The sequence below is a fragment of the Coregonus clupeaformis genome, chromosome 10 (assembly GCF_020615455.1).
Source record: "Coregonus clupeaformis isolate EN_2021a chromosome 10, ASM2061545v1, whole genome shotgun sequence".
Lineage (NCBI taxonomy): Eukaryota > Metazoa > Chordata > Actinopteri > Salmoniformes > Salmonidae > Coregonus > Coregonus clupeaformis.
In genome coordinates this window covers 59,830,320-60,074,873 of record NC_059201.1, presented here as the reverse complement: position 1 = coordinate 60,074,873, position 244,554 = coordinate 59,830,320, and the positions used below count along the sequence as shown (strand labels likewise).

Genomic DNA, 244,554 nt, shown 5'->3' with positions numbered 1-244,554 from the left:
GACTGTCGTTTCTCTTTGCTTATTTGAGCTGTTCTTGCCATAATATGGACTTGGTCTTTTACCAAATAGGGCTATCTTCTGTATACCACCCCTACCTTTTCACAACACAACTGATTGGCTCAAACACATTAAGAAGGAAAGAAATTCCACAAATTAACTTTTAAGAAGGCACACCTGTTAATTGAAATGCCTTCCAGGTGACTACCTCATGAATCTGGTTGAGAGAATGCCAAGAGTGTGCAAAGCTGTCATCAAGGCAAAGGGTGGCTACTATGAAGAATCTCATTTGTTTAAAACTTTTTTGGTTACTACATGATTCCAGATGTGTTATTTCATAGTTGTGATGTAAAGAAAAATAAAGAAAAACCCTGGAATGAGTAGGTGTATCACATTTCAGAAGAAGACCCATGTGTAGACTGTGTCGAAGTAACAAAAGTTTATCACAAAAAACGGAGCAGGCAAACGACAGGTCAAGGGTAGGCAGAGGTCAGTAATCCAGGGTGGTGTGTCAAGGTACAGAACGGCATGCAAGCTCAGGGTCAGGACAGGCAGAATGGTCAAAACCGGGAAAACTAGAAAACAGGAACTTGACGAAACAAAACGAACTGGCAACAGGAGACAGAAGACAAAGGACTGTGAGACACGGGTTTGATCCTAGACACATGAAAAGTGGGATGTATATGGAGGGTACGGGGCAACAGAAGACGAATAGCAGAGGGGCTAATGATCTTGGAGATGGGGAAAGGGCCGATATACCGGGGGGAAAGTTTGTGGGACTCCACCCGGAGGGGCAGATCTCAGGTGGACAGCCATACCTTCTGCCCGAGACGATGCCGGGGTCTGGTGGCGGTCCGCTTGTTGTCGATACCTGGAGGTGGTCTTGAGAAGAGCCGACTGGGCTCTCCTCCAGGTACGATGACAGCGGCGGACAAACATCTGGGCCGAGGGTATGCCGACCTCTTCCTCTTGCTCCGGGAAGAGCGGGGGCTGATAATCCAGGGAACACTCAAAGGGCAGAGCAGGGAAGGGTGTTGCAGGCATATTCGACCCACACTAGTTGCTGGCTCCAGGTGGTGGGGTTGGCAGAGACCAGGCAGCGCAGAGTCATCTCCAGGTCTTGGTTGGCTCGCTCCGACTGGCCGTTGTACTGAAGGTGGAAACCTGAGGACAGGCTGGCCGACGACCCAATGAGTGTGCAGAACACCTTCCAGAACCGGGACGAGAACCCCGGTTGGAGACCATGTCCACTGAGAGTCCATGGATCCTGAAGACGTGCTGCACCATGTGCTGGGTCGTCTCTTTGGCGGAGGGTAGCTTGGAGAGTGGAATGAAGTGGTTGGCTTTGGAAAACCGTTCCACAACTGTCAGGATGGCGGTGTTACCATCAGACGGGGGAAGACCCGTGACAAAGAACATTTTGAAACTGTGTTTTTTACATTGGATAAAAGTAGAGACTTAGATATATAAAATGGTATATCATACTCTACAGTTGAGGAACAATGGGAAAGTAATTCTGCTTTGAAAGCTGATAAACTTGTAACCTCACTTTTGAGAAAATGGACCTGAAATTTTTTGGTAAATCTACTGGAGAGCTCTTCTTTGTCTACACCCATTCAGCATCGTTCACACCCTCTTATGCCTATGCCCCACCCATCTCTTAAGGATTCACATGTGAGGCTACAGTGAGGGAAAAAAAGTATTTGATCCCCTGCTGATTTTGTATGTTTGCCCACTGACAAAGACATGATCAGTCTATAATTTTAATGGTAGGTTTATTTGAACAGGGAGAGACAGAATAACAACAAAAAAATCCAGAAAAATTTGTAGTATATGAACAGTTTATAATTTTGGCTGACGTTTGCAAATGGTGTGTTAGATGAATTTTACTCTGCCTTGCTGAAACATCTGGAAAGCATTACTATAGGGGCCCCCTGAAACAGAGGATACTTGGATATGTGGAAGCCAGGGATTGGTCTATTCAAAACACCCATCTTATGTTATATATCAGGTTTCCAACAAAGGACGGGAAGAATAATCATATTTGAGATTGGGTTAGTTGTTCTCCAGATTCTGCAGAAATCTGTAAATTGATGCTGAAATCTTTTGATATAATAAACCTTTATAATCAAAGTACAGTGTCAGCGGATTTCTTGTCAACACAGCATATCAGCATCGTTGTTCGGCCACCACAGAAAATTGGCGATGAGGATTTTGGGACGTGTTGCGTCTGTTTCAACGTTCCATCGTGGGCTGCGACCTGACTCCCGCTACAGAGGCCGGCAGATAAGGGCGCTGGTCCTTATCAACTTTGGGCGCTGGTCAGTTCGTGTGCCTGTGTGTGCGTTGGGGGATGCACCGTTTAGAACTTGTGTGTGCGCCTTGCTGTTTTTGCTGTGGGATGAGAATCCGTTCAAAATTTCTAAAGTTGTTTGCGTTGAAAACAACGCAAACAGGGGGGAGTGAGAATATAATACAGGATAAAAGTGTCTTTAGGAATTGATAAAACTGGGCCCAGGGAAATTTGGCTTGAATAGAATTAAAGGGAAAAAGGAATAGAATGAAGAAATAAGGAACAAGGAACTAAGGAAAAATGTATACTGTTTGGACGTCGCTGATCTACGGAAGCCCTCAAACGAGGTGATCATTAAGATGGGCCATAAAATCCTGGAGAGTCACTAGGTGAATTTTCAGGTCAGTTCAAGGAACTGTGAGATTGTAGAATACACATTCAATTGTATGTTACCTCTCGGTATATAGTTGACGAAGTATATGTCCGAAGTAGCCTCTCATTGAATATCTGCAACTCAAGGTAGCATAAATTTAGGAAGGAATATAAAGGAAATAGGAGCCACGTAAGCATGCTTTTAAGGACCGTATGAATGGATCCATTCTTTTCATGTGTGTGTGAGGGAAAGAGAGTGTGTGTGTTTGCGCAAAATTAAAGAGGTCTCTGTTGTGTTTCAGCTGTGTGTCGACTCATGCTATGATAAGATTTATGTTAGAGATAAATACATATATATGTTTTGATTGAGAACAGGGGTTTTAGTTTTTGTAAGGAAATATGTTAATTACGGTTAAAACCTTATGAGTCTCCATTTGAGAGAACGTTTTCAAAACATTGTTAAAAAACTATGAGCCCCCAGGAGGACGTTATGATTCTATAGAGAGGATTTGTAATGGATAAGAAAATAACTATAAATCTGCAGATTAGAATAAGTGAAGATAGTAAAGTTAAGAAACTTCGAAGTAGGATTTGTGTTCTATGTTTTGTGTTGGTTTGTGCGTTCTGTTCAGTGTTACTGTTTGTCTGTGTTAGAAAGAACGGAGGGACAGCTGGTCTGTCTGCTGTCTGACTTAGAGAAAAGTTACTGTGGGAGAGCTCCTCTCACCTTGAAATCACACTGGTGAATGAGCTGCGCATGCGTGGGATTTTATGAGTTTAGAGTTACACAGAGCAAATATGCCACTCCCCTGCCTGCACTGAGCTGCTGGGAGACGCAGACTTAGAGCTGAAAAAAAAGGAGGGGGACATTGAATACACACAAATAAAGTATTCTGTTTGTTAAGTGGCTGTTGCATAATTATGAAACTATTTTATTGAGATCTATTGAATTCATAAATAAGAGTTATGTTGACGGATTAAAAATAAAAATACATAAATAAAATAAAATAAAATATTATTGCGCTATTTATAATATTCCTGAGTTAAGCTGTTTGCTTATTTCTTAGCGCAAATGTGAACATACAGTGGGGAGAACAAGTATTTGATTCACTGCCAATTTTGCAGGTTTTCCTACTTACAAAGCATGTAGAGGTCTGTAATTTTTATCATAGGTACACTTCAACTGTGAGAGACTGAATCTAAAACAAAAGTCCAGAAAATCACATTGTATGATTTTTAAGTAATTAATTTGCATTTTATTGCATGACATAAGTATTTGATCACCTACCAACCAGTAAGAATTCCGGCTCTCACAGACCTGTTAGTTTTTATTTAAGAAGCCCTCCTGTTCTCCACTCATTACCTGTATTAACTGCACCTGTTTGAACTCGTTACCTGTATAAAAGACACCTGTCCACACACTCAATCAAACAGACTCCAACCTCTCCACAATGGCCAAGACCAGAGAGCTGGGTAAGGACATCAGGGATGAAATTGTAGACCTGCACAAGGCTGGGATGGGCTACAGGACAATAGGCAAGCAGCTTGGTGAGAAAGCAACAACTGTTGGCGCAATTATTCGAAAATGGAAGAAGTTCAAGATGACGGTCAATCACCCTCGGTCTGGGGCTCCATGCAAGATCTCACCTCGTGGGGCATCAATGGTCATGAGGAAGGTGAGGGATCAGCCCAGAACTACACAGCAGGACCTGGTCAATGACCTGAAGAGAACTGGGACCACAGTCTCAAGAAAACCATTAGTAACACACTACGCCGTCATGGATTAAAATCCTGCAGCGCACGCAAGGTCCCCCTGCTCAAGCCAGCGCATGTCCAGGCCCGTCTGAAGTTTGCCAGTGACCATCTGGATGATCCAGAGGAGGAATGGGAGAAGGTCATGTGGTCTGATGGGACAAAAATAGAGCTTTTTGGTCTAAACTCCACTCGCCGTGTTTGGAGGAAGAAGAAGGATGAGTACAACCCCAAGAACACCATCCCAACCGTGAAGCATGGAGGTGGAAACATCATTCTTTGGGGATGCTTTTCTGCAAAGGGGACAGGATGACTGCACCGTATTGAGGGGAGGATGGATGGGGCCATGTATCGCGAGATCTTGGCCAACAACCTCCTTCCCTCAGTAAGAGCATTGAAGATGGGTCGTGGCTGGGTCTTCCAGCATGACAACGTTCCGAAACACACAGCCAGGGCAACTAAGGAATGGCTCCGTAAGAAGCATCTCAAGGTCCTGGAGTGGCCTAGCCAGTCTCCAGACCTGAACCCAATAGAAAATCTTTGGAGGGAGCTGAAAGTCCGTATTGCCCAGCGACAGCCCCGAAACCTGAAGGATCTGGAGAAGGTCTGTATGGAGGAGTGGGCCAAAATCCCTGCTGCAGTGTGTGCAAACCTGGTCAAGACCTACAGGAAACATATGATCTCTGTAATTGCAAACAAAGGTTTCTGTACCAAATATTAAGTTCTGCTTTTCTGATGTATCAAATACTTATGTCATGCAATAAAATCCAAATTAATTACTTAAAAATCATACAATGTGATTTTCTGGACTTTTGTTTTAGATTCCGTCTCTCACAGTTGATGTGTACCTATGATAAAAATTACAGACCTCTACATGCTTTGTAAGTAGGAAAACCTGCAAAATCGGCAGTGTATCAAATACTTGTTCTCCCCACTGTAGGTATGTCTAAAAGGGTATTGTATGGTTGAAATAACCCAGTGAGTGCATAAAAAACTAAATTCTTGTCTGTTTCTTTTGTTCTCCTGTGATGTGAGAAACGAGAAGGAGGAGACAGAGAGAGAGGAGGTGCTGACCAGTGCGTCACGCGATAGCGTGTGCTGCTCCGGATCCAGTCCAATTAAGGCCAGTACTGTTCTATCCACAAACTTACTTTCCCTTACAGGATAGTTGTTTTGATTAGAGTTGTGTTGGAAATCCAGCACTGAGAATATTCTGTAAAATTAAAGTGAGTGGGTGCTTATTAAGCAATTGGTTTGTGGGTGCTGTAGTGTTGATGGATTGCAGGTCTTTCTTTTTTGATTGCTCTGAAGTTGACTAGTTTCCTTTACTTTTCTTTATCGGATGTGGTAAGATTGCCACTAATCAATAATTTGGTTTTTAAAAAATAAAAAGAATAAAAAAAGTTTTACATAAATACATTAATAAATAAATAACAAACAAATATAAAATAAAAATAGGAGGGAAAGATGAGCTACATAGCTTAAAGTATTTTTGGTTTACAAATTAATTAGTTTAAAATAAATAATAATAAAAGAAATAAATAATTCACAATAAAGGAATATAAAAGAGTTGTTACAATGGGGAAAAAGGACTTCAAAACTACGAAAGTAATTACTCCTGTTGATGTAGTACAAAATAGTAATCCTCTACTAAATGGTATTGCAAGGTTATCTGGAAAATGGAATAAACATTGGCCTGACATTGAACAACCATGGCCAGTGGAAGGGACTCTTAACCCAGACGTAATTAAAATAATGCAAGTGCTTGTGGCCACATATAAGGCAGATCAAAAGAAGGGGAAAAAAGGGGAACAACGTAAAGAAAAGAGACAAACAGAGCTGGGTGTTCTTAAGTTGTTTGAAAATGAGGGACAAAAACTGATAAAAGATACAAAAGATAAAAGAGACAGAGGTATAGAGAAAATGGCAAAAGAGGCGAAGGTAACAGAAAAACTAATGGCAGAAGTCAATACGCCTTTCTCACATATGGATTCAGCAAAGAGGCCCCCACCTTACGAGCAAAAAGTAGAGTTTAAGGACGTCTATCCTCAGCTTCCAATGATCATTCAGGAGGGTGATTATTGCATCAGAGATGAAGATGAACGAATAATAGAGAGAGGACAAGCAGAAACAACCATAAAGATGAATCCAAACTCCAAAAGTAAGAAGAAAACGACATGTCTGGAAACTAAGGGTAGAGTGAGGTTCAGGAGGATGGAATTTGAAGATGATGATGATGATCAGAGTGATTCAGAAGAGATCATGGGTGGATATGATCCTGTGATCAGACAGAGGTTGGCCAGAGCGGAAAGAAGGGGTGATGGAAGTTGGAAGAAGAAGGATACAAGAGATCCGAGCTCTGATGAAAGTCAAGATGAAGACAGCGATGAAGATTTGGAGATTAAAGGTGCTTCATGTTCAAGAGGATTTTATTCTACAATGACTAGCACAGAAGAAATAGAAAGAGATATGGATCGATGCATATCATGCTTGGATAAGGCGAATAATTTAGAAGAAGTAAGAGAATTGGAAGAACAACTCAAGAAGCTGAAGATACAGAAGGAAAAACTGCTGAAAAAAGGATCCCAAGAATTGGGGAGGAGGTATACATTGCGGCCAAGAAAAGGGAGCACGAGTAAGAAGATGATGCCAGTGATAATTCGAGGACAGAATCTGGAGTATAAGCCTTTGCAGAATACCGATATGTCAGATATACTTGAGAAGCTGCCTACTCTTCAAGATGGAGCATATCCTTGGATTTCTAAGTTGGAAGAAATTACGGTGGGAACACAGTCTGCCATAGGAGACATTAAGAGATTTTTGGCTAATCTCCTTGGGATTCCAGGTATGGAGGAAATATTTCAGAGAGCTGGACTTAATCGATATGTGGGGACTGCAGTGAATGATCCTGAGTTGTTAGCTGCAAGTAGAAATCGGCTGTGGAGACCACTAAAAGATACTTTTCCTACAAATGTGCATCCTGACAACATTCTGATTGACCCACTAGGACAACAAGAAAATCCGAGAGCCTATGTGTCAAGAGTTCATCAAGTGTGGAGAAATATTACCGGAAATGATCCAGATGTGAGTCAAATAGAGCAGTCAATTTTGCGAGCTAAACTGCAGATGGGGCTGCCCTCACCAGTAAGGAGCAAACTGGCAGAGGTGGTTGGACTTGGAAGCATGACAAAATGTGTCTATACAGATCATATAGCCCATCAAGTGGATCTGTACCGGAAAAAGGAACACAACCAGAAAGAACAGGACCAAGAAACTCTCAGAAAACTCAGTCAAATACAACTGGTGGAGAATAAGAAGAAGGAGAAGAAACAGGCTTTGGTTATGCAGAATCAGTGTTCACCAAATCAACAATCACTGCCACAGCTTCAACCGAACCAGGTCCAACCGCAATTGTACCAGCCACCATTAGTGGGATCAGTTGTTTCATATCCACAGCCAGTTTCTGGACAGACACAGAATTGAAGAGGAAGAGGACGAGAAGACTTAGGAAGAGGAAGAGGAGGAAGATTTAAGCCATACTTCCAGCAATCTTCAGAAGTGTGTTATAATTGTGAACAGGTTGGTCACTTTGCCCGTGAGTGTAATGGGCCAGGAGGAAACACCAGAGGGAATTTCAGAGGAAGATACAGGGGCCAGTCAAGATCATTTGGAGGACTGGTGAACCCTTATAGGGGCCCGGAGCAAGGATTCTAGAGGTGCCCAGAAGATCCGAAAGGGGGGTGTCAGCTGGTAGCATCAGGACCAGAAAAAGATCCAACAATTGAGGTGAAAGTAAACAATCAACCATTGGAAGTGATGGCGGATAGCGGAGCTGCTTTCACCTGTGTTCGGCCTGAAGATGCTACACATCTTCCCATGTCCAATCAACTAATTAGGACAATCGGATTTGAGGGAGTGAAACAGCTGATTCCTCTTACGGAACCAATTGAGCTCTGCTATAAAAATCTGAAAATTACAATACCCATACTGGTATCGGAACATACACCTATTGCATTGTTGGGAAGAGATGCATTGTGTAGATTGAATTGTACAATAAAATGTACGCCAGACGGCTGTCTGGTAGAAGTGCCAAAAGAAAAGGTTTACCAATTGTTGATGACGACAGAGATGGATTCTTCTTCAGTATTTTGGATTGGAAATCTCAGTGCAGATTTTTTGAAGCAGGCTAAGATATGGGAGAAATTCATTGTGGCAAACATGCCAGATGCGAGGCTTCCGGAATTTCCATTTCATTGTACGCTCCAGTATTTCAAGAATGCTGCCCAATCGAACTCAGAGGAATGGTTGAGTCATCAACCAAAGAAAGTTCAACTCAGCTCATGTTGCATAATTTTAGGACCACAAGGAGCAGCTATGAAGATAAACACAGACGATTATCTGGATAAAGAATTTGAGATTGAGAAGAGTGTGCCACATGTGACCTTGTTGGTTTCTGAAGACTATGAGCAGAAGCATATAGGAGAAATGATGACAGAAGCAGAGAAAGCTGTTTTCGTACCAATGAAAGAGAATTTGGCGATTTGGAGGAGTGAAGATCAGCGATTTCTCAAAATCATGATTTCGGCTCAAGGACAAGGACAGCCACAAGCTGTACGGATGACACATGAATCTATTTGCAGTGCGAAGATGGATTCAGACCCTATGAAAGAGGATATGTTGCAACAAGTTCCAGAAGGTTTGTGGTCTCAACACAGTGCCGATATTGGACCCAACCGGTGAAAGTTGAACTTCGACCAGGAGCCAGACCTCCTTGGAAGAATCAGTATCCATTGAAAGATGAAGCAATCCAAGGGATCGAACCACAAATTGAAGGACTTTCGAAAGCAGGTGTTTTGAGGACAACAAAAAATCCTCAGAGTAACACGCCTTTGTTGCCTGTGAAGAAACCCAATGAAACTTATCGTGTGGTTCATGATTTGAGAGCGGTGAATGAGGTAGTGACTGATTTTCCAGCAGAAGTACCAGACCTGCATACCTTGTTAGCCCAAATTCCTCCTGATGCGACACATTTTACAGTGTTAGACTAAAGTCAGGGTTTATTTGGGTTCACATATAAGGGACAGTTCTATGAGTACAGTAGATTGCCACAGGGGTACAAGCATAGCCCTCACATTTTCAATAAAGTACTGAAGGAAGATTTGGTAGGGATAGACCAGCAATTGCAAAGCACTGTCATTCAGTATGTGGATGATATAATTATCTGCTCACAGAATGAGGAAACATGTCATAAAGACTCAATTAAATTGCTACAGGTATTGGCAGAAAAGGGGCATAAGGTTTCACAGAAAAAGTTGCAATATTGCCAGGAGAAGGTTGTTTATTTGGGTCAGAAAATAACGCATGGACACAGAAGCATTTTGGACAGTCAATTGGAAGCTATTCGTAAGGCTCCGAAGCCTAGAACTGTCAGAGAGATGATGACATTTCTTGGTATTGCTGGTTATTCTTCAGCTTGGGTTGAGAGCTATGGTTAAAAATACTGGGAGTGGTCAACTCCATAGCAATCTTTCCTGGACACAAGAAGGCCTTGTGGCATTTGAAACGATCAAACAGAGGTTACAGGAGGCACCTGTACTCACACTACCAGACTACTCTAAGAATTTCTTGCTATATGTGTCTACTTCTACTGGAGGTAAATATGCATGTGCAGTTCTTTGTCAGCCGACAGGTACAGGGACGAATCCTCAACCTATTTCCTACTACTCTACTGCCTATTCAGAAGTAGAACTAGGGCTACCACTGTGCTACGGAGCAATGGTGGGAGTATATTCAATGTATGACAAAGCATCATCTGTTACGATGGGTTACCCAGTAACAATTCTTACCCATCATAGTCTCAGAAATCTTCTGAACTATGGAAAATATACATTGACTATGCCTAGGCTCAGAGACTATCATAGGCTCTTAGAGCAGGAAGATGTCACCCTAGTGAGGTGTGATACGGTGAATCCAGCCGAGAATTTGCCAACTTCAGAGGATGGTGAGCCACATGATTGTGTTCAAGAAGCAAAGAAATACTCGAGGCTTAGATCAGATTTGCAAGCCTTTCCATTACGTGAGGCAGACCTGGATTATTGGACTGATGGGTCTTGTTATCGTGTGGGAGATAAATTGTGTGCTGGCTATGCAGTAGTTAAAGCCCAGGGAACTGGATTTGTTGTTGAAAAGGCTGAAGTAATACCACAGCCTGCGTCCGCACAACTTGCTGAACTTGTGGGGCTAACAGAAGCGTGTTTGTTAGCAGAAGGAAAGCGAGTGACAATATATACTGATTCTGCATATGCACATAGTGTATGTCATTTGTTTGGAGCAGTGTGGAAAGGTCATGCGCAAATAATGAAATTGTTGCATGCTATGATGAAGCCTAAAGAGATAGCGATAGCTAAGTGTGCAGCTCATAAAACCGATGTGTCAAAAGTCACACAAGGGAACAAAGCTGCTGATGAAGCTGCAAAAGCCGTCACAGGAGCGGACAAATTGGGCAAGGTTTTTCTGGTCACTCATGGAGTGGACTTGGAAGACAAAATTACGCGTAAGGATGTGATTTTGATGCAGGAAGCTGCTTCTACGATTGACAAACAGTTATGGCTAGACGAGGTGCCGTCAAAGATGCTACTGGTCTTTGGAGAAACCATGAGGGGTTGATAGTAGCGCCTCTAGACCTATTAGGCCTGATGATTCAGGAAGCACATGGGTTAGCTCATGTTGCAAGGGGGGAGGTTAGGAGAAAGATCACAAAGGAGTATGGTTTTTGGGCACCATATTTGCTTGAACAGGTTGACTATGTCATAGACAGGTGCACAATCTGTCTGAAAAATAATGTTTGCAGGGGTGTGACTGTTCTACCTGGTCACATTCCTACACCGAGAGGTCCTATGCGTGAGTTGGTTATCGACTTTGTTGATATGATAAAACCAGTTGAAGGGAAAATATATATGCTGGTGGTTGTGGATAGATTTTCACGATGGCCAGAGGCCTGTCCAACCAAGCGAAAAGACGCTCAATCGGTTGCCAAGTTCTTGTGTAAAGAAGTCATAAGCAGGTGGGGACTTCCTGATCGAATATCCTCAGATAATGGGAAAGAATTTGTGGATAAATCAGCGAAATTGATGTTGCAAAAATTGGGAATTAAGCAACGTCTTGGAGCAGTTTATCACCCACAAAGTCAAGGGATTTGTGAAAAAATTAACGGTGTTTTGAAAAATTGCATTGTCAACATTTGCCAGCATACGGGTCTAAACTGGATAGCGGCGCTTCCTTTAGCATTAATGGTGTGTCGCTCAAGTGAGTTGCGTGATCTACGTATGACACCCCATGAACTGGTCACAGGAAGAAGGATGCCTACGCCTTGTTTGCGAACAAGCGGAAAGGGTCCAAGTTTGGCTCTTTTGGAAGATGAAATGAGAGCGTACGTTACATATATGGCCAATTTTCATAATAAGTTGTCCACATATGTTTCTGACAGGCAAAGAAAAGAAGAGGTGCAGGAGAAGCTCGATGAGCAAAAAAGGAGTACAGTGCAACCTGGGGACAAGGTGTTCATGAAGGTATTTAGAAGGAAGTAGTATAACGAACGTCGTGAAGAACCATTTGAAGTTGTTCGTAGTACTGGAACGGCTGTCCAGGTTAAAGGGTCTCCAATGTGGTATCATTTGTCACATTGTGTTAAAGCGCCTAGAGAAGAGGTGTCACACGCAGAGAGACAGGATGTTGAAGGCTCAAGAGAGCAGGATGAAGATAGGGAAGAACAGGCTGAAGGAGAGATGCATGACAATATCCAGAGTCGAAACCCAGAAGGAGAGATTGTCCATGCTGTGGAGAACGTTGATGATCATGTGTACACTTCTGATGATGCCAGAGATGACTCTGCAATGGATGGACAGGAAAGGAGATTTGGGGACATTGATTTTCAATGCGTCCCAGAAACAACAGGGCATATTTCAGTGGAATGTGAAACCGCAGAGATCACCAAGGGCAACTCTGTTACAGGAGAAGCTGGTGATTCGGTTAGACAAAGTAGCCCCAGACCAGTTAGGAAAAAAGTCAGACCAAAACGTTACGAAAACTAGGGTTGAAGTAACTCTAGGAAAGTCAGCTCAGCTTCCATGTCAGTGTACGAGAGAGAACAGTGGTGAAGGGAAATGTAGAGTTGTGTGGGAAGATAGCTATGGCAGGAGTTTAGATCTGTTAGGAGCAGTTGCATTGAGAAAGTATGCGTTGCTGAATGATAAAAGAAGACTGAAGATTGAGGGTGATTGCAGTCTCTATGTGTACAATTCCCAGCAGGAGGATCAAGGTGATTATAAATGTATTTTTTATAATCCACAGTTTGAAAGTGAGGGATTAGAGTCGGGACTGAGAGTTAATGTAGTGACACTAGTGGTGATAGATGGAAATACAAGTAAAGAGCTCCAAGCTGTAGGGATAATAGATGAATCAACAACAATGACATCAACACTTCAGCCTAATACAACAACAATGAGAAGCAATTCAACTCTTTTAACGTTGACAGTTATTAAAGCTATAAATGTATCACATTTGATTACAATGGCGCCTCAGAAAATCGCTCCAACACCAATTTTAGAAAAGACTGTGATTAGGGTTAGGATGGGTGGTACAGCTCATCTTCCTTGTAGATGTGAGAGACGGAGTGGGGGTGGTGACATTCATCCCACGTGGAGAGATAATTATTGAGTGTTGTTATCAGGACCAGAAGTAGAAGCTGTGCCCCCTAGTCAAAGGAAATATATTTTGTACAACGATATGAAGTGGAAGAGGGTTATGAGTGATTGCTCACTTCTTTTGCGTAATGTTACATGGGAAGATCAGGGAGAATATACTTGTACTTATTTAGAGCCAGCGTTCAAATTTGTTCCGGTTAAGAATTACTGGTTAGAAGGCTATGTAACTCGTAATGTGACGCTTATGATGAAAGATTTAAAGTCTGTTGAAGTTTCCACAGTCACCAAAGAAGTTCAGGAGCAGTATATTACAGTAGTCATGACTGTAAGGTTAGTGATGAGATATATATAGTCACTTTTTCTGTTCCATTTAGTAAGAAGAGCAGGACTTTGATGGTAAAAGATCAGCTTTTGCCTGGCAATGTGACTATAGGGAACGTTCGAGATATTTGGTGGGTTTGTGGTGATAAAGCCTATATATTCTTACCCTATGGATGGACAGGATGTTGTTACATGTCAACGTTGAAGCTTCCATATGAGGTTTATACCATTCAAAAGGGGGAAGCACCGGACACAGCTCAATCTGATTCTAGGTCTGGAAATAGGGTGAAAAGGGAAATGGCGCAATTTCATAATCTGGAATCCTACCATTGGAGGATAAGTCTAGGAGAGAAGTGGGGACTTGGACTTTTTCCATGGTATGGTGTAACATTTTTGGCAGATCACATTGATAATATTACTTTGCAGGGTTTTGCAAACGAAACGATACGAGGGTTTAACCTTCTGTCAAATACTCAAAGAAGTCACAGACTGACGCTGTTGAAACATAACATGGCTCTTGACTATATTTTAGCCAAACAGGGTGGCTTATGTGTGGTTATGAACTTGACGGGGGACGATTGTTATACTTTGATCCCCGATAGTTCCGATAATATCAATAGTGTTATAGATGCATTGAAGAGTATAAGGGATGCGTTTGGTCAATCTGAAGGAGCTGGATGGTCAGAGAAGGCTTGGTTGCAAGATCAGTTAGGCCCAGTGGGAGCAGTGATAGTTCAGATTTTAGTGGCGGCCCTTGTAGTGCTGTGTGAGATGTTTTGCTTTCGTACTTTGTTATTGACTTTTGCAAAGGCTATGATATTGAGATGGGTTGGAGTTGTGATGCCTGGAGAAAACACTCAGATGCCGTTGTTAACTGTTACTGATCTAGATGGAGATGAACAAGTGGGACTGGATGGAGTATTGATGGATAGATATCCATTTTGAATATCTGATTGTGTGATCATTTTTCACATTTCTTCACATATTATTGTGATATTTAGTATTTTCTTATGAATCAAAGGGGGGAAATGGAATGTGATTCATTTTATATATCATTTTATATATCATTTTTATATTATTATTGATATTGATGTTTTAATTTGCATGTGTTGCTTTGCAAAAGATACTGGTTGGTGTTTTCTTTTCTTCCAGAAGCATATGGGGGAATGTGTAGAGTGGGATTCAAATACTCAAACATGGACAATATGAATGGACTGGAGGAAGTTGAACAAGGACGGTGTGGAAATGTTCAGATTCCATCATCGACGTTGCATTGAAAGTCGACACTGCTGAGGAGATGCAGTGCAGGGGACTACATTTCAGTGTCTGCAATGATTTCTATACAGTGGGGGAAAAGAGTATTTAGTCAGCCACCAATTGTGCAGGTTCTCCCACTTAAAAAGATGAGAGAGGCCTGTAATTTTCATCATAGGTACACGTCAACTATGACAGACAAATTGAGATTTTTTTTTCTCCAGAAAATCACATTTTTTATGAATTTATTTGCAAATTATGGTGGAAAATAAATATTTGGTCACCTACAAACAAGCAAGATTTCTGGCTCTCACAGACCTGTAACTTCTTCTTTAAGAGGCTCCTATGTCCTCCACTCGTTACCTATATTAATTGCACCTGTTTGAACTTGTTATCAGTATAAAAGACACCTGTCCACAACCTCAAACAGTCACACTCCAAACTCCACTATGGCCAAGACCAAAGAGCTGTCAAAGGACACCAGAAACAAAATTGTAGACCTGCACCAGGCTGGGAAGACTGAATCTGCAATAGGTAAGCAGCTTGGTTTGAAGAAATCAACTGTGGGAGCAATTATTAGGAAATGGAAGACATACAAGACCACTGATAATCTCCCTCGATCTGGGGCTCCACGCAAGATCTCACCCCGTGGGGTCAAAATGATCACAAGAACGGTGAGCAAAAATCCCAGAACCACACGGGGGGACCTAGTGAATGACCTGCAGAGAGCTGGGACCAAAGTAACAAAGCCTACCATCAGTAACACACTACGCCGCCAGGGACTCAAATCCTGCAGTGCCAGACGTGTCCCCCCTGCTTAAGCCAGTACATGTCCAGGCCCGTCTGAAGTTTGCTAGAGTGCATTTGGATGATCCAGAAGAGGTTTGGGAGAATGTCATATGGTCAGATGAAACCAAAATAGAACTTTTTGGTAAAAACTCAACTCGTCGTGTTTGGAGGACAAAGAATGCTGAGTTGCATCCAAAGAACACCATACCTACTGTGAAGCATGGGGGTGGAAACATCATTCTTTGGGGCTGTTTTTCTGCAAAGGGACCAGGACGACTGGTCCGTGTAAAGGAAAGAATGAATGGGGCAATGTATCGTGAGATTTTGAGTGAAAACCTCCTTCCATCAGCAAGGGCATTGAAGATTAAACGTGGCTGGGTCTTTCAGCATGACAATGATCCCAAACACACCGCCCGGGCAACGAAGGAGTGGCTTCGTAAGAAGCATTTCAAGGTCCTGGAGTGGCCTAGCCAGTCTCCAGATCTAAATCCCATAGAAAATCTTTGGAGGGAGTTGAAAGTCCGTGTTGCCCAGCGACAGCCCCAAAACATCACTGCTCTAGGGGAGATCTGAATGGAGGAATGGGCCAAAATACCAGCAACAGTGTGTGAAAACCTTGTGAAGACTTACAGAAAACGTTTGACCTGTGTCATTGCCAACAAAGGGTGTATAACAAAGTATTGAGAAACTTTTGTTATTGACCAAATACTTATTTTCCACCATAATTTGCAAATAAATTCATTAAAAATCCTACAATGTGATTTTCTGGATTTTTTTTCCTCATTTTGTCTGTCATAGTTGACGTGTACTTATGATGAAAATTACAGGCCTCTCTCATCTTTTTAAGTGGGAGAACTTGCACAATTGGTGGCTGACTAAATACTTTTTTTCCCCACTGTACATATTTGCATGTGTAATACATAATTTGTGTCATATTCTTTCTGTATTAATTTTTTGAAGAATGATGTTTTCTGTTGTTGGGTACATGTGGGGACCTCAGATGTTTTTTTTTTTTCGTGGATGCTTAGGGATATTGGGTCTAGGCAGGGACAGAGAGAATCCACAGGAGGGTCCGATGGGTCGACCAGCCTGAATGTGGACATTTTTTATTGTATTTTGTTTTCTGAGGTTTTCATGTGTATTAAATTGCATCATAGCTTAAAATGCATTGATAAAGATTTATAAATTGATCTGGAGTACTTAGGTGGTCGCCTGGGGCAGAGGGGCCGTGAGAGAATTTTCCTGTCTTGATTGATTGATGGATATTTGGAATGAAAGCTGCCAGACAGGTTTTTGGCTCTCACACTCCATAAAAATTAGTTTACACTCACAATGTGTTTATTCTCCATACATTTTGTTTTATTGCTAAAGTTACTCAAGAAGCCTGATGTAATAAAAATTGTTATTTGTCATAATCCTATTCTTTTTGTTTTCAAGACTTAATTAGTCTCGAAGGGGGGAAATATGTAGTATCTGAACAGTTTATAATTTTGGCTGACGTTTGCAAATGGTGTGTTAGATTAATTTTACTCTGCCTTGCTGAAACATCGGGAAAGCATTACTATAGGGGCCCCCTGAAACAGAGGAGACTTGTATATGTGGAAGCCAGGGATTGGTCTATTCAAAACACCCATCTTATGTTACATAGGATATATATCAGGTTTTCAACAAAGGACGGGAAGAATAATCATATTTGAGATTGGGTTAGTTGTTCTCCAGATTCTGCAGAAATCTGTAAATTGACGCTGAAATCTTTTGATATAATAAACTTTTATAATCAAAGTACAGTGTCAGCGGATTTCTTGTCAACACAGCATATCAGCATCGTTGTTCGGCCACCACAAATGCATGTCAAAAATGTTATAAATTGATTTGCATTTTAATGAGGGAAATAAGTATTTGACCCCTCTGCAAAACATGACTTAGTACTTGGTGGCAAAACCCTTGTTGGCAATCACAGAGGTCAGACGTTTCTTGTAGTTGGCAACCAGGTTTGCACACATCTCAGGAGGGATTTTGTTCCACTCCTCTTTGCAGATCTTCTCCAAGTCATTAAGGTTTCGAGGCTGACGTTTGGCAACTCGAACCTTCAGCTCCCTCCACAGATTTTATATGGATTAAGGTCTGGAGACTGTTTAGGCCACTCCAGGACCTTAATGTGCTTCTTCTTGAGCCACTCCTTTGTTGCCTTGGCCGTGTGTTTTGGGTCATTGTCATGCTGGAATACCCATCCACGACCCATTTTCAATGCCCTGGCTGAGGGAAGATTTGACGGTACATGGCCCCGTCCATCGTCCCTTTGATGCGGTGAAGTTGTCCTGTCCCCTTAGCAGAAAAACACCCCCAAAGCATAATGTTTCCACCTCCATGTTTTACGGTGGTGATGGTGTTCTTGGGGTCATAGGCAGCATTCCTCCTCTAAAAGCCCGGTGAGTTGAGTTGATGCCAAAGAGCTCAATTTTGGTCTCATCTGACCACAACACTTTCACCCAGTTCTCCTCTGAATCATTCAGATGTTCATTGGCAAACTTCAGACGGGCATGTATATGTGCTTTCTTGAGAAGGGGGACCTTGCGGGCGCTGCAGGATTTCAGTCCTTCACGGCGTAGTGTGTTACCAATTGTTTTCTTGGTGACTATAGTCCCAGCTGCCTTGAGATCATTGACAAGATCCTCCCGTGTAGTTCTGGGCTGATTCCTCACAGTTCTCATGATCATTGCAACTCCACAAGGTGAGATCTTGCATGGAGCCCTAGGCCGAGGGAGATTGACAGTTATTTTATGTTTCTTCCATTTGCGAATAATCGCACCAACTTTGTTGTCACCTTCTCACCAAGCTGCTTGGCGATGGTCTTGTAGCCCATTCCAGCCTTGTGTAGGTCTACAATCTTGTCCCTGACATCCTTGGAGAGCTCTTTGGTCTTGGCCATGGTGGAGAGTTTGGAATCTGATTGATTGATTGCTTCTGTGGACAGGTGTCTTTTATACAGGTAACAAGCTGAGATTAGGAGCACTCCCTTTAAGAGTGTGCTCCTAATCTCAGCTCGTTACCTGTTTAAAAGACACCTGGGAGCCAGAAATCTTTCTGATTGAGAGGGGTTAAATACTTATTTCCTTCATTAAAATGCTAATCAATTCATAACATTTTTTACATGCGTTTTTCTGGATTTTTTTGTTGTTTTTCTGTCTTTCACTGTTCAAATAAACCTACCATTAAAATTATAGACTGATAATTTCTTTGTCAGTGGGCAAATGTACAAAATCAGCAGGGGATCAAATACTTTTTTCCCTCACTGTATGTACTAAACAACCAAAGATTTCAAGACTAAAAGCTGGTTTATTCAATGTCTATGGACAGCTGTCGCAGTGACATCATGAACATTCTATTGTCATCCGACATCAAACTTGTCATTGTCATTATGAAAAAATATAAACACAAAAACTACAGGCTGCATGATATCAGCAGCCTGGTGGTCCAAATGAGCATAACTAGTGTATTGTAATACCAATATACCCACCCGTTTAATGAATTTAGTATATCTCAATCTAGCAAACCAGGCAACTAAAATCAACTTTCTAAACAATGTTTTTGTTCATTTCTAGCTTGTTAGCTAGCTAGCAAAATTTAAGTTAGCTGGCTAGCCAGTTCAAATAATGACCATATGATATAGCTGACAACGTCTTCACTTTAGCTCATTTGTCTTTATTATTACGGGAAAATAAACTCACAACAAGATCATTATTTACAAGTTAATGGCGAGCTAATTACAGAAAATAGCTTACGGTTGTGAGTGTGACGAAATAAAAGCAGGGCATTCTACCAGAACATTTTAGAACTTGGACACTGTCTTGTTGGCCTAACGTTATATTCTAATTTGACTTTTGTGCAGGTCATGTTCTTCACATTACCGTCTCTGGTAAACACATACTGTATCAAATAAAATCAAAGTTTATTTGTCACATGCACAGGATATAGAAGGTGTAGTGAAATGGTTACTTGCATAGTGAAGTCTTTTGTTTAGACATGTAGCTAAACAATTAACCATAATCTCAACTCATAATGTTACTACCCTGCATGAATCTACAGGTAGCTAACCAACCAGGTTCAATGTTAGCTAGCTAGCTAACATTAGGCTATAACTAGCAATACAAATGGCTCTGAGATACAAATAATATCACTACACAGAACATACACGTAACGTTAGCTAGCGAGCCAGCCAGCTAACATTAGCTAGCTAGCTAACAGTACGCTTTAACTTAAAATGAAAACAACTTTCTGACAACAAAATTAGAAATGTATAATATCTGAAAATGTAGCTAGATAGACTCTCTTACCCATATACATGGATGGACGCTTCTCCCTCTCTTTCACGGATGCCATGGTTGTCCTTAGTTTGAAGATGTAACCCCGAGACAGGTGTTTTATACAACAGCCTTCTGTGTGTTCTCTTTTCGTCTCCCTCTGCATATTTGAAATCAAAATGCCAGAATTTCTCCATCTCCTTAGCTATCGTACTCTAATTCCACCAGGCATTCCACTGATTTCAAAATTCGGTCCTCCAGAAAGTGGAGAGCAACACTTTTGCAGTTCTGCTACGTGATATCTTTCAAAAAAGCAACGTTAGAAAGGATTACCTACACATACTGACCAGCTCATGTTATAGTCAGAAGTGTGCTACATGGCAGACCAAACCTCATCTCATCAAACTCATCTTCGGCATGTCCAGCCCATCCATTATCTCAGCCAATCATGGCTAGCGGGAAGGTTCCTGTCTTTTTCCATGGTTAAAGCAACTGGGTTCGTAATTTAACAATTGTATTCGTATTTACAGATGGCATACACATTTGTTAATTAAGGCACATGAAAGGTCACATGTTCCAGAAGGCATTTCTGTCAAGAAACGCATTTTGATTTTAAAAAAAAGTTTTCGTTCAAATGCCTCTCCTGTGAAGTAGTGACACTCGACATACGCCTAGTTGTCACGACTTCCTCCGAAGCTGCCTCCCCTGCTTGTTCGGGCAGGCTTCGGCGTTCGTCATCGCCGGCCTTCTAGCCACTGCCGCTTCACTTCTCATCATTCCATTTGTTTTGTCTTGTCTATTACACACACCTGGTTCATATCCCCTCATTAGTATGTTTATAAGTGTTCCCTCTGTCCCCTTGTCCTTGTAGGTGATTGTTTAATGTGAGGAGAGAGTAGCTCGGTTGAGCTACGTGTATTTTGTATTTGCCAGGGTATATTTTCCCTGTGTGCCTGTTTTGTTCCAGTGCACCTGTTTTAAACTCTATATTCTGTGATTTACCCACCTGCGCCTGACTCCTTCAAATCACTGATCACACTAGTTTTCTGAAACAAGTCACATATTTGTATTCTGTACAGGCTTCCTTCTTTTCACTCTGTCATTTAGGTTAGCATTGTGGAGTACAAACATTTTGTTGATCCTTCCTCAGTTTTCCCCTATCACAGCCAGTAAACTCTGTAACTGTTTTATAGTCACCATTGTGAAATCCCTGAGCGGTTTCCTTCCTCTCCGGCAACTGAGTTAGGAGGGATGCCTGTATCTTTGTAGTGAATGGGTGTATTGATACACCATCCAAAGTGCAATTAATAACTTCACCATGCTCAAAGAGATACTCAATGTCTGCTTCTTTTTTATTTATTTACCCGTATACCAACCGGTGCCCTTCTTTGTGAGACATTGGAAAACCTACCTGGTCTTTGTGGTTGAATATGTGTTTGAAATTCACTGCTCGACTAAGGGACCTTACAGATAATTGTATGTGTAGGGTACAGAGATGAGGTAGTCATTCAAAGATCATGTTATACACTATTACTATCACTGCACCTGTACACAGCCCATCTGTAATTAGCCCACCCAACTACCTCATCCCCATATTGTTATTTACATTGTTATTTACATTGTTATTTATTTTGCTAATTTTCACCCCAGTATCTCTATTTGCACATCTTCTGCACATCTATCACTCCAGTGTTAATACAAACCTCCATAACTTACTACATTTGCACACACTGTATATAGATTTTCTATTGTGTTATTGACTGTACGTTTTGTTTATTCCATATGTAACTCTGTGTTTGTTGTTTTTATCACACTGCTTTGCTTTATCTTGGCCAGGTCGCAGTTGTAAATGAGAACTTGTCCTCAACTGGCCTACCTGGTTAAATAAAGGTGAAATAAAAAATAAAAAATAAAATATTTGTGAGTCCATGCAACTGATTATGTGGCTTGTGAAGCACATTTTTACTCCTGAACTTATTTAGGCTTGCTATAACAAAGGGGTTGAATACCTATTGACTCAAGACATTTTAGCTTTTCAGTTTAAATTAATTTGTAAACATTTCTAAAATCATAATTCCACTTTGACATTATGGGGTATCGTGTATAGGCCTGTGACAAAAACATCTCAATTTAATCAATTTTTCAGGCTGTAACACAACACAATGTGGAATAAGTCAAGGGGTGTGAATACTTTCTGAAGGCACTGTATGTGTGTGATTTCTATCCCGGTTCGCTCCTCTCCCTGTAGGCTTTATAGACTCTCCCCACCCCTTGGGTGCAACCCTTCTAATTTAGTGTACCGTGCGTGCACAACCCATGTGGAATTGCTGGTCTCCGGCAGCATTTGGAACTGCCGATCTGCGGTCAAGAACGCTGAGTTAATCTCAGCCTATGCTGCCCTTCAGTCCCTAGACCTTTTGGCCCTGACAGTGACATTGATCACCCCAGAGAACACTGTTAATCCCTCTGCTTTCTCTTCATCTGATTACGTTTTCTCTCATAGTCTGAGATTATCCGGTGGCTGCTCATTTCTCCTAAGTGGAGATTTTCTCTTTTCTCCCTCACTCATCTGTCACTGTCATTTGTCCACTCAAGCTTAACATTGTTGTCATTTATTGCCTACCAGGTTCGCTTAGAGAGTTCTTCAATGAGCTTGACACCTTGACAAGCTTATTTCCTTACGATGGCTCACCGCTCTTCGTACTGGGTGACTTCAACCTCCCAACGTCTGCCTTCAATTAATTTATTTCCAACTCTTTCTTTCCCCTCCTTTCCCCTTTTGACCTCAACCTTTCCAAGTCCCCTCCCACTCACAAGGCAGGCAATACACTTGACCTCATCTTTATAGAGGCTGTTCGCCTACTAATCTCAAAGCAACCCCCCTTCAGGTCTCTGATCAATACTTTGTTTCCTTTTCTGTCTCGCTCTCCTCCAACCCTAGCCACTTAACTCCTACCCAGATGGTCATGCTCCATTGCAATCTTCTCTCTCTCTCTCTCCCACTAATCTCTCCTCTTCTATCCTTTCACCTCTCCCTTCTGCTAAATCCTTCTCCCTCCTGTCTCCTGATTCCGCCTATTTGACCCTACTATCCTCCCTTTCAGCATCCTATGACTCAAGCTGTCCCCTTTCCTCCTGGCCGGCTCGGCCCTCCAATCCTGCTCCGTGGTTGAGTGACTCATTGCGAGCTTACAGAACAGGGCAGGGGGCAGCTTAGCAAAAATTGAGGAAAATGAAACTTCCAGAGGACATATCATAATTTATTTCCCTCCTCTCGACCTCCTCTTCCTCTGTATCCGCTGCTAAAGCCACTTTCTATCACTCTAAATTTTAAGCTTCTGCCTCTAACCCTAGGAAACTATTTCCCACCTTCTCCTCCCTCCTTAATCCTCCACCCACTCCCTCCCCCTCCCTTCTCGCTCTCTGCGGAAAACTTTGAAAAGAAGGGTGACGACATCTGCGCCTCATTCACTCAGCATATTGAGTCCACTGGTCCCACTCACACAGAACTACCCTACGCCTTGGGCTCTTTCTCCCCTCTCTCTCCAGATGAAATCCTGCGACTAGTGAGGTCTGGCCACCCGACAACCTGCCCACTCGACCCCATCCCCTCCTCGTTTCTCCAGACCATGTCTGGAGAACTTCTCCCATTACTCACTTCCCTCATCAACTCATCCCTGACCAGTGGCTTCAAAATGACTTCAAAATGGTCTGAGTCGCTCTCCTCCTCAAGAAACCAACACTCGACCCCTCTGACGTAAAAACCTACAAACCGGTATCACTTCTTTCTTTTATTTCCAGAACACTTGAGTGTGCTGTCTTTGACTAACTCTTTTGCTACCTCTATCAGAACGATCTTCTTGACCCTAACCAGTCAGGCTTCAAGACGGATCACTCAATCGAGACTGCTCTTCTCTGTGTCACGGAGGCTCTCCGCACTGCCAAAGCTGACTCTCCTCTGTTCTCATCCTCCTAGATCTATCCGCTGCCTTTGACACCATCAAATCCTCCTCTCCACCCTCCCCGGGATTGGCGTCTCAGGCGCTGCACACTCTTGGATTGCATCCTACCTGGCAGGTCGCTCCTACCACGTGACACTCGTGTCCCCCAGGGCTCGGTTTTAGGCCCTCTCCTCTTCTCTCTATACACCAAGTCACTCAGCACCGTCATATCCTCACATGGTCTCGCCTATCAGTACTATGCAGATGACACTCAACTACTTTTCTCCTTCCCCCCTTCTGACACCCAGGTAGTGACACGTATCTCTGCATGCCTGGCAGATATCTCAGCTTGGATGTCGGCAAGATGGAGCTGCTCTTCCTCCCGGGGAAGGCCTGCCCGCTCCAAAACATTTTATAAGGAGGATGGGATCCACCCAAATCATTTGGGTTCCTGAATCCTTTCACAGCATTATAAGGCTGCGTTGAGACAATTACTTATCAATGACCCAAGCCCAGCTCAGTTGATCCCTACCATTGTGTCACTGAGTTGTCATAATGCTTTAACAAATGTACATTATACCAGGGGCGTTGGTAGACACAATGTAAGTAACCTAATTTATCCACTGTGTGCAGCTCACCCTGCACTAACATAAATAACATGAGAATATCTACTTCTGCTAAGCTTCCCAGTACAGCAATGAAAACAAGCAAGCATCCCAGAAAACTGCTCAAAATAGCCCAAGTTAACATATGTAGTTTAAGAAACAAGGTTCATGAAATTAACAACTTGCTAGTAACAGATGATATTCATATTCTGACTATCTCTGAAACTCACTTAGATAATACCTTTGATGATACAGTGGTAGCAATACAAGGTTACAACATTTACAGAAAATACAGAAATGCCAATGGTGGAGGTGTTGCTGTTTATATTCAGAACCACAGTCCTGTAAAGCTTATAGAGGATCTCATGTTAAATAATGTTTAAGTAAAATGGCTACAGGTTCATCTGCCTCACCTAAAGCCCATTCTTGTGGGAAGCTGCTATAGACCAACCAAGTGCTAACAGTCAGTATCTGGATAACATGTGTGCAATGCTTGATAATGTATGTGATATCAACAGAGAGGTATATTTTCTGGGTGATTTAAATATTGACTGGATTTCATCAAGCTGCCCAATCAAGAAAAAGCTGCTAACTATAACCAGTGCCTGCAACCTGGTTCAGGTTATCAGTCAACCTACCAGGGTAGTTACAAACAGCACAGGAATTAAATCATCAACCTGTATTGATCACATCTTTACTAATGCTTCAGAAATTAGCTTGAAAGCAGTATCCAGATCCATCGGATGAAGTGATCGCAATATAGTATCGATATCTAGGAAAACCAAAGTTCCAAAGGCTGGGCCTAATGTAGTGTATTAGAGGTCATACAATACGTTTTGCAGTGATTCCTATGTTTTTGATGTAAATAATATTTGTTGGTCCGTGTTGTATAATGAGGAGCAAACAGACGCTGCACTTGACACATTTATGAAATTGCTTATTCAAGTTACTAATAAGCGTGCACCAGTCATGGGTGAACAGGGAGTACAGGAGGGGGCTGAGCACGCACTCTTGTGGTGCCCCTGTGTTGAGGATCAGCGTAGTGGAGGTGTTGTTGCCTACCTTCACCACCTGGGGACAGCCTGTCAAGAAGTCCAGGACACAGTTGCACAGGGCGGGGTTCAGACCCAGGGAGTTGAATGATGAACTTGGAGGGTACTTTGGTGTTGAAGGCTGAGCTGTAGTCAATGAACAGCATTCTTACATAGGTATTCCTCTTGTCCAGATGGGATAGGGCAGTGTGCAGTGCGATGGCGATTGCATCATCCATGGATCTATTGGGGCGGTATGCTAATTGTAGTAGGTCTTGGGTAAGTTGGAGGTGATATGATCCTTAACTTGCCTCTCAAAGCACTTCAAGATGAGAGAAGTGAGTGTTACAGGGTGATAGTCATTTAGTTCAGTTACCTTCACTTTCTTGGGTACAGGAACAATGGTGGACATCTTGAAGTAAGTGGGGACAGCAGACAGGGATAGGGAGAGATTGAATATGTCCGTAAACACACCAGCCAGCTGGTCTGTGCATGCTCTGAGGACGTGGCTAGGGATGTCGTCTGGGCCGGCAGCCTTGCAAGGGTTAACACGCTTAAATATCTTACTTCCGTGGACCCTGTTGTAGAAACATTTGACTAGATAATTAACTCAAAAATATCTCTCAAGACATCAGAGCCTGTGAATTTAAGAATTTAGACTTTATTAAAAAAACAAAGCCGAGCCTTTTTCCAAAGAGACAAAGACTGTCCCTTTTTCGCCAAGAGCTCAATTTTATAGCCACATGTACAAACATTCCTAACTTTTTTTTAGTTCGTACCACCCTCTCATTCGATCATTCTATTGGCTGCGTGCCTAGGCCCCCTTCTCAAAAGCCCCTTCTTAAAAAACTAATGTAAATGCAAACCAGATGTCTAGAACCCCATGGCCTCAGTTTAAAAAACCCCTGTAAAATAACACATCATATACTTAATGTATATATTCATTATTTAAACATATATCTGGATTATAAAATATCAAACATGTTCATTCTGTTTCACCATTATCATTTCATAATACATTATAAAACATTTATCATTCATCACCCTTTCCAGCACTGAGATTATGTGCATGTGGCCATGTGTCAGGTCATAAGGTCATAAGCATAAAGAAATGCAAACACTAGCTCCATTGTTACTTCTATCTCCACAGCCATCACGTCATTGACATTCCTAAACCAGCTGCAGGAGTTTTCATGAAAAACACATAATTATCTCTGCTCTGAATTCAACTGGCTCTCAATCCATAAACACTCCAAGGCATATAGATTTTCAATTTTACAACATATCCATGCTTATTACTAATATTATTATTTTACCTTTGACCTTTCCCTATATTTACCTTCATGATACATAAAATAACACCACATATCCCCCCTTTGGGACATTATAATATTGTCCCATCAATACAAAGATTAATCACTCATATCACAAGTATTATAACAATCAAAATAATCAATATCCATATCTAATCAAGTAATTGCCATGTCAACATCACTAAGCATTAATATTATAAGTTATTCAGATCAGTCAGTCCACTTATAATTTATAATCATAATCAAATGAATTACCCAAACACTTTAAAATGACAATTCTTAATTAGTCACCTTTGTTCCATCATTCAAAGTTAAAACTCTCACCTTGGCACATATCGATACTGGCTGAATGTATATTTATATTATAATAATTCTAGCATTAACTTCCTCATAACAAGAATTACATCAGATCAGTACCCTAATGCATTGTCCAAATTACTATAAATTTAGTAGTGTATAATACCTCCTTAATCAACATACTACCTCAACTAACACTCCTTTCTCTACCGGCACTCAATCTTCTGGCGTCTTCATTATTCTTCATTATTCATCATAGTTCATCTTGAATTACCCATAACAATGTCCCAATTCCAATGTCACACCTGAACCACCACACCTCCACCATCATCCTGTTTTGTCCATGTGCAAACCAGTATACCCAAACTAGGCCTTTGCATATACCTCTTTCCTCACATTCTTGAAAGAAAAAACAGAAAAGAGAAAGCATTTGATTGCTTTGATTTGATGCTGGATTCAGGGCAGAGGTGGGTCAGACAGGAACATCTTCAACGCCTTTGTTGTTCCTCTTCAGCCAAGTAGAGGATTTTTGGTTTTTATTGAGGTTTACACCGTTCTGAGCCAATTGATCTCTGCAATGCATTATGACACCATCCGTTGTAACCTCAGGAAAGGACAGATCATAACAGTTCAGTTGAGTTAATTTCCAATTCAAAACATCCCTAGTAACATCGTCTACATGACAAATCATTATGTTTCACATTCTCCCTTGAATTCTTCCAAACTATATAACCCAATTGTTTTATTGTAACATTCCTATATTTTTCTCATACTCTATTTGACATTAATCTAGTGTTTCCCTTTCCTTGTTCCTATTCTAACACTTGCTTATACTTCTCTCTTCTAATAACACTTTCCCCTGGAAATCTAACACCAATACTACATCAAATTGTTTATCTAAATCTTGGACTGTTCTCCTTATGTCTATGATTCACCTGTCTCTTTCTTTCATTATCTTAAGGTCACACTACCCCATGTGACTTCCCCATACTCTTTGTGCTGGTTTCTCACACACCAATACTATTTAACCCTAGTATTTTAATAGAGATCCCTTCCTGTATTTTTAGTTATGGTTCCTGCCTGTGCAAGAATCTACATTCTACTCCTGTCTATATCCCTTCTATGTCTTGTTCTTCTGCTCTTTATTATTATTATCAGTACTCCATTCCCCTTATTCTCAGGTAACTAGTCAAGTACATAGAAATCAATGATAAGGATATCTGGTGCATCTTGGAGATCTGGAATCTCTCAATCATCAATTCCCTCACTCTGGTACAATGGTTAAGATGATACCCAATACTCCCCTCTATCAGTACCATCGTTGGTATAACCTGGACAACAATATGTAGGTCACTTCTGTTGTTAACCTTCCCCCATCACTAGGATCTCCGGATCAGCCAAAGTCCCTCTCAATCTATCGACATCGGTCTGTGAAAAGTGTCCTTCTATCAGCCTTCTCATAGAGAAGCTCAGAGTTACTGCTGCAAAGACACAAGCACAGACACACACAAAAAACAACAATACTACCCAATGGCTGAGGTTGGAACACTCCTATAGTGGAAAACATTAATCTTAGTATCTGTCTCCACCAGTTTTACCATCATTAAGGCAGCCAACAACACCTTTCCAGCTCTTTCTTCTGTAGTCTTTTGCCATCACATAGTCTCCAGGGCACAGAAAATACTCAGATTATCCTACTCAGTTGGACATAGCTATCTTCACCCATGAAAATAAAATCTTAAGAACATTGTTAGGTTAGGTGAGACACAGTATGCTACTCATGTCCTCTCATCCGTCAAGAGAAGCCTTGAGATTATGAAGCACACCTGCTTCCAGCTTGTTGTAGTCCACCTCTACACCATGCCTCCTATCACAAAAACAAAAATGATTTAACCTATCACAAAAACAAAAATGATTTAACCTATCACAAAAACAAAAATGATTTAACCTATCACAAAAACAAAAATGATTTAACCTAACCCATAACACATTATTACTACTGCTCACATCCTTAATACACCCTGCATATTTCCCCCTTGGACACATACATCACATCGTGATTCATGTGTACAAAAACAAAACAAAACAATATTGCTTATCAAACCTAAAATAATAACTAACCTTAAAATGACAACCCTTGAGCATATCTTTACTTAACTGTATTCCATAACACTATTCAATGAATACTTCTCATTCAGGACTAACTCTCTCACTACATCCTTGTCCTGTTTAGACTCATTTATATATAGGATTTTTCCAATTTGTAAACTTCTTCACAATTATCCTTATTTTATCTAACCCCTTAATTCAGCATGCCTCTAGAATTCATAGTGGTTGATCAGGTCACACTATAAAGCCAGGACAGATTTCAGAGGTCATTGAAATCATTCAATGAATTGTTTCATCATATAGTATACTACTTCTAACAACCATCAAAACCTTTCATAAATGTTGTAATTCCTTAGTACAGCTCTTTTCAAAATAAATCACACATATTTACTTATCCCTCAGCAAATAAAACCCAAATTACATGTGTATGCCCCTTTAAGATATTTCACTTCCATCCTGTCAAAAAACAAAACAAATAGAAATAAAAATCCTATACAACTAACCATTTCATACTAAGTAGTTTGTTTGTGGTTATTTGAACACCATATAGTAAAACAATAACCAAACAAAAATGGCCAGGCCTTATTTATTTTTGTAGCTCCCTATGACAACCTAAGAATAAAACTACTTAATTTTACTAACTACTTCCACCCTAGCCTAAATACTTTTTTTCACCTCCCAATAAAGAAATCCCCATGTTCCTGGAAGAGAAAGTATACATGTCGTTAACATATAATCATCAATCCAAAGATAGTAATTACACACCAAACATCATACATATATCCCCAGTCCTATCTCATCAACAATCATTAACCCCAGCATCGATTTTAAAATTGTTTGATACGTCGTGTCCTACTTTACCCCTAACCTAATATTATAGGAGACTCTCATCAATTCTTAAAAGAAAACTCCCATTTAGAAGATACTAGATAATAACCCATTTTATTAAGTTAACTCCACCTTCCACTATAAACCTATAACCCCTTTTTAATAATTTAAACGTCACAAACTGTTGCATCGATGTTTGTTTTTTCCCCAAATATAAACTTATTGTTTCATAATCCAAAACCCATATAAAATGTCTACTTACTCCATCAAGTCAACAGCAACAACTACCTCCCAAGGTTCAACGTACTATAAACAATTCATCGTTATCTGAAGTAATAAAACATCATCATAACTCACTGCTGTTTAAACAACTATATAATGTCATAATAAAATGATCAATTATCAAATATCGTTCCTTATTCAACTATCGAGACATGTTCTTCATTAGTTAATCGTCTCCACAAAGCAATACTACCTAATAACATATTCTCATTCTCCTAAATATAAATCAATAAAACATCAAATTCACCAATATGCTATTTCAATTACTATGTTATCCTATTCGACATAGATTGGTAGGACAACATCTTTCCTATAATGTTATCAATGAAACCAGTAATTCACATCAATAACATCAATGTAAAAGATTTGCTTTCTGTCCCCTACTGGATTCGAACCAGGGACCCTCTGCACACATTGACAACTTTCACCATAAAAGTACCATTACCCGGCGCTCCACCAGTGCCACACAAAGCATCTACTTCCAGTTCATAGAGCAAATGACATCACCCAACAAAAACCCACACTAGCTTTCACCGCTAACCAGCTAGCAATCTCCTGCCAATAACATTCAACGACCTCCCACACCACGCGATCCCCGTACACCTAACGTACCCATAACGTCCATTATAGCGCTCTCACATTTCAGCAAGTTTAACATCCACAGAGAAAAATTGGAAATTCTTCAATTTTTCCTAGCAGACGAAATAAAACCACTTTCAAACAGCGTTCTGCATTTACCTCTATCATAGGGTTTAAAAACCCCACTTGACAACATTAACCATCCTAAATTGCCGTAGTAACGTCATGTTTGGTTCAATTGATCTATTACCATATAAAACATTCACTTCTCCATGCGTAGCAAACTATATCCTATTTCTCCTGTAATCAACTAAAATCATAGCCACACAATTAAACCATCACTCCGCCATTACAGAATGAATTAACTATCCTTGCTATGTAAGCTACAAGTAACACCATACACTTGCTATAGTTTACCATCATATATTTAAATAATCAATTTATCACAATCCAATTTATTTATAGACATATTCCACTATTGCCATTTGTTTAATCTAGCAAAACCTCATTCAATGACTAAAAATTACTACCACGTATTCTCCTCTCCATACCCGTTAACATTTTAGCAGATGCTCTTTTTCCAAACAACACTCAATTCGTGAGCTCATACATTCCTTTACTTATACTCGCCCCCCTTGGGAATCGAACACCCAACCCTGGCGTTTTAAGCACCGTGCTCTACCAACTGAGCTACCCAGGCCACAGATGAGCGTATAGCGCCCTTTTCTGATAATGTTATAATTGTAGCCTATTGCATTACTTTTGTTTAAAATATACGTTTGTTTAGTCAACAAATCTAGAACCCACTATAAATGGGTGCTTATTCACTCAGCATAATAGCCAAAGCTCTTTGCATCCCCTAGTTCACGTAATGAAAATACATTATGATTCTACAATTCACCAAATATTCGCATACACCACTGGTGACGCAAACCATAGAATAAAATAATAACAATTAGAATTTTGTCAAATAGATGTTTTCCATCCAACTATTCAAAATGTCTTTAAATAACTATTTCAGCTCGATACAGTCAAACAAGTATGACTCTTTTTTTACCGGAAACTAATTCATGCTTTTAGTAAAATCTATTCACATCCCAACAATAGCCAATAATATATGTATATTAATATTATTAAAATACCTTACTTTCATTCCAGCCTACCTAAACAATTCAAATTATGGCCAAATCTCTTATCCAAATTGCCAGTCCGCTATTCAAATGTAACTGTCCTTTCTGATTTAGACTATAGACACTCCTCCTTTCCCGTTGAATAAGTGAGTCCTTCAGTCTGAAAAGACGCAGGCTACTAGATCTTCCAATCTTATCCTGACTGTTCCTTCAATCTAAACAACCCCCAACTATAGTTAAACTATACGTAGAAAACCTAGACTCTGTTCAGCGATGCAGAACCCATGCTTTATCGAAATGACAAGTTAATCCTCCTTTATTCCAATGATAATAGTCAGTAGTATTAGTATCTGGAACATACCACACTTTATCAGAAAATAGTTCTGAAGGACACAGTTCTCACACGCTCAACGTAATCAACTTAGCAGTCACCAAGTCAAACCCCACATTCATTGATTTGAAAACAGATCTAACAACCTAACCAAATGAATTATATATCTGCTTCTGAAATAATAGATAGTTTATTATTATGCTTAATTCTACCACATGTCCTATGTACTCTCTCCCATTTCCACATCCACCTACGTGTTTGAACAAGTCAACACCTATAATTTTATTATTTTACGTAGTCAATTTATCATAATACTGCATTACCTCTAACGTTTCTAAATATATCGTCCGAAACATACTCTAACAGATGTATCAAAATACAATGCATAGACGTCATATGACCATACCAATAAACGTGACCTGTTCCTCCAACAGGATTTATTCTACCCTTCCTGGTAACGTGAATTTTCTACACTCAGTTGGTCAATGAATACCCACACACCATTTATTCTTCTCTTTCCTAAGAGAGATTTTGCACACCCTTTCTCCATCAGACAGAAGCTTCAACCAACCTCAAATAGATTTCCCTTCCTTACAGAAAGGATATCTACTTACAGGATTTAATATTATATTCTCACTCACACAGATGAGCAGACCTACTCTATATATAACACTTTATCAAAATTTGGAAGCCCTTGTAGCTATTTAACCCGTTCACCTACTCAGGATGACCTAACTTTTTTTTCCTGATAGACCCTACATAATATTGACATCATCACAACACAGGATGATTCACTACTTACCCGTACAGACCTCTAACAAAGAATTTATCATCAGAGCGGTATCCGTAAGTAATCTTGTCTGTTCAGGCCAATGGAATGCTAATTATAGCCCTCCAAAGCGGTATCCACAAGATTTCTATTTATACTACGCTTTGCTAAGCGACCTGTCAATTCTGCCCTAATTTTTCTGTTACACTTCCTCAACACAGAAAAAGAAGCGGTATTACCCCAGGATTTCTGCCTACCTATGCAGTCCTCAAGACGATTAACGTCTAAAGCGGTATCTGCAGGACTTAACCTGTTATTGTCTGATCGCTCAACCAGCCGTACAACCATCCATGTCCAAATGACCCAGACAGAGCAATCAGCAAGATGAATCAACTGAATCAAATGAATCAAATGAATCAAATCAATTGAACAGACGGTTCAGACAAACAACAGCGACATGTATTCTTAAATTCAAAAGCTCCTAGTGTCTAACTTTCTGGTTCTTAAATTTGGAGAGACCTACTTGGTATTTCTTTAGATGTTGCCGAGTCCCGGATCGGACCACACAAACTTTATACTATTTTAGTAAGAACTTCTTACCTTTTTAAAAGCGGCCGCTTTTGTTTGTATGGTCCGTCCAAGCCGTTTCACAACTGCAAATACATACCGTCACTGATCCCTATCAAGTCCCTTCGTGGTCGCCAATTATGTTGTAGAAACATTTGACTAGATAATTAACTCAAAATATCTCTCAAGACATCAGAGCCTGTGAATTTAAGAATTTAGACTTTATTAAAAAAACAAAGCCGAGCCTTTTTCCAAAGAGACAAAGACTGTCCCTTTTTCGCCAAGAGCTCAATTTTATAGCCACATGTACAAACATTCCTAACTTTTTTTAGTTCGTACCACCCTCTCATTCGATCATTCTATTGGCTGCGTGCCTAGGCCCCTTCTCAAAAGCCCCTTCTTAAAAAAACTAATGTAAATGCAAACCAGATGTCTAGAACCCCATGGCCTCAGTTTAAAAACCCCTGTAAAATAACACATCATATACTTAATGTATATATTCATTATTTAAACATATATCTGGATTATAAAATATCAAACATGTTCATTCTGTTTCACCATTATCATTTCATAATACATTATAAAACATTTATCATTCATCACCCTTTCCAGCACTGAGATTATGTGCATGTGGCCATGTGTCAGGTCATAAGGTCATAAGCATAAAGAAATGCAAACACTAGCTCCATTGTTACTTCTATCTCCACAGCCATCACGTCATTGACATTCCTAAACCAGCTGCAGGAGTTTTCATGAAAAACACATAATTATCTCTGCTCTGAATTCAACTGGCTCTCAATCCATAAACACTCCAAGGCATATAGATTTTCAATTTTACAACATATCCATGCTTATTACTAATATTATTATTTTACCTTTGACCTTTCCCTATATTTACCTTCATGATACATAAAATAACACCACAACCCCGGAAAATGAGACCTCACAGTCCTCGGGAGTGGCCCACGTCGGTGGCACTGTGTTATCCTCAAAGCAAGCAAAGAAGGTGTTTAGCTTGTCCGGGAGCAAGACTTCGTTGTCCGCGACGTGCCTGGTTTTCCCTTTGTAATCCGTGATTGTCTGGAGTCCCTGCCGCATACGTCTCGTGTCTGAGCCGTTGAATTGTGACTCCACATTGTCCCTGTACTGACGTTTTGCCTGTTTGATTGCTTTACGGAGGGTATAACTGGACTGCTTGTTTTTGACCATTTTCCCAGTCACCTTGCCATGGTTAAATGCAATGGTTCGCACTTTCAGTTTTGAGCAAATGCTGCCATCTCTCCACGGTTTTGGTTTGGATAGGTTTAAATTGTCACAGTGGGAACAACATCCCCTATACACTTCTTGATGAACTCAGTCACCGTGTCAGTGTCAATGTTAATGTTATTCTCAGAGGCAACCAGGAACATATCCCAGTCTGCGTGATATATTTTATAAGAGGTCATACAATAAGTTTTGTAGTGATTCCTATGTTGGTGATGTAAATCATATTTTCTGGTCTGTGTTGTGTAATGAGGAGCAACCAGACGCTGCATTTGACACAAAGATAAGTGATATAGGGTCCCCTAGTAGCTCAATTGGTAGAGCATGGTGCTTGTAACGCCAGGGTAGTGGGTTGGATCCCCGGGACCACCCATACGTAAAAATGTATGCACACATGACTGTAAGTCTCTTTTTTGATAAAAGCGTCTGCTAAATGGCATATTAACATTATTAACATATAAAGAATAATAGTAAAAAAGCTCTGGAGCGCCTTAGATGACATTTTGGGCAAAAAGGCAAACTCAGCTCCATCATTCATTGAATCAGATGGCTCATTCATCACAAAACCCACTTATATTGCCAATTACTTTAATACATTTTTCATTGGCAAGATTAGCAAAGTTAGGCATGACAGCAACAAACGCTGACACTATACATCGAAGTATAACTGATCAAATTATTAAAGACAAGCATTGTAATTTTGAATTCCGTAAAGTGAGTGTGGAAGAGGGCAAAATATTACTGTTGTCTATCAACAATGACAAGCCACCGGGGTCTGACAACTTGGATGAAAAATTACTGAGAATAATAGTGGACGATATTGCCACTCCTATTTGCCATATCTTCAATTTAAGCCTACTAGAAAGTGCGTGCCCTCAGGCCTGGAGGGAAGCAAAAGTAATTCCGCTACCCACGAATAGTAAATCCCCCTTTACTGGCTCAAATAGCCGAGCAATCAGCCTGTTACCAACCTTTAGGTAAACTTTTGGAAAAAATGGTGTTTGAGCAGATACATTTGTTTATTTAACCTTTATTAACATTTACATTTACATCATTTAGCAGATGCTCTTATCCAGAGCGACTTACAAATTGGTGCATTCAACTTATGATAGCCAGTGGGACAACCACTTTTTTTAATTTATTTTTTATGGTGGGTGGGGGTAGAAGGATTACTTTATACTATTCCAGGTATTCCTTAAAGAGGTAGGGTTTCAAGTGTCTCCGGAAGGTGGTCAGTGACTCCGCTGTCCTGGCGTTGTGGGGGAGCTTGTTCCACCATTGGGGTGCCAGAGCAGCGAATAGCTTTGACTGGGCTGAGCGGGAACTGTGCTTCCGTAGAGGTAGGGGAGCTAGCAGGCCAGAGGTGGATGAATGTAGTGCCCTCGTTTGGGTGTAGGGTCTGATCAGAGCCTGAAGGTACGCAGGTGCCGTTCCCCTCACAGCTCCGTAGGCAAGCACCATGGTCTTGTAGTAGATGCGAGACTCAACTGGAAGCCAGTGGAGTGTGCAGACATGAGAGAACTTGGGAAGGTTGAACACCAGACGGGCTGCAGCGTTCTGCAGGGAGCCCAGCCAACAACGAGTTGCAGTAATCCAGATTGGAGATGACAAGTGCCTGGATTAGGACCTGTGTGTAGGGTCGTACTCTGCGAATGTTGTAGAGCATGAACCTGCAGGATCGGATCACTGCTTTGATGTTAGCGGAGAATGACAGGGTGTTGTCCAGGGTCATGCCAAGGTTCTTTGCACTCTGGGAGGAGGACACAATGGAGTTGTCAACTGTGATGGCGAGATCATGGAGCGGACAGTCCTTCCCCGGGAGGAAGAGCAGCTCTGTCTTGCCGAGGTTCAGCTTGAGGTGGTGATCCGACATCCACACTGATATGTCTGCCAGACATGCAGAGATGCGATTCGCCACCTGGTTATCAGAAGGGGGAAAGGAGAAAATTAATTGTGTGTCGTCTGCGTAGCAATGATAGGAGAGACCATGTGAGGATATGACAGAGCCAAGTGACTTGGTGTATAGAGAGAATAGGAGAGGGCCTAGAACTGAGCCCTGGGGGACACCAGTGGTGAGAGCACGTGGTGCGGAGACAGATTCTCGCCACGCCACCTGGTAGGAGCGACTTGTCAGGTAGGACGCAATCCAAGAGTGAGCAGCGCCGGAGATGCCCAAGTCGGAGAGGGTGGAGAGGAGGATATGATGGTTTACAGTATCAAAGGCAGCGGATAGGTCTAGAAGGATAAGAGCAGAGGAGAGAAAGTTAATGTTAGCAGTGCGGAGAGCCTCCGTGACACAGAGAAGAGCAGTCTCAGTTGAATGACCAGTCTTGAAACCTGACTGGTTTGGATCAAGAAGGTCATTCTGAGAGAGATAGCAGGAGAGTTGGCTAGAGACGGCACGCTCAAGAGTTTTGGAGAGAAAAGAAAGAAGGGATACTGGTCTGTAGTTGTTGACATCGGAGGGATCGAGTGTAGGTTTTTTGAGGAGGGGTGCAACTCTCGCTCTCTTGAAGACAGAAGGGACATGGCCAGCGGTCAAGTATGAGTTGATGAGCGAGGTGAGGTAAGGGAGAAGGTCTCCGGAAATGGTCTGGAGAAGAGAGGAGGGGATAGGGTCAAGCGGGCAGGTTATTGGGCGGCCGGCCGTCACAGGTCGCAAGATTTCATCTGAAGAGAGAGGGGAGAAAGAAGTCAAAGCATAGGGTAGGGCAGTGTGAGCAGGACCAGCGGTGTCATTTGACTTAATAAATGAGGATCGGATGTTGTTAACCTTCTTTTCAAAATGGTTGACGAAGTCATCCACAGAGAGCGAGGAGGGAGGGGGAGGAGGAGGAGGATTCAGCAGGGAGGAGAAGGTAGCAAAGATCTTCCTAGGGTTAGCGGCAGAGGCTTGAAATTTAGAGTGGTAGAAAGTGGCTTTAGCAGCGGAAACAGAGGAAGAGAATGTAGAGAGGAGGGAGTGAAAAGATGACAGGTCCGCAGGGAGTCTTGTTTTCCTACATTTCCTCTCGGCTGCCCGGAGCCCTCTTCTGTGAGTTCGCAATGAGTCGTCAAGCCACGGAGCAGGAGGGGAGGACCGAGCAGGCCGGGAGGATAGGGGACATAGAGAGTCAAAAGATGCAGAAAGGGAGGAGAGGAGGGTTGAGGAGGCAGAATCAGGAGATCGGAGGGAGAAGGATTTAGCAGAGGGAAGAGATGATAGGATGGAAGAGGAGAGAGTAGCGGGAGAGAGAGATCGAAGGTTGCGACAGTACATTACCATCTGAGTAGGGGCAGAGTGAGTAGTGTTGGAGGAGAGCGAGAGAGAAAAGGATACAAAGTAGTGGTCGGAGACTTGGAGGGGAGTTGCAGTGAGATTAGTAGAAGAACAGCATCTAGTAAAGATGAGGTCAAGCATATTGCCTGCCTTGTGAGGAGGGGGGGATGGTGAGAGGGTGAGGTCAAAAGAGGAAAGGAGTGGAAAGAAGGAGGCAGAGAGAAATGAGTCAAAGGCAGATGTAGGGAGGTTAAAGTCACCCAGAACTGTGAGGGGTGAGCCATCCTAAGGAAAGGAACTTATCAAGGCGTCAAGCTCATTGATGAACTCTCCAAGGGAACCTGGAGAGTGATAAATGACAAGGATGTTAAGCTTGAATGGGCTAGTGACTGTGACAGCATGGAATTCAAATGAGGAGATAGACAGATGGGTCAGGGGAAAAAGAGAGAATGTCCACTTGGGAGAGATGAGGATTCCTGTGCCACCGCCGCGCTTACCAGATGCTCTCGGGGTATGCGAAAACACATGGTCAGACGAGGAAAGAGCAGTAGGAGTAGCATTGTTTTCTGTGGTAATCCATGTTTCCGTCAGCGCCAAGAAGTCGAGGGACTGGAAGGTAGCATAGGCTGAGATGAACTCTGCCTTGTTGGCCGCAGAACGGCAGTTCCAGAGGCTGCCGGAGACCTGGAACTCCATGTGGGTCGTGCGTGCAGGAACCACCAGATTAGAGTGGTAGCAGACACGCGGTGTGAAGCGTTTGTATGGCCTGTGCAGAGAGGAGAGAACAGGGATAGACAGACACATATAATAATAATAATAATAATATGCCATTTAGCAGACGCTTTTATCCAAAGCGACTTACAGTCATGCGTGCATACATTTTTGCATATGGGTGGTCCCGGGGATCGAACCCACTACCCTGGCGTTACAAGCGCCGTGCTCTACCAGCTGAGCTACAGAGGACCACATAGTTGACAGGCTACAGAAAAAGGCTACAATAATGCAAAGGAGATCGGAATGAAATGAACTAAACATCTGGGAAAGCGAGAGAGCGGGGCCTCCCTCACTTACGTTTCACTGAAACACTCAAATATAACTCTCCCAACTTCCACTTTAGAAATTAAAATTGTTGTAAACTACAGCGGTTCAATGTTTTCTAGGAATAGACTCTAACTTAGTTTATTCAGCTAGCTAACTTGGTACAGTATTCTTCCGTGAAAACCGTCCAGGGCACCGAATCCTATGACGCCATAGCCTACTATCATGCCAGCGTCCAATAACACGGTTTAGCACCAATACTCGGTTACAATAAACCACCAGTGTGTTAACACGCCAATCAGATCATTCGTGTCCGTGTCTAACGTTGTGTAAAGTTTTGGGTTAGTTTTGACAGTTTGAGTGAGTACGTTGTCAATTTATTCAGCCAGTTAGTTAGCTAGAATAGTTAGCATACTAGCTAGCCATTGCTCTCTGCCAACGAACCAACCCCTCCTCCCACGGCACGAAACACACAGCGAGAGCCAAGCTAACGTTAACTAGTCACCCATGTCCCGAATTCCCTTGAACGACTCTGGTTACCAGTATGTAAAAACAAAACAAAAATAAATGTAGGTTATAACTTACCCTTAGTAGCTACTGTTAGCCAGTTAAGTGCAAAGCTAGCCACTAAATCGATTCAGCCAGTCCGCGTCTGTCCCAATGGAGAGAAAGCGTCTCCAAATATTACAGCTAGGTCGTTCCAGCTATTGTTTAGTTAGCTATCCAGGTAGCAACAAGCTAGCTACATTTTGAGTACAGTAGCTACTAACTACCTAACGTTAACGCTTCAGATAATGAGGTTAGAAAAACAGCTGAATGGTAGGTAGCTAGCTGGCATAATTACAGGTACTCTTAAGCGTGAAATAACATTGGAAACAACTATCCACAGTTGCTAATAGTTACCAGTAGCTACCCGCTAGCTAGCTAGCTTTATTGGTCCAGGTAGTGGGTTAGCTAGCCTCGTGCTTCACCGAGCTCAGCCGAATACAATACTTACCTACAATAATTACCTACAACAACCTACAATAACTACCTAGATAAACTACCTACAATACCTAACTACAACCAGGAATAGACCATTGAGAGTCAGATTCTCTTTTTCAAGGGGACCTGGCCAAGAAGGCAGCAACAATCAATACATTACAGAATTAAAACATACAACAATACAATACAACAACGTGATCCTCTGTAACAGAGTCTCCCATAAAATGTGTACATTCATTCAGTGGCACTAATATATCTAGATGAAGCAAGCATTGTAGAATATGCTATTTTACAGTAAACAAATTGACAACAGACTGTCAGCACATTTATATGTAAGGGAAAGTATAGGCCTAATGGACAAAAATGAATGGCAACTTATTGCCATTGGGCGAAACATGTACACAATTGCAAATACCACTCAAATGGACGCCAAATGGTGCAAAACATATATGACATTTCTCATCCATCATATGGCAAATGCCGCTGGTGTCCCTTATGTAGGGAAGGACATTCAACAAGGACACTTACACAAATGACTGATGATTGGCTGAGAGAAATGTATGATAAAAAGATTGTGGGGGCTGTTTTGTTAGACTTCAGTGCGGCTTTTGACATTATCGATCATAATATGTGTTATGGCTTTACACCCCCTGCTATATTGTGGATAAAGAGTTACCTGTCTAACATAACACAGAGGGTGTTCTTTAATGGAAGACTCTCTAACATAATCCAGGTAGAATCAGGAATTCCCCAGGGCAGCTGTCTAGGCCCCTTACTTTTTTCAAGCCTTACTAACGACATGCCACTGACTCAACACTATACACGTCAGCTACTACAGCGACTGAAATGACTGCAATGCTACAGTTAGTTTCAGAATGGATGGCAAGGAAAAAGCTAGTCCTAAATATTTCAAAAATTAAAAGCATTGTATTTGGGACAAATCATTCACTAAACCCTAAACCTCAACTAAATCTTGTAATGAATAATGAAGGATTGTAAACTGTCATGGTCAAAATATGTTGATACAACAGTAGCTAAGATGTGGAGGTCTTTCCATAATAAAGCGCTACTCTGCCTTCTTAACAGCACTATCAAAAAGGCAGGTCCTACAGGCCCTAGTTTTGTAGCACCTGGACTACTGTTCAGTCGTGTGGTCAGGTACCACAAAGAGGGACTTAGGACAATTACAATTGGCTCAGAACAGGCCAGCACGGCTGGTCCTTGAATGTACACGGAGAGCTAACATTAGATAGTTATGCACGCTCAAGCTTTCTGTTTTTTTGTCTTATTTCTTGTTTGTTTCACAAAACATTATTGTTTGCATCTTCCAAGTGGTAGGCATGTTGTGTAAATCAAATGATTCAAACCCCTCAAAAATCCATTTTAATTCCAGGTTCTAAGGCAACAAAATAGGAAAAATGCCAAGAGGGTGAATACTTTTGCTCCAGCTCCTTCAAGTTGGATGGGTTCCGCTGGAGTTCAGCAATCTTTAAGTCATACCACAGATTCTCAATTGGATTGAGGTCTGGGCTTTGACTAGGCCATTCCAAGACATTTAAATGTTTCCAATTAAACCACTCAAGTGTTGCTTTAGCAGTATGCTTAAGGTTATTGTTCTGCTGGAAGGTGAACCTCCGTCCCAGTCTCAAATGTCTGGAAGACTGAAACAGCTTTCCCTCAAGAATTTCCCTGTATTTAGCGGCATCCATAATTTCTTCAATTATGACCAGTTTCCCAGTTCCTGCCGATGAAAAACATCCCCACAGCATGATGCTGCCACAACCATGCTTCACTGTGGGTATGGTGTTCTCGGGGTGATGAGAAGTGTTGGGTTTGCGCCGTCGCAACCTTCGATCTCTCTCTCCCGCTACTCTCTCCTCTTCCATCCTATCATCTCTTCCCTCTGCTCAATCCTTCTCCCTCCAATCTCCTGATTCTGCCTCCTCAACCCTCCTCTCCTCCCTTTCTGCATCCTTTGACTCTCTATGTCCCCTATCCTCCCGGCCGGCTCAGTCCTCCCCTCCTGCTCTGTGGCTTGACGACTCATTGCGAGCTCACAGAACAGGGCTCCGGGCAGCCGAGCGGAAATGTAGGAAAACTAGACTCCCTGCGGACCTGGCATCTTTTCACTCCCTCCTCTCTACATTTTCTTCCTCTGTTTCTGCAACTAAAGCCACTTTCTACCACTCTAAATTCCAAGCATCTGCCTCTAACCCTAGGAAGCTCTTTGCCACCTTCTCCTCCCTGCTGAATCCTCCTCCCCCTCCCCCCCGCCCCCCCTCCTCCCTCTCTGTGGATGACTTTGTCAACCATTTTGAAAAGAAGGTTGACGACATCCGATCCTCGTTTGTTAAGTCAAATGATACTGCTGGTCCTGCTCACACTGCCCTACCCTATGCTTTGACTTCTTTCTCCCCTCTCTCGCCAGATGAAATCTTGCGACTTGTGACGGCCGGCCGCCCAACAACCTGCCCGCTTGACCCTATCCCCTCCTCTCTTCTCCAGACCATTTACGGAGACCTTCTCCCTTACCTCACCTCGCTCATCAACTCATCCTTGAACGCTGGCTATGTCCCTTCCGTCTTCAAGAGAGCGAGAGTTGCACCCCTTCTCAAAAAACCTACACTCGATCCCTCCGATGTCAACAACTACAGACCAGTATCCCTTCTTTCTTTTCTCTCCAAAACTCTTGAGCGTGCCGTCTATAGCCAACTATCTTGCTATCTCTCTCAGAATGACCTTCTTGATCCAAACCAGTCAGGTTTCAAGACTGGTCATTCAAATGAGACTGCTCTTCTCTGTGTCACGGAGGCTCTCCGCACTGCTATAGCTAACTCTCTCTCCTCTGCTCTTGTCCTTCTAGACCTGTCTGCTGCCTTTGATACTGTAAACCATCATATCCTCCTCTCCACCCTCTCCGAGTTGGGCATCTCTGGCACGGCTCACTCCTGGATTGCGTCCTACCTGACAGGTCGCTCCTACCAAGTGGTGTGACGAGAATCTGTCTCCGCACCAGATGCTCTCACCACTGGTGTCCCCCAGGGCTCAGTTCTAGGCCCTCTCCTATTCTCGCTATACACCAAGTCACTTGGCTCTGTCATATCCTCACATGGCCTCTCCTATCATTGCTATGCAGACGACACACAACTAATCTTCTCCTTTCCCCCTTCTGATAACCAGGTGGAGAATCGCATCTCTGCATGTCTGGCAGACATATCAGTGTGAATGACGGATCACCACCTCAAGCTGAACCTCGGCAAGACGGAGCTGCTCTTCCTCCCGGGGAAGGACTGCCCGTTCCATGATCTTGCCATCACGGTTGACAACTCCGTTGTGTCCTCCTCACAGAGTGCAAAGAGCCTTGGCGTGACCCTGGACAACACCCTGTCGTTTTCCGCTAACCTCAAGGCGGTGACCCGATCCTGTAGGTTCATGCTCTGCAACATTCGGAGAGTACGACCCTGCCTTACACAGGAAGCGGCACAGGTCCTAATCCAGGCACTTGTCATCTCCCGTCTGGATTACTGCAACTCGCTGTTGGCTGGGCTCCCTGCCTGTGCCATTAAACCCCTACAACTCATCCAGAATGCCGCAGCCTGTCTGGTGTTCAACCTTCCGAAGTTCTCTCACGTCACCCCGCTCCTCCGCACACTCCACTGGCTTCCAGTTGAAGCTCGCATCTGCTACAAGACCATGGTGCTTGCCTACGGAGCTGTGAGGGGAACGGCACCTCCGTACCTTCAGGCTTTGATCAGTCCCTACACCCAAACGAGGGCATTGCGTTCATCCACCTCTGGCCTGCTGGCCCCCCTACCTCTGCGGAAGCACAGTTCCCGCTCAGCCCAGTCAAAACTGTTCGCTGCTCTGGCACCCCAATGGTGGAACAAGCTCCCTCACAACGCCAGGACAGCGGAGTCACTGACCACCTTCCGGAGACACTTGAAACCCCACCTCTTTAAGGAATACCTGGGATAGGGTAAAGTAATCATTCTACCCCCCTTACCCCCAAAAAAAAAAAAATATATATACATATTGTAAAGTGGTTATCCCACTGGCTATAAGGTGAATGCACCAATTTGTAAGTCGCTCTGGATAAGAGCGTCTGCTAAATGACGTAAATGTAAATGTAATGAATGTTATTCCTATTGACATGATTGTTTTGTATTATTAAAGAAGAGGTTGTGCTCTTTAAAACTAAGTTAACTTGTAATTGTAATGTGTTCTTTATTTTGAGCTATGTCTGTTTTGAAATGTGTGAGAATTTGAGCTTTTTCTTGAAAGTTCTCAGTAATCTACAGCAGCATTCTATAATTATATTGGGATCTAAAAGGTCAAGCTAGACACACCAACCTAACTTTCAAATGTTCAAGCTATCCTAACTTCCAACTCTTCAAAACTTTTATCAACTATAACTATACACATTTGCATAAATGTGCATAAAATAACTCAACACAGTAACTCTTGAACAATTCAAGCTAGACACCAAACCAACTTTCACATGTTCAGGCTATCCTCTCAATCAATCGATCCTTCACAAGCTAGAAAGCACACTGCATTTTCTTCAGGAATTGTACTTTTCAACATTAAAAGTTAGTCTTTGTAGCTTAATTGGCTAAGGAGCAAGACCATTTTGAATAGCTACCTCTGTATTCCTATGGTTCTATGTTAATTTTTACAAATTTTAAATGGTCATAGATTAAAAAGTATACACAGTATAAAAAATCCTTTGATAAGCAATCTAAGTTGGGCCAGTCTGAACATCCCAACGTTGGTTTGGAGTTGATAGCTTAAATGGTGAAAGGAGATAGGTGGAGAATTATTAAATGTTTTACCATTCAAATCTATGGCCCTTATTTTACCATTGAAATGCAATGGGAGCTCATTTAAATATTGTTATAGTTCAAACACTATAAATGCTATCAAAACAGTTTTGTCAAGCAATCTAAGTTGGGGCAGTCTGGCCAGTTGGAAGTTGGTTTCATTTTAATAGCTTAAATCATTTAAGCTCTAGAGCGGGCAGAATAATAATAATAATAATAATAATAATAATAATAGTATGTAAGAAATCTAAAGTTCTGCTTTGCCTTCAGAAAGCACACCTAATACGTAATTGAAGTATGACGAATAACAGTAGTGTGTTGCTTCGCAACCACACTAATGACCGAGAAGAAATACAATAGGGTTTCACCAGCTTCGCTGCTTGAACCCCTAATGAACGGCAAGAAATACAATAGGGTTTCACCAGCTTCACTGCTTATTATAATGTTTGAAATTCTGCAGGCCATTCAAGGTAGGCCGCAATGAGTTCAATGTGTCTGACTTTGCCACAAGAGGGTAGCACAACATACCATAATGTTAACTCCTTACTTGGTTGTAGCTGAAGCCTTGTTCATGAGCTGTTTTTAGATGTAATACCATATGCAATACATTATGTATGCACATACGGTCTTTCTATCATGTCATAATGATCTAGACTATATAACAACCATTTTGAGTCAGTTGAAAATGTCCTAAATAGAGACAACCAAATCAAATCAAATCAAATTTGATTGGTCATATACACATATTTAGCTATTTAGCAGATGTTAACCATACAGTGATGTCCTATAGGGAACAGACCGTTTTCTATGGGTAGAGATGATCTCTAAAGCACTACATATCCAGCGTTGCTTTGTAACAGGTCGATAGTGGATTGAAAATATAGCTGCAGGCATTTGGACCTGTTTTATTTTTTACAGGATTTAAATATTGAAAATGTTAAAAGAAAGGCTTACAGAAAGAATAAAATTGATAGGAAAAGTGTAAATGAAGACATTTTCATGTTTTTCAGTTTGCAAACATTGCACCTGTTGCAAGCATTTAGTAAAGCTAGCCCAAAATATTTATAACCTTTCACACAGTAGAATAAAATTAAAATGCAAGTTGATATCTTTTAAAATATGTTTTTGGTGACAGTGCACTCTGGTAGTTTACAATCTGTTAAATGGAGCAGGCCAAAGAAAATCAGGCTAAGGACTGAAAGGTACATGTGCATAGTGGAGTGGGTGTAAGGAGACATTTATCTTAGTATTTTAATCCATTAACTAGAGCAAAGTCAGTCTTGATAGCCAAGACTGAATAAAAAACGAGACGGACGATTCAATCTAATGCTAGTAAAATGACTTGTTCTTTGACAATAGTCCTTTGTTAAATGATCTAACATATTATGAAAAAAGTGAATACATTGGGACAACCACGGCACTGGATAGATACAATCAATGGAGTGTAAGTACTTCCACATGGATGTTATCCCCTCCATCGACACATTGGAGAGCTACATAATAAAGAGACCTGGCATTGTCCAAGTTCTGCACGAGAAGATGACGGGATCCGTGAAATCAAGGCTCTGCCAACATGGAATTGCAATTATCGATAAGATGCATTTTCCTTGTTTCAATGATAACAAAGCCCTTTAGAGTCAATCAAAATGTTAATCAGTAATGACATTTGCGTCATTTAGTAGACGCTCTTATCCAGAGCGACTTACAGTTAGTAAGTGCATACATTATTTTTCAATTTTTCATACTATTTTTCATACCCCCGTGGGAAACGAACCCACAACCCTGGCGTTGCAAACGCCATGCTCTACCAACTGAGCTACATCCCTGCCGGACATTCCCTCCCCTACCCTAGACGACGCTGGGCCAATTGTGCGTCGCCCCATGGGTCTCCCGGTCACGGCCGGCTACGACAGAGCCTTAATTCAAACCATGATTTCTAGTGGCACAGCTAGCACTGCGATGCAGTGCCTTAGACCACTGTGCCACTCGGGAGAATATGACCATATGACCATTGCAATCGATCTACTTACAAGATATACTTGAAAATAAACAATTTATGAATTTGGTAGAGCCTTCATGGAACACTAGTAAAATGAAGCATTGATTGTGTTTTTATAGTTATAACACATAAGTAAAAAAGCAAACATTCAATGTCATAATACTGTTTTTATTAGCAAAGGCAGTCATCTTCACCTCAACAAAGAGCATAGAAACAATTATTTTCTAATTTAAAAGCGATATCAATATTTGACTGAGATGTTACAAGTAAACCTTTTATAGCTGTAGAGAGAGCTATAATTTGTTTGTTAGTGAGCTTTGGTTCTTAACTGTGTTTTCAACAGGGAATGTTTCATATGCTTCTGTTTGTTTTGGCCTGTACAAAATAATTTAGTACAAACCTTTGAAAAAACAAGTGGAACAACATTCAATTTTCTTACAACCCTGCTGAGCTCTTTGCAATCAACCATGACATAATTCTCATAAATATGACATATTGTTGGCAGGTTCAAATGTTACAGTTCAAATAAACTGATCAGCACAATGGTGTAAAAGGCCTAATCATTACGTTCCATACACAACCACAGCTGGCATTAACATGAGTTCACATGTATGTTTTTGCTTTTCATTGGAATCAATGACAATATTAACAATACAACAGTGATACTAACATTTTAGATCATGTGCAAAGTAGATTTATTTTCAACATAGCTGTCAAATGTTACAATAAAATCATGTTAGTCCTGCTTCACTGTCACACTGCAATGAAGTGTTGAAGAGTTATGGGACTAATTCATGTTGCACAAGGCTATAGAAAAGACAATTACACACACTTGCCTGTTTTTCTATTTAAAATTTGCCAAAATATGGAACAACTGGCACAACATAGACACTCCCAGCAAGAAAGTAACGTGTTTCAACTGTAATTCAATGCGAATATTCACCTCACCCTAGTTGTAAAACAAAGCATATGCCATTTACTGTATCTGATACTAAGTACTGTAGCGGTTTCAGGGGTTGTGTTGTGGATGGACATTATGTGCCTGCAAGGTTTCTTTGTTTTTTGGCTGCCAGGACCACGGACAGCAATGCGAAGTATTTCCCCAGAGGCAGGACCTCGGACAGCTCCGGGGACACTTCTAGACTGCAGCAGAGCAGCCACACCTGTCTCCAGTTATAATCAGAGCCAAACTGCAGACAGGTGAAACCAATCAGTCTCTCTACTTAAACCGCGCCCTGGGTTTCTTTCTTTGTCTTTGTTTTGACCCAGGCAGGTGAAGGAGTAGGAGGTTATGGGAGAAGCAGAGCGTACGGAAGGAAAAGGAGGCTTTAAAAGACAAAAAGGAAAATAGGCTTACAACAAGGATAGAACTCCCCCAAAGACAAAGCTTGGAGGACATTCCACGGGTAGCAAAGTATTTACTTTGTTTGTTTTGGGTATGATTTGTCAAGAACGCTGCCAAAGCCTGATCATAATAAACAGGTTTAACCCTTTACTTGGACTTGTGTTGTGTGGTTGTGTGTGTAAACCCTGCCTTGCAAAGAACCCAGCCACGAAACCGCTACATTGGTGGAGAATGCAGGCAAGGCAGTGAGGATACACACACACACGCACGAAGAAATATATATATTTTTTTGTGGTTTAAGGGCTGACAACCATTGAAGATCTGTTGAAGCAATTGGTCACTTCCAATAACATGCAACAAGAAGCAAATCGGCAGCAAGTGGAAACCAATCGCTTGTTATTGGAGGAACAAAGGAAGTGTCAACTACAGATGAATATGGACATGCAAAAGTTAACTGCTGAAATCACTGTGGTGAAAATTGCTCAACAGACCGCGGGTCTCCCCACTTGGTATCTGCAGAAAATGACGCCGAATGATGATGTTGAGGCTTTCCTAAAGACATTTGAGTGCACGGCAGAACGAGAGGCATGGCCACAGATAGAGTGGGCAGGAATACTGGCTCCATTTCTTTGTGGGGAAGCACAACATGCGTGGTCGGATTTGGAAGCGACAGAAGCCAGTGACTATGACACACTGAAGACATAAATATTAGCCCGGTTGGGAGTCACTGTTTCTTTGAGGGCGAAGTGGTTCCATACGTGGACGTATCAACCCGAGAAGACACCCAGGGCACAGATGTTTGACCTGGTCCACCTAGCGATAAAATGGCTGGAGCCTGCGACCCTCAGTACATGGTGGAAAGAATAGTGATTGACCACTACATCCGGGCCTTACCTTACAAGCTAAAGAAGGTTGTCAGCCAGAGCAGTCCCACCACGGCGGACGGAGTGGTGGACCTCGTTGAGAGATGTCGAGCAATGGAAAAACTGCTCAAACCCAGCCATCTGGACGGAACCATCCATGAACAGGGAGGCCTCAAAGAAGGAGGAAGAAAAATATCCCAATTGCAGCCACCCCGGGTTTGGAAATAAATAATCCAAAGGACGGATGGGGAACATGGACGCCAGGACCAGGTTTTACAGCCTGAAGCAAAGGCGAGGTATAGAGGGGTTGATACCGACACCCAGGAGTGCTATCGCTGTGGCGAAATAGGACACAAGAAGGAGGAACCCATGCAGGTCGACATTTCCAATCTACACCACTGCCATGTCATTTTGGCCCATGTCCAAGCCCACCGCCACCCACTGCACCTCAGTCGGGTACAGGTACAAGGGAAAGAAGTAGATGCTCTTCTAGACTCTGGGAGCATGGTCTCCCTCATCATGCCTTCACTACTAACCCAGCCGCAGAGGACTGCAGCTCCACCCATGGACATCACCTGTGTACACGGGGACACCCAAACTTATCCAACTGCTGTGGTAGAGATTAACACCACCAAATGGCGATTCAGAGGGTTGATTTGAAGATCTACCATATCCCATGATACTGAGTCGTGACTGTCCGTACTTTCAAGAATTGTGGAAAGGACTACAGGACAAAGGAGATGGCTGTGCCAGTAATATGGCATGCCATATACATTTACATTTTCCAGTGAAATGAAAATGAAACCGCTACCAAAGAACTCCCTGTCCTATGAAAGAAAAATTAACAAATTGGTACTTACCTGCCCGCCTCCCATGGCCAACATTCACATTCTCCTGGGAGAGGAAGGGAAAGAAACCGACGAAGGGGATAAATGGTCCAGAAAAGGGGGAAGAGGAGGAGCCAGAAGGGCAGGGCGAGGGACCTGGGAATTTGGATACCAATGAGATTTTTCCTCCTGAGTTAACACAGTATAGGGGAAAGTTTGGTACGGCTCAGCTGGAAGACCCCACACTACAGAACACAAGACAGAATGTCAAGGTAATAGATGGCATACCTATACATCCGGCTAATGTACTCACTTTTCCTCATTTTTCCATGAGAAATCATCTATTATACCAGGTCACGAAGTCCAATGACGTTACGGTGGAGCAGCTGTTGGTTCCAAACCCGTTTAGGCTAACAGTGCTGAACCTGGTCCATAGCCACCTGTTGGGAGGACATTTACGGAGAGAAAAAACACGAGCGGGTGTTACAACATTTCTTCTGGGCGGGGGTGTATGCAGATATGGTAAGGTAATGGCAGGGGTGTCCTGACTGTCAGAGAACCTCACCCCTTCCTGATTTACGAAATCCCTTAATCCCGTTGCCGGTGATAGACACACCCTTCGATAGAATTGCTATGGATTTAATTGGACCATTGCCACGGTCTGCAAAAGGTTTTCAACATATACTGGTTGTGGTAGATTATGCCACCAGGTATCCCGAGGCCATACCCCTGTGTAGTCCCAACACCAGGAGCATCGCCAGAGAGCTGTTACAGATGTTCTCCAGGGTGGGTTTACCCAGCGAAATCCTGACGGACCAAAGCATGGTCATAATAAACAGGTTTAACCCTTTACTTGGACTTGTGTTGTGTGGTTGTGTGTGTAAACCTTGCCTTGCAAAGAACTCGGCTCCGAAACCGCTACAGTACTCAAAGTGCATCATCTCAAAAGTTAAGTTAGAATAATTCACTTAGGGGCCAATTCAGACATAGGAATTTACACCTTTCCTACGCACGCCTTTCATACGCACTTCTCAGTATTTGGTATTCAGACTTACCTTATTCAGTCGCGTAATGCGCTCTGCAGGTGGGGCTACCTTGCGTGTTCTGAATACATTTAATTCAACCACTGAAAACCCTCCCACTTGCTGGCCGACAGATTTTCTCGTGGACTTTTCAGTCAATAGGTTTTTCAATACATTTATCTTAAGCCATCCCTTTAAAGCTGCTATATGCAACTTTTTGGGCGACCCGACCAAATTCACATAGAAATGGGAGTTATAGATCTATCATTGTCTTGATTAAAAGTCTAAGATGCGGTAGATCTGGTCTATGTGCTCTATTTCTATGCTTCCCATTCTTAAGTTTTGTTTTTGCGTCTTTTACTTTCGGTTTTGTACACCAGTCGCAAACACAGCAGTTTCGATGGTACAATGATTCTCTACACTATACTTGCCCCTCCAAGCTCATCACCAAGCTTAGGACTCTAGGTCTGAACACGTCCCTCTGCACTGGATCCTGGACTTCCTGATGGGCCGACCCCAGGTGATGAAGGTAGGCAACATCACCTCTGCCACACTGACCCTTAATACAGGGACCCCACAGGGGTGTGTGCTTAGTCCCCTCCTGTCCTCCCTGTTCATCCACGACTGTGTGGCCACGCAAGACTCCAACGCCATTATCAAGTTCGCTGACGACAAGCAATCACACACGCACCGTCGTGAAGGCGCAACAGTGCCTCTTCCCCCTCAGGAGGTTGAAAGGTTTTGCATGGGCCCTCAAATCCTGAAAAGGTTCTACAACTGTACCATTGAGAGCATATTGACTGGCCGCATCACTGCTTGGTATGGCAATAGCACCGCCCTCGATCGCATGGCGCTACAGAGGCTTGTGTGGACAGCCCAGTATATCATGGGGCCGAGCTCCCTGCCATCCAGGACCTCTATATATACAGTGCATTTGGAAAGTATTCAGACCCCTTGACAATTTCCACATTTTGTTATGTTACAGCCTTATTCTAAAATTTATAAAATTATTTTTTTCCCTCATCAATCTACGCACAATACCCCATAATAACAAAGCGAAAACAGGTTTTTAGAAAAGATTGCAAATGTATACAATTTTTAAAACAGAAATACCTTATGTAAATAAGTATTTAGACCGTTTGCTATGAGATACGAAATTGAGCTCAGGTGCATCCTGTTTCCATTGATCATCCTTGAGATGTTTCTACAACTTGATTGGAGTCCCCCTGTGGTAAATTCAATGAATTGACCTCATGATTTGGAAAGACTATATAAGGTCCCATAGTTGACAGTGCATGTCAGAGCAAAAACCAAGCCATGAGGTCGAAGGAATTGTCCGTACAGCTCAGAGACAGGATCGTGTCGAGGCACAGATCTGGGGAGGGGTACCAAAATATTACTGCAGCTTTGAAGGTCCCCAAAAACACAGTGGCTTCCATCATTCTTAAAAGGAAGGAGTTTGTTACCACCAAGACTTTTCCTAGAGCTGGCCGCCCGGCCAAACTGAGCAATGAGGGGAGAAGGGCCTTGGTCAGGGAGGTGACCAAGAACCTGATGGTCACTCTGACAGAGCTCCAGAGTTCCTCTGTGGAGATGTGAGAACCTTCCAGAAGGACAACCATCTCTGCAGCACTCCACCAATCAGGCCTTTATGGGTAGAGTGGCCAGACGGAAGCCACTCCTCAGTAAAAGGCACATGACAGCCTGCTTGGAGTTTGCCGAAAGGCAACTAAAGACTCTCAGACCATGAGAAACAAGATTCTCTGGTCTGATGAAACCAAGATTGAACTCTTTGGCCTGAATGCCAAGCGTCACGTCTGGAGGAAACCTGGCACCATCCCTACGGTGAAGCATGGTGGTGGCAGCATCATGCTGTGGGGATGTTTTTCAGCGACTGGGAGACTAGTCAGGATTTAGGGAAAGATTAACCGAGCAAAGTACAGAGAGATCCTTGATGAAAACCTGCTCCAGAGCGCTCAGGAACTCAGACTGGGGTGAAGGTTCGTCTTCCAACAGGACAACGACCCTAAGCACACAGCCAAGACAAAAAGTCTCTCAGCCAGAGCCCGGACTTGAACCCGATCGAACATCTCTGGAGAGACCTGAAAATAGTCATGGTAACTCATGGTAACCTCATAAACACTTAATTTAAACCCAGCTTCCATTTGAAACAGCCGTTTATTTGATGAAATATGTGCCATTTAGGCGGCTATTTGAGACTCAGCGTTTTAATGGAAGTTTTACAGCATTCATCTCAGTTTCAGCACCAATTTGGTATATTTAAAAATACTATGATCTTGTAGATTATTTAGGTTTAGGAAAGTATTTATGAATCATAAAAGAAAACTGGTTTGGTGAGCCTTTAGGCACAAAATAAAAAAAACGGTGGTTTGAATCATTCTGAAAATTGCCACATTCAGTTCTTCAACCCATGGTAATGTTGGAAGATTAGTGTACATATAATTATAATAGGGAGAATAGTGTACAATAGTAGGTTTTACCCTTGTCTATTGCCTGCATTAACCATGGAACTGTGTGATGACACGGCCATGCCTCAGGTACAAACTGTTATGGCTTGGTCTGCGCGCCGCTCCATAACGATTTAATTAGCCTACATATCTTTTAGCTCTTATCAATAGCTCAAGTTGTAATTTACAATGCATGGAGAATGGTGTCATTTCCATCTGAAAAAATATAGTAGATGTTTTTTCCACTTGGAACTGGTAGGTTCGCTAGACTTTATTCATGGTTTCCTCGCGCATAAAGATGGTTGAATTATTACAGCATATCTGTAGACACACCTCCGCCACACCTTCATTTATATGATCTCCACCCCAAACGAATAGTGGGTGAATAGCATTATATTCTCATGCTTAAATTCAAGGTCAGAATGCACATAGAGAGAAAAGTAGATATAAAGGGAACTACGTTCCATTTACTCGCGCTTAACTCAGGTGTTACTGTAGAGATATCCTTAATAGAAAAAACAAGCTTAGAGAAATATTAACAGATTCACACAAAATGGCAGAGCAATGAACCCAAACTTTAAACATACAATCCAGTTATGCAAAACAATTAAGTCAAAGCTCAGCTCACATTTACAGTTTGCAAATAGAATTTTGCTAAAAAAAAAAGTAGGAATGTTGAAATATTACAGAAGCAGGCCTCACAGTATGATCTGTCCATATCACATCTTGTCAATCATAAAGTATTCTGGCACATTCTGACTAAAATGTCCTCCATTTCTTTTGAAGTTATTTGCTTGTTGTTATTCACTTGTCTTGGTGTCTTTATCTGTGGTTTATGTTAAATAGTATGAGACATTCCTATATATTCATTTGATGTTGTCTTGATGAGGACAGCTTCAGAATGTTCTGGAATAAAGACTGAGGGTGTGAGGGAGCTGTGTAGAGGTGTATTGTTGACATCACTAGTACAATGGGGCAAAGCAAGACATCAGAGGACTGCGAATCTGGCACATTATAGTATATATTAAAAAGAGCTGAGGCCAGAGCTACACTGCATAAAGCTGCCAGGTGATGTAGACTATCAGTCTGGTCTCTTCTGCTGACTCCCAACATTTTCGCTTGTACTAAATAACTTCCAGTCATCCATTGACTGATTGATAGTTTGTTATTAAAAACGTAAATGTACACTTGTTTGTCTGTGTCCTGGAGACAAGGAGGCAAGGGACTCTGAGAAATTGCTGTCCCTTTGCCCATTCGCAGCCCTTCTCCTCTCCAAATGACTATGTCCGGTCTTAGAAGTCGGATGGTCGGATCATCATGACTGTCGAACGAAGCGAATAGCTCGGTCCCCGAAAGTGATGCCACTTGATGCCGTTCAGCTTGCGGATGTTGTGGCCCACGGTGTAGTAAATGCCGTTGAGGTTGGACAAGCCACAAGCGTCAAACCACCAACCTAAAGAACAGAGAGAGTGGGTGGGTTATAGCAGGATGGACTCAGGGAATTATGTCTTCGCGTTAGCAAAATGGTAACAGAAATTAAAGTGAAACCGACACTTGTGAACAGCTTTTCACACAGTCCATTAGCCTCAATTCATCCTTTTTTCCCCCTTTTCCAACCAAATTCTTTCTCTCTCAGCAAATGTGGTGTTTTGACTCGTGGTAGTGGTGTGCTAACCTGCTGTGCATAAGGTGCTTATTCCATTTCAAAGCAAACAGGGACCTTGCTATGAGAACCACACTCGCGCCTCAGATAGATACTGCAAATTCATCTCGTATTAATCTAATATCACTTCACCTCTGTTTGCTTTGGATGGCATGTGTCAAGAGGTTCTATTCATAAGTGGTTTGATTATGCATGACTATACAAACAGTTTGAAAAATTTTGAAAGGGGTTCCAGCTGTGCTGGAGCGATTAACTGAAGCAACTTTCATAATCAATCAAAGTTTTAGTATTAAAAAGCTATTTATCTGGGAGTTTCCCTCTCTCCTCAGCTGTAGAATAAATAGACTTGATTGGGGACTATGTATGACTGAGGGAATGGTTTGAGGCGTGATGTGTTTTACATAGCACTTAGGAGATAGGAGCTGGAATGCTTGTATCTGGTGAAGATCACAGAAATTGCGTTAATGCCTTGTCTTGTTGTCTTTAGCTCTGTGCCTAGAGTCAAGACCCAATAGGCAAAAACTGATTGAATCAACATTGTTTCCATGTCCTTTTTTATATATTTTTTATATGGGATGATGTTGAATCAACGTGGAAAACTGATTGGATTTGCAATAATTCATCAACGTATTAGAACTTCAGAATTTTTTCACCCAACTTTGAACCTAAATCCAATGACAGGGTGAACCTTTTGGTTGATTTCACATTGAATTGACTTTAGTTGACAACTCAACCCAAATTAAATCAAAACTAGACATTGAAATGACATATGTGCCCAGTTGGGAGAGTCAAGAAGAGAGTAAGCCATTCAGATTGAAACTGATGTAGGGAGTACAATAGGTTTATCAGGGTGTTACACAAAAAGCTCAGGAATCTCAGAGTAAAATACAATGATCTGTAACCCTTTCAATCAGTATTTGACCAATACTATAGTACCACAAACAAAATAATAATATACAAACACGTTTTTTCTTTTTTGTATGTAGGTATTTACAGTGGGTCCGAAATTATTGACACCCTTGATAAAGATGAGCAGAAATGTACTCTCAATAAAATTGGGAAATATATTATTTTATGCTAACTAAGTAAAAAATATATATACAAAAGATGTAGGGGTTAAAATTAACACACCTGTTTTCTATAATAACTTTCAATAACTAACCTGGCGAGGATAACGGCACTGAACCTTTTTTATGAGATTGGAGAATACATTGGGCCAAAAGAGCTCTATTTTCATGCCATCTTACCATAGCACCGGTTCCAATCCAAGTGCCAATGCCGTTTAGCAAACTCCAGGCGTTTACATTTGTTGGATGACATGAAAATAGAGCTCTTTGGCCATGCACACAAGTGGTGGGATTGGCGTTGAAAAGAGGAATCATATGCAGAAAAGAACCCCATACCTACTGTAAAATATGGTGGTGGATCTTTGATGTTATGGGGCTATTTTGCTTCCACTGATCCTTGGGCCCTTGTTAAGGTCAACGGAATCATGAACTTTAAAAAGCCTGGTTGCCTCTGCCAGGAGGCTGAAACTTGGCCGCAAGTGGATCTTCCAGCAAGACAATAACCCCAAGCACACATCAAAATCCACAAAGAAATGGTTAATTGACAACAAAATCAACATTTTGCAATGGCCATCTATGTGTCCGGACTTGAATGCCATTGAAAACCTGTGGTTTGAATTGAAGAGGGCAGTCCATAAGCGCAGACAAAGAATATCAAGGATCTGGAACAATTATGTATGGATGAATAGTCTAATATCACTCCCAATGTGTTCTCCAATATCATAAAACATTTTAGAAAAAGGCTCACTGCCATTATCCTCACCAGGTGAGGTATTGAAAGGTATTGAAAATAGGGGTGTCAATATTCTTGTCCCCTACCTTTTTGAGAAAAAAATATATTGCTTGGTAAACAAAATCAATTTTTCTGAGGAATTGTATTAGTATAAAATAATATAATTTCCCATTTTTTTCATACAATATAGCTCAGTATTTGAATTATTTATTATACACAGTAATTTTTGCTAATCTTTATCAAGGGTGTCAATAATTTCAGAGCCCATTGTATATGTGACACCAAGGTACTTAACAATGAAAATGATTAACTTTACTTGAGCTTATACTGTGTGTTTCTTGTCATAACACTGCTGCAAGGTCAACATAATACGTGTCACAACACGTCATAAAAAAACGATGGCATGTTATGACATCTTGACACCCACGTACTTTGCTGAAAACAAAAACATGTGTATATATTTATGCCACGATAGCTATGTTATTAATTTGCCAGAGTGAGAAGTCATACTGGCAGCATGCCTCAAGTCAGCTAGCTGTATGAAAAGGGGTTACTGCTTGCATGTCACATCACATAAAGCCCTAAATTCCCTCATGGAGGAGAAGTTCTAACCCTTACCCCCCGTCAGCATGAGGGCACACTTGCACAGGCAGTTGTCGTTGTCAGCGTCGCGGGTGCTGAAGCTGGAGCCATGCGCTGCCAGGCTGCTCTGCTCTCCTGCTGTTCCACTGTAGCCCCACAGGAACAGCCTGCAGATGGGAAAATCAGCTTGTCTGGGACTGATGGATTTCTGATGCCAAAATCACATTTTGAATTCATTCCATACAAGAAAATAGCTATGAGATAATATTGTGAGGAAAGTTGAAGCAAAAAGAGAACACTGTAGACTTTTTTTCAAAGTACTTTTTTGGGGAAAAAAAATATAAAAAATGTATGCACTCACTAACTGTAAGTCGCTCTGGATAAGAGCGTCTGCTAAATGACTAAAATGTAAATGTAAATGTAATTTTACATGGCTTTCAGATATGCAATAAGCACTGTAATATGTTCCTTGTAAAGGAAAGGTGATATATGATTAATAACAACATTGATATTTATTCCTATATTATTAGATCCAGGATTATTCATGTGCAATGAGTTTTGTAGTGGTGAAAAGACATAATAGACTTGAACTGAGTACATATTTGCATAGTTCTTGCCAGAAATCCTGTGACTGTTCCCTATTTCTATACTGGCAGCCTAGCTCTGGCTTACATGCTTTATTTGTTGTGGTCCATTGAGTCGGATAAAAGAAATGACCACATCGACATTGTGACTCAGTGTTACTCGGGGTTCAGGCATTTGTCACCACACACCTCATCACAAACCCCTGACCTCAAACAAAGTGAAGCAGACAAACTTCAAGGCTTTGCATGCCACTTCACCAGTCAGCCAGTTGGATCAAGTCCTTACCATGCGTCTCGTAGGACCACAGCCGCAGGAAGTAGTTTGGGAGTGGGGGGTCCTGCGATTTTTTTCCAGGGGGGATGCAGGAAGAAAAAGGTCTATATTGGTCCGCTAATACACGACCACTAAAGGCATAAGGCACTACTTTTGTGAAAACATTTCAACCAAATATATTTGAGTGTTTACCAGCATTTGTAGCTTGAGAATGATCCGTATTGACTGACCTTCATGTCTTAAAGTAATGATGGACTGTCGTTTCTCTTTGCTTATTTGAGCTGTTCTTGCCATAATATGGACTTGGTCTTTTACCAAATAGGGCTATCTTCTGTATACCCCCCTACCTTGTCTCAACACAACTGATTGGCTCAAATGCATTAAGAAGGAAAGATATTCTACAAATTAACTTTTAAGAAGGCACACCTGTTAATTGAAATGCATTCCAGGTGACTACCTCATGAAGCTGGTTGAGAGAATGCCAAGAGTGTGCAAAGCTGTCATCAAGGCAAAGGGTGGCTATTTGAAGAATCTCAAATATAAAATATATTTTGATTTGTTTAACACTTTTTTGGTTACTACATGATTCCATATGTGTTATTTCATAGTTTTGATGTCTTCACTATTATTCTATAAGGTAGAAAATAGTAAAAATAAAGAAAAACCCTTAAATGAGTAGGTGTTCTAAAACTTTTGACCAGTAGTGTATGTTTTCCAGTTTCTTGAAATACAGTACTTTGAAAATGCAACTTATTTCTCTGTGAAAACTGAAATGGTCTATTCATTCCCTTTCCATTTTAGTAGACGCTCTTATTCAGAGCAACTTACAGTAGTGAGTGCATACATTTTCGTACTGGTCCCCCATGGGAAAAAACCCCACAACCCTAGCATTGCAAGCGTCATGCTCTACCAACTGAGCCACATCATCTCATCATCAAAACCACTTGATGTCTCAATGTACTCAATTACTGTAGTGTGCATTGTTTTTCTTCATGGTGATGGAAAGTCTACAGATACAAACCTAGATGACCAGCCTATGTACAATACAGTAACGTACATTTACGTTAAGTGGTTTGTAAGGATGGTAAATTAATACTGCACAAAAAGTGTTTTTTTCCCATGTTGTTTGATCAATACATGTTTTTAATTTGATGTGGATGTTTTGTGTCAATGCCCATAACTTTGTACCTTTTGATGTGTTTGAGGACAGGGTTTTGTTCTTTCTGGATTCCATTAGAATGACAATCGCAGAGAAAGGGACAGGGCAACAACATTTACAATTCCAACTATTGAATCCTGCAAGATACTGTTCTATCGGTCCACTAATACTAGTAAAAGCCCAGTGCACTACTTTTGTGAAAACTATATAGCACCCTCAGAACCCCTACTTCCCACGGCTATGCACAGGACAATTAAAAATAGTGTTCAGCCATGAAAAATACTTTTAGAAAGAGCTAAGTTTTCAGTATGGATATGGTGAAGTCATAAGGTAGAGTACCTATATTGTTGTTTCTCACTGGCCAGTTGGAACTTGTCGTAGTGGGAGTAGGGTGTGTTCCCCTCCCAGTCTCTCAGCTCCACTCTCAGGGCGTACTGGGTCTGACTCGTCATCTGAAACACCAGCTCGTTCCCAAGCCAGTGCTCTCCCGCAGGGTCCCCGAAACCCTACAGACAAACATCTGATGATCACACCATTACACAAGGGCAAGAGTCATCTTACATCTGTATTTTAAGTTCAAGTAGTCCATGTTTGATGTTTTCTCAGCTCTTGGCATCTGAACTGGTCTGCCAATGGATGAATAGGTGTCCAAGCTATCCAATGGATGAATGGGAAAACATTTTACACAGGGCTTTATTGGGACAAGAACATTATTCTCAGCACCTGCACAACAAATCTAACAACACAGGCAGATCCAGTACAGTAACATCCCATACATCAGCTGTACATTCCAAAGATGGATGATGCCAGGAGTACCCACCATTTTGTATTCCTTCCATGTTCTCTGGAAGTCCACACTGCCGTTGACCCTGCGCTGGAACAATGTCCAGCCTCCTCCACTAGTCTCCATGTCACAAAACACCTGGTGAAACAATAACTAAAATCTAGTTGTTGCACTCAGCAACGATAGAGGCACCACTCAGAAAACGTTGATTTATCAGCTGTGCTTGGAAAAACTTGACAAGAGAAAGTTGACAACTTAAGAGTTGGATTGAAACATGCAGTATACTCAGTATGGATCGTGAGGATGATGACAGTGCTATTTATTCACCTGGGTGGGTTCTGTCATGTTACCAATGAATATGTAGTAGACTCCACTGATGTTGTGTCCTGCTTTATAGGCTTCTGCACAATCCCAAAACCTCTGGTCCCTCAGCAATGTCCCTGCACACACACACACACACACATTTTGAAACAAAGCCTCAAATAACTGTTCTGTTTCAAATCTACAAAGGGTAGACAAACATTTTGATGTACAACACCTTATCAGTGTTTATGTACTAAAACTAGGCCTATCCAATAAATCGCATTAATGGTATCACTTACAGTTCATGAACATAAATGTACACTTTGACATAGCATTGTTTTCTCAGGTTTATGCCTTTGAGGTATGGTTCGTTGGATTCCTCTCTTTGAGTGATCCTGTGTTTCCACTGTCTCTGAGTGGTTTATCTCCATCCTATGACGATAATCGAAAGCAGTCTCATTTGAGTTGGGAATGTCTCCATAAACAGATGCTGACGTCCTACTCAGGCAAGATGTCGATTTGGAAGTTCAAATGGGAGTTATCGAAGTGTGTGGTTCTGAAGAATGTGAAGTGAATCCAAGACTTGACTCAACACAGCCAAAAACATAATGAAGACAGCTCCCAACCATCTCCTCTCTCTCTCTCTGTATCATTAATGACTGGATGTCATTAAGACCGCACAACACCTATGATCTCCGCACCCATTTTTCCAGAATGTTTATCTGAATTTATCAATTTGCAATGGTTCCCAAACTTGTACGCATTGTGGCCCACCCAAAGTCTTTACATTTTCTTGTTGACCTATCAAACAAACAAGCCACGTCTTTAGCTCCAACCCAGCCTTAAGATGTGACTCTAGAGAGGAACTGGCTCTGATCCATCAGTGGATTATATTTCTCCAGAAGGGACCTAGGTGTTGATGTTTGATCATGTTTGATCTTTGCATTGTCTTCAATGTGTGCACTAATGGTTGGTTCACAGCATGTCTATCGACTGTCTGTCTGTAGACAGTTGTCGCAACGACATTATGAACATTCTATCTATCTGGAGTTAGACACTGGAGTGTATTGGATTTGAATTGACACTTCAACAGAGTGCCGGAATCTGGTTGAGTTATAACACTCTACTCCCGTGGCCTTCCTTCCCGTCATTCCAGCTTTATTGTCTGTTCCCCTAACTTCATACTGTCCTGACGAAAAACCAATTAAAAGAACAAAAGGATGTTTGACTCTCTGATCTCTTCAGCCGAGTGTGCACTTATCAGAAAGAAACTGCATTTGACAAAACCTGAGCTTCTGAATGTGTTCCTACCTGTACCGGTAGACACCATGTTGATGAGCGTGTGGACCGACTCCATGAGCTGCTGCTGCTGCCTTTGCAGGGCTGAGTTGTTGGTGCTGGCCACCCTCAGCTGTCTCTGTAGAGCCTCGATGGCTGTCGTCTGGGTCCTCACCAATGCTTGTAGCCTATTCTTCTCCTCCCTCATGTCCTCCAGCTCATCCCGCTGCTGCGACTCCAACACGTGCACCTTGTTCTCCAAATGACTGAGAAGATAGTTGAAAAAGTATTTTTCGTGGTATTCCTATCTTGAGAGCATCCTGACTGGTTGCATCACTGCCTGGTATGGCAACTGCTCGGCCTCTGACCGCAAAGCACTACAGAGGGTAGTGCGTACGGCCCAGTACATCACTGGGGCCAAGCTTCCTGCCATCCAGGACCTCTATACCAGGCGGTGTCAGAGGAAGGCCCTCAAAATTGTCAAAGACTCCAGCCACCCTAGTCATAGACTGTTCTCTCTGCTACCGCACGGCAAGCGGTACCGGTGCGCCAAAGTCTAGGTCCAAAAAAGGCTTCTTAACAGCTTCTACACCCAAGCCATAAGACTCCTGAACAGCTAATCATGACTACCCAGACTATTTGCATTGACTTGCAACAATATGCTGTGCACTTTGAAAAAGCATTCTACCTCCCTACTGTACCTGCTCTACTTTGATTAATCATTCACCTACAGTGTTGGTGTAAGTAAGCTAGAACCCTTGCTTTACCAGAATAACCACATTTAAGGTGATAACCAGAATGATAGAAGGAAGAATAAGTATTTGAAAAGGCCCCGTAGTCTCTTGACAACCAAGCTAATTAATTGACTTTCACTGCACTGTAAGTAACTCCAGAAAATCACTAACCATCGAGTAGTTAAACCCATGCTGTAGGGTAATAGCTGAACATAGATGTGGACTCTGGTTGATTAAACACTGAAACAAGCCAAATGTATTTAACCTGATGAGAGGATAGCAAAGTGATCATAGGACTAGGTGAACAGCACTGAAACTTTAGCTCAAAGAGTGGATGAAACAGACAGGTAAAATGTAAGTGTATGTCAGTGGTTTTACAAAGATTTAACCTGCTTCAATTACAACTTTCACAACTGCTGTTGGAGTGAAACCCGACTGACCTTGAATTGTGCTGCTAAAACAATGTATTTACATGGGCAGGCATAATGTAACTATATGCAAAGTTCAGTAAATCTGTTGCACCTTGACATTTATACATAGACATCACATTGACGTTACACATATATGAAAAGATCTCAAACAAGAGTAAGATCCTAGCAGGGTAAATGATGAGTTTGGTTGAAACTGCACACAGATATCATAGTTGTAACAATTTGTACATTCACTGTAATTACACCGTAACAATTTAAAAACGATGTAAATACCAAAAACCATGTAAATAATAGTCATAGCAACACTAAGTGACAAAACCCTTACATTGGCCCAGTGAGATCTGAGTTGAGGCACATAGACTTTAACCCATTGTATCATTATCCTATACAGCATATCGTATATATGTATGATGTCATTCCTTTACTGTAGTGGATGTCAGAGCCAAACTACATTTGTGCTAAATTATCAATTCAACATGATGACCATTGAAAAAGCAACATGAATTGTGAAAATGATGATTATTCCTAATGCAAACTTATGAGCAATGAATTATTTTTATGTTGTGTGGTCCTCTGTAGCTCAGCTGGTAGAGCACGGTGCTTGTAACGCCAAGGTAGTGGGTTCGATCCCCGGGACCACCCATACACAAAAATGTATGCACGCATGACTGTAAGTCGCTTTGGATAAAAGCGTCTGCTAAATGGCATATTATATTATTATTATTATTATTATTATGTTGCTGTGGCCTGCTGCTGTTGATTATGGGCACCAGTTCAGTTGTAATGGTGATCAAGAAGCTGAGAAAGGATCCCCTTATAGAGTCAATTTCCCTATGATGTAGTGGCCCATTATATTTGTCTACGATACCCCATATGGACTGCTGTGTAACAGAAACAGAGTGCAACACAAGATTCAGCTGTGAGCCCCATGTTCTCATATAAGACAAATGACATCAGTCTATCTGTTACATCTAGAACTTTTATGGGAAATCTATCTGTCGCATTTCTCAATGAAAACTGTACAGTTTTGCCAGAGGTTTATTTTTGAGAATTTTGTTTATATTGTAGTTATAAAGCATTATTTTGATTATTTCTCATTACATTTTACTGCAACGTGCACTGTCCAAGATTCCTCAGTAAGGGAATAATGTTGTGGTTTCAAATATGGTTGTTTCTCGCAGCAGCTCGTCTTTTACGAGCGCTTGTATTTCATATAATCATACTTTTAGGTTGTGAAACCTAAGTCGTTTATATTAAGCGCTTGCACTGAAATGTCTTTTCAACAACAAAAAAATTCAGCTCAAAGCTGCAGAAATATGTAACAGCTATTTTAGTTGAGACTGTACCACAAGTCTTAATGAGGAAATATCAAACTTATGCAGATATCAAAATGTTATACTGTACCTGTTCTTGTCTTGCAGTTTAGTGATTTTAGAAGTCTGTACCAATAATTCCTTTTCCAGTTTGTTTGTAGATAATGAGTTCTCCAACAACTTGATCTCAAGTCTTGATGTCTGGTTCATAACCTACACATAATGACAATAAATAGTAACACTTTACTTAGAGTGGTGATATGTAGCATTCATAAAGCCTTTATATGCATGACATTAACAGTAATTGTATTGCATATGTTTTTATACTCTTCATTAATGATTTGATGTAGTCTTATGCAGCTTTGCAAAAAAACAAACATTATGTTGGTCACAGATACCTTAAAAGAAATTGAGTCACTGTATTATTGTGCATTCAAATTGCCATCGATAAAATGCAATTGTGTTCATTGTCTATAGCTTATGCCTGCCCATACCATGACCCCAACACCACCATGTGGCACTCTTTTCACAACGTTGACATCAGAAAACCGGTTGGATGTACTGCCAAATTCTCTAAAACAATGTTGGAGGTGGCTTATGGTAGAGAAATGAACATTCAATTCTCTGGCAACAGCTCTGGTGGACATTCCTGCAGTCAGCATGCCAAATGCACGCTCCCTCAAAACTTGAGACATCTGTGGCATTGTGTTGTGTGACAAAACTGCACATTTGAGAGTGGCCTTTTATTGTCCCCAGCACAAGGTGCACCTGTGTATTGATCATACGGTTTAATCAGCTTCTTGATATGCCACACCTGTCAGGTGGATGGATTATTTTAGCAAAGGAGAAATGCTTACTAACAGGGATGTAAACAAATTTGTGCACAAAAGTTGAGAGAAATACACTTTTTGTGTGTATGGAACATTTCTGGGATCTTTTATTTCAGTTCATGAAACATGGGACCAACACTTTACATGTTGCATTTATATTTTTGTTCAGTGTATATAATTTGAACCAAACAGCAAACATTCAAGACAAATATTGATGTCTATTAGCAACTTAACTTCTCTTAGGATATACAGTTGAAGTCGGAAGTTTACATACACTTAGGTTGGAGTCATTAAAACCCGTTTTTGAACCACTCCACAAATTTCTTGTTAACAAACTATAGTTTTGGCAAGTCGGTTAGGACATGTACTTTGTGCATGACACAAGTAATTTTCCAACAATTGTTTACAGACAGATTATTTCACTTATAATTCACTGTATCACAATTCCAGTGGGTCAGAAGTTTACATACACTAAGTTGACTGTGCCTTTAAACAGCTTGGAAAATTCCAGAAAATGATGTCATGGCTTTAGAAGATTCTGATAGGCTAATTGACATCATTTGAGTCAATTGGAGGTGTACCTGTGGATGTATTTCAAGGCCTACCTTCAAACTCAGTGCCTCTTTGCTTGAAATCATGGGAAAATCAAAAGAAATCAGCCAAGACCTCAGAAAAATCTTTTGTAGACCTCCACAAGTCTGGTTCATCCTTGGGAGCAATTTCCAAAAGCCTGAAGGTACCACGTTCATCTGTACAAACAATAGTACGCAAGTATAAACACCATGGGACCACGCAGCCGTCATACCGCTCAGGAAGGAGACGCGTTCTGTCTCCTAGAGATGAACGCAGTTTGGTGCGAAAAGTGCAAATCAATCCCAGAACAACAGCAAAGGACCTTGTAAAGATGCTGGAGGAAACAGGTACAAAAGTATCTATATCCACTGTCAAACAAGTCCTAAATCGACATAAGAACAGATATAGCCCCTGGTTCTCCTCAGACTTGACTGCCCTTGACCAGCACAAAAACATCCTGTGGCGTACTGGATTATCATCGAATAGCCCCAGCGATATGCAACTTTTCAGGGAAGTTAGGAACCAATATACACAAGCAGTTAGGAAAGCAAAGGCTAGCTTTTTCAAACAGAAATTTGCATCCTGTAGCACTAACTCCAAAAAGTTTTGGGACACTGTAAAGTCCATGGAGGATAAGAGCACCTCCTCCCAGCTGCCCACTGCACTGAGGCTAGGAAACACTATCACCACCGATAAATCTACAATAATCGAGAATTTCACAAGCATTTTGCTACGGCTGGTCATGCTTTCCACCTGGCTACCACTACCCCGGCCACCATCTGCACCCTCCGCTGCAACTTGCCCATGCCCCCGCTTTTCCTTCACACAAATTCAGACAGCTGATGTTCTGAAAGAGCTGCTAAATCTGGACCCCTACAAATCATCTGGGCTAGACAATCTGGACCCTTTCTTTCTAAAATTAGCCGCCGAAATTGTCGCAACCCCTATTACTAGCCTGATCAACCTCTCTCTCATAACGTCTTAGATCCCCAGAGATTGGAAAGCTGCCGTGGTCATCCCCCTCTTCAAAGGGGGTGACACTCTAGATCCAAACTGTTACAGACCTATATCCATCCTGCCCTACCTTTCAAAAGTTTTTGAAAGCCAAGTTAATAAACAGATCACCGACTATTTCGAAACACACCGTACCTTCTCTGCTATGCAATCTGGTTTCCGAGCTGGTCATGGGTGCACCTCAACCACACTCTAGGTCCTTAACGATATTATAACCGCGATCGATAATAGACAGTACTGTGCAGCCGTCTCCATCGACCTGGCCAAGGCTTTCGACTCTGTCAACCACCGCATTCTTATTGGCAGGCTAAATAGCCTTGGTTTCTCAAATGACTGCCTCGCCTGGTTCACCAACTACTTCTCAGATAGAATTCAATGTGTCAAATCGGAGGGCCTGTTGTCTGGACCTATGGTAGTCTCTATGGGGGTGCCACAGGGTTCAATTCTTGGGCCAACTCTTTTCTCTGTGTATATCAATGATGTCGCTCTTGCTGCTGGTGATTCTCATATCCACCTCTACGCAGACGATACCATTTTGTATACATCTGGCCCTTCATTGGACACTGTGTTAACAAACCTCCAAACGAGCTTCAATGCCATACAACACTCCTTCCATAGCCTCCAACTGCTCTTAAACACAAGTAAAACTAAACGCATGCTCTTCAATCGAATGCTGCTGGCACCCGCCCACCCGACTAGAATCACTACTCTCTACGGATCTGACCTAGAGTATGTGGACAACTACAAATACCTAGGTGTCTGGTTAGACTGTAAACTCTCCTTCCAGACTCACATTAAGCATCTCCAATCTAGAATCAGATTCCTATTTCGCAACAAAGCCTCCTTCACTCATGCTGCCAAACATGCCCTCGTAAAGCTGACTATCCTACCGATCCTTGACTTCAGCGATGTCATTTACAAAATAGCCTCCAACACTCTACTCAGCAAATTGGATGTAGTCTATCACAGTGCCATCCGTTTTGTCACCAAAGCCCCATATACTACCCACCACTGTGACCTGTACGCTTTTGTTGGCGGATCTTCACTACATATTTGTCACCAAACCCACTGGCTCCAGGCCATCTATAAATCACTGCTAGGCAAATCCCCACCTTATCGTAGCTCATTGGTCACCATAGCAACACCCACCCATAGTATGCGCTCCAGCAGGTATATCTCACTGGTCATCCCCAAAGCCAACACCTCCTTTGGCCGCCATTCCTTCCAGTTCTCTGCTGCCAATGACTGGAACGAACTGCAAAAATCTCTGAAGCTGGAGACTCTTATCTCCCTCACTAAATTTAAGCATCAGTTGTCAGAGCACCTTACCGATCACTGCACCTGTACACAGCCCATCTGAAATTAGCCCACCCAACTACCTCATCCCCATATTGTTATTCATTTTGCTCATTTGCACCCCAGTATCTCTATTTGCATATCATCTCTTGCACATCTATCATTCCAGTGTTAATAGTAATTGTAATTATTTTGCACTATGGCCTATTTATTGCCTTACCTACATAACTTGCTACATTTGCACACACTGTATATATATTTTCTGTGGTATTTTTGACTTTATGTTTTGTTTTACCCCATATGTAACTCAGTGTTGTTGTTTTTATCGCACTGCTTTGCTTTATCTTGGCCAGGTCGCAGTTGTAAATGAGAACTTGTTCTCAACTGGCTTACCTGGTTAAATAAAGGTGAAATAAATATTTTAAATAAATAAATAACCTGAAACGCCGCTCAGCAAGGCAGAAGCCACTGCTCCAAAACTTCCATAAAAAAGACAGACTACGGTTTGCAACTGCACATGGGGACAAAGATCGTACTTTTTGGAGAAATGTCCTCTGGTCTGATGAAACAAAAATAGAACTGTTTGGCCATAATGACCATCGTTATGTTTGGAGGAAAAAGGGGGTTGCTTGCAAGCCGAAGAACACCATCCCAACCGTGAAGCACTGGGGTGGCAGCATCATGCTGTGGGGGTGCTTTGCTGCAAGAGGGACTGGTGCATTTCACAAAATAGATGGCATCATGAGGAAGGAAAATTATGTGGATATATTAAAGCAACATCTCAAGACATCAGTCAGGAAGTTAAAGCTTGGTCGCAAATGGGTCTTCCAAATGGACAATGACCACAAGCATACTTCCAAAGTTGTGGCAAAATGGCTTAAGGACAACAAAGTCAAGGTATTGGAGTGGCCATCACAAAGCCCTGACCTCAATCCTATAGAACATTTGTGGGCAGAACTGAATTCATCCAACTTATTGTGGGAAGCTTGTGGAAGGATACCCAAAACGTTTGACCCAAGTAAAAAAATTTAAAGGCAATGCTACCAAATACTAATTGAGTGTATGTAAACTTCTGACCCACTGGGAATGTGATGAAATAAATAAATAAATCTTTCTCTCTACTATTATTCTGACATTTCACATTCTTAAAATAAAGTGATGATCCTAACTGACCTAAAACAGGGACTTTTTACTAGGATTAAATGTCAGGAATTGTGAAAAACTGAGTTTGAATGTATTTGGCTGAGGTGTATGTGAACTTCCGACTTCAACTGTATTTTTGTAGAGTATAATTTTTTGCTTCATGAATATCCTTGTTGTTAATTAGTTTTATGGAACATCTAATTTAAGAAGCATCTTAGAGATTATGATAACATATAACTCAGATGTAGCCATTACCTTAGCCTCGACAATGTTTAACTTGCGGGTCTGTTCTGCAGTCTGAGTCAACAGGTTGGTTCCGATCTCCAGCATGGTAGCTGTCTGGTTGTGGACTGCATGGTCTTGGATATGCACCATCTCCATCTTGATGTTCTCCTGGATATAGTTGTCTAGCTGCAGACACAAAAAGACAATGTAGAAATCATTGACAGCTATAATGTTTAACTTCCAGAGCCCCAGGTTTTCGTATTCTAGATTAATTTCAGTTACCTTCCCACCTTGTGCAGTAATTGTTCCATAATTTGGAGTGTAAGTATGGAAACAAATTATGCATAAGTGAGGAAAAGGTTGTGAAAAATGAACATTTACAAAAAAAATTTACCTCTCACATACAGTGACAGATGATCTGAAATTTCAACATTTCCAGTCATTGAGTTCAGTCAGAGAGTGCCGCAAATTTCTACATTGCTTTAAATAACCACCATTTTACATTTACATTTTAGTCATTTAGCAGACGCTCTTATCCAGAGCGACTTACAGTTAGTGAGTGCATACATGTTCATACTGCCTGATCACCCCAGGGTGAGGACATGCTGTTTGTTATAAGAGACATACTGCATTCCTCTTTGTAGTCAGCCTATGACCTGGGCTCTTTGGGAACATGAACTGGTGCCAGCGAAGGTGCAGAGAAGTGACCTCTAAGTCAAACTCAGCACAAATAAATACTCGGTCCCCACGATATCAGAAAACACTGAGAAACAGAGGGAGCAGATACATTTATCTCAACTGTAACAAACACAGGACTCCCTGGGGTATATTTCTGTGGTCAGTAGAACATTAGAGTGATAGTGTTTTAAAGGTTCAAGTTATTCACAGGCATCAGTGTGCCCTTGGTTTTGTTGACAAGACAAAAGCGACCAGAGGAAGTAGATGGAATATGGATAATTTTCCTCGTTAAGGTTCCCTTGACACTCTAATGACTTTTGCAATGGCTAAGAACTCCACCTGATTCAGCCATGGCAGGGACCGGAGGTTTAGTGGGGGGAAATTAATTGACATAAACAAGAAACAAAAAGGTCAAGTTTTTTTGTTGGTTCCCCAAAGACACAGTGTGCTTTGACCGGTTAATTGACCCTTGCTTCCTGCCTTTGGATTAAAATTACACAAGACCTGCCCATAATATGAGCTTGGGAACACAGCTACACTTTCTAAGGGTCTGTTAAACTGCGTTAATTTAAACCAGATGTCTGGTTCTTTCTGATCCTAGTACCTCGGAGTGACTGTGTGACCAAACAGCCCTAATAAAATGGCTGAAGTAGAGGGAACTGGCACTGATAAAGAACTAGGTAACAAGTGCATTGAAGTGTATATGGAACTATAGCAGGGGAGTCATTTCAGCTAAACCTACACTCTAAAAATAAAAGGTTCCAGGAGTATCCTTTAGGGGTTCTTCAAATTGAAACTGTGGGGGAACTCCTATAAGTTCTTCAAAGAACCCTTTAAAAGGGTTCTTCAAAGAACTCCTTTTAATGGATCCTCTAAGAACCATTTGAAGAACCTTTTGGGGTTAGTTTTTGAACTACCCCCCTCCTCTATTATTATTAATAATAATAATAATAATAATAATAATAATAATAATAATAATAATAATAATAATAATAATAATAATAATAATAATAATAATAATAATAATAATAATAATATGCATAACAGTAAGAACAATAACCAAATATTTTATTTGTCAGTGTTTATTATGATTTTAGTGGCAAAGCAGAATTAAAAAATAGAAATATGAGGTAAACTCCCAGCAGAGCCCCAAGTCCAATGGGCATATCCTCTGGCCTGTTGATGTTATTGTGTTGATGTTCTCCGTATCCATAGCCAGAATAATTTTGCAGTGCATGGTGATGAACATGTTTCCTGTTATATTCATCAGGGGTGTAGGGAGAGTGAAGTCTGTGAATCCAAAAAATTGAACATTATTCATACCTTGGTTTTTGTGGTAAACGTGAATGAAAAAAACTGTTTTAATAATGGTTTTCATACACATACCTTGTCCATAATGTACATTTACATTTAATGTAGAGGCCTATGGGATATTTCTTGAAGAGCTAAGGGAGGAGGATGGAAAATATGATCTGCATAACATACCAACACCAACTGACATACCTTTGTATGCCTCCTCGTCTGTATACCTGCAGACACAAAGTGAGCAGTTCAGTCATCTGCACGCAATACAGCTACCATTCAACATATTCTTATAGCTTACATATTCTTACCTCTTTGTTGATTTGATATCCATTGAATTGTCCATGTTCTGTTTTAGAAAGATTTGCACAAATATGAAAAGATAGATGGTATCATCATAAAACAATATCAACTTAGATCATACAATGGACAAACCTTACCTTAAATTGAGGAGATCTTTACATTTTTCAGTTAAGTGTGTGCACCTGCTGTCCTTTCAAATTCAAATCCAAATGTTTTAGTTGGGCAGTTAGGTTCCTGCAAGAACCCCCACCAACTAAGGAGAATCCTCGATGAACCCCACCTCCTATGGGGTTCTAGGAATAACCTTTTGGGGGCAATTTTCAGTGCCAAGAACCCTAAGGTTCTTTGAAGAACTTTGAGGATCTTAGAAGAACCCTTGTTGCAGTGTGACAGGGAATTTCCCTCCAAGGAATTTTTATCAAGCTAATTTCTACAGTCGTGGTCAAAAGTTTTGAGAATGACACAAGTATTGGTCTTCCCGAAGTTTGCTGCTTCAGTGTTTTTAGATATTTTTGTCAGATGTTACTATGGTATACTGAAGTATAATTACAAGCATTCCATAAGTATCAAAGGCTTTTATTGACAATTACATGAAGTTCATGCAAAGAGTCAATATTTGCAGTTGACCCTTCTTTTTCAAGACCTCTGCAATCCGCCCTGGCATGCTGTCAATTAACTTCTGGGCCACATCCTGACTGATGGCAGCCCATTCTTGCATAATCAATGCATGGAGTTTGTCAGAATTTGTGGGTTTTTGTTTGTCAACTCGCCTCTTGAGGATTGACCACAAGTTCTCAATGGGATTAAGGTCTGGGGAGTTTCCTGGCCATGGACCCAAAATGTCGATGTTTTGTTCCCCGAGCCACTTAGTTATCACTTTTGCCTTATGGCAAGGTGCTCCATCATGCTGGAAAAGGCATTGTTCGTCACCAAACTGTTCTTGGATGGTTGGGTGAAGTTGCTCTCGGAGGATGTGTTGGTACCATTCTTTATTCATGGCTGTGTTCTTAGGCAAAACTGTGAGTGAGCCTACTCCCTTGGCTGAGAAGCAACCCCACACATGAATGATCTCAGGATGCTTTACTGTTGGCATGACACAGGACTGATGGTAGCTTTCACCTTGTCTTCTCCGGACAAGCTTTTTTCCGGATGCCCCAAAAATTTCGGAAAGGGGATTCATCAGAGAAAATGACTTTACCCCAGTCCTCAGCAGTCCAATCCCTGTACCTTTTGCAGAATATCAGTCTGTCCCTGATGTTTTTCCTGGAGAGAAGTGGCTTCCTCGCTGCCCTTCTTGACACCAGGCCATCCTCCAAAAGTCTTTGCCTCACTGTGCGTGCAAATGCACTCACACCTGCCTGCTGCCATTCCTGAACAAGCTCTGCACTGGTGGTGCCCCGATCCCGCAGCCAAATCAACTTTAGGAGACGGTCCTGGCGCTTGCTGGACTTTCTTGGGCGCCCTGAAGCCTTCTTCACAACAATTGAACCTCTCTCCTTGAAGTTCTTGATGATCCGATAAATGGTTGATTTAGGTGCAATCTTACTTGCAGCAATATTCTTGCCTGTGAAGCACTTTTTGTGCAAAGCAATGATGACGGCACATGTTTCCTTGCAGGTAACCATGGTTAACAGATTAAGAACAATGATTTCAAGCACCACCCTCCTTTTAAAGCTTCCAGTCTGTTATTCTAACTCAATCAGCATGACAGAGTGATCTCCAGCCTTGTCCTCGTCAACACTCTCACCTGTGTTAATGAGAGAATCACTGACATGATGTCAGCTGGTCCTTTTCTGGCAGGGCTGAAATGCAGTGGAAATGTTTTTTGGGGATTAAGTTAATTTTCATGGCAAAGAGGGACTTTGCAATTAATTGCAATTCATCTGATCACTCTTCATAACATTCTGGAGTATATGCAAATTGCCATCATAAAAACTGAGGCAGCAGACTTTTTTGAAAATTAATATTTGTGTCATTCTTAAAACTTTTGACCACGACTGTACACAATTTAAAAACTTGGAATTTGAAGAACAGCAAAAACAAGCTAAATTTACTCCAGCCATTATTACCTTGTTGATGTAGCTTCAGTCACCTCAGTCAGTAGGGAACTTAACATTCTACAAACATGTCATTCAAGAATTAGCTGCTACGCACTAGCTCAGCACCGGGATTAGTTTAATGTCAAGTCAAACAGCAGTTACCTAGCCAAAGCCATCTACTACAGCCATCTCTGCTCTGTTTGAGAAATAATTGCGCTGTTTCCTGCAGCTGCATCGATGCGCTCTCAATAAAGCCAGCCGTACAAACAGCCTTCCCTCCCGCTCCCAGGCGTCCGCATGGTCCCAAAGTCAGTCCGTCTAACACCGCTAAACTGCATTTGCCTTTTTATCAGGATTGGAATGATTTTAGTAGCCTATTGAACATTGTTGGTGTTGAGTTAGGGTATGGCGACTGCCATACCCAATTGACACCCCTGAATTATAGTCTATTTTATTAGCACTTACTTCAACCTTCAAGCTGTTATGAAGGCTGGTATCACAAACCTATAAGTCTCCATCCCAGCATTCGTGAGACATTACAGGACACTCATACACAGTCATACCAAATGGTCTCATTGCATGACAAGTGAACACATCAAGATGATCACACAAAGAATGCACACTTTAGTTGAAAATCACTGCGAGTAAGTGAGTGGTTAGTGAGTGGTTAGGGGTGGGTTAGGGATTAGTTAGTGATTTAGGGTAAAGCATGGAAACTAGTTAAGGTTAGGATTAGAGATAGGCCTAGATTTAATTTTTGATAAAACAACAGGCATGGATTCATACCACTGTCATGCACACCTGGGTTCAAATAATGAGTGTTTGCTCGAGCGTGTCTGGGGTGCCAGATGGGTGGGTTTGTACTTTTTGGACTATTCAATTGGTTCCATCGCACAAGGCAAACTCAATCAAGCACAGGTTTTGAAGCCAGGTTTGTAAATACTCTCAGAATTAATTTGCGAAGAAGGTAAAATTCATTGTATGATTATTGAATTTGAAAAGACAATTCCTGAAATTGGGGACACAGGGTAACCGAAACAAAAGCTCTCCAACTTAAGACATTTAGCAAATGAGTCCAAAGCTAAAAAACATACAGTGTCCTTGGCCAGTCGCACACGTTTCTCTGTAATCCCACCAAATCCTTGATATCTTTGGGGTTTGCCTCTGTCTAGGTTGCTGCCTGAAGTGAACTGCTCCACTCGGCTGAACAAAACAATAACTTCCTGCTCCTGGGCTCTTGACTGCTCTCCAGTAGAACTATTAGTAGTAAAACCATCTTAATCCTCCCCCTTCACTCTCATATGACGTCCAAACACGGACTGAAGCAATGGCCTGAGGTTCTGTTGCTAAATTCATTTCCAGTGGCATGGAGGAATGCCTCCATTAAACTAGGAAAGTTAGATAGATTTTAATAATTCATTTCCTAATAAAGATAATAAAGTGTGGTTAGAAGGGGTTTCTTTAAACCTCAGATTAATTGGGATAAGAGTGGATATTCCAAGAACTTGATTAAAAACTAATGTTGCATTACGGTAATTATGGACATTTGGGGTAATCGAGGGAAGTATTTTCGACAGTTAGCCAAAACGTTACAGAGTCGTTCAAATTTCATTGATTACTTTTTTTGTTCTAATATTTGATTTTGTAGACTGTGACTGTATAAATTTTAAAGACGTTAAAGCCTCCAGATTTGGCATTAAACCCCTTGTCTGCCTCATCTAATTGCAATACCACACGTTATACATTCAGGTACAATGAGATATATTGTTATAAGTAATAAGCCAAGACAGCAACCATATGCGGGGCATATCAGGTTGTTTTGTGGCACAAATGGGTCAGTGCTGGAACCATAACACGTCATATGATAATGGCGCCAGAGGAGATGGCTGTCGTTTTACGGGCTCCTAACCAATTGTGCTATTGTGTGTTTTCTCATGTTATCTGTAACTTATTTTGTACATAATGTACCTGCCACCGTCTCTTATGTCCGAAAAAAGCTTCTGGATATCAGGACAGCGATTACTCACCTCGTACTGGACGAAGATTTTTTCTTTAACGAGTCGAACGCAAAGAATTTTTCTTCAGATACTTGACAAGGCCCAAAATCCCCGTCATTCACATGAGAAGGAGACAGAGATATCGGGGACGTAGGTCAGGGTGCCTTGTAAGGATCCGAAGGCGAGTGGGTAATCTGACTCTACCATCAGTCCTATTATCCAACGTACAATTATTGGATAACAAAATAGTCGAACTACGATCACGGATATCCTACCAACAGGACATTAAAAACTGTAAAGCTTATGTTTCACCGAGCCGTGGCTGAATGACGACATGGATAACATACAGATGGCGGGATATGCGCTGCATCGGCAAGATAGAACAGCTGCTTCCGGTAAGAAGGGGTGGCGGTCTGTGTATATCTGTAAACAACAGCTGGTGCACAAAATCTAATATTAAGGAAGTCTTGAGGTTTTGCTCACCTGAGGTAGAGTATCTCATGATAAGCTGTAGACCACAGTATTTACCAAGAGAGTTTTCATCTACATTTTTCGTAGCTGTCTATTTACCAACACAAACTGATGCTGGCACTAAGACCGCACTCAATGAGCTGTATAAGGCCATAAGCGAACAGGAAAATGCTTATCCAGAGGCGGCGCTCCTAGTGGCCAGGGACTTTAATGCAGGGAAACTTAAATCACTTTTTACCTAATTTCTACCAGCAATTTCCACACACAGAGACGCGTACAATGCTCTCCCTTGCCTTCCATTTGGCAAATCTGACCATAACTCTATCCTCCTGATTCCTGCTTACAAGCAAAAACTAAAGCAGGAAGCACAAGTGACTCGTCAATAAAGAAGTGGTCAGATGATGCAGATGCTAAGCTACAGGACTGTTTTGCTAGCACAGACTGGAATATGTTCTGGGATTCTTCCGATGGCATTGAGGAGTACACCACATCAGTCACTGGCTTCATCAATAACTGCATCGATGACGTCGTCCCCACAGTGACCGTACGTACATACCCCAACCAGAAGCCATGGATTACAGGCAACATCTGCACTGAGCTAAAGGGTAGAGCTGCCACTTTCAAGGAGCGGGACTCTAACCCAGAAGCGTATAAGAAATACCGCTATGCCCTCGACGAATCATCAAACAGGCAAAGCGTCAATACAGGACGAAGAATGAATCGTACTACACTGGCTCCGACGCTCGTCGGATGTGGCAGGGCTTGCAAACTATTACAGACTACAAAGGGAAGCACAGCCGTGAGCTGCCAAGTGACACGATCCTACCAGACGAGCTAAATTACTTCTATGCTTGCTTCGAGGCAAGCAACAACGAAGCATGCATGAGAGAATCAGCTGTTCCGGATGACTGTGTGATCACGCTGTCCGTAGCCGATGTGAGTAAGACCTTTAAACAGGTCAACATTCAGACTGATTACCAGGATGTGTACTCCAAGCATGCGCTGACCAACTGGCATGTGTCTTCACTGACATTTTCAACCTGTCCCTGACTGAGTAATACCAACATGTTTCAAGCAGACCACCATAGTCCCTGTGCCCAAGAACACTAAGGTAACCTGCCTAAATGACTATGACCCGTAGTACTCACATCTGTAGCCATGAAGTGCTTTGAAAGGCTGGACATGGCTCACATCCACACCATTATCCCAGAAACCCTAGACCCACTCCAATTTGCATACCGCCCCAACAGATCCACAGATGATGCAATCTCTATTGCACTCCACACTGCCCTTTTACACCTGGACAAAAGGAAGACCTACGTGAGAATGCTATTTACTGACTACAGGTATTCGGTCAGAGGGAGGCGCTACAGGAGGCTAGAAGGGAGAAGGAAGGTGTAGAGGCACGGCGAGAGGAGCTGGTTAGGCAGCAGAAGGAGCGGGGGTTAATAAAGGAACCCAGTCCCGCTCCTCGCACCAAGCAAGTGGTGCGTGTCGCCAGTCCGGTCCGGCCCGTACCTGCTCCCCGCACCAAGCCAGTGGTGCGCGTCGCCAGCCCGGCCCGGCCTGTTCCTGCTCCTCGCACCAAGCCAGTGGTGCGCGTCGCCAGCCCAGCCCGGCCTGTTCCTGCTCCTCGCACCAAGCCTGTGGTGCACGTCGCCAGCCCGGCCCGGCCTGTTCCTGCTCCTCGCACCAAGCCAGTGGTGCGCATCGCCAGCCCGGCCCGGCCTGTTCCTGCTCCTCGCACCAAGCCTGTGGTGCGCGTCGCCAGCCCGGCCCGGCCTGTTCCTGCTCCTCACACCAAGCCAGTGGTGCGCGTCACCAGTCCGGTCCGGCCCATGCCTGCTCCTCGCACCAGACCAGTGGTGCGTTTGTCCAGTCCGGCACGGCCTGTGCCCGTTCCACCGGTGCCTGGTCCGGCACCGGTCAGCTGCTCCACTCCGGAGCCAGAGCAGTCCGCTCCACCGGTGCCTGATCCAGCTCTGGTCAGCTGCGCCACTCCGGAGCCAGAACAGTACGCTCCACCGGGGTCCAGTCCAGCTCCGGTCAGCGGCTCCACTCCGGAGCCAGAGCAGTCCGCTCCACCGGTGCCTGATCCAGCTCCGGTCAGCAGCTCCACTCCGGAGCCAGAGTAGTCCGCTCCACCGGTGCCCAGTCCAGCTCCGGTCAGCGGCTCCAGTCCAGACCATGACGTCAGCCCCTCTCCAGGTTCGGGGTCTCCCACACCAGGGTCCAGACTGGGCCTGGCGTATCATGGGAGGAAGGAGAGGGGAAGCAACACGCCGAGGTCTAGACCAGACCAGGGGCGCAACAGGGAGGCAGAGAGTGAGAGGTCGTCACGCCCCGAGCCGGATCCGCCTCCGAGGCGGAATGCCCACCCGGGCCCTACCCTGTTATGTTTATGTTGTGCGGTCAGAGTCCGCACCTTTGGGGGGGGGTACTGTCACGCCCTGACTCAGGGGACGCTTAAATGTTGAGTCAGGGTGTGTATATTCTTTATTGTATATATTCTATGTTGTAGTTCTATTATGTGTAGATCTATGTTGGCCGGTGTGGTTCCCAATCAGAGGCAGCTGTAGCTCGTTGTCTCTGATTGGGGATCATAATTAGGCAGCCTATTGGCACTAGTGGGTTGTGGGATCTTGTTCCGTGTAAGGTCTGTTGTTTGTGTCTACCTTGGACTTCACGTTTCGTTTAGTTTGTTGTTTTGTCGTTGTGTTTATTCGTTATAATAAACATGTATGCATATCACGCTGCGCCTTGGTCCGTCCCGTCAATCAACGAACGTGACAGCACGTCCGCTATTGCTCTGGTGCCATCCAGACCTGGGTTCAGATAGTATTAGAAATCGTTCCAATACTTTGAGCATTTTGAGACAGCTGGAATGCCAGATGGATGGGGTTTGCACTTTTGGGACAATTCCATTGCGCCATGCAAGACCAATCATCAAGCACAGCTAGTTAGAGTATTTGAAATATACTATTTACACTCAGGTCTAGTTCCAACCCCTACCGCCATTGTAGCCTTGAGCAAAGCAAATAAACCCCTAAAGCTACCTGGGTAATGGTCTGTGACTAACCTGGTGTTCTCATGCGTGAATAGTGTGGTCTGGGGGGGTGACAGAAAATTTTTATATAGCTATTTGAGGGGACTTACAAATGATGTTGAATGAATGTGTTAAGACGATTGTTATGAATGATACAGCAACACTCATAAAGGTGTTATGACTGGTTTCATAAAGGTGTTATGTATGCCCCCTTCATATAGAAAGTGTTTCTGAAAGTTTTCCCTCTCTTTTTATGTCTCATAGAGAGAAAATGGGTAGGGTTCAAAGATCAGCTGTTTCTACAGTATATACAGTATATCACAGTATATCTACAGTGATAAAGATGTTGCTATAGAATACGGACAGAGAGCCATCTTGGGTGTTACACAAACATATTCAAAAAAATAAACACAGCATGAAGCATTCTTATTGCTGAAAGTCCACAATGTGGATGTTTTGGTACCATGTGGGAGATGCATGGAAAACTCCCCTTAACATTGCTCAGTTTAACCTCAATACAAACCAAATGTGTTTATGTTGGATGAATCGGAAGCATTGTCCGCCTTGAAATATCACTCTAAAAGAGTGTTCTGCAACAACATTATGTAATAATATAATAATATGCCATTTAGCAGACGCTTTTATCCAAAGCGACTTACATGTAAATGTTATTGTTCTGTATAATGGTTTATAAAATAATGTTTAATTTGTGTTCATTGGACAGCATCGTTTTTAGTGAGTCATGTTGTTGAATGTTCAAGTGTCCTTCTTTTTCATCACTCAGTTAGTATGCTGGTTTGAATCTAATTGTATGAAGTTGTGGGAGTTTTGGGGAGGCCTAATATGGGCTAAACTTATTAGAATTGTCTCCTTCTAGACTGTTTTATAGGATTATCTAAACTCTAGTACATCATCCCCCACCACACACTGAAAATTAAATATTGACCAACCACTGAAGCTACACACCTTCAAAATGAGTTTAGCAACCCTTATTTGGGTATTTTTTATTACCATGGATGTTTGAAGGGCAAAACAGCTACTGTACACCAGGTGGCAGTTGGCATGCACAAGATACACTGATGTACTGATGATCGAGAAGAACTGGAGTGTTTACAAAGCTTTAGGGTATGTTAGTGGGCTAAGCTAATGTTGACCTAAACAGAACCTTCCATTTTACCAAGCAACATATAATCCCTGATGAAAAGTGAACACTGTGGATTCTTCATTACCCACAATCCTCTAGTTGCAAACTTCCTACAATACCAGGTAATCAAAAAAATATTGTTATGTAGAATATTATCTGTTTAGTGTTCACAGCATTCAAGTCCATTCCTATCACATTGTACTGTTCTGTTGCTGCATCATAAAATATATAATGACTACGACTGTACTGTGTAAGCCTCGGAATACTCTCTGAGTACGTGGGAGGGTCAGGGGGAGGTTGCTAATCCCCACAAACAAGCTGCAACAAACATCTCACTCATCCAGGCCCAAATCAGGACCAGATGGACAAAGTCAACAATGGGTACTGCAGGCAAGCTAAAGGTCTTGTTTTATGCCCTTTCTCTAGCTCTGTGCACATGTACAGTGCATTCGGAAAGTATTCAGACCCCTTGACTTTTTCCACATTTTGTTACAGCCTTATTCTAAAATTGATTAAATCGTTTTTTCCACTCATCAATCTACACACAATACCCCACAATGACAAAGCAAAAACTGTTTTTTATATTTTCAGGTCTCTCAAGAGATGTTCGATTGGGTTCAAGTCCGGGATCTGTCTGGGCCACTCAAGGACATTCAGAGACTTGTCCCAAAGCCACTCCTGCGTTGTCTTGGCTGTGTGCTTAGGGTCGTTGTCCTGTTGGAAGGTGAACTTTCACCCCCAGTCTGAGGTCCTGAGCACTCTGGAGCAGGTTTTCATCAAGGCTCTCTCTGTACTTTGCTCCGTTCATCTTTCCCTCGATCCTGACTAGTCACCCAGTCCTTGCCGCTGAAGAAGATCCTCAAAGTATGATGCTGCCACCACCATGCTTCACCGTAGGGAGGTGCCAGGTTTCCCTCCAGATGTGACGCTTGGCATTCAGGCCAAAGAGTTCAATCTTGGTTTCATCAGACCAGAGAATCTTGTTTCACATGGTCTGAGTCCTTTAGGTGCCTTTTGGCAAACTCCCAGCAGGCTGTCATGTGCCTTTTACTGAGGAGTGGCTTCCATCATACCTAAGGCATGTTCACGCAGATGAGCAGGGACCCTGGGCATCTTTCTTTTGGTGTTTTTCAGAGTCAGTAGAAAGGCCTCTTTAGTGTCCTAAGTTTTCATAACTGTGACCTTAATTGCCTACCATCTATAAGCTGTTAGTGTCTTAACGACCGTTCCACAGGTGCATGTTCATTCATTGTTTATGGTTCATTGAACAAGCATGGGAAACAGTGTTTAAACCTTTTACAATGAAGATCTGTGAAGTTATTTTGATTACAATTCTACAAATTATCTTTGAAAGACAGGGTCCTGAAAAAGGGAAGTTTCTTTTTTTGCTGAGTTTAGAAACATTTCAAGGATGATCAATGGAAACAGGATGCACCTGAGTCTCATAGCAAAGTGTCTGAATACGTAAATAAGGTATTTCTGTTTTTAATTTTTTATACATTGCCAAAGATTTCTAAAACACTGTTTTCGCATTGTCATTATGTGGTATTGTGTGTAGATTGACGAGAAAAAAAAGTAATTTAATCAATTTTAGAATAAGGGTGTAACGAAACAAAATGTGGAAAAAGTCAAGGGGTCTGAATACTTTCCGAATGTATATAGTTGTTCACTGCCTTCCCTTGTGCCCACTATTTCTCTTGCCTACAGTGCCTTGTTTCAAAGACCAGTGTAATGATACATCAATCTCACACCCCCTTTGTCCTCCTCAGCTTCCATTCATGGTAAATGGGACCCGAAGAGGGAGCTAGGTGATGGTTGGGTGAGAAAGGCATTATTTGCTATGGTGCAGAGCCATAACACGCATACCGTACTGTATGAATGCCTGGTTGGGGTAGGGTTAGGTAGGTTACTTTCTAAATGTAATCCATTACAGTTACTCGTTACTGTCCAAAATTGTATTTAGTAACATCACTTTTGGATTACCCAAACTCAGTAACATAATCTGATTACTTTCAGTTACTTTTGGATTACTTTACCCTCAAGAGGCATTAGAAGAAGACAAAGAGGATACATCAAACGCATTTGGTGTGTCATCATAGTGGTCTCTGACTTGTGGTCAGACTCGCTCAGGTGGAACAAACTTAACCTTCCGCCTTTTTTCAATAATGAATTGAATGTCATTGAGAAAACAGACAGGTGTCAATGTATTTTTTTTGCAAACATCCTTTCTAAATGTAAAAGTAATCCAATAAGTAATAATCTAGTTTTTAGAAAGTATCTGTATCTTTTGCTGGTAACGTAACTGATTACAGTTACAGTTTTTTTGTACTCAGATTACATGTAACATGTAATCAGTTACTGCCCAACCCTGGTTGGGAGGATATGGTTTTAAGCTGACCATAGGGGATGATACTGTGTATATACAAATGGAGTTCAAACCCAAAGCACATAAAGTCCTGCTTATCAATCTTGTTAATCAAATACCTATTATTTCAAGCCATTTGACTTGGGACACAGATAACTTCATTTTTGAAACACAGGGATTTGACATTACATGTAGCCATACTTCTTTTATTAACTATGATAATAAATAGCCCCCACATGACTATTAATGACAGCTATTAACAAACTCTGTTGTCAATGTGTTTTCACAGATGGCATTTGACGGACATCTAAGATTAACAACGTTTTGTAACTCTAGATACTGTTGAGTGTGTCCATCTACAGATGTAGGATCTTCATTTGATCACTATTTTGTTACTGGGAATTTCCCTGCAAAGCAGGAAATGCAAACTTGTAGTGTATTTGAGTTTTAAAAAGGCTTCTAAAGTTTGTAATTTTCACTTTGAAATGTCAGACTTGATTTGTCCAAATGAAAATGTATCAAGCCATACAAACATTTCCATTAATTATAATCCAAATACTAATTCATATTTCCTGCTGTAGCAAACTGGCTCAAATTAAGATCCTACATATCTATGCTGTTTTACCTTGCCTTGTGTCTTGAACTCAGTGTAACATGCTCAATTAGCCTGGATAGTATCTCCGGAAAGTTCTCTTTCCCCCAGAGTGGCACTACATTACACACTGAACTACAAATCATGTTGACAACAAGGAACGAGACAAAGTCAACCTAGATCTGTCTACCTAATTAAAATCATGGTAACACTTTATTTGGATAGTCCATCTGTAGATGCTCTATAGACTATCAGTAACATTTCAACTAACTATCTACTAACCCTAACCCTTACCCTTAACCCTTATCCTAACCCTAAACTTAACCATTACCTAGCCCTAGCTTTAACCCTTACCCTTGGTCTAAACCAAACCATAACCCTAACCCTAACCTTAGCAAGCAGTTGCTTATCAACAGATATTTTGTTGATAGTATGACCATCTGTAGAGCATCTACAGTTGGGCTATCCAGACAATCCAAATAAAGTGTGGCCAAAATCAGCCTTGGGGTTTCATTGTTCAACTCTCTGCTGTTCTGCTGAGGGGACCTTGCCGTGGAGGGTAGAGCCTGAACAAGGCTTGTTGGTTCTCTGTGATAAAAAGGGAACGTTTTAGACCCGTCGTGGCTGAGGCGCTTGGCCTGGCTCCAGGGGATGGAGATGGGGGTCTCTAGGGACCCCTGCATGGGGTCTCTAGGGACCCCTGCATGGTTGTGATCAGCCTGGCGCTCTGCCACATGTACTGGGAATCTCCCGTCGTTCCCAACCCCTCAACCCCCCCAACCCTCCAACTCCGACATCGCCACTGCAACACTCCCCATCTGCTCATACTATTTTCATGGCTACAGAAAGCTCCTTGCCCTAAACCTGTTAGCTCTGCTAGAAATAAGTTATTTTCATCAAAAAGAGGCTGACTTTTTTTTAGCTCCGCCGCTGATAACACACGTCCATGTTGGAGACAAATACTTGGCCTTTTGGACATAGATAAATCTCACTTACAGCATGTGCTTCTTCGACAGCACTTTCATCATATAATATGGCAGTATATCTTAAAAGGGAGCCTTAACGTTGAAGCCACATGCACATCATACTCTGGAATGTGTCCATAATTCATTAATTGTATTTCAATATGATAGGAAGGAGTTCAGTCCTTGGTCTGAGAGTCTTCCTTACAGAGTGGAATATGTTAATGAGCCAAAAAGTAGCCATATAGAGCGCTTCCAATGGCTTGCCATGCAGCATTTAAAAAGCTTGTTCAGTTAAAGTTGCCGTGACTGATGGCTTTACCATCTATGGGACCCTCTCAGTTGAAGGCACTTCAAAGAGTTGTCAAAGGATATAGTGAAGCGTAAAATTATTCCCAAAATTCAAAGAAACAGTCAGAGACATAATATACAGTATCCTATTCGCTGAAGGTTAAAAAAATCCAGCGAATGTAAAAGATGGTCTGAAAATATGACCCACCATGGGAGGATGTAGTCATAAAAGTAATCCATCACATTCATTAATAAATATGCAGTAAAATAGGAGGAATTATTGAACGTTTTAAAGTAAATATTGCATTTCTGAATTCTTATATTGTAATTTTGTTCAAGTTAACATATGCTGATCTACTCTGAATTGTAAAGAATCATTTTATCCATATTATACAAATTCTGATTGGTATATGTGTTATAACAATTGCATGGATCAGATGGGATAGACTTAGGCTGCATTGAATGTTTTCCACGTCATGCATATGGTTGCAATAATGTATGTTCACATTGGCACATTTTGTATTGTTGCATGAACATTTCACTGTCTGACATAGATTATTTAGCAACAACATTTCTGATAGAGAAGTGAATGATCAGTAACATTTTACTTAAAATCTTTTGAAGCCAACAGGCATATTTGTTTATGACTAGTTATACGCATTTATATGAACCCGTACAATGTCTTATTAGGCTTATCGGGTTAATAATATTTGAAGAGACTGAAAATAGCTGTTATTTAGTTGGGATCATTATGAAATAGGAGTAAGACATTACAAGGAGTTTCATACATGCTTATAGGAAGTTTGACATTTGCATAATGCATAACCGTTTCATTTGCATAATGCATAACCGTTTAATTTACATAATGCATAACCATTTCATAACGTATTACCAGTATACTGTACCTGTCGGCTTTTAGGCAAAGTGTTACCAAAATATCTATTTCAAAAATATGTATGGAAAGTAAATGTAAAGGCATGCCATCCTCTTCTCCTTTGTTTGTTTCTGTTTAGGTGCAAAAAGTGCCACTAACAAATCAACAATCAAAGGAAAAACAGTATGTCAACATTTTATGACGAGACACACTGGGGACACCATCACTACAATTTCTGTTTGTTTAGAGGAGAAACTAAGAGCAAAGCAAACAGTACCACAAAACGGTTTCATTTTTCCCTTCACTTTGAATACATTTGTCTCATAATTACATTGAGGTGGAGGGTTAAGACCATATTTGATTGAACCAGATTCCAGCATTAATGATCATTATCAAAGTTACAAGTCAGCTGGAAGCAAACCATGTTTACTTAGCAATTGAAATCATGCAGCGACCAATCTCAAGTCGAGAGCTGAGCCTGTGCAAAGGGAAAGTGCAGTACTATAGTGCAAGTGCAAAGATTCCTCTCCCTAAGCTAACATAAACAAACATACAATGCCTAATAGACACTTCTAAGGCTAAGACTGCGTAAACTTCAATGGAAGAGAGCCTAGAGAGTGAAAAGAGTGAGGGGTAGTTAGAGTTTATGAGAGACACCATAATCTTTAAAAAGATAAGTACAGATCCAGAAATGGTCTGAACTACAACATAGTATTTGTGGTAAATACATCAGAGGACACCATGCTATGATAGCCTGGCAGAGTGAAAACAACTGTTTGCAAACGATTGGATTATGTTAAACCCTGTGTTATTTTTATACTGTATATTTGACTCTCTGTGGTCGTCTCACCTAGCTATTTTAAGATGAATGCACTAACTGTAAGTCACCCTTGATAAGAGTATCTGCTAAATGACTAAAATGGCAAATGTAAATGTTTTATGCACAGATCTCTTATTACTGTTTTGACACATTTTAAATATTGATGTCACAAATGTATCATTTGTACAGTTCGTTTATTAAAATACATAGTTTTTTTATTTTTTTACATTTGACTGTGTAAAACCTAGTAGTACTACTTATTTCTCTGAGAGTGAGGCAGATATATAGTGTTTTGCAAAAGAAACATGATTATTAGTCTCTCCATGAAGTGATAGATTTCAAACAAATACATGTCTGTCATTGAACAAACCCATGCCATAATTAGAAAGTGAAAAAACAAACCAACCTTTTTCATAAGTTCTTTAAACAACAAAAGCTAATTTACCAACATTTCTGAAAATGGATATACACTCAGTGTACAGTTTATTAGGTACTCTCATCTAGTACCGTGTCAGACCCCCCTTTGCCTCCATAACAGCCTGAATTCTTCATGGCATGGAACTGTTGCTCAATTGGTGTCAAGGGACCTAACGTGTGCCAGGAACACATTCCCCACACCATTACACCACTGCAACCAGCCTGTACCGTTGACACCAGGCAGCATCGGGCGCCAAATCCTGACTCTGCCATCAGCATGACGCAACAGGAACCGGGATTCATCAGACCAGGCACTGTTTTTATTTTCCACTCCTCAATTGTCCAGTGTTGGTGATCGCGTGCCCACTGGAGCCGCTTCTTCTTGTTTTTAGCTGATAGGAGTGGAACACGGTGTGGTCGTCTGCTGCAATAGCCCATCCGTGACAAGGACCGGCGAGTTGTATGTTCCGAGATGCCGTTCTGCACACCACTGTTGTACTTCGCTGTTATTTGCCTGTTTTTGGCCCGCTTGTTAGCTTGCCCGATTCTTGCCATTCTCCTTCGACCGCTCATCAACAAGCTGTTTTCGGCTGACTGGATGTTTTTTGTTTGTCGCACCATTCTCGGTAAACCCTAGACACTGTTGTGCATGAAAAGCCCAGGAGGCCGGATGTTTCTGAGATACTGGAACCGGCGCGCCTGGCACCGACGATCATACCACGCTCAAAGTTGATTAGGTCACTCGCTTTGTCCATTCTAACGTTCAATCAAACAGTAACTGAATGCCTCAATGCCTCACATGGCCACGTGACTCACTGTCTGTAGGAGCGAACCATTTTCGTGAACGGGGGGGTGTACCTAATAAACTGGAGTTTCATGTCTTGTAAAAATAGCTATTTGAATCCATCTAAAGCTTTATAGTATCACAGTAATGTGCAGTTTGAACTCTCAACAGAGTCATTTGGAATTCAGAAATGTCTCCTACAACGCATTCTCAAAATCAAACTTGCCCTTGACTTTACAGAGAACAAACAATCCTGCGGTCCACCATCCATAAAATTCACAAGCAGGGACACACTGGGGAAATACATTAACAGAAAATGTGCTTGTCTTTAAATACTACAGTTGTTCCCTTTGGCCAGAGCCTCCTGGTTTGGGAGTTTCCGTTTTGATAGTGAAAGATTCTCCAGTAGGGACTAGGTTTGCTGATGGTCTTTCACCAAGAATGGATCTTACTGTAAACATTTTTTAAAAGACGCTAACATAATAACATAATTATTTATTGTACCTGGCAAGTTGGGAAGGCAAAGCAGTTGTTGATAGATTGTCTTCATGAAAGGAAACGAGAATCTATCCAAGAGCAAATGCGTTTGCATTACTCTAATGAATGATGAAATATTAGTATCGTTGTCAAAGTCTGATTGGATGCCAGACCCTCATTGTTTGGCAGACGCACTGTTTCGCTGGTAGTAATTGAATCCTCACCTATTTTATTCTGAGTCATGGGTGGCGTCCCCAATGGCACCCTATTCCTTACATAGTGCACTACTTTTAGATGGGCTCTGATCAAAAGTAGTGCACTATTAAAGAATAGTGTTCCATTTGGGACGCAGCCATGGTGTCAAGCTCATTAGCATGACACAATATATTTACAGGCAACACAGCTCCCCAGGCCTTTCTGTCTGCCTCTGGGCTACCAACCCCCACATGTATGGTGTCCATATTAGGATTGAGTCACACATCCTTGGAAGTCGTGTCAGAGTAATTTGGAGTGGGTGTCATTTGGCACCCTCAAACAGGGAATAAGGAAAACCAGTTAAACTATACTCTGAGCAGCGTCTAACTTTTAAATCCAAGCAGCAAACACAGTTTGTTTCTACCAACCTCACCCCCTCTAAAAGGGAAGAAGGAATAGCAGTTAAACTATACACTGACCAAAGTCTAACTTTTCAATCCAAGCAGCAAACCAAGTTTGTGTCTGTGTAGGGAGCTGGCATCATCAAACATACTGATAGGCCTACCTAAAGCTCTGTTCCAAGCCGTTCCTATGGTACCCAGCCTGCTACTGTGCCTCAGCCTTACATTATTTACATGTGATCTCCAGGCATTACAGGCATAGACTCCAGATTACATGCTTGATTAAGAGCTAATATATCTGATTTCAGATCAGATTCTGGTAGAGCAATGTCAGGCCCTGTCTGCTTCCAAGTGCTCGACGTTGCTGTCAAGGAAATAATGGGAAAGTTATGTTTTTTGTCCTGAATATGGTTTTGTTTCTGCCAACTGCTTCCTTCAATAACCTTTCTATGGGAAAGGCTAATTGACAAATGAATCCTGTAAGTATGGTCGTACAATAGGAAATCTGTTGGTTGATTAGTGAACCAGTCTACACAGGGGTTGCTAAATGTATTTGGCTATTTCAGCATTGTTTAAAAGCTCAAGTACTTTACAAAGCATGTATAAACCCTCATTCTTGCCAGCGTACATGACAAACAGAAGATACAGTCACATTTTGAGCAATGAATATCATATATTACAGACAGTATTGTATCACCATTGTACAGTATTATCATTGATACAGTCACATATGATGCATTAACATCTATCTGACTTAAGAGACAGCCATAGAAGCTCCAGCCTGTCGGTCATAGTTCAGACATAAACCAGTTGGAACGGAGACAGAAGCAACACTCAAGCCAACGAATTACGAGGGAGTTAAGAGACGTCCTTATCACTGTCTGGGAGACTGATAGTGGGGATGGTTCCTTCCACTCCAATGTTGACTGATGTCGTTCGTTGCAGGCGACAACTCTGGGAGTGCAGCCCCTCTCGACTATCATGGTCTTGGAGATTTCTGAGACACTTCCTCAAGAATGATAAACATGGGAGAAATGTTTATTTAACACATGGAGGCCTGCTCTACTGATCTGAGCCAACCCAATGTACACAAACAGGCAGTGACAGGCAGCCCAATTCTGATATTTTTTCCACTAATTGGTCTTTTGACCAATCACATCAGATCTTTTCACATCGGATCTTTCTCAGAGCTGATCTGATTGGTCAAAAGACCAATTAGTGAAAGAATTGGGCTGCCTGTCGAAATGAGGCTAATGTGTTTTGTCCCCAGTCTGGTTATGACTGTTACATTGGCACACACTGGATTAAGGCCAGGATTCAAACAAACCACAAGGGCAGACTTTTAAAGTCAAATGGAGTACAATGTTGGTGTATTGTTATATATCATAGTTATTTCTGCTCACTCTTTCCTTAATGTTGTCTGACAATGCCACATGGAAAGCAAGCTTCTAAACTTTTACTCCAGGAGTGAATTCCCATTATGAGACATGTTACTGTAGGATCTTTCAGCCTCTCAAACTGTACAAATTACACAAACTACAGCAGAATCCCTCAAAGAATTAACTCCACATATTGTCAAGGGCATGGCAGTTCATACAGGGCTTTGAACAAGGGTTCTCGTCATCAAAATTGTGGCAAATTAGAGCTTTAAGAGCTTTTGATGTGTTTCTGCAGAAGTCAGATCCTTCCGATTGATAAGCTGGTCATCAGCGGAGGCTGATCTGAGATCTGGCATTAGAGGGAAGTCCCGTAACAAGGGCCTGTATGAGGCCGTTAAAGACACTGCTAACGCCCTCCCCTCTCCATAAACTCCACATGTAACGATCCCGGCAGTCTGAGTCGGGTCCTGTCTGGTGACTAGTTTTTCTGTTCGTGATCTCCAGTTTCCCGAGGGTTCGGGAACGCTCCGGGGAGCTCTCTTGATTTCCGCACCTGCATCCCATCAGCAATCTGCACACCTGGTCCTGATCATCACCCTTCTTAGGCTCTGGCCTAACATCCATTCCCTGCCGGATCGTTAGCCATGAACAGTAGGTTTACCAGAGTATCAGTCTTAGAGCCTAGCGTTAGTTTTGTTGTTTTTGCACCTTGTTGGTTTGTTGCTTACTTACCCCCGTTTTGTTCCATCTGCAGTCACCCGTCCGGAACCTTCATCCAACCTCTGCCTGGTGGTCGGCGGCTGCCGACCCAGGATGGGATCAACCACTGCACCCCCAACAACTAATCAACGCCGCCCGCTCTGTTCCCTGGATTATTCAGCATCACTCTTGAATTTGTAATAAACACTCACCTTCGTTTCAACTTACCTTGTCCTGGTCTGCTTCTGGGTTCTGGCTTAGCAACTCGTGACAGAACGATCCGGCCAGTAATGAACCCAGCGGACCTGGACTCTGTTCGCCATGCCATTACCCAGCAGGAGAAGATGTTGGGCCATCATAGCACGGTACTACAGGAGATCGCGTTGTCAGTTCGGAACCTTTCTACCGGTCTGACGGAGGTCCAGAACCAACGCAAGTGTCCGGTGGAGGATCCACTACCGGTTTCACCCATCTCGCCTGCCGCTTCTGAAGCTGTGTCCTTCCGTGAGCCCAAGGTTCCGACGCCGGATAAATATGAGGGGGAGCTGGGAAGATGCCGTTCCTTCCTTATGCAGTGTGGATTAGTGTTCGATCTACAGCCCTACTCTTATGCCACAGACAAGGCTAGGATAGCCTTTGTGATTGAGTTGCTGCGTGGTCGAGCGCTGGAGTGGGCTTCAGCCGTTTGGGAACGACAGGATCCCTGCATGGCCTCATACCAGGGGTTCACGGCCGAGATGAGGAAGCTCTTCGACCATTCCGTCCGAGGGAGGGACGCAGCTAGGCGCCTGTTTTCGCTCGCCAAGGAACTCGCAGCGTGGCCGACTTCGTGATCGAGTTCAAGACGTTGGCGGTGGAGAGTGGGTGGAATGAGGAGGCTCTGCAAGCGGCCTTTTACCAGGGTCTGTCGGAGCAGCTCAAGGATGAGTTGATCTCCTATCCGGAGCCTAGTGACCTGGACAGCTTGGTAGCCTTGTCTATTCGGGTGGATAATCGAGTCCGAGAGCGAAGGAGGGAGAAGCAATGGGTTCCGTCCAACCGATCAGCTTCTCAGGTTCCAGTCGGGTCGTCAAACTGCGCGGCTCGCTAAAGTTGGGAGGACTTTTAGCGAGCCAGTTTCGACCTCTCAATACCTCTGTCAGACCCCGTTTCCCGGCTACCCTTATGAACAGGAATCAGAGCTTAGCGATTAACGCTTTTATCGATTCAGGTGCCGATGGAAGCTTTCTAGATGCCGAGTTGGTGGAACAGCTGGGGCTTTCCAAGGAGCAATTGCCGGAAGCCATTGAAGCTACCACTCTGAACGGCAGTAGTCTGGCACGTATCACGATGAGGACTGAACCGGTTAAGATGCGGTTGTCGGGGAATCATTCTGAGATGATTTCATTCTTCATTCTGCCGTCTTCCCATGTTCCTCTGGTCCTTGGATACCCCTGGCTGAAGGAACACAATCCCACGTTCGATTGGGTGACGGGCAAGGTAACGAGTTGGAGCCTTGATTGTCATGCTAACTGTCTCAAGACTGCCTGCCCCCATTCGGTTCCCAGTCAGGTGATTGAGGCTAAACCCCCAGATTTGTCCCTGGTTCCCGAGACATATCACGATTTGGGGAAGTGTTCAGTAAGCAGAAGGCTCTGTCACTCCCTCCCCACCGACCATATGATTGTGCCATCAACCTGTTCCCTGGAGCTGTCTACCCCAAAGGGAAGGTTATACAGTATCTCCCGACCTGAACGTGAGGCTTTGGAGACCTACATCAAGGAGTCCCTAGCTGCTGGTCTCGTTCGTCCCTCGTCATCACCCCTGGGGGCAGGATTCTTCTTTGTGGGTAAGAAGGATGGCTCTCTTCGACCGTGTATTGATTATCGGGGGTTGAATGACATCACGGTCAAGAACAAGTATCCCCTGCCCTTGATGAGTTCTGCCTTCGACTCCTTACAGGGTGCTACGGTGTTCACCAAGCTAGACCTACGCAATGCGTATCACATGGTCCGGATCAGAGAGGGGGACGAGTGGTTGACGGGTTTCAATACACCGATGGGTCACTCGAGTATCAGGTGATGCCGTTTGGACTGACCAATGCTCCAGCGGTATTCCAGAGTATGGTGAACGACGTCCTGAGAGATATGATCGGTCTCTTTGTGTTTGTTTACCTGGATGACATTCTGATCTTCTCGAAGGAACCTTCCGACCACGTCCAGCATGTCCGGCAGGTTCTGCAGCGATTGTTGGAGAATCGCCTGTTCGTGAAGGCCGAGAAGTGCGAGTTTCACGCCCACACGACATCCTTTCTCGGGTACATCATCTCCAGGGGAGAGATTAGGATGGACCAGGAGAAGGTTAGAGCGGTTCTGGAATGGGCCCAGCCCGGTACGAGATTGCAGCTCCAGAGATTTTTGGGGTTTGCGAATTTCTACCGCAGATTCATCCGGGATTACAGCCGTGTGGCCGCTCCGTTAACTGCCTTGACTTCCAGTATCAGGACCTTCAAGTGGAATCCGGAGGCGGATCGAGCGTTTCTGGATTTGAAGAGGCGATTCACCAACGCACCGATTCTCTCTCAACCGGACACGGCCCGTCAGTTCGTCGTTGAAGTGGACGCGTCTGATGTGGGAGTTGGCGCCATCCTGTCGCAGCGATGCTCCACGGACAGTAAACTCCATCCCTGCGCCTACTACTCTCGTCGCCTTTCGCCTGCGGAGAGGAATTACGATGTGGGTAACCGGGAGCTTCTCGCGGTGAAACTTGCCTTGGAGGAGTGGCGCCACTGGTTGGAGGGGGCGGAGCAACCGTTTATTGTCTGGACTGACCACAAGAATCTTGCTTACGTGCAATCGGCTAAACGTCTCAACTCCCGTCAGGCCAGGTGGGCGTTGTTTTTCGGACGATTCAAGTTTTCCCTGACGTTCCGACCTGGATCTAAGAACGGCAAGGCGGACGCCTTGTGCCGGATGTTCTCCAAGACGGAGGAGAGGGGGTCCAAGACCGAGACAATTCTCCCCCGGAACTGCGTCGTGGGAGCAGTTATGTGGAAGATTGAGGAGGAGGTGCTGGCGGCCCTTCGGACTCAGCCCGGTCCCGGTAACGGTCCACCCGGTCGGTTGTTTGTGCCTGAGTCGGTTCGTCCTGCTGTCCTCAAATGGTCCCACGCCAGCAAGATGGCTTGTCACCCTGGCGTGGCTCGGACAATGGCGTTTCTTCGCAGACGTTTTTGGTGGCCTGCCATGGCCGAGGATACTCGGGGTTTTGTTGCTGCCTGTCCAGTGTGTGCGCAGAATAAGAGTACCAATCGGCCCAGCTCTGGACTACTTCACCCCCTTCCTATTCCCCGGCGACCATGGTCGCATCTGGCCCTGGACTTCGTCACTGGGTTGCCCGCTTCTGAGGGGAACACGGTCGTTCTGACTATCGTGGACAGATTCAGCAAGTTCGCCCACTTTGTGCCAATTGCCAAGCTTCCCTCTGCCTCGGAGACGTCCGAGATCCTGGTTAGGGAGGTTTTCAGGGTCCACGGTTTGCCCAGTGATATCGTTTCCGACCGTGGCCCTCAGTTTACCTCTGCTGTCTGGAAGTCCTTCTGTTTGGCCATTGGAGCTACAGTCAGTCTCACATCTGGTTTTCACCCCCAATCCAATGGTCAGGCGGAGAGAGCCAACCAGAAGATGGAATCCACGCTACGCTGCCTGGTCTCTTCCAACCCCACCTCCTGGGTCTCTCAGTTGCCTTGGGTTGAGTATGCCCACAATACTCTCCCTACATCTGCCACTGGGATGTCTCCCTTCCAGTGCCTGTATGGCTACCAACCTCCCCTGTTCCCTTCTCAGGAGAAGGAGCTCTCAGTGCCTTCTGTTCAGGCCCATATTCGTCGTTGCCACCGGACCTGGCATCGGGCCAGAAAGGCACTCCTTAGAGTTTCGGACCGGTATCAGCTCCAGGCGAATCGTCGCCGGATCCCCGCTCCCACCTATTCCATCGGAGATAGGGTCTGGTTGGCCACACGGGATCTTCCGTTACGGACTGAGTCTAGGAAGTTGTTACCGAAGTTCATTGGTCCGTTTGTGGTGGAGAAGGTGATCAATCCGGTGGCAGTTCGACTCAAACTCCCGAGGACGCTCAGAGTCCATCCCACCTTTCATGTCTCCTGCCTCAAGCCTGTTTTCCTCAGTCCTCTGTTGCCTCCTCCGCCTCCTCCTCCTCCTCCTCGGATGATCGGAGGTGGTCCTGCCTACACGGTGCGTCGCATCATGGATTCCAGACGGCGGGGCCGGGGTTTCCAGTATCTCGTGGACTGGGAGGGGTATGGTCCTGAAGAGAGGAGTTGGATTCCGCGGCGACAGGTCCTAGATGCTGACCTCATCAGTGACTTCTACCGCCTCCATCCTGGCGCTCCGGGAGTCCGCCCGGTGGCGTTCGTCGGAGGGGGGTACTGTAACGATCCCGGCAGTCTGAGTCGGGTCCTGTCTGGTGACTAGTTTTTCTGTTCGTGATCTCCAGTTTCCCGAGGGTTCGGGAACGCTCCGGGGAGCTCTCTTGATTTCCGCACCTGCATCCCATCAGCAATCTGCACACCTGGTCCTGATCATCACCCTTCTTAGGCTCTGGCCTAACATCCATTCCCTGCCGGATCGTTAGCCATGAACAGTAGGTTTACCAGAGTATCAGTCTTAGAGCCTAGCGTTAGTTTTGTTGTTTTTGCACCTTGTTGGTTTGTTGCTTACTTACCCCCGTTTTGTTCCATCTGCAGTCACCCGTCCGGAACCTTCATCCAACCTCTGCCTGGTGGTCGGCGGCTGCCGACCCAGGATGGGATCAACCACTGCACCCCCAACAACTAATCAACGCCGCCCGCTCTGTTCCCTGGATTATTCAGCATCACTCTTGAATTTGTAATAAACACTCACCTTCGTTTCAACTTACCTTGTCCTGGTCTGCTTCTGGGTTCTGGCTTAGCAACTCGTGACACCACAGCCTGCAGCGAAAACATTCTCAAACTATTCCCAACATTTCTTCCCATTTCTAATAATCATTCCAATTCACTCCCTGCAGGGAAATGAAACCAGCGAGAACCGAGAGACAAAATCGATTAACTAAGGCTTCAGGGACTAGTTAATGCGCTGTTACATTAGGAGAAACTGCGTATTCAAAGAATCATAGACAAAGATTTTTACTCCTGGCCAATTCCACTTGTACACTGTACAGTGCAATTCAAGTGCAATTCAAGAGCATGTTTTCACTGTGCTAAAATAACTCAAAAGATAATGAGTGTTGATTGCCAATGCTATTAAGCATTATTAGAGCTGTCATATAGAGATTGGTAGAATCTGTTTGAAGTACATTATAAAGAATGACGGCGCTGGGACATTGGCAAAGTATACTCATACAGATAATCTGTGCAGTTTCATTCACTGCTATTGTAACACACTGTAGGAACCACTTTAGAGCATACAGTCTATCTAGGTTCAAAAGGAGACTAGTATCTAAAGGAAAGTTTTTGTATTTTGTTTTGTTTTTGTTTTAAACCCTTCATTTCACCAGGTAAGTTGACTGTGAACACATTCTCATTTACAGCAATGGCCTGGGGAATAGTTACAGGGGACAAGAGGGGGGATGAACGAGCCAATTGGAAGCTGGGGATGATTAGGTGGCCATATGGTATGAGGGCCAGATTGGAAATTTTGCCAGGACACAGGGGTTAACACCCCTACTAAGTGCTATGGGATCTTTAGTGACCACAGATAGTCAGGACACCCGTTTAACATCCCATCCGAAAGATGGCATCCTACACAGGGCAATGTCCCCAATCACTGCGCTGGGGCACTGGGATCTTTTTTTTAGACCAGAGGGAAGAGTGCCTCCTACTGGCCCTCCAACATCACTTCCAGCAGCATCTGGTCTCCTATCCCATGTCATCTAATGAGGAAGGAAAACCAATCAAAGCTACTGAAGGAAGAATACTAGAAGGACTCAGTGATATACGTTTAAAGTTGATCTATTATTGAAATCGTTTGTTTTTGTCTCTTTTCTTATGTTCAAAGGTCAATGTACAACAGAGTATCACAGACGCAACGACCTTTCATTCACAACAACACAGTTTTGTCCAATATGATAATACAAAATAATAAACTGGGTACTCAATACAAATAAAATGTGAGTGCACTCAATTGTCTCAGTTCAGTTCAGTTCCTACCACGATGTACTAGTCAACTGTCCCTCTAGAGATAAGGCGATGATGATGATTGTAGAAGCTATAGATGACGAGCCTCTGTAAAATGCGAAATGATCATCAATATCAAAAGCATACATGCTTATGTAAATATCCTGACTGGTTTTAGATCGCAAATATTATGTACACCTTAGTTATTCATCAAGACAGGCATAGAACTCTGCTAGCATAAAGCTAGATAACTCACTGGGATTCTCCAGTCACAACATCAAAGGAAAATACTCCCAATTATCTTCTGGTTCAGCACACTGATTATCTAAGCACTCAATTATTCTGTAGTAGTAACTATATACTTTACAACTTTGGTTTCTAGTTGGTTTCTAAGTTACGAACGTTCAGTATTTCTAGGTTTCTTTCTGCTTCAAAGATTGTGGGTGCTCTTCTCCAAAGACAAGATGGAAAGAGAGCGAGATCAAAGCTACAGCGAAAGACGTTCAGACTCTAGGGGTTGCCAACAAACTCCCAACCCATAAGATTTGTGTAAAGAAATTAACCTTAAGCTGACAGTACCCGAAATTGGGCACTATAATTACTTACAAAAATATGTATATGTTTGCATGACTTATTATATTGATTTCCCACCATTTTAAAAGTCAGAAGACAGCAATCCAGAACTTCCTAGGACCATGTTGTCACGCCCTGACTCAAGGGACTCGTATATGTTGAGTCAGGGTGTGTATGTTCTATGTTGTATATTTCTATGTTGATGTTCTAGTATGTCTATTTCTATGTTGGCCGGTGTGGTTCCCAATCAGAGGCAGCTGTCGCTCGTTGTCTCTGATTGGGGACTATTCTTAGGCAGCCTGTTTTGCACTTGTCATTTGTGGGATCTTGTTCCGTGTGAGGTATGTTATTTTGTCTACCTTGGACTGTGAGGTATGTTGTTTTGTCGTGTGTTCAGTACGTAAATAAATATGAATACATATCACGCTGCGCCTTGGTCCTTCTCGTTAATGAGCGATCGTGACACATGTAAACCTCCTCTGTCAACAAACTTGTGTTTGCCTCCCTCTGGTGGTTGGCTGCATCACTCCATCGATTTATATCACTTCACTGCAACGTTACGTCAAAGGGGCGGTCCTTAGAAAAACATTTATCCAGCTCGACTGCTTCATGGCACAGACATGGCAAAGCAATCGCTGAATTTTTCTCGAGCAGGCGGATCCAAACACATAATTTTATAAGATAAAGAATGCAACCTACACACTTCCTTAAATCTAAAATAAGCAAAGAAGTAATTTTGTGTGCAAGTCAAACATTTGTTTTACGTTGGAGGCAGACACATTGCATATGCTCAGAACAACTAAATGGAACCCTTTACATAGCCCTTCTCCCCTTGTCTGTAGGAGAGATGCACGCTGCTTAAATGGCCCAAATGTTGATTTAGACGTTCACTAATTTAACAGATTTTGACTATCATTAATGTCATGATATGTTTGGTAAAAAAATAAAGAAGGGGAAATACTTTGAGTAGATGTTCCTAAAACAGATTATAACTATACACTGCATTCGTAAAGTATTCAGACCCCTTCACTTTTTCCACATTTTGTTACGTTACAGCATTATAATAAATTTGATTAAATAGATTTTTTCCCTCATCAATCTACACACAATACCCCATAATGACAAAGCGAAATTGAAGTCCACCTGTGGTAAATAAAATTGATTGGACATGATTTGGAAAGGCACACACGTCTACATAAGGTCCCACAGTTGACTGTGCATGTCAGAGCAAAAACCAAGCCATGAGGACGAAAGTATTGTCCGTAGAACTCCGAGACAGGATTGTGTTGAGGCACAGATCTGGAAAGGATACCAAAAAATTTCTGCAGCATTGAAGGTCCCCAAGAACACAGTGGCATCCATCATTCTTAAATGGAAGAAGTTTGTAACTACCAAGACTCTTCCTAGAGCTGGCCACCCTGCCAAACTGAGCAATCAGGGGAGAAGGGCCTTGGTCAGGGAGGTGACCAAGAACCCCATGGTCACACTGACAGAGCTCCAGAGTTCCTCTGTGGAGATGGGAGAACCTTCCAGAAGGACAACCATCTCTGCAGCACTCCACCAATCAGGCCTTTATGGTAGAGTGGCCAGACAGAAGCCACACCTCAGTAAAAGGCACATGACAGCATTGGAGTTTGCCAAAAGGCACCTAAAGGACTCAGACCATGAGAAACAAGATTCTCTGGTCTGATGAAACAAAGATTGCACTCTTTGGCCTGAATGCCAAGCATCACATCTGGAGGAAACCACGCCAGTTCATCACCTGGCCAATACCATCCTTACGGTGAAGCATGGTGGTGGCAGCATCATGCTGTGGGGATGTTTTTCAGCGGCAGGGACTGGGAGACTAGTCAGATTTGAGGGAAAGATGAACGGAGCAAAGTACAGAGAGATCCTTGATGAAAACCTGCTCCAGAGCGCTCAGGACCTCAGACTGGAGCGAAGGTTCCGCTTCCAACAGGACAACGACCCTAAGCACATAGCCAAGACAACGCAGCAAGACATTTCTGCAGCATTGAACGTCCCCAAGAACACAGTGGCCTTCATCATTCTTAAATGGAAGAAGTTTGGAACCCCCAAGACTCTTCCTAGAGCTGGCCACCCGGCCAACCTGAGCAATCGGGGGAGAAGGGCCTTGGTCAGGAAGGTCAGGACCTCAGACTGGGGCGAAGGTTCACCTTCCAACAGGACACTACTACATTAATAAAATATTGCCCTCTTGCTAGATTGATGACTAAAGCCATTGCGAAACAGAGCTGTCAACTCAACTGGTTAATTAAGACTGTCTTGTTTTGTGAAAACATTAGGGAATGTCTAAAATAGCATGGGCTACACTATGATGTGTGGTCCCATTCAATTCAGTGCAGTATAGCATTGACTGTCATGTTACATTGTCCTATCATGATGGTGCTGCTAATCTCATTACCAAGTCTCTTGACTGGTTTGAATTGAGACACAGTTGTTGTTTGTTTGCTGTCTCAACTCTATGCTCCACAACACATCCAAACTATAAATCCTATAACCAGAGCAGAATGGATGGGGAAAAAGTGTGGTTATAATATTTTGTTACTGTACCGTTTCAACATCATAAAAGCTGTTGTGATGGATACCAGTGTTAGCATATTAAAAATCGTACAAATAAAATATTTACAAATAAAAAAGGTTGATTCATTTCATGTGAGTCTCTTAAAGAGCGTTGTAATTTATAATGAGGCACAGGGAAATCAGCTGGCGCAAAGTAGCAAGCATATCCATGTTCATATTGAAAGCTTATGGTTCCACTACAGTATGTCACTAGAAAGCCCTAATCATTTGAAGTGGGGGGCATCAAACTGTGAGGGCTGCGCATAGTAAATGTGATTTCCCCTCTTGGCAAGTGGCACAATTTTCACTCAGTGCAACCTGGGGCCCGGCCATATCTCAAGCTGTTTCAAATGGGACATACAATCACCGATCCCTGTGTCTTTGATGGTGGCAGAGCTCTTTTCCAGAGAAGCCTTTGGACCACAGCCATTAAAAAAACCTCAAACTTCAAATGGCTTCTGCCTTCTCCATTCTCTCTCTCCCCATTCTTTGGAGCTGATCTATACTTTCTGTAGCCGGTGATTCGTGCTGGCTATCAGGGAAAGAGCACTCTGCCACATCAAAGGGAGACTCCACTCTGTCCATACCAGGCTGGGTCCCACGAATGAGAGCCTCATTTGAAGTCAGTCATTTGGCAGCAAGCTAAACAACCCGCTGTTAACTACCTCACTTACTGGTGTTTACAAGGAAACATGTAAATTAAATATTATTCTCCACAAACACTGATGTATTCAGAGCATTAGAATATTCAGTAGGAAAAAGTAAAATGCAACGGTAATAGATTTTTGATTTAATTTAAGTTGAAGGTTGGGTAAACTTCCTACATTTTCTGCAGTGATTTGATATGGTAAACTGACCTCAAGGGTCATCCTCCTCTCTCCTGTTGAGGTGAGGCAGTCTTGAGCTCTTTACTTGACCCTTCTTTGCATGTTTTATCGAAGTGGGAGGTACAACGCACAAAGTCAACTTGCACATGCTCAAACTCACTCACATACACACACACATACAGTACTTTATTCTTATTTTCATAATTTGTTCGATGAATCTCCATAAACATAATCCCAATTAATTCAATTGAACTGGTGTTCATGCTCCTTAATTCAGAATATAGATTAGAACTGAGGTATTTCAAAGCAATTAATTTCATTTTCTTCTTCTGGGTTGGTTTCCCATTGGTTGAGCACAATTAGAATTTACTTCTAGGCCAATTATAGTGAACAGCAGAAATAATCAAACGTTCATTTGGTTCATTAAAGTTGATCTCCTGAGATATGATTTTCAAAAGCAGCACCGTAACAAAAAATGGTGTACATTGTTCAGGCTTGATTACCATTGTAACTCTTGTGCAGAACTGTAATGATGATAAATGTAGACCGTAGGGGAGAGTGGGGTAAGTTGAGCCATTTTTACATTAAGCATCACTCCGTTAAGGGAAATAGAAACTCAGCAAAAAAAGAAACGTCCCTTTTTCAGGACCCTGTCTTTCAAAGATAATTTGTAAAAATCCAAATACCTTCACAGATCTTCATTGTAAAGGGTTTAAACACTGTTTCCCATGCTTGTTCAATGAACCATAAACAATTAATGAACATGCACCTGTGGAACGGTCGTTAAGACAGTAACAGCTTACAGACGGTAGGCAATTAAGGTCACAGTTATGAAAACTTAGGACACTAAAGAGGCCTTTCTACTGACTCTGAAAAACACCAAAAGATAGATGCCCAGGGTCCCTGCTCATCTGCGTGAACGTGCCTTAGGCATGCTGCAAGGAGGCATGAGGACTGCAGATGTGGCCAGGGCAATAAATTGCAATGTCCGTACTGTAAGATGCCTAAAACAGCGCTACAGGAAGACAGGACGGACAGCTGATCGTCCTCGCAGTAGTACACCACGTGTAACAACACCTGCACAGGATTGGTACATCCAAACATCTCACCTGAGGGACAGGTACAGGATGGCAACAACAACTGCCCGAGTTACACTAGGAACGCACAATCCCTCCATCAGTGCTGACTGTCTGCAATAAGCTGAGAGAGGCTGGACTGAGGGCTTGTAGGCCTGTTGTAAAGCAGGTCCTCACCAGACATCACCAGCAACAACGTCGCCTATGGGCACAAACCCACCATCGCTGGACCAGACAGGACTGGCAAAAAGTGCTCTTCACTGACGAGTCGCGGTTTTGTCTCACCAGGGGTGATGGTAGGATTCGCGTTTATCGTCGAAGGAATGAGCGTTACACCGAGGCCTATAATCTGGAGCGGGATCGATTTTGGAGGTGGAGGGTCCGTCATGGTCACAGCATCATCGGACTGAGCTTGTTGTCATTGCAGGCAATCTCAACGCTGTGCGTTACAGGGAAGACATCCTCCTCCCTCATGTGGTACCCTTCCTGCAGGCTCATCCTGACATGGCCCTCCAGCATGACAATGCCACCAGCCATACTGCTCATTCTGTGCGTGATTTCCTGCAAGACAGGAATGTCAGTGTTCTGCCATGGCCAGCAAAGAGCCCAGATCCCATTGGGCACGTCTGGGACCTTCTGGATCGGAGGGCTAGGGCCATTCCCCCCAGAAATGTCAGGGAACTTGCAGATGCCTTGGTGGAAGAGTGGGGTAACATCTCACAGCAAGAACTGGCAAATCTGGTGCAGTCCATGAGGAGGAGATGCACTGCATTACATAATGCAGCTGGTGGCTACACCAGATACTGACTGTTACTTTTGAAGTTTGCTGAAAATAAACACAGTATTCAGTCCCCTTGACTTTTTCCACATTTTGTTACCTTACAGCTTTATTCTAAAATGGATTAAATAAAACAAATCCTCATCAATCTACACACAATACCCCATAATGACAGAGGGAAAATAGGTTTTTAGAATTTTTTGCAATTTATTGAAAATAAAAAACTGAAATACCTTATTTATATATGCATTCAGACCCTTTGCTATGAGACTCAAAATTGAGCTCAGGTGCATCCTGTTTCCATTGATCATCCTTGAGATGTTTCTATAATTTGATTGGAGTCCACCTGTGGTCAATTCAATTGATTGGACATGATTTGGTAAGGCACACACCTGTCTATATAAGGTCCCACAGTTGACTGTGCATGTCAGGGCAAAAACCAAGCCATGAGGTCAAAGGAATTGTCCATGGAGCTCCGAGTCCGGATACTGTCAAGGCACAGATCTGGGGAAGGTTACCAAAAAAATTGAATGTCCCCAAGAACACAGTGGCCTCCATATTCGAAAATGGAAGAATTTGGAACCACCAAGACTCTTCCTAGAGCTTGCCACCTAGCCAAACTGAGTAATCGGGGGAGAAGGGCCTTGGTCATGGAGGTGACCAAGAACCCGATGGTCACTCTGACAGAGGTCCAGAGTTCCTCTGTGGAAATGGGAGAACCTTCCAGAAGGACAACCATCTCTGCAGCACTCCATCAATCAGGCCTTTATGGCAGAGTGGCCAGAAGGAAGCCATTTCTCAGTAAAAGGCACATGACAGCCCACTTGGAGTTTGCCAAAAGGCACTTAAAGGACTCTGACCATGAGAAACTAGATTATTTGGTCTGAGGAAACCAAGATTGAACTCTTTGGCCTGAATGCCAATTGTCACGTCTGGAGGAAACCTGTCACCATCCCTACAGTGAAGCATGGTGGACGGAGCAAAGTACAGAGAGATCCTTGATGAAAACATGCCCCAGAGCGCTCAGGACTTCAGACTGGGGTGAAGGTCACCTTCCAACAGGACAATGACCCTAAGCACATGGCCAAGACAATGCAGGAGTGGCTTCGGGACAAGTCTCTGAATGTCCTTGAGTGGCCCAGCCAGAACCCGATGCAACATCTCTGAAGATACCTGAAAATAGCTGTGCAGCGACAATCCCCATTCAACCTGACAGAGCTTGAGAGGATCTGCAAAGAAGAATGGGAGAAACTCCCCAAATACAGGTGTGCCAAGCTTGTAGCGTCATACCCAATAAGACTCAAGGCTGTAATTGCTGCCAAAGGTGCTTCAACAAAGTACTGAGTAAAGGGTCTGAATACTTATGTAAATGTGTTATTTCAGGGGGTTTATTTTTATAAATGTGCAAAAATTTATAAAAACATATTTTTGCTTTGTACTTATGGGGTATTGTATGTAGATTAATGAGGGAAAAAACGATTTAATCAATTTTAGAATAAGGCTGTAACATAACAAAATGTAGAAAAAGTCAAGGGGTCTGAATACTTTCAAAATGCACTGTATATTTCAGGATGTTGTGTATCCCTGGAAATAATCAGAATTCATGCAGTTTTGAAAACATAGCTTGTACAAAAAAAAGTGGTCTCTTGGCACAACATACCCCGGGTATGGGGTAAATTGAGCCAAGGCACAGGTTAAGTTAAGCCGCCTACACATTTCTGTATTTAATGAAATATCACAACTACCTATGTAAAACCATACATATCTTTATTCTCCAAACACAATTCAACACAATCACAATCACTTTTTTGTCTTTTTATAATTTTAAGCATCTTTTAACACCGGCTTAACACACACTTCGTACTTTTTAACCTCTACGGGATCGGTGTCCCATATATTGGACGGTTGAGCTAATGTGCGCTAATGTGATTAGCATGACTGTTGTAAGTAACAGCAAACTTTCCAGGACATAGACAGGTCTTATATGGGCAGAAAGCTTAAATTCTTGTTAATCTAACTGCACTGTCTAATTTTCAGTAGCTATTACAGTGAAGAAATACCATGCTATTGTTTGAGGAGAGTGCACACAACAACAAAACTTATCACGGCAACTGGTTTGATACATTCACCTCTGAAGGTAAATAATGTACTCACATTCAGTAATCTTGCTCTGATTTGTTATCCGAAGGGTCCCAGAGATAAAATGTAGCATAGTTTTGTTTGATAAAATCAATTTTTATATTCAAATGTAGGAAATGGGTTCTACAGTTTGAACCCCTGCTGTCTCTGGCGCCACACCCACCCTGCCCGGCCATCTAGATGTGTGAAAGTTAGTGTATAAGCTAATGATCTATCATGTATGACATTCCTGGGAGTGTGTAAACTTACATTTTGTATTACCATATCATTTTTTTATATTCTCTATAGGTATGTACTTGAAAATGTATCACTTGATCAATTCGGCACATTTGGGCAGACTTGATACAAAATATTCCATTATTGCAATGCTTCACTGGATCAATCTGAAACTTTACACACACACTGCTGTCATCTGGTGGTCAAAATCTAAATTGCGCCTAAACTGCAATATTAAATTGTGGCCTTTCTCTTGCATTTCAAAGATGATGAAAATGATGTTTGTATTATCTTTTACCAGATCTAATGTGTTATATTCTCCTACATTAATTTCACATTTCCACAAACTTCAAAGTTTGTTTCCTTTCAAATGGTATCAAGAATATGCATATCCTTGCTTCAGGTCCTGAGTTACAGGCAGTTAGATTTGGGTATGTCATTTTAGGCGAAAATAGAAAAAAAGGGTCCGACCCTGTTGTTACCTCATATCCCAGCGATAATGTCTTGCGTTACGCCTGGGAAGAAAACACTTCAATTTGCTCAACTTGCCATTGGTTCCACCATTTGCTCAACTTACCCCAAGGCAAATACAGCTACAAGGATGCACTTTCAGGCTAGGTTTAGGACCTCATATTGAAGCTTATAGAGACCCCAACTGATGCTTAGAACAACGTTTAAATTATCTACTTTGGTTTAGATACAAGCATCATGAAACCTCTAACACAATACATTCTTTTGCCATGCTGAAAATCTGTTTATTTAACCTAACTTGTTTACCACTTTTTCCATGTGGTTTCTGTCTTCACAGACTCCATGAAATGATTACTTCTTGCTAAATATTTGGTCAAATGATACATGTTGTGTATGGTTTCCTAGAAACAAAGGTTTCTCAACTTACCCCTTTGGCTCAACTTACCCCGCTCTCCCCTATACAGATTCAATTTTAACTTTTGTTGTTGGTTATTTCATTTAATGTAAGCAAGCACAGGGAGTTTCAGCCAAAACACCAGGTGGAAGCTAATGTTTTATGAGATCAAATAAGTAAGACCAATACAACAAGGGAACCTTGCACGTGGTCTACATTCACCATTGCTCACTGAGGACTACTGCTCATGATACATCTGATCTACTGCTCTTTGCTCTGCTCTTGGTCCTCTTGCTAAACTCACAAAATCATAACCAAGTACAGGTATCAGCTCTTACCTTCTGCAGCCACTGTGTGTTGTTCTCCATGGCTGTCTCCAGGTGCTGCAGTTTCTGGGCAGACCATTCACTCTCTGCAGGGGGTGGTGTGTCCCTTTGAACCACGTTGGCGCTGCAGTATTGGTCGGGGCTGGCCTGACAGCTCTCCATCTCAGGTAGGATGAAGGTGTAGCTGCAGTGGCCGTGCTGGACACGATGGAGCCCCCTGCGCTTGTCTCCTCTGCGTCTCTGCCCTCTACCACCTCCTCCTCCTCCACTAGCACCCGCAGCGCTAGCCACCATTACCCCAGCTGTCAGCAGCAGCCCCCAGCCCAACAGGACTCGCCTCATGGTGCTCCCCTCACCTTAGTAGCACCTGTGCCGAGGTGTTGTGATAAAAGCGCTCCCCCCCCCCCCCCACTTCACTCACTTACTTGGGATATGGATGCACATGGTTCCACGCAGAAAAAGGAGAGGAAGCCCTTGTGTTCTCTTTCTTCTTAATTTTGATTTATTTTGACTGCTTTTGTTCTTATCATGCTTAATAAAGTCCTCCCCGCAGGTCCCTGTTTCCTCTAAACTTTCCCTGGCCCCTGTGCTACGTAAGTGAACAGACACAAACATTGACCCCTAAATAGCCACAGAGAAAGAGAGAGGGAGGGGGAGAGAGAGAGTGAGGGAGCAGCTCCAAATGAGTCTCAATCTTAAATGTCCAAAAAATAGAGAAATGCTTTCCTCCCATCCCACTCCAGTGGGTCGAGTTTCAGAAATGGCCAAAGTGAAACAGTTCTGCCCCCTCTTTTCTGAGGGTTGGGAGGAGGGGAATAGCTAAGGGAGGTCTATTAGAACACCCATTCTCTCCCCTCCACTAATCTGCTCTCTCCACTCTGGGGCTAAAGATGCCATGTATGGTCTCTCCCCCTGTTTCAGCACAGGTTAGGAAACATACATGAGTAAATGTCCATGAAGCAGGGCTTGTTGCTTTTCTTTTCTCAGGCACTTTTGGTCACTTTTCACTGTTTTCTGAAGTATTGATTAATTCACATGACTCATATGCATCTACAGTGGCTTGCGAAAGTATTCACAACCCCTTAGAATTTTTCCTATTTTCTTGCCTTACAACCTGGAATAAAAATGGATTTTTTTGTGGGTTTGTATCATTTAATTTACACAACATGCCTACCACTTTGAAGATGCAAAATATGTTTTACTGTGAAACAAACAAAAATAAGACAAAAAAAACAGAACTTGAGCGTGCATTACTATTGACCCACCTATAGAGCCACCTTTTGCAGCAATTACAGCTCCAAGTCTCTATAAAGGGTATGTCTCTATAAGCTTGGCACATCTAGCCACTGGGATTTTTGCCCATTCTTCAAGGCAAAACTGCTCCAGCTCCTTCAAGTTGGATGGGTTCCGCTGGTGTACAGCAATCTTTAATCATACCACAGACTCTCAATTGAATTGTGGTCTGACCTTTGACTAGGCCATTCCAAGACATGTAAATGTTTTCAATTAAACCACTTGAGTATTGCTTTAGCAGTATGCTTAGGGTCATTGTCCTGCTGGAAGGTGAACCTCCGTCCCAGTCTCAAATCTCTGGAAGACTGAAACAGGTTTCCCTCAAGAATTTCCCTGTATTTAGCGCCATCCATGATTCCTTCAATTCTGACCAGTTTCCCAGTCCCTGCCGATGAAAAACATCCCACAGCATGATGCTGCCACCACCATGCTTCACTGTGGGGATGGTGTTCTCGAGGTGATGAGAAGTGTTGGGTTTGTGCCAGACATAGCGTTTTCCTTGATGGCCAAAAAGCCAAATAGTATCATCTGACCAGAGTACCTTCTTCCATATGTTTGGGGAGTCTCCCACATGCCTTTTGGTGAACACCAAACGTGTTTGCTTATTTTCTTCTTTAAGCAATGGATTTTTTCTTTCCACTCTTCCGTAAAGCCCAGCTCTGTGGAGTGTACGGCTTAAAGTGGTCCTATGGACAGATACTCCAATCTCCGCTGTGGAGCTTTGCAGCTCCTTCAGGGTTATCTTTGGTGTCTTTGTTGCCTCTCTGATTAATGCCCTCCTTACCTGGTCCGTGTGTTTTGGTGGGCGGCCCTCCCTTGGCACGTTTGTTGTGGTGCCATATTCTTTCCATTTTTTAATAATGGATTTAATGGTGCTCCGAGGGATGTTCAAAGTTACTGATATTTTTTTATAACCCAACCATGAGTTGTACTTCTCCACAACTTTGTCCCTGACCTGTTTGGAGAGCTCCTTGGTCTTCATGGTGCCGCTTGCTTGGTGGTGCCCCTTGCTTAGTGGTGTTGCAGACTCTGGGGCCTTTCAGAACAGGTGGATATATACTGAGATCATGTGACAGATCATGTGACACTTAGATTGGACACAGGTGGACTTTATTTAACTAATTATGTGACTTCTGAAGGTAATTGGTTGCGCCAGATCTTATTTAGGGGCTTCATAGCAAAGGGGGTGAATACATATGCACGCACCACTTTTCCGTTATTTATTTTGTATACTTTTTTGAAACACGTAATTTTTTTCATTCCACTTCACCAATTTGACTATTTTGTGTATGTCCATTACATGAAATCCAAATAAAAATAAATTTCAATTACAGGTTGTAATGCAACAAAATAGAATAAACGCCAAGCGGATGAATACTTTTGCAAGGCACTGTAAACTTTTGAGAGTAAGCCATATTAGCATATGCTTATCAGTCAACTAAATGAAAATATGTAATTTTGTAATTTCCTAAATAAAAAGTTGAACTTGTTGAAGCTTGAACTCACATAACATCAATTGTAAAAGCTTATACACCATCATCCAGTTCTACTGTAGTCAGCAAATATACCATAGCGTGCAGCTCATTGGTGAAACCTTTTTTCGTATACTGCACCTCTTTGCCCTTTATTTATTTTCTACATGATCCTTATTTTGGCATAGTTTTTCTTGTATCTTATGTTGCTGCTGTTGCAGTCCTTGGGGAGAGAGGTCGCAGGGAGTGACTTTTTGCCCTGCCTAAAATGATTCTCATGGGAACTGGGAGAGAAGCCTCGTGAATGTTCTATTTTGACTGAAATCAGGACTTTCAGCAAGCTAAAATCATAAACTACCCCTTTCACCTTTCCTATGGGAACGTTAGTGGTATATTTTATTCTGGATTATTTTTCAACTATTGCATGTGGTGGTCATCATGCTGTTTGGTGTCTTTTTATGTCGATTTTTACTTGGAGGTTTTACAGCAATGCCATAGCCCTATTTTAAATCACACTCCTACAGCGCTGACTCCAAGTCAATCTTCAGAAGCCTGGACGGTGGTAGGAGATGGAGGAGAAGGTGAAGTAGAAGGAGGTAGGATTCTGTTGCCTTGACTGCTGTCTGGGGAGCAGAGCAGTCTCTATATCACACCCAAAGGACACATTCATAACAACAGATTGAGACATGGAGGGAAAGGTTAACACCTTCATAATATGACTTCCTGTCTGACTGTTTAAACTGACCTCAGAGTCAACCATTTTGGCAGTTCAAACTCTCTCTGGAAGTAACATAAGATCTGCCAAATCAATCATTGGTTTTCTGTTTGGGATTGTGGAGCAGTGGTGTAAAGTACTTAAGTAGTTTTTTTCTTTATATCTGTACTTTACTTTACTATTTATATTTTTGACAACTTTACTTCACTACATTCCTAAAGAAAATGATGTACTTTTTACTTATTTTTCCTGACAACCAAAAGTACTTGTTACATTTGGAATGCTTAGCAGGACAGGAAAATTGTCAAATTCACACACTTATCAAGAGAACACGTGGTCATCCCTACTGCCTCTGGCCTGGCAACTCACTAAACACATACATATTTTGTAAATAATGTCTGTGTGTTGGAGTGTGCCCCTGGCTATCCATAATTGTGAAAACAAGAAAATGGTGTTGTCTGCTTTGCTTAATATAAGGAATTTTAAATGATTTATAATTTTACTTTTGATACTGAAGTATATTTTAGCAATTACATAAATGTTTTATACTTAAGTATACTCAAAACCAAATACTTTTAGACTTTTACTCTAGTATTTTACTGTCTGACTTTCACTTTTACTTGAGTAACTTTCAATTAAGGTATCTATACTTTTACTGAAGTATGACAATTGGGTACTTTTTCCACCACTGTTGTGGAGTGTAGGTCAGCATCTGTCGAAGTTTGTATGATCAATTTGATCATTTCACCTTTTAAAAAAAAAAACGTTCATTTTGTTGGTTGGTAAAGCCTGGTAACCCCAGATTTCAATAATATTACATATATGACCGACCACCCCGATTCTGACATACAGTGGGGAGAACAAGTATTTGATACACTGCCGATTTTGCAGGTTTTCCTACTTACAAAGCATGTAGAGGTCTGTACTTTTTATCATAGGTACACTTCAACTGTGAGAGACGGAATCTAAAACAAAAATCTAGAAAATCACCTTGTATGATTTTTAAGTAATTAATTTGCATTTTATTTCATGACATAAGTATTTGATCACCTACCAACCAGTAAGAATTCCGGCTCTCACAGACCTGTTAGTTTTTCTTTAAGAAGCCCTCCTGTTCTCCACTCATTACCTGTATTAACTGCACCTGTTTGAACTCGTTACCTGTATAAAAGACACCTGTCCACACACTCATTCAAACAGACTCCAACCTCTCCACAATGGCCAAGACCAGAGAGCTGCGTAAGGACATAAGGGATAAAATTGTAGACCTGCACAAGGATGGGATGGGCTACAGGACAATAGGCAAGCAGCTTGGTGAGAAGGCAACAACTGTTGGCCCAATTATTAGAAAATGGAAGAAGTTCAAGATGACGGTCAATCACCCTCGGTCTGGGGCTCCATGCAAGATCTCACCTCGTGGGGCATCAATGATCATGAGGAAGGTGAGGGATCAGCCCAGAACTACACGGCAGGACCTGGTCAATGACCTGAAGAGAGCTGGGACCACAGTCTCAAAGAAAACCATTAGTAACACACTACGCCGTCATGGATTAAAATCCTGCAGCGCACGCAAGGTCCCCCTGCTCAAGCCAGCGCATGTCCAGGCCCGTCTGAAGTTTGCCAATGACCATCTGGATGATCCAGAGGAGGAATGGGAGAAGGTCATGTGGTCTGATGAGACAAAAATAGAGCTTTTTGGTCTAAACTCCACTCGCCGTGTTTGGAGGAAGAAGAAGGATGAGTACAACCCCAAGAACACCATCCCAACCGTGAAGCATGGAGGTGGAAACATCATTCTTTGGGGATGCTTTTCTGCAAAGGGGACAGGACGACTGCACCGTATTGAGGGGAGGATGGATGGGGCCATGTATCGCGAGATCTTGGCCAACAACCTCCTTCCCTCAGTAAGAGCATTGAAGATGGGTCGTGGCTGGGTCTTCCAGCATGACAACGACCCGAAACACACAGCCAGGGCAACTAAGGAGTGGCTCCGTAAGAAGCATCTCAAGGTCCTGGAGTGGCCTAGCCAGTCTCCAGACCTGAACCCAATAGAAAATCTTTGGAGGGGAGCTGAAAGTCTGTATTGCCCAGCGACAGCCCCCGAAACCTGAAGGATCTGGAGAAGGTCTGTATGGAGGAGTGGGCCAAAATCCCTGCTGCAGTGTGTGCAAACCTGGTCAAGACCTACAGGAAACATATGATCTCTGTAATTGCAAACAAAGGTTTCTGTACCAAATTTTAAGTTCTGCTTTTCTGATGTATCAAATACTTATGTCATGAAATAAAATGCAAATTAATTACTTAAAAATCATACAATGTGATTTTCTGGATTTTTGTTTTAGATTCCGTCTCTCACAGTTGAAGTGTACCTATGATAAAAATTACAGACCTCTACATGCTTTGTAAGTAGAAAAACCTGCTAAATCGGCAGTGTATCAAATACTTGTTCTCCCCACTGTATGTAGCACATTTTTTTTACATTGGATAAAAGTATAGACTCAGAGCAACAAAATGGTATATCATTCACTGCAGTTGAGGAACAATGGGAAAGTAATTCTGCTTTGAAAGTTGATAAAATTGTAACCCCACTTTTTAGAAAATGGACCTTGAATGTTTTGGTACACCTACAGGAGAGGTCTTCTTTGTCTACATCTATTCAGCATCGTTCACACCCTCTTAAGCCTTAGCCCCACCCATCTCTTTAAGGATTCACATGCGAGGCCATGTGCTAAACAGAGTGAGTAAGGTAGTGTAGTAAACAACCAAAGATTTCAAGACTAGAAGTGGTAAAACTCCAAGTAGAAATACACTTTATCTAGTCCTTGGCCTTTATCCTAATCTCTTTGGTGCAGGTCAAGTTTATTTGTTACATGCACAGGACACAGAAGGTGTAAACGGTACAGTGAAATGGTTACTTGCATATTTGCATAGTAGCAATATATAAAATAGAAAGTGTCCAGATACAAATATTTTCTAAATATTTTATAATTATTAGGTGATTCTTACCCAGACACAGTTGTCTAAAATGACAGTTCATGTGAAAGAAATGCTATAACCATCCCCCAGCCACATCTAAGTGGATGGGTCACTATTGTCTAGACATGTACACATGTTCATGAAATACAATAGATGGCAGTAATCACCCCCAGACACACCTGGCTAACTTGATGGGTCATGTAATCATCTGGCGAAGTGGAGTCTTTTGTTTAGACATTAACCATAATCCCAACCCATAGCTACAGTACAAACTGATTGTCATAGCTAGCCACCATGCATGAAATTCTGTAGTATGAATCTGCAGGTAGCTAAAGCTAACCTACTAGGTTCAATATTAGCTAGCTAGCTAACATTAGACTATAACTAGCAATGCAAATTATTTATGTGATACTAATAATATTACTACACAGATCATACACGTAACATTAGCTAGTGAGCCAGCAAGCTAATGTTCGCTAGTTAGCTAGCAGTACGCTTTAAATTGCAATGAAAATGACTTTCTTACTAAATTAGAAACTGATAATATCTGAAAATGTAGCTAGACTCTTACCCATATACATGGATGAAGGCTTCACGGCAGCGTGTCTTTTCCATTTAGTTTGTAGATAGCTACAGCTCGTTTGGCCCATTGTGTCAAGTCACACCAGTTCACACTGACTTTGTGCAGAAATTAGTCCATCACAACTTTTTCCCACTGATCTTTGTTGATAGCGCCTGCAAAATTCAGGGCAGCAATGTTGTTGAGAGCAGTAGCAACATTTTTGCAGTTCTCCATGGCTAACGATATAGCTATATTTCAAAAAAGCTGCGATAGCAAGGATTATCTACATATACTGAGCAGCTCATGTTATAGACAGAAGCATGCTATGTGGAAGACCAATCCGAACTCATCTTCGGCATGTCCAGACCTCCATTATGTCAGTCAATCATGGCAAGCGGAAAGGTTCCTGTCTTTTCCGTGGCTAAGCCAACTAGGCTCGTATTTTAACAATTGTATTCATATTTACAGATGGCATACAAGTCTGTAATTAAGGGACATGAAAGTTCACATGTTCCAGAAGGCATTTTTGCCAAAAATACGCACAACATTTTTTAGTGATCCAATTGACATTTTAGTCATTTAGCAGACGCTCTTATCCAGAGCGACTTACAATTAGTGAGTGCATACATTTTTCATACTGGCCTCCCGTGGGCCAATAAAAAAAACAACGTAAAATGCCTATCCTGTGAAGTAGTGACGTGCAACATAAGCCTAGCTTCTTGAAAAGGGTCACGTATTAGGATCATATTGCATACTGCTATGAGATAAAATTTGCATGATGTGAAACACGTACTGTACCATATTTTAAATGACTAATTTTAGGCTCCTTCCATTGCATATGGCTTAAATACTTTTGGGGAGGGAGGAGGTTGGAGTGGCCCAAAGTGCAGGGGTTTTAATAATTGGTTCATATTCCTGATTTCTGTACAGTAAATCGTAATCACTGAGTTGACAAACTTGTGCTCTGAGTCACAATTGCTTGCTTTGCCAAGCAGTCTGAGACGAGCAACCTCACCATGTGTTGCATCAAACACATTTTCCTTCCAGTATAGTAGCGTCATTGGTCGTCCAAATGAGTGCTTGGCATCTACCATAGGACTGTTGTCCGGGACATTTTTTGTTGTTGTTGTGTTTTTATAGGACACATGCTGTACTATAAGGGGTCCTCTTCCAAATTGACACATTATTTGAGGTTGAAATAATGGTCATTAGTAGAATATTAATTGGGGTATGGGACACTTGGTGTCCTTCAGATTCAATACATTCCTATGACCATGGTTTTCTATTGGCTAACGTGTATTATGTGGTTTGTGGAGGGTACAACAGTGCCTTTCTCTGCATCTTTATTATAGGAACTTTTCAAAAATCTGCCTAAACTCATATTCTGCTAGACAAGTGAAATATGTCATATGTTTAATCAATTTAATCAACACATACAACATAATCACCTCATATTCATTGTGTATCAATCAGTTAGAATAAAATAAAATATATATCAATTCTCCATGTGAAGGGAATGAGGAATCGAACTTCATTCTGCCAGTTAATATTCCCTTTCAAGTTAGCTAGCTGACGATGCTAACCATTGTATCGTAAGTGACATCTCTCTACTTGTGCATTTTCAACCCAACCAACTGGCTAGCTTAGTTTACTACATTTGGTACCATTTTCTTATCCAGCTACAGAAAATATTGGCTCAGCTAATTTACAACATCCACAACTGAAAAATACAATATTGCTGTTTTCATCTGAGATTAATTGATATGATACCATTGTTGCAATTGTTGATTGTACATGCAATACATGTGTGTCTGGTATATTTAAAAATGGCAAAAGGAATTATGTTATTGTGGTGAAGTCACCATATGGATCCTTATCCTGCCGTATCCAAGCCTAACTTCTGCATCTCCACAGTGTAGATGTCATTGTATTTTATACATTAACATTTTAGTCATTTAGCAGATGCTCTTATCCAGAGCGACTTACAGTTAGTGCATACATTATTTTTTTGTAAAAAAAATTCATACCCCATGTGGGAATCGAACCCACAACCCTGGCGTTGCAAACGCCATGCTCTATCAACTGAGCTACATCCCTGCCGGCCATTCCCTCCCCTACCCTGGACGACGCTGGGCCAATTGCGCGCCACCCCATGGGTCTCCCGGTCACGGCCGGCTACGACAGAGCCTGGATTTGAACCAGGATCTCTAGTGGCACAGCTCGCACTGCGATGCAGTGCCTTAGACCACTGCGCCACCCAGGTGAACCCTAACCATTACACTGTTTAGGTTAAGCTTACCAAGGTTAGCTAATTCACAAATAATTATTGTCACAAGCTTAGTCAATCACACTTCTTTTTACAGATAAAGAGACATTCATTCTTGTGATGAAAGTGTGTTGCTGACGAACAGTGGTGGAAAAAGTTCTAAATTCTTATACTTTAGTAAAAGTAAAGATCCCTTAATAGAAAATGACTCAAGTAAAAGTGAAAGTCACCCAGTAAAATACTACTTGAGAAAAAGTTTTCAAGTATTTGGTTTTAAATATACTTAAGTATCAAAAGTACATGCAGTACCCCTGTAGCTCAGTTGGTAGAGCATGGCGCTCGCAACGCCAGGGTTGTGGGTTTGTTTCCCACGGGGGGCCAGTATGAAAACTGTATGCACTCACTAACTGTAAGTCGCTCTGGATAAGAGTGTCTGCTAAATGACTAAAATGTAAATGTAGTTGCTAAAATATACTATCAAAAGTAAAAGTACGAATAATTAAAAATTCCTTATATTAAGCAAGCCAGATGGCACAATTTTATTTTTTATTTTTATTTACAGATAGCCAGGGGCACACTCCAACACTCCAACATAATTTACAAAGGAAGCATGTGTGTTTAGTGAATCCGCCAGATCAGAGGCAGTAGGGATGACCAGGGATGTTCTCTTGATAAGTGTGCGAATTGGACAATTTTCTGTCCTGCTAAGCATTCAAAATGTAACAAATACTTTTGGGTGTCAGGCAAAATGTATGGAGTAAAAAGTACATAGTTTTCTTTAGTAATGTAGTGAAGTAAAAGTAAAAGTTGTCAAAAATATAAATAGTAAAATACAGATACCCAAAGAAGAATGCATAATATGACTGTAGCAGGTGGAGAGCAGGCAGGTACAGTAGAGGAGGCTGGTGGGAGAAGCTATAGGAGAATGGGCTCATTATAATGGCTGGAATGGAATTAATGGAACGGTATCAAACACATCAAACATATGGAAACCACATGTTTGACTTCGTTCCACTAATTCCATTCCAGCAATTACAATGAGCCTGTCCTCCTTTAGCTCCTCCCACCAGCCTCCTCTGAGGTACAAGTAGAAGGTAAGATGGCCACTTAAAAAAAACTCTACTTACTTCACCAGGTTGTGTCTCTTGTGAACCTTCCTCACACGTCGTAATGCTCTCCACCTGCACAAACACCACTGGGGGGAAAATACTCACCACAGACTGGCAGTAACTTGAGAGCGTACCATAATATAAACGGCCTAGCTGCATGACATCCTCACTGTTTGGATAGTCTGAGTGTGATGATAAGGCTGATTAATTTTCCTGTTTTAGGTCTCAGCTCTTATGAATCAGTAGCATTTATAGACATGAGAGAGAAAATGGGCTATAGGGTGGGGTAGCTCGACAGCTTGGTAATTTCGTAGTCATTCTACAATATATTATATTAACTTTTTGTCGCTCCATGGCAAAATACTGCACATGGTAATGATCGTGGCGCCGACGAAGATTTTTTTACGTATTATTTTGTAGATTATTAGATCATAAAGTGTTTTGTCTCATTACATACAGCCGGGAAAAACTATTGGATCACCAGAACTACTAGCATTACGACCAGGAATACGACTTTCCCGAAGCAGATCCTTTATTTGCTCTCCCCAGGGCAACTGATTCCAGCGGCTGACCAAAAACATCACCAGCGGAGGAGAGGCACTCGGAGCGGCCTGCTGGTTCGACTTAGGAGGCGCGCACACCACCCACCGCTTCCAAGTATTTTACTCGCTAATGTTCAGTCTTTGGATAACAAAGTCGACGAGCTCAGGGCAAGAACTTCTTTCCAGAGAGACATCAGGGCCTGTAACATACTTTGTTTCATGGAAACATGGCTTTCTCTGGATATTCTGTCGAAATCGGTCCAGCCAGAGGGGTTCTCAGTTCATCGCGCAGACAGAAATAAATATCTCTCCGGGAAGCAGAAGGGCGGAGGTGTGTGTTTCATGATTAACGACTCATGGTGTAATTGTAGAACATACAGGAACTCAAGTCCTTTTGTTCACCCGACCTAGAATACCTCACAATCAAATGCAGACCGTATTATCTCCCAAGAAAATTTTATTTGGTTATAGTCACGGCCGTGTATATCCCCCCTCAAGCACATACCCCGACGGCCCTCAAAGAACTTCACTGGACTTTATGCAAACTGGAAACCACATATCCTGAGGCTGCATTTATTGTAGCTCCTCCCTTCCTATAGGCAGAAACTCAAACAGGAAGAACCCGTGCTAAGGACTATTCAACGCTGGTCTGACCAATCGGAATCCACGCTTCAAGATTGTTTTGATCACGCGGACTGGGATATGTTTCAGGTACCATGTGAAAATAATAAATAATAATCACACTGCACACTGCCCCCCATTTGGACAAGAGGAATACCTATGTAAGAAGGCTGTTCATTGACTATAGCTCAGCATTCAACACCATAGTAACCTCCAAGCTCATCATTAAGCTCAAGGCCCTGGGTCTGAACCGCGCCCTGTGCAACTGGGTCCTGGACTTCCTGACGGGCCGCCCCCCAGGTGGTGAAGGTAGGAAACAAAACCTCCACTACGCTGATCCTCAACACTGGGGCCCCACAAGAGTGCTTGCTCAGCCCCCTCCTGTACTCCCTGTTCACCCATGACTGCGTGGCCAACCACGCCTCCAACTCAATCATCAAGTTTGCAGATGACACAACAGTAGTAGGCTTGATTAACAACAATGACGAGACAGCCTACAGGGAGGAGGTGAGGGCTCTGGGAGTGTGGTGCCAGGAAAATAAAACAAAGGAGATGATCGTGGACTTCAGGAAACAGCAGAGGGTGCACCCCCCTATCCACATTGACGAGTCCGCAGTGGAGAAGGTGGAAAGCTTCAAGTTCCTTGGCGTACACATCACTGACAATTGGAAATGGTCCACCCACGCAGACAGTGTGGTGAAGAAGGCACTACAGAGCCTCTTCAACCTCAGGAGGTTGAAGAAATTTGTCTTGGCACCTAAAACCCTCACAAACTTTTACAGATGCACAATTGAGAGCATCCTGTCGGGCTGCATCACCCGCCTGGTACGGCAACTGCACCGGCCACAACCGCAGGGATCTCCAGAGGGTGGTGCCGTCTGCCGAACGCATTACCGGGGGCAAACTACCCGCCTTCCAGGACACCTACAGCACCCGATGTCATAGGAAGGCCAATAAGATCATCAAGGACATCGACCACCCGAGCCACTGACTGTTCACCCCGCTATCATCCAGAAAGCAAGGTCAGTACAGGTACATCAAAGCTGGGACCGAGAGACTGAAAACCAACTTATATCTCAAGGCCATCAGACAGAAACTACTCATCTCATATGTATATACTGTATTCTATTCTGTAACTGTATATACTGTATTCATTGATTTGATATAGTGATAATTAATGATTCAATGGTTCATGTGTTCAGAAGTGCGATATTTAAATTTTTTTGAAGTCACCTTTCACAGAAGTACTAATATTATCAGTATTGCATACCTCTAAAGGGGCAATCTGACATTGATTAATCCAGAGTTAGTGAAAATGTGTTTGTTCACATTGCAACACCATAATACAAAAAAATACATTTCCAATACATTAAGTACAGCATCTTCAGAAAGTACTCATACCCCTTCCACATTTTGTTGTGTTCCAGCATGCATTTAAAATGGAATAAATGTACACTTTCAGTCAAAAGTTTGGACACACCTACTCATTCAAGGGTTTTCTTTATTTTTACTATTTTCTACATTGTAGAATAATAGTGAAGACATCAAAACTTTGAAATAACACATATGGAATCATGTAGTAACCAAAAAAGTTTTAAACAAATATAAATATATTTTATATTTGAGATTCTTCATAGTAGCCACCCTTTGCCTTGATGACAGCTTTGCACACTCTTGGCATTCTCTCAACCAGCTTAATGAGGTAGTCACCTGGAATGCATTTCAATTAATAGGTGTGCCTTGTTCAAAGTTAATGTGTGGAATTTATTTCCTTCTTAATGCGTTTGAGCCAATCAGTTGTGTTGTGAAAAGGTAGGGGTGGTATACAGAAGACAGCCCTATTTGGTAAAAGACCAAGTCCATATTATGACAACAACAGCTCAAATAAGCAAAGAGAAACGACAGTCCATCATTACTTCAAAACATGAAGGTCAGTCAATCCGGAACATTTCAAGAACTTTGAAAGTTTCTTCAAGTGTAGTCGCAAAAACCATCAAGCGCTATGATGAAACTGGCTCTCATGAGGACAACCACAGGAATGGAAGACCCATAGTTACCTCTGCTGCAGAGCATAAGTTCATTAGAGTTACCAGCCTCAGAAATTGCAGCCCAAATAAATGCTTCACAGTGTTCAAGTAACAGACACATCTCAACATCAACTGTTCAGAGGGGACTGTGTGAATCAGGCCTTCATGGTCGAATTGCAGCAAAGAAACCACTACTAAAGGACACCAATAAGAAGAGACCTGCTTGGGCCAAGAAACACGATCAATGGACATAAGACCGGTGGAAATGTGTGCTTCCAACCGCTGTGTGTTTGTAAGACGCGGTGTGGGTGAACGGATGATCTCCGCATGTGTATTTCCCACCGTAAAGCATGGAGGAGGAGGTGTTATGGTGTGGGGGTGCTTAGCTGGTGACACTGTCTGTGATTTATTTAGAATTCAAGGCACACTTAACCAGCATGGAGTGCTGCATCAGATGACCTGGCCTCCACAATCCCTCGACCTCAACCCAATTGAGATGGTTTGGGATGAGTCGGACCGTAGAGTGAAGGAAAAGGAGCCAACAAGTGCTCAACATATGTGGGATCTCCTTCAAGTCTGTTGGAAAAGTATTCCAGGTGAAGCTGGTTGAGAGAATGCCAAGAGTGTGCAAAGCTATCATCAAGGCAAAGGGTAGCTATTTGAAGAATCTCAAATATAAAATATATTCTGATTTGTTTAACACTTTTTTGTTTACTACATGATTCCATATGTGTTATTTCATAGTTTTAATGTCCTCACTATTATTCTACAATGTAAAAAATAGTAAAAAATAAAGAAAAACCCTTGAATGAGTAGTTGTGTCCAACTTTTGACTGGCAGTGTACATGTTTATAAATTAATAAAAAATGAAATGCTGAAATGAGATTGAGTCAATAAGTATTCAATCCTTTTGTTATGGCAAGCCTAAATAAGTTCAAGAGTAACATTTTACTTAACAAATCAAAATAAGTTGCATGGACTCACTCTGTGTGCCATAATAGTGTTAAACATTATTTTTTTATGACTACCTCATCGCTGTACCCCACACATACAATTATCTGTAACTTCCTTCAGTCAAGCAGTGAATTTCAAACACAGATTCAACCACAAAGACCAGAGAGGTTTTCCAATACCTTGCAAAGAAGGGCACCTATTGGTAGATGGGTAAAACAAAAAAGCATACATTGAATATCGCTTTGAGCATGTTGAAGTTATTAATTACACTTTGGATGGTGTATCAATACACCCAGTCACTACAAAGATACAGGCATACTTTCTAACTCAATTGCCAGAGAGGAAGGAAACTGCTCAGGGATTTCACCATGAGGCCAATGGTGACTAAAACGGTCACAGTTTAATGGCTGTGATAGGAGAAAACTGAGGATGGATCAACAACATTGTAGTTATTCCACAATACTAACCTAATTGACAGAGTGAAAAGAAGGAAGCTTGTGCAGAATACAAATATTCCAAAACATGCATCCTGTTTGCAACAAGGCACTTAAGTAATATTGCAAACAATTTGGCAAAGGAATTAACTTTTTGTCCTAAATACAAAGTCTTATGTTTGAGCAAATCCAATACAACACATTAATGAGTACCCCTCTCCATATTTTCAAGCATAGTGGTGGCTGCATTTTCAGGATAAAAAATAAATGGAATGGAGCTAAGCACAGGAAAAATCCTAGAGGAGAACTTGGTTCAGTCTGCTTTCCACCAGACACTGGGAGATGTTTTCACCTTTCAGCAGTACAATAACCTAAAACACAAGGCCAAATCTACACTGGAGTTGCTTACCAAGAAGACAGTGAATGTTCCTGAGTGGTCGAGTTACAGTTTTTTACTTAAATCTACTTGAAAATCTATGGCAAGACCTCCAAATGGTTGTCTAGTAATGATCAACAACTAATTTGACAGAGCTTAAAGAATTTTGAAAAGAATAATGGGCAAATGTTGTACAATCCATGCGTGGAAAGCGCTTAGAGGCTTACCCAGAAAGACTCACAGCTGTAATCTCTGCCAAAGGTGCTACTACAAAGTATTTGCTCAGGGCTGTGAATACTTATGTAAATTAGATATTTCTGTATTTAATTTAAAATTAAATTTCTAAAATTTCTAAAAACATGTTTTCACATTGTCATTATTGGGTACAGCGTTGCTGTACAGCACTAATGGGTAAAGGCAGTCCACATTCTCTACATACTAACCATATACTCACATACAGAGTGCACAGCTGAACACTGTCTGCTGGAAATACTCGGTTTGTTGTTTTTGACAAAAAAATTACAAATCTTCGTTAGATATAAATACTGAACTTGTTTTTGGATAGATTCCGCAACGCGGTTAGCTTTTAACAGCTATGACCGCTATTTCTTGTCCCGGATTCCCGCTTAATAGACAGGTTGAAGCCTGCTTGACAGAGCTGCTAACCTTAGCTAGCTCGCTAGCTAATCTGTTAGCTAAGCTGCTAGCCATCAAGCTAACAAAGTTAGTCCCAGATGAGTTTTTCAATGGAGACCTTTTTGTCAGAAGTAAATGAACTGTAGGAGCTGTATCTACTACTCTTTGTTTCGGGACAAACTGGATTACTCAGAGTTCCAATGCGGCAATTGTTTGCTTGCTGAGGATTATAGGATTGAAATGGCTTCCTTTATCAAGCAGGTCACCAGCTTATGTAAGAAACTGGGGAAAACGCAGAATGGAATGTTTACCTTTTCTACGCCGGTGGCTAGACGACGTTCGCGCTTGTTGGATGCATCACCGCCTTGTCGTTTGTCGTTGTCCGACTGGCTGCTGTTGCCCGGAGTTCGTTCGCCAGGGGAGCCGAAAGAGCACAGCAAGAGGAGCATGTCAATCAACGATGGTCGCATGTCACGAGCCGCAGAAGCCGAAGACAGCGGCCTCCCGCAAAGCAGGCTTCATTCGAAACGAGACGCCTGGAGCGGATACAAACAACAAATAGTTTTGCAGCCCTTGAGCCTGATCTTCCTGCTCCTTCATCGCTAGGGGTAACTGTGTCTGCGGCCACTGTGCCCACTCCTTCCCCTACGATTTCGAACTCGACGTCGGCAACCTTCCATTGCTGCTCTGGATCGAGTGGGGCTTCCCAATCTGTAGGAGGCCTGCACCAGGCGCCGGGAGCTATGGGCTCAAGTTATCCTGCCTCTTGCCCATCCTTAAAAGGTTCTCAGAATCCTGTGAAGCATGGGAGTGGGCGGATTTCCTCGTCCTTTTCACCAGCCGTGATTTTGGGCAGCTCAATGGTAAGAAATGTCACTGTTCCTGGTGCAAAAACAATGTCCTATCCCGGAGCGCGAGTATATGACATTACTAAGCTGCTCCCAAATGTTCTACGCCAGGAAATGGAAATCGTTTCTATCGTAGTCCACGTGGCTTTTAATGACATTATGAAGGGCAACTCTGAACTGTTGAAACTGGATTTTAAAGAGCTGATTGATTCTCTGCTATACACTAATAACAGACCCATCATATCTTGCCCTGTGCCCTCTCTGAGTTGTGGCATTGAACACTTTTGCAGGATTCTTTCTCTTCACAACTGGCTACGTGATTATTGAAGCTCAATGGGTGTAACTTTTGTTGACAATTACGATACCTTTTGGAAGCAAAATACATTTTATAAGGAGGATGGGATCCACACGAATAATTTGGGTTCCTGGATCCTTTCAAAGCATTATAAGGCTGCGTAGAGACAATTACCTATCAATGACCCAAGCCCAGCTCAGTTAGTCCCTACCATTGTGTTGCTGAGTTGTCATAATGCTTCAGCAAATGTACATAATACCAGGGGCATTGGTAGACACAGTGTAAGTAACCTAATGTACAGTGAGGGAAATAAAAGTATTTGATCCCCTGCAGATTTTGTACGTTTGCCCACTGACAAAGAAATGATCAGTCTATAATTTTAAAGGTAGGTTTATTTGAACAGTGAGAGACAGAATAACAACAAAAAAATCCAGAAAAACGCATGTCAAAACTGTTATAAATTGATTTGCATTTTAAAGAGGGAAATAAGTATTTGACCCCCACTCAATCAGAAAGATTTCTGGCTTCCAGGTGTCTTTTATACAGGTAACAAACTGAGATTAGGAGCACACTCTTAAAGGGAGTGCTCCTAATCTCAGTTTGATACCTATATAAAAGACACCTGTCCACAGAAGCAATCAATCAATCAGATTCCAAACTCTCCACCATGGCCAATACCAAAGAGCTCTCCAAGGATGTGAGGGACAAGATTGTAGACCTACACAAGGCTGGAATGGGCTACAAGACCATTGCCAAGCAGCTTGGTGAGAAGGTGACAACAGTTGGTGCGATTATTCGCAAATGGAAGAAACACAAAAGAACTGTCAATCTCCCTTGGCCTGGGGCTCCATGCAAGATCTCACTTTGTGGAGTTGCAATGATCATGAGAACGGTGAGGAATCAGCCCAGAACTACATGGGAGGATCTTGTCAATGATCTCAAGGCAGCTGGGACCATAGTCACCAAGAAAACAATTGGTAACACACTACGCCGTGAAGGACTGAAATCCTGCAGCGCCCGCCTGCTCAAGAAAGCACATATACATGCCTGTCTGAAGTTTGCCAATGAACATCTGAATGATTCAGAGGAGAACTGGGTGAAAGGGTTGTGGTCAGATGAGACCAAAATGGAGCTCTTTGGCATCAACTCAACTCGCCGTGTTTGGAGGTGGAGGAATGCTGCATATGACCCCAAGAACACCATCCCCAATGTCAAACATGGAGGTGGAAACATTATGCTTTGGGGGTGTTTTTCTGCTAAGGGGACAACTTCACTGCATCAAAGGGACGATGGACGGTGCCATGTACCGTCAAATCTTGGGTGAGAAACTCCTTCTCTCAGCCAGGGCATTGAAAATGGGTCGTGGATGGGTATTCCAGCATGACAATGACCCAAAACACACGGCCAAGGCAACAAAGGAGTGGCTCAAGAAGAGGCACATTAAGGTCCTGGAGTGGCCTAGCCAGTCTCCAGACCTTAATCCCATAGAAAATCTGTGGAGGGAGCTGAAGGTTCGAGTTGCCAAACGTCAGCCTCCAAACCTTAATGACTTGGAGAAGATATGCAAAGAGGAGTGGGACAAAATCCCTCCTGAGATGTGTGCAAACCTGGTGTCCAACTACAAGAAACGTCTGACCTCTGTGATTGCCAACAAGGGTTTTGCCACCAAGTACTAAGTCATGTTTTGCAGAGGGGTCAAATACTTATTTCCCTCAATAAAATGCTAATCAATTTATAACACGTTTGACATGTGTTTTTCTGGATTTTTTGGTTGTTATTCTGTCTCTCACTGTTCAAATAAACCTACCATTAAAATGATAGACTGATCATTTCTTTGTCAGTGGGCAAACGTAAAAAATCAGCAGGGGATCAAATACTTTTTTCCCTCACTGTATGTCGCTCTAACTGTCCTGAATGCCTCTGCTGATCCTACAGCTATTGTATGCAGTAATCACATGACTATGAACCAGAGGTATACTGTTAGCACCGAGGTGGTGTGCTCTAGTAGGAAGTCCACTGTGTGCAGCTCACCCTGCACTAACATAAATATTATGAGCATGTCTACTTCTGCTAAGCTTCCAAGTAAAGCAATGAAAACATTCAAGCATCCCAGAAAAGTGCTAAAAATATAGCCCACATTAACATTAACAAAGAAACAAGGTTCATGAAGTCAACTTGCAAGTAACAGATGACATTCATATTCTGACTACCTCTGAAACTCACTTAGATAATACCTTTGATGATACAGTGGTAGCAATACATGGCTATACCATCTACAGAAAATACAGAAATGCCAATGGTGGAGGTGTTGCTGTTTACAGTATATTCAGAACCACATTCCCGTAAGGCTTAGAGAGGATATCATGTTACTGTTGAAGTAATATGGCTGAAGGTTCATCTGCTTCACCTAAAGCCTATTCTCGTGGGAAGCTGCTATAGACCACCAAGTACTGACAGTCAGTATCTGGATAATATGTGTGAAAAGCTTTATAATGTATGTGATATCAACAGAGAGGTATATTTTCTGGGTGATTTAAATATCAACTGGCTTTCATCAAGCTGCCCACTAAAGAAAAAGCTTAAAACTGTAACCAGTGCCTGCAACCTAGTTCAGGTTATCAGTCAGCCTACCAGGGTAGGTACAACAGCACAGGAATTAAATAATCAACATGTATTGATCACATCTTTACTAATGCTGCAGAAATATGTTTTAAAGCAGTATCCAAATCCATCGGATGTCGTGATCACAATATAGTAGCCATATCTAGGAAAACGAAAGTTCCAAAGGCTGGGCCTAATATAGTGTATAAGAGGACATACAATACGTTTGGTAGTGATTCTTATGTTGATGATGTAAATCATATTTGCTGGTCTGTGGTGTGTAATGAGGAGAAACCAGACGCTGCACTTGACATATTTATGAAATTTCTTATCCCAGTTACTAATAAACATGCACCCATTAAGAAAATGACTGTAAAAACTGTTACATTCCTGTGGATTGATGAAGAATAAAAAAATGGTATGGTTGAGAGGGATGAGGCAAAAGGTATGGCAAATACGTCTGGCAGCACAACAGATTGGCAAACAAACTGCAAATTGAGAAATTATGTGACTTCACTGAATAAGAAGAAGAAGAAACAATACAATGAAACAAAGATAAATTATATAAAGAATGATAGTAAAAAGGTTTGGAGAGACTTAAATGAAAGTTTGGGCAAACAGGCAAACTCAGAGCGATCATTCATTGAATAAGATGGCTCATTTATCACAAAACCCACTGATATTACCAACTTCTTTAATGATTTTTTTCATTGGCAAGAATAGCAAACTTTGGTATGACATGCCAGCAACAAATGCTGACACTACACATCCAAGTATATCTGACCAAATTATGAAAGACAGGTGTTGTAATTTTGAATTCCTTAAAGTGAGTGTGGAAGAGGTGAAATTGTTTTTGTTGTCTATCAACAATGACAAGCCACCGGGGTCTGACAACTTGGATGAAAAATTACTGAGGATAATAGCAGACGATATTGCCACTCCTGTATGCCATATCTTCAATTTAAGCCTACTAGAAAGTGTGTGACCCCAGGCCTGGAGAGAAGTAAAAAAGACATTCCGCTACCTAATAATAGTAAAGCCCCCTTTACTGGCTCAAATAGCCAACCAATCAGCCTTTCACTGTACCAACCTTTAGTAAACTTTCGGAAAAAATTGTGTTTGACCAGATACAATGCTATTTTACAGTAAACAAATTGACAACAGACTTTTAGCACGCTTATATGGAAGGACATTCAACAAGTACAGTACTTACACAAATGACCGATGATTGCTTGAGAGAAATTGATAATAAAAAAGATTGTGAGGGCTGTTTTGTTAGATTTCAGTGCGGCTTTTGACATTATCGATCATAGTCTGCTGCTGGAAAAATGTATGTGTTATGGCTTTACACCCCCTGCTATATTGTGGATAAAGAGTTACCTGCCTAACAGAACACAGAGGGTGCTCTTTAATGGAAGCCTCTCCAACATAATTCAGGTAGAATCAGGAATTCCCCAGGGAAGCTGTCTAGGCCCCTTACTTTTTTCAATCTTTGCTATTGACATGCCACTGGCTTTGAGTAAATCCAGTGTGTCTATGTATGCGGATGACTCAACACTATACACATCAGCTACTACAGCGACTGAAATGACCTCAACCCTTAACAAAGAGATGCAGTTAGTTTCAGAATGGGAGGCAAAGAATAAGTTAGTCCTAAATATTTCAGAAACTAAAAGCATTGTATTTGGAACAAATAATTCACTAAACCCTAAACCTCAACTAAATCGTGTAATGAATACTGTGGAAATTGAACAAGTTGAGGTAACTAAACTGCTTGGAGTAACCCTGGATTGTAAACTGTCATGGTCAAAACATGTTGCTACAACAGTAGCTAAGATGTGGAGATGTATGTCCATAATACAGCGCTACTCTGTCTTCTTAACTACACTATCAACAAGGCAGGTCCTACAGGCTCTAGTTTTGTCGTACCTAGACTACTGTTCAGTCGTTTGGTCAGGTGCCACAAAGAGGGACTTAGGAAAATTGGTGGTATTATACATTTTGTATTGTAGATACTGTATGTAGGGGTTTAATAATGTTATATGATGTACTGTTTTATATTTTGTTATATGTGTAATGTAAGTGCCTTAATGTGTTTGGACCACAGGAAGGGTAGCTGCTGTGTGATCCCTAATAAATACAAATGGGTGAGGAAAAAACATCTACAGTATTTCATCCATTTTGAATTCAGGCTGTAACACAACAAAATGTGGAATAAGTCAAGGGGTATGAATACTTTCTGAAGGTGCTGTACATTTCCAGTAGAGTCAGGTTATTGGCAGATTGATTGTTTAAAAAAAAAAAATTCTAAATGTCGACACACATTTTATTACTGGTTTTATCATTTTATAGTATGTCAAATTTGCAGTGGAATTTTGTTTGAGTCCATAAATAGCTCTTCGGAGATTAAATCATTGGTAAGTTTTTATTTATAACTCCCATTTTACTTGTGTAACTACATTGTCCAGCAGACATGACAACTATCTCCTGCACTCACATGACTGTGTTTTGTTGATTGTGCCTAAGGCCTGTACAGAGCTAGGGGAAAATATTTTCCAGTTCTCTGCACCTTCCACTTGGAACAAGCTTCAAAATGTCCTGAAATTACAGGAGCTCATCCCTTTTAATGAGTTTAAAGCTAGGGTAAACAATATGATGGAAAATGAAGTGGGGGGCTGTCAATGTTTTGACCCATAGTTGCAACATACTTCCCCAAACCATCTTGCTGTTCAATGTGTAAATTGATGTTTTTTAAACTGTAGTGCTTGTGTTTAATGTTATAAATGTGTCTGCAACTTTGTGTGCTGCTATTTTGGCCAGGTCTCTCTTGTAACATAGATTGTTAATCTCAATGAGACCAACCTGGTAAAATAATGTTAAAATAAAATAATAAAATAGCTTGTTCTAACAGAGAGAAAAATGAATTGTATAGTAGAAAATAAGAGTGTTTAAATAAGGAGCTCCACTTTGTCGAGAAATCTACACATTTTCAGATGAAAGGCAAAAGTAGAGCCAACTGTAACTTACGTAACTGTTTGTGACCATATCATACTGATGATTATCTGAATTCTTAGGATTGTAAAAAAAAAAAATGTTCCTGAACCCAGTGTCCTTTTAAATTAGATATGTTGAATTTATACAAATGTATGTTTTGGAAATGGAGAAACTGGATTGCAAACAGTCATCCTTTCATCGTCCCCCAGTGACTCTTTGAGGTGCTATCAGATGGGCCAGGATTGAAAGAAGACAACAGAGCATCTCTCTCAACTCAAGAACTACTGCGTTTTCTGCTTTAAAGGGATAGTTCACCCAAATTACAAAATTACCATATGACAACAATCCAAACAAATGTAGCATTTGGAGACACTAGACAGTGGCCTGCTAAACAAGACCAAAGCATGGATTTCTGTCATATCTGGTCCATAGACTGCTTACAGGGTAAAGGAACCAAAATAAATGTGTTTGTAATTTGGGTGAACCATCCCTTTAATGATATAGTGTTACTTTAGGATTTTTATGCTAAATGTTTTCATGTCTATGTAATATTTCTTCATGGATTACCTACAAGGATCATCAGAACACCTTTTCAAAGTCAGTTATACTTACAAGCTTCTAGTATTCTTTGGTTCAGAACGAGAAACTGACAAAAGTAGTTGACAGGAATACTTTTACAGGATTAAACTTGGATAAATACAAGTAAGACAAGACTGATGAGTTCTGCTATCTCCTTCAAACCAAAGAGGGGACATCCCACAATGCTGCTAACTCTCAGGGGAATGCATAAAAATGTACAGTGCAGTGTGTATCACACCACTAGGCAATTCATTTGATCTATGACATTGAGGTCTTTCCTACAAGCTTCCTGTGTGTCCTAGCACTTTTTTTTGGGGTGAAACAAGTAACAGAAATGCATATGGAATTTGATTTTTTTATAGACTTTACACATTCATTACACATTATATTTGTTGCACATTAATCTATTTAAAATGTTATTTTCCTTCAAGCATCGTGAAGCTTTCAATCTCTCATCAAGCCAATGTTCTTATCAGTTAGTGGTATATCCAACATATCATTGAAGTTTTATTTATGCCATCAAACTCACTCTTGACCAATCAGAAAAAAAAGAGCTCCTGTTGGGTGACCAATCAGTGGCTAAGAAGAGACCAGAGAGATCACTAGACACGTTTCTGACATTTTAACAGTACAGACTGCAGGAGGTCACCCAGTTGCCAGCGGTAACTGACAGCTTTAATGTCCTAAAGCTTTAAAGTACAACCCCCACCCTCCAGGACAGCTTTTACCGCCATCTATCAAATATTTGTCTCATACTGATTCAGTGTTTCTGGATTTCTTGCTGTTTGATTAACCTTTTTATCAACCAGAAGGTACTTGATTACAAATCCCAACAACTAGCGTCTTTAAAGAAGCAATCAACATGTTGTTCTAAAGAGTTCCCAGGGCTCCTCTTAAATAAATGAGGGGGTGGTTTCTTAAATGGCCACAGAATGTTGCCATATGCACTCCTGGCTAGAGCATCCAGCCCTGCGTAAATCCTATCTTATCTCTGTTTTTCTTACCAGATTGGAGCCTATTTCTCTGATATCAGGCACACTAATGAACACATTTACCATTGTTTCTTATTTCATTTGGAGCACACCCCATGTATGTTTTCCAATCCGAAGCCCTGCCAGATACCATTCATGTTTGTAAAATAAAAGGACACCCCTCCCTAGACAAACTGTGTAATTTCAAAACATTATTCATATTATTATTTTGGAGGGTTTTGGAATCAGCTGATGTTGTACAGACATAACATGGGGGGGTATAGGGTTGGCCCTTTTTGTTTAATGAGGTAATTTCAGGACAATAATGTCTGTCCATTCAGGGGACCCCTTTCGACTCAAGAGCACCACCAGAGTCAAAAGTTCTATATAGCCTTTTTAACATGCCCCAGTGATCTTAGATTGTTACAAATGATTTTGGTGATCAGCAATATTCTTTAGTTGTATAAAAGGGCAGAAGGGCATCTTTCCTTAACTGTTTCAGAATAGATCTGGATGAGAAGCAGGGCAGTATTCCCATGGTTGGGCTGCTGAGCACATAGGGACAGAGAAGCACATTTTGGTTTGTCCCCAGTAAAATTAGGCTTTTTAAATACTTTCTCACTATAATGAAAAGCAGGTCCAGAGAAGAACACAGACTGGCCTAGTGTGTGTCTGTGTGTGTGTCTGTGTGTGTGTGTCTGTGTGTGTGTCTGTGTGTATGTGTCTAAAAATGTACGGGGGAGGAAGAGGGAGAAGGTCAAATGTAAATGATTAAAACACAGCAGAGACCACCAGTGAGGAGATTGTGGGTCAGAGGTCCCTGCTGCCACAATCTATGTGGGGACAGGAAGTAAGTAGAAGTCCTGAGAGAGAGAGAGAGAGAGAGAGAGAGAGAGAGAGAGAGAGAGAGAGAGAGAGAGAGAGAGAGAGAGAGAGAGAGAGAGAGAGAGAGAGAGAGAGAGAGAGAGAGAGAGAGAGAGAGAGAGAGAGAGAGAGAGAGAGAGAGAGAGAGAGAGAGAGAGAGAGAGAGAGAAAGAGAAAGAGAGAGAGAGAGAGAGAGAGAGAGAGAGAGAGAGAGAGAGAGAGAGAGAGAGAGAGAGCAAGAGACACACAGAGCAAGAGACACACAGAGCAAGAGACACACAGAGCAAGAGACACACAGAGCAAGATACACAGAGAGAGGTGGGTAGGGTGACTAGAGACAAAGAGAAAGAAGAATAGAGAGTAGATAGAGAAAAAGATAGCAAGTGAGAGAGAATGTGCGATAGAGTCAAGTCCTGCAACCATATGATTAATACAACCATCAAAATCATGACAAGAACGGATACATCGCTTCAAGGGTCCTGCATGTGTTTCAAGCTGTGCATTACACACAATACACATCACTGAAACAATATCATAATTCCTCCAAGAATTTGATTTACTATACATGGCCATGAGTTTGATCCAGTGAAGCACTGAAAGAGTTTGCTTCCATACAGAGTTTATAGTACTCAAGGCCTGTCTAGTGTTAATCCCATAGCCACTAATCCTCTGACATATATTCTACTTCCTGTTGCTAACAACCCCTTCCCTCTAGGGAATGCACATTTATGGGACTCTGTGCAATTGGGTCATGAAAAGCGTCTCCTAAAATGTGTTAACCCAATGAGGGGCAAATCCAATTGGTTATTCCTCGTTGGGCCTAGCTGGGGCTTTGTGGGTAAGGTTTTATAGTTTATCGTTACGGTGACGACATGACATTGCATTGAGTGTAACTAAGACCCACCTGAGATGTTGAAGGTGTGTGCGTCTGTGTGTTGAGTGTGTGCATGTGCGTCTGTCTGTTTGTAATTACATTTTTACATTGCATTATCATGATCTGATTCACCTCAAAGTTTGGAGCATATAACAGAAAAGCTTCTTGACCTCATTCAAATGCTGCTGTACAACATGATATTGTAGTTATTATATCCTCTTTATCTTTGTACCTGTCATTCAGATAGTTAGGCAATGACTCAAAGGTAAAGGCACAGGAGATAGGAGCGCAGTGCAAAAAATTAGGCTTTTATTAACAGGCTTCGGCTCAGAGGGTGGAGGCTGGAGCAGTGCTGGTGGGTCTGGAAGAAGGTAGGGCGGTTCCCACCAAAAGCCTTCTTCACCCCTCTCTAGGTGAACCCCCAGCGCTGCATCCACTGCTTCACAGGCTGGCCGCAGTCCTTGTAGTTCTGACACGCTCAGCTAACATGCTCATCAATATGATGTGAGCCTCTTGGGCTCGTGAGTTGGGGCACTTGGTCCACACATGCCCGTCCTCACAGCTTTCAAACCAGTCATGGGGTCGATGAGGGCAGACGGTCCAAATCAAATACATTTTTATTTGTTACATGCGCCAAATACAACTGGTGTAGACTTTACTTTACTTTACCCTTCCCAACGATGCAGAGTTAAAAAGTAATAATAACAATTTAAATAAAATAGTACCACAAGAGGAATAAAATAAAATACACAAGAATGGAGCTACTGTTGAAGTCGGAAGTTTACATACACCTTAGCCAAATACATTTAAACTCAGTTTTTCACAATTCCTGACATTTAATCCTAGTAAACATTCCCTGTTTTAGGTCAGTTAGGATCACCACTTTATTTTAAGAATGTGAAATGTCAGATTAATAGTAGAGAGAATGATTTATTTCAGTTTTTATTTCTTTCATCACATTCCCAGTGGGTCAGAAATGTACATACACTCAATTAGGATTTGGTAGCATTGCCTTTAAATTGTTTAACTTGGGTCAAACGTTTCGGGTATCGTTCCACAAGCTTCCCACAATAAGTTGAGTGAAATTTGGCCCATTCCTCCTGACAGAGCTGGTGTAACTGAGTCAGGTTTGTAGGCCTCCTTGCTCGCACACGCTTTTTCAGTTCTGCCCACACATTTCCTATAGGATTGAGGTCAGGGCTTTGTGATGGCCACTCCAATACCTTGACTATGTTGTCCTTAAGCCATTTTGCCACAACTTTGGAAGTATGCTTGGGGTCATTGTCTATTTGGAAGACCCATTTGCGACCAAGCTTTAACTTCCTGACCGATGTCTTGAGATGTTGCTTCAATATATCCACATTAATTTGATGCCATCTATTTTGTGAAGTGCACCAGTCCCTCCTGCAGCAAATCACCCCCACAGCATGATGCTGCCACCCCCATGCTTCACGGTTGGGATGGTGTTCTTCGGCTTGCAAGCATCCACCTTTTTCCACCAAACTTAACAATTCATTTTGGTCAAACAGTTCTATTTTTGTTTCGTAAGAAAAGAGGACATTTCTCCAAAAAGTACGATCTTTGTCCCCATGTGCAGTTTCAAACCGTAGTCTGGCTTTTTTATGGCGGTTTGGAGCAGTGGCTTCTTCCTTGCAGAGCGGCCTTTCAGCCCATGTCGATATAGGACTCATTTTACTGTGGACATAGATACTTTTGTACCTGTTTCCTCCAGCATCTTCACAAGGTCCTTTGCTGTTGTTCTGGGATTGATTTGCACTTTTCGCACCAAAGTATGTTCATCTCTAGGAGACAGAATGCGTCTCCTTCCTGAGCGGTATGACGGCTGCGTGGTCCCATGGTGTTTATACTTGCGTACTATTGTTTGTACAGATGAACGTGGTACCTTCAGGCGTTTGGAAATTGCTCCCAAGGATGAACCAGACCATTTTTTTCTGAGGTCTTGGCTGATTTCTTTTGATTTTCCCATGATGTCAAGCAAAGAGGCACTGAGTTTGAAGGTAGGTCTTGAAATACATCCACAGGTACACCTCCAATTGACGCAAATGATGTCAATTAGCCTATCAGAAGCTTCTAAAGCCATGACATCATTTTCTGGAATTTTCCAAGCTGTTTAAAGGCACAGTCAACTTAGTGTATGTAAACTTCTGACCCACTGGAATTGTGATACAGTGAATTATAAGTGAAATAATCTGTCTGTAAACAATTGTTGGAAAAATTACTTGTGTCATGCACAAAGTAGATGTTGTCTCGCCCTGGCTCTGGGGACTCTAGTATGTTGAGCCAGGGTGTGAGTTTTCATTTGTTTTCGGTCTAGTTTAGTATTTCTACGTTGGCCAGTGTGGTTCTCAATCAGAGGCAACGTGTATCAGCTGTTGCTTGTTGTCTCTGATTGGGGGCCATACTTAAGCAGCCAGTTTTCCCACAGTGTTTGTGGGATCTTGTTCCTGTGTAGGTTTGTGTTTTGCACCTTTGGACGTCACGTTATCATTTGTTGTTTTTGTTCGTGTTATCTTTCTAATTAATAAAATATGTTCACCTTCCACGCTGCGCCTTGGTCCTCTGTACCCGACGATCATGACAGAAGATCCCACCAACACTGGACCAAGCAGCGTGTCCAGGAGCCAGCGCCAGAGGTATCGCTAAAGGACATCAACCTCGACTGGGCCTGGCCCACGGGGAGGAGAGACCCCCAGAAAATGTTTAGGGGGGGGCTCACGCCGTGGACGACGGGGCAGCAGGAGGCCGCGATAGAGCGGTCCAGCGGGTTTGCAGAGGAAGCCGCCAGGTTAAGGGGGCCACTGGTCACAGAGGAGAGGGAAAGTGTAGAGGCACGGCGAGAGGTACTGGGGTGTGTTACCAGTCAGGTCCGGCCTGTTCCTGATCCCTGCGTAGGGCCAGTGGTGTGTGTCCCCAGTACGGTCCGGCCGATCCTGTTCCTCGCATCGAGCCTGTGGTGCGCATCGTCAGCCCGGTCCGGCCCGCTCCTGCTCCCCGCACCAAGTCAGTGGTGCGCTTCGTCAGCCCGGTCCGGCCCGCTCCTGCTCCCCGCACCAAGTCAGTGGTGCGCTTCGTCAGCCCGGTCCGGCCCGTTCCTGCTCCCCGCACCAAGTCAATGGTGCGCTTCGTCAGCCCGGTCCGGCCCGCTCCTGCTCCCCGCACCAAGTCAGTGGTGCGCTTCGTCAGCCCGGGCCGGCCCGCTCCTGCTCCCCGCACCAAGTCAGGGGTGCGTTTCGTCAGCCCGGCTCGGCCCGTTCCTGCTCCCCACACCAAGCCAGTGGTGTGCGTCGTCAGTCCGGCACAGCCCGTGCCTGTTCCACCGGTGCCTGGTTCGGCACGGGTCAGCTGCTTCACGCCGGAGCTAGAGCAATCCGCTCCACCAGTGTGCAGTCCAACTCCGGTCAGCAGGGCCAGACCGGACCAGGGGTACTTTGGGGGGTTAGAGAGGGAGTGGGGATCATGCCCGGAGCGGATCCGCCGCCAAGGCGGAGTGCCCACCCGGTCCCTCCCCTGTGGTGTTTGGTTGGCACGGTCGGAGTCCGCGCCTTTGGGGGGTACTGTCACGCCCTGGCTCTGGGGACTCTAGTATGTTGAACCAGGGTGTGAGTTTTCATTTTGTTTTCGGTCTAGTTTAGTATTTCTATGTTGGCCAGTGTGGTTCTCAATCAGAGGCAACGTGTATCAGCTGTTGCTTGTTGTCTCTGATTGGGGGCCATACTTAAGCAGCCAGTTTTCCCACAGTGTTTGTGGGATCTTGTTCCTGTGTAGGTTTGTGTTTTGCACCTTTGGACGTCACGTTATCGTTTGTTGTTTTTGTTCGTGTTATCTTTCTAATTAATGAAATATGTTCACCTTCCACGCTGCGCCTTGGTCCTCTGTACCCGACGATCGTGACAGATGTCCTAACCGACTTGCCAAAACTATAGTTTGTTAACAAGAAATTTGTGGAGTGTTTGAAAAACGAGTTTTAATGACTCCAACCTAAGTGTATATAAACTTCTGACTTCAACTGTATATACAGGGAGTACCAGTACCAGATCAATGTGCAGAGGTACGAGGTATTTGAGGTAGATAAGTACAAGAAGGCCAGGTAAAGTGACTAGGCATCAGGATAGATAAAAATAAATAAAGTAATGGAGACAGCAGGGAAAAGAGCCAACGGCTACCAAGTTGAATCTATGGATGGCGAAGTTAATCTGCCAATACCAACACTCATTGAATGTAACAATCGTAGTGAGATCCCCAAACCAGATGCTGCGCTCCACCACACCCACCTGAAAGCGGTGGCCCATCAGATCCCTAAAATTGAACCCAAAGCACCCATCTTGATCCTCCTCGGCAGAGACATCACACGAGTTCATAAGGTGCGTGAACAAGTAAATGACCCTCATGACTCACCCTACGGCCAGAAGCTTGACTTGGGTTTGGTTATAGTGGGGAACATCTGAGGAACGTCAACAAGCCCCTCACTGTGAACATTGTCTGCACAAACACATTGGAGAATACACGCCTAACCCTCTATGAGCTATGCCCCAGTCTCTTCCGTGTGAAGGAAAAGTACAGCAGCACTCAACCTCACGATCACTTAGGATGTACTGTCTTCCAGAGGACAAGAGATGACAGTACAATTGCCCCATCACTCGAAGATGGGGCCATCTTGAAAATAATGCAACAGGGGCTCCATAAGGATGAAGCCAACAGCTGGGTATCCTCATTTCACTCAGACACAACTTTGACAGAAAGCCAGAGATGAAAGATCACTTCTCATTATTTGAGAAGATATTCCAGAGCGGACACAAAGAAGTGCCACCCCCTCTTGAGAAAGAAGAGGAAAAGTGGTACTTACGACCTTTGGTGTATACCACCCAAAGAAGCCAGGCCAGATCCGTGTCATGTTTGACCCAGTACAATGGAGTCTCTCGAAATGACATCCTCTTAACTGGACCTGATCTCAACAATACGCTCCATTGTTTCCTCATTAGGGAAGAAGAGAGAAACTTCTTGAGATTCCTTTGGTTCTGCAACAATGACCTTGCAAAGTATCGCATGAAGGTGTATGTCTTTGGGAACAGTCCATCTCGAGGGTGGTAGAAGGATTACTTTATCCTATCCCAGGTATTCCTTAAAGAGGTGGGGTTTCAAATGTCTCCGGAAGGTGGTGAGTGACTACGCTGTCCTGGCGTCGTGAGGGAGCTTGTTCCACTATTGTGGTGCCAGAGCAGCGAACAGTTTTGACTGGGCTGAGCGGGAACTGTGCTTCCGCAGAGGTAGGGGAGCCAGCAGGCTAGAGGTGGATGAACGCAATGCCCTCGTTTGGGTGTAGGGACTGATCAGAGCCTGAAGGTACGGAGGTGCCGTTCCCCTCACAGCTCCGTAGGCAAGCACCATGGTCTTGTAGCAGATGCGAGCTTCAACTGGAAGCCAGTGGAGTGTGCGGAGGAGTGGGGTGACGTGAGAGAACTTGGGAAGGTTGAACACCAGATGGGCTGCGGTATTCTGGATGAGTTGTAGGGGTTTAATGGCACAGGCAGGGAGCCCAGCCAACAGCGAGTTGCAGTAATCCAGACGGGAGATGATAAGTGCCTGGATTAGGACCTGTGCCACTTCTTGTGTAACGCAGGTTCGTACTCTCCGAATGTTGTAGAGCATGAACCTACAGGATCGGGTCACCGCCTTGATGTTAGCGGAGAACGACAGGGTGTTGTCCAGGGTCACGCCAAGGCTCTTCGCACTCTGGCAGGAGGACACAACGGAGTTGTCAACCGTGATGGCAAGATCATGGAAGGATGCAGAAAGGGAGGAGAGGAGGGTTGAGGAGGCAGAATCAGGAGATTGGAGGGAGAAGGATTGAGCAGAGGGAAGAGATGATAGGATGGAAGAGGAGAGAGTAGCGGGAGAGAGAGAGCGAAGGTTGCGACGGCGCATTACCATCTGAGTAGGGGCAGAGTGAGTAGTGTTGGAGGAGAGCGAGAGAGAAAAGGATACAAAGTAGTGGTCGGAGACATGGAGGGGAGTTGCAGTGAGATTAGTAGAAGAACAGCATCTAGTAAAGATGAGGTCAAGCGTATTGCCTGCCTTGTGAGTAGGGGGGACGGTGAGAGGGTGAGGTCAAAAGAGGAGAGGAGTGGAAAGAAGGAGGCAGAGAGAAATGAGTCAGGGAGGTTGAAGTACCCCAGAACTGTGAGGGGTGAGCCATCCTCAGGAAAGGAACTTATCAAGGAGTCAAGCTCATTGATGAACTCTCCAAGGGAACCTGGAGGGCGATAAATGACAAGGATGTTAAGCTTAAATGGGCTAGTGACTGTGACAGCATGGAATTCAAATAAGGAGATAGACAGATGGGTCAGGGGAAAAATAGATAATGTCCACTTGGGAGAGATGAGGATTCCTGTGCCACCACCCCGCTGACCAGATGCTCTCGGGGTATGCGAGAACACATGGTCAGACGAGGAGAGGGCAGTAGGAGTAGCAGTGTTTTCAGTGGTAATCCATGTTTCCGTCAGCGCCAAGAAGTCGAGGGACTGGAGGGTAGCATAGGCTGAGATGAACTCTGCCTTGTTGGCAGCAGAACGGCAGTTCCAGAGGCTGCCTGAGACCTGGAACTCCACGTGGGTGGTGCGTGCAGGGACCACCAGGTTAGAGAGGCAGCAGCCACGCGGTGTGAGGCGTTTGTATAGCCTGTGCGGAGAGGAGAGAACAGGGATAGATAGAGGCATAGTTGACAGGCTGCAGAAAATGGCTACAATAATGCAAAGTAGATGCCTCGACCAAAGCAGTAGCTGCTGTTGCCTATCTCTAAAAATAAAGAAACACCCTTGAATGAGCAGGGGTTGTAAAACTTTTGACCAGTAGTGTATCTAGTACTGTGTGCCTCCCATAGTCTGTTCTGTACTTGGGGACTGCGAAGAGACCTCTGGTGGCATGTCTTGTGGGGTATGCATGAGTGTCTGAGCTGTGTGCTAGTCGTTTAAACATACCTTTTGGTGCTTTAAACATGTCAATACCTCTCACAAATACAAGTAGTGATGAAGTCAATCTCTCCACCACTTTGAGCCAGGAGAGATTGACATGCATATGTTTGCTCTCTGTGTACGTCCAAGGGCCAGCCATGCTGCCTTGTTCTGAGCCAATTGCAATTTTCCTAAGTCCCTCTTTGTGGCACCTGACAACACGACTGAACAGTAGTCTAGGTACGACAAAACTAGAGCCTGTAGGACCTGGCCTTGTTGATAGTGCTGTTAAGAAGGTAGACCAGAGCTTTATTATGGACAGACTTCTACCCATCTTAGCTACAGTTGTATCAACATGTTTTGACCATGACAGTTTACAATCCAGGGTTACTCCAAGCCGTTTAGTCACCTCAACTTGTTCAATTTCCACCGTATTCATTACAAGATCTATTTGAGGTTTAGGGTTTAGTGAATGGTTAGTCCCAAATACAATGCTTTTAGTTTTTGAAATAATTAGGACTAACTTATTCCTTGCCACCCATTCTGAAACTATCTGCAGCTCTTTGTTAAGTGTAGCAGTCATTTCAGTTACTGTAGTAGTTGACGTGTATAGTGTTGAGTCATCCGCATACAGTGAGGGAAAAAAGTATTTGATCCCCTGCTGATTTTGTACGTTTGCCCACTGACAAAGATATGATCAGTCTATAATTTAAATGGTAGGATTATTTGAACAGTGAGAGACAGAATAACAACAACAGAAAAACGCATGTCAAAAATGTTATAAATTGATTTGCATTTTAATGAGGGAAATAATTATTTGACCCCCTCTCAATCAGAAAAATTTCTGGCTCCCAGGTGTATTTTATACAAGTAAAGAGCTGAGATTAGGAGCACACTCTTAATGGGAGTGCTCCTAATCTCAGTTTGTTACCTGTATAAAAGACACCTGTCCACAGAAGCAATCAATCAATCAGATTCCAAACTCTCCACCATGGCCAAGACCAAAGAGCTCTCCAAGGATGTCAGGGACAAGATTGTAGACCTACACAAGGCTGGAATGGGCTACAAGACCATCGCCAAGTAGCTTGGTGAGAAGGTGACAACAGTTGGTGCGATTATTCGCAAATGGAAGAAACACAAAAGAACTGTCAATCTCCCTCGGCCTTGGGCTCCATGCAAGATCTCACCTCGTGGAGATGCAATGATCATGAGAACGGTGAGGAATCAGCCCAGAACTACACGGGAGGATCTTGTCAATGATCTCAAGGCAGCTGGGACCATAGTCACCAAGAAAACAATTGGTAACACACTACGCCGTGAAGGACTGAAATCCTGCAGCGCCCGCAAGGTCCCCCTGCTCAAGAAAGCACATATACAGGCCCGTCTGAAGTTTGCCAATGAACATCTGAATGATTCAGAGGAGAACTGGGTGAAAGTGTTGTGGTCAGATGAGACCAAAATTGAGCTCTTTGGCATCAACTCAACTCGCCGTGTTTGGAGGAGGAGGAATGCTGCCTATGACCCCAAGAACACCATCCCCATCGTCAAACATGAAGTTGGAAACATTATGCTTTGGTGGTGTTTTTCTGCTAAGGGGACAGGACAACTTCACCGCATCAAAGGGACGATGGACGGGAACATGTACCGTCAAATCTTAGGTGAGAACCTCCTTCCTCAGCCAGGGCATTGAAAATACGTCGTGGATGGGTATTCCAGCATGACAATGACCCAAAACACACGGCCAAGGCAACAAAGGAGTGGCTTAAGAAGAAGCACATTAAGGTCCTGGAGTGGCCTAGCCAGTCTCCAGACCTTAATCCCATAGAAAATCTGTGGAGGGAGCTGAAGGTTCGAGTTGCCAAACGTCAGCCTCCAAACCTTAATGACTTGGAGAAGATCTGCAAAGAGGAGTGGGACAAAATCCCTCCTGAGATGTGTGCAAACCTGGTGGCCAACTACAAGAAACGTCTGACCTCTGTGATTGCCAACAAGGGTTTTGCCACCAAGTACTAAGTCATGTTTTGCAGAGGGGTCAAATACTTATTTCCCTCATTAAAATGCAAATCAATTCATAAAATTTTTGACATGCGTTTTTCTGGATTTTTTTGTTGCTATTCTGTCTCTCACTGTTCAAATAAACCTACCATTAAAATTATAGACTGATCATGTCTTTGTCAGTGGGTAAACGTACAAAATCAGCAGGGGATCAAATACTTTTTTCCCTCACTGTACATAGACACACTGGATTTACTCATAGCCAGTGGCATGTTGTTAGTAAAGATTGAAAAAAGTAAGGGGCCTAGACAGCTGCCCTGGGGAATTCCTGATTCTACCTGGATTATGTTGGAGAGGCTTCCATTAAAGAACACCTTCTGTTAGACAGGTAACTCTTTATCCACAATATATCAGGAGATGTAAAGCCATAACACATACTTTTTTCCAGCAGCCGACTATGCCCGATAATGTCCAAAGCCGCACTGACGTCTAACAAAACAGCCCCACAATCCTTTTTATCATGACTTTCTCTCAGCCAATCATCAGTCATTTGTGTAACTCCTGTAGTTGTTGAATGTCCTTCCCTATAAGTGTGCTGATAGTCTGTTGTCAATTTGTTTACTGTAAAATCAAATCAAATCAAATTGTATTTGTCACATGCGCCGAATACAACAGGTGTAGACCTTACAGTGAAATGCTTACTTACAAGCCCTTAACCAACAATGCAGTTTTAAGAAAAATAAGTGTTAAGAAAGTATTTACTTAAATAAACTGAAGTTTTAAAAAAAGAAGGAAAAAAAAGAGATAGCATTGTGTGATGAAAGTCTGTTGTCAATTTGTTTACTGTAAAATAGCATCGTATCTGGTCAAACACCATTTTTTCCAAAACTTTACTAAGGGTTGGTAACAGGCTGATTGGTTGGCTATTTGATCCAGTAAAGGGGGCTTTACTATTCTTAGGTAGCGGAATGACTTTTCCTTCCCTCCAGGCCTGAGGGCACACACTTTCTAAATCTAATCAAATCAAATTTTATTTGCCACATGCACTGAATCATTAAAGTAATTGGCAATATCAGTCAGTTTTGTGATGAATGAGCCATCTGATTCAATGAATGATGGCTCTGAGTTTGCCTTTTTTTCCCAAAATTTCAATGAAAGAAATCCAAAGCTTTTTACTATCATTCTTTATATAATTTATCTTTGTTTCATTGTATTGTTTCTTCTTCTTCTTATTCAGTGAAGTCACATAATTTCTCAATTTGCAGTTTGTTTGCCAATCTGTTGTGCTGCCAGACGTCTTTGCCATACCTTTTGCCTCATCCCTCTCAACCATAAATTTTTTTTATTCTTCATCAATCCACAGGAATTTAACAGTTTTTACAGTCATTTTCTTAATGGGTGCATGCTTATTAGTAACTGGGATAAGAAATTTCATAAATATGTCAAGTGCAGCGTCTGGTTTCTCCTCATTACACACCACAGACCAGAAAATACTATTTACATCATCAACATAAGAATCACTACCAAACGTATTGTATGTCCTCTTATACACTATATTAGGCCCAGCCTTTGGAACTTTAGTTTTCCTATATATGGCTACTATATTGTAATAACTACATCCGTTAGATCTGGATACTGCTTTCAAGCACATTTCTGCAGCATTAGTAAAGATGTGATCAATACATGTTGATGATTTAATTCATGTGCTGTTTGTAACTACCCTGGTAGGTTGACTGATAACCTGAACCAGGTTGCAGGCACTGGTTACTGTTTGAAGCTTTTTCTTGAGTGGGCAGCTTGGTGAAAGCCAGTCAATATATAAATCACCCAGAAAATGCAAATAGTCCAGGTAGCCATGATTAGCTGTTCAGGAGTCTTATGGCTTGGTGGTAGAAGCTGTTAAGAAGCCTTTTGGACCTAGACTTGGCGCTCCGGTACCATTGCCGTGCGGTAGCAGAGAGAACAGTCTATGACTAAGGTGGCTGGAGTCTTTGACAATTTTTAGGGCCTTCCTCTGACACTGCCTGATATAGAGGTCCTGGATGGCAGGAAGCTTGGCCCCAGTGATGTACTGGCCTGTACGCACTACCCTCTGTAGGGCCTTGCGGTCGGAGGCCGAGCAGTTGCCATACCAGGCTGCTCTCGATGGTGCAGCTGTAGAACTTTTTGAGGATCTGAGGACCCATGCCAAATATTTTCAGACTCCTGAGGGGGAATAGGCTTTGTCGTGCCCTCTTCATGACTGTCTTGGTGCGCACCTCTGACGGGCCCCCGTGTTGAGGATCAGCGTGGCAGATGTGTTGTTACCTACCCTTACCAACTGGGGGTGGCCCGTCAGGAAGAGTAGGAAGCGTAGGAAGAGTAGGAAGAGTAGAAGGAGTGGGTCTAGGGTTTCTGGGATAATGGTGTTGATGTGAGTCATGACCAGCCTTTCAAAGCACTTCATGGCTACAGACATGAGTGCTACGGGTCGGTAGTCATTTAGGCAGGTTATCTTAGTGTTCTTGGGCACAGGGACTATGGTGGTCTGCTTGAAACAAGTTGGTATTAAAGACTCAGTCAGGGACATGTTGAAAATGTCAGTTGGTCAGCGCATGCTCGGAGTACACGTCCTGGTAATCCGGTTGGCCCTGTGGCCTTGTGAATGTTGACCTGCTTGAAGGTCTTACTCAAATCGGCTACAGAGAGCTTGATCACATAGTCATCCGGAACAGCTGATGCTCTCATGCATGCTTCAGTGGTACTTACCTCGACGCGAGCATAGAAGTAATTTAGCTCATCTGGTAGGCTTGTGTCACTGGGTAGCTCGCGGCTGTGCTTCCCTTTGTAGTCTGTAATAGTTTTCAAGCCCTGCCACATCTGACGAGCGTCAGAGCCGGTGTAGTACGATTCAATCTTAGTCCTGTATTGACTCTTTGCCTGTTTGATGGTTCGTTGGAGGGCAAAGCGGGATTTCTTATAAGCGTCCGGGTTAGAGTCCCGCTCCTTGAAAGCGGCAGCTGTACCATTTAGCTCAGTGCGGATGTTGCCTGTAATCCATGGCTTCTGGTTGTGGTATGTACGTACGGTCACTGTGGGGACGACGTCATCAATGCACTTATTGATGAAGCCAGTGACTGATGTGGTGTACTCCTCAATGTTATCGTAAGAATCCCGGAACATATTCCAGTCTGTGCTAGCAAAACAGTCCTGTAGCTTAGCATCTGCGTCATCTGACCACTTCCTTATTAACAGAGTCACTGGTGCTTCCTGCTTTAGTTTTTGATTATAAGCAGGAATCAGGAGGATAGAGTTATGGTCAGATTTGCCAAATGGAGGGCGAGGGAGAGCTTTGTATGCGTCTCTGTGTGTGGAGTAAAGGTGGTCTAGAGTTTTTTTTTACCTCTGGTTGCACATTTAACATGCTGGTAGAAATTAGGAAGAATGGATGTAAGTTTCCCTGCATTAAAGTCCCCGGCCACTAGGAGCCTTGCCTTTGGATGAGCGTTTTCCTGTTTACTTATGGCCTTATACAGCTCATTGAGTGCCAGCTTAGTGCCTGCATCAGTTTGTGGTGGTAAATAGACAGCTACAAAAAATATAGATGAAAACTATCTTGGTAAATAGTGTGGTCTACAGCTTATCATGAGATACTCTACCTCAGGCGAGCAAAACCTCGAGACATCCTTAGTATTCGATTTTATGCACCAGCTGTTGTTTACAAATATACACAGACCGCCACCCCTTGTCTTACCGGAGTCAGCCGTTCTATCCTGCCGATGTAGTGTATATCCCACCAGCTGTATGTTATCCATGTCGTCGTTCAGCCACGACTCGTGAAACATAAGATATTATAGTTTTTAGTGTCCCGTTTGTAGGATAACCGTAATCTTAGGTTGTCTCATTTATTTTCAAATGATTGAACATTGGCAAATAGGATTGATTGAAGAGGCAGTTTACTTGCTCGCTGTCGGATCCTTACAAGGCACCCCGACCTACGTCCACGATATCTCCGTCTCTTTCTCATGCGAATGACAGGGATTTGGGCCTTGTCGGGTGTTTGTAGGATATCCTTCGCGTCCGACTCATTGAAGAAAACATCTTAGTCCAATACGAGATGAGTAATCACTGTCCAGATATCCAGAAGCTCTTTTTGGTCATAAGAGACGGTGGCAGAAACATTATGTACAGAATAAAGTACAAATAACTAAAAATAACACACATAATAATACAATTGGTTAGAGGGCTGTAAAACGGCTGCCATCTACTTCGGCGCCATCACACGTTATCCAGATAATGACTGTTAGCACTTGGTGGTCTATAGCAGCATCCCACAAGAATGGGCTTTAGGTGAGGCAGATGAACCTGTAGCCATATTACTTCAACAGTATTTAACTTGAGATCCTCTCTAAGCTTTACAGGAATGTGGTTCTTAATATAAACATTAACAACTCAACCCCTGGCATTTCTGTTTTTCTGTAAATGTTATAACCTTGCATTGCTACTACTGTATCATCAAAGGTATTGTCTAAGTGAGTTTCAGAGATAGTCAGAATATGAATGTAATCTGTTACTAGCAAGTTATTAATTTCATTAACCTTGTTTGTTAAGCTACATATGTTAATGTGAGCTATTTTGAGCACTTTTCTGGGATGCTTGCTTGTTTTCATTGCTTTACTGGGAAGTTTAGCAGAAGTAGATATTCTCATGTTATTTACGTTAGTGCAGGGTGAGCTGCACATAGTGAACTTCCTACTAGGGCACACCGCCTCAGTGCTAACAGCATAAATCTGGTTCATAGGCACATGATTGCTGCATACAATAGCTGTAGGATCAGCAGAGGCATTCAGGACAGTTAGAGGGACATAAATTAGGTTACTTACATTGTGTCTATCAATGCCCCTGGTATAATGTACATTTGCTGAAGCATTATGATGACTCAGCGACACAATGGTAGGGATTAACTGAGCTGGGCTTGGGTCATTGATAAGTCATTGTATCAACACAGCTTCATAATGCTGTGAAAGGATCCAGGAACCTAAATGATTTGGGTGGATCCCATTCTCCTTAATAAAATGTGTTTTGATTCCAAAAGCAATCGAAATTGTCAACAAAAGTTACACCCATTGAGCTGCAATAATCCCGTAGCCACTTGTGAAGAAAAATAATCCTGCTAAAGCGGTCAATGCCACGATTCAGAGAGGGCACAGGGCCAGATATGATGGGCCTTTTATCAGTGTCTAGCAGAGAGTCAATCAGCTATTTGAAATCCAGTTTCAACTGTTCAGAGCTGCCCTTCATAATGTCATTAAAACCCACATGGACTATGATAGAATCGATGTCTGTCACGCCCTGGCTCTGGGGACTCTTATATGTTGAGCCAGGGTGTTAGTTTCTATGTTTAGTGTTCCATGTTCATGTTCTAGTTCATGTGTTTCTATGTTGGCCGGGGTGGTTCCCAATTAGAGGCAGCTGTGGCTTGTTGTCTCTGATTGGGAACCATACTTAGGCAGCCTGTTTTGCACTTGTCATTTGTGGGATCTTGTTCCGGAGAGGTTTGTGTTTGTTAACCTTAGGACTTCACGTATCGTTTTGTTGTTTTGTTATGGTTATTTAAAGTACTAATTAAAAGATGTACGCATATCACGCTGTGCCTTGGTCCGTTACTTATGACGATCGTGACAGAAGATCCTACCAATTAAGGACCAAGCAGCGTGTCCAGGAGCAAACGCCGGAGGTAACGCTAGTGGATGTCCTCCTCGGTTGGGGGAAGATCACCGAGGAGGAGGCCGTCCGCTACCGGAGGGCGATGAGGGAGGATGTCCAGGCAGGAGAGGAGAAGCGGCGCCAACCGGGCCGTCGTCGGACAGGCGAGAGGCAACCCCAATACATTTTTTGGGGGGGCACACGGCATGGACGACGGGGCTGCTGGAGGCAGCTACAGGGCGAGTTTGTGGATTAGGAGAGGAGGCCACCAGGTTTGGGGGGCTGGAAGGGAGGTTGGCGGAGCCTAGAGGTAGAGCAGAGCCTGTTCCTGCTCCCCGCACCAAGCCTGTGGAGCGGGTCAACAGCCCGGTCCGGCCCTTTCCTGCTCCCCGCACCAAGCCTGTGGTGCGCGTCGCCAGCCCGGCCCGGCCGGCTCCTGCCCCTCGCACCAAGCCTGTGGTGCGCGTCGCCAGCCCGGCCCGGCCTGTATTTGTCCCTCGCACCAAGCCAGTGGTGCGCGTCGCCAGCCCGGTCCGGCCTGTTCCTGCCCCTCGCACCAAGCCTGTGGTGCGCGTCGCCAGCCCGGCCCGGCCTGTTCCTGCCCCTCGCACCAAGCCAGTGGTGCGCGTCGCCAGCCCGGCCCGGCCTGTTCCTGCCCCTCGCATCAAGCCAGTGGTGCGCGTCGCCAGCCCGGCCCGGCCTGTTCCTGCCCCTCGCACCAAGCCAGTGGTGCGCGTCGCCAGCCCGGTCCGGCCTGTTCCTGCTCCCCGCATCAAGCCAGTGGTGCGCGTCGCCAGCCCGGTCTGGCCTGTTCCTGCTCCCCGCACCAAGCCAGTGGTGCGCGTCGTCAGTCCGGCACAGCCCGTGCCTGTTCCACCGGTGCCTGGTCAGGTACCGGTCAGCTGCTCCACACCGGAGCCTAAGCAATCCGCTCCACCGATGTCCAGTCCAGCTCCAGCCAGCGGGGCCAGACCAGACCAGGGGCACTACGGGGGGGTAGCTAGAGAGTGGTGGTCACGCCCAGAGCCGGATCCGCCTCCGAGGCGGAATGCCCACCCGGCTCCTCCCCTGTTGGGTTTAGTTGGCGCGGTCGCAGTCCGCGCCTTTGGGGGGGGGGGTACTGTCACGCCCTGGCTCTGGGGACTCTTATATGTTGAGCCAGGGTGTTAGTTTCTATGTTTAATGTTCCATGTTCATGTTCTGGTTCATGTGTTTCTATGTTGGCCGGGGTGGTTCCCAATCAGAGGCAGCTGTGGCTTGTTGTCTCTGATTGGGGACCATACTTAGGCAGCCTGTTTTGCACTTGTCATTTGTGGGATCTTGTTCCGGAGAGGTTTGTGTTTGTTAACCTTAGGACTTCACGTATCGTTTTGTTGTTTTGTTATGGTTATTTAAAGTACTCATTAAAAGATGTACGCATATCACGCTGCGCCTTGGTCTGTTAATTATGACGATCGTGACAATGTCCATGTCCTGGCGTAGTACATTCGGGAGCAGCTTAGTATGTCATATACTCGAGCTCCGGGATAGGATATTGTTTTTGCACCAGGAACAGTGACATTTCTTACCATGGAGCTGCGCAAAATCACAGCTGGCGAGAAGGACGAGGAAATCCGCCGACTCCCACGCTTCACAGGATTCGGAGAACCCTTTAAGGATGGGCAAGAGGCAGGATAACTTGAGCCTGTAGTTCCCGGCGCCTGGTGCAGGCTTCCGACAGATGTAGAAGCCCCGCTCGATCCAGAGCAGGGACGGAAGGTTTCCGACGTCGACTTCGAAATCTTAGGGGAAGGAGTAGGAGTAGGCACAGCGGTCGCAGACAAAGGTACCCCCAGCAATGAAGGTGCAGGAAGATCAGGCTCCAGAGCGGCGAAACTATTCATGGTTTGTATCCGCTCCGGGCATCTCGTTGGGAGTGTAGACTGCTTTGCGGGAGGCCGCTGTCTTCAGCTTCCACAGCTCGTGACATGCGACCATCGTTGAGTGCCATGCTCCTCTTCCTGTGCTCCTTCGACTCCGCTATCAGATGGGGAGGAGAGGCAGGAGATGGTTCCCCTGGCGAACAAACTCCGGGCAACACCGGCCAGTCGGATAACGACAAACGATAAGGCGGAGATGCATCCAACAAGAGCAAACGCCGTCCAGCCACCAGCGTAGAAAAGGTAAACATTCCAGTCTGCGTTTTCCCCAGTTTCTTACGTAGGCTGGTGACCTGCTTGATCAAGGAAGGCATCTCAAGCCTATAATCCTCGGCAAGCAAACAATTGCCGCATTGGAACTCTGAGTGATCCAGCTTGTCCCGAAACAAAGCATAGTATAGCTCCTACAGCACTGGAACCGTTAATTTACTTCTCCAGACAAAGTGGGCTCCTTTGGAAAACTCATCTGGGACTAACTTCGTTAGCTTGATGGCTAGTAGCTAGGCTAGGTTATCGGCTCTTTCAAGCAGACTTTAACCTCTCAGTTAAGCGGAATTCCGGGACAAGGTGTTTCCAGCATACAGTATTCAGCTGCACACTCTGATGACGTCATGTGCGGTAGATGTGAAAATAATTAATCTAAAAGCAGACAGATGAAGAGGTCCGGCCTCAAGTTTCTACATGCAACACCTCTACTTCAAACAAACAGCTTGGATCACAACGCTTCGAGAGGTTCTCCAGTTGGAAGTCGCTGACTCGTGGCAAACTCCAGCTTCCGATAAAGTGGATGAACTCTCACGGTCTAAGGATATCATCATCTGCACAGTGCAACAGGAAACCTATGCTAGAGAGCTCGAGTGCATCAAGAACCAAGAGAAGACAGCTGTCTCAGAAGTCTGGATCCATTCACGGACGAAAACGGCTTAATGAGAGTTGGAGGCCGTATCACAGAAGCAGAATTTGGACGTGACAAAAATAACCCTCTGATCATTCCTGGACGTCACCATGCTGCATCTTTACTGATACGGCACTACCATGAAAAGACGCAACACCAATGATGCCTCTTCACAGAAGGAGCTATCCGTACGGCTGGCCTGTGGATAGTCAGAGTTAAAAGGCGTGTGTCCAGTGTCATCCATAAATGCATCACCTGTCGCAAACTTCATGGCACATTTCAAACACTGAAGATGTCTGACATACCAGCAGATCGAATCTGCATTAAACCACTCTTCACTCATGTTGGTATTGATGTGTTTGGCCCCTGGTCTGTCTCTGCATGCCGCACAAGAAGAGGCCTCTCCCATAACAAACGATGAGCTGTCATATTCACCTGCATGAGTGTCAGGGCTATTCACATTGAAGTCAGAGTCTACGGATACATCAAGCTTCATAAATGCTTTCAGAATGTTCTTCTCCATTCGAGGCCCAGCTAAGTAGATCCATTCTGATCGCAGCACCAACCTCATCGGGGCATGCAAGGAGCTCAAGATCCCTTCAAACATCAATGGCAGCAGTGTGGAGAAATACCTGTCTGAACAAGGCTGTACCTGGACCAGCAGTGTGGAGAAATACCTGTCTGAACAAGGCCTCACGCTTCTCACATGGGAGGGGCCTGGGAGAGAATGATTGGTATAGCAAGGAAAATCCTGGAATCCATGTGCCTTTAGTTAGGACCATCAAGACTAACTCATGAAGCCCTTACGACTCTCATGGCAGAAGTATCAGCAATCATCAACACAAGACCTTTGGTTCCGGTGTCCACTGACCCTGAGGACCCCCTCCTACAGTACTTACCCCTGCAACTCTTCTCACGCAGAAAATCAGCACATTCTCTGCTCCCTTGGCGAATTCAATGTCAAGGACCTGTAAAACCGTCAATGGCGACAGGTTCAGCACCTGTCAAACACATTCTGGGACCGATGGAGGAAGCAAAACTTTTCTTCACTCCAGACACGGAGGAAGTTGCAGTCTGACAAGCTAAACATTGAGTCAGGTAGCATTGTTATCATGAAAGACTGCCAAGTCAAGAGAAATGAATGGCCAATGGGAATCATCACAAAGGTATTCCCCAGCAAAGATGGAATGATCTGCAAGGTGGAGATCAAGGTCTCCAGACCAGATGGGACTAAGCTATTTCTCAGGCCTGTCACAGAAATAGTCCTTCTCCTCTCCCAAAATGACTAGACAAGCATGTAGTACTTCTGTTCTATAGCCTAAGTACATAAAAATAGTGATATCATGTACTGATACCATGCGGGGAGTGTTCTGTTACAAGGGTATTGATGCTCACCTTTTAGATGCTTGTCTCCCCCTGCTGGCTATTAGCAATATGCTCAGCTACCTTGACCTCTGTCATGTGAAGTCATGCTGTATTCATGCAGCACTCCTTTCACTTATTGTCTGCAACAACTTGATGTAACCCTCTTAAATCTGCCAGCATCTTATGCCTTCTGAAGCATTGTTGGTATGCAACTCTTTATTTATGTACTTACCTAAAGTGGTGGATTATTATTTTTGTGAACTTTGATTAATTTCATTGTCATTTTGGAGAGTTCTATTTTGTGATGTAATATGCTAGCATAGCCTTGGCAACGTTGGTTTACATGTTGAATCTACATACATAAGACAACAACATGAAAGTAAGTCTGTGCTAGTTTTGTGTTAAATATACGGTACCAGTCAAAAGTTTGGACACAGCTACTCATTCAAGGGTTTTTCTTTATTTTTTACTATTTTCTACATTGTAGAATAATACTGAAGACATCAAAACTATGAAACAACACATATGGAATCATGTACTGACCAGAAAAGTGTTCAATTCTTCAAAGTAGCCACCCTTTGCCTTGATGACAGCTTTGCACACTCTTGGCATTCTCTCAACCAGATCACGAGGAATGCTTTTCCAACAGTCTTGAAGGAGTTCCCACATATGCTGAGCACTTGTTGGCTGCTTTTCCTTCACTCTGCGGTCCAACTCATCGCAAACCATCTCAAGTGGGTTGAGGTCGGGTGATTGTGGAGGCCAGGTCATCTGACGCAGCAGTCCATCACTCTCCTTCTGGTCAAATAGCCTTTACACAGACTGGAGGTGTGTTTTGAGTCATTGTCCTGTAGAAAAACAAATGATAGTCCCACTAAGAGCAAATCAGATGGGATGGTGTATTGCTGCAGAATGCTGTGGTAGCCATTGTGGTTAAGTGTGCCTTGAATTCTAAATAAATCACTGACAGTGTCACCAGCAAAGCACTCCCACATCATCAAACCTCCTCCTCCTTGCTTCACGGTGGGAACCACACATGCGGAGATCATCCGTTCACCTACTCTGCGTCTCACAAAGACATGGCGGTTGGAACCAAAAATCTCAAATTTGGCCTCATCAGACCAAAGGACACATTTCCACCGGTCCAATGTCCATTGCTCATGTTTCTTGGCCCAAGAAGGTCTCTTCTTCTTATTTGTGTCCTTTAGAAGTGTTTTTTTGCAGCAATTTGACCATGAAGGCCTGATTCACACAGTCCCCTCTGAACAGTTAATGTTGAGATGTGTCTGTGACTTGAACAAGTGCTCAGCATATGTAGGAACTCCTTCAAGACTGTTGGACAAGCATTCCAGGTGAAGCTGGTTGAGAGAATGCCAAGAGTGTGCAAAGCTATCATCAAGGCAAAGGGTGGCTATTTGAAGAATCTCAAAAATAAAATGTATTTGGATTTGTTTAATACTTTTTTGGTTACTACATGATTCCATATGTGTTATTTCATAGTTTTGATGTCTTCACTATTATTCTACAATGTAGAAAATAGTAAAAATAAAGAAAACCCTTGAATAAGTAGGTGTGTCCAAATTTTTGACTGGTACTGTATATTCAGCTACATATAATAAGGACAGAACACTCCTCAATGCTATTGGATGAATCCCGGAACATATCCCAGTCTGTAGTAGTAAAACTGTCATGTAGCCTCGCGTCTGCATCATCCGACCACTTCCATTTTGAGCGCATCACTGGTACTTCCTGTTTGAGCTTTTGTTTGTAAACAGGAAGGAGGAAAATGGAGTCATGGTCAGATTTGCCGAAGGTAGGACGAGGAAGGGCCTTGTATGTATATCTGTCGGTAGAATAAAAATGATCTAGAGTTTTAGCGCTGCTAGTGACGCAGGAGACGTGATGGTAGAAGTGAGGTAGAACAGTTTTAAGTCTCCCAACGTTAAAGTCTCCGTCCACCAGAAACGCTGCCTGTGGGTGAGCGGTTTCTTGTTTGTTTTTGTCCCCATACAGTTGAATGAGTGCCAGAGTGGTGCTGGCTTGTGGATGGATGTAGACAGCTGTGATAATTATGGATGAGAACTCTTGGTAGATAAAAGGGTCTGCAGCTTACCATGAGGTATTTCATATCAGGTGAGCAAAAGTTTGAGATTTCCTTCACACTTGAAGCAGCACACCAGTTGTTATTTATGAAAAAACACCCAGTACTACTTCCATAGCATCATCATCCAGCCACGTTTCAGTAAGACATATAATATTGCAGCTTTTCAAGTGTCTCTGATAGGAGACTCTCGAAATAAGCTCATACATCTTATTCTCGAGTGACAGGACATTTGTCAACAGAATGGATGGGAGCGACTTTCAGTTTTCTCTTTGCCTCAATTTCACCAGGACTCCACCTCACCTCCCACGTCTACATGTTGGTAGCCCATGGAACAAAGGAATCGGATCCAGCATGAACAGTGTAACAGCTGAGTCAGAGTTGAAGTCATATTTGAAGTCGAAATCGAGGTTAGTAACTGTCGATCTGCTGTCCTTGGTACTTGGCGGTCATGTGTGATGATAGTATGAACTTCCTGTACAAAAAAAGTAAAGATGCAACCTCGCCACACCACTGGAACGCAGGGAGGCTTTACTACACCTATTTAACTTCCTCATGGCACTAGGCAATTCCCCACTTCTCAAGTGTCACTATACCTGGAGTGAAATACCTATGCCTCACCCAAGCAACAGGGGGCACTATGCCTGCATTCTCCACCAACTGTGTCAGTGCAAGGGGTTAACACTGTCTAGGGCAGGGTTGCCCAACCCTGTTCCTGGAGAGCTACCCTCCTGTAGGTTTAGGAGCAAAAACCTACAGGACGGTAGCTCTCCAGGAACAGGGTTGGGCAGTCCTGGTCTAGGGGGTCAGGCATAGGTGTTTCTGTATGATAAGTTGGATTAAGGAATAAAGGCAGACACCAATGTTCAGTTCAATAGCCTTGTTAAGCCTTGTACAAATCCCTACGCGTGGAGTCTGGGGAACAGTCCAACTAGTCGATTACCTATCAACTAGACTCCGTAACATCATCCTTTTCAATAGAAAGTGCAAACATAACGGCATAACATTGCGTTCTTAACAGTCAAGTCATAACAATTGAAAAGCATGACATTTTCTTTTTACTTCAGCTGTAGTAGTCAGGATAGTAGTCTTCAGACGTCTGGACAGAAGGCGTTGTGCTGGGCTGCTGTCCATGTTTTCGGTGGGTGTGTTCCTCCACTGTAAGATCGCTTTCCATGGGTCGTTGCTGTCGCGCAAGGCCCTGCTTAACAGGTTTTTTGCAATCTTGACAGCTGATTCTGCCTTGCCATTTGCTTTTGGGTGTCTTGGAGAGGAGGTCACGTGGTCAAACTCCCATTCTGAGGCGAAACGCTTGAACTGTGCAGTGAATTGTGGGCCATTGTCCGTGATTACCTTGTCAGGCTGACCTTGCCTTGCAAACTGCGCCTTGCAGCGCTTTATGACCGTCTCTGCGGACAAGTCAGGGAGCAGTTCAATTTCCCAAAAGTCAGAGTAATGATCAACGAGGAGAAGATAGTCCTTTTGTCTGTGGCTGAATAAGTCCATGCTGATGATTTGCCAGGCCCTTGTGGGCAGTTCGTGTGACATCATGGTTTCCTTTTGCTGTTCATGAGCGTATTCGTTGCATGTGGTACAGTTGCTGACAAAGTCTTTAATTTCTGCTTGCATGTTTGGCCAGTATAATGTTTCACGAGCCTGACGGTAGCATGCGTCACCTCCGACGTGACTGGAGTGTATGCGGGTAAGCATCTCTGGACGTAGTGATTTGGGAATAATGACCTTCTGACCTCTGAACAAGACGCCATTTTGCACACTGATCTCATCTCGAAAGGTCCAGTATTCTCTCACTGTGAAAGGTGTCTCCTCTTTCAGATATGGCCAACCTGCTAGAGCCATGGACTTCAGTGACTGTAGGTGTTCGTCCTTGTCAGTATGTTGCCTGATCTGGGCTAGGCGGTGATCTGTCACGTTTAAGTAGTCTGCCTGATTGATCTGTTGAACATCTTGTTGTTCCTGCTGTAGCGAGCAGATGGCCTGCCGCTGATAGGCAGTGCCTCTACCTGTACAGTGTGCTGTTGCCCTGCTCAGTGTGTCGCTGATGTACATCTCAGGTCCTGGCTTGTAAATGACCTTCAGGCTGTAGTTTTGCAGAGTCAGGAGCATACTTTGAAGCCTCTTGGGCGCGTTGAGGAGAGGTTTACTGAATATGGCAATGAGTGGTTTGTGGTCAGTTTCAGCGGTGACCAGCTCTCGACCATATAAGTAGTGATGGAATCGCTGGCAGGAGAAGACGATGCTGAGGCACTCTTTCTCAATTTGTGCATAGTTTTGTTCGGTGGGGGTGAGCGCTCTCGAGGCAAACGCAACGGGCTGGCCTTCCTGCATAAGGCAGCATCCAAGTCCCCCTTTGGCTAGAGTCGCTCTGGATTGTGACAGGCTTCGTGACGTCGTAGTAGCGCAACACTGGCATGGATGAAGCCAGAGATTTCATCTCCTGCACTGCGGCCTCGTGCTTGGGTAGCCAGTGCCATGGTGTGTCTTTGTCCAGCAACCGGCGCAGAGGCTCACAGACTGCTGATAGGTGTGGCATGAACTTTGCAAGATAGTTTGCAAAGCCGATGAGGCGCTGTACTCCTTTTGCATCAGACGGGTTTGGCATGTCGAGGATCGCTTGGACCTTGTCTGGGTCCGGCTTCAGGCCTTTTGCCGAGAGAATGTGGCCATGGAAGTGGACGTCTTTCACCTCGAACTGCAGCTTCTTCAGGCCAAGACGAAGCTTAACTGATCGGCAGCGCTCCATCAGTGCCAGGAGCTTCACATCGTGGTCGCGTTCTGCTTCTTCGTCTGTTTCACCACAGCCTACGATCAGGATATCATCGGCGATGGGTTCAATGCCCTTGAGCCCAGCCAGTAACTCGTGCTGCTTGCGTTGGTATACCTCAGGCGCCACTGAGACACCAAACGGGAGCTTGAGCCAGCGTTTCCGACCCCAGGGGGTCCAGAAGGTAGTCATGAAGCTGCTTTCTTCGTCCAGCTTGCATTGAAGGAATGCATCTCGGGCATCCACCAAGGTGAAAATCCTGGCCTTGGGAAGCTTATAGAGGACATCCTCTAGTGTCGGCATGATGTAGTGGGATCGTTTCAGTGCTTGGTTCAGATGCTTTGGGTCGATGCAGACCCTCAGCTTCTCTGGTTTTTTCACTATGACCATATTGCTGATCCAGTCAGTTGGTTCAGTCACAGATGTCATGTGGCCATCGGCCTCGTACTTGTCCAGCTGGGCCTTCACAGCCACTTTCATTGCAATGGGCACATTGCGAGGAGCACACTGGACTGGAGTAATGCTCTCATCCACTTCAAAGTGTACCTCCCCAGGCACTGATTCAACGGGCATGTTGAATACATCGTCATATCTGCTGAGTAGTTGTTCTTTGGACAGAGGTCCATGCTGGACATGATCCACAATGTGCAGGTCATTTGGTACAGTGAACTGCATCAGTCCCATGCGTTCGCATGTAGAGCCTGAGAGGAGAGGATTTTGACTGGTTTTCACAATCTCGAACTCCAGCTTGTGTTTGCGTCCCCGAATAACACATTCGGTCTCAAAGGTGCCCATAGAGCTCATTAGTTCTCCTGAGTACAGCTTTAGTCTAGTATCGCTGGGAAATAGATGTGTGTCAGGTGCCAGATTGATTTTGTCTTTGTAGCTCATTACGTTGCATGTAGCACCCGAATCCAGTTGACATTGTTGTTGCTTGTTGTGTAATCGTAGTGTCACAAACCATTTCTTCCCTCTTGAGTGTACAGCCCCAATGGATTCATGCATGTAAATGTCACTTTCACTGTTCAGCTCTGAACATTGAGTAACATCATCAACACAGTGAATCTTGCCCTCACTCACCCTTCTTTTGCTTTTGAGACACACTTTTGCAAAGTGATTATTAGTTCCACAAGCTCTGCATGGTTTTCCATAGGCCGGGCAGTGCTCTTTGCCACGTGTGTGTGTGTTCCCACAGTATTTACATGCTACGGGGCTCTCTGTGTTCACCGTTCGTGGTGAATTACTCTGCCTCGATTGGTTTTGTCTGAATGTCTGCCTAGCAACAGCGTGAACAGTATCAACGTCGGAGCGTGGGGTTTCCGTTTCCATTGCTCTCATTCTCATGTCAGTGACTTCAGCAGTGCGGCACATTTCGATGGCAGTTACTAATGTTAAGCCTCTCTCTCTCAGTAGACGCCGGTCGCGTATTCTCATTTGCAATTCCCAGTACTATTTTGTCACGAATCAGTTCATCTTTCAATCCCCCGTATTCACAAGTGGCGGATTTCTCTCTCAAACGGGTTACAAAGTTGTGTACTGACTCACCCTCTTCCTGTTTGCAGCTTCCGAAAACGAACCGCTCGTAAATTACGTTTCTGGCGGGTTTGAAGTAATTCCCCAATGCATCCAATATAGCCTTTGCATCACACTGTTGTCGTGCCGTGAGGGTGAGATTGTGCCGGTAGATATGCCTGCATTCGCTGCCCATTAAACTCCTCAGAGTTGCCGCTTGTACCTCGTTGGGTTTCTCATGTAGACCGGTCGCCAGCGCATAGTCCTCGAATTCATCCCTGAAGTTGTCCCAATTAGTATTCCAGTCCCCTGTGAGAACCATGTGATTTGGTGGCGGAATGTTCGCTGCCATAGCAATGGAATAGGAGATTTCTTTGTCTTCAGTCATGGAGGTAGGTAGTGATGCTAGCTAGCCAGCTAACACGAGTTGATCAGTGTTGTGAGTAGGAAACGGCTTGTGTTCGCATATGGAACGTAACTGCGCCTATACTGTACTTAGCTACAAAAATAACAAACGTGTGTTTTCCGAGCCACTTCTGATACCATGTTTCTGTATGATAAGTTGGATTAAGGAATAAAGGCAGACACCAATGTTCAGTTCAATAGCCTTGTACAAATCCCTACGCGTGGAGTCTGGGGAACAGTCCAACTAGTCGATTACCTATCAACTAGACTCCGTAACAATAGGCAACGACTCAAAGGTAGGCACAGGAGACAGGAGCGCGGTGCAAACAAAGAGGCTTTTATTAAGAGAAGGCTAATTAAATCCTGTCTCTTTTAGAGCTCTACAGGGTCAGACGTTAAACGTAGAAAACAAAAGCATGAAGTCGACAGGACTAGCCAAAAGCTTAAACGCTACAAATCATTCCGGTCCTAGCCATACCTCACGTGACGTGCTCTTCTTCTTCTTCTTCTTCTTCTTCTTCTTCTTCTGTGGATTTGATATGGTGGTTGGCAACCAAATTTAAGGTGCATTACTGCCACCAACTGGACTGGAGTGTGGACCAGAGACAGGGAAGGCCTAAATCCTACCCATTATTCTCGTCTCCCTAAGGAAACAAAATACATAATTAAATATTACATCCCCTGAAGAGTTCCCCAGCAGTTCACTTAATCTTGGCTCTTCAACCCCATTCCTCCTTAAATCTAATAACAATCTCTCCCTTTCCCTCACATATTGCTGGCACTAAAATAGAACGTGTTCCACTGTCTCCATCTCCTCCTGACAATGATCACACCTCCCAGTCGGATGTTTTCCTACCAATTTTAATGTACTGTTGAGCCTTGTGTGTCCCAGTCTCAGCCTTGTGATTACACTTTCCTCCCATCTCTCTCGGCCTGATGACCTCCCTGCCCCCACCTTTTCCTGAATCTTATACAGGTGTCTTCCCTTTCCCTCCCTGTTCCACAACTCTTGCTTGTTGCTTGTTTTTAACCACTGTTCTTATCAACCCCTTGGCTTCTGCTTTACTGATAATTACATTTCAACATTAGGATGTTTAAGAGCCTGCATGGCGAAAACATCCACCTCCTCAATCCCCTCTACTCCCACATGAACTGGTACCCAGAAGAACATCACAAATACCCCCATCTGTATCACCCTATACAAGCACTGCAAAACCTCATAAAATACATCCTGTCTGCTCTGAGACACAAATCTGTTGCTCTTTTTGTCACTGCCACCTTAAACTCAGGAACACTAAAAGCTGCATCTGTCCCTGTTTTAGGGTCCTTAGATCCACCTGTGAATATATGCAAGAAAGCATAGTACTGTGTTCTTAAATGTTCACTTACAACTGAATTTACTCCTTCCTCACCAGCTCTTACCCTCTCAAGCAACCCCCTTAAGGGGGCGTTAGTGTCAAACGCACTTTAGTTAGCAATTTCGTCATGTAAAACCTGGCGCACTGGCATTTTTCAGCCCTAACGCAAAGTTCGGCAATTTACCTGTCTTATATCAGTACGCTTGTGCTCAGATGGGCTGGTTGGAAATATTTGAGGTGTCTCCTTAAAAATATGATCCAAAGTGTTAATTTCAGGCAGCGCTGATAAATGGGATATTTAAGACCAACCAAAGGATGGTTTTAGCGGTAATTCAGTTGGTTATGGTATGAATTTTGACAGCGGAAACGCATCCTATCCAGCCGTGACGCACACTGACGCACACGCACACTGACGCACACCCATATGCGCATGGAACATGAGTAGACTAATGTGCTTTTGGTGCCTGTATACTTTGTATTTAGAAACATAAAAAAACTTGTGTTTTTTCCCATTTCATTTTATTTGATTAAAGACCAAGCATAGCCTCCTTTCCTTACAATAAAGGCTTTTTTTTGTCTGCCCAATGCAATCACAAAGTATTCAAGACTTTCGATAAAGGGTTTGGCTCCTGAGACCGCTTGGAAATAAATCTTAATCACCAAAGCTTTATTAAAATATAAAGTTTGAGAGGAGTGAAACAGTGAGCTGACATTCCCTTTTTATCTATACATTGTAGGCAGGGCCACATTATTTTAGCCATGCAGGTCCTGTTTTGGAAGTGAGTAAAACCCCCGCCATGATGTAGGCTACATGTCCATGCCCATCATGAAACGAGAGATGTGAACCTTTGTGAATACCGGTGAACCTGGTATTTAGAAGTTATCTGTAACCTGTAAAAATGGCTTGTTTTCCATTTCTTATGTTCAAAACCCAAGCCGTCCCTTAGGCCTACTATAACGAAGGCTGGTTCAGCAGCAATGCGTGTCTTTTTATATCCTGATGATTTTATGATATCATTACATTTTACATATATTTATTGTTGTTGTTGAAAAAAAAAGTGATTGCCTGTTTTTTTTCATTTAATTTATTACAACCAAACTTATTAGTTTGATTCACCTTCTTGGTTTTTGGTGACAACGTCTGTGGCGCGCTTGCAATGCAACTTCTGGATATGTGTGAATGCGATTTGATCTGTAAAATGGTTCTGATTATGTTCATAAAACATAGGCCAATTGGGAGCAGTATAAGGGTGAGTGGACATTCTCCCTTTCTATTCATTTTGGTTCTTTGTCCAGCTACTGTGAAAAGTTTGGATGTGTGTAAAACCCTCCATAGTCTGCATTGTTTTAATATTATATGGCCACGGGGTGAAATTATGGTGATTGTGTGACATTGTCACCTTTCCTCCCATTGCTCCCTTCCGGCGCTCTGATTCGCCGATCTACTGAGCCACCGGTCTGAGCGCACCACCTCGGGAACACTGGAATGGAAACCCAACGCATCTTAATCACCTCCAGCGCACCTGCACCTCATCATCTCATCACCACCCCTATTTAGCCCTGGACTGTTCCTTGTGATGTTGTGTGTGATTGTTTTGCTTCGTGTCATGTACCCTAGCTCTGTTATTTCGCTTTGTCATTGTTTAAGTAAACCTTGACCTTGTTTATTCCTACGTCTGCGTCCTGCCTCTTCGTATACTCCGTACTCGTCACAGAAACACACACCAAACGAAAATGGATACAGCAGGAGTTTCCCAGTACCTCGACCAGCAGCAGCTTGCCCAGTTGAACACCACCATGCAGGAAGTGTTCCAAACTCTGCATAATCCAGTTCCATCTCAGGGAGCGGAAAGTGCCCCCAATCCACCTGTCCCCTGGCTATCACCCACTTCTGCGGGAACCCTCGCCCTACTGGAGTGCTTTGACGGTAAAACTACTAAATGTAGTGGCTTCCTGCTACAGGTTTCACTTTCTCTGGCGCGTCAGCCTGGGGCATATCCATCTGACCAAGCCAGGATAGCGCTGGTGATTTTGCTTCTTAAAGGGAAGGCGCTGGATTGGGCCACGGCAGTCTGGGAAGGAGAGGAGGCAGTGGCACTACTCTACCCCACCTCGCTTGGTTCAGGGCAGTATTTGATCATCCCACGGAGGGAAAGGACGGGGGTGAGCGTCTCCTCCATCTACAACAGAGAGAGGGGCCCGCGTCCGAGTACGCTCTGAGCTTTCGCACGGTGGCGGCGTCTTCCGGCTGGAATGAACGTGCTCTGCGCACGGAACTTCAGGAGAGGCTTACGGGAGGACATTAAGACGGAACTCACACGTCGGGACGACAAGATGGACCTTGATACCCTCATCACCACGTCCATCCGTCTTGACGAAATGTTGAGAGAGAGACGGCATTCCCAACACCTCCCGGAGCCTCAACGCTCACCCCATCTAAGCTATGGAAGCCAACCCTGATTCCGAGTACTCACCCATAGAGGTGGACCGCACCCCCTACACCACCACGGAACACAGCTCTCCTGGCAGCTCCCTATCTAGGCTGTATGACTCCCGTCACTGCTCCGTGAGTGTGACGTCATCTCCTATCACAAAACCATTGTTTTTAGTTCCCATAACGGTGACTGGTTATTCCTTCTCTTCCATTTCTACTGCTATGATAGATTCCAGATCAGCGGGGAACCTTATAGATAGGGAGCTGGTCTCTGAATGGGGGTTGCCCACCGTGCCACTGCCATCTCCACTACACATCACCTCATTGGACAATAAACCCCTTGGATCAGGCATCATTACGCACATCACTCTCCCCATCACCATTCCCACACTACCGGAGAACCACGAGGAGCTGTCATTCCACATCGTCACGTCACCCCTTCACCGGATCGTCTTGGGATTGCCCTGGCTCAGACTACACAACCCCACCATCAATTGGATCACCAAGAGGATCACAGCCTGGTCCCCCTCATGCAGGAAGACCTGCCTACCGGTGGTTTGTTGTTCCACGTCAGTGGAGAGTCCGGAGTCCGCCCTCCAGCCCAACATTCCACGTGAGTACGCAGATCTCTCCGATGTCTTCTCTTCATCAAAGACTACGTGTCTTCCTCCTCACAGGCCCTGGGACTGCGCCATTGACCTGCTGGAGGGACAACACCCCCTGAAGAGTCACATTTACCCCTTTACCATGGCGGAGACTGAGGCCATGGAGAAGTATGTGGCGGAGACCCTGAAACAGGGGTTCATCAGACGTTCTACCTCTCCTGCCTCTGCCAGCTTCTTCTTCGTGGCCAAAAAAGACGGAGGACTGAGACCATGCATTGACTACAGGGGGCTGAACACAGTCAACACCAAGTACCGGTACCCCCTCCCTCTGGTTCCGTCGGCCATCGAGCAGCTACGAGGGGCCCGGTACTTTACCAAGTTGGACCTGAGGAGTGCCTACAACCAAATCCGGGAAGGAGACGAGTGGAAGACGGCATTTAGCACTACCTCAGGCCACTATGAATACTGCGTCATGCCCTACGGCCTCGCCAACGCACCTTCTGTGTTCCAGTCCTTCGTCAATGACGTGTTCTGGGACATGCTGAGTAGACAGGTGGTGGTGAACATCGACGACATCCTGATCTACTCGGCTACGTTCGAGGAGCACGTCAGGGAGGTCTGAGCTGTCCTGCTCCGCCTCCGGGAACACAGCCTGTTGGTGAAAGGTGAGAAATGCGAATTCCACCAACAGGCCATCTCCTTCCTAGGATACAGGATCAGTCCTCAGGGGGTGTTCATGGAAGGAGTGAAGAGAGACGCTGTCAGGTCATGGCCAGCCCCCACCACCATCAAGGGCCTACAGAGCTTCCTGGGCTTTGCCAATTTCTACATGCGTTTCATCAGGTCTTTCAGCTCCATAGCCGCCCCGCTCACCTCTCTCCTTAAAGGTGGGTTTCAGAAGCTGGCCTGGAACTCTGAGGCTGACGCTGCCTTCAAGAGGCTGAAGGAGAAGTTCACCACAGCGCCCATTCTAAAACACCCAGATCCCTTTCATCCTTTCATCCTGGAGGTGGACGCATCGGAGGATGGTGTGTCCTCTCCCAGCGGCACGGTAAGCCAGAGAAAATGTATCCATGTGCCTTTTTCTCAAAAAAGCTTACCCCCGCAGAGAGGAACTATGGAGTTGGAGACAGGGAGCTGTTGGCGGTTGTCCTCGCTCTGGAGGAATGGAGACACTGGCTGGAGGGTGCAGTCCATCCATTCCGGATTCTTACTGACCACCGGAATTTGGAGCACATATGGGCAGCGAAACAGATGAACTCTCGTCAAGCCAGGTGGGCCCAATTTCTTACTCGATTTCAATTCATTCTTGCCTACCGCCCAGGATCCCAGAATGTGAAAGCCGACGCACGCTCCAGGATCTGGGGGGTCCTATTCTGCCCTCGTCTCTCATCGTTGCACCTGTCGTTTGGGATGTGGACGAAGACATCCGCCTGGCAGCTCAGTAGGACCCAGCGCCTGCCAACACTCCTCTGGGGCGCGTGTACGTACCCACCTGTGTCCGTGACTGCCTGTTGATCTGGGCGCACTCTACCCTTATGGCAGGGCACTCTGGTATTATGCGCACACTGTATTCTCTAGCCCAAAAATACTGGTGGCCCACCTTGGCTTCTGATGTCAACTCATGTTCCGTATGTGCCCAAACGAAGACACCTCGGAACGCCCCGGCAGGTAAACTAGTTCCTCTCCCAGTTCCTCAGCGACCTTGGTCACACCTGTCCATAGACTTTGTCACCCGACCTTCCATGTTCTGACTGCTTCACCACAGTCATGGTGGTCGTAGATCGGTTCTAAAAATCATGCAGTTTTTTGCCACTAACTGGTCTTCCTTCTGCTCTACAGGTCGCTGATGTCCTGTTCCAACAGGTCTTCCGGCATTATGGACTTCCGGAAAACATTGTCTCGGACCGTGGCCCCCAATTCACCTCCTGAGTGTGGAAGGCTTTCCTGCCAGCCTCACTTCCGGGTATAGGCCTCAGTCGAATGGGCAGGTGGAGCGTATGAACCAGGAGCTGGGGATGTTTCTTTGTTGCCACTGTCAGGACCGGCAGGGTGAATGTGCAAGGTTTCTTCCCTGGGCAGAATATGCCCAGAACTCCCTCGTTCATTCCTCCACAGGGCTCACTCCCTTCCAGTGCTTCCTGGGGTACCAGTCGGCCCTGGCTCCTTGGACACCCAGCCAGACCGATGCGCCAGCTGTCGACAAGTGGTTCCACAGTTCCGGACAGGTCTGGGACGCCGCCCATGTCCAACTCCAGAGGGCCATTAATCGGCAGAAGGACCAAGCCGACCGCCACCGCAGTGAGGCCCCTGTATTGCAGCCTGGGGATCGTGTCTGGCTGTCCACAAAGAACCTTCCCCTCCGCCTGCCCTACAAGAAACTGAGCCCCCGGTTTGTGGGGCCATTTAAGGTCCTCCGGCGAATAAATGAGGTATCATACAGGCTGCTCCTTCCCCCTCACTACCGTGTCTCACCCACTTTTCATGTGTCTCTCCTCAGGCCAGTGGTTCCTGGTCCTCATTGTCATTGTTTAAGTAAACCTTGACCTTGTTTATTCCTGCGTCCTGCCTCTTCGTATACTCAGTACTCGTCACAGACAGCCTATTTAAAACAAGTTGTTGTTGTTTAGTATTTGATTAGAATTATATTTTTTTTTAGGCCTTAACAATAATTAATTTGATCTTGCTTATTGACAATGTTTGGCATGTCCATGCTCAGCCATAATACAATTTACAGTAATCCTAGCCCCTATATCAGTGTGAATGCTATTGAAGCCATGCAATTACTTAGAACAATGCGGACGGCAAATAGAACTAACCAATAGCTAGGTTTTCATCCAATTGGCGAATATTCTCAAATCCGCATAAAGAAATTATGCACATTTTCCCACCGGTGGTGTGTTTCCACCAAACTGACTTGTTGTGGATAAAAAGTAGTGCGTGATGACGTAGTGCATATAAAAGTAATTTTTCACATACGTTTTCATGTACCAAATAAAAATCTAAAGTTACATGTTTTTCCATCGTATTTTTTAACTCCACCGATAGTTTGGTCACAAAAACTGTGCCCACTCTGGGGTGTATTCATTCCACCAATTCTGTTGCAAAATGTTTCTTAAACGAAAGCAAACTGAATGAAACGAGGAGGGACCTACCTGAATGTCCTATAGAAACTCTAAATTTGCTCTGTTTGCTTCCTTTTGGTACACGGTTTCCGTAATAAATATGTGCAGGTAGGTGAAGTTCATCATAACTTATTTTGATCTGTAGCCAAATAAACAGCATGCTTTCCCGGGTCATAGCGGGAGGACTGCGCAACTCCAAGTGTACTTCGATATGATGGCTATTTTAGTTGCGTATAAAGGAATTTCCACCAGGCATTTCTCGCATAATTAATTTTACAGACACAAAAAGGTCCCACCTTGTCTGTCATATTAAGTTATTTCGACATTTGGAACGTTTACCAATAATTAGCTGTTTCCATCAGGCCTGTCGTGACATTTTTTTATCCGATGTACTAGGGATCGGGACCCTTTTTTTCAATGTTTGCCTAAAATGACATACCCAAATCTAACTGCCTGTAGCTCAGGACCTGAAGCAAGGATATGCATATTCTTGATACCATTTGAAAGGAAACACTTTGAAGTTTGTGGAAATGTACAATTAATGGTAAAAGATAATAAAAGATAATAATTATTTTTTTTGTTGTTGATCTGTCTTCTTTGAAATGCAAGAGAAAGGCCACAATTTAATATTGCAGTTTAGGCGCAATCTACATTTCGGCCACTGGATGGCAGCAGTGTGTGTGCAAAGTTTCAGATTGATCCAGTGAAGCATTGCAATATTGGACTATTTTGTATCAAGTCTGCCCAAATGTGCCGAATTGGTCAATTGATACATTTTCAAGTACATAACTATAGAGAACATACAAAAATGATATGGTAATACAAAATGTAAGTTTACACACTCCCAGGAATGTCATACATGATGGATCATTAGCTTATACGCTAACTTTCACACATCAAGATGGCCGGGCAGGGTGGGTGTGGAGCCAGAGACAGCAGGGGTTCAAACTGTAGAACCCAGTTCCATTTTTATATTCAAATGTAGGATTTTATCAAACAAAACTATGCTAAATTTTATCTCTGGGACCCTTAGGATGACAAATCAGAGCAAGATTACTGAATGTAAGTACATTATTTACCTTCAGAGGTGAATGTATCAAACCAGTTGCCGTGATACGTTTTTTGTTGTTGTGCACTTTCCTCAAACAATAGCATGGTATTATTTTACTGTAATAGCTACTGTAAATTGGACAGTGCAGTTAGATTAACAAGAATTTAAGCTTTCTGCCCATATAAGACATGTCTATGTCCTGGAAAGTTTGCTGTTAGTTACAACAGTCATGCTAATCACATTAGCACACGTTAGCTCAACCGTCCCGTATACGGGACACCGATCCCATAGAGGTTAAAGGCACTGCATGGTCAATCCGATGTCTGCTATGGCCGTAGAGCATTTACTGTGATATGGCCTCTGCAGAAGTCAGAGCATTTATACTTGAAGGGAGTTGTCAAGGAAGTGAGTTTGTGTTTATACCTCCTGCCCCACCTACCGTCAACCAATCATGTCACTCGGAGCTATAAGGAGCCCTCCGCAACGGACCTCCGACCACATTTTCGGATCAAGCATAAATTGTCTCTAACGCGCATAAAAAGGTTGGAAACCTCCCACCAGGCAGAGCTGTCAGTTCAACGTCTAGTTTTGATTTACATTTGGTTGAGTTGTCAACAATTGAATTGAATTCCCGTGAATTCAACGGGAAATCAACAAAGAATGACAACATGTCATTGGATTTAGTTTTTGCCCACAGTTTTTGCCCAGTGGGCTGGTTAATGAAGGGGAGTGAAATTGGCCAATGTATAATTCCTATACATCTATAAATAGGTTACTCTTGCAGGAATGTGTTTGTTTAATTTAGAACTGTGGCATTTCTCAATGATGGGCAGATTTCCATCATCTTTTTCAACCAGAGGAGGTATTTTTCATAATTCAATCACCTGAGTAAACATTGCCTGCTGTTTGGCAGTCATTGTTTTTATATTTTTTAGCTCCGGGCTGCGGGCTGGTGGACACATCTTCAGCCCTGTCCTCCCACGCTTCAATGTTTGATTGTGTCCATTCACTCCTCAGCTTTCAGTTAGATGTAGTGGAACTGGTTTTGAGAATATCATCAGGTGGTAAGACAGCCAAAACAGTCCAAAGGGAAGATACATATCTTCAGTTGTATTAATGTGTTTAACACATGTAGTCAAAAGCTAATGTCAACAGTATAAAAAATGTGTCATTATATGACATTAACAGCTCACATGGAAGGCTGGTATAATACATTTCGTGTTACCAAAAGTGTTTTGCTTTGATGTCTGTTTATGTTATCAATTGTGTTCATAATTTTACGTCTTTGTACTACATTTTCATTCAGATCATACAATTGTGTAAAAAAGGCAGTGGCTGATACAGAGTTTCTGCCTAGGTAAAGAATATGGATTTTTCTGCGCATGTGGATGATTTTTTTTTACATAGCTGAGTGGTGACCCGTAATGTAAAAAATAAAAATAAAATCCTCATTGTGTTAATAAAGCCACATACAAATTGCAAGTCGGGAACTCAGGCCTCTTTCTAGAGCTCCGACCTGAAGATCACTGACGTCATCATGATTCAACCTTGTTTTTCTCAGAGTTCCCAGATGTCTTGAAAGCACCATAAATCCAGAGAATGCCAGACTTTGATGACAAAGTTTGATAACAAAATATGCCCATGAAGGACTGCCGCGCCACCTTCCTGTTCAAATGAGCACAGCACAACAAGGTGAGTCCAGAAATGTCTTGTATGCTGCTGCATAAATGATGTAATATGCCAGGGAGATATGTATACTGTAGCTAAGAAAGTAATACTAAGTATATGTTGTGTAGTAAGCTGTTAGATGTTGGTGGTGCACATGTAGCACATAGCCTGTTTTAGAGAAATGTCATCATCGAATATTGTAAGAACTTTCATTGTTTGCTTATATGCCCCCTTTATTTATCCTACGGTTCTGACTTGGTGTACAGGGAGAATACTGTAAGAACAGCCAATGTTCTAAATTCTGTCGCTGTACATTTAAAAAGTGCTGAACAAATAGTTATATTGACTACGTCCGTCCTAGCTCGCTCATTAATGTCTTAATCGAAATTACGGATTGCCTCTCATCTGCTCGTCGTCCCCTTTTGCCATAATAATAATAATAATATAATATGCCATTTAGCAGACACTTTTATCCAAAGCGACTTACAGTCATGCGTGCATACATTTTTGTGTATGGGTGGTCCCGGGGATCGAACCCACTACCTTGGCGTTACAAGCGCCGTGCTCTACCAGCTGAGCTACAGAGGACCACGGTTTGTGGTCATAGTTTGTACATGTCAGTAGAAACCACATTTGTTTAAACAAGTCAGCCATTTCTGCTATGTTTTTTTTAAGGCAGTAAATTAGGCTGAATGAACTGTTTCCCTGCCAGACAAGGCTCCGCAGATAGCCAAGTGTAGCAGTGGTAAGGTGTTGGGACTCTGCTGTTGAGACAGCTTTATGTAGGCCCTAACAGTTTGTTGGCACCGTTTGTCACCGTTATAGTGTAATTAATGTATTGTTTAGTGTTGTGTTGTGTTGTGTAGTGTTGTGTTGTGGCTTTGCTGACATGCATATTTTTATAGTTAAATTTTTTTGCCCCACCAAGATTTGCATGCTAAAATCGCCGCTGCCCACTCCGCTGCCTACTTAGCTGCTGTGCTGATTGCTCCGCCTCCGCTCCCCCCTCCTTGATCGCCTTTGTCTGGTCACTGGTGTAGCTTACAAACTTCATGTTGTACACAAAACTGTTAGAACTATTGCATTCCATGCCTCAGTAAGCATAAGCGTGATTTCATGTTATTTTACGTTTTACACAAAATACATTATCGACATATTCATTCAAACTTTGTTGTCAGTATTGCAAACATAAACACGACAGCAAATGGTAGTCTAGTGATTTCATGTTCTTCTTAGCTGCTGAGTTGCATCCAGCTATTTACTCTCGCCACGATATTAGCATACAGTGCATTTGGAAAGTATTCAGGCCCCTTAATTTTTTTTTTTTTTTAAATGTATTACAAATAAAAAACAGAAATACATTATTTACATAAGTATTCAGAACCTTTGCTATGAGACTCGAAATTGAGCTCAGGTGCATCCTGTTTCCATTGATCATCCTTGACATGTCTCTAGAACTTGATTGGAGTCCACCTGTGGTAAATGCAATTGATTGGACATGATTTGGAAAGGCACGCACCTGTCTATATAAGGTCCCACAGTTGACAGTGCATGTCAGAGCAGAAACCAAGCCATGGTCCATAGAGCTCCGAGACAGGATTGTGTGGAGGCACAGATCTGGGGAAGGCTACCAAAAAATGTCTGCAGCATTGAAGGTCCCCAAGAACACAGTGGCCTCCATCATTCTTAAATGGAAGAAGTTTGGAACCACCAAGACTCTTCCTAGAGCTGGCCACCCAGCCAAACTGAGCAATCGGGGGAGAAGGGCCTTGCTCAGTGAGGTGAACAAGAACCCGATGGTCACTCTGACAGAGCTCCAGAGTTCCTCTGTGGAGATGGGAGAACCTTCCAGAAGGACAACCATCTTTGCAGCACTCCTCCAATCAGTTCTTTATGGTAGAGTGGCCAGACGGAAAACACTCCTCAGTAAAAAGGCACATGACAGCCCGCTTGGAGTTTGCCGAAAGGCACCTAAAGGACTCTCAGACCATGAAACAAGATTCTCTGTTCTGATGAAACCAAGATTGTACTCTTTGGCCTGAATGCCAAGCGTCACGTCTGGAGGAAACCTTGCACCATCCCTACGGTGAAGCATGGTGGTGGCAGCATCATGCTGTGGGGATGTTTTTCAGCGGCAGGGACTGGGAGACTAGTCAGGATCGAGGGAAAGATTAACGGAGCAAAGTACACAGAGATTCGGGCGAAGGTTCACCTTCCAACAGGACAACAACCGTAAGCACACAGCCAAGACAATGCAGGAGTGCCTTCGGGACAAGTCTCTGAATGTCCTTGAGTGGCCCAGCCAGAGCCCAGACTTGTACCCAATCGAACATCTCTGGAGAGACCTGAAAATAGCTGTGCAGCGACGCTCCCCATCCAACCTGACAGCGCTTGAGAGGATCTGCAGAGAAGAATGGGAGAAACTCCCCAAATACAGGTGTGCCAAGCTTGTAGTGTCATACCCAATAAGAATCGAGGCTGTATGGGGTATTGTGTGTAGATTGAGGGGGAAAAAAACATTTTAATCCATTTTAGAATAAGGCTGTAACAAAACGTAACAAAATGTGGAAAAAGTCTGAATACTTTCCGAATGCACTGTATATGGCAGAACTATGGCACCGGGCAATCAAAACTAACTTGCCCATTGTCAGACTCTTTTTACAGGTCCGGATGCACACTCTGCTGACTAGAATGTTCAGCTGCCCAGAGGTGGAACGCAGCAAGATATAGACACACAGTCTAATTAGCGATTGAATGTTATTTTTTCATCATCATTGCAAACATTGGCTAAGCTACGCAGGCAAACAGGCAGTCAAGCAGTGTTATTTTTTCAGGAACTATGATTTGACAGCAACTATAAAGATAAGCCTACCCTACATCATCACACAAAACGCTTTTTTGCTCCAACGTGTAAGGATTGTGTCCTGCTTGTGCAACCGCAATATCCGTTACAACAGACAGACAGAGAAGGTTGTAGCCTTCATAATATATACTGTATGTTTTGGAATGTTAGTTCAAATCGCTGCAGGGTTTTTATTTCAGCTGTTCAGAAATATGAGGCGGAGACATAGGTTACATCATCATGGTTCAGAAGAGGGTGAGTAAAGAGGGAAACGTGAAGGGAGGGGGGAGTGTGAGCTGTAGCTACGTTAGAAAAATGAATGTGGGCGTAAAACAACACACGTGCAAAACGTGATCCGGATCCTTAGCTTTAAGAAAGAGGTTTCCGGGGCGTAAACTCTGTATCCGTAGCCACGGCCTAAAAAAGGGCTTCTATAAAAGGGAAATGTCACTACAAAATGAAATACCATCATTAGATTTGCTGACGACACCACGGTGGTTGGCCTGATCACCAATGACAATGAGACAGCCTATAGGGAGGTGGTCAGTGACCTGGCAGTGTGGTGCCAGGACAACAACCTCTCCCTCAAAGACAAAGGAGCTGATCGTGGACTACAGGAAACAGAGGGAGTTGGCCCCATCCACATCGACGGGCTGTAGTGGAGCTGGTCGAGAGCTTCAAGTTCCTCTGTCCACATCACTAAAGATTATCATGGTCCACACACACCAACACAGTTGTGAAAAAGGCACGACAATGCCTCTTCCCCCACAGGAGGCTAAAAAGATTCAGCATGGGCCCTCAGATCCTCAAAAAGTTATACAGCTGCACCATTGAAAGCATCTTGACTGGCTGCAGCACCGCTTGGTATGGCAACTGCTTGGCATCTGACCGCAAGGCGGCATAGAGGGTAGCCGAGCTCCCTGCAATCCAGGACCTCTATACCAAGCGGTGTCCGATGAAGGCCCTAAGAATTGTCAAAGACTCCAGCCACCCAAGTCATAAACTGTTCGCTCTGCTACCGCACAGCACACAGTACCGATGCACCAAGTCTGGAACCAACAGGACACTGAACAGCTTCTATCCCCAAGCCATAAGACTGCTAAATAGTTAGTCCGGGTAGCTGCTGGTTAACTATTTAACTATCTGCATTGACCCTTTTTCAACTAACTCTTTTGACTCATCACATAAGCTGCTGCTACTTTTTATTATCTATCCTGTTGCCTAGTCACTTTACCCCTACCGGTAGGTACATATCTACCTCAATTACCTCGTACCCCTGCACATCGACTCAGTGCTGGTACCCTGTGTATATAGCCAAGTTATCATTACTCATTGTGTTATTATTTTCTATTATTTCTTTTTTCTTTGTCTCTGCATTGTTGGGAAGGTTCTGTAAGTAAGCATTTCACTGTTAGTCTACACCTGTTATTTATGAAGCATGTGACAAATACAATTTAATTGATTGAAGGCATATAGCTAGATCTTCACAATGTCAAGGAACGTGGATTCATCTTGATTAGATTACCTTTAAGGGTCTGAAAACATCTCACAAACGTTGATTTGGAAGTGTAATGACCCGTTATTCTACATTATAATACATTGTTTAATAATGATTTACAAATGTTCATCAAATCATTAACACATGCCTTATAAATTATATATATATAGCTTAAGTTAATTTACCTTCAGTTTCTATACAGACAGTATATTTCGACACCAAACTTTTTTGTAAGCCTTAAAAGTAGAACTAGCTTGTTGAGAGCAGTCGGTCACCAGAACCAGCAAATTTAGCTTTTGTTTTGGTGACTTCTTAGTGACTCTTTGCTGTCGATATTGACCCTTATCCAATCAGGACTGTGGCTCAGAGATCAGATGATAAACTGTTTAAGCAATTATCTTTCCTGGGGCTGGTTGGACAGGAAATTAGTAATTTCCAATCAGACCAACAAAGTCACTATCCATAACTGGTAAAGCGAGGGACCCTATATATGATTTAGGTGCGGTTTCCTGGACCCAGAATAAGCCTAGTTCTAGACTATTAAACACGCTCAATGGAAAATATAAATAGCTTTTTAGTCCAGGACTAGGCTTAATCTCAGTCTGGGAAACCAGTCCTTAGAGATGGAGATTCAAAATACTTATCATTGGGACATCCGAATATGGATGCCGTACAACAGTGAGGGTTACTTATATTTATGCCTCAACCTAAGACAGAAAGGTGTTGGGATACAAAGTATTCCTACTCTGCATATTCCCTGGGTTATAGAGGTTGTGGTGGTTAAAGCAGTTTTCTGCCGAGCAATGGTCACACACACAGCTATGCACAGTCTCTCAAAGTAGCCCCTAAACATCCTTGAATATTTTATTTGCATCGGCATGCTGCCTCCCAGTGGTCAATTCTTACCACAACATGAGTACTGTATGTGTATGATGTATTTCTTAAGCAGTATCATCAGAGGCTATGTTTGATTAGTTGTTTGGTGCTAAGGAAAATTCCATACGCGTTTGATGACCTGGACATTTTTGACGGGTAGCAAGGAAAAGAGTGTTTGAATGAACGAAGCAAGGGCACTCTATCATTATTATTATTATTATTATTATTTACCTTTATTTCAACAGGGAAGTCATATTGAGATGAAAGTCTCTTTTACAAATGAGCCCTGCACAATACAAAAACAATGTGTACAGTATATTGTCTATATTTGTGTCTATTCTACCAATCCTTGACTTCGGCGATGTCATTTACAAAATAGCTTCCAACACTCTACTCAGCAAATTGGATGTAGTCTATCACAGTGCCATCCGTTTTGCCACCAAAGCCCCATATACTACCCACCATTGTGACCTGTACGCTCTCGTTGGCTGGCCCTCACTACATATTCGTCGCCAAACCCACTGGCTCCAGGTCATCTATAAATCCCTTCTAGGCAAATCCCCGCCTTATCTTAGCTCATTGGTCACCATAGCAACACCCACCCGTAGTATGCCTTCCAGCCGGTATATCTCACTGGTCATCCCCAAAGCCAACACCTCCTTTGGTCGCCATTCCTTCCAGTTCTCTGCTGCAAATGACTGGAACGAACTGCAAAAATCTCTGAAGCTGGAGACACTTATTTCCCTTACTATCTTTAAGCATCAGTTGTCAGAGCAGCTTACCGATCACTGCCCATCTGTAATTAGCCCACCCAACTACCTCATCCCCATATTGTTATTTACATTGTTATTTATTTTGCTCACCCCAATATCTCTATTTGCACATCATCTTCTGCACATCTATCACTCCAGTGTTAATACAAAATTTTTATTGTAATTATTTTGCACTATGGCCTATTTATTGCCTTACCTCCATAACTTACTACATTTGCACACACTGAATATAGATTTTCTATTGTGTTATTGACTGTACGTTTTGTTTATTCCATATGTTACTCTGTGTTGTTGTTGTTTTTTCCGCACTGCTTTGCTTTATTTTGGCCAGGTCGCAGTTGTAAATGAGAACTTGTTCTCAACTGGCTTACCTGGTTAAATAAAGGTGAAATAAAATCAAAAATTCAAATCTATACTTCCCTGTTGTATGTGCTTAAATACACATTAAGACACAAAACACAGTCAATTAAAACAAACCCATCCCAGCTCTGCAGATTTAGCTACGAAGAGATCCTTAGATCATTTGTTTTGGTACTGTCCATATGTAGCTTGTTTTTGGTCGCAGTTTCAGGAATGGCTGAAGAATTGCAACATTTACCCGAAGCTAACTCTGCAAATAGCACTGCTGGGTGATTTGAAAAGTCATAGTCAATCAATCAATAATATAATAATACTCTTAGCAAAAAAATGTATCTTTAATTTACAATCTGTAGAAACTATGAGAATAGAAAGGTTCAGAACTTTTGTGAAACATCACAGCACAGCTGAAAAATATGGCAAATAGAAATCAAAACTGGATGGTGTTCAGAGATAGATGGAGCTGAACGCTGGGACTAAAAATAAAAATAAAACAAAATATACTGTGTCCGTAAAATGTACAGTGCATTTGGAAAGCATTCAGACCCCTTGACTTTTCCACATTTTGTTACGTTACAGACTTATTCTAAAATGGAATAGATAGTTTCTTTCCCTCATCAATCTACACACAGTACCCCAATGACAAAGCAAAAACAGGTTATTAGAAATTGTTGTGTGTGGACCATGATAATTCATTAGTGATGTGTGCACCGAGGAGCTCTCGACCAGCTCCACTACAGCCCAGTCGATGTGGATGGGGGCAAACTCCCTCTGTTTCCTGTAGTCCACGATCAGCTCCTTTGTCTTGTGACGTTGAGGGAGAGGTTGTTGTCCTGGCACCACACTGCCAGGTCACTGACCTCCTCCCTATAGGTTGTCTCAATGTCATTGGTGATCAGGCCAACCACCGTGGTGTCGTCAGCAAACCTAATGATGGTATTTCATTTTGTAGTGAAATGTCCCTTTTATAGAAGCCCTTTTTTAGGCTGTGACTACGGATACAGAGTTTACGCCCCGGAAACCTCTTTCTTAAAGCTAAGGATCCGGATCACGTTTTGCACGTGTGTTGTTTTACGCACACATTCGTTTTTCTAACGTAGCTACAGCTCACACTCCCCCCTCCCTTCACGTTTCCCTCTTTACTCACCCTCTTCTGAACCATGATGATGTAACCTATGTCTCCGCCTCATATTTCTGAACAGCTGAAATAAAAACCCTGCAGCGATATGAACAAACATTCCAAAACATACAGTATATATTATGAAGGCTACAACCTTCTCTGTCTGTCTGTCAGTTGTAACGGATATTGCAGTTGCACAAGCGGGACACAATCCCCACTTTGGAGCAAAAAACTATTAGCGTTTTGCGTGATGATGTAGGGTAGGCTAATCTTTATAGTTGCTGTCAAATCATAGTTCCTGAAAAAAGAACACTGCTTGACTGCTTGTTTACCTGCGCAGCTTAGCCAATGTTTGCAAAGATGATGAAAAAATAACATTCAATCTCTAATTAGACTGTGTGTCTGTATCTTGCTGTGTTCCACCTCTGGGCAGCTGAACGTTCTAGTCAGCAGAGTGTGCATCCGGACCTGTAAAAAGAGTCTGACAATGGGCAAGTTCGTGTTGCATCGCCCGGTGCCATAGTTCTGCCATATACAGTGCATTCGGAAAGTATTCAGACTCCTTGACTTTTTCCACATTTTGTTACGTTACAGCTTTATTCTAAAATGGATTAAATAGTTTTTTTTTCCCTCAATCTACTCACAATACCGCATAATGACAAAGCAAAACAGGGGTTTAAGAAATGTTTACAACTTAAAAAACTGAAATATCCCATTTACGTAAGTATTCAGACCCTTTACTCAGTACTTTGTTGAAGCACCTTTGGCAGCGATTACAGCCTCAAGTCTTCTAGGGTATGATGCGACAAGCTTGGCAAACCTATATTTGGAGAGTTTCTCCCATTCTTCTCTGCAGATCCTCTCAAGCTCTGTCAGGTTGGATGGGGAGCGTCACTGCACAGCTATTTTCAGGTCTCTCCAGAGATGTTCGATCGGATTCAAGACCGGGCTCTGGCTGGGCCACTCAAGGACATTCAGAGACTTGTCCCGAAGCCACTCCTGCGTTGTCTTGGCTGTGTGCTTAAGGTCGTTGTCTTGTTGGAAGGTGAACTTTCACCCCAGTCTGAGGTCCTGAGCAGTCTGGAGCAGGTTTTCATCAAGGATCTCAATGTACAGTTCCGTTAATCTTTCCCTCGATCCTGACTAGTCTCCCAGTCCCTGCCGCTGAAAAACATATCCACAGCATGATACTGCCACCACCATGCTTCACCGTAGGGATGGTACCAGGTTTCCTCCAGACGTGACGCTTGGTATTCAGGCCAAAGAGTTCAATCTTAGTTTCATCAGACCAGAAAATATTGTGTCTCATGGTCTGAGAGTCCTTTAGGTGCCTTACAGGAATCTACAAGCGGGCTGTCATGTGCCTTTTACTGAGGAGTGGCTTCCGTCTGGCCACTCTACCGAAAAGAGCTGATTTGAGGAGTGCTGCAACGATGGTTGTCCTTCTGGAAGGTTCTCCCATCTCCACAGAGGAACTCTGGAGCTCTGTCAGAGTGACCATCGGTTTCTTGGTCACCTCCCTGACCAAGGCCCTTCTCACCCGATTACTCAGTTTGGTCGGGTGGCCAGCTCTAGGAAGAGTCTTGGTGGTTCCAACCTTCTTCCATTTAAGAATGATGGAGGCCACTGTGTTCTTGGGGACCTTCAATGCTGCAGAAATATTTTGGTACCCTTCCCCAGATCTGTACCTCAACACAATCTTCTCTCTGAGCTCTGAGCTCTCTGAATTCCTTTGACCTCATGGCTTGGTTTTTGCTTTGGCATGAACTGTCAATGGTGGGACTTTATATAGACAGGTGTGTGCCTTTCCAAATCATGTCAAATCAATTGAATTTACCACAGGTGGACTCCAATTAAGTTGTAGAAACATCTTAAGAAAGATCAATGGAAATAGGATGCACCTGACCTCAATTTCGGGGTCTGAATACTTATGTAAATAAGGTTTTTCTGTTTTTTATTTTAATACATTTTACAAAAATGTAATCCATTTTAGAATAAGGCTGTAACGTAACAACATGTGGAAAAAGGGAAGGGGTTTGAATACTGTGAAACAGCACAGTTGGAAAATATATAGAACATATTTAGAGATAGATGGGAGGGTAGCGAAGGATGGGACTAAAAACAAACAAAATACAACTATTGTAAAATGTACTTTGCCCGTAAAATTGATATAGCATGTATAAGCTGGAAGTAGAAGCCTAAGTGTTGTTTTCCATTAGTTTACTCCAATTAGGGGAGGGGTGGTAGGGTTAGGGGGAATATATATATATATATATATATATATATATATATATATATATAATATATATATATACAGTGAGGGAAAATAGTATTTGATCCCCTGCTGATTTTGTATGTTTGCGAACTGACAAAGAAATGATCAGTCTATAAATTTAATGGTAGGTTTATTTGAACAGTGAGAGACAGAATAACAACAAAAAAATACAGAAAAACGCATGTCAAAAATGTTATCAATTGATTTGCATTTTAATGAGGGAAATAAATATTTGACCCCTCTGCAAAACATGACTTAGTACTTGGTGGCAAAACCCTTGTTGGCAATCACAGAGGTCAGACGTTTCTTGTAGTTGGCCACCAGGTTTGCACACATCTCAGGAGGGATTTTGTCCCACTACTCTTTACAGATCTTCTCCAAGTCATTAAGGTTTTGAGCTTGACGTTTGGCAACTCAAACCTTCAGCTCCCTCCACAGATTTTCTATGGGATTAAGGTCTGGAGACTGGCTAGGCCACTCCAGGACCTGAATGTGCTTCTTCTTGAGCCACTCCTTTGTTGCCTTGGCCGTGTGTTTTGGGTCATTGTCATGCTGGAATACCCATCCATGACCCATTTTCAATGCCCTGGCTGAGGGAAGGAGGTTCTCACCCAAATTTTGACGGTACATGGCCCCGTCCATTGTCCCTTTGATGCGGTGAAGTTGTCCTGTCCCCTTAGCAGAAAAACACCCCCAAAGCAGAATGTTTCCACCTCCATGTTTGAGGGTGGGGTTGGTGTTCTTGGGGTCATAGGCAGCATTCCTCCTCCTCCAAACACAGCGAATTTAGTTGATGCCAAAGAGCTCCATTTTGGTCACATCTGACCACAACACTTTCACCCAGTTCTCCTCTGAATCATTCAGATGTTCATTGGCAAACTTCAGACTGGCATGTATATGTGCTTTCTTGAGCAGGGGGACCTTGCGGGCGCTGCAGGATTTCAGTCCTTCACGGCGTAGTGTGTTACCAATTGTTTTCTTGGTGACTATGGTCCCAGCTTCCTTGAGATCATTGACAAGATCCTCCCATGTAGTTCTGGGCTGATTCCTCACCGTTCTCATGATCATTGCAACTCCACGAGGTGAGATCTTGCATGGCGCCCCAGGCCGAGGGAGATTGACAGTTATTTTGTGTTTCTTCCATTTGCGAATAATCGCACCAACTGTTGTCACCTTCTCACCAAGCTGCTTGGTGATGGTCTTGTAGCCCATTCCAGCCTTGTGTAGTTCTACAATCTTGTCCCTGACATCCTTGGAGAGCTCTTTGGTCTTGGCCATGGTGGAGAGTTTGGAATCTGATTGATTGCTTCTGTGGACAGGTGTCTTTTATACAGGTAACAAACTGAGATTAGGAGCACTCCCTTTAAGAGTGTGCTCCTAATCTCAGCTCGTTACAAGTATAAAAGACACCTGGGAGCCAGAAACCTTTCTGATTGAGAGGGGGTCAAATACTTATTTCCCTCATTAAAATGCAAATCAATTTATAACATTTTTGACATGCGTTTTTCTGGATTTTGTTGTTGTTATTCTGTCTCTCACTGTTCAAATAAACCTACCATTAAAATTATAGACTGATCATTTCTTTGTCAGTGGGCAAACGTACAAAATCAGCAGGGGATCAAATACTTTTTTCCCTCACTGTATATAAATATATATATATATATATATATATATATATATATATATATATATATATACACAAACACAGTACCAGTCCAAAGTTTGGACACACCTACTCATTCCAAGGTTTTTATTTATTTTTACTATATTCTATATAATAGTGAAGACATCAAAACTATGAAATAACACATATAGAGTCATGTAGTAACCAAAAATGTGTTAAAAAATTCAAATAATATTTTATATTTGAGATTCTTCAAAGTAGCCACCCTTTGCATTGATGACAGCTTTGCACACTCTTGGCATTCTCTCAACCAGCTTCACCTGGAATGCTTTTCCAACAGTCTTGAAGGAGTTCCCACATATGCTGAGTACTTGTTGGCTGCTTTTCTTTCACTCTGCGGTCCGACTCATCCCAAACCATCTCAATTTGTTTGAGGTCGGGGGATTGTGGAGGCCAGGTCATCTGATGCAGCGCTCCATCACTCTCCTTCTTGGTAAAATAGCCCATAACACAGCCTTGAGGTGTGTTGGGTCATTGTCCTGTTGAAAAACAAATTATAGTCCCACTAAGCCCAAACCAGATGGGATGGCATATCGCTGCAGAATGCTGTGGTAGCCATGCTGATTAAGTGTTCCTTGCATTCTAAATAAATCACACAGTGTCACCAGCAAAGCACCCCCACACCATAATACCTCCTCCGCCATGCTTTACGGTAGGACATACACATGCAGAGATCATCCGTTCACCCACACCGCTTCTCACAAAGAAACGGCGGTTGGAACCAAAAATCTCAAACTTGGACTAAAGACCAACAGACAAATTTCCACCGGTCTAATGTCCATTTCTCATGTTCTTGGCCCAAGCAAGTCTCTTCTTCTTATTGGTGTCCTTTAGTAGTGGTTTCTTTGATGCAATTCGACCACGAAAGCTTGATTCACACAGTCTCCTCTGAACAGTTGATGTTGAGACGTGTCTGTGAAGCATTTATTTGGGCTGCAATTTCTGAGGCTGGTAACTCTAATGAACTTATCCTTCGCAGCAGAGTTAACTGGGTCTTCCATTCCTGTGACGGTCCACATGAGAGCCAGTTTCATCATAGCGCTTTATGGTTTTTGCGACTGTACATTAAGAAACTTTTAAAGTTCTAGAAATGTTCCTGATTGACTGACCTTCATGTCTTAAAGTAATGATGGACTGTCATTTCTCTTTGCTTATTTGAGCTGTTCTTGACATAATATGGACTTGGTCTTTTACCAAATACGGCTATCTTCTATACCCTCACTACCTTGTCACAACACAACTGATTGGCTCAAACGCATTAAGAAGGAAAGAAATTCCACAAATGAACTTTTAAGAAGGCACACCTGTTAATTAAAATGCATTCCAGGTGGCTACCTCATGAAGCTGGTTGAGAGAATGCCAAGAGTGTGCAAGCTGTCATGAAGGCAAAGGGTGGCTACTTTGAAGAATCTAAAATATATTTTTATTTGTTTAACACTTTTTTGGTTACTACATGATTCCATATGTGTTATTTCATAGTTTTGATGTCTTCACTATTATTCTACCACGTAGAAAATAGTTTTAAAAAATGCATTATAAAAATCCTCTGTCAGATGTCTGAATTGCCCTAGGGACTTCAAAGCATACAATTGAAACGTCTTTTGGAGATTATTCCAAACATAGGGTGCAAGGAAATTAAAGGTTTACCTAGCTCTGTAGATTCTAAAGGAGTCTCCAAAGTTAACTAGCCCTGTGAACGGGTTTCATAACTTGTCATTTTAAATCTTAACAGTGACGTTAGGTAAGTGGAAGCTTATGGAGCAGGGCTTTGTAAATAAAAAGAGCATAATGATGGGTTCTATGTGACTTTAAAGAGGTCCAGACAACCTTTTGGTAAAGAATGCAGTGATGAGTAATAAAACTGTCTCCTGTGATAAAGTGAAGGGTGCTATGGTAGAAGGTATCCAAAGGTTTAAGAGTAGTGGCTGCTGCATTCTGGTAAATGGTGTCAGAAAAACATCGTAGCTTCTTAACAAGCTCATTCGTAAGCTTTTTAAACATTCAATCATTGTCAATCCAAATACCAAGTTATTTTTATGCCAGGACTTGTTTGATTATAGAACCATCCGATGAGTGAAGATGTAATCCATCTGAGACAATCTTACGAGAACTTGAAAACGGAATGTATTTTTGCCCGTATAAGCATGAGTTTTAAATCAGTAAGGACCGCAAAATCAGACTGTAGCCTTGTCACAGCCAGGTCAGTAGTCTGGGCAATTGTGTACATAATATTGTGTATAATCTGCATAAAGATCACATTTTTTATTTTTAACAGATTGACCATTAGCATTTATATAAATAGTGAAAAGAACAGATTTAGCCTTTCTGATTAGTCTTATATATTGATTCCTCAGATGCCTGAAAGATTGACAATCTGGGCCTTGACCCAGGCAACATTTCTCTTACGAATGACTTCAGATAATTCAGGAGTGAACCAGGCATTCGATCTACCTTTAACTCTCAGAGTTTTGAAAGGGGCATGATTGTCTACAATAGTGTTGAAGACATTTACAAAAAATCAGGTTCAGGGATAGCTGATATACAATCAAGGTCACTAAAATAAAGATCATGTAAAAAAGCTTATTCACTGAAGTCCTTACACACCCACTGGGCACAACTGGTTGAATCAACATTGTTTCAACGTAATTTGTCAACATATTGTGATGTTTAATCTATGTTTGAAACACATTTGGAATTTGCAAAAAGTCATCAACCAGTACTGTTTTCATATCATCACCAGCGTGGCAAACATTGGAGTTAGGGTAAAACTTCAACTGAAATACAATGACTTAACCTGACTAACAGGTTGTTACATCAATCTAATTTCAACGTAATCATCAAAACGATGTATACTTTGAAACCGAGTAGAAAATTTGCAACACAATTCATGTCATGTGGGGTTATGAATATGTTGAACATGCAACATCAGATCCATGACACATTTTCATTAAATTTTTACATTTTTATATATTCTCACTTAATCAACGTCTGTTTTTCATCCTATATTCAAGCATTGGGTGGTTGAAATTATGTTGAATTTCATATTTGAGTAGACATATTTTATTTGACTTTGTTTCAATGTTGATGGTCAAATGTAATGTTTGAATCAATGTTATTGTTTCAACGTTATGCCATCAACCTAAATAAAGACAAATAACGAGATACCCACAATATTTAGAAATAAAATCTGAAGTCATAGTCCAACAATTCCTACCTGACCAGTGACTCCTACTGGTATATGAGGGGCAATGTACTTCAGTGAGAATGAGTCTACTATCCAGATGCCTACCTCTATGTATGCTGCTTAGCTTTGGAAACGAGCTGTGTTCATTTCTGCTGAGCTATCATGTCAACACATATGGATTCTATAATCATTTGTATAGCTATGCTCTACCTTAATAACATTGAATAGTTGAAAGTATCATACACAAGCTATGTGAAAGCACATTTGGAGTGAGATTGGGTTTATGTAGGCTACATTCACTGTAGTCCACTGATATCTGATTTGCCCAAAGGACACCATCATTTCAACGTGTAAGTAGGTATACTATCATTCATTCATGATTGATTTTTAGAAGTTTAGAATTAGTTACCATTAGCCCTATAAATAGGATGCCAAATTCATGATATTCATAAAAAACGTTTACCTTTTGGATATTTGTTGTCACGACTACCTCCGAAGCTGCCTCCTCTCCTTGTTCGGGCAGGCTTCGGCGTTCATCGTCACCGGCCTTCTAGACACTGCCGCTCCTCATCTCATCAATCCATTTGTTTTGTCTTGTTTATTACACACACCTGGTTCATATCCCCTCATTAGTACCTGTATAAATGTTCCCTCTGCCCCCCCTGTCTTCGTGTGTGATTAGTTATTGTGGAGGTGACTCTAGCTCGGTGCAGTTATGTTGTATTTTGTATCGCCGGGATATTCACCCTTGTTTTTCTCCAGTGTACCGTATTCACCGCACTGGAGTGTTTTACGCATTGCTGCGAACCGCTGTGTTCCTGAAAAAAACATATCCTGTGATGTACCCTCCTGCGCCTGACTCCGACCAAAATCACCCGCTACAATTGTCTTTTATAAATATGTTATTCATAATATATATGACTAAATTGCCATATGATGTTTTGTGATTTACATTGCAAGTGTTGCCTTCGATAATTAACACAGAGCACAACCAATTTCAAGCTAATCAAACACTGTGGAGAAGAAGACAATCGCTGAAGAGGTAAGACACAACATCTTGTCACCTATAAATGCAAATGGAACTTAGTTACAGTACCAGTCAAAAGTTTGGACACACCTACTCATTCCAGGGTTTTTCTTTATTTTTACTATTTTCTACATTGTAGAATAATAGTGAAGACATCAAAACTATGGAATAACACATATGGAATCATGTAGTAACCAAAAAAGTGTTAAACAAATCAAAATATATTTTAGATTTTACATTCTTCAAAGAAGCCACCCTTTGCCTTGACAGCATTCTCTCAACCAGCTTCATGAGGTAGTCATCTGGAATGCTTTTCCAACAGTCTTGAAAGAGTTCCCACATATGCTGAGCAGTTATGAATGTAACTAATGCTAATTAATAATAATAATTAATGTTATTAATGTTATTTTAGTTGTTCTACAAACGTTGAGCTATATGTTTTGATTTTTAATACATTGTAAGGCTGCATGATGAGACTTTAATGATGATTTGAAAAAAGTCGCTTGAAAGGCATGAGCTCTGCTTTGTTTTTTGCGCAGGCTGTATACACTCCAATAGTCTCTCATTCACAATTTGACAAGCACTTGAATTTGACGGTGGCATCCCCTTTGTGGCGGTAATTCACCCTAAAAAAATCCATGCCTTTTGCGGCCGGAGTGCTGCGTTGTGGCCTTCTCCCTGAGTGTGCTGCGCAATTCGAAGAGCCTCTCACTCACATGGTTCTCTGTCACGTGATCAGGTCTTTCTCACAGGCTACAAGTGAAGACAGACACATCGGGGACGCAACTGCGCGTGTCCTTATCCAATTCCGAGGTGCATATTGAAGGCATTGGAAGAACTGTCCACATTTACTTTTCATCATCAAAGAAGATGACTAGGCCTAACGAACAGCAAAAGCACTAGCCTATGTCAATCTACTATCACAAGTAGTACAAAAGTCGACCTATTCTGTGCGAGAAATAAATATTCCAAACATAGTCTGGGACAGTTGTGGGGTGCAATAAATGCCAAATTAATACAACCACTAGCATCCCCAAAAACCTTTTTTACGCATTGTAGCTGACGCAACAGATCAGAATGTTAACCTTAAAATGTTGATAACCTATTAGGCTATTTCTTCACATTATAAGCGCAGGAATGCACACATGGCAGTAGGCTAAAAGCGCAAATGTTCCATTAGTGGGAAAACACCATTATCAAAAGTGACCGCAAACGCGATTATGCATGTACAGTGCCTTGCAAAAGTATTCATCCCCCTTGGTGTTCTTCCTATTTTGTTGCATTACAACCTGTAATTTAAATTGATTTTTATTTGGATTTCATGTACTGGACATACACAAAATAGTCCAAATTGGTGAAGTGATGCTAAATGCACCAGTAGTGGTCAGTGCCGTTTAAGATGAGGGAGGATGATACATTTTTTTATGAACATGGCCTTATTTCTATTACAGCATATTGGATGACTGTAATTCATATTCCATTCACCCAGCTCAATGTAACATCGATAGGTTTATGCTACTACAGTGGCATGCGAAAGTATTCACCCCCCTTGGCATTTTTCCTATTTGTTGCCAACGTGGAATTAAAATGGATTTTTTGGGGGTTTATATCATTTGATTTACACAACATGCCTACCACTTTGAAGATGCAATTTTTTTTTAAATTGTGAAACAAACAAGAAATAAGACAAAAAAACTGAAAACTTGAGCGTGCATAACTATTGCTTAGGGTCATTGTCCTGCTGGAAGGCGAACCTCCGTCCCAGGCTGAAATCTCTGGAAGACTGAAACAGGTTTCCCTCAAGAATTTCCCTGTATTTAGTGCCATCCATCATTCCTTCAATTCTGACCAGTTTCCCAGTCCCTGCCGATGAAAATGGGATGCTGTTCTCGAGGTGATGAGGGGTGTTGGGATTGCGCCAGACATTGCGTTTTCCTTGATGGCCAAAAAGCTCAATTTTAGTCTCATCTGACCAGAGTACCTTCTTCCATATGTTTGGGGAGTCTCCCACATGCGTTTTGGCGAACACCAAACGTGTTTGCTTATTTTTTTCTTTAAGCAATGACTTTTTCTGGCCACTCTTCCGCAAAGCCCAGCTCTGTGGAGTGTATGGCTTAAAGTGGTCCTATGGAAATATTTTTTATTTGCAGCTCTTTCAGGGTTATCTTTGGTCTCTTTGTTGCCTCTCTGATTAATGCCCTCCTTGCCTGGTCTGTGAGTTTTGGTGGGCGGCCCTTTCTCGGCAGGTTTGTTGTGGTGCCATATTCTTTCAATTTTTTCATAATGGATTTAATGGTGCTCCGTGGGATGTTCAAAGTTTCTGATATTTTTTTATAACCAAACCATGATCTGTACTTCTCCACAACTTTGTCCCTGACCTGCAGTAAAATGCAAATTAATTACTTAAAAATCATACAATGTGATTTTCTGGATTTTTGTTTTAGATTCTGTCTCTCACAGTTGAAGTGTACCTATGATAAAAATTACAGACCTCTACATGCTTAGTAAGTAGGAAAACCTGCAAAATCGGCAGTGTATCAAATACTTGTTCTCCCCACTGTAATTGGTTGCACCAGATCTTATTTAGGGGCTTCATAGCAAAGGGGGTGAATACATATGCACGCACCACTTTTCCGTTATTTATTTTGTAGAATTATTTTAAACAAGTTATTTTTTTCATTTCACTTCACATTCAATTGGACTATTTTGTGTATGTCCAGTACAGTATTGTCTTTCTCTCTCTTTGAGTCAACTACTCACCACATTTTATGCATTGCTGTGCTATCTAGCTGCAGCTTAAGCTTTCAGTACTAGATTAATTGTAAAGATATACCATTATGGAGGTAATTGTTATTGACCGTAAAAAAAGTATTTAGTTTTGTTTGACATGCTTTGCAAAAAATATTATTGTGTCTTGTAGAGAGTTGTCTATTGTTTTGCAAAAAGTGTCTTGTGATAAAGAATTATGTCTAGTGTTTTGCTAAGTGCTTAGCATTTTGCATTAAGCGTGAAAACAATGAGAATTACAAACTTTTGTGTTGAAAAAAGTTATTGCTTTGGCCATGTGGATCCTAGTTTCACTCATGTGAATCCCAGTTTCAGTCACAGTGTTCAAGCAATCGAGAAAAACGGTAAGGTGTGTATGCTTCATAGAATGTTCCATGTTCACTGCATGCATGAATTTACACCACAAGGAGCAGCTGGTAGCCTTGTACCAAATTATATCTTCAGCCAAGGTCAGACGGTATCATCGCTTTGATTCCAAAGTCAAGATAATTGGAATCTGTCAGGATATAACACATCCACAACTTTCTTCTAAATGAAACGCAAAACTTTTTTGTGGAAACCCTGGATAAAATAAAAACAACGTTACATGTATATTAATTAAATAGCAAACAACCATACAAATTAACTGTATTCATGACAACAATACAAACAAATGTAATAATGTCCAAATACACTAATCAGAAATATTTTCAGACAAAACAACTAGGCTGACATTTTAATACTGTGCTTTATTGTTATATAACAAATATGATAATTGCAAGATATTTCCCTTTAAAATATTGTATTTACTTTGCCCTTAAATTGAATAAAATATATAAAGTCCTATAATGTTCTGTAAATAAATATATATTAGTGAAAGCATGTGAGTAGATGGTTTTTAGCACTGTTATAAAGTTTTGCTTTGTAAACAAACTTCACCAAGTTTGCAGTAAAATACATATTTATATACCATGACGAAGCACTTAATACATCTACAAATTCCTTGAACATTTACTGCCGATCCTAAAAGGAATTTGAGGCATGATTGTTGAAAAGAAATATACTGATATTCAATATTATTAACAAAAACCTTGTATATCTAGCACAGTTTCACATTTTAAGATATAAAAAATAAACTTGAAGGTTGTTGGTACATTTGTCTTTTTATGAATCTAGAGGTTAGAAAATAAATGTTTTGTAAAAATCATATGGCTGTACAACACTTTTGGAAGCAATTATACATTTAATACATACAGTGAGGGAAAAAAGTATTTGATCCCCTGCTGATTTTGTACGTTTGCCCACTGACAAAGAAATGATCAGTCTATAATTTTAATGGAAGGTTTATTTGAACAGTGAGAGACAGAATAACAACAACAAAAATCCAGAAAAAAACGCATGTTAAAAATGTTATAAATTTATTTGCATTTTAATGAGGGAAATAAGTATTTGACCCCCTCTCAATCAGAAAGATTTCTGGCTCCCAGGTGTCTTTTATACAGGTAATGAGCTGAGATTAGGAGTACACTCTTAAAGGGAGTGCTCCTAATCTCAGCTTGTTACCTGTATAAAAGACACCTGTCCACAGAAGCAATCAATCAATCAGATTCCAAACTCTCCACCATGGCCAAGACCAAATAGCTCTCCAAGGATGTCAGGGACAAGATTGTAGACCTACACAAGGCTGGAATGGGCTACAAGACCATCGTCAAGCAGCTTGGTGAGAAGGTGACAACAATTGGTGAGATTATTCGCAAATGGAAGAAACACAAAAGGACTGTCAATCTCCCTCGGCCTGGGGCTCCATGCAAGATCTCACCTCGTGGAGTTGCAATGATCATGAGAACGGTGAGGAATCAGCCCAGAACTACACGGGAGGATCTTGTCAATGATCTCAAGGCAGCTGGGACCATAGTCACCAAGAAAACAATTGGTAACACACTACGCCGTGAAGGACTGGAATCCTGCAGCGCCCGCAAGGTCCCCCTGCTCAAGAAAGCACATATACAGGGCCGTCTGAAGTTTGCCAATGAACATCTGAATGATTCAGAGGAGAACTGGGTGAAAGTGTTGTGGTCAGATGAGACCAAAATCTAGCTCTTTGGCATCAACTCAACTCGCCGTGTTTGGAGGAGGAGGAATGCTGCCTATGACCCCAAGAACACCATCCCCACCGTCAAACATGGAGGTGGAAACATTATGCTTTGGGGTTGTTTTTCTGCTAAGGGGACAGGACAACTTCACCGCATCAAAGGGACGATGGACGGGGCCATTTACCGTCAAATCTTGGGTGAGAACCTCCTTCCCTCAGCCAGGGCATTGAAAATGGGTCGTGGATGGGTATTCCAGCATGACAATGACCCAAAACACACGGCCAAGGCAACAAAGGTGTGGCTCAAGAAGAAGCACATTAAGGTCCTGGAGTGGCCTAGCCAGTCTCCAGACCTTAATCCCATAGAAAATCTGTGGAGGGAGCTGAAGGTTCGAGTTGCCAAACGTCAGCCTCGAAACCTTAATGACTTGGAGAAGATCTGCAAAGAGGAGTGGAACAAAATCCCTCCTGAGATGTGTGCAAACCTGGTGGCCAACTACAAGAAATGTCTGACCTCTGTGATTGCCAACAAGGGTTTTGCCACCAAGTACTAAGTCATGTTTTGCAGAGGGGTCAAATACTTATTTCCCTCATTAAAATGCAAATCAATTTATAAAATTTTTGACATGCGTTTTTCTGGATTTTTGTTGTTGTTGTTCTGTCTCTCACTGTTCAAATAAACCTACCATTAAAATTATAGACTAATCATGTCTTTGTCAGTGGGCAAACGTACAAAATCAGCAGGGGAGCAAATACTTTTTTTCCGTCACTGTATGTGTATTCTGCACCCACAAATTCTCTTGACAAGCATAAAATGACAATTATTGTGTCAATAACTTCATGGACGGAATTACAAACTTTCACAGAGCCAACAAAATGTCTCCATAACCCTTCATAATCTGTGACAGCATTATTCACAACAGTTTATGGCAATCAGTGAATATGATACTCATTGTACATGGATAAATAGATGCCATGACATGCTGCAAACAAAGTTATATGGTTTAAATGTATGAATTGAATATAGCTCTACAGCCATTTCTAATGATGGGTTTAACCAAAAACTCACAAAGTAAATACCAAACATGAACAGAAACCACACAATGATTGCCCAAAGCTGTAGTCTACAAAAGTGCCATGTATGAGGTACTGTATAAGTGCATTCGATTGAGCTTTGCATACATTCGTGTTGGGGAATTACTCCCAATTTGTCTTGTAATAAAAAATTAATATGCAATATTATGGGCTTTACTATATGCCATCTAAGAGGAGTGAATAGAATGTTAGTTTGATTCATTAACAAAATAATCTGGACTCATGGAGAAAAAGTCATTGTTCACTTAAATATTCTGTTATTCATACACATAATGTATTGACATGGTACAGCGGAGTCCCAGTGACTCAGTGTTCAGGAGTTTTCACTTTTTCTTTCCTCTCTTTCTCTCACCTCTTCTCTTGTTTTTTCTTCTTGTTTTGTCTGTTAGTGGAAAACAGACCATATTATAATTACACCTCATATCCACTCTATGTACATTATCGGGTTAGCTTTCCACCGTGTCAGTGAAGTTGGCAGAAACTCTTTCCTTACCATTTTGCCATCTGCTTTGGTTTGCGCCAGCATCTCTTAAATCAGTAGATGTATTGATGCTTTGCCATCACCCACAGATATATCAGAAACCATACCTATTACAGGAGAGTGTTTGAACGTTCGTCAAATACATGAGATAAGCTTACTGTAATGTAGCTGTACATTTCAAAACACTTGTATTTCAATTCACAATGAACTGCAAGCACAATAAACACTCAATTTAATTAAAAACATTGCATGGTGTGAGACTGTATTCTCAGCAAATTGTCTTCAGGGAGGCTTGACCTACTGGCATACATCAAAATAGCTATGAGGGTGTGGAGGGAAATACACGTTTCAAACTCATAGTGGAACGATCTCCCTTTAGCTGCAACTAGTGACCATTTACTTTGCGAAACAAAATCCAAGTGTGTCTTTTTTAACAAGCGTACGATCAAAAAGAAATCGACTCTAATTGACGCCTGAGGTAAAGAAAGAGAAAAGAAAGAGAAGCTTGGAAGTGCCATCACCCCTATTGGGATGAAAGGGGGATGTAGGAGATCCAGGAGAGCATGCTGGGAACATACCAGGACATTACATTTAGAATTTGTAGTCCCAATGACTCTCCTTTTACCTCTAGTACTACAATCGCAAATATTTATTTTGTATTTATTATGGATCCCCATTAGCTGCTGCCAAGGCAGCTAATGGGGATCCTTCCTGGGGTCCAGCAAAATTAAGGCAGTCATATAATTTTTTAAAAAACATTACAACAAATTTCACAGCACATTAAGTGTGTGCCCTCAGGCCACTACTCTACTACCATATCTACAATACAAAATCCATGTGTACGTGTGTGTATAGTGCTTATGTTATCGTGTGTGTGTGTCTGTACATGTGTGTGTGTCTGTTCACTGTCCCCGCTGTTCCATAAGGTGTATTTTTATGTTTTTTAAATCAGATTTTACTGCTTGCATGAGTTCTTTGATGTGGGAGTCTCAGAGGTAAAGCAATCCAAGTGAAGAGGGAGCTCCTCAGGTCTTCCCCCTGGGAGAGGAGGGGAGGTTGTGTCAGGTCAACAGAGTCCTCTGTGTTTGGATCCGTGGAGATAGTGTCCGAGTTCCAGACCGACTACGATGTAGTCGCCTGCCAGATCTCACAACGCTTGAATTTGTGTTTAGCACATCAGTGAGAGCGGCAATCTATGATTGCTTCATCCATTTTTGGACTTTTAAGTTAATGATATATTACATTGATTATTTAAGAATATTACTAATAAATGCCTCAGTAGCTTAGCTCAACTGTATCCCCATTAGAACCCAAAATGTACTTTTTTTTTACTCTAATGTTACCAAAAACGGTGGCGGGGTGTAACATTTGTTATTGATTCAACTGCAGATTACCCCTTTAACCGCATCTTATGATATAGTTACATTTGCTATATCATATTTGTTTTTCTGGGTGCAGCATGACTGCAATATAGTCTGCCTGGAATGCAACCATTCTCTTTAAGCAGATCCCAATTCACCGCCTTCCCCTTGGCCCTAACCGTTCAATGTTTGCAGATCTGTAAGGCGTAAGCAATATGACCACTAGACTGCTTAAACCTATCCAGACCTTTCAGATCTGCAAATATTGAAGGCGGAAGGAGAAGAAGAAGCATGGAGTTAATTGAGACCAGCTGTATGTGATCATATACAGTGCCTTCAGAAAGTATTCACACCCCCTGACTTTTTCCACATTTTGTTGTGTTACAGCCTGAATTTAAAATGGATTAAATTGAGATTTTGCGTCACTGGCCTATACACAATACCCCATAATGTCAAAGTGGAATTATGTTTTTTGAAATGTTTACAAATTAATTAAAAATGAAAAGCTGAGTATTCAACCCCTTTGTTATGGCAAGCATAAGTAAGTTCAGGAGTAAAACATTTGTTGTATGGACTCAATCTGTGTGCAATAATAGTGTTTAACATGATTTTTTAATGACTACATCATCTCTGTACCCCACACATACAGTACAATTATCTGTTAGGTCCTTCAGTTGAGCAGTGAATTTCAAACGCAGAATCAACCACAAAGACCAGGGATGTTTTCCAATGCCTCGCAAAAAAGGGTACCTATTGGTAATGGGTAAATATATATATATTTTTCAGACGCTCTTATACAGAATGACTAACAGGAGGAACAATTAGGGTTAAGTTCCTTGCTCAAGGGTACATCGACAGATTTTTCACCTAGTCGGCTCAGGGATTCGAACCAACAACCTTTTGGTTACTGGCCCAAAGCGCTTAACCGCTAGGTTACCTGCCGCCCCACTGAAATGAAACAAAAACAAATGTTAACAAAAAGCAGACATTGAATATCCCTTTGAGCATGGTGAAGTCATTAATTACACTTTTAAAGGTGTAGCAATACACCCAGTCACTACAAAGATACAGCGCCCTTCCTTACTCAGTTGTCGGAGAGGAAGGAAACCACTCAGGTATTTCACCATGAGGCCAATGGTGACTTTAAAGCAGTTACAGAGTTTAAGGGCTGTGGTAGGAGTAAACTGAGAATGGATCAACAACATTGTAGTTACTCCACAATACTAACCTAAATGACGGAGTGAAAAGAAGGAAGCCTGTACAGAAACATGCAATAAGGCACTATAGTAAAACTGCAAGAAATGTGGCAAAGAAATTAACTTTATGTCCTAAATAAAAAGCGTTATGTTTGGGGCAAATCCAACAAAACACATCACTAAGTACCACTCTTCATATTTTCAAGCAAGGTGGCGGCTGCATCATGTTATGCAATTGCTTGTCATCGGCAAGGACTAGGGAGTTTTTTTAGGATAAAAAGAAACTGAATATAGCTAAGCACAGGAAAAATCCTAGAGGAAAACCTGGTTCAGTCTGCTTTCCAACAGACCCTGGGAGACAAATTCACCTTTCAGCAGGACAATAACTTAAAACACAAGGCCAAATATACACTGAAGTTCCTTATCAAGACAACATTGAATGTTCGAGTGGCATAGTTACAGTTTTGACTTAAATTGGCAGAAAATGTTACTACTGTGTATTGCTACCATGTTGTTGTATTGCTACCATGTTGTTGTGTTGCTACCATGTTGTTGTGTTGCTACCATGTTGTTTTCATGTTGGGTTGCTACCTTGCTGTGTTGTCGTATGTTGCTGCCATGCTATGTTGTTGTCTTAGGTCTCTCTTTATGTAGTGCTGTGTTGTCTCTCTTGTTGTGATGTGTGTTTGGTCCTATATTTATATATATATATATATATATATATATATATATATATATATATATATATATATATATATATATTATCCCAGCCCCGCAGGAGGCCTTTTGCCTTTTGGTGGTCGTCATTGTAAATAATAATTTATTCTTAACTTACTTGCCTAGTTAAATAAAGGTTAAATAACATAACAAATTAAATACTGTAGGCCTACTTTCAGTGGTAGCCTACACACTTCAATGCAAAAGATCAACTGTATGTTCACCTCTTAAATTCTACTGTATGTTATAAACCGCGCTCCATGTCGGATGCATAGAGCAAAAACTTGACATTAATAGGCCCAATTAAATAATAAGCCCAATTAAATGAGAGATGTGCATGGTAATTTGTTGTATGGCTACTTCAGGAATATGAACTCAACTGTCTCAACATGGCCAGAAAGGTGAGGAATTTGACATTACAGTATCCTGACGTAGCCTACAAATGTCAATGGAAAACGTGAATAGTCTGTTTTACCGTTAAACTGTGCTTCCGATTGGATCGCATAGAGCAAAGTCCTTGAAATAGCTTATCTAGTTACAACTGTGACATGGGTCCAATTAAATGAGATATTCTGCAATGATCATGGGAAATGTAATAAATAATAGGAAATATATTTCAATTAATTTAGAATGCAAAGGTAAGAAAAATAACACATTTCACTCTTCTCACTAACAGCAAATGCTTGCATCTACTTATTATATTTAGCTAGGCTTCCTGTTTTTTTTGCTGTGGATGAGTGTCATATATTCCCCATTTGCACAAGGCTACTATAGTCTACTTTTGCCTTCTTGCAATGCAATACTTCAACAACTAGAAATTGTGCGTACGCATGGTCTAAAGTTTGCGTCAGGATAAGCACATTCTCACGTCAAGTTCAGTTTTTATAAATACCAACTTCTGCGTGAAAACTGGCGCACGCATGTTTTGGGGCATATTTTGTGCGTAAGCAGCGTTTATAAATTGGGCCATGGACCCTGTTTCTTCAGTATGGGAGTTTTAGCTGCTGTTTTCATAGGAGTTGGAACAATGCCAGATATGAGGGATGCATTTACAATCTTGACCACCAGGCGGCAGAGAAAAGGAAGGCATGCCTTAACACTAAAACCGCCATTCAGCATATAAGTACCCGCTAGACAACGTTGCCATGCGTCACCTTTAGCATATGGATCAGATGCATATCAACCTGCAAGGTGCGCAAACATGCTTGATAAATAAATGCTTGATAAATAGTGCATAAACTATTGTAAATGTTTAATTGCATGAATAAATATTCGTGGAAATATATGCATAAAAAACAAAAAAACAATAGTTATTTGTTTAGATAGAGTCAAGGATATGTTTTGTATAATTCTACAAAGACCTAGAAAAAATGTAGGCCTATAGCTTATTTTCGATTCCCTTACAATAAAAACATTACAGAGTAATCAATTTTATCAACTTTATTTGTAGATTTGATTAGTAATAGAGTTATAGTATTTAATAAAGTCCAGTTACAGGTTATTTTGACAAAGTAGAAACTAAAAAGATTATACTAATAATAATAATAATAATAATATACTGTAACCAGCCAGGTGCGCAGCTGAAATTATTTGCGGTATTCCTAAACAAAGGCACTAGTGCATTAACAATTGTAAAGGATTAATTGCATAAAGAAATATTTGTGGGAATATAGTCATGACAAGATATAAAGTAATTTGTTGATTGTATCAGACACTGTATTGTGCCCTTATACCCATGCTTTTACACATGAATCAATCTCATCTTCTCTTTATGGTTCAGGTCCACAGTCAGCATACAGCTTCGGGGCTTTGTGAGCTAGCCCCACAAACAAATTGGTTACAATGCACACAGTTTTCATGGGCCTTGTTTCGTGTGCACCTGCCGACTTGACGTTGTGTCTCATTTTTCCCAAGTGGGAGCTGTGGTGCTTGGGGAAGAGGGCCTGCTTGGCGGCTGTAGCTTCTTTGTTGGCGTTCATGTCTAAGACAGTCGCTCACCCACTGGCCTGGTTTCATCTTTCCCCAGTTATGGAAAGCCATTGAGCAATAACTTTGTTTCGACATCAGCGCTAAACACAGTCTAAGACAGTCACTCACCCACTGGCCTGGTTTCATCTTTCCCCAGTTATGGAAAGCCATTGAGCAAGTACTTGGTTTCGACATCAGCACTAAACAAAGCTTAACTGAAGTCACATGCACCATTATCAGTTGATATCTTGTTTCTAGCACCCATTCATCCATTGACGACAGAATAGCATATTTTAATTGTACGTTTATTATATTGCTGGTTTTTGCTTATAGTAACCAGAGCAATGCTGCTGCACGAGTGGTCATGCGCTGAATGCATGGACAGCACGGATATTCTTGGAAAAAGTGCAATTTGGAAATTTTTGAGAGTTATTTGACAAAGGTAAGTGTCATAGAAACTGCAGAATATGCTCTTTCAGATAGAATATAGAAATCACAATGTTTAACCTGCATGTGACTCTGAAGGAGAATTTGATCAAGCGATGCTCCTTTCCCTGCATCTGTCAATTACAAGATGCGCCCTTCTCATCATTATAATCATTGGCCAGTACGGAGAATTAAGTAAAACCATAAGTCCAAATCCCTATCTCATCCCTGGCTAATTTAGGAAAGGGCCAATATTAGCTAGCTAGCTGGCTAGCTAGCCACCGGAGGACAACAACACAACAAGATGCAACAATTCAAGATTTTCTGTCAATGACGTATGCTCTCAAAGGGATTTGATAGGAGTGACGCCAAATCCAAGTTGGCTTCCCTTGACACTTTTTTTTGGTGTGCCAGGACCATTCACAGTTGAGCTCAACGCTGATTGGCACATTTTTTATACTTTTTTGTCAAGGGAGGCCAGGTGCTTGCTGGCTTCCCTTGCCTTCAATGCTACGAGCGGCAACAAAGTAATACTCGTTTGAACCAGACAGCATCAGATATATGGCCTACACGTAGAGAGACAGAGGGGCGCTGTTTCGCTCGCTCGGATGCCTGCTCCTGTGAGATACATTCAGCCTCTTGTGAATTGAAGGAAAATGATGAAACACAGAGAGATACATTATTTTATGTTCTTTTTTGGGATGGGGGGGAGGTGGAAGCCTGGCTTCCCTTGGGGCCATGAATAAATACCACTGGAGTCAAAGATAGGTTTAGCATTATTCTAACGGCCTACTGCAACATGTAGAATGTTTTCATTTCCCTTACAATAATGTGATTAGTAAAGAGAGTTATAGTAAATAAAACAGTCCGATAACAGCTTATTTTTACAAAGTAAAACATAAGAGAATGGTATCAACCTGCAAGTCATGTGGCCAAATTATTAACATGAGTGCCAATGCTGATGAATAGACATAACACAAATTCATCATTACACTATTGTTTTTCTAAATTAAATCAATCTCTTCACCCTCATCATTCAGTTAGGCCTAATTAAAATTTGATTGTGAAGTAACTTGCACAATTATCGCCCATTCCATCCATTTGTCATTCATTCAGTGGGCTGGCATCGTTTGCTTCGCTGGATAGAGTCAATGATATGTTTTGCATTGTTCTAACGGCCTACTGCAAGATGTAGCATGTTTTCGTTTCCTTTACAATACATTTGATTAGCAATAGAGTTATAGTAAAAAAAACAGTCCCATAACAGCTTATTTTTACAAAGTAAAAGAGACATGCAGTCATTGGTGAACAGGGAGTACAGGAGGGGGACTAAGCACGCGTCCCTGAAGGGCCCCTGTGTTGAGGATCAGTGTGGCAGATGTGTTGTTACCTACCCTTACCACCTGGGGGGCGGCCCGTCAGGAACTCCAGGATCCAGTTGCAGAGGGAGGTGTTTAGTCCCAGGGTCCTTAGCTTAGTGATGAGCTTTGAGGGCACTATGGTGTCAAACGCTGAGCTGTAGTCAATGAATAGCATTCTCACGTGGGCGTTTCTTTTGTCCAGGTGGGAAAGGGCAGTGTTGAGTGCAATAGTGGAGTGGGTCTAGGGTTTCTGGAATGATGGTGTTGATGTGAGCCATGACCAGCCTTTCAAAGCACTTCATGGCTACAGTTATGAATGCTACGGGTCGGTAGTCATTTAGGCAGGTTACCTTGGTGTTCTTGGGCACAGGGACTATGGTGGTCTGCTTGAAACATGCAGGTATTACAGACTTGGCCAGGGACAGTTTGAAAATGTCAGTGAAGACACTTGTCAGTTGGTCAGCGCATGCTCGGAGTACAAGTCCTGGTAATCCGGCCTTGTAAATGTTGACCTGTTTAAAGTTCTTACACACATCGGCTACGGCAAGCGTGATCACACAGTCATCTGGAACAGCTGGTGCTCTCATGCATGCTTCAGTGTTGCTTGCCTCAAAGCGCGCATAGAAGTCATTTAGCTCGTCTGGTAGGCTTGTGTCACTGGGCAGCTCGCGGCTGGGCTTCCCTTTGTTCTCCGTAATAGTTTGCAAGCCCTGCCACATCTGACGAGCATCAGAGCCGGTGTAGTAGGATTCAATCTTAGTCCTGTATTGACGCTTTGCCTGTTTGATGGTTCGTCTGAGGGCATAGCGGGATTTCTTATAAGCGTCCGGGTTAGAGTCCCACTCCTTGAAAGCGGCAGTTCTACCCTTTAGCTCAGTGCGGATGTTTTCTGTAATCCATGGCTTCTGGTTGTGGTATGTACGTACAATCAACTATGAGGACACTTATTGATGCACTTATTGATGAAGCCGGTGACTGATGTGATATTCTCCTCAATACTATCGGATGAGTCCCGGAACATATTCCAGTCTGTGCTAGCAAAACAGTCCTGTAGCTTAGCATCTGTGTCATCTGACCACTTCCGTATTGAGCGAGTCACTGGTACTTCCTGAGGTTCAGGGGTGTCATGTGATTGCAGCATATCCATTAGCTCAGCAGTGTTAATCTTTTTTATATTTCTGTAGGTGATGGTGCGTTTGTTGGTGGGCTTGGGTATGGGGCGGGCACACTGAACAGTATGGCCTTGTGGTCAGAGATGGGTATGTCCAGACCTGAGAGGTTGGAGGGAGCCATGCCAATTGTGCACACAAGGTCAAGTACATGGCCTCTGTCATGGGGGGGGTTACATGCTGTGTGAAGTTGAAGCAATCCAACAGGGCCATAAAGTCTCTGGCGAAAGCACATTCATCAGAGTCCACATGAATGTTAAAGTCTCCATAGGATTCCAAGTTGAAGAAGTCAATTTTCCTGAGTAAAAGATGCAAGTGTCCCCCATTCCTGTACTTTGTGGTCCTTTCTAGTCCTCCAGGAGATAATAGGTGAATCACTTCAGTGCAGGAATTCAAAAGAAAACAATCAGCTGGCTAGCTAGACTTTGTTGAAAGCAAAAACTCTAATATCCGGTTCTGACGTTGAGGCTCAAAATGACTAGATTAAAACGATCAGTAGTTGATTAGCTACTCAAAAACGAAATAAAAATGCACATAAAAAACTAAATTGCTAATAAAATAGCAGCGCAATCATCCTAGGCTGCCATAAGGGCACCATGGCAACCAAAATGGGAGACTAGGGTACAGAATCCCATGTTCATTGTCATCTGGACTATATTAAAGATGATCTGTGTATTTTTGGGATGTTTGGTTTGATTGAGGTAGTTTTCAAAGAATGGGAATTAAAGTTTGGTTGTCCTGAAATGCCTCTGTACTTTGCTAGTGTGTGTTTCTCTGCGTGTGTGTGTGTATGTGTTGGTGTGGGTGGGTATGCATACGTGGGTGTGTGTGTGTGTGTGTGTGTGTGTGTGTGTGGGGGGGAGGCTTTTTTGTGGGAGGGTGTAAACCAATATCTTGGTATCTGTTGCAGATCACGACCAAATTAGATTTCCATACTGGAGGGCCAAGAGTTAGCCCTGTTGGAGCCTTGGGAAATGTCTTGAAAGCTAACCATCTTCATGTCCTCCTAACTGGAAAACTGGCCTCTTCATCAAATGACGAGAAAACCTCAGAAGCACAAGATCAGTCTCTATTGCCAACATCAATCACGGAAATGGGAGAGCCGGCGGATGCAGATGCACTACTCAGACAGGGCCCTTTTACCAGGGGACTGAACACCACAGGCGCTCAATGATGACATCACATCAAGGCAGTGGTTACTCCATCATGTGGGTTGTAACATCTTGATATAGACCTTGATCATATTCGAAAGATCAACTTAATACTGTAAATCCTAGCTTCAAATGAAATCAAATTGTATTTGTCACGTGCCAAATACAACAGGTTTAGACTTACTTACGAGCCCTTTCCCAACAATGCAGAGTTAAAAACTAGGAAAAATTTCCTAAAAATCTAAAAGGAAATAGTAACACAACAAAATAACAATAACAAGTCTATATACAAGGAGTACCGGTTCCGAGTCAGTTTGCAGGGGTTTGAGGTAGTTGAGGTAATTGAGGTAATATGTACATGTAGGTAGGGGTAAAAGTGATTAGGCAATCAAGATAGACAATAAACAGAGTAGTGCATGTGAAGAGTGTGAAAGAGTGTGAAAGAGTGTGAAAGAGTGTCTGTGTGAGTCAGTGGAGGCTGCTGAGGGGAGGACGGCTCATAATAATGGCTGGAATGGAGTCAATGGACTGGTATCAAACACCATTCCATTGACTCCATTCCAACCATTATTATGAGCCGTCCTCCCCTCAGTAGCCTCCACTGGTGTGTGTGTGTGTGTGTGTGTGTGTGTGTGTGTGTGTGTGTGTGTGTGTGTGTGTGTGTGTGTGGCGTCAATATGCATGTGTGTGTGTGTGTGTGTGTGTGTTGGAGTGTCAGTGTAGTATGTGTGAGTGTGTGGGTAGAGTCCAGTGAGTGTGCATAGAGCCGGTGCAAGAGAGTCAGTGCAAATAAAAAGTGGGTCGCTTGGGGGTAGAAGCTGTTCAGGAGCCTTTTGGTCCCAGACTTGGAACTCCAGTACCGCTTGCCGTGCGGTAGCAGAGAGAACAGTCTATGACTTGGGTGGCTAAAGTCTTTGACAATTTTTAGGGCCTTCCTCTGACACTGCCTGGTATAGAGGGCCTGGATGGCAGGGAGCTCGGCCCCAGTGATGTACTGGGCCGTACGCACTACCCTCTGTAGTGCCTTGCGGTCGGATGCCAAGCACTTGCCATACCAAGCGGTGATGCAACCAGTCAAGATGCTCTCAATGGTGCAGCTGTATAACTTTTTGAGGATCTGAGGGCCCATGCCAAATCTTTTCAGCGTCCTGAGGTGGAAGAGGCGTTGTCATGCCCTCTTCACAACTATGTTGGTGTGTTTGGACCATGATAGGTCCTTAGTGATGTGGACACCGATAAATGTGAAGCTCTCGACTTGCTCCACTACAGCCCTGTCGATGTGAATGGGGGCGTGCTCGGCCCTCCGTTTCCTGTAGTCCACGATCATCTCTTTTGTCTTGTCTATATTCTCTTTTGTCTATATTATACACCCAATAATATAAACAATTACCATATAAAAGCTAGAGTGAAAGAGATGCACACTGTTGATTTGGTACTGATATGACTGAGCACTGGTGTGTAAGACTAGTTGCTTATGCACTGAGATGAAGTATATTAGAGGCTGCATATGAGCTTTACAAAAGGACCCTGATGCTAAACTCTATTGCGGTTAAGCGTTCAGGTATAATGCTTTTTAACTTTATGCATAAAACCTTTATAAACTGGCTGTTTCATAAACTGGCTGTTATTTAGTCCAGGTCATTATGATATGATTATAAGACATTATAAAGGGGTCATACGTGCTCATGACAAGTCTTACAATCTATTATAACTGCATTATAATGCATTATACCTGGATGCTTTAAATAAAGTATTACTATACATAGATATCAGAGAAGGTAAAGGTAACACTTAAGGTTAAGGGTTACCATGTATTAAACATTTTCATGCAATGGATATTTTTATGGTTTATTATGGCTTTATACCTTGCTTGCATTGTTGCAAAATCATATTCCCTGCATTGTTGCAGCATATAAACCATTGTCAAAGCCAGATATATTTTCCTTAACAGTGCGGTAAGAACAAAGAGATAACTAGCTAAATAGAAGGGACTAAAAGTAAGTCTACGCTAAAGCTACCAAATTTGGCTGAAAATGTGTCCTGGATTAATACATTCCGAAGTCAACAAGATTCTCATGTTAGTAGAGCTTTGGACCCCCATGCAGTTGAAAACTAACATTGGGGTTATGTATTTGTCTTGATAGATTCAGAACATAAGACTTCAACTGTTTTGAAAGGCAGGAAACATTTATCCAACATGCTTTTCATTTGGATGAGATGTTTTGGTCACTGTAATTTCCTTGTTTGAAATCAGTGTTTTAATCTTGTTATTAGGGAAGTATGGTCAGAGACTGTTCTTGGCTCTCCACATAAACAGATCCAAACTCAAATGTTAAATCAATCAGAGGTTATTACACATTTCACTCTTATTTACGGGCAGATCTTTTCAATACAATTACAACTGTTGAAAACAAAAGACATAGTATTGCAGAGCAGGTCTCAATACATTAAAACAGTACACCAGAAGCCAATTTGTAAGGAAAAAAGTATGCACCTTTAAGTAATCAAAGGAATTATTAACTTGCATCTGTGTCCGTTTTGTCCGGAAAGGACTGAAATAAATGCATATAAAGTAACAGCAGAAGAAGAAGAAGAAGACAAAGAAAAAGGAGAAAAAGAAGAAGAAATAGATGACAACTATTAGCAACCTTTCACTCAAACAAACTAATTCAGTAAACCAAATGGTTCCTTTTCCTGAAAATAATTATCTGCCTGTGTTTTTGCCACACACTAAGTTCTAAAATATTTTTTACCTGGATCAACAGATCAAAATGATTGTGTTATCATAGTTATAATATCTCTTATCATAGTGATCAGACGGTACAGAGGTCATAATGAACATTGATTGATAGCATCATTTAATGCTGATGGGAGATCCTACAAATTGCCACCACACATTGTAAATTAAGAAAGAATAATCTACAATTAGCGCCGAACAGCAACGGTATAAACCTCGGGATGAAGCGGTTTGCAGAATGTGTCTGTGATGATATGCAGCCCCCATGCAGACATGCTTCGTATTGACGTCAAGTCCTCAAACTTAACAGTGGAGCACAGCTGGTAAACCGTGGCTATTGCTACAAGATGAGAGTATGTTTACATCAATAGCTAAAGGCCAGGGTTTCCCAATCCTGGCTCTGGGGATCAAAAGGGGTGCATATATATGTTTTTGCCCTAAAGCTCTAAGACACCTGATTCAACTAATCACCTGATGATGAGTTAATTAGTTGTATCAAGTGTGTTAGTGCTAGGGCTAAAACAAAAATATGTACCCCGTTGGGTCCCCAGGTCTAGGATTGTGAAACACTACGCTAAGTTAAGTTGTTGTTTTTCTAAATATCACCCTCCAAAGAACAACAGACTCTACAAACTTGTTGTTTTCATTGTTTTAACAACTGCGCTGTAGGCTATTTCTTATACAGTATCTATGAGCTTTATTTGCTTTTCGCGAAACACAATTGGAGCTTATATGATAAAGTATAAAAAACCATACCCAACTAATGAGTACATGAACTCTTACAGTTTCACATGGCCTGGGGGGGTTTGAAAAAATTGCAACTTGATAATGTAACGCATATGATGTCTGGGAGTTGACTATGTTTTGCATTACAGTGTACGCTACCCCTATTTTAGTTGGTTCCATGTGTTTTCTGCAGGCCACTGAGCTCAATAATGTACTGTAAATTACTATACATTACTGAAATACTATGCTGAGTCATACATTTCAGTCGTAAGCCCTATTCATTCTTAAAACGGTCAGTCAAAATCAGTTCGGATATATATACAGTATATGAACAGCGCAATAAATACTTAAATATCTATCAAAATGACTTGATACATATGTTTGTATAACTGAATGATTAGAACGTACATTACACTCAAGTTTGGACCATTTCACACTCCTTCAGTAGCCTCCAACTGCTCTTAAACACTAGTAAAACTAAATGCATGCTCTTCAATCGAACGCTGCTGGCACCCACCCACCCGACTAGAATCACTACTCTCGACGGGTCTGACCTAGAGTATGTGGACAACTACAAATACCTAGGTGTCTGGTTAGACTGTAAACTCTCCTTCCAGACTCACATTAAGAATCTCCAATCCAAAGTTAAATCTAGAATCGGCTTCCTATTTCGCAACAAAGCCTCCTTCACTCATGCTGCCAAACATGCCCTCGTAAAACTGACTATCCTACCGATCCTTGACTTCGGCGATGTCATTTACAAAATAGCCTCCAACACTCTACTCAGCAAATTGGATGTAGTCTATCACAGTGCCATCTGTTTTGTCTCCAAAGCCCCATACACTACCCACCACTGTGACCTGTACGCTCTTGTTGGCTGGTCCTCACTACATGTTCGTCGTCAAACCCACTGGCTCCAGGCCATCTATAAATCACTGCTAGGCAAATCCCCGCCTTATCTTAGCTCATTGGTCACCATAGCAGCACCCACCCGTAGTCTGCGCTCCAGCAGGTATATCTCACTGGTCATCCCCAAAGCCAACACCTCCTTTGGCCGCCATTCCTTCCAGTTCTCTGCTGCCAATGACTGGAACGAATTGCAAAAATCTCTGAAGCTGGAGACTCTTATCTCCCTCACTAACTTTAAGCATCAGTTGTCAGAGCACCTTACCGATCACTGCACCTGTACACAGCCCATCTGAAATTAGCCCACCCAACTACCTCATCCCTATATTGTTATTTATTTTGCTCTTTTGCACCCCAGTATCTCTATTTGCACATAATCTCTTGCACATCTAGCATTCCAGTGTTAATACTAATTGTAATTATTTTGCACTATAGCCTATTTATTGCCTTACCTCCATAACTTGCTACATTTGCACACACTGTATATATATTTTCTGTTGTATTTGTTTACTTTATGTTTTTTTACCCCATATGTAACTCTGTGTTGTTGTTTTTATCGCACTGCTTTGCTTTATATTGGCCAGGTCGCAGTTGTAAATGAGAACTTGTTCTCAACTGGCTTACCTGGTTAAATAAAGGTGAAATAAAAAAATATTTAAAAAATTTAACCTTTTACTGCAGTAGGCTAAATCAGGGTCACACAGTGTTTCTTGGTAGTCTTAAACAAATATACTTTGAAACAAAAGTATACACCTCACACACATGGTTATGGGCTTAAAAAGAAGAAGACACCTGTACCATGTAAGATATAGAGTTGAAATGTATTCAATTTTGAGTTTGCATCCCAATATTACACTTTATATACATCACAGAAGACTGAAATATAACAAAACCGTTTGACATATGAGGCCACTAGGTCATTTGACTGCAGGAAAGGGCTACGATATCAGTATGTGCCTAAAAGATGCTAAATATGATGTGAATATTACTGTACTTCGCTTAGGCCTAATGCGAAACATAAACTCACTGAAAATCACATCTGCACAAACTGCACTAATGAACTGTAATTATGTTTATTTGACAAACCTGTAATGCTCAACTGCTCTATTCAAATGGGGATCTAAAATCACAAGGTGGCATAACTATGACTTAATGACAGAAATACCATCTTTCCTAAAGTTGGTCATACACTTCCATAACATAATCAACCAGGCTATTAGGAAAAACAAGTGTTCCGAATTCTTTCATGCAATCAATGCTCATTGGATGACTTGACCACTCATTGTTTGTCATTCAGCTCAACACAGTGGTGGTTCCTATGAGTCTCCATTAATGCTGTTGTCAATTGTGAAAGAGACCAAAACACAATGTGGACTAGGACTTTCATCTGAAAGTATTAACAATGTGAATGGAAATTAAAAGATGTAAACTAATCTAGGAGAACAGAGGAATGTCAGAAAATGCCACAGTGCCTTTTCATCACAGATGGATGTCATTAAGCCTGGGTGATGGCTGTTCCAAATTTGAGCTCAGCAGATCATGTTTCTCCGTCTTTTAATACCACTGGACATCTGATCTGCCAATGACAATGATAATTGCAGCAAAGAAATGCTTTCCAGTGTAGCATCAAGAGGGAAAAATACTTGCTGCTTAAACAGAAAATATCTCTAATTAAAAAAACCACAACGGACGTGTTTTGGGGGGGTAGCAATGAAGAGCCTTGCTACCAGCTAATGGCTGAGAAATATACATATGACATCTATGATTCATTTCATGAACAAGAAAACAAAATATTGGCAACCACGTGCCAAGTCAAAAACAAGTTATTGAATACAATGTTTACTTCTGTTGTTGTGGATATAACTACTGGGGAGTTGCCTTATCATAGCCCTGAATGCTTAGGTAAAACAACATTTCACAGTGGGGCGTTTAGAAATATATTTTTAATTGGGTTTGGACTGATTCTGTCAGAAAATAGAGAACAAATTATATGTCTAACTTCAGGACGATAGCCGAAGCGTATCTTTCCTCATTTATTAACAGCAAATGAAATATAAAAAAATCATACTAGGCAAAGATTATGCTTTTCTTAGCCAGGGTAGGAGTAAACCTTATTTTGTTCAGATGATACTGCAGAAATACAGCCAACATTTTGTCACATGACTATGTTTGTCTGAGAGGAAAAGAGAGAGATGGAATACAGTATTCCCAATACTGTTTCAGACCATCATGTTCAGCTCACCTTCGGGGCATCTCTTTTTCATTCTGCACCTCTTACTTTGAGATGGACAGAGCAATGCCTTATCATCAGGCACTCTCAAGGACAGCATGCGGGTCCTAGTCTGGCGCCCCCACCTGAAGCCACAGCTCAGGCCGTTGCGGAGACAGGGGCTCCACTCTCCCCAGTCACCCACAACGCTGAACGCACAGCCTTCTAAAAACACAGCGGAAACGAAATACTTTAGACAAATACATCAGAGTGGACTAGCTAGAGACACAGGTAGGGGAGATTGGGGTAAGTTGAGCCATTTTTACATTCAGCATCACTATGTCAAGGTAAATATAGTATTCTTTCTAACAAAGATATCTACATATTTCTGGATATAGTGTACCCCTGGAAATAATTATAATTAATGTCAACATTACAGTTTTCGCTCTTACATATGTTTTTTAAAATGTTTTTTTTAAATAAAATTGTATTGGTCGCGTTTTTCAGATGTTATCGCAGGTGCAGCGAAATGCTTTCCAACAGTGCAGTATACTGAACAATACAAAACAATACACACAAATCCCAAAAATGTAAATTAAGAAATTAAGAAATATCAGAACGATCAATGTCAGACTCCGGAATATAAATAACAATTTATACTGAGTTACAGTTTATATAAGGAAATCAGACAATGGAAATAAATGAATTAGGCCCTAATCTATGGATTACACATGACTGGGCAGGGACGTAGCCATGTGTGGGCCTGGGAGGGCATAGTCCCACCCACTTGGGAGCCAGGCCCACCCACTGGGGAACAAGAACCAGCCAATCAGAATGATATTTTCCCCACAAAAGGGTTTTATTATAGACAGAAATACTCCTCAGTTTCATCAGCTCCTTGGTGATTAGTTTCAGACGATCCCGCAGGTGAAGAAGCCAGATGTGGCGGTCCTGGGCTGGCGCGGTTACACGTGGTTTGCGGTTGTGTAGCCGGTTGGACGTACTGCCAAATTCTCTAAAACGACATGGTAAAGAAATTAACATTAAATTCTCTGGCAACAGCTCTGGTGGACATTCCTGCAGTTAGTGAGCATTTCTCCTTTGCCAAGATAATCCATCCACCTGACAGGTGTGGCATATCAAGAAGCAGATTAAACAGCATGATCATTACACAGGTGCACATTGTGCTGGGGACAATAAAAGGCCATTCTAAAATGTGCAGTTTTGTCACACAACACAATGCCACAGAAGCGTGCAATTGGCATGCTGACTGCAGGAATGTCCACCAGAGCTGTTGCCAGAGAATTGAATATTAATTTCTCTACCATAAGCCACCTCTAACGTCATTTTAGAGAATTTGGCAGTACGTCCAATCGGTCTCAAAACCGCAGACTATGATTAACCACGCCAGCCCAGGACCTCCACATCCGGCTTCTTCACCAGACAGTTGATGAAACTGTGGGTTTGCACAACTGAACAATGTCTGCACAAACTGTCAGAAATTGTCTCAGGGAAGCTCATCTGCGTGGTCGTTATACTCACCAGGGTCTTGACCTGACTGCAACTCGGCGTCATAACCAACTTCAATGGGAAAATACTCACCTTTGATGACCACTGACACGCTGGAGAAGTGTGCTCTTCACGGATGAATCCCGGTTTCAACTGTACCGGACAGATGGCAGACCACGTGTATGGCGTCGTATGGGCGAGCGGTTTTGTTGATGTCAACGTTGTGAACAGAGTGCCCCATGGTGGCGGTGGGGTTATGGTATGGGCAGGCATAAGCTACGGACAACAAACACAATTGCATTTTATCGATGGCAATTTGAATGCACAGAGATACCGTGACGACATTCTGAGGCTCATTGTTGTGCCATTCATCCGCCACCATCACCTCATATTTCAGCATGATATTGCACTGCAAATCTGGAATCTGAAAATGTCCCAGTTCTTCCATGGCCTTCATACTCACCCATTGAGCATGTTTGGGATGCTCTGGATTGAGATGTATGACAGCGTGTTTCGCTTTCTTCGGTATAGGAACAATGGTGGACATCCTGAAGCAAGTGGGGACAACAGACTGGGATAGGGAGAGATTGAATATGTCCGTAAACACTCCAGCCAGCTGGTCTGCACATGCTCTGAGGACAGCACTTGGGATGCCGTCTGGGCCGGCACCCTCGCAAGGGTTAACACGCTTACATTTCTTACTCACGTCGGCCACAGAGAACAAGAGCTTACAGTCCTCTTGAGTGGCGTTGGCCTGCGTCGCTGGCTCTGTGTTTTCCTCGAAGCAGGCGAAGAAGGTGTTTAGCTTGCCCGGGAGCGAGGCGTCAGTGTCCACGGCGTGGCTGTCCTTCCCTTCATAATCCTTGAGTCCCTGCCACATACGTCTCGTGTCTGAGCCATTGAATTGTGTCTCCATTTTGTCCTTGTACTATCATTTTGCCTCTTTGATTGCCTTACGGAGGGCATAACTGGTCTGTTTGTACACTTCCTTGTTTCCAGTCACCTTGCTGTGGTTAAATGCGGTTCTTCGCGCTTTTAGTTTAGCGCAAATGCTAACATCTATCCATGGTTTTTGGTTTGGATAAGTTCTAATTGTCACAGTGGTAACAACATCCTCTACTCACTTCCTAATGTACTCCGTCACCGACTCAGTGTATACTTCAACACTATTCTCAGAGGCAACACGGAACATTTCCCAGTCCACTTGATCAAAACTTGAAGTATAGATTTTGATTTGTCAAACCAACTTTGAACAGTCCTTAAACTTCCTGTTTAAGTTTCTGACTATAGGAGGGGAGGAGCAAAATGGAGGTATGATCTGATTTGCCGAAAAGAGGGCGGGGGAGGGCCTTGTAGCCGTCACGGAAGGGGGAATAGCAATTGTCCAGAGTTATCGATGCACAAGTAACACAGAACTTCGGTAGCGTTTTCCTCAGATTTCCTTTATTAAAGTCCCCAGCTACAACAAATGCGGCCTCAGGATATACGGTTTCCTGTGATCCGGGTTGAAGGGGGATGAAATGGGCAGGCCCCTTCCAGGACGTCCTCTCGAAGCCAGCAGGTTGTCCAACCGGATGGCCATGTCCACCAGTTGGTTGAAGGTCAACGTGGTTTCCCGGCAGGCTAGCTTCCTTCGGACGTCCTCACGCAGGCTGTATCAGAAGTGGTCGATGAGGGCCCGCTCGTTCCACCCGGACCCAGCCGCTAGAGTTCTAAACTCCAGGGCAAAGTCTTGCGCGGTCCTCGTCCCCTGCCTCAGATGGACCAGACGCTCGCCCGCCTCTCTTCCTTCGGGGGGATGATCGAAGACTGCCCGGAAGAGGCGAGATAATTCTCCGTCAACGTGTCTCCTCCTTTACTCCAGACCGCGTTGGCCCATTCCAGGGCTTTCCCCGAGAGGCAGGAGACGAGGGCGGACACCTTCTCCCGATCCGATGGAGCAGGGCTGATGGTGTTGAAATAGAGGTCCAGCTGCAGGAGGAAACCCTGGCAGCATGGCCGCTGTCCCGTCATATTCCCTCGGTCGAGACAGGTGAATACCTCTGGGTGCTGGTGTGTTGGTGGCTGGATCCGGTCGCTCAGCTGGTTCCGCAGGGTCAGGTCCTCTCCTCTCCAGGTGCTGGCCTGGAGAACTCGATCCATCGCTTTTCCCAAGCTGGCTAACATGTTGGAATGCTCCCGGACCCGCTCAACGACTCCAGGCATATTCCCCACTACTGCTGACTCCATGCTGTTTGGGTGTGTGATTCTGTAGCAGGTGATTTGGACGGAGTCAGGCGCAGGAGGTGTAAATCACAGAATAATGGTTTATTCGGCCAATACAGCGGTTCGAAGCAATGCATATAACAACTACAGTGCGACTTAACGGTGCACTGGGGAAAACAAAACACACAGGTGAATATCCCTGCGATAAAGTACATAATGCTCCACCGAGCTATCGACACCTCCCATAGAAACAATCACACACAAAGACATGGGAGGCAGAGGGAATACTTATACAGGGACTGATGAGGGGATATGAACCAGGTGTGTGTAAAAAACAAGACAAATCAAATGGAATGATGAGAAGAGGAGCGGCAGTGGCTAGAAGGCCGGTGACGACGAACGCCGAAGGAGGCAGCTTCGGAGGAAGTCGTGACACTACCGGTCAAAAGTTTTAGAACACCTACTCATTCAAGGGTTTTTCTTTATTTTTACTATTTTCTACATTGTAGAATAATAGTGTAGACATTAAAACTATGAAATAACACATATGGAATCATGTAGTAACAAAACAAGTGTTCAACAACATATATTTTATATTTGAGATTTTTCAAATCGCCACCCTTTGCCTTGATGATATGTAAAATGACAGGTTTGCACACTCTTGGCATTCTCTCAACCAGCTTCACCTGGAATGCTTTTCCAACAGTCTTGAAGGAGTTCCCACATATGCTGAGCACTTGTTGGCTGCTTTTCCTTCACTCTGCGGTCCGACTCATCCCAAACCATCTTGTTTGAGGTCGGGGGATTGAGGAGGCCAGGTCATCTGATGCAGCACTCTCCTTCTTGGTAAAATAGCCCTTACACAGCGTGGAGGTGTGTTGGGTCATTGTCCTGTTGAAAAACAAATGATAGTCCCACTAAGCCTAAACCAGATGGGATGGCTTATCGCTGCAGAATGCTGTGGTAGCCATGCTGGTTAAGTGTGCCTTGAATTCTAAATAAATCACAGACAGTGTCACCAGCAAAGCACCCCCACACCATAACACCTCCTCCTCCATGCTTTACGGTGGGAAATACACATGCGGAGATCATCCGTTCACCCACACCGCGTCTCGCAAAGACACAGCGGTTGGAACCAAAAATCTCAAATTTGGACTCCAGACCATAGGACAAAATTTCACCGGTCTAATGTCCATTGCTCGTGTTTCTTGGCCCTTTAGTAATGGTTTCTTTGCAGCAATTCGACCATGAAGGCCTGATTCACACAGTCTCCCCTGAACAGTTGATGTTGAGATGTGTCTGTTACTTGAAATCTGTGAAGCATTTATTTGGGCTGCAATTTCTGAGGATGGTAACTCCATTCCTGTGGCGGTCCTTATGAGAGTGAGTTTCATCATAGCGCTTGATGGTTTTGCGACTGCACTTGAAGAAACTTTCAAAGTTCTTGAAATGTTCCGTATTGACTGACCTTCATGACTTAGAGTAATGATGGACTGTTGTTTCTCTTTGCTTATTTGAGCTGTTCTTGCCATAATATGGACTTGGTCTTTTACCAAATAGGGCTATCTTCTGGTTGGGGGCCCCCCTACCTTGTCACAACACAACTGATTGGCTCAAACTGATTAACTTTTAAGAAGGCACACCTGTTCATTGAAATGCATTCCAGGTGAATACCTCATGAAGCTGGTTGAGAGAATGCCAAGAGTGTGCAAAGCTGTCATCAAGGCAAAGAGTGGCTATTTGAAGAATCTCAAATATAAAATATATTTTGATTTGTTGAACACTTTTTTGGTTACTACATGATTCCATATGTGTTATTTAATAGTTTTGTCTTTATTCTACAATATTGAAAATAGTCAAAATAAAGAAAAACGCTTGAATGAGTAGGTGTTCTAAAACTTTTGACCGGTAGTGTACACAGCCGTGACAATGACAGAAGAAAATTATCATCTCAGGAGGTAATGCGGTCGACATTTGATGGTGAGGTATTCCAGATCGGGAGAACAAAAGGACTTGTGTTCCTGTATGTTACCACAATCACGCCATAAGTAGTTAATCATGAAACATACACCGCAGTTTTTTCTCCCTGTCTGTGTGATGGACGAAGAACCCCGCTGGCTGAATGGATGGGGACAGTATATCCTGGTGAGAGCCAGTATGTTACAGTCCCTGATGTCTCTCTGGAAGGAGATCCTCGTCCTGAGCTCATCTAATTTATTGTCCAGGGACTGAGTGTTTGCGAGAAATACACTCGGAAGTAGTGGACATTATGCACGCCTCCTGAGTCTGACTAGGAGCCCAGACCTTATTCCTCTTCTCTGGCGACGGCGTCTTAGAGCAGCCGGTGGGATGAATGGAATTGCCTCTGGGAGTTCAAACAAAGGATCCAATTCAGGAAAGTCGAATTGCTGGTGAGAGACCGCCGATCTAATATCCAAAAAAAATTTCGGCTGTAGGTAATAATGCAAGTAACGTTCTGAGCAAATAATGCAAGCAATCACACACAAAAAAAACAAAATACTGCATAGTTAGCTAGGAGCTAGGAACAAGGCAACCATGTCTGTCAGCGCCATCTTGTTATCAACTTACCCTGTCCCTAATTGAGCATAGGGACAGGGTAAGTTGAGCCGCCTTGGGGTAAGTGGGTGATGGTGTCCTGTGACAGTGGGTGATGGAAGGTCAAAGTTTAATTCATGTAATGGGGGTGTGTTATATTGTATATCTTAAATATGTGCCTAGATTAAGATATACTGTAGCTCTTTCTGTTCAATATCGCTTACCCTTTCATTTCTTGACCAGTTGTCTAGGATAGATATTATGTTTCGATAGGCAAGTTCTCTGCATTTGAGGCTACTAAGCCCATGAAACTGGTCTGCGAAATGATTGATATGTTTAGAAAGTTCATACTGGACTTCTTCCCTTCTCTCACTTCCTTGGCTGCTCTCTCAAGATTCTCAAGGGTAGTTAGACCCTTGCTTGTTTTACGTTTGTATACACGGACCATGATGATGTCTGCTCCGTAATAATACAAATGCGCATATTGAGTTCATATGCATGGCACATTGCAAGAATACTATGCATAAAACGGACAAAATATAATCATTTGTATGGGGTATGGTGGCCATTGGCTCAACTTACCCCAAGGCAAACATTTTGACTAGCTTAGCCCACACAGCTACAATTATGCACTTTCATGCTAGTTTTAGGATCACATATTGTAGCTTATAGAGACCCCAACTGATTAAAAAAAAATCGTAAAACTACTGTATCTACTTTGGTTTAGATACAAGCATGATCAAACCTATAACACAATAAATTAATTTGACCTAACTTGCTTATCGCTTTTTCCATGTGGTGTCTTCCTTCACAGACTCCATAAAATGATAACCTATTCCTAAATATTTGGTCACAGGATTAATTTGATATATAGTTTCCTACAAACAAGGGGTGGCTCAACTAACCCTTCGGCTCAACTTATCCCACTCTCCCCTATTGAAAGCGCACCTGCATACCTTTACATTCTGCAGATGTCAAAACTATACAGTTGATCTTTACAATCAGCTGAATATCTATTTATTTGGCTTTGTAAACCCATACAAATGTATTAGATATACTTTGAAAGCACTGAGTTTATTGATAAATATATTAAATATAGGCCCTATCATTACCTCAGTTATATCTTTAAATCACTCACCGATGCAGTCTGTTAGGTGGGGAAAGGTGCCATCTGGACAGCTGCTGTAGCACGTGCCTTTGAACAGATGAAATCCTCCCTTACATTTAGTGCAGAAGTCTTTGTTGAAGCATCTCTCACATTCTGGAGATCTGCATTCTTCGAGAAAGAACAAAGCATTTCTACATTATTCAGTGCATAGCAGACCTGGGTTCAAATGTGTGTTTCTGCTACTTTTTCACTGCGCTTAGCTAAGCTTGCTTGAATAGTCCCAAAAGTGCAAACCTGGCCCATCTGTCACTCCAGACAGGCTCAATGAAACACTCAAAGGATTTGAAAGAAGACAAATACTATTTCAAGCCAGGTCTGCTGCAGCCATTTGGCTCTCCCCCACTGTGCGTTTTTGGAAATCCTAATGTCTTATGCTCCACTCAACGACATAACCCTGTCAGAAGGGTGTTCTCACTTTGCGACTCACAGCCGTCCTGCCGTCGTGTTCGATTTTCTTTAAAGTGCTTTTTTGTCAAATCTGTCATATGTGTTCTAGTAGGCCTACTATGTTGTTAATAAAGTCTGATTTTTATATATTTGGCTGTTTTCACTCTATATCACTTAGAAGTTGCTTGAAAACTATTACAGACTACAAAGGAAAGCACAACCGCAAGCTGCCCAGTGACACAAGCCTACCAGACGAGCTAAACCACGTCTATGCTCGCTTCGAGGCAAGCAACACTGAAGCATGCATGAGAGCACCAGCTGTTCCAGATGACTATGTGATCACGCTCTCTGTAGCCGATGTGAGTAAGACTTTTAAGCAGGTCAACATTCACAAGGCCGCAGGGCCAGACGGATTACCAGGACGTGTACTCAGAGCATGTGCTGACCAACTGGCAAGTGTCTTCACCAACATTTTCAACATGTCCCTGACTAAGTCTGTAATACCAACATGTTTCAAGCAGACCACCATAGTCCCCGTGCCCAAGGACACTAAGATAACCTGCCTAAATGACTACCGACCCGTAGCACTGACGTCTGTAGCCATGAAGTGCTTTGAAAGGCTGGTCATGGCTCACATCAACACCATCATCCCAGAAACCCTAGACTCACTCCAATTTGCATACCGCCCCAACAGATCCACAGATGATGCGTTCAACACCATAGTGCCCTCAAAGTTCATCACTAAGCTAAGGATCCTGGGACTAAACACCTCCCTCTGCAACTGGATCGTGGACTTCCTGACGGGCCGCCCCCAGGTGGTAAGGGTAGGTAACAACACATCTGCCACGGCCTGATCACCGATAACGATGAGACAGCCTATAGGGAGGAGGTCAGAGACCTGGCCGTGTGGTGCCAGGATAACAACCTCTCCCTCAACGTGACAAAGACAAAGGAGATGATTGTGGACTACAGGAAAAAAAAGAGGACTGAGCACGCCCCCATTCTCATCGACGGGGCTGTAGTGGAACAGGTTGAGAGCTTCAAGTTCCTTGGTGTCCACATCACCAACAAACTATCATGGTCCAAACACACCAAGACAGTCGTGAAGAGGGCACGACAAAGCCTATTCCCCCTCAGATCCTCAAAAAGTTATACAGCTGCACCATCGAGAGCATCCTGACTGGTTGCATCACCATCTGGTATGGCAACTGCTCGGCCTCCGACCGCAAGGCACTACAGAGGGTAGTGCGTACGGCCCAGTACATCACTGGGGTTAAGCTTCCTGATATCCAGGACCTCTATACCAGGCAGTGTCAGAGGAAGGCCCTCAAAATTGTCAAAGACTCCAGCCACCCTAGTCATAGACTGTTCTCTCTGCTACCGCACGGCAAGCGGTACCGGAGCGCCAAGTCTAGGTCCAAAAGGCTTCTCAACAGCTTCTACCCCCAAGCCATAAGACTCCTGAACAGCTAATCATGGCTACCCAGACTATTTGCACTGCCCCTTCACCCCCACCCCAACTTTTTACGCTGCTGCTACTCTGTTAATTATTTATGCATAGTCACTTTAACTCTACCCACATGTACATATTACCTCAACTACCTCAACTAGCCGGTGCCCCCGCACATTGACTCTGCACCGGTACCCCCCTCTATATATTATTATTATATATTAACAATATTATTATTATATTATTATTATTATTATTATTATTATCATTATTATATAGCCTCCTTACTGTGATTTTATTTTACTTCTGCTCTTTTTTCTCAACACTTTTTTGTTGTTGTTGTTTTATTTTACTTTTGTATAAAAAAATAAATGCATTGTTGGTTAAGGGCTGTAAGTAAGCATTTCACGGTAATGTCTACACCTGTTGTATGTGGCAAATACAATTTGATTTGATTTGATTTGAAGTTGTCCTGTTGGATGTAGAAATTTTTTTAAATGCTGGGCTAGCCTTTTGGGGCCCTTAGTAAAACTCTTTTGCAGTTATAAAGCAAATTTCCTGCAATTCTAAAATGTTTGCAATGGGGCGCATATAAACTCTTGTGGTTATAAAGCAAATTGTCTGCACATATGCCAATTGTGCCATGGGGCACACAGAAAATGTTACAATTTTTATAGCTAATTTCCTGCAATTCTACAGATTTAGCTATGGGGCGCAAAGAAAGTTTTACATTTTTAAATCAAATGTTCTGCTATTCTACACATTTCTGTACTGACTCAAACATTATAACAAAATCAATGGGGGCCCCCTGGCAGGTAAAGCTTGCTAAGGTCTGTCAGTGAGGAAAGCTGCTGATGCACTACCACGTTTCAAAATTGCACATTGGGTATTCTACTAATTTAAAACATATAAATTAAATACCTGTTTTAGTCGGGATCACTGTTAACATTCAAACATGTAATGTTGCTGTGCTGTAGAAAGACAAACAAATTGCTTAAATCTTTTCTACAGCACATGCCAGCATAACACATTTATATTGGCCACAGACAATGATCGCGTGGAATCACCCTCGTAGCAGTGTTTACACAGCAAGAAAAGTGCAAGTGCAGTTTATCCGGTGCAGTTAAGTGCGGTTAATCAAACTCCCATTTTATGTGCACAACCTAACGATCATGAAAAATATTCTGCGACTCTAGATAGTGCCAATATCATTCCAAATTGAAGTAACTTGACTTAACACTACATGGTTTGTAACATGGCATACAGTGAGGGAAAAACTTATTTGATCCCCTGCTGATTTTGTACGTTTGCCCACTGACAAAGATATGATCAGTCTATAATTTTAATGGTAGGTTTATTTGAACAGCGAGAGAGAATATCAACAAAAAAATCCAGAAAAATGCATGTAAAAAATGTTATGAATTGATTTGCATTTTAATGAGGGAAATAAGTATTTGACCTCTCTGCAAAACATGACTTGGTACTTGGTAGCAAAACCCTTGTTGGCAATCACAGAGGTCAGACGTTTCTTGTAGTTGGCCACCAGGTTTGCACACATCTCAGGAGGGATTGTGTTCTTGCAGATCTTCTCCAAGTTATTAAGGTTTCGAGGCTGACGTTTGGCAACTCAAACCTTCAGCTCCCTCCAGAGATTTTCTATGGGATTAAGGTCTGGAGACTGGCTAGGCCACTCCAGGACCTGAATGTGCTTCTTCTTGAGCCACTCCTTTGTTGCCTTGGCCGTGTGTTTTGGGTCATTGTCATGCTGGAATACCCATCCACGACCCATTTTCAATGCCCTGGCTGAGGGAAGGAGGTTCTCACCCAAGATTTGACGGTACATGGCCCCGTCCATTGTCCCTTTGATGCGGTGAAGTTGTCCTGTCCCCTTAGCAGAAAAACACCCCAAAGCATAATGTTTCCACCTCCATGTTTGACGGTGGGGATGGTGTTCTTGGGGTCATAGGCAGCATTCCTCCTCCTCCAAACACGGCGAGTTGAGTTGATGCCAAACAGCTCCATTTTGGTCTCATCTGAAAACAACACTTTCACCCAGTTCTCCTCTGAATCATTCAGATGTTCATTGGCAAACTTCAGACGGCCCTGTATATGTGCTTTCTTGAGCAGGGGGACCTTGCGGGCGCTGCAGGATTTCAGTCCTGCACGGCGTAGTGTGTTACCAACTGTTTGCTTGATGATTATGGTCCCAGCTGCCTTGAGATCGTTGACAAGATCCTCCCGTGTAGTTCTGGGCTGATTCCTCACCGTTCTCATGATCATTGTAACTCCACGAGGTGAGATCTTGCATGGAGCCCCAGGCTGAGGGAGATTGACAGTTATTTTGTGTTTCTTCCATTTGCGAATAATCGCACCAACTGTTGTCACCTTCTCACCAAGCTGCTTGGCGATGGTCTTGTAGCCCATTCCAGCCTTGTGTAGGTCTACAATCTTATCCCTGACATCATTGGAGAGCTCTTTGGTCTTGGCCATGGTGGAGAGTTTGGAATCTGATTGATTGATTGCTTCTGTGGACAGGTGTCTTTTATACAGGTAACAAGCTGAGATTAGAAGCACCCCCTTTAAGAGTGTGCTCCTAATCTCAGCTCGTTACCTGTATAAAAGACACCTGGGAGCCAGAAATCTTTCTGATTGAGAGGGGATCAAATATTTATTTCCCTCATTAAAATGCAAATCAATTTATAACATTTTTGACATGCGTTTTTCTGGATGTTTTTGTTGTTATTCGGTCTCTCACTGTTCAAATAAACCTACCATTAAAATGATAGACTGATCATTTATTTGTCAGTGGGCAAACGTACAAAATCAGCAGGGGATCAAATACTTTTTTCCCTCCCTGTATCAACTCACAAATTGTCCCTTGAGATTTTCTATCACATCATATAACCCTATTATAATGCAAAACAACATGCTTTTTATAAACAAGTGTCGGTTTTCATCCACCAATTAGTCTTAGCTGTCATGGCGTATTATGCCAATCGACAGTAGAGAGATAAGCATAATATGCTGTGACAGCTACAGCTTTTAGCCCGAGTAAATGCTCCTCAAACTCACTCATGCATCGGTTCATGTCTTTGCCACGCTGGCCAAAGTAGCTTTCTGGGCAGGCATGCAGACAGGAGCCATGGTGGGTCATGCCTTCGCGGTGGAAGAAGAGGAACAGGCGCTCTGGGCAGCGTAGGCAACCGTTGTCCTTGGAACACTCCAGACAACTCCTCTGATGGCAGTCCTCTCGGCCATCTCTGAGAGCTACAAAGACACAAACATGTCACATCAGACTGCTAAGTTATGGCCTTACTGCATCCACTCAACACATATTAAAGAGCAACTTTTGTCAAAAATTTACTTTTTTTGGTGAAATATGTTGTTAGAGTTGTAGTTGTGTACAATTCTAGTCCAAAAGTCAACTTTATGGTGTATAGAAGCTTGAAAACTGTGATATAACGATTGCTCCTCCTCCCTGTTCACAAAAATGTGAAACTGTGACATCATTGCTGTTCACAAGAATGCACTGGGTTAAACAAACCACAACACTAGTTTCATTGTATATTTACATTTGGTCTTTAAAGTCCCCTCAGACTCCCAGGGAGCCATTGCTATTTATATTTTATTTGGGTATCTGTTTATGAGGAAGCTGATTATTTTATGTGTATATTAGTGAAGTGCTTCTGATCTATATTGAGACATTCTCATGAGATGTTATTAGTGGCCTTCTTGCTGAATGGAAGTTATTTTCCTCTTGTTTCAAATACAAAAATACCCGCTTTCCGAGATCGTGTCAGCGGGCTCTTTCCGCCTAGATCCAGGTATGGAGATAAAGGTTTTTCCAGGGGCATGTGAATAGGTCTTACAAGTAAGCACTCTTTGTCTGGTGGCAGGTATACAGACTTTTATAAGCTTTTGGAATTTTTGTAATTCAATCTAGGTAAGAAGGAGATTAAATGAAGCATGAGCGATCACTATCGGGGGTTCTATCACAATACCCATGGCAGGGTATTTGGTTGATTTGGCAGAATTAGATATGTTTGGAGAACTTGTGTACAAACTCCCAGACAAGATGTGCAGATGTAGTAAACAAAGAGTACTACAGCTACAGTAACTAAGCAAGAACAACTACTTTAATAAATATTTATTTTTAACTTAAAAATGGATTGAGTTGCATTTCAGATCATAACTGAATTTGTAAAGGCACATGATTAGCTGTGGCAATGCAACACTAAACTTGTGAGGGTGTCTCATATAGCACCCTATTCCCTGTGCAGTGCACTACTTTTGAACAGAGCCCTATGGGCCTTGGCAAAAAGTAGTGCACTACATAGGCAATAGGGTGCTATTTAGGACACACACATACTCAATATATCAACCAACTGTTTTCTTACAGTTTGGAAACACAATTCATACCTATGACCTGTTATGTTGTTCCAAGCCATTCCAGTCTCAGATTTGGGTTAACACTGTAACTTAAGTTAAATGAATCCCATATGGCAGAACCTCCACTACGAGATTGACCAAAATACAATTCTAAACTGATCTTGCGTACACACACAATCAATCACATCACTATCCATGTAAATATGACAATTAAAAGGATTCTGTCCATTACTCAGGTCACATAAAGGCTAAAGACGTTATTTTCTGCCATAACTTAATCAAAAAGTCATTAGTAGTGGTTTCTTTGCAGCAGTCCACTCCAAACAGTTGATGTTGAGATGTGTCTGTGAATTGAACTCTGTGAAGCATTTATGTGGGCTTCAATTTCTGAGGCTGGTAACTCTAATGAACTTATCCTCTGCAGCAGAGGTAACTCTGGGACTTCCATTCCTGTGGCGGTCCTCATGAGAGCCAGTTTTTGTGACTGCACTTGAAGAAACGTTCAAAGTCCCCCCCCCCCTCCCACCTTGTCACAACACAACTGATTGGCTCAAACACATTAAGAAGGAAATAAATTCCACAAATTAACTTTTAAGAAGCCACACCTGTTAATTGAAACGCATTCCAGGTGACTACCTCATGAAGTTGGTTGAGAGAATGCCAAGTGTGTGCAAAGCTGCACTGTACATAGAGCACAGGTCACTTTAATAATTATTATATACTGTTTTACCCACTTTATATGTATATACTGTATTCTAGTCATGGCTCATCCTATATAACTACTGCTGTACACACCTTTTCTATTAATATACTGTCCATACTGTCTATACACACCATTTACATATTACAGTGGGGAAAAAAAGTATTTAGTCAGCCACCAATTGTGCAAGTTCTCCCACTTGAAAAGATGAGAGAGGCCTGTAATTTTCATCATAGGTACACGTCAACTATGACAGACAAATTGAGAAAAGAAAATCCAGAAAATCACATTGTAGGATTTTTAATGAATTTATTTGCAAATTATGGTGGAAAATAAGTATTTGGTCAATATCAAAAGTTTCTCAATACTTTGTTATATACCCTTTGTTGGCAATGACACAGGTCAAACGTAGATCAAACGTAGACAGATATTGCTGCACTGTTGGAGCTGCAAATCTGTGTTCGTGACCAATACACTTTGATTTGATTTTGTTTTTATTTCAGAGCTTCGTTTCCCTATCCTCAATGTGTTACCAATGTTACCAATGTACTGAATTCATGCCTGTTTGAGTGTGGATGAAAACGGAGGCAGTGTTCAATTTTTCCTATTTTTGTCTCTTCTCATATTTTGCCCTGGGAGCAGCCGGAGGGGCTTGTGGAAAACGGGGCACCTGGTTTTGATCACCGCTCCTGTCCTCTATAAGGGGAAATCGAGGGAGACAACGCTGTCTCGGATGAGAACCACAAGGCCTCATACAGTACCATCATGAGTAATAAACAACAAACAAAAGGGTCCAAAATCCATCAAATGCATCACATTTCTAGGAAACGATTCAAACACTTAAATGGTAACAGAAACGTTAATGATAGATAACATTCAAGGATGTGTGATTTGATGCAGCAAATTAATTCCAAATTAACCTATTTCTCCAGGAAATAAGATCATTTTCAAAGCTAGGGACACACAATATCATGGAACAGTGCTGCCTCACATAAATGAAGCACTTAATCTTTATCACAATCGCATCGATCCCGTTTTTGACAGTATGCTAGAGTTACAGTACAAAGTGTACATAAACACTCTTTTCATTGCATGAAAATACACGTTTCTGGGTTGAAAATTCCAGATAACTTCCCACAAACAAACAGTTTTCGGGACTTATCAATGGCACGTTACACATAAATGGCATCGGCACACCCTGTGTGAACGTTGGGAAACGAACAGGTTGGTGTTCAGACGACTTAAACCTGTCTGTAAACCCGGCGTGATCAGGTTCTTAACCAGGAACAAACAGCGTTTCTCAGTTTCTGACAGCGTATACTGCAGGGAACACACACTGTTGTGTGCGTGCATGTCTGAAAAACTCTCGATCACTCTTCCACACCGGATTTAAACTCTTGCAAACCTACCATACTCACTCTCCCACCTCATATAAATCCTAGAACACCTTGGCGTGAGGAAGGCGTCAGGGCATGCGTACTAGGTGGTGAAAATGCTAGCTGGAAAATACTAGCTAATATTATTGCTAATTTGCTATCTTTTTATTCATTTTTTATTGTCATTGATGGAAAATCTTCAACCATTTATACACAAATGAACATTATTCAAAATTCAAGTCAAGTCTATTTGTCATATGCACAGAATACCCTGGCTAGGCAGTAAACCATAAACAAACTACACAGCTATTGATTCACGGACTGGTTTGGATTTTTACTTTACTTTACTTTACTTTTTTTAAATGTTTGGTTTATTGCATTCAGTAATTCAATAATTCAGTAATTATGGGCCAGGTTTCCTCCAGACGTGACGCTTGGCATTCAGGCCAAAGAGTTCAATCTTGGTTTCATCAGACCAGAGAATCCTGTTTCTCATGGTCTGAGAGTCTTTAGGTGCCTTTTGGCAAACTCCAAGCGAACTGTCATGTGCCTTTTACTGAGGAGTGGCTTCCGTCTGGCCACTCTATCATAAAGGGCTGATTGGTGGAGTGCTGCAGAGATGGTTGTCCTTCTGGAAGGTTCTCCCATCTCCACAGAGGAACTCTGGAGCTCTGTCAAAGTGACCATCGGGTTATTGGTCACCTCCCTGACCAAGGCCCTTCTCCATCGATTGCTCAGTTTGGCTGGGCGGCCAGCTCTAGGAAGAGTCTTGGTGGTTCCAAACTTCTTCCATTTAAGAATGATGGAGGCCACTGTGTTCTTGGGGACCTGCAGACATTATTTGGTAGCCTTCCCCAGATCTGTGTCTCGACACAATCCTGTCTCGGAGCTGAAAAAGCGTGTGCGAGCAAGGAGGCCTACAACCCTGACTCAGTTACACAAGCTCTGTCAGGAGGAATGGGCCAAAATTCACCCAACTTATTGTGGGAAACTTGTGGAAGGCTACCTGAAACGTTTGACCCAAGTTAAACAATTTAAAGGCAATGCTACCAAATACTAACTGAGTGTATGTAAACTTCTGACCCACTGGAAATGTGATGAAAGAAATAAAAGCTGAAATAAATCATTCTCTCTACTATTATTCTGACATTTCACATTCTTAAAATAAAATGGTGATCCTAACTGACCTAAAACAGGGAATTTTTACTAGGATTAAATGTCAGGAATTGTGAAAAACTGAGTTTAAAGGTATTTGGCTAAGTTGTATGTAAACTTCCGACTTCAACTGTAGACGTGTGCCTTTCCAAATCATGTCCAATCAATTGAATTTACCACAGGTGGACTCCAATCAAGTTGTAGAGACATCTCAAGGATGATCAATGGAAATAGGATGCACCTGAGCTCAATTTCGAATCTCATAGCAAAGGGTCTGAATACTTATGTAAATAAGGTATTTCTGTTTTTAATTTTTAATACATTTGCAAAAAATTCTAAAAACCTGTTTTCACTTTGTCATTATGGGGTATTGTGTGTAGATTGATGAGGAATAAAAGTAATTTAATCAATTTTAGAATGAAGCTGTAACGTAATAAAATGTGGAATAAGTCAAGGGGTCTGAATCCTTTCCAATGGCAATGTATATATGTATTTTTTGTTATTGTTGCTAAACAGGTGGGGCTCAAAACCGGTTGGGCTGTGCCCCACCTGCCCTGAATGACAGGTCGCCGCTGATAATTTCTACTTTAATGAGTGGGTCGCTCAGGACATATTGCTCACCGCTACCTACATGTGCATTTACCTCAATTACCTTGACTAACCCGCACCCCTGCATATTGAATCTGTACCGGTACCCTTTGTATATAGCCTCCTTATTGTTATTTTATTGTGTTACTATTTTTCCATTAATTTACTTAACACATTTTTGTTACTTATGTTTTAAAAACTGTGCATTGTTGGTTAAGGGCTAATAAGTACAGTGAGGGAAAAAAGTATTTGATCCCCTGCTGATTTTGTACGTTTGCCCACTGACAAAGACATGATCAGTCTATAATTTCTAATGGTAGGTTTATTTGAACAGTAAGAGACAGAATAACAACAAAAAAATCCAGAAAAACTCATGTCAAAAATGTTATGAATTGATTTGCATTTTAATGAGGGAAATAAGTATTTGACCCCTCTGCAAAACATGACTTAGTACTTGGTGGCAAAACCCTTGTTGGCAATCACAGAGGTCAGACGTTTCTTGTAGTTGGCCACCAGGTTTGCACACATCTCAGGAGGGATTTTGTTCCACTCCTCTTTGCAGATCTTCTCCAATTCATTAAGGTTTCGAGGCTGACGTTTGGCAACTCAAACCTTCAGCTCCCTCCACAGATTTTCTATGTGATGAAGGTCTGGAGACTGGCTAGGCCACTCCAGGACCTGAATGTGCTTCTTCTTGAGCCACTCCTTTGTTGCCTTGGCCGTGTGTTTTGGGTCATTGTCATGCTGGAATACCCATCCACAACCCATTTTCAATGCCCTGGCTGAGGGAAGGAGGTTCTCACCCAAGATTTGACAGTACATGGCCCCGTCCATCGTCCCTTTGATGCGGTGAAGTTGTCCTGTCCCCTTTGGAGAAAAACACCCCCAAAGCATAATGTTTCCACCTCCATGTTTGACAGTGGGGATGGTGTTCTTGGGGTCATAGGCAGCATTCCTCCTCCTCCAAACACGGCGAGTTGAGTTGATGCCAAAGAGGTCAATTTTGGTCTCATCTGTCCACAACACTTTCACCCAGTTCTCCTCTGCATCATTCAGATGTTCATTGGCAAACTTCAGACGGCCCTGTATATGTGCTTTCTTGAGCAGGGGGACCTTGCGTGCGCTGCAGGATTTCAGTCCTCCACAGCGTAGTGGGTTACCAATTGTTTTCTTGGTGACTATGGTCCCAGCTGCCTTGAGATCATTGAAAAGATCCTCCCGTGTAGTTCTGGGCTGATTCCTCACCGTTCTCATGATCTTTGGCCTTGGCCATGGTGGAGAGTTTGGAATCTGATTGATTGATTGCTTCTGTGGACAGGTGTATTTTATACAGGTAACAAACTGAGATTAGGAGCACTCCCTTTAAGAGTGTGCTCCTAATCTCAGCTCGTTACCTGTATAAAAGACACCTGGGAGCCAGAAATCTTTCTGATTGAGAGGGGGTCAAATTCTTATTTCCCTTATTAAAATGCAAATCAATTTATAACATTTTTGACATGCGTTTTTCTGGATTTTTTGTTGTTATTCTGTCTCTCACTGTTCAAATAAACCTACCATTAAAATTATAGACTGATCATTTCTTTGTCAGTGGGCAAACGTACAAAATCAGCAGGGGATCAAATACTTTTTTCCCTCACTGTAAGCGTTTCACAGTAAAGTCTACACCTGTTGTATTTGGCGCACGTGATAAATGAAATTTGATTTGATTTGACATTCTAGCCTACTCTAGATTGCATTGAAAATGTAAATTTGAATAATGCCGCAAAAGCCCTGTGATTTGAATGTTTCATTGGATTTGGATTAGTTGTGGTTCTTCTCTCAACGGTTTATAAGGTCTAGAACGGCACAGTACTGTAGCAGGCCAGTCTGGCTGTACTTTTACTTCTGATACTGAATGCGCTGTCTGTTGCAGATCCTCATTCTCACAAGTCCTCCTATAATAATGTGGCCACATATGCTCCCGGCAGGCCCAGTTATTCAAGAAAGCTTAAGACATGCTGTGTCTCCTCTCCATCCGAGCGGCTATTTCTCATGCACCTAGAACCTAACGCTTCAATATAGCCAAAATATTTGTCATTAAACTTTTTGGGGGAGTAACGGATTACATGTAATGGATTACAAAACAACTGTAACTGTAATCCATTACGTTACCAGCAAAAACATTGTAATCAGATTACCGATACTTTTGAAAAAGTTTATAATTACTTCTAGGATTATTAATGAAAATGTCCATGAAACAATTGCCTATTTTCTTAATTACCTTTCATATTAATGTCAGTCATTAACTGAAAAAGTGCTACTTTGATCTTTCCGCCTGAGCAACATACACGGTCACAAAAGAAAAAGGTATGGCGCGCCAACGCAGTGCATTTATTGGATGGCGTTTCAAAGAACAATTTGTGTTCAAAGAAGAAAAGGGCAGGAATGTAACAGTTCAATGCAAACTATGTTTGCCCACGGTAAAGCTGCTGTCGACATCCAGAGACTCAACTTCGAACCTGAAGAAACACTTGGAGGTAAGGATGACGATTGGCAGGTGTGGTGCGTTAGCTTGCTTAGCTAGCTAGTCTCTAGAAACAGACAGGTTGTCTTCACAATGTTAAAAATGTTCCAGCATAGGTTGCCGAATTCAGAGAGTACTAGCTAGCTACTTAGTCAGATTTCTAACTAGCAAGCCTGTTCAGTTTGCTAATTTGCTTGCCTACTCTCCTACACTATGTGGTATGCTGCCCACTTAAGGTTGCTCTGTCGGTTGCTAGCTACTGTAGTTAGCAAGATATCATACCAAGTATGCTATTGTGCTAATTTGTTAACAATTTCAGCTAATTAAATATATTTTAACTAAGATAAATCAGTTGTAGATAGTTGGGTGAGATTCACTGGGCTACATAGCCTAGTTAGCTAGCTAAATCAAAAGTAAAAAATAACATTTTGAAAGCTAGTTGCACTCTGTCACCCAACATAACAAGATGCTCACTGTCAGGGTTGTTGCTAACTTAGCTAGCTAGCTATGGTTTCAGAGTAACATGCTACCCAAATCAATAAAGCCACACTGCAGTTTTCCTGCTGTTCAATTGTTTTTTCAACCCAAATAAATGCCTGTATTATTCAATCATAACTCAAAGTATAAAACTGTATTAGTCCATTTCTTTCTTTCTTGATTTTTCTATACAAACAATATCAACCACCATGAACATCCTTGCATCCACAGCTTTGTCCATGTGTGAGTGGTTACATGTACCAACCCCAGCCCTGTGTTTATCAGACAGCGGCAGGCTATAGAAAGTGAAACATATGTTTCAAAATGGTGGACAAAAGTTGCGGAAAGCTACAATCCTTAATTCAAACAATAACAAGGTGCTCACTCCACTGTTATTTTACTTATACTGTAGTGTCATAGTTAAGTAATTACATTTTCAGAGGATGCAGAACAATCAATAGAAGACCCTGAGCAGGAAAAAGCAGCCAGATGACATGGAGGAGTGCAGAGATGCACAGCCATCTACAGATGGCCAAAAAGGGACATCTTGTACACCATTGAAACAAGTAAAACTACAACCAGGAGGACCACACACCTCACAAAGCCGGGTTAATCACCTGGTATTTGACTTCATCATGGAGGATGTGCAACCCTTTTCACTAGTAGAAGTCCCTTCATTCCGCAAGCTAGTAGAAGGAATCAGTGGTGGGAGAAAGGTCATGTGTAGAAAGACTTTGATGCAACGAATTGAAAGGGAATTTGAGTCCATGAAAGAAGCTCTCTCCATCAAACTCCAGAGCGTAAAGTCAGTCTGCACCACAGCAGACATCTGGTCTGCCCATAACAGAAGCTTCTTCGGCATGACATGCCACTGGATCGAGGAGGACACCTTGGAGAGGAAGTCAGCTGCTTTGGTTTGTGCGAGACTGAGAGGACGTCATAGCTACGATGTGATTGCTGCCAAGTTAAGTGAAATACATGCAGACTTTAAAATGGAGCACAAATTGAGGGCCACAATGACAGACAATGGAAGCAACTTTGTAAAGGCATTCTGGGAGTTCAGTGGAAATGAAGAGGAGCAAGGTGAGATGCATGATGAAGTGAGGTTTGATGATGTGGGTGCGATTCTTGAGGAGGTTGAGCAAGAACTGAAATCTTTTCTCCCTCCACATCAATGTTGTGTGGCAAACACCCTCAACCTCATCGCCACCAATGAGCTGGACAAAGCTGCATCCCAAGGTCCATCACGAAAATTCTACAGAAGTGCAATGTCAAAATGTTCCAGCATTTTGAACAAAGCACACAGGTCCACATTAGCTTCAGAGGAAATAGAGGACATTGCAAGCATGAAAGTAACTGTGCCATGTGTGACAAGATGGAGCTCAGAGTACTGTACTCCAAACTCATTGCCCTCACAAATGAACAGCTGGGGCAAATCTGTGAAGACCTGGGTGTGAGCAGCAAACTACATCTTCATGAGATTGCTTTTCTCTAGGAGTACAGTACTACAGCCACTCGCATCCTCTATTGATCTTCTTCAGGGAGAGAATAAGTGTTTTCTTGGCTTTCTTATCCAAACAATCCTAAGCTTGAAGTCTAAACTCTCAGAGAAAATACCTCTTGCGACATTCTCTGCACACATAATCACTGTGGTCATTGAGGCTATAGACTGTCGGTTTGGATCTATGCTAAGCACCCATGAAGCAAAAATGGCAACTGCTACCGTGCCAAAGTTTCGACTGTGTTGGCTCAACCCTGGAAAGAGAAAGGAAATGCGGAGCACATTAGTTCAAGAGGCAGCTTCTATGGAGAACACACACTCCGAAAGAGGTTGATGAGGGAACACAGAACGTGTCTGATGAGTCAGAAGACCATTTTTTTTTGTGTTCAGAGGTGCAACAACAAGGGCCAGTGGCACTGCAGAGGACGAGGTGAAGAAGTACCTCGAAGACAAAGACAAGTCCGGAAGACAAAAGACATAGTCCAGAACTTGTTTCTGAAGTACAAATACTCTGCCCTCCAGTGCCCCAGTTGAGTGCCCTTTCAGCTTTGGTGGAAACCTGTTTACCCCTCAGAGAAACAGGATGTCTGATGCTCATCTAGAGCATGTCCTCTTGCTGCGATACAACAGCAATTTCTGCCTTCAAACATCTGAGTAGGCTAGCTTCAGAATAGGCCTACTGCAATGCCATGTCTGATATGTGGGTTTATTGCACCTAGCTGCACTTTTTTTGCTTAAACTTAAAAAACTACTTGGTGGACTAAATGTGTGATTACACTGTGCATGTTGTAAAAAAAATATGTTTTCTTCATATTTCTATTTCTAATTTTAGTCATTTAGCAGACACTCTTATCCAGAGCAACTTAAAGTAGTGAGTGCATACATTTTCATACTTTTATGTACTGGTGTTCTGTGGGATAAGTGTTTAGCACCATATAATAATAATAATAATAATAATATGCCATTTAGCTTTTATTATAGACAATCCTATAGACACCTTAAAGACTCTGGTAAGTGCGCTAGTCCAGTGTCACTCTGATTATGCCTGCACATCATGGTTCACCAGCAGCCCCACACATCTGAAGAATAAGCTATAGTTGAATATTTTCCAGGTATTCTACAAATGTTCCATCCCGAGAATATTCACTTTTCTCCCTGGTAACCCGGTATTTCCCACCCAAACCGGAAGTGTCATTCTAAAGCATGTGTCACGATCGTCGGATACAGAGGACCAAGGCGCAGCGTGGAAGGCGAACATACTTTTATTCATAAGAATAATCACCCGAACAAAACAACAAATCGATACGTGACGTCCTCGGTTCAAACACAAACCTACACTGGAACAAGATCCCACATAAAACAATGCCAAACGGCTACCTAAGTATGGCTCCCAATCAGAGACATTCATATGTCTGGATTTGATTACAGCTTTGATCAGCATGAAAGTCTGATGCTACCTGAGACTGATGAGCCAAATATTAAATACAGTACATTTTATGACCCCTACTTTAAAGACATTTTATGAGACCAAGCCCAAAAAAGCCTAAACGATTGTGCTGTTATCCTATGATATAAAGCTCTAGAAAAAATTAAGAGACCACTGCAAAATTATCAGTTTCTCTGGTTTTACTATTCATAGGTATGTGTTTGGGTAAAAATAAAATTTTATTTTATTCTATAAACTTCTGACAACATTTCTCCCAAATTCCAAATAAAAATATTGTCATTTAGAGCATTTATTTGCAGAAAATGACAACTGGTCAAAATTACAAAAAAGATGCAGTGTTGTCAGACCTCGAATAATGCAAAAAAAATAGGTTCATGTTCATTTTTAAACAACACAATACTAATAGAACTTTAACTTAGGAAGAGTTGGCGTGCTATCCACCAGTCTTTCACATTGATGTTGGGTGACTTTATGCCACTCCTGGCACAAAAATTCAAGCAGCTCGGCTTTGTTTGATGGCTTGTGACCATCCATCTTCCTCTTGATCACAGGTCTGGAGATTGGACTGGCCATGACAGGGTCTTGATCTGGTGGTCCTCAATCCACACCTTGATTGACCTGGCTGTGTGGCATGGCGCAATGTCCTGCTGGAAAAACCAATCTTCAGAGTTGGGGAACAATGTTAGAGCAAAAGGAAGCAAGTTTTCTTCCAGGACAACCTTGTACGTGGCTCGATTCATGCGTCCTTCACAAAGACAAATCTGCCCGATTCCAGCCTTGCCTAAGCACCCCCAGATCATCACAGATCCTCCACCAAATTTCACAGTGGGTGCGAGACGCTGTGGCTTGTAGGCCTCTCCAGGTCTCCGTCTAACCATTAGATGACCAGGTGTTGGGCAAAGCTGAAAATTGGACTCATCAGAGAAGATGACCTTACTCTAGTCCTCTACGGTCCAATCCTTATGGTCTTTTGCAAACCTCAGCCTTGCTCTTCTTTGCTTCTCATTGATGAAGGTCTTTTTTTCTAGCTTTGCACGACTTCAGCCCTGCCCCTAGGAGCCTGTTTCGAACCGTCCTCGCCGTGCACTTCACCCCAGCTGCCGTTTGCCATTCTTTTTGTAAGTCACTTGATGTCATCCTACGGTTGTTGAGTGACATTCGAATGAGTTGGCGGTCATCCCGGTCAGTAGAGAGTCGTTTTCGCCCTCTGCCGGTCTGTAGCTTTGTTGTCCCCAATGTCTGCTGCTTGACCTTGTTCTTATGAACCGCCGTCTTTAACATTTTAAGGATGGAAGCAACCTGACACTCACTGTATCCCTCTGCCAGTAAAGCCAGAATTGAACCCTTATTTCATATTCTCCCGAGTGGCGCAGTGGTCTAAGGCACTGCATCGCAGTGCTAGCTGTGCCACTAGAGATCCTGGTTCAAATCCAGGCTCTGTCGTAGCGGACCGCGACCGGGAGACCCATGGGGCGGCGCACAATTGGCCCAGCGTCGTCCAGGGTAGGGGAGGGAATGGCCGGCAGGGATGTAGCTCAGTTGGTAGAGCATGGCATTTGCAACGCCAGGGTTGTGGGTTCGATTCCAGTATTAAAAAAAAATATATAAAAAAAAATGTATGCACTCACTAACTGTAAGTCGCTCTGGATAAGAGCGTCTGCTAAATGACTAAAATGTAAATGTAAAAATGTTATTTTCCTCACTCAAAACTTTCCTTTTCAACTCTTTTGGCATGGTCAATAGTTATTTTTTGATAAATATTACTTTTGAGGTAATATTAGCACTGTTTTTACCATCCAGCTGGTCCTATTGCAAGAGGATAGTGATGACCACAGCAGTGGTTTTTATACTTTTCCTCATTAAATAAGATTTGGTTCAGGTGATCACCTAATCAGTACCTAATTCAGTAGAATGAGGTGTGCCTGTGTTGGAATTCAACAGACACTGGAATGGAATGGCTGTCATACATGTAGAGATGCTGATTTAAGAAGAATGTGCAGTGGTCTCTTAATTTTTCCACAGCTGTAGACTCCTGCATGACAGAAAAACATAAAAGCCCATAGATGTAGCTATATGAAAAATAATGTGACCCCCGAAAGCCAGATGGAGATGTGTAAATTAGACGTGCATTCAGTCCTTATATTACAGTAGCATATGCTGCAGAAAATGTAGGGACCACAATGGAAATAAGTCCCCGATTTTATTGTAAAATGATTTGTGTACATATGTCTTTTTTTAACTGACAAATAAAATCAATCAATCAGTCAATCCAATCTGTACAGAGGCAATTTGATCACTGGAAACAGACATCTGTTACAAAACACCAAAAAGTGTAATGTGGTGGTCGTCGAACCCTCAAGCTTTTGGCCTCCAGCCCTGCGTGGCATCAACTGTGCCACAAAAGCAAAGTAGATATCAACATTTATAAACACAGGGTCGCTACAGTTATTGTTATTTGTGGTCGTAAACCTTATTTTGAGTTAATTCTATGAGCAGGGCTCGTACAGACAGTGGCAAGTCAAATTCAAGGACTTTCAAGTACTTGTTCAAGCACTAATATTTATTTTCAAGGACCATCAATTTGTAATAGTTCTTATTATGCAATGTTTTCTAGTTGCCACCAGATGGCAGTATATCGCCACAACCTTAGGAGAAAAAACAACTATTTATCACTACCTTACAAGTTCTACTCAATAATACATGTTTCACTACTTATTTACTACATACATGAGTGGTAAGTCAGTACTGATGATGTTGACTGATTTCCTTATATGAACTGTAACTCAGTAAAATCTTTGAAGATGTTGTGTTTATATTTTTGTTCAGTGTACATGATAATAATATTAAATTGTCTTTATATTTAAATTGTCTTTATATTTCACTAAATGTTAGGTCCAACATAATGACATGAAAGTGAATTCTGACAGTGTAAAAGGCCCTTACTTCACTCTAAAATGTTAAATTCTATACCTATTTGATAAGATTAAAGATTCTCTCAGGGGACCCTATTTAAATTTTAGGGGACCCAACATGGGTCCCTGACCCCAAGTTTGGGAACTACTGTACTACTAACCTCTCTCCCTGCTTGCTTCAATGCTTCCTCTCTCTGTGTATCTCCTTTGCCTCCTTCATTGACATATCCCAGTTTACGTATTTACCTACACCTAACGACTAGTTTTTTTTAATTATATGAGCAAAAATATTCCACTTTATTTGGAATGTCAAGCGAGACAAAATTAAACAGGCCTCTTTTTATAATTAATATGAATCAGAAACACAATGACAGAAAGAGGGTTCAGATAAAACAAAACTTGCCACATTGATTATTGTGATCCTAATGAATACATAAATACAGTATATACCATTTTTATAATAACAACACGTGGATAATTGCTCAACTCTAACTGAACTGTTATGCCATAACATGTTCGTTTTTTGTATATATAAGACAAAAAAAATTCACCCCAACAGGGTCATCTGGCAAGAAACATCTGGCAACAGCCGAGTCCTGTGACAATGGAGTCCCGGAGCGAGGGGTGTAGGGTGTTCCTCCTCCCTGGGAGGAAGCAAAGGAGCCTGGGGTGTATGGATATTGAGTAAAATAATTTTTCATGTCTCAATAAAACACCTCTATGATTCAATATTAATCACACGTTTTTTCCCCACACTCACAAAATCAAACACTCACAGAAAATCAAACCACACAGACATGAAGCCATATTCTACCTTTGATATCCAGCTGAGTGTGAACAATGTTGCCCATGACAGAGGTGCTGTGCAGGTGTTTGACTGTGTCCTTAGCCCCCCTGGTGCTGGTGAAGATCTCCGCCACCTCTGTGTGCATTTTGAAACATCTTAATATCTCACACGACAGTGCGCGTGAACAGCCTCAGAGTAGAAAAGACAAAAGAGTGCATCTTCCACAGCCCGCCAAGAGATTACATCACGCAACCATCACGGCTAGCAAATTACCTCAACAAGCCCCTCACTTACGCGAGAAGGCAGAGTGCTCGCTGCCTCAGGGGCCTTAGCCACACAAGCCAAGGCCTGTTCTGCCCGCTTCCATCATTCAGACGCGGGCAGTATACTGTAGGAACATCATGGAAAAAACTGTCAGACTGGCCAATAGCACCCCCAGACCATCAGGCTGCTGAGTAGCCACCACCAGTCAGCTACCTGCTCCCCATGTCCCCCTCCTGCAGTAACTGGCTGGTTGATGAATTTGACAATGAATGTATTAACTAGGAAAATATGTTTTTCTCGACAAGAGGTGACTGAATTAATGTTCAGGATTATTGATAATGGTTATTGAAATAGTAATCAAGTATAATTTCAAAACATGAGCATGAAAATAGGTCATAATAAACATTAATTGTCATTATATTAATTTGCAGTAATCTGTTAAAATAGTTTTTAATTCCTTCCTCTTGCGTTAGCAGTGTAGAAAGGGACAGAAAAAAGCGTGCTTGGGAGTTTTCCTGTGAGGGGGGAGTGGTGTATACAGGGAGAAAACTAATTTGTGGTCTTATGCTGCCATCTATTGGAATTATTTAGCAATTGCAGTACATTCTTTTTTTTTAAACAATGTGTTGATCGGACCATCAAAAAGTTTCTATACCTAAGGTCACTGAATAAAGTGTATATCCTTATAAAATATTTACTAGTTAATTTGATCACTTACAACCATAAAATAAAAATGTATAGCATAACAATAAACAATGAAACTGACATAAACCAAAAACACCATACATTTAGATAATTATAAAAAATAAATAAAAAATCTTTAGATGGGTAACATTATCTGCCAAAGTAACACATAAACATATAAACACAGAAACTGGACACAGATACTGAAAATTAGCCTTATTTTTTTGTTTTTTATCTGGTAGCGCTCAAAAGAGCCTTTGCTTTGCTGAGTAGTTCATTTTCAGGAGTGTGTTGCCTGCCTGTCTGCCTGCCTGCCATGCCATCAGAAGAGCCTGCCTGTCTGCCTGCCTGCCATACCATCAGAAGAGCCTGCCTGTCTGCCTGCCTGCCATACCATCAGAAGAGCCTGCCTGTCTGCCTGCCTGTCATGCCATCAGAGGAGCCTGCCTGTCTGCCTGCCTGCCATGCCATCAGAAGAGCCTGCCTGTCTGCCTGCCTGCCATGCCATCAGAAGAGCCTGCCTGTCTGCCTGTCTGCCATACCATCAGAGGAGTAGACCTGTGAATAATGAACAATTATGGTAGCAGATAAATAGTAAGAACTTTCAGACTTCCATTGTTTTGGCTGTCAATTCTGCCAAATACAGTATCTCAAAATGTATGTATTTTGATGTTTTGAAGTTCTACACCATTTTAATCAGGATAACCTTTTCATTCTAAGGATGTACGTTTGGCAGCGAACTATGCTGTGACCATTTGGTGGTAGTTAAAACATCAAAAAAATTACATTGACTCATGGAGCTCTGAGTTCGTCCTATTGTTTCCTACAGGGGAAATTGGAGTCCGTTCTGTTTATTTCACAAAATATCTCAAAATGTGTATATTTAGTTTTTTTCAAATCAGACACCATTTTAATCAGGAGAATCTCCTCCTTGTAATGATGTAAGGCTGGGCAACGTCCTCCACTGTCATCAAAAGCTAACATTTAAAATGTCAGAAATTAAACATTACTGTTGGAACTCTAAGGCTGCCCCATTGTTCCCTATGGAAATTTCTACACCGACATGTCTGTCTATTTCGCCAAATATCTAACAATGTATATATTTAGATTTTTTCAAGTCGGACACCTTTTTAATTATGAGAATCTCCTCTTTCTAATTATGTAAGCCTGGGCAGCGCACTCCATTGTCATCAAACGCTAGCCCCTAAATACATTTTGCCCTTGGAACTCTGAGCTCTGCCCATTGTTTTCCTACGGAGAGGCATGCTGTTATATATCACCAAATATCCCACAATGTATATATATATATATATATATATATATATATATATATATATATATGTGTGTATTTTTCAAGTCGGACAACATTTTAATCAGGATAATCTCCTCTTTCTAATGACATAAGGTTGGGCAGCAGACTCTGCTGTCATCGATCGCTAGACCAGAAATAGTCAGAACGCACACATAAGCACACTTGACACCATATAGGTGTGGATGTTTACATACTACACGAGTTGTTATTTTTCAGTTTCATCATAAGAACAGATTGTAGTGGTAAAATAAAAAGGGCAAAATTTTTTGGTGCCATTTAGGGAAAACTGAATTCTAAACTTCACTCCAGTCAGAAGAGGCTCAGCAAAGTTATTTTTCTATTAATTTGCTATGGCCTCGCGCTAGTGTTCCAGCTCAGCCAACGTTCTAGGGCAGTTTTTCATCCTTGGGTGAATTTTTAGTCATTATATTTTCCAGCCTAATGTTAGCCAACTAGCTAGCTAGCTAACATTAGCTAACTAGCAACAACTCTAACCCCTAAACTCCTGCTCCACACAAAGTAGCTAGCCAGCTTGATAAAATATGTTTATTGATCTCTGGTACTTCATTCAGCTGACTAACGTTAGCTAGTAAATAATTGAAATGTACAGCAAACATTTGATATTCAGACACTACACTAATGTTAGACCTACTGTATAAATTGTTCTCTTACCTCAGTTCTTTGTTGAAAGTCTTTTTGAAGTCTTCTTATTGAAATCACAGCTAATATTGCGGACATGCTTGACATTTTTTTAAAGACTGGGCTAGAATATAACATTAAGGCAGTGATTGACAACCCACCCAGGATGATTATGTGGATCATTACCATCCTCCTTCCTCACCAGCAGTTATTTTACAGGTCAACACCACCACTCTCTTCACCGTTTATCCCAACAACAAACACAAAACAGGCCCAATGCCTTTGAATGGACGCGGAATAACTACTTCACTTGTGGATGGCGAGTTGTTGTAATGTCCACTCAACCCACTGTATTGCCTGCTGCTTCCTAAATGGCATCTAACCAACACCAGACTATTAGGCCAATATCATCTGTATCTCATCAAAATCCTAGCTTAAACACAACACTTCCTTGCGACTGCAATCTGTTCCACATCAGGGTGGCTATATAAGCTATACTATAGTTATGGTATTTATTCAGACCCCTGGTAGGCTACACAAACATATTAGTGTGACGGGAAATGAATGTAAGCCTCTTACTAAGACAGACTGCACTGCAGAGGTTCAAAGATTGGTTGAGTCAACAGTTTCCTTGTTATTTCAACCTACTTTATTAATGTAATCATGTTGCATCAATGTGTCTAGTAGGTAAGTCATGAAAGCACACAGTCTTTGGTCTAAAATTAAACTAGATTTCAACCACTAATCAAGAATAGGGTTTCAAGGTTTGATTAATTTCAAGTTTTAATAATTCAAGTTTTTTGATAACTTAATCATAAATAAACGAAAACTGGATAGTGATCTAATGTCTTTGCCATAAATTGATTAAATTGAGATGTTTTGTCACTGGACTACATGCAATACCCCATAATGTCAAAGTGGAATTATGTTTTTAGAAATGTTTACAAATTAATTAAAAATGAAAAGCTGAAATGTCTTGAGTCAATAAGTATTCAACCCCCTTGCTAAGCACATTTCAGGACTAAACATGTGCTCAGCAAGTCACATAATAAGTTGCATGGACTCACTCTGTGTGCAATAATAGTGTTTAACATGATTTTTGAATGACTACCTCATCTCTGTACCCCACACATGTAATTATTTGTAAGGTCCCTCAGTCTAGAAGTGAATTTTAAACACAGATTCAACCACAAAGGCCAGGGAAGTTTTCCAAAGCCTCGCAATTAAGGGCACCTATTGGTAGATGGGTAAAAAAATCAGACATTGATTATCCCTTTGATCTTGGTGAAGTTATTCATTAAACTTTGGATGGTGTATGAATACACCCAGTCACAACAAAGATACAAGAGTTCTTCCTAACTCAGTTGCCAGAGAGGAAGGAAACTGCTCAGGGATTTCACCATGAGGCCAATGGTGACTTTAAAATAGTTACAGAGTTTAATGGCTGTGATAGGAGAAAACTGAGGATGGATCAACAACATTGTAGTTACTCCACAATACTAACCTAATTGGCAGCGTGAAAAGAAGGAAGCCTATACATAATAAAAAATATTCTAAAACATGGATCCTGTTTGCAACAAAGCACTAAAGTAATACTGCAAACAATGTGGTAAAGCAATTAACTTTTTGTCCTGAATACAACATGTTATGTTTGGGGCAAATCCAATACAACACATTACTGAGTACCACTCTCCATATTTTCAAGCATAGTGGTGGCTGCATCATGTTATGGGTATACTTGTAATCATAGCCACAGGAAGTAGGGGTGCTGAGGGTGATACAACACCCCCTGAAAAATCAACATAAAAAAACAAATATTAATAAATAAATAAAACATTCTACAAAAGTTGTGCACTGGGCCTTTACTAGTCCTATATTAGCGGACCGATATAGACGTCTGTAGCACAGGCAAATAAATGTTTTCAACATCTCTGCTTTGGCAAAAAAGGTAGTTGTATAATTAAGAACAGTATCTAGAAGGATTCAATAGTTGGAATTGTAAGAGTTGTTGCCCTGTCCCTTTCTCTGATCTAATGGAATCCAGAAAGAACAAAACTCTGTACTCAAACATTTACATCAAAAGGTGAAAAGTTATGGGCAAAGACCCAAAACATCCACATCAAATTAAATATTTTTCTTGATAAAAAAACATGGAAAACAACCACTTTTTGTGCAGTATTCATTTAACATCCTTACAAACCACTTAATGTTAATGTACATTACTGCATTGTACATAGGCTGGTCATCTATGTTGGTTTTTACCTGTAGACTTTCCATCACCATGAAGAAGAACAATGCACAATGCAGAAAATTAGTACATTGAGACATCAAATGGTTTGCGATGATCTGTTGTGATGATGTGGCTTAGTTGGTAGAGCATGGCGCTTGCAACGCTAGGGTTATGGGTTTGATTCCCACGGGGTTGACCAATACAAAGAAAAGTATTAAAATGTATGCGCTCACTACTATAAGTTGCTCTGGATAAGAGCATCGAGTATAAGGAATGAATAGACCATTTCAGTTCACACATAGAAATAAATTGCATTTGCAAAGTATTTCAAGAAACTGGAAAACATATATGAAGCAAGTATTTTTATATTCCACATTATCAGATTAACTGTTTTGTACAGATCATTATCAAGTAAAGAATGCTGGTAAACACTCAAATACAAGTACATTTAGTTTAAATACAATCACAAAAGTAGTGCACTGGGCATTTACTACTCCTGTATTAGCGGACCGATATCAAAGTCTGTAGCACAGGCCAAACATTTTTTACTGCATTGGCGCCACCCCACCCCACTACACTTGTCGCCTAAAAAAATCGCAACACCCCCACCCCCAGATTACTTCCTGCAGCCATGCTTGTAATCGTTAAGGACAGGAGTTTTTCAGGATAAAAAATAAACGGAATGGAGCTAAGCACAGATAAATCCTAGAGGAAAACCTGGTTCAATCTGCAATCCACCAGACAGTGGGAGATGAATTCACCTTTCAGCAGGGCAATAACCTAAAACACAAGGCCAACTCTACACTGGAGTTCCTTACCAAGAGGACAGTGAATGTTCCTTAGTGGCCGAGTTACAGTTTTTACTTAAATCTACTTGAAAATATATGGCAAGACCTGAAAATGGTTTAGCAATGACCAACAACCAATTTGACAGAGCTTGAAGAATTTTGAAAATAATAATGGGCAAATGTTGCACAATCCATGTGTGGAAAGCTCTTAGAGACTTACGCAGAAAGACTCACAGCTGTAATCGCTGTCAAAGATGCTTTTACAAAGTATTGACTTAAGGGTGTGAATACTTAAGTAAAAGAGATATTTCTGTATTTAATTTTCAATAAATGTGCAAAAAATTGTAAAAACATATTTTCATTTAGTAATTATGTGGTATTTTATGTAGATGGGTGAGGGAAAAAAATGTTTTAATCCATTTTGAACTCAGGCTGTAACACAACAAAATGTGGAACAAGTCAAGAGGTATGAATACTTACTTCTACACAACATAATTACACACATAACAATCTGGTCCTCATAATGGGCTGTATTATAAGGTGTAAGGAAAAAGCTTTAGTTGCCTGCTATATCATCACCTGCTGTTAGTGAGCATTACAGGTTTAGGGAGTAGGTAGCGCTTAGCTGTGAACTTTCACTATGTGTGACATGATCTAAGTGTGCTTTTAACAACTTCCATGTGCAGTGTGCCCTGCTGTGATTTGGAGGAGCTAGCTAGCTAGCACTGCATGGCAATAGCTTAGCATTGATGGCTAATACAGCAGGATGGCTAATGCTAATGTCTGTTTGATATGAATGATGTTAGTCCACATCTCTACACACTTAGCATTTCCCCAACCACCACAGTTCTTCCAGGTTTGATACTTAAGGGCTGTTGGTAACACATCTAACAGCTATAAGAACCAATTCCAGATGATGGAGAGTAGCGGCCGGTGCCTTTTAAGATGAGCGAGGATTATTTTTGTTGTTGTTGTTGAAACATGGCCTTATTTCTATTACAGCATATTGGATGACTGTCCATTCCATTCACCCAGCTTAATGTAACATCGATAGGTTCAGGCTACTACTCAAATGTTCCCTGTACCCATCATGAGGTTGCTACAACCTAGCCTATGAATTACATTTTACAATGTAGGTGCACAGGTCGAGAGAATTTTGAGTAATCAAGGTAACAGACAGTGACACATTTAATACCGCCTTGCACACTCTTGCCTGCAACTAGCTGATCTAGGGTGTAATCATTAGTCCAACAGTTGCAAACAAAGGTTTATATTGGACAGGTACAGTTGAAGTTGGAAGTTTACATACACTTTAGCCAAATACATTTAAACTCAGTTTTTCACAATTCCTGACATTTAAAGTAAACATTCGCTGGGTTAGGTCAGTTAGGATCACCACTTTATTTTAAGAATGTGAAATGTCAGAATAATAGTAGAGATAATGATTTCTTTCAGCTTTTATTTCTTTCATCACATTCCCAGTGGGTCAGAAGTTTACATACACTCAATTGGTATTTGGTAGCATTGCCTTTAAATTGTTTAACTTGGGTCAAACGTTTCGGGTAGCCTTCCACAAGCTTCCCACAATAAGTTGGGTGAATTTTGGCCCATTCCTGACAGAGCTGGTGTAACTGAGTCAGGTTTGTAGGCCTCCTTGCTCGCACACGCTTTTTCAGTTCTACCCACAAATATTCTATAGGATTGACGTCAGGGCTTTGTGATGGCCACTCCAATACCTTGACTTTGTTGTCCTTAAGCCATTTTGCCACAACTTTGGATGTATGCTTGGGGTCATTGTCCATTTGGAAGACCCATTTGCGACCAAGCTTTAACTTCCTGACTGATGTCTTGAGATGTTGCGTCAATATATCCACATAATTTTCCTTCCTCATGATGCCATCTATTTTGTGAAGTGCACCAGTCTCTCCTGCAGCAAAGCACCCCCACAGCATGATGCTGCCACCCCCGTGCTTCACGTTTGGGATGGTGTTATTCGGCTTGCAAGCATTCCCCTTTTTCCTCCGAACATAACGATGGTCATTATGGCCAAACAGTTCTATTTTTGTTTCATCAGACCAGAGGACATTTCTCCAAAAAGTACAATCTTTGTCCCCATGTGCAGTTGCAAACCGTAGTCTGGCTTTTTTATGGCGATTTTGGAGCAGTGGCTTCTTCCTTGCTGAGCGGCCTTTCAGGTTATGTCGATATAGGACTCGTTTTACTGTGGATATACAGTGGGGAGAACAAGTATTTGATACACTGCCGATTTTGCAGGTTTTCCTACTTACAAAGCATGTAGAGGTCTGTCATTTTTATCATAGGTACACTTCAACTGTGAGAGACGGAATCTAAAACAAAAATCCTGAAAATCACATTGTATGATTTTTAAGTAATTAATTTGCAATTTATTGCATGACATAAGTATTTGATCACCTACCAACCAGTAAGAATTCCGGCTCTCACAGACCTGTTAGTTTTTCTTTAAGAAGCCCTCCTGTTCTCCACTTATTACCTGTATTAACAGCACCTGTTTGAACTCGTTACCTGTATAAAAGACACCTGTCCACACACTCAATCAAACAGACTCCAACCTCTCCACAATGGCCAAGACCAGAGAGCTGTGTAAGGACATCAGGGATAAAATTGTAGACCTGCACAAGGCTGGGATGGGCTACAGGACAATAGGCAAGCAGCTTGGTGAGAAGGCAACAACTGTTGGCGCAATTATTAGAAAATGGAAGAAGTTCAAGATGATGGTCAATCACCCTCGGTCTGGGGCTCCATGCAAGATCTCAACTCGTGGGGCATCAATGATCATGAGGAAGGTGAGGGATCAGCCCAGAACTACATGGCAGGACCTGGTCAATGACCTGAAGAGAGCTGGGACCACAGTCTCAAAGAAAACCATTAGTAACACACTACGCCGTCATGGATTAAAATCCTGCAGCACACGCAAGGTCCCCCTGCTCAAGCCAGCGCATGTCCAGGCCCGTCTGAAGTTTGCCAATGACCATCTGGATGATCCAGAGGAGGAATGGGAGAAGGTCATGTGGTCTGATGAGACAAAAATAGAGCTTTTTGGTCTAAACTCCACTCGCCGTGTTTGGAGGAAGAAGAAGGATGAGTACAACCCCAAGAACACCATCCCAACCGTGAAGCATGCAGGTGGAAACATAATTCTTTGGGTATGCTTTTCTGCAAAGGGGACAGGACGACTGCACCGTATTGAGGGGAGGATGGATGGGGCCATGTATCGCGAGATCTTGGCCAACAACCTCCTTCCCTCAGTAAGAGCATTGAAGATGGGTCGTGGCTGGGTCTTCCAGCATGACAACGACCCGAAACACAAAGCCAGGGCAACTAAGGAGTGGCTCTGTAAGAAGCTTCTCAAGGTCCTGGAGTGGCCTAGCCAGTCTACAGACCTGAACCCAATAGAAAATCTTTGGAGGGAGCTGAAAGTCCGTATTGCCCAGCTACAGCCCCGAAACCTGAAGGATCTGGAGAAGGTCTGTATGGAGGAGTGGGCCAAAATCCCTGCTGCAGTGTGTGCAAACCTGGTCAAGACCTACAGGAAACGTATGATCTCTGTAATTGCAAACAAAGGTTTCTGTACCAAATATTAAGTTCTGCTTTTCTGATGTATCAAATACTTATGTCATGCAATAAAATGCAAATGAATTACTAATAAATCATAAAATGTGATTTTCTGGATTTTTGTTTTAGATTCCGTCTCTCACAGTTGAAGTGTACCTATGATAAAAATTAAAGACCTCTACATGCTTTGTAAGTAGGAAATCCTGCAAAATGGACAGTGTATCAAATACTTGTTCTCCCCACTGTAGGTGGTTCAGAGTTCGTTTTGATATTTCAACCTGCGCATCCTGATCGCGTCTGGTGTGGGTGGACAAATCAACATGCGTGCGATGGCGCACGCGGACACACGCGCGTGCCCGGTCTAGTCAGCATGTAACTGTAAAAATGAAATGCCTTTTATGGTGTCTGATGGAGTTAACATAACTCCAGTTAGTTGCATTTTATTTTGTGATAGCTGCTACTCTGGTCTATCAATTTTTTTTAAATATTAAGAGAAATATGTGTGGGAAAAATGTTGATATTGTCCCGTCTTTCAATAATTGCTGAGCTCTAAAACAGCAACATTGTCTCTCAGCCTCATGGCAAAATGTGTAAAATAGCATGAGATTAGCTATAATACTGCAAATTTTTCTCTCTGTCCCTTGTGGGCCCTGTGAAACTGCGCAAGACTACTGCCTCTAATCACAATCCAAAACGTTTTTGAGTTTGAAGCTAAATGTTGTTACTCATGAACCAAAATTAGGGGATGTTTAGGCGCTTCTCTATTAAATGAAATGCAATATGTCAGTGAAAGTACCTGCAATGACTACTTTCTCAACATCGCAATCAAAATATGGCTGAAAAATCATTCATGGTAATCTAAATTATAGCAAGTGACAAATAGGCATTGAAATATGAAAAGCTGAGAAGAAAAGCAACAGAGTAACACAAGAGTGGCGCAGCGGTCTGTAGAGGCGTCACTACAGACCCAGGTTCGATCCCGGGCTGTATCACAACCGACCTTGATCGGGAATCCCATAGGGCTGCGCACAATTGGCCCAGCGTCCGTCGTCTCAGTTAGGGGAGGGTTTGGCCGGGATAGGCCATCATTGTAAATAAGAATTTGTTCTTAACTGACTTGCCTAGTTAAATAAAGGTAAAAAGAATAAAAATGTTGAGTGATTAGCTTTTTGTTTGTTACTAAGGACTGTGATGTATGATATTAAACAGTCTTATACAGAGGATTAATAGAATACAGATTTTTTTTAAACTATTTATTTGAAAATAATAATGGTAATACAATTCATAGTAAAATATAGGTAATAACCATCTGTTCTCAATAGCAAGTGAAATACCCCTAAAGATGATTGAATTGTTTACTGTAGTCTGTAGATTACAGTATTTATAATTTAAAGATGACACAAGACATGTCAACATTATCTCATTTTTGATAATATAAATTAATTATTCTATGCAATAATACACCACTACCTGATAGAATAGACCAGTTAAATGTTTTTGAATCACAATAATTATTCAAAGAGCCCATTGTAATCTTGTAAATGAAATTAAATACTTATGACAGCGTTGTAGGCAGTATTTGCATATTATTCATAACTAAATTGATTAAATGTTTGATTTACATATCATGATCTGCCAATAGAAAGAGTTATGAGGAAAGAGTTTCTCACCACTTCGTTTTCTTGACCTCGAGCTCATCATTATTGTATTACAAACCAAGGTTAAAATGGCAAAAAGTCGCAAATGCATCTGGCTGACAACGACCGCCTCAAAGCAGGTTTCGGAACATCTGAGAGGATTCCAGGGTACACTTTAGCTCTAGAGACAGACCAGTCGAAGTTTAAAAGGT

The 244,554-nt window shown here is 42.4% G+C and overlaps 2 protein-coding genes and 1 non-coding gene across 3 annotated transcripts; 1 reads left to right on the top strand and 2 right to left on the bottom strand.

Annotated features, from left to right (window-relative positions):
* Window positions 1-53,073: 53,073 nt before the first annotated feature.
* angpt4 (angiopoietin 4) lies at window positions 53,074-106,582 on the bottom strand. The gene is made up of 9 exons (XM_041888841.2): window positions 106,223-106,582; window positions 69,468-69,623; window positions 64,448-64,569; window positions 61,912-62,144; window positions 60,625-60,737; window positions 60,334-60,435; window positions 59,853-60,019; window positions 57,533-57,663; window positions 53,074-54,904 (listed from the first exon to the last, which is right to left on the bottom strand). Exons 1-9 carry the CDS (start codon window positions 106,550-106,552, stop codon window positions 54,744-54,746), a joined length of 1,515 nt encoding a protein of 504 aa, XP_041744775.2. The 5' UTR covers window positions 106,553-106,582; the 3' UTR covers window positions 53,074-54,743.
* Window positions 106,583-109,519: 2,937 nt separating this feature from the next.
* rspo4 (R-spondin 4) lies at window positions 109,520-233,339 on the bottom strand. The gene is made up of 6 exons (XM_041887205.2): window positions 233,222-233,339; window positions 218,432-218,626; window positions 213,493-213,630; window positions 206,118-206,309; window positions 200,828-200,863; window positions 109,520-109,617 (listed from the first exon to the last, which is right to left on the bottom strand). Exons 1-6 carry the CDS (start codon window positions 233,337-233,339, stop codon window positions 109,520-109,522), a joined length of 777 nt encoding a protein of 258 aa, XP_041743139.2.
* Window positions 115,802-115,874, top strand: trnaa-cgc. Its single transcript has one exon. It is a non-coding gene; the product is annotated as a tRNA-Ala (tRNA).
* Window positions 233,340-244,554: the final 11,215 nt, after the last annotated feature.

Excerpts from the sequence above, each read along its gene's own strand:
- angpt4 (XM_041888841.2), bottom strand. The coding sequence starts at position 106,552 with ATGAGGCGAGTCCTGTTGGGCTGGGGGCTGCTGCTGACAGCTGGGGTA. Across the intron at positions 62,145-64,447 it reads AAACTGCAAGACAAGAACAG|TCATTTGGAGAACAAGGTGC; the intron begins GTACAGTATAAC and ends CTATCTTCTCAG. Across the intron at positions 60,020-60,333 it reads CATGGAAGGAATACAAAATG|GGTTTCGGGGACCCTGCGGG; the intron begins GTGGGTACTCCT and ends GTTTGTCTGTAG.
- rspo4 (XM_041887205.2), bottom strand. The coding sequence starts at position 233,339 with ATGCACACAGAGGTGGCGGAGATCTTCACCAGCACCAGGGGGGCTAAG. Across the intron at positions 213,631-218,431 it reads AGACATGAACCGATGCATGA|AATGCAGATCTCCAGAATGT; the intron begins GTGAGTTTGAGG and ends TCTTTCTCGAAG. Across the intron at positions 109,618-200,827 it reads ACAAGACAAAAGAGATGATC|AGACTGCTCTGCTCCCCAGA; the intron begins GTGGACTACAGG and ends GGTGTGATATAG.